Source organism: Botryllus schlosseri, chromosome 11 (assembly GCF_051294905.1).
Source record: "Botryllus schlosseri isolate E-star chromosome 11, Bs_hap1, whole genome shotgun sequence".
Lineage (NCBI taxonomy): Eukaryota > Metazoa > Chordata > Ascidiacea > Stolidobranchia > Styelidae > Botryllus > Botryllus schlosseri.
Genome location: NC_137246.1, coordinates 17233883 through 17522240, shown reverse-complemented (window position 1 = coordinate 17522240; position 288358 = coordinate 17233883). Strand labels below are relative to the sequence as shown.

General features: G+C 40.9%; 18 protein-coding genes, 2 long non-coding RNA genes and 1 pseudogene across 32 annotated transcripts; 13 read left to right on the top strand and 8 right to left on the bottom strand.

Moving 5' to 3' along the window:
* Positions 1 to 28285: 28285 nt before the first annotated feature.
* Positions 28286 to 52820, top strand: LOC145451047 (sal-like protein 1). Of its 3 annotated transcripts, none has more exons than XM_080329532.1 (15): positions 28286 to 28924; positions 37991 to 38038; positions 43997 to 44127; positions 44195 to 44495; positions 45265 to 47145; positions 47545 to 47790; positions 48319 to 48691; positions 49284 to 49413; positions 49471 to 49624; positions 50238 to 50311; positions 50376 to 50486; positions 51082 to 51342; positions 51455 to 51560; positions 51623 to 51756; positions 52176 to 52820. In XM_080329532.1, the coding sequence occupies exons 1-15, from the start codon at positions 28441 to 28443 to the stop codon at positions 52182 to 52184; spliced, it is 4443 nt and encodes a 1480-aa protein (XP_080185658.1). In that variant the 5' UTR covers positions 28286 to 28440; the 3' UTR covers positions 52185 to 52820. The 3 variants fall into 3 exon arrangements, with proteins under 3 accessions (XP_080185658.1, XP_080185657.1, XP_080185659.1); XM_080329531.1 differs by having other exon boundaries at positions 51452 to 51560; XM_080329533.1 differs by lacking the exon at positions 28286 to 28924 and adding an exon at positions 36547 to 37595 and having other exon boundaries at positions 51452 to 51560.
* An 11935-nt stretch (positions 52821 to 64755) lies between these two features.
* On the bottom strand, positions 64756 to 72317 carry LOC145450566 (gap junction Cx32.7 protein-like). The gene is made up of 6 exons (XM_080329085.1): positions 71636 to 72317; positions 70698 to 70869; positions 70574 to 70629; positions 69217 to 69345; positions 68595 to 68769; positions 64756 to 66796 (listed from the first exon to the last, which is right to left on the bottom strand). Exons 1-6 carry the CDS (start codon positions 71873 to 71875, stop codon positions 66531 to 66533), a joined length of 1038 nt encoding a protein of 345 aa, XP_080185211.1. The 5' UTR covers positions 71876 to 72317; the 3' UTR covers positions 64756 to 66530.
* Positions 72318 to 74473: 2156 nt separating this feature from the next.
* On the bottom strand, positions 74474 to 88665 carry LOC145450563 (gap junction delta-2 protein-like). 2 transcript variants are annotated; one of them, XM_080329081.1, is made up of 7 exons: positions 88491 to 88665; positions 83021 to 83166; positions 82869 to 82969; positions 82482 to 82591; positions 81806 to 82040; positions 76817 to 76929; positions 74474 to 76105 (listed from the first exon to the last, which is right to left on the bottom strand). In XM_080329081.1, exons 1-7 carry the CDS (start codon positions 88663 to 88665, stop codon positions 75744 to 75746), a joined length of 1242 nt encoding a protein of 413 aa, XP_080185207.1. In that variant the 3' UTR covers positions 74474 to 75743. The 2 variants fall into 2 exon arrangements, with proteins under 2 accessions (XP_080185207.1, XP_080185208.1); XM_080329082.1 differs by having other exon boundaries at positions 82869 to 82966.
* Positions 88666 to 89245: 580 nt separating this feature from the next.
* LOC145450568 (uncharacterized) lies at positions 89246 to 120273 on the top strand. Of its 3 annotated transcripts, XR_013918520.1 has the most exons (12): positions 89246 to 89381; positions 89455 to 89579; positions 90055 to 90200; positions 90257 to 92185; positions 96766 to 96946; positions 97175 to 97336; positions 104311 to 104492; positions 110361 to 110444; positions 113987 to 114106; positions 116606 to 116852; positions 117407 to 117429; positions 118218 to 120273. It is a non-coding gene; the product is annotated as an uncharacterized LOC145450568 (long non-coding RNA). The 3 variants fall into 3 exon arrangements; XR_013918519.1 differs by having other exon boundaries at positions 90055 to 92185; XR_013918521.1 differs by lacking the exon at positions 117407 to 117429 and having other exon boundaries at positions 90055 to 92185.
* LOC145450565 (gap junction alpha-8 protein-like) lies at positions 91164 to 104284 on the bottom strand. The gene is made up of 6 exons (XM_080329084.1): positions 103690 to 104284; positions 101378 to 101570; positions 99786 to 99823; positions 98730 to 98870; positions 97139 to 97313; positions 91164 to 92567 (listed from the first exon to the last, which is right to left on the bottom strand). The coding sequence occupies exons 1-6, from the start codon at positions 103927 to 103929 to the stop codon at positions 92296 to 92298; spliced, it is 1059 nt and encodes a 352-aa protein (XP_080185210.1). The 5' UTR covers positions 103930 to 104284; the 3' UTR covers positions 91164 to 92295.
* A 6637-nt stretch (positions 120274 to 126910) lies between the features above and the next one.
* LOC145449541 (uncharacterized) lies at positions 126911 to 127232 on the bottom strand. Its single transcript, XR_013918283.1, has 2 exons — positions 127130 to 127232; positions 126911 to 127047 (listed from the first exon to the last, which is right to left on the bottom strand). It is a non-coding gene; the product is annotated as an uncharacterized LOC145449541 (long non-coding RNA).
* Positions 127233 to 132513: 5281 nt separating this feature from the next.
* On the top strand, positions 132514 to 138933 carry LOC145449540 (cytoskeleton-associated protein 5-like). The gene has a single exon (XM_080327926.1). It carries the CDS (start codon positions 132611 to 132613, stop codon positions 138614 to 138616), a length of 6006 nt encoding a protein of 2001 aa, XP_080184052.1. The 5' UTR covers positions 132514 to 132610; the 3' UTR covers positions 138617 to 138933.
* Positions 138934 to 150561: 11628 nt separating this feature from the next.
* Positions 150562 to 161983, top strand: LOC145449800 (glucose-6-phosphate exchanger SLC37A2-like). Its single transcript, XM_080328230.1, has 15 exons — positions 150562 to 150793; positions 151411 to 151492; positions 152545 to 152698; positions 153104 to 153182; positions 153242 to 153377; positions 154870 to 154946; positions 155013 to 155179; positions 155235 to 155317; positions 157692 to 157844; positions 157902 to 157992; positions 158655 to 158803; positions 158863 to 158998; positions 159281 to 159346; positions 161288 to 161391; positions 161450 to 161983. Exons 1-15 carry the CDS (start codon positions 150717 to 150719, stop codon positions 161519 to 161521), a joined length of 1626 nt encoding a protein of 541 aa, XP_080184356.1. The 5' UTR covers positions 150562 to 150716; the 3' UTR covers positions 161522 to 161983.
* A 918-nt stretch (positions 161984 to 162901) lies between these two features.
* On the bottom strand, positions 162902 to 165240 carry LOC145449801 (THO complex subunit 4-like). Its single transcript, XM_080328231.1, has 5 exons — positions 164369 to 165240; positions 164161 to 164302; positions 163521 to 163707; positions 163333 to 163459; positions 162902 to 163266 (listed from the first exon to the last, which is right to left on the bottom strand). The coding sequence occupies exons 1-5, from the start codon at positions 164478 to 164480 to the stop codon at positions 163130 to 163132; spliced, it is 705 nt and encodes a 234-aa protein (XP_080184357.1). The 5' UTR covers positions 164481 to 165240; the 3' UTR covers positions 162902 to 163129.
* Positions 165241 to 172253: 7013 nt separating this feature from the next.
* LOC145449878 (vang-like protein 1) lies at positions 172254 to 191717 on the top strand. Of its 2 annotated transcripts, none has more exons than XM_080328318.1 (14): positions 172254 to 172925; positions 173381 to 173475; positions 174976 to 175052; positions 183688 to 183777; positions 184401 to 184556; positions 184621 to 184727; positions 185024 to 185132; positions 187627 to 187787; positions 188477 to 188619; positions 188746 to 188878; positions 189447 to 189558; positions 189679 to 189821; positions 190806 to 190905; positions 190970 to 191717. In XM_080328318.1, the coding sequence occupies exons 1-14, from the start codon at positions 172885 to 172887 to the stop codon at positions 191114 to 191116; spliced, it is 1614 nt and encodes a 537-aa protein (XP_080184444.1). In that variant the 5' UTR covers positions 172254 to 172884; the 3' UTR covers positions 191117 to 191717. The 2 variants fall into 2 exon arrangements, with proteins under 2 accessions (XP_080184444.1, XP_080184445.1); XM_080328319.1 differs by having other exon boundaries at positions 172255 to 172925; positions 173381 to 173445.
* A 2899-nt stretch (positions 191718 to 194616) lies between these two features.
* On the top strand, positions 194617 to 197996 carry LOC145450783 (uncharacterized). The gene has a single exon (XM_080329288.1). The coding sequence runs from the start codon at positions 194838 to 194840 to the stop codon at positions 197928 to 197930; it is 3093 nt and encodes a 1030-aa protein (XP_080185414.1). The 5' UTR covers positions 194617 to 194837; the 3' UTR covers positions 197931 to 197996.
* A 2555-nt stretch (positions 197997 to 200551) lies between these two features.
* Positions 200552 to 205952, top strand: LOC145450727 (electron transfer flavoprotein subunit beta-like). Of its 2 annotated transcripts, none has more exons than XM_080329232.1 (7): positions 200552 to 200712; positions 202087 to 202181; positions 203747 to 203810; positions 203884 to 203976; positions 204038 to 204166; positions 205500 to 205658; positions 205720 to 205952. In XM_080329232.1, exons 1-7 carry the CDS (start codon positions 200662 to 200664, stop codon positions 205888 to 205890), a joined length of 762 nt encoding a protein of 253 aa, XP_080185358.1. In that variant the 5' UTR covers positions 200552 to 200661; the 3' UTR covers positions 205891 to 205952. The 2 variants fall into 2 exon arrangements, with proteins under 2 accessions (XP_080185358.1, XP_080185359.1); XM_080329233.1 differs by lacking the exon at positions 200552 to 200712 and adding an exon at positions 201253 to 201400.
* Positions 205953 to 206498: 546 nt separating this feature from the next.
* On the top strand, positions 206499 to 213485 carry LOC145450726 (RILP-like protein 1). 2 transcript variants are annotated; one of them, XM_080329230.1, is made up of 12 exons: positions 206499 to 206929; positions 207080 to 207194; positions 207253 to 207416; positions 207489 to 207605; positions 209396 to 209533; positions 209595 to 209752; positions 209874 to 209949; positions 210009 to 210104; positions 211057 to 211130; positions 211331 to 211348; positions 211527 to 211646; positions 212605 to 213485. In XM_080329230.1, exons 1-12 carry the CDS (start codon positions 206846 to 206848, stop codon positions 212843 to 212845), a joined length of 1401 nt encoding a protein of 466 aa, XP_080185356.1. In that variant the 5' UTR covers positions 206499 to 206845; the 3' UTR covers positions 212846 to 213485. The 2 variants fall into 2 exon arrangements, with proteins under 2 accessions (XP_080185356.1, XP_080185357.1); XM_080329231.1 differs by lacking the exon at positions 211331 to 211348.
* Positions 213486 to 213516: 31 nt separating this feature from the next.
* On the bottom strand, positions 213517 to 215818 carry LOC145450724 (alkyldihydroxyacetonephosphate synthase, peroxisomal-like). The gene has a single exon (XM_080329228.1). It carries the CDS (start codon positions 215664 to 215666, stop codon positions 213801 to 213803), a length of 1866 nt encoding a protein of 621 aa, XP_080185354.1. The 5' UTR covers positions 215667 to 215818; the 3' UTR covers positions 213517 to 213800.
* Positions 215819 to 219557: 3739 nt separating this feature from the next.
* LOC145450725 (uncharacterized) lies at positions 219558 to 246243 on the bottom strand. The gene is made up of 10 exons (XM_080329229.1): positions 246033 to 246243; positions 245869 to 245950; positions 245630 to 245769; positions 244527 to 244667; positions 242287 to 242385; positions 241918 to 242215; positions 224580 to 224765; positions 221847 to 222018; positions 221014 to 221156; positions 219558 to 219935 (listed from the first exon to the last, which is right to left on the bottom strand). The coding sequence occupies exons 1-10, from the start codon at positions 246117 to 246119 to the stop codon at positions 219712 to 219714; spliced, it is 1572 nt and encodes a 523-aa protein (XP_080185355.1). The 5' UTR covers positions 246120 to 246243; the 3' UTR covers positions 219558 to 219711.
* On the top strand, positions 232681 to 241566 carry LOC145450723 (uncharacterized). Its single transcript, XM_080329227.1, has 4 exons — positions 232681 to 234415; positions 235869 to 236075; positions 237390 to 238607; positions 239567 to 241566. Exons 1-4 carry the CDS (start codon positions 233637 to 233639, stop codon positions 239769 to 239771), a joined length of 2409 nt encoding a protein of 802 aa, XP_080185353.1. The 5' UTR covers positions 232681 to 233636; the 3' UTR covers positions 239772 to 241566.
* A 9108-nt stretch (positions 246244 to 255351) lies between the features above and the next one.
* Positions 255352 to 256834, bottom strand: LOC145450721 (uncharacterized). Its single transcript, XM_080329226.1, has 5 exons — positions 256544 to 256834; positions 256312 to 256474; positions 256071 to 256243; positions 255563 to 255715; positions 255352 to 255500 (listed from the first exon to the last, which is right to left on the bottom strand). The coding sequence occupies exons 1-5, from the start codon at positions 256710 to 256712 to the stop codon at positions 255367 to 255369; spliced, it is 792 nt and encodes a 263-aa protein (XP_080185352.1). The 5' UTR covers positions 256713 to 256834; the 3' UTR covers positions 255352 to 255366.
* A 5931-nt stretch (positions 256835 to 262765) lies between these two features.
* LOC145450178 (1-acyl-sn-glycerol-3-phosphate acyltransferase alpha pseudogene) lies at positions 262766 to 266166 on the top strand (annotated as a pseudogene). The gene is made up of 2 exons (XR_013918445.1): positions 262766 to 262906; positions 263647 to 266166. The product of XR_013918445.1 is annotated as a 1-acyl-sn-glycerol-3-phosphate acyltransferase alpha pseudogene (transcript).
* Positions 266167 to 266369: 203 nt separating this feature from the next.
* On the top strand, positions 266370 to 268992 carry LOC145450176 (uncharacterized). Of its 2 annotated transcripts, none has more exons than XM_080328677.1 (3): positions 266370 to 266735; positions 267577 to 268415; positions 268485 to 268992. In XM_080328677.1, exons 1-3 carry the CDS (start codon positions 266555 to 266557, stop codon positions 268497 to 268499), a joined length of 1035 nt encoding a protein of 344 aa, XP_080184803.1. In that variant the 5' UTR covers positions 266370 to 266554; the 3' UTR covers positions 268500 to 268992. The 2 variants fall into 2 exon arrangements, with proteins under 2 accessions (XP_080184803.1, XP_080184802.1); XM_080328676.1 differs by having other exon boundaries at positions 267577 to 268444; positions 268507 to 268992.
* Positions 268993 to 271169: 2177 nt separating this feature from the next.
* LOC145450177 (1-acyl-sn-glycerol-3-phosphate acyltransferase alpha-like) lies at positions 271170 to 272450 on the top strand. The gene has a single exon (XM_080328678.1). The coding sequence runs from the start codon at positions 271447 to 271449 to the stop codon at positions 272251 to 272253; it is 807 nt and encodes a 268-aa protein (XP_080184804.1). The 5' UTR covers positions 271170 to 271446; the 3' UTR covers positions 272254 to 272450.
* A 148-nt stretch (positions 272451 to 272598) lies between these two features.
* LOC145450173 (fatty acyl-CoA hydrolase precursor, medium chain-like) lies at positions 272599 to 286222 on the top strand. Of its 3 annotated transcripts, XM_080328674.1 has the most exons (10): positions 272599 to 272951; positions 273136 to 273338; positions 276429 to 276572; positions 276635 to 276834; positions 276905 to 277093; positions 281284 to 281395; positions 281456 to 281618; positions 284906 to 285127; positions 285458 to 285707; positions 285963 to 286222. In XM_080328674.1, the coding sequence occupies exons 1-10, from the start codon at positions 272867 to 272869 to the stop codon at positions 286102 to 286104; spliced, it is 1710 nt and encodes a 569-aa protein (XP_080184800.1). In that variant the 5' UTR covers positions 272599 to 272866; the 3' UTR covers positions 286105 to 286222. The 3 variants fall into 3 exon arrangements, with proteins under 3 accessions (XP_080184800.1, XP_080184801.1, XP_080184799.1); XM_080328673.1 differs by lacking the exon at positions 272599 to 272951 and having other exon boundaries at positions 272959 to 273338; XM_080328675.1 differs by lacking the exons at positions 272599 to 272951; positions 285963 to 286222 and having other exon boundaries at positions 272958 to 273338; positions 281456 to 281641; positions 285458 to 285646.
* Positions 286223 to 288358: the final 2136 nt, after the last annotated feature.

Below are 288358 nucleotides of genomic sequence, written 5' to 3'. Positions count from 1 at the left end.
GATACCGCAGAGTTTTGAAGATTCATATTGAAAATATGGCGAAAAAACTGATGATTCCCTTCATTATGTAATGCTCACAGGAGGAACAGCGCAAAGGTGTGTTTAAAAACCCAATTCCGCTCCTTTGATCTGTGATGATATTTTCCACTGACATCAGTCGCTATATCGGGGCCAGCCCCGAAGAAACATACTTTGCCTGGTAATAAGAAAATAAATCGCTTGACAAGGAGGATTATTGAATAGTACTATTACAGTTGTTAAAAGAAAACTTAAACGTAATACTTTTGTAATTAAATTTTGAAAGCAATTTACGAATCGCTCGATACCGAGTTGCTGTGCATATTAGCACTGTTTCTCAATTTTGCATTCCGACAATGTCTACGGTAATAGTTTTTTAACATAGCAATGTCGCAACAAAGTAGTATAGGTCACGAATTTTTTTAAATTCGTTTGAAATAACCAAGTGTTAATTAGACAGCGTTCGTCGAAACTTATTGTTTACGGCGCATGGTGGAGATATATCAAGCGGAAGAGATTAAAATTGATTATATTTTAGCGAGGAAAATAGATTCACTGATCTACAACATAATGAAATAGAGAAGTATGCTAATTACAAAATGATGCGTTCTCGAATTCACCCATTTTAGACGCTTTGCAAAACTTTTCCTTTCATCTGCATATCCTTATATAGGCACAGTCGTTTACATCATGATTTATCGCGTTTGCCTGTATAATCGAGTCACAAATCATTATTATCCAAATTGAAATGCAATTCAGTAGACGCAAGTTGGGATTTGTAAATAAAATATATAATTTCCAGCAATACGGTAAAGTTACATAAATTACAGACACGGTGCTTGCTTTTAATGTTCTATGTTAGTTTCAGAGAATATACTGAACTTTATTTAAACTGTCGAATTAATTTATTAATATATTTATTTCCGGTAATCGGCAGGATTTTGATCGAGTTTGATAATAATTCAACTAAAATCTTGAAAAGGGGCTTGTATATTGCATACTATGTCTGTGTCGAGTTGCTTACACTAGGACTGTGACGGCATGATAGGCCCTATCTATGGAAACACGGTGCTTTGTTTCCACAAATATAACCTTCAGCAGTGAACAGTCTCAATCAATATGTTTTAACCTTGATGATAATGATAAAATATGCGAAACGAAATATATCCACGTTTTAGCTATACACCGCAGTATTTGTGCCGTTACTTATATACAATTTTCTCTCTACCGTTGAAGATTCTAATTTGAATGCATCAATTAAAATTTACAATTGTGGCATTGTTTGGAGCACTCCGTGTGGTCTCCGATCACGACCAAAAATAAATTTATACTAGCGAAGCGAAATCTTAGCTATATGTATCGATGAAAAATTAATTCGAAAGTCGAGTCGCTATCCATTCAATATTCAAGACGTCTATAATGGACATTACTCGTCCCAGAGGGGAGTACATTGAGACGGCCTACTTCTAAAGATCCAAATCTATACGGAATCAAAGATTACTGATTCACCCCTTTGCTAAATCACCTTTGCGATCATACCGTGTCCTAAAATATTTATCGATTTTTAAAGTAACTTACGAGTTACTGCTGTATTATATGAGAGGCATTTTGTGGGATTTGCTTGATGGTTACATTTCATCTGTGGATATAATTCAATTTAATTTTATGTAGCGTTTCTGTAATCCGGTAGAGACCTATACGATGGGAAATTCGGGTTTTCCTTTACATAGTGTGGAGATTGACGAAGCGCTGTAAGAGATATAGTTAATTTGGATTCGAGGCGATATGCGATAACATCACCAAACAATTATTGCAGGAAATTAAATAAATCGGGGAAAAGTCATTGGGTTTGATGTCAAACTCGGTAGAAGTATTTATCTGCGACAAACGCCATGTACCTGTCTGGTCGTACGATAGCTTCTCATTGATGTCACACAAATTCATTGAAGAAATCATAACAATTTGTTGAATAGTAATATCCTGTTATACTGGGTATTCATGGCACAGCGGAAGTATTACTTACGGCTACGCACTAGGTGCAAACCTAGATTAAACGGAAGATACCCGGTTCTCCGTTACCCTTCCTTATCCGATGTGGCATAAAGTCATATTTTGTAGATAACTTGACTTCTTGATTACGTGGAATTCAACAGTCGTGTGCGACTTGGTTATTGACATGTTACATAACTTCACACGAACGCTTGTGTTCACCAGAAATTGCTAGATAGCCACTGCTCACGAAACGCCAACCATCGAATTCTGGTCGTCAATCCTTGACCCTGTGACAATCTTGTGTACAGTGTGTCGTAAAGTCATTAATGTTGTGATTAATCTCAACTTTGGTGGGATACAAAATCTTGCATTAAACATATATAGGATTTAAGATAACCTCCGATACTGTAGATCGAAAGTCAATGTATAAGGAACCCCATTCTACCCCGCGGCACTCCACATGCATAATTTCTAATTTTAAACGGATGTTGTGAGGCTGGGTGTAATTCATGTGACTGAATTCCAACAACTACGTGTTTGATAGTCATGTATTTGTAATTCGTGTCAGACGCATGTACGAAATGAAACGATGTCACGAATATCTTCACTCTTCAGACATTAAAAGGAATCGTTAAACAACATTATTGCCAGTGTTTGCCAGTGTTGCAACGCCTTTTATATACAGCGAGCGTTTGAAGCTGTGCCTGTGATAGAATAACATTCAATGAGTATAAATGTACAACCATGGGCTTTCGTCCATATGCAAATTCCTTTTGCTAGAGCACACTTTTTCTAACGCCAGTTCGTGTCTATATGCTGGTCGCAGGACGCACCGAGTCAATTCGTATCTTGGAAATATATAATCGTACAGTTCATAGTATTGCTAGATATTATTTACTTCAGATCGACTACCGAATTCTATCCAATTACTGGTACCCACTGCCCACTGCCAATATACCGCTGGGTCAGTCTACTTTACTCAACTGGAATCAGATCTCTTAAACATATCGAGATATTATTCGCCATTTTGATCGGAGGGTCGGGACGAGAGAAATTATTCGGAAGCCGCCGAACGATCGATACGTTTTGAACCTGTTGTCCAACAAGCTCTTCTTTTACTTATTAGTGTACCGCACATTGCGAAAGCCTTAATGCTGACTTGTATGATAACGTTATCAGTGAACTTGTGTAATTGCCAATATATCTGTCCAGTATCCACCTTGATAATTCCAGACATAAAATATCGTTATCGCTCTTGATATTTACTTGGCTCGTCATCTGCTTCGCGACATATTAATTTATATTCACTAGCACTAAAACAAGCATGGCTTACACCGATTTAAACCTCCCTATGTCTTCATCTCTATTCTATACACTGCTAAATTCCGGATATCAAGCCTTTCTTACTCGATGCAGGATCGAACCCGGATATGACGCCCGAATCTGAAATCTGTAAGCGAAACGTTAAGATATAGGGCCTCTGTACTGACAAGGGGTGTCGCCATAGAAAATATCGGCGTAAGTAACGTTAAGTAGTCACAAATAATGGTTCCTAATTATTAAATATGGCGGATCGGGCCAGAAATCTTAACTATAATTTGAAATTCAAAATTGAGTTGCATACCTCTTCGCGCTTATTCAAATTAACTGCGTTGTTCAGTCCACGCTACACATTTGAGTCTCCGTTTTCCTTCATGGGATTCAGTCAGATTCCGAAAGAACAGGAAAATTCTTGTCGTGAAACTGTAAGTTCTTGTTTTCGTAGTATTGAAGAAGCTTGTGCTCTTTTTTGCCACCGCACAGTGGTTGGATGAGCACACCGCTATTGCAACGACAGTCACCAAACAGTGTATAGACCGGTGCTACTTATAGTAACCAATGATGCTTGTACTACAGCTGACAGAGTCTTTCCAAAAAATAGAAATCACTGGCGTCACTGATTAGAGTCAAATGAGAAGACTACAACAAAACGGAACACAGACGCCATATATCTCAAGTCAACAACTGACTGAGAGTTCACGACACAGTATATCTGACCGATTCAATATTCCACATCAGTAATGAACTGATGAATTTTGAGCAGTTCATGATTGGAGCAATTCTAGAAACGCATTAATTTGTAAGAATTCGCATTCGCATACAAATACATGATCAAGCACGTCAGAGGCGATAAGCCATAGAAATTAGTTTCGACAGGAGATAGGATGTCGAGTCGACAAGGGTGATTTGTAAAAATGAAACCTGTTATTCATCGCCTGATGCGCTTGAGAAATACTTGTTAGCTGGTAAAAATCTGTTAAATCAAAACCAGCCAGAATAATGCTCGCGTGGTTCCGCTCAACTTACGATAGTACAAACAGCAATATATCACAATATGCGAAGATCGAAGACGCGGCGTTATGGTACCGTCAGACTCAAGCTACGTGTGACCTCTAAATAGCATACCATACGCATCAATGCGGATCTGTCTTGACATGGTTTATTAAAAATTTTGCTATAATATAAGCTCTGCCTGTTAGCGGGAGTTTGCAACCGGCATGAAGTGAAGAGCATCTTCACCCCGTCAGTTTTGGATTTGGACTGCGTCGTCATTGCCATCATTGAATATACAGTATTCATTATTAAAATGTCGCGGTGCACGTAGTCCGAATCAGTTATCCGATTTGACGAAATATCGGCTCTTTAAAGCGATCGAAATCGATTTATGATTTATAAGAGTAGTGCTCGTGATTTACAGTTTTTGCATCGTGACAGCATCAGGATGGATTAACAAGTTACTCAAGTGGTCTAAAACAAGCCAAACCAGGCTTCCTTACCATAACAATTTCAATAGGCTATCAAAACCGAAAGCTCTACCATGCATTCGTGTTTGTTATTTTAACCTTTTTAATGAGGGCCTGCGTTCAAGTTCGTGCTGTGTGACTGGAATTTCTGCACTGTCTCGTCCCTTTTTAACAGTCGCTTACATTTTTATCATTCCTGTGTTATCGTTACATTTTTGTTATTTTTATAACTATCGAGTCCTAAAACAGCAATGCGGGTACGTCGCGAAAGCTGTGTGTACTCATTAAATCTTAATGAGCAGCTGAATGCATATGGTTTTGGTTATTCATAATTGGTGGTAGGAATAAGCACTGCGGAACACTGACAATATACGGACTGGTCCAAAGCCGTATATACGGTAATTGGCGTCATGATATTTAACGTGATAATATCCGCAGGAAAGCAGTTCTTTTAAAATACTCCTCGGCTGACGTGGAGAAAGCGAAAGCTTATAGACTTAAGAGGGTCAAATGCCATTTTAACTCCACATATTGAACTAATTAAGTAGAATTTTCCTTGTGTTTACGTTTCGCTATTTAAAGGTTGTGTGCGAAATTCATCGTTTGCCGGCGGATTGGGATTTCATAAATGACTGACAAAGATGGACGGCTGTATTTACCTTGAGATCAGCGACCCAAAATAGGCTCCTATCTCGGGCGGTCTGTGACATATAGAGTTGGCAATGATTAAGTGACCGATAAGTGTCCGGACTGGGTTGTATGCTGCGGCATACTCGGCCTAGATACCTTACATTTGTTTCTTGATGAGGCGCTAGCTAGTATCGGAGTGGTTGTAGTAAATACAATATAATTTACGATGACGTGGGTGAAAGCTGCGTGGATACTAATACAATATTAAATTCTAGCCGTGTGTCATCTTTTTTCGGGCATCAAACCCGATGGAATGCGTTTGCTAAAAATTATTGATAACAATCATTACTCCCTACCGCTATCTCTCTCTTTCTCTCACCCTCTCCCTGTGACTTCACGTCCAGTAGAGCCTCTATTTGATTATTTGATCTTCAGACCCGGCCTCGTATAAGCGAGGTGGATCTATAGTCCTGCACCCAGTAGATATCACTACCATAATTCGCGTGACATAACATGCCCCTGTGACGCATTTCGGCACAACCTTCTCCATGCATGATGTTACGACCAGTTCGCCATGCCCAATTACTTATAGAATTTTTTTATAATTTGGCATGTATATGATTCGGGCAAATTTAATTTGAGCCGCCATGAGAGGCTAAGTATTATTCGATCGTCCTATCGTAGTTAGGGCTGGGCACAATGATTCGAGTACTCGAATCTGAATCGAGTATAATTTCAATGATTCGAGTCGAGTAGTAAAATACGATTTTTTCGAGAACTGAAATTATACGCTCCTCGCAACTGAAAGCTAGTTTACTAACGAGAAGTATAGATTGGATAATATTTTCCACTAAGGAAGCCTTGAACCATGATTGGTCGTGTCGCAGCATACGATACATGGTACAAAGCTACGAACGTTACTGGAAATAACACATTTCCGAAGTTATGATCATCCCACAACATTGTCAAGAAGTTCAATGAAATCGGTATGATCGAAAAAATACCAAAGTATCTTAATGTGTCGGATAACAGGCATTATGTTCTTTGTGGTGGCGTAACAGGAACACATTTGAACTTTGACGTAGTACATTCTGTTGTGACGTCATAATGAGTGATAATCGAATACTCGACTCGAAGAGTAATCCGTGATTCAGAATCGAATCACTCAGGACCAGGTACTAGATTTTGCCAAGCCCTAATCGTAGTACGATTATTATTCATTTTTGGCATCAGACGCGTTCAGACTTGTAGAGAACGTTTTGCATTGCGGTTTTGAAATAGCAGTATAAAGTTATGACAAGGCCGGTATATGATAAACATTTGCTTTTTCATATATGTATGGGAAGGCACAAAAAAGGTCAACGACACTTGAACGACTCATTCCTTGAAATGATCATCATAAAAACAGATATTACACGCGTATATTATGTTCCGGCAAGAATAGATAGGAAAATACCAGTATATTGTATGGCAAATCATATTCCATAAATTATATGATTGCGCTTTGGAATAAAGGGTTTGAGGTCGTAAAATATCATGTATACAGACGTCTGTTACGCCGGGCATATTTATTGAATATAGCGTTGTTTTATGACGTTGGGAACTTGAGGAAATAAACCCGAATTACGAGCAGAAGATATTCTGGAATGATTGATCGCGCGGAAACTGCCGATAATTATTAACAGCCCAAATAAAGTTATAGCGTAGTGTCAGAGTCACCGACCTGTCTGCTATATTGCGGCGCATGTGAAGCGCGCTATGAAAAAATATTACACTCATGATATGTCTATACCTGCATAAAGCAACATATTAATCGCCTGTGTTTAGTCTCGTAAACTATATCTATATTGACGATTCACTTTGCGGTATTTCGGCGATTGTAAATCGCCATATTCTTTCATGTCATGTCTCGTGATTTGGATAGGCTCAAAAACAAATGTATATGTTACGTGTATTATACGTACGTATTTCCGAGCTGTGGGCGTAACTTGATGTCTTCCATTTTAAAGCATCTGTCTGGGTATCTCCCAATATCCGGTGCATACCGGTGCATCGCTTATGGGATTTAATCGTTGAACTTGATTCGCAGGATTGTGTTGCGTTGGTGTTATTGTAATGATAACTGGCGTCTGAATAAATCCCACTCTCCCACGACTTACTAGGTAACCCGCTCGACCTTACAAGTGTGATAAAGGGTATGGAATGGCCCATGTCTCATATCAATGCGTGTGAACCTATACACGCGAATCTCTATAATGCACCCACTAGGGTTTTTGCAGTCATTCTTAATTCCACAAGGCTTTCAGGCGAAGCTCGCTTTTGACAGTTACATCGCATCAATATTATGCATCACAAAATCCCTTTGTGGCGTATGTTGCTCTGTTTGTCACAGGGCGGTATCGAAATTCTTAACTTTTTGTCTCTCAGTTTCAGTAATTTGGTTTTCTTGTTTCGATTGAATTTTGCAGACCATCTTCTTTGTGATTCCGTGGGGATCCGTTTGGTCTATATGTTGAATGTCCAGTTGTCCACTTTGGACTCGGTTTATATCAAAGAATTCACGGTTAGAGTATCGCAGTAAGAACCTAGACAATTACAAACGAAATGCAGCATCGACGTGACGTCATACGTTATTTATGATGTCATCATCACGAATATCACAACGGCAGAAATTTATATATAGCTGTAGCTGTTGATCTGTTTCCCGCTGGCTACTACCATACCCGGTGCCAACGATGCGATGTTCTCGTCATGTGCGCAATTGCGCATACACCCAAACCCGACCGACCGCAGGCCTTGTTGAGTGTCTGCAGGCAGACACGAAAGGATTATTTCCAAATCCTTCCGTCGCACAAATGTTACATCTTGAAAAGGGCGGGGTCACAAGTTATATTTCCTTGCAACACCGTTCCGCACTCCCACACTCCATTATCTTCGGGATCTGTTTCCAATTTTTTTCTTACCAACCCAACGTTTGATTACTCACGGGCCTTATGACGTAGGTACCGTTATCAGAGACCCAAATACAAACGTAACAATACACTCGATATCAAGAAGTAATTGAAGACTTTCTAAGGCCCAGGCACTTCACCATCATCGTTGGCTTATTCCTCTCGAGAGTTAGCGGTGTCGTATTGCGTCCGCACAATGGGCCCGACCTTGAAACGCACAACGAAGCGCTGCAACAAATCAATGTAACAAATTTGCAATAGCAAATTTTTGTTAAATCGTGAGTTCCGGTAAGCAATCATGAAGTTTTCTTTTCATGTCACAGCCAGGGAGAATTCTTTCCCACGAGCACGCACCGCCGGGTTACAATCGCGCTATTTTGACTTTCAACAAATACGATAGGCACCGAACTCGGCGGTCTTATTAATCATAATCGCCAATAAGAGATACGCGGGATTGCGTGCAAGCCGGCGATGGGTTTCATGAGCAAATTTGCGATGTTCGCGGAAATTTTCAGTAGCAGAAGAAAGCCTTTTGTTTGCAATCAAAACCGCACAATGATGATCTCGGCGTAGCTTGTTGAGGAGTTGTTGTTACTTTTAGTTCATACACCTCCAGACCCTGCGACGTTGATTCAGTGCTGGCGCTAACTATAAATAACAAATTTCACATGAAACTTACTTCACACTCGAAGACGTGGGTTTACCTGTACCCACGGCTTTCATTGTCACAAGTGACTCATTTCTATCCGTACAGGCTGATGCCAGTAACGATGTACATTGTACATACTGTTTTCTGGAGTTTACGCTGACGCGCGAACCATCAAGTTTGCCATATCATGCATTCGAATGATAAAAGGTACAATATTAAATGGTATCAGTGGTAGAATGATACGGAACACTGGCGGAATAGTCTATAAACACAAATCAGTGAAGCTTTCGCAAAGGGACCTTTCTTCCGATAGCAGTTAATATTAGGTCGGAATAGTTCTGGCAATGGACGCTTTCTCGGTACATTATCAGCATCAGTCATGACCAGAGGTGGTCAGTAACGAAGTACTTCTACTTTTTCGAAGTACTCAAGTAATTTTCCTCTACTTCTGGTACTTACTCAAGTAGATCTGATTTTCGCTACTTCTACTTCTACTTCGTAATATTTTGTGATCCACTTACTTACTTTTCGCTATTTTCAGTTTGTCAAGTAGAAGTAGTTCAATCTTCCAATCAGGAAGATAGCCTGAGAAATTTTGGGGCTGTTTTCACGGTGTATCAACATTTAATTTTCATAAAAGTTGAGTAAAGCCAAGAATTTTCGTCGCGCTTCGTGCGCAGTGGATGCGGAGTGACCAGTATGATTTTACGAAAGTATCGGTGAATATAATTTAGGTAGCGGGTTGGCGTGGTTCCGTTCACACTGTATTGTCGCCCTTTCGCCCATATGAAATAGTTCATCACAGTATATATGGCTCATCATAATGTTTGAAACTGATGTTTCGCAATAAAGCATTTACTTGTCATATCGTAATCTAGCATATGTCCAGCCCATGGCGTGTCCTAATCTGGAAGAGTGGAGTCTCACACTTTTATTCAGTTTTAGAGCTGTTTTAGCATACCACCTTTGAAACTTTCTGGACTAAAGGCATGAAATACATGTTCCACTTTTAGAAGTAGTATTTATATTTTACTTTTAATTCTCAGTATCATATACTTTGAGCTATAATTAATATCAGTTCTTTCGTCCGGATAACATACGTGTTGAAGTATAAAATCAAGTGTAGTAATGCCTTTAATTTCCGGAAATAAATCTACAGAATATGGCATTTTTACGGTCCACCATATTTTTTATTAACGTTTACTAATCGCGCAAAGTGTTTACATCGTATCCTTTACAACTTCTCCGTATTGCACTTCGACTAAACTACGAGCCTTATAATATGGGGGATGGCGCCGTACCATGCAATTTTCTAAAAGGTGCTGTTCGAGAAAACAGAGGATAAGTATCGCATTTCCATATCAATACTATCATGATGTGGATGAATGCTTATGCTATCGAAAATTGGATACCTGTTGGTATTCATCAAGATGAATCAAGCTCGTCACCTTTTGCATAGCTCAATTTGCACCTTTTTACAATCCAAGTGAACGAATTAGGATCGTTTTCACAACTACTTACTTACTTGAGTACTTTTAAAGTCAGTCAATTCTACTCCTACTTCAAGTAGTTTTAAGTTGCTTATGGAAGAAGTACTTCTACTCGTACTTGAGTAGATATTTTCATCGCTACTTCTACTTCTACTTGAGTAGCTTTCCTGACTACTTTGCCCACCTCTGGTCATGACCCCACTGAAAGTTCGAAATCGCTACCTTGTATTCTTTCTGACAAAAGTACACTTCTTCACCGAATGGTCATGTCGCGTCGGGGGGCCATCAGCCGCTGGTTGACAGAAACTTCATCATGACCTTTGAGTCCACGTGTATTTCCCTCGAGGTCCTTGTTTTTTACTGGATATTACAGATGTAATCACCGTCGCCGTCTCTCTCGTGACTCTAAATACAGACTCTCTGTAAATGTTGCATATTGTGTACAGTAGATCCTTCATAGTTCCTTTATGTTTGAATGCCTCTTTTTGACACATGCCTATCGCATCGAATAATCATAATCATCGCTTTCATCATACGACTTAATCGGCCGAAAACCACCTCCTATAGCGTTTTCAAGTCATATATAGACGCGTTGTAGATTTGCGATATTCTCACAACTTCATGCCCAACATCGTGTCCACGCAACCTATCCTCCTATACCACTACTTTTAAGGCGTATTTTAGGCCTATTTCTAGACTTGGTTATTTGGCTTTTGTAAAATCCTGCCATCCTGTTGAGCAGATCTGGGCAAAGTGCGGTCCGCGGGCCAAATGTGTGCGACCCGCGAAAGGTTGCTTGGAATTCAAAACATAAAACCTGCTTTTGAATGTTGATGCGTGAACTAAAACCATAGGCTGTATCATCTGAACAGGAAATTCGTTTACTGTGAAGCCCGTTAATTGAAGGGGCACTTCTCTTTTAAAATGAATTTTATAGGTGTTCATTCACGTTTGTGGTCATTACTACCACAAGGTAGATGCTAGCCTCATGATCCAAATATTGTTGGAAAGGACAGGAAATTTTCTTTACAAATTTCCTTTATTTTGAAACATAGGCATACACCCTAAGAGGCCACAACCTCAAAAACCTGTTTTTGTTACCTGTGCACAAAAACCCTAAAAAGTCAAAACAATCTCAAGATATTCCTTCCAAAATTGGGGTAGTTATAGTACATACATATGTCTACAAACCTATATTGAGGGATTTTCAAAAAAAAGGTTTCCTAACAAAATTTTGGAAATTTTTTGTAGCGAACCCTAAATTTTGACTTTTTTTCAACAATTTTACCCCCGTAAAAATCTTTCTGGACAAAATTTTGAGAAAACGCTCAATTGATTTATAATATATACCCTAACCATCATTCTTCACAAATTTCAGATGAATCGGAGAAGCAGGCGTGGAGCAGAAGCAATTCTTGTGCCGAAAAAGTATATTTTGAGAAAAACGCGTTTAAAAGGCACAACCACAATAACACTGCCCATACGTACCTCGTACGCGTAATCCAGATTCAAAATAGAGTCAATGGAGCAAAGTATGAGTAGAAAATAAAGTCACAAGAATTACTATTTCCATATAGTTTATTTAGTTCAAACCTTCGTTGTCTGTGTTTCAAATTGTTACGTGATAGTTTTCCAAATCCCAAATTCGTAAAACAAGAAATTCCAAGAAGGTTTGGAACACTAAATATTAATATACCGGAGCCAACCCGTCCTTTCAGTTTGTGCTGAGCAGGTCGCCGAGATTAAGGATCTAATTTAAAGTCGGTCTTGACAAAAACACGATGACAGTCAATCGGTCAAGGGATGTCGAATTTCAGAAAAACTGCAAGCTTTGCTCAACATCAAAGCTATTTCCCCAAGCTCGACAGTGTACACTGCTCGGAAGGCAGCGACCAAGATAATAAGCTTTGTACTATCCTAAATACCTTTCAGTGCAGTGGTTCTCAAGCGGGGGGGGGTGCGTGAAGGTGTCTGAAGTGGGGCGCTATGCCGCAGTTAAATGAGTTAAAGGAATTAATTTTTTGTCATTATGATTATATAACTGGGGTCCAACATCCTGAGTTGTGAACGAAAACTCTCAACTAATCAGCCGTGAGCTGGGATATTTATCTTCACTCTGATTGATTCCGGTGCAATAATATTTGTCAGCGAAAGAAAATTACATTCGGCATTGTTTCTTTTTACAAAATTTTTAAACAGACCCTATGCTCAGAAACAAAGCTATCTGATGATCACCAGTTTGTAATTTACGAAAGTGCGACTGCACTCTTGCAGTTGCAAGGTTTTTAGTGGTAAAATGTCGTGTGCTAATGGACGATAAATTGCGTTTTTACGATTCTCAAGGTAAAGGTTAATTGCTTTTGCCATTTTCGCATACTTCGTACTTATCAAACACAAGCACGTATACCATTTTCCCGTACGCATATAGACGTAGACGGTCGTATTTGCGAGTTGTTCTAGTCGTCTCTGCAATATGTCACCCATCAGCGCGACTCACAAGACCGTCTTTGATAAGCGCTACAGTATGCTCAGCTCAGTCGCCGTAATACTACGACAATATTTACAATATATATTATGGCATATGATGGTAAGAAAACATGGCGTGGTGATTCGGTTTGTGGCCTTTGTGAGTAGCGAAATATGTCACGGTTGATCACCCGGAAAACCAGATCTGGTCATTATTCATATCTGTGCGATGCCGAATTGTTTTCCCCCGATATCTTGTCATGATGGATCGTGTCATCATATAATAACGAAAGACATGACTTAAAATCATAGTGGCCTTAAACATATTTTTCTTGAGTTTGTTGTTGCTTTATAATGAATCTGTGTTGTGAAAAATGTCGGTAGGTTTTAATTACCAGCCTCAGATAATAGCGGGGGTTTATAGTAACGCATTACATATATGTATGACTGTATTGAAGATTATCATTATTATTAATTGTGAAAATGGGACATTGTGGCGCTTATCACCTTATCGGTCTGGTGCACCTCGACAAAAATTTCGTATTACATGTGTCAAATCGTCCACCCAAAAAAAATTTGCTTAAATCAACACGTTGCTGGCCAGGACGAACTGAACGAGAGGCGATAGAAGTTCTGGCCGCACTAGAAGGTTATATGTGGTGAACTCAACTTTCAAGTTCAAGCAGAAATCAATCAAATATGCTCGGTGCCAGTTATATTTTGGGCATGCGAGGAGGAAGTGATCCATATTCTCGGGTACGAGGCATAAGTCACAGAATGGCGTGTCGATGCAGCCTATTTTGAATAAATGCCCTTTTAGGCGACAGTGTCCAGATCGGAGACGGAATATTGAAGACAGTGCATAGCTAATGAGCCAGTACGTACTTCAACATTGTGGTATTAGGGGCCGCGAGTCGTCACTATATGTATCGTGTACCCGTACATAAAGGCCTATATCACTTCACTGAAACGTATGGTTGGAATTAGCAATATGACGTCACGTGACGTCATGATGTTCTCGTTCGGGTTCACACAGAACCTTTCAAAGAGGTTCGCGTGCACACGAACCTGAACCTTTCAGAGGTTCACACCATCCTTAATCCAGAGCAATCGAGCATATTTACATCATGTCTTATCCTTACTTATTCCATAGAAAGATGACTGCAGAATTTGATGTGATAAGTCATGTGCTTTCTAACTAAGATATCCCAAGTTCTCGTAAATACGGTGTACACTGTACACATACCCGCCACACATTTTGACGAATGATCTCATAATGATTTTTGCAACCGCAAGGACATGTTCGACCATGAATCCATTTTGCTGATAATAATGTGTCAACTGACAAGTATCGATATTTAAGCATATTTATTGACATTTACAAACGGCTTCCAGACGCGTCGTAAATCTATGATGATTACTCAAACGAGTTACCAGAAACGGGTGGATAAATGAACATCGTGATGACGTTTCAATGTTATATATCAGTAATTTCAAATTGACTCTTTGCGCTCTCTTTAGATATGCAATACACAAATACTTATAATTGGGGTTTTCATCGTTGAACCGTCTTGACCCCTTCAATGACATATTTGGTAATGTGTTGTAATTGGCAGAATAAGGTGTCATTAATCGGTGTAAAAAGACAACAACTCTGAAAATGTCGCGCATCGTCGATAATAACATCTTTCTTCATCTTCATTTAAGTTAACATCCTCTTGTGAAGCGCGACGTGGCCCTCTTTCTTGGGCTAGAACCCTGTTGAGAAAGCTGAAGTCTAATACTTATTAAAAGTAATGGCTATGCACCGAGAAGTGAACTCGCAAATTTTAACCCAACATTGCACCCTGATTTGCACACCACCTATATGTACTTAAAATATAACATTGAATATCGATCAAATATATGATAAGCCACGTATAAAACTTTCTATCCAAGTGGTTTTACTTTTTTACCATTTTACTTGTACTGTAACAATTTCTCAGGTCAGAACACCGATACTTGGAACTTTCCCAATGCCAAGTTTGCAGAGTCTGATTGATAAAGCTCCATCGATTTCATAAAGCAGATCGCCACAGCTACTTGAGGTACTGTATGACGGGCACTGAAGATGGAAACCATACGCATGGTCGTGTATTAATCACGGAAAGTAATTCTATCAACCTGGAAGGCTAAACGCTTGAGTAATTTTGAATTCCCTTTAAGTATCTTCTTACGTATACTCGACAACATCGATAATATTAAATATTGCTTGAAAGACTTGTGATTATGCAGGGCAATTGTCTCGTCAACATTTTGATCCGAGCGCCGCGATTCCACTCATCGCTTTTCCAGCGATCGTCGATTCCAGTTACTCGAAAATGGCCTTTCGGTGTAATTTATCGCTGTTTACATAACTATGGATAAAACTATTTTATGGGCCCAATCTCGGCCCCGGTATGGATCGCTTGCGTTTCAACTTATCCCGAGACGTCGCGCCGACTGGGTGACATGGGACACTGCAGATTTCGACACTGACGCGATTAGTCATCTTGGAAATATTACTTGAAATAACTAATCCCGCTAAGTGGCCCGACAATAATTGAGCCGTGAAAATATACTTCCAATGCGACAGCGGCCGCGAGCACCGAGTTAAATGGGGCGTCGGCAACCTTGTTGGACTCGAGAAAAAGAGAAAAATTCATAATATAGGGATAGTTCCGAAAATAGCTGCCGCGAACGAGACAAGTGCGACATATTCCTTCAGACATAACAATGCTTATATACACAAGAATTGGCGTGTTGTGTATTGAGATTGAGCATTGTCAGGAAGATCCGTAAGATAGCTCTTCGGGGGTGCCTGGGTATGAGTATACTAAACGTTCTGCGTCATACCGATCATACTAGCGGCGCGGGCTGCCACCCAAATTTCTGATTGGCAACATTATGACACGTCACCTTGGGGCCTTGAATATTCTTATTGATGACTATCCTCTTCCCAAGTATTTTCTCGCTACGCACCGGCGCCTTATAATACCGTGTGTATTCACATTTACACTATAATCGAGATCATCAATTTTGAAGTCTATCTTTTACCTAGTAATTGCCTGGCGTTGAGGAGTGCAATGAGCACTTATCGTCCCTGCAAATGAACTTGTCTCAAGCCCATTTGCATTGCTATGGCTCACAAGGTTTACGATATAATTTATATCGAATCGGATTCGCGCGCCGCCAGTATCGATAATAGCGTTTGAATTTATTGGCAAGTTCAACGATACGTGATCCTCAGCTTGCGTGCGGCATATCTCGAACACATCTTTGCTCGGTCTTTTTCGATAGAACCGTTTTTTCAGCGCACCGGTTATTAAAAGTCACGTCGGAAAATGATTCTCTGTTGTCTCGCGTCATTTTTTGTGTGGAAGTATAGATATCTTATTTTAAGGCTGATTAACGTTGAATAGACTGAGCTATATTGCCCGAAACTAGCAATTTAGTTTGCGCTAATTATTATGAACAAATATCTTTGAGTATATACAGCAGGAAGCGTCGAATCTATGGGCGGCAATTAGCAAATTCCTTTTACTAGGCAGCTATAATCATACCGTCGAAACTCAGATATGGCGACATGCAATAAAAGAGCTAAATGTCGTTTTAAATAATAAAGAATACACTTGATTAACGATGAAGAATGATATTATGCGGAAGCAAAACCTGTTCTCAAAAATGCGCACCTACGCGTGAATGAAAAGACGTATTCAAATCTTGGAAATAGGAGGAAAAGCGGTATTGTCTTATGATGATTAAAGCTGATAATTGTGATTTGCGGCAATATTCCTGTCAATAGTACTGGGAACACTGTAAAGCCTCGACGGGTATTCAATTTAACACCGGGTTTTGATGGGAACATTTAATTCTGTGAATACGTATATTGTGTATAAATTTTGGATTCTAACCGGTAGCACAGTCTTTCCGGACGTAGAGCGTATTATTAATCGTAATAGTTGCAGACATTTATATTACCACAGTCCGACACGCACACAATCTACAATATGACATACGAGACACAATGCGATGTAATGAAAAGATATGGGAGTATGCTGAATCTACCTCGGCAGGATGCCTACAATGTAACAGTGTTCCATCTTGATTTTTCGTTGCCTTTCTTTAGACCAGGGGTCTCAAACTCAAATTTGCTCACGGGCCAATTTCCTAGTTTTTGACGACGCCGCAGGCTGCAGCATCGATAGGGGAATTCAATGTAATTCCAAGTGGGCAAGTATATGCCTATTTGACGGGATCTTGCAGAATGAAATTCCACACCCATCGTTAAAATGTGATTTACCATGTTGCAATTCACTCTTGGCACGAAAAACATCACATTTTAAAGTATTTGAATAAAATTATGTTTGGACTTGCTTTCGACGCTGGCCGCACAAAATGTTCTGGCGGGCTGCGTGGTTGATAACCCTGCTATAAACGCCCTTACTTGCTCTTTTCGACCTTAACCGGACACTTCTCTGGGTTTTTGACGCCGGCTTCGGCTACTGGCGAGAATCGAATTACGTTCGCCTGTGTAGTTAGTGGTGAATATCACCGCCACACACACTTTCCTAAATCCCCAACCATGGGCATAGATATTTTTTATAAAACGTTGATTTGAAACAATATCTCGAACTGAGTCAGTTTCTACTAGAACAATAACCAGGTCGAACCTTCGTGTTGGGGATTTATCGATGGGCTCCTCATCACCATATTGTTCGCGTCAGGGTAATCGGTGTCTGAAAAAAAACTAGTTTAATATGGACATTAAGCATAGCATGAGACTTTGTGACCGCTGAATCAATATATGGCGGTGGTACATCCTGGTTTAACGCAATACTACTTAGGTGTTGGTTTCTTCCTCCACCGCGCAAAGAAAGCGTGAACTTTGATCCGAAAAAAACGAGAAACTCGCCTAGATTCTGTTATGCCGATTCCAGCAGAGTCTAAAATTTAGCGGTTTCACACGTTGTGAATTATATTCGAAAGCACAATCGTACTGCAACGTTTGGTTGCTCTATCAAGATGCCCTAATCGGCACTGATTGCAATCTTGGGTTATATACCTCGTTTTCTAAAATGCTCCTAGCGAAAAATAGCGTAGCCGCGTGTATTGGATATATATTGTAACGGGCAGCACCATGCTATACTCAATGGCACTGTTTACTTTAGTTCTGATAGGCTTTTGCCGAGCTTCAGCGAAAATTTGCGTGTCGATCGCATTTACACATTGGTATGGGCCTTTACACATGTAATAATTGCGTTCCAGTCGTAGCAATCAATATGGCAGCATCATTCGTGATAGCGCACCTCTTTCATTTTGCACGTAGCCATTATTGATATATATTATGTCTCGGAATGCAGTTTAAAAGAATATTTGTTACCGCAAGGACAAAGTATAACCGGGATGGTAACACGTAATTACATGTTGCCGGTAACGCATACATATATATCCAATTATGATAGTTGAAGACCGTGGCTCGCAAATATTAACTATAACAATTCCCCTCTCGAAGAATTCCGTGATGGGTATGCAATCTATTGCCCGGTGAGGAGTATGGGTTAATATCAATATACCTATAACAATCGTCATCGTCATGCCACATGCATTGTAATAAAATACTCCATCGAGAGAAAAACAGTTCTTACGACAGACTTGTCTAACAAACCGTAATTTCAAACCAGACGCTTACTTTAATGATAGATGTCATCGTTGCATTTTTGGCGTAGGTAGAATGATCATAGCTTACAATATAATTCTATGAGGATTTGCGTTTGCTTCGCGGTTAAAAAGAGTGAAGTATCATAATGAAAGTGGTATTTTTATACATAGCATCCTTCTCACAACGGACTTCCAGTTTGCATGGAGCTGCAACGCCTCTTTATCAATTAAATCTCGCGGATTCACTGCTGAGTGCACTACCGCACAGTGCACAATGTACGACATGCCAGCACAAGCCGCGCATGTACGTTGTAGATAGACATTGAGACCGATGTTTCTGAATCGACGAGATTGCCGATAGCTATAATTTGCTTACGGTATCCCATGGTATCCTAAGTCAAATAATTCAAGTTCCGTACGTGATTTAGTTAGCGTCGTCAAATGTGTGATGTCACAATTGGTCTACTGCGTCTCATCATTCTGAGATTCCCTTTCAGCCACGGCAACATTTGTATTGCCGAGTCTTTCACTTGGCGGATGTGCTACTATACATATGTTGAGCCATCGAATATGCAATATTATGCATATGAAGATCCTGGTTTGCTACGTCGCTAAATACGTACTGTACGCCATTTGAAATTCGATTCAATCCCCGTCCTCTGTCTATGCGAAGAGATTGTATGCTTCGATTGTATTTCAAATCTGTTTTCGAATCGAGAACACTACATGAGCATATTCACGGTTTATTCATTTCAAGTTATTCGCAAGTGTTATTGAGTTAGGTATCCTATCATAATATTACTACCACCTTATGTCCACGCTTCATTTCCAGCGTTATCTCATGTTTCCAAAAGAATATTTTGGTCATCCGCTAAATATGCGTTGGGGGAACTAACGCGCGCGATATTCGACGCATTACTAACAGCGAAATATCAACTTTATTGCTGATGATGCGTGTAGTAGTTGAGATGTTCGTACTTTTCCGTGAGGATCTGATCGAATTTTGATGTGATTAAGCCTATATGGTGTTATAAAGTGATCACAAATTAGTGGCGACGATTCTAATTCCAGGTTATCAGTACTAAATTATGACTCCATTAATAGAGTAACAAAATGTGACCAGAATAGCAGAATCATTGATGTAATTTTCTAGCAGTGTCCAGGTGTAAACTCGATAAATCTCGAACTTAGGTAAAGGGTTAGGGCATGCCTTTGAAACCAACTCCATATGTTAGTATTACGATAATGCAGAGCCTTAATTACTGTTCCTATACGTTGAGCTTTGTAAACCTACATGTTTCACTTGGTATGTATATTTTTCCCCGCTCGCGTATATATGTAGTTACCAGTTGCATGTCAAACGCACTTAAGACGGGCAATCTAAAAATAGCTGACGATATTACAAAATGACGTGGCTATGGCGAGGACAAGTTAGTGGAGGACAGGTCCAAAATGAGTGTGTTGTAAGTTCTTCCACCAACGTCAGCTTAGCTCTCTCTTGTGTGGAGTTTTATTAACGCTACTCCGAGCCATTGGCATAGTTTTAACACCAATGTGCTCATACGGCGTCGAAGGAGCGTATATACTATAGTAACTCGCTATTAAAAAAGCACAACTAATCATATTAATGAATACATGCGGTTCACAAAACCGAAGAACAACAAGGGTAGTTACCTACAGTTGAAGATGTAGTTGCAGCAGCGACAGATCTAAATCGACATCCACATCGACTTTGAAAGCCAATTATAGCGTACATATTGTACAACATATAGTTGCACTCTCACATCGAAAAACAATGAAACACTGTGCATTCAGTTGATTTGCACAATAGTGCTGATGTCGAGTGAGTCGCATTTGAGAGTTTTGACTCTGCGATGATAGTAGAATCGACGTCTACACGGCAAGTATGATTCTTATCGCAACAAGCCAGTGTAGTTTGTCTTATTCCGATATTTGTATCCTATCTCTATGACACGTGCTTGTGTTCCCGAAACGGTCGATCGCGCACTGATGCATTGCAGTAATTATAATTTTAACATGACTTTCCTTGATGACGCATGCGTTAACCTTAACGCACATGGTGCTCGTGCTTTGTGCATTCTACTGACTTGGCCGCAATTATTTTCTTCAGTTGCGTAATCTATAACTTCGTCCGGCAAGCATCACGTAGTGTCTGAATTGTTCTGATGTGATTATTTCTGCCGTTCAATGTAGATTAGAAAACAATTCTTAGTTATATGGCTATCAATTTCTGAATAACTTGGTATTTTCGTGGCGTACCAGGCCAGAATACACTCCGAATCCAACATTATTAATAATAATTTTATATTAACCGTATGGATCGCGGTATATTTTAATATTATAAAAAGTGTCGTCGCGAACCAAAATGTTTGAGAAGTCCTGTTTAAACGATGCAGCCAGCAAGACGTCGTGTGCTGAGCAATCTGTTATTCGTCCGTTGACGTACAGCGATAGTTGGCTGCGGATTTAAATTGACCTTGCTACAACAAAGAATATTTATTAGCTGATAAAATCAGCCTTCGCGTAACATGGGTTCGTTCGATTATACCCAGTTGGTCATATTTACCCGTATGAACAGTGCGTGAAGAAATATGATACCGTGAAATCCCTACCGGGATTGAATCAGAGAGCTCTCGATTTTCACCCGTCCTTAGTCTGATTCCGCGTGACTCACCCTATACCCAATCGTCCTACATCACTTGGCTTTTGTGTTTTTTCTTAAGTCGCCACGTTGTTATTAGTCGCTTACCAGCGATGAAGTCTATTATATGTAGCTATTTCCAGTTTATTTCGGTATTCGCTTGAAAAATCCCCGTCTTACGGAATCAATGGCGGCTTTTGTCCGACAATCCTAATGGATAGCGATTATAACACTTTGCGAGCAAGTGGAAGATGGTGTTTCGTTATGATATTGCACTGATTAACTTGAACATGTGTTTAATTACCAGTGTCGCAGTAATACCGAAGAGGGAAATCGCTGGCTCCATTTTCATTGTCCGAGTAATATTCCGACAGGCCTAATTTGGAACCCGTCCGTGTAAACAACCGAATTATTATATTAATCAGGAGTATTTTCAGTGGGAAACCTGAGTATTGAAGCATATGAGATATATCTCTAATTTGATACATAATTTGACAGAGTTCATGAAAATAATTTGATTTTGTCCAATATAAATATGACTAAGTGGTAAAGAAAAAAAGGCGCAATTAAGTACCACCGTATATACCTTGCATATTTTAAAATGACGTTACCACCATTATATAAGTAATTTGAGTACTCATTCCAAATATTTTCTCATGCCTATCAAAGACTAAATGCGTGCAATTAATGGGGGCGTTGTTTTGAAAACTGGCGGTCCATGAACCTCGCGGTGATAACAAATGCATAGTTTCGCAATCGCCTTCGTTAACGTTACCGTGATGGCAGTCATTACAAGATTAACGTTATATGTAATATATCCCCATGCAGCCGGTGCTTCTGCTGTAATAGCGCCCAATAAAGAATTTATATCCGTACTTTCATACGGTAACCATATTTCAACTAGATCATGAGCGATTGACCTTTATCTGCTACAATTCGAGTTAGCAGCTTTATGCCATACGCCGTGAACTCCGCAATTCACTAGGAGCGAATAGACTTGCCATCGAGTGCATATCGTCGCGGTGGAACCAAAGTAGCTAATGTCTATTTTTTTCAAATTTTAAGATCCATTTTTTAAAATTGATCGAAAATCAAGTTTTTGGGAGAATTTTCATCTTATACCGATCACACTTGGCCATTTTTTATTTTTTCCCATTGCTCTAAAAATAACCACGGTCTAGATATAGCCGAAAGTAAATGATAACTTTACATAAAGTTAATTTGCTCTCAATGTGTAAAATGGACATGAGCTATACTTTGATTTCACAGCGACGATATAGCCAAGTTGCAGAAGGGTAACTTCTGTCTCGAATTTTGAATTCGCTACTCATGATACTGTCACTCCAAGTTTTTCGTTGTCATGAGTTTTCTAAACCCGCCTTATTGTTTAAACTGCGAGACAGAGTCCAAATGTGGACTCACGACATCACGATATACCTGTATACTAAGGTACTATAGGAATATTACTGTTTCCTATTGGTGGAAGATTCTAGTCTTTGATATATACTTTTCGACTTTCTTGAGTTAAAAGAATACCGTTTAGGATTACGGTCGTTATCGAATAATGCTCGTCCAGATAAGATGGACAGTGGACACCGCTGAAAATTACTTCAAACCCAGGGATGTCCACTATTAGTCCAGCATACAGCTTACCGGTATATTTCATCCATCCAGAGATGCAATGCTGAGTAAATAAAAACGCTATTATTGTCCAGGACATTTTAAATAAAAGGTAGTGCATACTGCGGTGATATCGAGGAAATAATGGACCGAAAACTAGTAATCCACATAAGCGAAAACAACAAGGCTAGACCGTTGTGTTCAAGTCATAGTGCTCGAATGAATAGAATGCAAACATCTGTCGTCGCTCGGCTATAAACTTCTGACCGAATAAGTACCATCCTTATAAAGCTAATCAAATTCCATCCATCAAATTTTCCAAGATAGAACGATATCATAGTGGTGAATTTGTTCAGTGCAGGGATATACCTGGTTCAGTGACGCGTTTTCGGAAATATTTTGTTGTATGCGTCGAAATCCAAAAGGTGATTTAGTAATAATGAGCCAAATTCGAAGCTTCCGTTTTACAGTTATATATCTGGTATTCCCCGCAACGCATATGAAAGGCCGGCACCGCATGATGAATGAACCTATGGGGCAATAGAAATGTACTAAACTATATCGTCTTGACCTGTGGATTAAAAGTCACTGAATTATTGGCTTACGGCCGCATACATTCGGACAATGAATGATTTTTTACCAACTCCATTGTTTGCGAATATAGGTGTTGCTAGAATATAGCCCTGATAATCCGCAATATCATTAATCATGCATGGTCCTGATAATGCAGCATCCCATTGAAAAACAAAGGTGGACATACCGTTTTGGCAGGATTTGATTGGTCTTGGCCGCGAGCGATCAGGAGGTCTGAATCCGGCCCGTGACGCAAATTGGGTTTGGCGTGCCAGTCTTAAAATACTAGATCTCTATATCAGTCACTTCAATTCAATCGCATATTCCGGTCTGCATTTTAAACTTCAATTATGGATTGCTTGACGCTCCAGGGAGTGCTTACGTCATCGCTCAAGGAGAAGAAAATGAATGACCGCTTATAAATATACATAATTAATGTCCGAATGAAATATGAGTTATGAATATCCCATATGAAATTCCATTATGAAATATTCATAGATTGCAACTTTTGATGCTGCCTCTATTCTTGTCCCCGAGTGCAGTTGCGAATGACTCTCGCGTATATTCAATATTCAATTTGTACTCGGCTGCCTTCAAAGGCAGCGATTATGAATATCGCGATAGGAATCAGGCGGTCGATCAAGCCGCACAGAGCAGAATTGATGCAGTATTCCAGTCAATGATCCAATTCTGTCAGCATGCTAGCAGGGACAAAGTGAATATGATTTATAGATGCTATGATAACGGTTTTGTGATATTCTGTTGTCTTGCATATCCTGTCCAATGTCCATATACGGAGTGGCAGTACCCTTTACGTATAAAAACCATGTTGCCAAGGTAATGGGTACATAAAATCCACTGTAATTTCACCGTGCAGAAGTCTGGTTGCATAGTCGTTGTAATATTTGTCTCTGCCCTTGTTTGCCAGCATCCATATTCAATAACACGCGATTGTATTCTCGCCACTACCTGGGGTGCACCGGGGCCTAGCATTTATCGCAGACCCCGGAGGCACCGTCAGTAGTAGGAAAAGCAAAATGTTATAAAGCAATAACGTCATCTTGCGTATTACGTCATAATAGCACCGCTGACCTTTTTCGTCTACTCATATCGTTTCTATCGCTTGTCCATATTCGTTTGGTATTTTACAGAGGTGGTAGGTAACGAAGTACGTCTACTTTTTTCGGATTACTCAAGTAGGTTTTGCTTATTTGCGCTACTTGCTCAAGTGACCATGGTTTTAGACTACTTCGTCTACTTCACAGTTTTCAGTTGTTAGGCTAAACTAGTTCAGAAATACTATCTTTACTTGCTTGGACATGGCTCCTTCTATTACTTGTAACGTGTAAACGAAGCAGTATATACGTATTTTTAACTGACGTCAACCAAGGATCATATGGATTACTATGTGTGCAACTGTGCACCACACGCATAGTACACATATCCATTCACGAGGAAACGCATGTCATAATTATCAGTTGTCAGTCCATAAAAATGCGCTTCATGCCACTTCGAGACAGGCAGTTCCAACACGACAATTATAATTGACGTTTTATTCGTGTGAATACAAACTAAAATTGTAATATCTTGTCATGAGCACCTGTACCCGGCTAAATATATATGATGGAATGCCTGTGATTAACGATGGAATAAAGTGTTTCTAAATGCCTCGAGATTTATAGAACAATCTTCCGCTCCTTCTGTGAAGGCCTAATTTCTTCGCTTGATATCTAATTATGTCGATTATGAGATACAGCCTTAGTTGCAAAGGAATCTTCCACAGCGTCAAATCGCCGATACATTATACCAAAAAGGTGAATGATTTAAAACCGCCGAATCGCTTTCAAGGACCATGTTTCCTATGGTACTTCCGAACATACTCGGAACACCACAGTAGCCATTCAAAGTATCGGAAAAGAATCTGTTGAAAACGCAACAATGTTGTCTGCGCATATCTGCAACATTAAACCAGGGGTCACCTGTCTTGCCGCGTTACGTTTTCGACCTTTGTTAAGAATGACATCCGACCTTGGCGCCACTTGTTGCATACCCGAAACTTGTACCCCCAACTTGTTGACGGTAGCTACACGGTTTCGCACGAACATCACAAATGTATTGATAACACAATATTTGTCTGTCGCTTGAAGCTAATGCGTCATGATCAAAATTATGTATATGTTCGTTCGCGTATATAACATGTTAATTCAAGCAGGAACGATTATGACGTGTACTCAGTATATACCCTACATGATACGTGTGCACTGTGCATTGTGCAGTAAGTACTGGAATATGAGTAACACATTTGTAATAATTCAATCCTACAGGCTCGACTGGTATTGAAGAATCGTTGAGCATTTTAGTGAGCTGATCTACTTTGCTTTATCGACAGAGGGAAACTATTCAGTGTTTACACATCGCCTTGTGTAGGTTGCCTTGTACCAAGGAGACTTTTATGAAACCACTAATAGCTGGATAAATTCACATTGCTAGACACTTCGATACATTTTGAAATGTAAGCTGTCTATAGTTAAACAATATGTTGACCCTCAACCTTTCGAAATAGACATTCAACTGGACTGAGACAAATAATTAACGAGAGATGAAATATTAATTCCTCAAGGTGAAATGAACCATTACGCGTTCCACGCTCTAAGCCAGTGGTTCTCAACCGAGGGTCCGCGAAGCATTTTCAAGGGGTCCGCGAAGCCTCAAAATAATTGATAACCTAATCTTGTTTTAAATTCCGAAAATCACGAGGCAGTTTCACTGCATTACTGGTAAAACTCCAGAGCTCACATTAACAGAATGGCCACCTGAGATGAAATATCCTACACTGTGCAAACTCATTTTAATTGCCAATAGCCTACTGGTACAAACATTTTTGATGTTTAGAAATGTTTTGTTGGGAATTGTGAAAAGAAAGTTGGATGAGTTAGGTTATAGGTCAATCGTGGCGACTTCGAAATGTTTACAAAAATCGTTTTTCTTTAGTGATATACATAACCATTTTCCATGATAACTTCAAGATAAGCTGCTAGAATGCTAGAGAGAAAAAAAACAGGTTTGACGTTATATATTCATTAAAAAAATTGTTTGTCAATTTTGGTGCCATATTTGCTGCGATTATACCCATATGCGTCGTCGGAAGCGTGATGCGCTATTATTACATTCGCCATCACATATATTTGTGGAAATGGATTTTTGGCACTCGTTCATATGAAATCGAAGGCGTGAATTTTCCAGACACGACCACGCATATTTTAAGAAAAGCAGTTGCAGAAATTTGAAATAATAGAAGTCAACCCTAGTTCTACATGAATAGTATGATCTTATTTTCAAGAAAAGTCATTTTGTTACTGTTTATCACTATGCCTACAGTGATCATTTGCACAAGACAGAGATGACGATTGCATAATGATTGAGCTGAAATTGAAGTAAAACTTCGTGGGGGTCCGCGGGGTCCGTAACGTTCCGAAAGGGGTCCGTGAAGACAAAAAGGTTGAGTACCACTGCTCTAAGCGAAAAGCCTGTGTATTGACACCCCATATGTGGTACACGGCAACGGATCCCTACTCATAATTCTATCGCAGTTATAAAAATCCTATACGTTTGTACGATTGTGCGTGCATACATTGCTACGTGCTAGCATGATTTGGATTAAACTGTTATTTGTTTTTAATGTATACCGTGGTGTAAGTCTGCGGTACAGGTTCTGCCACGCCGAAATGAGCTACTTGCATGCAATTTATCTTTAGTCCGCCCGCGACGTATGGTAGAACATAGCGTCTGAAGAACATACACAATGTTATATGATCAAAATGACGTAATTAACAAGAAAATACCTGCGATCAATAGCTTACCCAACCTAATTTCATTTCAATGGCGTGAAAATGGTGAAAAAATCTTCACCGTGTTTGGAAAACTGACTGAGAATTTCGCGCTGAAGTGCGAATTTAATATCTTCTCATTAGATGATTATATTCGTTTTTAACAACAAGCAGTCTAGTAAAGTTCGAGTGTCCGACCGATTGTGTGAGAACACGACCCGCGGTAACTTTACCCAGCGCCATTGTGTTGCGCCTTTTCGCAATCTTTGAAATAATTTATCCGCCGTTTTCATTTAACCTCTGCTGCATCTTCTTCTCTCTTTGTCGAGACGGTGGGTCCTTCGTTATATATTTTATACTCGATGCTATTATCGCATTTCCCGCGTCGGGTAATCATAATCAAGAGAAAGAGATGGTTTTACTTCTTCAGTCTGATGCAAGGACAATCACGCGCAGTTATGCAGAGGGTGTCAACGAGTTTGCCTGTGCAACGATATGGGGTATGAATAACGTGCAGTTGTGTTTTCAACTATTGTAGGCGTTTTACAGTTGCAGTTTAGAGATCAGTGGACTACTGAGTATATGGTATCATCTTCTCATCGACATCGTGAATATTGTGTAACGTTAGGAAACTGACGTTAAATCAGGGGAATTCACGAAGGTATTAATACCTACGTAACTGCAGTGTAGGGCTAAGTGACATGCGGCGGGGTTCCGTTTATGGTGATGTCTTATTATTTGGTATAGGGTGTTTATCAATATGCGTAGTCATTCCTACCCCACGGCAATGTAAGCATCGCCCCTGTTCGCTCATGATGCAGTTTAGATGTGACATCTGCGTTGATGGAGTGGATATTTCTCTCGCATTTTGTTGATTGCTCGTTTATCTCCTCTCTCTTACGTTCGCCCGTGGACTTTTTTTCTCTTTGCTTGTAACAATAACAGCAATATTCCTCGCCTTGCAGAAATTTCCATAGAATAGAATAATTTAGCGGTCTATTACTATTTGCCTGCGCATTTTTTCGATCGCATTAGTCTCGTCATTGTTTCTTCGAGGCAATCGCCGGCAAAATCGTGACTATTGCCCGATTCTCTTGAAGATGTCGAGAAGGAAGCAATCCAAGCCTCAACACGTTGAGTTCCCGGACAATACGAGTTCTTTAGCTGTGGGCGACGCAAGCGGCGAAACCGTGGCTTCCGTAACGACGGTAGAGAAACCGCACTCGATGGGCGGCGGTTTGACTGACGGACGCAGAACAGCTTCGGACGAAGCTAGTGACAAAACACGCGACATTGCCGCGGAGCAGGATCCAGAAACCGCGATCGGCAACGAGAAAGATTTGGCTGCTTTCGAAAACGGCCACGCCGAAGCCTCTACCGGTATAGAGGAATCGGAGACTTTGCATATGGCGGTTCATCGAGCCAGCGTCGACGTTAACAATGACTTTTCGCCGGAATCGCTAGCGCCAGGCCACCGTCAATTCGTCTCTTCTCATCGGACTTTGCTCTATTCGCGATGCCGACCGTTCCAGCTGCCTAATCAACGAGCGTGGAACGGAAGACACGAATCGCTGGATAGCGGAGGTACGTTATTATCTCGGCATTTTACATGTTTTCGAAAGTTTGGAATACATATATCGACGATCTAGGATGCTAAAACTAAGATTTGAGATGAAGGTCAATATATCCGTATTGGTAGAAATTATGAGTTGGATTTGTGTCATTTTGTCAAAAAATGTTGTGGTTGCGATCCGTGCATAGAACAGTTATGTGGCCCCAGCGATTTCATCCGTGTCTGCAAGTTGGACATCATTTTCAGAATAAAGCATTCGCCCCATCTTAGTTTGTTGTGTTTACGCGATCGTGACATATCAACCGACATTTATCGCGGTCGGTTTTAAATCCATATCGTTTCGCCACCTATTCAAATTCCGTGCCTTGGTTTTATGTAATTTTCGCGAGATTAACCGTAATTGTCTCTACTAAACCACCAACCTTACAAAACTGTACTCCCGCGGAATAGCACATATATTCGTTATTGACGGTTAGTTGGCTTATACTGCGTAACTTTAGCGAACCGATCTGATGTTGCGGCCGGCGTCAATTCTGACGGCGAGAGTGATATTATCCAGACTGTCGTAAAAAAACCGTCATTAAATAAAAAGCTTTAATACTAACGACTCCGGGCACGCCTCTTAAAAGTCTGTGCAGTCGCGTTTATTGCGTGCGCACGATGTGGAGTCATATCGCGGGAATGACATTGGTACGGTTATGGTGCTGCTATCTGTATTCATAAACTTTGCCGAGAGTTTTCGCGAAATTATATATATCCGTAACTTCGCGCTGAACCCCTCCTCGATTTGCCAATAGGCTATATCATGGTCTTTTCGTCTGCTTATCGTTTATTAAACGTTATGGTTCCTTTTTCCCGTTTTATCGCGATAGGCATTCATTTCAACTTGTGAATGTCCCTTCGCGATTGGACGTTTGATATATTCTAAGCTTCCGGAATATTATAATAACGTTGCGCACGCCGCTACCACTTCAGAGAGGTAACACGAAATTGGGTCTTGTTTTGAGAATCTCGTGCGTGATTAAATTGCCGAAAATAACGCGCTACAACATGCGATGCATAATTAAGCAACGCAGTCTGTAATTCGGAGAGATTTTCGCGTCTTGCATTTGGAGAATCGCCGTTCGATCATACGATAAATAGTATTTGTGCTTTCATAAATTCCTTGTCTTGTTAGCTTTTACAAATATATGATGCGATCATCGGTCGTGTGGGTCGCTCCATAAACGGCAAATCCGTTGTGCTGCACAGTGCGCACCTCCTGTTTCGAACGCGGAACCGCACAAACCACTGCGCGAAATTGCCCGTGACGCCCCGGATGTAGGAATACATCGGAAATATGGCGCAATCGGGTGCTGAAGCCCAAGAGATCGGAATACAAACAAGCCGTGAAATATTTAACGTTATTAGAATAAATATTAATCGCGTTATATTCATTTTATTGCATTAAATTCACTCTGAAATTATAATTCACTTTGATTTGTCTCCCCCGTGGGCGGGAGGCGTGTAACGAATTTGAAATAATATGAGATATAAACGAAAGATTATTTATAACTTCATTTGATAGAATGCGCGTGCAATGCGTGTATAACTGTATATGTAAAGGTGCTACGGCCAAGACAATAAGTTGTAATTCATTTTTATTCATTCAAAATGGAAAAATAGTCAAATGTTTCATGATCCCCACTCTGCTCTTAAGGTAAAGTGTTACTCCGTATCAAAGGTGAATATCTCAACTATCATGGTTAACCAATGAAGGAGCAACAGTGTACCAGCATGGGCACTGGGTTCAAACAGCTCGATTCACGCGATGCTACAGCATGCGAAGATCAGTCTGGGTAATAATTTGCAATCCCCTATGTGGGAAACAAACTATTCAGAAATGATTTCCGCCGTGTTAAAATAGCGTTGTTCTATGATTTATTGCGTTACTTCGCTAAAGAAAATTGATTCGGTCAGAGCAATAAAAGAGTCGAATAAAAGTAGAGACGAATAATTTCGACTGTATAGGTTCACCTCACCTACTTTGAGATATTTCAGGCTTCCTCCTCCCAACAGAGTACGCCCACCTCAGATATGATTTATTTGAACAATATCTAAGAATGTCAATTATTAATTGATTGAAAAACAGGAAGTCCAAGCATATTTTCTCACACATAGTAATGAATTATTCTATCTGAGCGACAGCGAATTTGGTGTTATTTCTTATCTCATATCGACTCATATCGTAACGGTTACCATCAGGCATCTCAACCCGGCGCATTAGAGTCAAACTAAAACGCATAAGGCTGCTGTCTCGATGTGCAACATTATCTATTCATGTCAAAGATATGTTTCGTTGACGATTACTTCGATATCAAGATCGCTATGGAGCCAAAACTTATAGTTACCTTTTACATTTATCAATTATTTACACGTTTATCATATGGCATCCAATAATTTCTCATATATTCGTATAACCACAATAATTCTATAGCCCGCTTTAATCGAAGCTCACTAATCATATGAGCGAAGAAATCGCGTTTTCTAGCATGACAATGTTCTCAATTATCCTAGTATGACTCACAAATTTTATGGCATAATACCTTGATTATAGACCCAAAAGATGACCGTTCCCGTTTCGTGTAAAGGACGATTCGAGACCATATGGAATGCGCGCAACTGCTAAACATTATGTACGGTTCATTATCTCAGCCTGTTCCAGTTTGTAACAGTAACACGTGGAATAAAATCGCCTTCGAAACAGCGAAATAAAATTGATACCACCATCAGATCCTTGAAATCCAACGTAAATTATCGCTAATGTATTCACTCTCATGCATGACGATGGGAAATATTTAAATGTGGCGATCAAGATTTCCAGTACATGCCAATCTGTCTATCTGTATAGATATAGACGTCATCTGTATAACATTGTCATCAATTTTTTCGGAAGAAACACGCTAATATACGTTTGGTGTTCCACCTGCTGTGTTTTCTTTGTCTGTACAGTTTTCTTCGACGTTTTGATATCATCGTAATTCGACGGGTTATCATGGTCAGACGTGTATATACTTTGTGTGCGACAATGGCGAATATAAGCAGATGTTTAATATGCCGATTTGTCGACAAAATTATAACGCAGTACATTAATTTTTAATTTACTTGTCGCATCATTGCACCACCGACCTGAGAATACATTGCATACGATAGTTTGCGGCTTTGTTTTACAGCACATCTTCCACCGAAACGGCACACTAACTCACCCATCAGCATAACCTATGAGGTTCCAGATTACCCGAAATTACTGACATTTATAATTGATTTATCAAGTACACTCGATGAATGTGATATATTTAGGGGTAGGCTTATCCAAGTCACTGCTTAGTGCTTATATTATGCAAACATGCACATTTGCACAATTGCATAAAGCTATTTTTCATGACTTAGCGTCGCTCTATAGTCCCACAACATTTTGATTAGTGTACTTTGATCATAAGGAAGAAATAGTTCGCTGCCTTTGCTGTTTTTCTGTTCGACTGCAGATCCTTTATAAACACTATTTCAAGTGCGGGTCGCCTCTGTGTAGATGTGCAACAGGCGTGATCGAGCGTCAGATTTCATCATTAGATTTGAAATTCTTCATTAGTCTCAGAAGCTAAAATTTTGTCAATTAAACCGGATACGGTACCGCTGCCTCCACTCGCCATCAAAGATAACACTATCCACGCGTATTATTTTTCAATGCCCGATGATAACGTCGGGGCCACTATGCATGAGCAAAGTCGAAATTAGGTAAAACTTGTCAGCTGGATGATTGTATCATATAACCCACAATACAGTTGGGTAATACTGAGTGGTGGGATATCAAGTGGGTTTATCTAGCGTCAATGTTTCCGAGTAAGTTGTTCATCACCATCAATGACGCACGGGACTGGATCTTTTTCACGTTAACTGTACATAAATTGATGAAAGCTACTTAGGAATCAAATTAGTAAAATGAGGGTCGCATTCCCGTTTCTGCCGTCATCCGAATCTGACAGAAAGAGGTTATGAGCGATGAGCCGGCCGGTCGGCAGATGACAATACTTGTTGCATAGTTGCGAATGGGATTTCCACGATACTATGTTATGCGGTTGATACTACCACTACCACTATAATATCGACTATCGTTACTGTTGCCCAAGATGATAGCGGTGATCTTTTGAAATCATGATCCGATGCAATCAGCGGAATAGCTGTGTTTTCAATGCGATATGCCCTTGAAATCGCGACAGAGCATATTTCCCATTTTCATGTTCACCGAACAAGTTGTCGGTTCCACGATACAGCTAACGAGCGCGTGTTCTTCTTAACGGCGCACTTCCAAACACGTGTTAGCAGCCTGCCTTATGACCTCACTGAAAAATCAGCCATGCGTGGATTATCTTCATGGGAAACAATTCCAATTTTCATCGTGAGAATTCGCTCACTGATATATTCTTGTTTACCCATTTGACTCACCGCGTCTGGGGGCGATTCCCCGAGATATTATGTTTCGTTACAGAAGCCGATGAAAACAGCATTGCCAACTCATGAGAGAGTTGCCCAGCTATCATTAATGTTGATACTCAACACTGCTTCTCGACATGTTGATTCAGCCTCATCATAATTCGATTTCCATGCTCAGTGATCCACAAAATTCTCGTGTCCTGTCGCAAAGGGTATAGGTGTCGCGTTTGCGACGAAGATGCATTCCTGTATTGCCGAAGAGTTTACTGTAGTATATTCCCTGCTTCAGGGGATATTCACCGTCACCCGAAATGATAGAAAAGTAAATGCTTATTTATATGCTCAAGGTTTCCTTACAGGCTTAGTTGCAAAATTGGTTCCGCAGCGTCCTGTCAATGGCGATGGCGGTTTTTCTATTTGCATAAATTGTCATCCTCACTTCCGATGTTTCGTGGTGCTGTTACTTTTCTGCTATCACGGAGTGCTGGTTGGGGATACACTAGTACGCCAGCTGATATATTGTTGTGCTGAATTGATCTAAGATTCGTTGAAGTTGATCACGCTGTCATAAAATTGAACGGTAGCTGAGCGTTAATCCCCGTTCGCGATTCTAACGTAATAACTCGCGTACATCCGAAATTGATACGACTCTGCGAAAAATCATTTGAAATTCCGCACCAGCGCAGCCACTCGAAGCGCTCGGGGTCGGTTACGCCGCGACGACCCTTCGAGAGGGCTCAAAGTCGAAAAACGACTTTCGCCAGCTATTTGCTTGACCTTGCGAGCGAGCGGAAGTTTTCACTCAGGACAAAACTAACCGTGTCGTTTATGGAACACGGGACGAACATCATCCGATTATCATCGGCCTAAATTTTCTCCGACCATTTTCGTGGGAGTGTAAGTCATGTTGTCGGCGGGGTCCGAAAATAAATACAGCCACCGTTACGAACGGCGAACGTATGAAATCCTATACTCCTGGGATAAAATTCCTAGCACCCACAATCGTTATCCGGCGATTGCCCGCCGTAACAACTGTTTACACATTCGGGGATGGGATGTAAATGTTCCCCGACCGTAAACTCTCGCTTTTTTACATCATTATTTAATGCCGGGAAATGATGCCGGATGATTAAACTTCTAGATTCGTGGGCTCAAAATGCTTGGCGTGTAACGGAATGTTTTAGGACTCAGTAATTTGTAAGTTTTCGTTTAAACAGTGCCATGGGAGCACTAAAATCTCCGTTAATTGCCAGTGATAGATGATACGCGATCCGCCGTTTTTGTTCCATGCTCTAGTTATGTTATTTCATTAAGCTCTGAATTCAATTCTCGCTTTTTGGTAAGTTGATACCATCACTAAGTGAAGATACATCTCATCCGACATATTCTTTCCACAAAAATCGTTGATAAAAGAAGCGGGCCGCGATACCGTACACACGCAAAATGATATCATATGCTTTTGTCGTCGATCAATGCGAGCCAAAATGCACAATGAGCCGTAGTAGTAACTCTATATTTGCAATTGTTAATTCGGTTATTGATAACCTGCTATTAAACGACGGTAACGAAGATGCTCCGTGTTTACTATGGTGTCCAATATTACGGGCAGTCGTAGATCATACACTCTGCATCGTGGATATTCACGAGGCGGGGGCGTGGTGGGACTTGCCGTCCGCCTAGGTATGACGACAATCTAGTTCGCGATGTTTATACATGTTTGTTCTGGTTGCTACACAGACTGCATCGCATCTTAATTTTTACTGATATTTCATCAGTTGCAAATAACAGTTGTTCGGATTCGGAAGGTTGTGGTACTTGAGGTATGGGTGTAGTCTTGCAACGAATTTGATGAATGATATCATTTCTTGAATGAAACTGTTGTTTTTTTGTCACCGCAGGAAATTATATTACCTCCTAATAAGTTGAAAATTCGGAATACCCCTTTACTGTCGATTATAGATATTTGCCTCTCGATCTCAATGCTATGCGCAATTCGTTGTTACTCCAGTAGAAACAAAATAGTATGGAACCAATAGGTTTAAATTCGTGTGTCGAGACTATAGGAGAGATTGTGCTGAACTCGAATGGTTGTTTCATATGACATCCATGCGCTCTCGTATAAGTTGTAATGCAAGATTAGAAGTCGCAAGATGTCGCGTTTTTCGAATGGATTTTATCACTCTTCTATCACCCACACAGTCGTCTTTGAGAGCCAGTATTTAATACCAGAAAAAGATGTTCCATCCTTCATATCACAAGATTTATGCCGAATTCTACGCCGCTCTTTTCGGCGCATCAAAGAGGAAGGCAATCTCACCCGCATGAAATATTCAATATGCTTATGACAAGTCTCGTTCGGTCCCCGGTATTGTTTACGTTATATTTTCCACTTAAGGTTGGTTTATGTCAAATCCAACGATTCATAGCCGTATGAGACTGCGCGCATATGCATAGTAAAAATAAAAGGAAATTTCGGTAAGACGGCTGTTTGAGTGTGTGTTAGGATATTACAGCGGAAGATTTTATTATCTGTCGTATAAATAGACGCCGATACCCTTAAGAGGCCGGCCTGTGTTTACGGCTTTGCAAAATGCAATGCCTCTGCATAAATACAATGCAACGGGTGCACATTATTAATATTTTCGCGCGAGGGCGGTTTTACGCCGATCCAATGCACGTAACTTTCTCCGAGAACTTGAAATTCTGGCTAATATAGTGATTTGACAATTGATATGCACGATTGGGTGGAACATGTAACGGTTACATTTTTGAACTCACAAAATCCGGATCGTGTCTGTTAGCAATGAGAAACATGCAATTGTTAGTTACCGGTGTTCGAATTCTTCAACCGGAGTTTGACTTCGATCCGCGTAGAGGAAGTTACAAGTCAAACGACATAAGATCGGCAACCTATTTTTGGTTGGTTGTCACTAGATTATGTCATACACCGAGGAAGTATTACATACACATCAATCGAATCGATTTTCGCACTTCGCGAGTAAAAGCTGGAATGCATGTTGCTGCCAGCCTACGAAACACAGGAAGTTGTCATTAATCAGCAAGCGTATACGATTCCATCCGCGGCTCGTATATATTTATGCTCGTCCGTGACAAACGATACAGATCCTGTACCCGCGCAATTGTGTGTATACGAACGGGCTTAGAATCATGACGCAATGAAGGGTCGATCATACATTGTTGGTCGTGAAGAAGCGTTTCTGATCGGACAATTCTGATGACTGCTGGAAAAGATTTATCTGATTATGACGTCGCTATGTAATGTTTGGATCGCTAGGTCTGGCGGGGCCAAAGCGGTTTTTCTCGCGTGACTTGGAGTTCCCAGTCATTACCCTTTGCTCAGTTATTGCGCCGTATATCATTCGGTAAAAATAAGCAGGGTTATATCTATGTCTTTGACTCACTTTTTGTATAAACTCATACGCACGATGTCAGGTCTTTGCATTGTGCTAGAAGCACTTGACCCAAGTCCTACCGATTTAGTGACTCGAGATACGCGCTATCGCAGCGATGCGAATCCGAACTTTCATTACTGACAATCTGGCGATCTGTGTCAAGAACTTGGTGCGCAAACAATAAAACCGCCCGAGTTCCGCTATTGTTTACTGACATGCAGCCGACAAATAAGTCAATCAAATACAGAGCTATCTTTCATCGTATTTAAGATACTAATACTTGCCCGTATCGGTCGATCAAGTCTTGTGTACATTGGAGATGATGGCTTCGATTACAATTGCTCCGGGAGCCAAAGATCCGACTATGTGTGAAGTGACGTCACAATGCCGAGTTACATTGTCATCAATATTTCCTGCTCCTTTTTTTCTCGACGCGGTCCTTTCTTCTCTCGCGTAATGGCTCCTAATTCTATAGATGGTCAACCTAATTAAAAATCGTTAGCAGTCCGCTTTTTACTATCTCTCTTTTTCTGGTTCAATGATCATTCAAATTTCTTCCGATAAATCCCGTGCTGCTGAGCGTATTTCGGCATTGTGTTTTTGATTTCGGAATATGCCAAATGAGTAGCGCGCGAGAAATGGAAAGAACGCAATAAACGTCGCCTTTTATGACGCACAATCGGTCGGAATTGATATCCAGAACTGGGAGGGAGATTACGAAGCTTTCTAATGTCACCGATTGGTTCCGTATAGACCCGCGCCATTTACTGTGAGCTATCAGATCGCCAAGTTTGAATAAGTGAGTGTATGAAAAGTTTTTCAGGTGAATTGCGGATTTAAACTATCCTGTCATAAGAGTTGGTGCAACAGCGAATGACAGAATAGGCACTAAGCAGAGGTTCTACTGCGTGCAAGGAGTAGATGAGATGTTGGAGTTGTGATTGCCTTTATCCCGGGTTTTTCTCTGCACGCGTAACAGTTTAAATTCTATCGCGTATGCCTTTGCAGGGTATGGTTATAATATGTCTGCCTTCGGCAAAATTATGGCTTTCATTCAAAATGGCGCTGTTTCTGTCGATTGCGTTGGTATATTTTCTGGTAATGTTTTCTGGTTTTGTGTTGTGTGTTGACCTGCACGCATTCATGCTGTAATGGAGCCGTTTCAAAATTTCTAATCCTTTTATTCATTTTTAGCGAATTCACCGGAGGATCAGGACCAAGACACGGTGATCCGCTCGCAAGGTACAATCTGTTCATAGCTTCGCAATTTTTTGTGGAATCTATGAGTCTTGGCGAGTTGTGTTATGACCGGAATACGCCAATCAATCGCCCAATTGATTCCGTTCTATCGTTTGGTTCGCTTGCTAAAAGGTGCACGCAGATGTTGTGAGTTCGCCATTAATTGTTGCCGTGGGAACTTTCGGCGAGTCGAAACATTTTTGTCATATTCCACTCAATTTTTCCGTGCGATAATCTCGTTATGAAACTACACGTTCGCGGGAACATGTTTGTTTGTAGCGCTCGAGTGTCCCGCCAAGGACGCCTACCAAAATCTGAGCAAACACCGGGTTTCGCGATTGTGACCAATTATTTTACACTTTTGTTAAGCGACCGATTAAAACTACGCCTCTTCAGTACTTTCGAGTATTTGCCAAACGCGTCTGACTGCGATGCGATCTGATGAATTCGAAGGGGAAGCTACGCTCTTAGCGACATGGTGGAATAATTCAATTACTTACTTATTCCGTTTCGCTATTATTGCAAGGCGACTCGAGAACAATGGGAAATTCTCGAGATATGCGTTGATGTTAACAAATTATGTTGACAAGTGACGACGGGACATACGCTGTGCACACAGACCGTGTTTGCACATATTGCCTTCGAGGGCCATCGCGCACCGATTCCGCTTGTTTAAATTAAATTATTATGGGCATACTTGCTAATGTGCTTCATAGAATAATGACACACAAGTTACACACTAAATTGGCTAAAATTGATCAAGTCCACTTCAGACATCTTGCGCGCGGCTCTTGCCAGGTCTTTCAAAATGCACCCACTTCCTGATACATTGTGTGTTGTGGCGTCACTTTTTATGCATATCACTTTAGGGCGGGCGAAAAGTCCGTGTCTAGTTGTCTGTGTCTGCAAGTTTGTATATCGATGTTTCCTCCACAATATCAAATCTGCGTCACAGCATTCCTTAATTGGTCACCGCGGAATCTGCGTGCTCTCGACATTCGTTGTCGATTTATTATGTCAGGCGTTATGCATTTGTTATCATTCACATTGCCTCCCTTTTGTCGACTGTAACTCGCCGCAATTACGTGGCGCGATCGCTCGTCAACCCAAATAGCGCCGCTGATAATATACTTTACGACATATCTGTTTCGCGTCCGAGTTATCATCAAAATACTTGACCTGGTTGCTTTGTTTTTTCATATGCAAGCCATATGGTGATCCTTGAAGGCAGACAATGCATCGTAATTCCTTCGCTTGTCTTCGGCAGAGCGTTGAATATTGCTTGAGTTACGCGTAAAGTTCACAGATAGTTCGCGATATTAATGCAGGCCCTTCTTATTTCATGGTGAATATAAATTTTAATATTTGGTGTGAACTGACCCGGCAGTCGGCTTTGCTAAATCAGGGTCGTGTGATTATAACTCTGAGGGAAAAATTTTACTAATACCAGACGCGCTGGTATGTATTCAATGAGCATGCGCAATTGCGCATTCATAGAAGTTCCAATCGCAAACAGAACTTGTGTCAATAACAAGGGTTACTCAAAACTGCGATATGTGGCAATTCTGCAATTTTCAGTTGTTGTTCCGCAATATATATTGGAGGATCTGAATTACTCTCTCATTCCGCGAGTGATCGTATCCGACTGGCGATTTGTATGACGAGGTCATTTTATCAAGATTTTACTACGAGGCTGATTAAACTGACCAACTGAAATTGCACACCAAAGTAATATAGCATATAATGAGCGTCATAATTTCGATTCTTTAGTAGACTGAACAAAAGGTAAATTGCAATGGACGACAGTGCAAACCTTCTGGTTAAGTTCTCAATCTCGCTTCACGCTAGTCAATCGTATAGCCAAACTTCCGACATTCCTTGGTAATATTTATACATAGGAGCGATTCCGAAATTCGAAAATAATGTGTGTTTGACAAGCGTGATCGTTACACACCATCGGTCTTAAGTTGAAACCATCCGAATAGCTGATAAAAAATGACAAAGTGGAAAAAGTACGGTTATTAAAACAAGCTCCCGTTACCTGTTTAGCGTGTGAATATTACGCTATCCCGTGTTGGATTACGCGCGAGATATTCATCCATCTTTCGACGCGGTGCTGATTCGGATTATGGGTACATTTATACTAAGATGCTATTTTTGACCCCCGCTACCCCTGGTAACGGTACAAGTGTTACGTGTCTCCGCTTATTGTAAACATGACTAACGAAAACCACCTTCGACAGCGTTGGCCGTCTGGAAATACAGGAACTGCGAGTAGCGCCGGGTGTCGCTGTTGCCAAAAACTATCATGTTTTAGAAGTACCATTCAATGTCAAACTATCATACGATTGGTAAAGATTTATATGTATGTTTCGGTGCTAGCAGGGAAATTTATGATCGAGCGATTAAAGCTTTCATCGCTGACACTATGCAGTGTCTTTGATTACATTAGCTCTTGATTACAGTGTTGAAATAGGCATTAATAATTGAAGTTTAAATCTGCGATTAGTGCTGTGTAAACTCACCGCGCTATTATCCGCGAATGGACTACATGCATGTGTGTCAAGATTTCTGCATCGCGATATTGAATGAGCGCTCGTGTAAACGGGAAAGGCGTACGGGTCATTAATCACCGATTGTCATCGGCGCCGTAATCCTTTCTATTCACAATTTTTTTCCGAGTGGTTTTATCATCATAAAACCCATCGGCCGTGTATCCTTGCGTGGTCGGGTTACATTGTAACTCATTTTTCTCCGCCGGCCAGTAATACGCGCTGTTGTTTTTAACCAAAATGATCAGTAATCCGTCTGAGCGTAATTGTATTTCTCCAACACTTTCCACGGCTGTACCTTATCAATCGACCGTGTATCATCCGTCAACGGGACAAGGTGCGCTCGCCGAAAAGTAAATTGCGCTAATCAGTCATATCAATTCATATTCCCTGCTGTTACCAATTCCATAACTGTTATTAATTGAGAGTTACTGCGCACCATTTAATCATAGTTTACTGGCATTTTACCCTATGTATGCAACATAATATACCGTCCTAGTGCAATTGCGTATATGTTATGACGACGGGATAGAACATGTCTTGAAGTTGATGTTATTGTTTGGGAAAATGGGTGAATAAGCAAAGGGCGCAATGCAGGCCTCGCATGCCTTGCTTAAAAAATGCGTAGCGATGGGCACCATTTTTAGATGGCAATCGAGGACGATCAATCACAAATACATTATTTTGTCACAACGCATATTACAGTAGTTCTGCGTCATTATGCCTGCGCCTACCGGCATCGCTCGCTTCCGCGGGATTTTAGCTATTCTGCCTAATTTGCCGAAACATTTCAACGAAATTTATACTAACACATGCATAATAAATGAGGCCAGCGCCAGCCGTGCTCCGTGCGCAAAGTGGCGAGCGAAATTTCATTGCCATATCGAGATATGGTAACGGCGCTATCGCCACTCAGCACACAATTTGTCAGCAGATCACGCGCGATCGAATCTATTAGAAATGGAACGGAAAAATAATTTCTGTCGTCCCATCGAATTAATGCAATTCGTTCCAGTGTCTGAAATTGAAATTGATGCCATTGAATTTCAACACACCAGGGACACTCGATATTAACCGAGAGTGTAACTCATCGCGCCTCGATGAGCAATAATTAATGGATTGTTAGTAGTGTATGGAGTAGATCTTTACGCTATTTAATATTGAGGTCTGCCGGTGATTGATGCGTTTGGTGTAATGGGGGATCATGTCACCTTTGTTAAGACTGACGTGGGACTTCGGTCGGAAGCGGTATTTCTGCTTCCTGTACGTCGGAAAGTTGCTAACGCACGGCTTACAGTGTTGATTTGCGATTTATATTTTTATGGCATAATAAAAAGTGTGACTGCGCGGTTTGGAAATAGCATTGTCCTAGTCACTCGTATGGCTCCTTGTGATCTACTAGTCGACTATGATTTAAGATCAAACTTGACAAGTTTCCAGAACCATTGTTAGTATACGCGTGCTCGTTACTTTGTATAGTTCTTCTCAAACTTATTATAATTATATAGTGCGCGTATAAATATCCGCCATGCCTGGAATAGCGGATATTTTAATATAGTCAAAAGTCAAAACTGAAACCTAATACAATATAACTTGCGCGTTTTATTTGGTGCTCGCCGTAATGAGGTTACAGTGCGAAACATAAACACTGATTTTTTCCATTTTTTCGCGCTGAAACGTGCGCCATTTTGTGCATGAAGATACGCCAGTTCCATTTTCATAATCGCGTGTCCGCGTGATGTATCGCTTGTGAAATCCCCATAAGTCGGTTTTATTGTGACTAATACATTTGAAAGCTATCTAAGAGTAGGAAATAAGCGTGAAACACGCTATTCCTCACGGTCTACCGCGAGCGGGGTGTCATTTGTCATCTCGCGAGTCCCGCCACGCGATGTCGCAAGGTCATCGGGATTGACAATGCCACTATCCGATTTTTTGTTTTTACGAGTCGCTTTCTCCGTTTTGAATATATCAATACGACCGGCCATTATGTCGATTTCTCGAACTATAAACTCGTGTTTTACATTTGTACCGGATGACTTTGGATTACACATTAACCCCGCACATCATCTCGCACTGGCTTATTGCGGAATGCCGCATTTAAGACTCGAGTCTAGCGTTCTTTCTCGTGGTTTCGACGCTGTATAATCGCGGAAATATTGATACGCCTGGGTTACAGGCTTTTGGGATGTAAACGGCAAATTTGATACCGAAATTGACAGCTGCCCGGCTCTTGGAGTCGTGTTAAATATTCATACGCTTGTCAAAATGCGCGCTTCGTCGGGAATATTAATCTCTTTTCGAGATCTTACGTCTGTTTTCAACGGCGTCCGCCACCTGCCGGCTTCGGAACTATTTTCGTTTCAAGACAACGCTAAAGTTTGATAGGAACGGACCTACAGGCGTAACCGTTTGACCAATCGGTCCGGTGTTAAAGTGCATGTAAAGTGCATGATGTCTGTATCTGTTCTTATACCGAGAGTGAAACGAGTCATGCATTAAGTCACAACTGTTTATCATTGCATCAATCAACTCCACTAGGATATTTCACAACAGCGTGCGTTTGCGGATATGGCTCAGTAAAATACAGAGGTTGTCAAAGTAGTAGTCGTTGGTACTCAAGTAGCAGTTCGAAGTAGCTTCGTTTATTTCTATTCAAGTGCAAGTAGAAGTTGTGATTTTCAAGTAAGTGAAACGTAAATATTATAGGCCTAGTTTTACAAAGTAAGTGCCCCATATGTAACGCAACCATAATGCACTGCGTCATGCACAACGCCCGGTACCTTTGGCTAGCAGTTCCCTCCATCCTAAACTCTAACGATCTCGAACGTTCCGAGTCATTCAATTATGGAAATGTAAGCACATATACCCGACTTTTCCGGCGCCGCAATTTCTATGCCAATGATGAATGCGGCTTCTATTGATGCCGCTGGACAGCATAAGCAATTTGATATGAAGCAGGAAGCATATGAAATGTTTCGCCAGCGCGGTTTCAAATGCGCCCTAGCTTCTTTACCGCCCGACGCAACCGCGGGCGACTCTCGCTTCGCTTCACGGGCGCGGAGGTAATAAAGAAATATAATTCGGAAATCGCTCTTCGCTTTTCAGCGCTTGGCAAATAGTGTTGCATGTTACCGTGATCCATGCAAACGGCGGTGACACGAAGTGGGGAAATAGCTTATTGCGGCGTATGACACTTTATATTGTAAATATGATATGTACGACATCCGTTTCCAGTCGCGAATAACACGCGCATCGTATGTTCGACTGCCGTGAATGGGTCTCGGTCAGCCGTAAATAGATATCCCACTCTCGATGTTGCAGATGTACAAGTTCTTGCGAGTCGTAATCCGTATAGTGGAGTGTGTAATATATGCGCGAAGATAGAGCATGTTATTCTTGGGTTTAGTTGACGCGGACGGAGGCAAACGCCCGAGGCAGGAGGCTGAACCGCGCGGCGGGATGTACACCTGCGATCGTTGCAACAAAAAGTTTGAAATTTTGCTTGATTACATCCGGCACAGAGATTTCCAGTGTTTGGTGAGTGGATTTAAAATTGTTGGCATTCCGCGTATAGTAATCAAACCCGCTTTGTGTGTAATCGCAGGAGAATTCCGCGCGAGATGAAATATCTCCGGACGACGACAACGATGATAACTCCAACCAGTCGAAAGGCGAGGAAGATGGCGGATACGTCATCAGCGGCAACGTAATAATGGCGTCTGAGGAAGAGTTGATGAGCGAACGGAGGCGCGTTGCTGTAGATGAGGAGGAAGGCGCATTGAACATTGACGAAAATAGGTGTGGCGATGGTGGATCCCCGCGGGTCCCATCGACAGATCACGATATTCCGGAAAGGAAAGAAAATATCGGGGATTTCAAAGAAGTTGAAAATGTAACATGTCACGGTAAGTTAAAGCGGAATCGGTCATTTGTAAACAGATCGGCAATCTTTCAGTGAAGGTCATTCGGTGGTTCATCACTTCACGTTTAAGCCATGTTGCATATTGAATTTTGAGAAGCGTACTTGTTTCATGGGCATAAGTGCCGGAAGAATCGGATGGTCATTCTTTCTATTTTGCTATGCATTCTGAACCCGCGTAAGAATTATCGTAGCGAGTACGGGTGACCCAAAAATGTAGCTGTCTTTCAACTCTCCAGACCACCCGTTGAGCACTCGCTGTTATGATTCAAACAAGGTGGAAAATATTCCGGAGTTTGAGACCGATCCTTCAGATCCCGGTGTCCCATCAATTCAGATCGCACGCGACTTTCATTTTTCAGTGTCTCCTAAATTAATGCCGCGGGAATGGCGACTTACCGCTCCTATGGTATTCAAGTTGAACATGCCGACAGCGCGTGAATTTTTCCCAACAACTACAACGAGCAAAACGCTTGATAATTAACAGAGGTGGTCAAAGTACTAAGTGTTGCTGCTCACTTAGAGATATATGTAACGCCGTAACTTCTACTCATTGACAAGTAGAAGTATTGATTTCCAAGACATGTCAAAACTACTTAGAGTGGAAAGTCCAAATAATAAAAATTTCAATAGTTTTGCCCAAACATCTCGACAGAAAAACTTGTTATTGACCACCTCTGACATAATTTAATCGTCGAAAGTGGACGAGTTTATATTTCCTATGAATAAAGCTGAACACGCCGCTCCGTTCACAGATTCCAGATCGGTGTCGCCCGATTCGATGGCGGAATCGGAGAAAAACGACTGCTCCGCTACGGAAAACAGAAGCGAATCCCGCGGCGGCAGCAGCAACGGCGCACCTGCCAGCGCAGACCACGCAAACGGGCGTAGCGCGGTGCCGGACGAGACGGAAAAAATCAAGAAAGATATCATGGCCGCTGAAGCCATGGCCAACGCCATCCAGAACATGTCCGCCTTCGCGTCGCAAACCGGCGGCGGCGACAGGCCCGACATCAGCGCAATCAAGTACCAAGTCCGAATGATACAGCAGCAGCAAGCGTACCAGGTGCAGCTGTTGAACTTCCTGCAGTGGCAGCTGGCGATCGCGTCAACCAACCAGCACGCGGCCTCTAACCCGCAGTTCACCAACAGAAACCCGATGAGTACCGGTATGATGCAACCTCCTTTCATGCCAGGCATGCCTAACCAGCCTGGAAACCCGCTGATGCCTCAAATGATGGCTGCTATGGCTATGAATAACTTCCAAAACAATGCTGACAGCAACCAATCTGCAGAATACGCCAAAGCTAGTCTCATGATGGGCGCGCAGCAACCTGCCGATAACAACCACACGATTAGAGCCGTTTTTGCTCAGTCGGACGACAATCGTTGTAGCGAAAATCGCTGCAGCGAGCAGGAACAACGATACCAGCTGAAAGTCGCTCCTGACGAAGATCTCGCGGGAAAAGCGGAGGACAAGAAAGAGAACAAAGACGAAGGAGACGCGCTGCGTAACTCCGACTCCGGATTCGGTGGGGAGGAAAATTACACTAGCGCAACGCGCGGGAACGCGGATGACGCGTCGTCCTCGCACGGCTCACAAGAAGAAGGCGAGCTCCGAGACTCCGCTCTGAAATCCACTGCTGAAGAGCACAGGCACCGGTGCCGGTTTTGTCACAAGATATTCGGCAGCGATAGTGCGCTACAGATTCACATCCGCTCGCACACCGGCGAGCGGCCGTTCAAGTGTAACGTGTGTGGTAACCGGTTTACCACGAAAGGGAACTTGAAGGTGCACTTTACGAGGCACAAGTCCAAGTACCCGAACATACAGATGAACGGGCAGCCCGTGCCCGAGTTTTTGGACCATCTCGTGACTTCGAACGGGCTACCGTACGGTATGTCAATCTTGCCAGAGAAGGCTGCGTTGGAGAGACCGCGACTACACGGCAATCCGAGCATACACTTGACGCCGCAGCAAGCCGCGATGCTTAACCAGCGCGAATCGCAAAAGTTTCCACGCCTGCTGCCGCCTGAAATGCAGGGTAATGGGAAAAGCGAAAGCGACTGCTTGGAAAGGTCCAACGGTAGACACGCAGACGATCGCGCTGGGGCCGCAGACGTGGCGAGCGCCATTCACGCGCAGTTGCTTCAAAGGCGAAGAGCGGAATTGTTAGAGGCTCAATGGGCCGGCGATAGCAAAAATCCTGACCCTGCCAATTCCCGCGATCCAAAAAGTCAGATGAGTCTTCTGCAAGCGGCCATGTTGCCGTTCTTGCCCGGGTTAGCGGCGCGTCAGCAGATTGAGAACGTTCCGCCGCACTTGCGGTACCTGCTACCGCAGCAGCTCGGCGCGTTTCAAGGCCAAATGCAGCCTAACGTGTCCAGCAGCGGCGGATATGACATGAAGCTGCCGACTTTGACCAGATCGGCCAGCCCTGGAGGTAATATCAAGCGCGAAGTACACTACGGAGACTACTCCAGGCCCCAGACGTCGTCTTCCGAAACCAGCAAGTTGCAAAGGCTCGTGGAGAACATAGACAGAGGCAGAGTGTTGCAGAAGAACGAATGTCACATTTGTCACAGAATACTGAGCTGTCAAAGCGCCCTGAAACTGCACTACCGCACCCACACAGGTACCGCATCGCTTTGCTTTTTTACAGAGGTGGTCAAAGTAATCAGCGTTAGTACGCCAGAAGAACTAAGTGGTAAATTACTATTGAAGTGCAAGCAGAAGTTACGATTTGCGATAAAGAAAGTGAGGATTCTGTACCTGTGAAGTAGAAGTAAATGTAGTCTAAAATCATAATGTATCAAAACCTACTTGAGTACTCGGAAAAATAGAAGTACTCTGTTTCGGACCAGTGATCATCCCCAATCGTGTGACAGACTCAGAGATGGTTAAAGTAGTCAACGTTCGTACTAAAGTAGAAGTAGGAACTTCCAAGTACGTAAAAAAGGAAGTATTCCAGATCTAGTAAGCCTGATCGTCTATATTATTTCAACGCTACAGCTTGTAATCCGTATCGTTACAGGAGAGCGGCCTTACAAGTGTGACTTGTGTTCCCGCGCTTTCACGACCCGTGGGAATCTGCGCACGCACTACAGCAGCGTGCACCGGCGGCAGATGGGACCTTTGCCCCCGTCCAATTCCCGGTCGATGAACTCGGAGGGCTACAAGTGCTCGCTGTGCACGGCCCGGTTCCGGGACGGAGTGGAATTCCAGCGCCACATGCACATGCACGCGATGGTACAGGCACAAAGGCAGCAGCCGATATTGGGTGAGTGCTTTTTCCATGATTGTATCCGTAGTAGTGAACGTTGCTACTAGCCTAGTAGTACGACGCCGTATGGTTCTACGTAAAAGTACAAATTCCGAAATCGCGCCTACTTGAGTGGAAACAGAAAATTAATACTTTAAAAGTACTAGAGTAAGTACTTAAAAAGTAGATTGTGTCGATGGGTCGCGCACCTTTAGTGGGTGAAATTGCAGAGTGCATCTCCACGACCAACGCATAACGACCAATGACTCAACAAATAGGTCCAAGTTGTCGAAGCCACCGCCATGTTGTATTGACAATTTCACACAAACGTGATTCAAGCATATCCGCAATCTACTTTTTACTTTACAAAACCCAAAGCATAAAGTTTGGCTTAAGTAATTGTCAAGTATAAGTGGAAGTAATTGAGAAATTCAACCGCTTCAGTGAGCATTACGAGTAGAATAAACCAAGTTTAGAACTCCGGAAAAGTGCAAGTACTTCGTTACTGATCAGATTATAATTTTATTTCCATATCTGTTTTCGCAGAGAGGCGTGGCGATTCGCGCAGTGTCAGCCCCAATGAAACCGCAGACATGGTGGTAAAAATGAAAGATTTGATTGCCGACGACAGCGATCGCATAGACAGCGCTTCTGTGAAATCGGAAGGGTCGCTGGAGCGACCGATGAGCGAAGTGCGTGAAGATATCAACGGGAACTATGTGGACAGCGGTGCGGACAAGCTCGAGGTGTCTCCGCGATCTGAAGACGACTTTGAGCGTATGGATACGGAATCTGCCGGAGAAGACGCCAGTCCTAGAGAGAGTAAACTAGAGGCCAACGGAGATGGGGGAGAATCGTCTAGGCAGAGTCCGGCGCATCCACTGGATTCTCTGGCGGCTTTGTCGAATCTGTCTAATGGGTAAGGCTGAATTCATACTTCAAATTTTTACTTCATTACAAGTAAAAGTAGCCGATTCCAGGAAACATTAAAACTACTTCAAGTAGAAGTAGGAAGTGAAAGGCGTGAAGAGTAATCGAGAGGACAGTTTCAATGCGTAGATTCAGTTTATGAGTCGCGTATTTTAGCAGTTCATTCCAACCAAATGCAAGACACTGGGCCTACGATATGACCTGAGTTGTCGCAGGCACCGCATTATGCTTCTTCATTCTTAACGACTAGCGCAAACAGACCAATGAAACTAAAATAGGGCAAGATTCGAAGATATATTCAGTTACCGTGTTGTCAGGGCTAGTTCACCCATTTTTTCTGGCAATTTCACTCACAGAAATAACGCAAACTTAGTACCAAAACTGCTTTCTACTTTTCAAAATTCAAATTGATTTTACCAAAACTGCTGTCAAGTAGAAATGGACGTAGTTCAAAACCATAGCCACTCGCATAAGTAGTGCCGGTAGGCATAACTTGCTATGAAAAAGTCGAAATACTTACTTACTGACCACCTCTGTAATTTGATACAATGTGAAAACTATAATCGGATGCTAATTTGCAGTGTTGACGTGGCGGGTCACGGTGGAACTATGCTAGACCACCAACTGGCGGCGCTGAACAGAGCGAGAGCTGGGCGTCTGACTGTGTGCGAAATTTGCGAGAAACCGTTTTCGTGTCAAAGCGCGCTGGAGGTAAGTTGATAAATTGGATTGATGGTGACGGCGTTGTCAACGTTTCAATTGTTGCAGATTCATTTGCGCACCCACACCAAGGAACGGCCGTTTCTGTGCCAAATTTGCCAACGGGCTTTCACCACGAAAGGCAACCTGAAGCAGCACCTGCTCACTCACAACATCACGGACATCCCCGAACAAATGCTGGCCCCAGTGTCGAGCCCAAAAAGTAAGTTATGTTTTGTGAAGACCGTGGGATTCACGTTTATCCGTTCGAGGAGGGTATCTGAAATCCCGCAGTTTTTACTGGCATGTATATTATGCAAGTATCAGAGGGGCCAAAGTAGTCAGAGTTTATTGTCAAGTAGAAAGAGAAGTGACTCCGTGATTATGTGGTGATCGCATACTATTTTCAGGTAACGGGAGGGGGCTGCTTTCGAAATTGGAACTTTTGTCTTCGTGACTAATGCTACATGACTAATAATTACACTGCGTGTGGATGCAATCTTCAAATATATATTTAGTTACCATGGTATTTCGCGGGGTTTCTATGCCAAGTTAACTTTTAAAAGTAATGAAAACTTATGCTAAAACTTCTTTCTACGAAATCCAAATTGTAAAAAAAAGCAAGCAGTATTGCTGAAAAAGCTGTCCAACTGTACTATAAACACATAATCACTTGACTGAATCGAGTCATTAGTGGAAATAGGAAAAGCCTATTTGGGACACTTATAAAAACTACAGGTGCTTATTTACTGACAACAACCGTATAGTGCAATGTTTTTTTACGCCAGCCATACTGGTGTTCTGCACAGTGAAGGTAACTAGTAGTAATATTACAGACGCCGCCAGCGGTTCTTCCACCCCGTCAACGTCTCCAACACCGAGCGAACCGCGATTGTCAACAGCTATCAAGGTATACGCGAATCTCGTCATGGCAAAGTAGAGATTGTTTGCGTCACCATGCCATTTCGTTATAGCGACCATCTGAGCGCATGGACGCTTCCGAACCGCCGTCGAAACTCAGCAGTTTACCGCGCCACTGGTGCCACATCTGTCAGAAGCAGTTTTCCTCGGCTAGCTCTTTGCAGGTAATATTGCTTTACGGGAGTTATATTAGGTCTCGCGGTATGTACGGTCGGAGGTGCTCTAAGTAGCTACTCGAGTGGAAGTGGAAGAAACACTGGAAATTTCTACTGTATTCCAAGTAATTTAGAGGACTCGCGAAAAAATGCTTGAAGTAGAAGTAGAAAATGAAAGATCCGAACAGTACTTAAAAGTAAGTATTTTCAAAAAGAGGATTTAGTGAATGGGCTTTTATCAATTAATCGGAGGTCGCCGTTTACGAAATTGCAGGGTCCGCCTTCGCGAGCGAGCAATGCAAATTTCCAGCGTCACTGTAAATAGGTGCCATTTTCGAAAAATGTTCAGCAACCGTGATCGAAGGGCTCTTACGCCCGGTTATCATGACCATTTCAATTGTGAAATTGATGCAAGCATGTCCCAGAATTATCTTCCATTTTTGAAAACCCAAAGTGCAAAAAATGTAATACTATAGTGAACAGAAGTAGAGTACATAGACGTGAAACGGGGCATATGATACCTATATGAGTAGGCAAATCTCCTTGAGCGCTCCGTAAAGGAGCCTGGTACATCGTTACTGACCATCACCTCTGGTTGCTTCAGATTCACAACCGCACGCACACCGGAGAGAAGCCATTCGCGTGCAACGTGTGCGGCCGGGCTTTCACTACGAAGGGCAATCTCAAGGTTCACATGGGCACTCACGTGTGGGGTGCGGGCGGATCCAGACGCGGCAGGCGTATCTCCATGGACAACCCTCTCATCTCGCCTTGGATGAAGAACATGACCAGAGCTCAGCCGACGCAACCTACCATTCAGTTCCCAGGCGGCGGTCAGGTGGCGGACCCGGCGGCGTTGTACCAGGTGAGACATTCTGGAGTACTCCATAAAGGTAGAAATACCTCGTTACTGACCACCTATGGTCTGCATCTACCACGAAAAATTCGTATCAACATTGTATCTTTCATTTTAGCAGTACGCTGCTTTAGCGAGGGGCATTCTATCGGCTAAGCAAGACGCCGCTTCGCGATTCATGATGCCGGCCACCAACGGACAAGGCGTCAATTCTGCGTCATCACCAGGTAATGTAAATGGTGGGGGGTTCAATTCACGTGCCAGTACGTAATCGATGGTACTTTCGCAGTGTCTTCCAACGGGTCTCCTTTGACGGCTACGGAACTTGGTAGTCCCAAAGGCGGACTCACCGGGAATACCAACCCGAACGTTACTGCTGCGACGGAATGGTTCTTGAAAGCGTACCAACGCACGCAGGGACAGGTATGAATATATTAATGCAATCAGTTGCAAAAACATAAACATAATGCCCGCAACAGATCTATAATCTCCCTATGTTGACTGATATACGTTAAACGTAGCCGATACGGGTACGCTTCAACTATTAATAAGTAGCTTAAAATTCGCAGTCTGTGACTCCGTGAATACTGGCAAATGAATCAATGCTACCCCAATCCTTATCGTATACACGATACACAGATAGGTTGGAAAAATTAGAGCTTGTCACATTAGTCAGCGTTGCTGTTCAAAAGGAGGTAGAAGTGACTCTGAAATTGCACTCAATTACATGTCAAAACTACTTCATGACTAACGTAAAGTGAAAAATGCCACGAAACACATAGTAGAATATTAAACAATTTCGTATGCTTCAATCCATCTCATATTCGACTTCTTTGTTACAGGTCAATTGAAAGATACCGTATCAGGAAGAGGTTGCGTGGAATTTTGAAGGACTCGTTTGGTGGTGCTGTTTCCTTAGTTGAGAATTATATCATATTATTTCTATCACGAACACACTCATAGCTGTTATTCGTCACATTGCATAATCACATTCCATATTTTTTCTGCTATTTGAAAACAAAAGACAGCACATTATCCGTTCTTCTGCTGCTAGCAATTATGTACATTTTCTCGCAAGATAGGTTGAGCTGCTCTCGTTCTTGTTTGGTTTGGTGTTTTGTGTAGTCATGCGACCGGTATCGAGCTTGCTGTTGGTTTAAGACGTGTCAAATATCAGTAACTACGTATTTCTTTGAGTTTCGTTTTTCTTGCTATTATTATCTATGGTTATCATACAACTAACACTGTTATCCCATAGTGAATGTGGATGGATTACGACCGATTGATGATGCGTAGAAAGCCGTGGTTATTGCGTTTGTCCGTTTGCTTTAATCAATTTCTTTTGCTGCTATTTATTGTATGCGGTCTGTTCAAGTTTAGTTTTTGATATTTGCTGTCAAACCTGTAATATTATCACGGATTGTGTTAGTACTGGAACTTTCCTCGAACTCTCAACGGCAAGTTAATAAAATACTTTCAACCATTGACATTGACATCAATTTTACGCTTTTCAATTTCATCGGGTAGCGGAAAAGATGCGGATTCAGTAAACGACCATGCCTAATCCGCTAGATAGGCATAGTTTCGCGGAAATTGAGAAGACTTCGTTAGTTTTCGCAACTCAGGGCACTCATCAATTAGGATTTTGAGCATTCACAGACTCTGTGGAAATATCGAGGTGAATAATCTCAATTGCAGCCCTAATGGTCAGAACTCGTATATAACCGGCAGTCGAGGGTCTAATCAGCACACACTTAACTGTTCACTTACTGCAAGGAATATCCGGGACCGGAAATCAATTATTGTACACGACAATCTAATTCTTTCACGCTGGTTATCTGTTTGCTCATCAATTCATTACGCCCCACTTTATTCGTTCAAATTAGCCCGTGTTTTTCAGACTGCGAGAGGGGATAGTCCCATTTTTTAATACCGGGACCAAGTAAATTACCTGACATCGTAACGTATATGGCCGTTGGCCATATTAATATGCGCAGCAGTATATTTAGAGTTGCATATAAAACAAAAATCAATTTGAAACGAACATGTTCAAAACATGTTTTTATTGTGCTTTTTATGTTGTTGTTTATTTTAAACCGTGGCGTCAGGAATATTCAACTGTGACGTCATAGTGGATTGGCATTGACAAGTGAAAATATGGGGTAAATAAAATAGCTCCTTTGATGAAATATCTACGTACTATACTATAGCTGTTGAACCGACTATTTTGAGGTGTTTCTAGATCTTCACTCCCACATCTCCTAACATCCTTTTCAGAGCAATTTTTTCGCCGAATGTTAAAATTTCAATTATATTTCGTAAAAATAATTTTATATAGTTAACCATTCCAAACCGCGCGTGAAACAGCTAAAACCTCCACCTATACACGGGGTGGGTTTTTCGTGCTAAACCTATACATTATACAAAATGGATGATCGTTTGGATCTGCACTTCTGGATATTTGGATCTATAATGTGGTTTCCAGATTGTTCTGTATTTACTGTTTGGAATTTATGTTGCGCGTGGACGGCGTGGTATGGCTGGACGCCGAGTGTTGACGTTGTTGGTTAACGAGTTGGCTGAAAGCGCGACTGAAGATGGATGCGAGTTGTCGCGTTTGGTAGCATGAATTAGTGGTAGTAGGGGATATGTTGTACCGATGGATCACTGGGACCGGCAATACTTGAAAAATCCTCCATGATAATTCCATGATTACACTCCGTGAATTTGTCCACAATTACATGCTGACAAAACCTTTCCTCACATGCAAAAAAATCGACGTTTTAGGGGGTGTAAAGTAAATTTGGATCGACATTTGCATTTTTCTATATCAAATTTCAGACTAACAAACCCGCCATAATTTTTCATGTGAAGTATAGGGCTTGTATCAGGGTATATAATGGTACATCTTTTTTGAATCAATACCATCCCCGAGTGGACTGTTTTTCAAGTAAATTACAATATTTATGGGGTGGGGGACCTATATGGTACCATAGCCAAATCAAGCAGAATAGATGGACCAACTAATCACTTAACAACAGAAACTCGGCTACATATATATAGGCTGTATATCATAGGTACCTGTGGTGTTTTATCGCTATTACGGGGTATTTGAAAGTCAAAATGTCGATTTGCGGGTAATATGTATGTGGCATTAATTTTGTAAGTTTAGGCGTAAATCAAAACATGATTTTATGCCAACATTTGAGTTTATATAATCTATTTTATTCTTGAAGATCGCGACGAAACATTCTTAATTGGCTTGCTGTAGCTTAGCTTATAGTACACAACAAAACAAGTTAACGAATTTGAGTTTTGAGCGTATGTCTCATATAGGTCCCATGGTCGTGTGCCTTTGGACCCACCGGGTGGGGACCATGACACGTTCGAGCAACAAATTTTAAGCGTTTATAAATATTTATTGAAAAGGCGGATATTCATGTAAATGTCCGCGATAAGTAGAGCTTGTATCGAAGTGTTCAGACAGCAAAAGATCTGTATTCTCGGCTGAAGATTTCAGGGCTAGAGATCAATTTGCAATTTTTGATCCATCGGTACCACATCTCCCCTATTTGGCAGTTAGGGCCTGAAGTGGTAGATAGCTGACTTTGTATTTGCATGCTTGAATTGGATTAGGGTTACCATATTTCTGAAACCCCAATTCCGGACACTCTTTAGCGCCCACTGGTGGATTTCAAAATGAGTTATGACGTCACACTAGCAAAGCTTTGCTCATAGCGCTGAGGTGGTCACGATCCGGTTCAGGATGATGTAGCTATATGTTGTGTAACCGGGACCGAAAACACATGTTTTCAGCCCCGTCCCGCCCAAATGAACAATGAGTTTGAGCCCATACTATAGGGTAATCGATGGAACTTCTGGGGGGGGGGGGGGTGTTTGCTGTATGAGTCTGATTTCTAAATGCATCTGGTCGTTTAATTATTTGAATGAATTCTGTCAACAATATTGGCTGTTCCATATATTGCTATATAGATACTACTCTCCGCCCACATGATCAGAGTTAGCGGTAGAGCTGGTGGAGGATGATGAGTTCTAGAAATAGTGTGAGCATAATTGCATATCGTTAAGTCATGTTCATGTCCTACCGATAAGATTATTTATCCGTCTCATGCCGGTGCGCACCACGGAGCTTTAAAAACACCCCACATCCGGTGGCTTCTAACTTTTGATGGTCGCGACTTCATTTCCAATTTGAAAATGTTCCGTAGCCCAGATCAAAATTTGACGAGCTCATTACTAAAAGAGGTCAGCACCTTTGCAAACGACCCTCCTCCACCGTTTGGCGAACCACTATCTTTGAATAAGGCATTTAAACGACCTTAACGATCTCTAGGAATATATTGTTCTCCTAGAATTGCGATTACAATTAGGCTTGTTCCAGTGAATGAAGGTTGTTTTTATTTATATTTTATTGCAATTTTTGCGAGGGTGGTATTCTCTATATTAAAATCAATAAATGTGATAGTAAATCGAGCGCAGCGCGGAGAAAAATATCATGCATCACCATAACTATTCCCCTAAATATATTGTCTTTATGCTGATTTACGAAAAAGTTACGAGCCTACGTCAAGTCTTCAAAATTCCGGACATTTGGCATATTTTAGAAATTCCTCCAGGACGCTAGTTTGAACAGTGAAATTCCGGACGTATGGCAACCCTAAGTTGGATGTACCTGTCGGAATCTCTGCGAGGATAGATTGACTGGGGCACGACCTGGTCACTGACGATGCCAGGCAAGTATATAGGGCAGGGGTGGGCAATAATTTTCCTCCGCGGGCCAAATGAGAAGCAAAAAATACGTTGGCGGCCGAGTCAAAAATTTTAGCGGTATTCTCCAGCTTATTAGCTTTAATTCTAAATTGAAAGAAGGGAATTACACTGTTCATTGGATGTGTTGATATAAGCAAGCGAATGAGAACGTGGCGGTTAATCACCAAAAAAATAATATTTTATTTATTTGTCGTTATATTCCGAAATAATGCCAAAAATGATACATTTTGAACACTTTTTAACATCTATCTGCATTTTTCTATCAATACATTAAAATCTATTTGGTATGCTACACAGCGTTTTGTCTTGGTCGCTGCCTGCCGAGCATTGTGCAGCTTGGTGAATTAGCCTTGTTTGTTGAGCGAAGCTTACAGTTCTGCAATTCGCCTTCCCTTGACCGAGCGTATGTCTTCGTCTTTTTGTCATAAGACCGACTTAATTATTCTAATTATACTACAGTCTCGATAATTATACTCTCTTAAACAGGGCGACGCGCCTAGTAGAAACTAATAAAAATACGAGTTCAACCCTGACTCCAACAAACAAATATTTAGTACTCCAAACCTCCTTTGAATATCAGATTTCGGCTTTCTTTTTTAACATGCCTGTTCCTCCTGCAGGGGCGACTCATAGCAATCACTGACAACTGATTGACTTGTTTTACGAATTAGGGATAAGGAAACGTATTACGTAACATTTTGAAGCACAGACCGTGTAATGTGCAATGTTACAATGGTACAAAGAAGTTTGGAGACTTCTTGTTACTTAAATTGTTAAGGCATAATTTGCTACATAGACTTTATTTTGAATCTGGATTACGCATGCTAGGTACATAGGTTTTATGTTTTGAATTCCAAGCAACCGTTCGCGGGCCGCTCAGAATAGCCCCACGGCTCGCATTTGGCCCGTGGGCCGCGCACTTTGCCCAGGTCTGATCTAGGGAATCGCGTCACATCGTATAGAGCAGGAGTGAGCAACCTTCACACGGTGGCATTCCAGAACATTCCAAGAACCAACTGGACACCAAATACCTATGTTAAATTAAACATAAACATGTCCATTTCCGGCGAACTCCGAACTAATCTACTTTTTCATATGGTCTTAATACTCATCGAAATCGTTAGTGATCTTGACAAGATAGCGTAATGGTGAAGCGTCCGGATTCTTGATCGGTAAATCGTGGGTTCGATCCCCGGCCTGGTCAGACCAAAGACCTGATAAGTAACACCGGTATCCATGACTTTCCCTCTTGGCGCTCATGCATTTACTGGGATGGCATGGAGGGGTGGTGCAAGCCTTGAAAAGCCGTACAAGGCTGTACCTGCACCTTCCTTGTCCAGCTGTATATACGCGTCATGTACTCATGGTATGCATGATCGTGTGTATGTATATTGTATATCATGAGTCGGTGTATATTCCGCAAACACCTTCAAGGACAAAAATAAACTACGTCCTTTCCTTCCTTGTAGTGAATAGTTACTGGTAGAAGCTATGGTCGCGCCAGGCGTGGAATTTTTTTTCAGATTCGTCATTAATATTCGTAGTTTCACATCTTATTATCAAATATTTATCCTTTTCTAGCCCATGTGATCATGGGTTGATGGAGGGAGTGTTTTCAAAAATTTAGGGCAAGTTATAAATGACGATGCATATTCGAGTGGGCCAATTGTCATTAGTCACTTTGTTGCCTGCTGTTGTTTATTGACCTCCCATCAGGATTCTCGGTATAGTGGTAAGATATTGCGATATCCCAAAAATACCAGAAACAAATTTCTTTCGTGAGGAGCACACGATTCCAAATTATTGTTTCTAAATGGGGTGGATCATTTTTCTCCGCTGTTCGCATCTGTATGCTACTCTGGGGCTCAGATTGCAAAGGGCGCTACTATATATTAAAGTCGAAAATGAAGTTGCATTGAATCACGAGTAGCGCGAAGAAAGTTTGAAGATCAATTAAATCTCTCAAAGATTAACTGATCTCTGATCTCTCAAAAATTCGGGAGTCAATTCGTAAAATCAAGTTTCATGTCGACGGCCGCCAACACATACTAATTGAATTACGTGTCCACGGCCACACAAATTTCCTTCTATGGCCGCAGGCCGCCCGCTTCTGGTATAGAGCATCGCATCTAGTCCTCGCAGACCCCTTTTGAACCGTCACAGAGCCCGCGGATCTCTCAAAGCATTAGAACAAATTTTAGCTCAATTATCGTGCAACCATCATCCGTCATCTGCAAATATTAACTGTAGGCTAATGATAAATAGCAGGAAAATGTCTTTTCTTGAAAATAACATCATGCTATTTATGTAGGGTTACCATTACCATACGTCCTCTTTTAGGAGGCTTTGTCCTCTTTTTGGACAAAATTGAAAGTGTCCTTGGAGGACGCCTAAATGTCCTCTTTTTTGGGAAATTGTCCTCATTTTTCATAAAAGTACTAAAATTCCGTCAAAAAGTCGACTTAACTGCAGTATTGGTACGCAGAATTGTAGAAAAGGGGGTAATGCAGGAGTCGATCAATATGATGACCTTTTTTTAGTCAGCACCATAAAATTAACGGAAAAAGTGGGTAATTCGGGAGTCCTAGCTAAGCGAAGACCTATTTTTTAGTCAACACAGTAGAATTGGATGAAAAAATTTCAAATTCACCAGTTTTTTTTAGACGGAACCATGGCTTTCAGAATTTTTGTAGAAGTGTCCTCTTTTTGGATCTCAAACAATAGTAACCCAATATTTATGAGGGTAATTGGGTAGGCTTTAGACTTTTATCTGAAAGCGATTTCGGTAGCTGCATTTATTTTAATACGTGGACGTGTCTTGTAAATCCGCGCCTTCGATTTGATATGAGCTAATAGTGCCGAAATCCATATTCGCAAATATAGGTGGTGGCGAATGCAGCCTAATAATAAATAACGCGTAACGCTTCCGACGAGACAGTTGGGTATTATCGCAACATATATTTCACCAAAATTAAGAAACATATTTTTTAGGAACATATAACGTCCAGTCTAGTCATTTCTATCAAGCAGCTCATCTTCAAGTTATTCTGGAATACTGGTTATGTATATGACAGGAGAAAATGGGTTTTTGCAAATATTTCGAAGTCACCCTGATTGACCTCCACTATGCCCTGACTTTTTTAGTTTTGCACAAACCTCAACAAAAAGTCCATTCTGTCGATGTGAGTCCTGAAGTTTTAAGCAGCGATGAAGCAAAACTGCTGCTTCGCGATATCCCTAATTGAAAGAAATACACATTAGGTATTCAACCATTTTGCAAAGAGAGTTTCCGCGGACCCCCTGAAAATGCTTCGCCTTACCCCCGATTGAGAACCACTGATCTAGGGAATGGTTTTGCCCCATAGGTAGTCCGTACTCCATGGTATTATGATTTTCAACATAATATTACATCCCTGCCAATTAAGTGTCAATACTGTTCAGATATCCCTACAACACAAGAGCGGGCAACTTATCCGGTCGGCGGGCCTAGTATGGGAAGTTTATGTACTTGGCGGGCCAGATTACAGAATAGATAGGCTACATTGATCGCGCATTTATCTACCTATACAAGAATAAGTGGTATTTAATGTAAACTTTAGGTTTAAAGCACAGGTACGAAAATACAGCATTTGATGAATTTATTAACGTATACTTCAATAGCTCTTCAAGTCAATCAGACATCTGTGATCGATCAAAGTTGTCAACAAGTTCTTTGAACTCTGGCTGCATGTTGTATGCAGAAACCCTTAGGAAAGACTGCACGTGAACATCAGTTATATTGGAAGGCAGCCTTGTCTTGTTAATGTAAATGGTCGAAAATGTTTGTAGACACGAAAAGAACATTTGTCATGACTTTCTTTCTCAGATTGGCAAACTGGGATTCATTCTGTGACCCATAATATTTGTCAATAATTTTAGACTAGAATTTCACTTTAAGGGTAGAAACTCTCTGCAGGGCGCTCAAAATTCCGTCGATGGCCGTGTGTTGCCCGTCCCTGTTATAGCACAAATCGGGAGCATAATATATTATAAATATACATATTATATATTATATATATTATTATAGATGTGAATAGCATATATAGGCTACATATCTTAGGATAGTGTCAATATTATCGCATATATACGTAAACAGATAGCACTGTGAATTTGCAATTTTATTCATATTGGCATTCCTTGTGGAGGTCCACGACTTGCCGGTTGGATACAGAGTTCAGTTTGAGGCACGCATGATTTACCGAATTAGGTTTACCATCCAACATTTATGCTTCATGTTGTTGACGTCACCATGACAATCGTAAGAGTGCTGTTCTATTCCTCCATCGCAGAACTAAGGCTTCATCTCGGACAGCGTTTATGATTCTGCCAGATGCAGTCACAGCAAGAATACCCCAAAACAGTGTCTTAACAGATGCCACTTTACCAATGCTGTGGATCCAAAAAGACGGCATGGCGATGAACTTTAGGCCGCAAATAAGATCAGATAACGGTTTCTCGTATAAAGTTTCGTAGAGGCTTTCAAAACCACTGGCGTATATTATAGGCTTTACTGCAACGCCGGCCACGTTAACACACCAAAGTGCATCCAGAGCTAACCCGGTACATCCTAGCAGAATGTCCAATACACTGAATGTATTTCTCGACACATCTCGAATTGACATGATGACTGTAGCGGTAGCTATCATATCAGGATTGTTCATTCAGCTACTCGCTACAATCAAAACCTTATCTGAGGCTTCGCAGATAACGTTTGATAGTTCACTATACAGTACACAACACAGACTTCCTGCCTGATACAAATACCTATATACCTTGGATTTACATATGTTTCGATGCTGCTTACGACAATGCCACAATAGTGACGTATGCTGTTTCCATGGAGAACGATATTAGTATGTCATGCATCACTGCGTCCATTAAGGGCTGTTTTCATAGGCGTAGTGACGTCACCATCCACTTATGTAACAGATTTGTTCAAATTCAAAGTTGAAGCTCAGTGGTTGAAGCTATGGTTGAATTCCTAATAAGAAATTCCAGCCATAAATAGCAACGCACTCGATTCACAAGGATTCGCGAAGGATCACCCTGTTAAAGAAATACCTAAAAAATGAACTAAAGTAAACAGTGCAATCATTACTAAACCCGCAGCACGGTCTCCACACTTCTCTATATTTAATCTGCCCGCTAGCTCGTAACTTGTCAAATGTCCTATGATCTTGAGGCAAGCCCATTGATGTGCACTGTGCAGTGTATTTGACTCGGTCACACTAATTTGAACTTGGGATAATTATCCCAATATATCTTCACAACGTACAGCACGTGACTAAAGTACATTGTATCAGATCTCTGTAACTACTCAAGTCAAGGCCTCAGTCCCTTCGTGTATTGCGCAAGCTTCACGGTGCCTTTTTCGTACTGCGAATACTTCGCAATCCGTTTTCCTATTGGCTAAACGTCACAACCATTGTTACTTAAAGCCGGAGTTCTAGGTAGATATCCCTAAGCTACTCCTCGCCATCCCATCCACGTATGCGGTGTCTTACAAACAGCCTATAAGTGGGCCGTGCTACAAGTCGGCAGTTACTGAATAAAAATGAAGAATATCGGACTGGTGTAAATGACCAATGACCATAGTAGTCGAAAAACACCACGAGTACCACAAACAAACAAACAAGATATATATCCCTGCCTTTTTCGTACCGCGATTATTTCGCCGAATTTTTCACAATTCGTTTTCCCAATATTGGCTAAACTTTACAACCATTGTTTCGTATACTGCTTGAGTATGGAATATCGCGTTTTCTCGAATGAGGGGTAGATATACATATTTTCTAATCGCTACTAGATGAAAATCTTATACATCATATTCTCGCAAATATTTTCTGAGTGCGAACTCAGGATTGAAGAACTTGCAAACCCAGTACAGGACTTCCAGGAATACTCAAGGCCTCCACTAGGCTACTGTTGCAGCAGTGATCTCTAATATCAATATATTTCCTGTGTTCTCGCCACTGATATAAGGGCATTTGTGAATTTTATGTTTCTATGTCATGTACAGGAGTTGTATTCCAATCCCCGGAAGTATTTTTTTAAATGATACAGAGAACCCGATGTTGTCGTTTTGCTGTTGGTCAAATGCATTCTTACTGGGAGCACCCCAGCAAAGAATGCAGTATTGTAAATTTGATTGCAATGAAAACTTGTATCCGCAGAACCCCAACCGGCAGGGCGTGTCTAACGCGGCTAGTGTCTACACTACACTATAGGGTTGAATTTAAAACAAAAATATATTTAAAACAAACGTATTTAACAAGGCGATTGACATTGAAAATATAGGGTAAATATAGCTCCTTTGACGAAATAAGCTTCCAACCCCTGTCATATACGGACCAAAAAGATTCTTAACCAGAACTACATCGTCATGCGGCGTTTTTACGGTCAGCGGTCATCGTCATCAGAACATTCCTTCCGCAGTTATGAACTATACATATTTCCCGACTATAGCTGTTGAGCAGACTATTTCGAGGATTCCAACCATTCCATATCGTATACGTCGGTTATATTGGGTGTAAGTGGCCGTGGGCTCATACTACATGTTTTTTGGAAAATATTTACACAATTATGGCATAATTATACAACTTTGAAAGAAACACAATTTTTTAACAGACCGTATAGTCTACACGTAGGGCTGCATTTAAAACAAATGGTGTTTTAAACCACGGATCGATAACTCCAAATGGGTCCCGGGCTATTATTTAAATTTTGTAGAGACCGCGGGCCGCATGAATTCAATAATCTAGCCAGAGAGGATCTGCCACACAGTTTAACAACCGTGTTCTTGAAACTTCAAGTCAGTACAACGCTGATTACAATACAACAAAATTATCATCACTTCAGCATTCAATTTTGAGCGATTCCTGACAACACTTTTCAGCGATCAAACAATCGCTTCTGTAAAACTATCTCCTCGTAAAGCTTGATTATGCGGGAAAGCCCCAATTCGTTTTCGGAGCATCTCGGATTTGGCACCTTCTGGGCCATTGCACGTCAAGGCAATATGCCCAAGCCCATTCGTATCACCAGGACCGTAACTGTCGCATCCAAAATCCTCCAATTTTGGATCCCGAACTCGACGGGCGCCAAAATTATTTTGCATATTAACATAATTAGTAGAGTATTTCGAGAGAAATTTCCTACAACTTTAAAATTTTCTTGACGCTTCGAGCGATTTAACGTAATTGAATGGCTGTTTTTTAATATGGGTACCCTTAGCGCCCTAAGAAAAAAACGGCATCATTTATTTAAAAAATAGGCATTTCAGAGCCCGCCATTACTGCTCCATGACACACCGAGCCCATAAATGGCTACTGAATCCATATTTACTGGACTTTAAGGGATAAAACGCCCTTTGAGGTTTTTACCCACAGGCGGGGTATAAGCGTGTTAGCCTTGAGGTCGCCAATGTTTATGAATCACTTGCCAGTGGTTATAGCGAGAATTTGTCTTCGGACTATGGCATAAATCAAACTATATCCGTAGTGAAATCATAAATAGGACTGGGAAATTAGTATCCGTTAAATACGACATTTAACTTGTTTCTAAAGGCTCTCTTTTGGTAAGAATATGATTAGAAAGTCATAAATTTTCATAAAACGTTACAAATCTTCGCGCGGGCGTGGAAATCAAGTGACAGTTCCATCTGACCATCATGTGATTTTTGTGATACTGTGACGCATTCAACGCTCGCTTTGCTCTGTCATATTGATGGTGGGCGTCTTACCTCACCTGCGCGCTTTACCCCACTCCACCCTTTATACATTGCCGATTATCCATTAACACGGAATGGTCCTGCGCTTGCTATCGGAAGCCCCTCCCTCCCTCAGCTTTGCCAGTAAATATGAACACGTAAACTAAGAGAGGATGAAAAATTATTATCATGCAATTACTACTAAATAAATACAGTCCATCCTCAAAATTACCGGACCACGACTGACCTATCGATCTCGCTTCCCATGACATGCCGCCCGATTTCTTGTCGCATTCTTTTTCTATACTATCTTCTTTACCTTCATTCAGTGTGCATGCCTCCTCTTTACATCGCCTAGGCCAAGGTGGGTGTCAGATTCCATAGACTACTCCTTGTCGCTTCGACATCTTCCTGTCTTTTCATTGTATCGCATTTTTGTGGTGTATTGAACTGATAAAATTTCAATTCTCTGGTCCGGCTCCGATCCGGCTCCGGCCGTAGCAGGAAAAATACTGATCCGGCTTCAATCCGGCTCCGGCCAAAAATTTAACAGTCCTGCTGGAAATCCGACCTAACAAGGCACAGTGATTCCCTGAATTTATAAATATGGCTCGTTTATATTCGCACTGGCTTGGCGGTTACTTGCGTGTGGTTGGTTGGTTGGTTGGTTGGTTGGTAGTTATTTAGTTACAAACGTCATGCTTATCCATAAAAATTCTGGCCTTATTAAAAAAGTACTGATCCGGCTCCGATCCGCTCGGGCTAAAACTGAAAAAATCCGACCGGATGTCCAATCCGGATTCGGTCCATGCTCCGCACTACTATACTGGCTTCTATTTCCTCCACAACCCGTAAAAAAAAATATGACGCAGAAACCAACAACGTTTCACGATCCCAAAAATTTATTTAATGTCCTAAAATGGGGTCACTATTAACAGTTGAGGAAGCCTTCGATTTTGCGTCCACAGGAGTAGACTATATAGTAACAAATTAACATGCTCGGGTTACCATAATTTTTCAAAATCTTTCAAAAATTCTGAAAGCTTCAGCACCGGAAAAGAACACTGGTGGTTTTAATGACTTTTCGAACGCTCTAGTAGTATGCTGACTAAAGACAAAAGGTCATCACTTCGTATTTACTCCCGAATTACTAGCTTTTTTACGGAAATGTGTGGTGTTGACAAAAAAGGGAATCACTTTGACTTGACTCCCAATTTACCAGACTTTTTTCGAAACTCTGACATTTCGGCGTCCTCCGAGGTCACTTTCTTTCGATTAATTGAAAAGAGGTAAAATCCGGTTAAAATAGGGCGTGATGGTAACCCCGTCTATGCTATGTGACAAGAACTTTAATTATTTGCTAACTGATAAGGTAGTAAAGTAGGGTTACCATACGTCCTTCTTTAGGAGGATTTGTCCTCCTATTTCAGGTTTTTTAAAATGTCCTCCGATGACGCCTAAATGTCCTTCTTTTTGGGATTTTGTCCTCTTTTTTGAAAATATTGGTTAAATATTGGGCAAAATTCGACTGAGATAGAGTAAATCAGCACTGAAGTAACGCTCCGTCGGCTATTTCGAGTGCTGAGCCGGAAAGCTGGCCTTTTTTTAGTCAACCAACTGATAATGTGAACCCCGAGTAAAAGCACCCTTATATTATTCCATGTTGCATGGTCTACTGGTATGCCATGCAAGAAAATAAAATTTACATTATCGAGAGTGGAACAGAATTCGTGGTATGATGAGTATATGCTATTGCTTATGCAAAATTGTGTTGAACTATTAAAATCTTGCGATAAGACATAAAAATTCTATAAAACAATCGGATTTTTTAGTCTAACAGTGCTTCAAAACGGGAAGCAATTCAACATTATTGGCTGCATTTGATATACTAAACAATATAGCCTACAACTATACACACAAATAATCCGTTAATGAAATATATAAAGCATAGAAACCGAGTGAAAATTAATTAAACTAGTAGTAATTCTGTCCCAATTTACTTAGAGTGGAACAAGCTCAACGACGGGAACCTGCCCGGGTGAGTTTTATCGGATCGGTGTCTAAAATGCCGGCTGTGCTTAAGACAGTGATAAAATATACATATTTCAAAAAGAGGTAAATTGTTGAGTTTGTGATGAAATTTACACACAACGAGTTGGTTTGAAAAAACGAAGTTATCGGGATACAAAAAATGTGAGATAGTAAAAAAAGACAATAATGTGAAAAACAAATTGGGAAGATGACCCAGATCGTTAGTCGAATAAATGATTCAAGGCTAGCTATGAACGAATTTGAATAATTTGCAACCGCATTCGATCTGCGATTTTTTTAATGCTTAAACATGATCAATGATACAAAATCGAGAAGGAGGTCAATTTTAACCCGTCGCTTATCGCATTATTCGAGCAAGGATGGCAACTATCTGAGTATGGTCTACGAAGATGAGCCTTTAAAAAATGTCACATTGAAGATAGTTCAACATTAAGATAACTGAAAGATTCAAATGAACACCAAAAAGATAGTTTACGAAAAGCAACATGTTTGAATTCGCCATCCAATTGGTTTTCTCGTCCGATATTCCAATCCTGGACAAATTTCCCCGAATGATATGGAAAATCTTTCTTTGTGGCCGATAACGCCCCGTCCACCAAAGCATGCTTCAAATAAACTCATCCATTTGAATGCCACCATCTCCGCCTGATATACTACTTCTCGCATATCCAACTCTAATTCCTACTGCTTGGGGATATCCGCCCTTGTATCTGTTATAGCCATCCCGTCTTCCAAATTGAGGAGCACTATTTGAAGCTACTTTATATTCCTTGGTGATATCTTGATGACGTTTGGTCCAAGCTTTATACATGGTTTTTATGCCGATATGATATAACTCCAGCACCCCCAAAGCGATCATCAACACCCCAGTTCCTGCATGGAATCAACGAGATTTGGTGATTAGCTCGATCTAGCTATGGTTTTGTCTTAAAAATCCTTCTATACGTACGACAGTATACAGGGGACAGTATACTATATAACAGTGGTCGGGAACCTACGGCTCGCGAGCCATATATGGCGTTTTTGGGTATAAGATATGGCTCTTGGACAAATTTTAAATTTTAAACTTAATTTTATCGATATTGCAGCAACTTGTTAGTACATTTTCTTAACGGCCAGAATAATTATTCTCGTGGCAGCTTAAACATGTATTTGAGAGGTCAAGGCAGTTGCGTATCCAGGGATAAGCACTCGGACCCATTTATAAAATCCTCAAATTTAAGTTGCTGTAACGCCATCGTGCGCTGCGTAATTTTGGATTGCACTATATCTTAGTTGATCAAGAAAATATAGCAGACATGGGGACGCTCATATGACAATCTAGTATCTAAATTACAAACAACGCTTCGCTATTCACATCCAAATTGATAAGTCTTTCTAGTTTCTAGTACTGCGGTTAAAATGTAGGCGTGTAGTGCAACGTTTATGCTACCACAGAATTGATAAGGCGATCAATATTTATTTTCGGAATCAGTGCTATAGTTAAATTAGATTTATATCTGTTATTATAAATTCTAAGCTATAACGATGAATTGCGCTATCACAGGATGGTTATAGTAGCCTGCGAGTTTTTACAGCGAAAATATGGCGCCCACGACGAATCCCATGTAGTGAGTTCGCATTAGTACTACCATGACGTCACGGATTTTCAATGGTGACGCAACAATTGATTGGCAAGTATGGCTCTTTGGGAGTTAAAATGTAAAATATAGGGCTAACATGGCTCTTCAGACGAAAAAGGTTCCCGACCACTGCTTTATAAGGATGGTAAAATTCATTAAACTGCAACTTCCTATCATTTCCTGCGTCAAGGAAGAAGCAGGTCCAAAATAAGAATTTGCACCAAAGACTAAAAGAAAACTTGCATCGCCAAAATTTATCGAGGTGTTCCGGTTTTGAATAGTTATTCGTAATAATCGAATACTACGCTCCAGTCACATCGTCATGAGTGACATCTTTCGAATGACATCGAGAGTACTGGGTTGACGACTACTTCCGCAATATTTTACACAGTCAGACATGAACGCAAAAGAGGTGTGTGTTTGGAATTAGCACTGTGATGTTAGAGGTTCAAACCATCACTCATACTCCTCAGAAATACATTGCTGCTGTTCCTAAACCTAATGCTCTAGTTCAGGGGTGGGCAACCTGCGGCCGTAGGAGAGAATTTGTGCGGCAGTGGATCCGCAATTTAATTAATACGTATTGGCGGCCGTCGACATGCAAATTGAGTTTACGAATCGACTCCCGAATTTTTGATGGATATTAATTAATCTTGTCGCTTTGCGTTCGTCTTGAAGATGCACCCTGCAATTTCAAAAGTAGCCAATATTCAATCGGCTTTACTAAAGGTATGAGAACGTCTCGATCTAATTCACTTTTTGAAACTACTTACTAATGTAATTTACAAATCTTCATTTTGTACTTCCATCTGAAGTAATTTTGGCATGTCTTATAAATCTCTACTTCTACTTGAGTTGTACGGCGCAGTACCATTGGTGACTATTTTACCCTTTCAGTCGAAAACCAGAATCTCTTCTTAATCGAATGGCGGAAGTGAGAGATAACTTGTATAGGGTACAAATCACATGGAACAGAGCAATTTATGACAACTGTACGTTAGGGTTATTGTATATGCATGAACATGTGAACATGTAAGCATGATACTAACCAAACATAACCCACAGCAATACGGTTTTCTCCATCGGCCTCGATACGAAGCAGTCTACAGTGTTAGGACAAGGCCACCTGGAACACTGAAAGAGTTCCGGGATATAAAATCTGAAGACGTAAATGCGAAGCTGAACAATGATGAATGCAATCTCCAAGAACAGTCGAAAAGCAACCTGAATAACAAAAAACGAAATGATATTATATATATATTGGAAGTTGGAACTGTCGTATTATAATTCAAGGACGTAAAGTCTAAACTATACTACTACGATATGACCTCCAAGAATCACCCCACCCTCCACAGTGAAGGCATTGTCATCGTCTGTATCAGCTATGCAACGGTCGTAAGGATGTAAATTACGTGCGACAATAATCCTTGAAATGGCTAATGATATCCTATTAGCAAAAACGACAGCCCGTACCTTATACACATCTATGGGTGGCTCTCAGAATTGTATTATATTTTCTATTGTTTGGGGGCAGAGATAGCCATGCGCGTATAGTTACTCATTTACCGACGACATCATGCATTCGTGATTGGAAAGTGATGTGTATCTAGATATGCGTTATTTACTATCATCCTGTGTTATCTGACTTTGCAAATATTTATTCTTATTTACCTGGAACACATATGCCAACAGCAAGCGGGGCGGGTTGTCATCTTTCAGCTTCGTGGCTACAATCAAGGGTTTATCGTCGCCACTATCCTTTTCTTTGTTGTCTTTCTTATCATCAGTTTCTTTCTTTCCCTTTAAATCGTGATAATGATGGATAACATATCTCAGCGCTGAAATGCTATAATTTGTGTAACTTTCCAAGATATGAACTCCACCCAACAGCAAAGTCATGAGCATTATGGCATGAAATGTAAAAATAGGTATGCTTCCAAACAGATAGGTAATTTGCTATTAATAATGGGTCCATCGAGCACTCCTCATATACAATACCTATGTACCATATGTCAGGAATTCCTTGAATACCGATTGCCGGTATGTATATCATAAAATTTATCTCATCGATGGTACAAACACATGGATGACGCCTCGTTAACAATTTCTAATATATGTCTATAGCTCACAGAATTCGCCCATACATTCGTGAAAGACATTAAGCACGTGTGCAGAGTTCCTGATGCTCGTAAATAAATACACCATGTTCCTTGAAACTAATACTCGTGAACTGAGACATATGATCTTCTCATATTCAAGCTCGTAACATAACCACTGTTCTAACAATATAGCTGCATGCAATCGCCTTCCCACCAGTGCTGGGAAAAAATCACTACCTTCTAGTCACAAGTCATCATATCGAGTAATAGCACACTTTGACATGAGTCAAGTAAAGTCAAATTTTCGAAGTACCAGGCATGTTTTTTTTGCAACATGATTGAAGTAACATTAGGGCCGGGTAAAACAAATCCAAGCAACCGTAGTCAAATCGACGTGAAAACTGTATGTCCATGTCCATTCAAATCTATCTTCGCCCCAATTTGATGGCAATATTCGGAAGCGTGATAACTTGTGACTATTAGCCTAAATTCTAAGTTCAGAATTCCTTCCCCGTCCTGAGCAGAATTAAGATTCTACGAGGTGGGCCACAGAACATTTTCAAAGCGGAGAATGGGCGACTATACTATAAAAGGTTGAAAGCGCCTGCTCTTATGCTAACCAAATCCCTTGGTTGGCGGTCAACTTATTTGCGACATAGCAGCGGAGAATGCGCTACCAGGCTGCGCATTGCGCTATCTTTTACCGGTCGCTCTCACATATCCCACCATATGTCGAGAACGGTCCGTAAAATGAGCATGAGTATGCAACATAACAGTATATTCCAACTCCAAGCAAGATTGACGCCAATGCGACAAGACAGCGTGTAAGGGGCATCGAATGGGATAGCATAAGAGACCACTGCTTATTCGGTTCAGTCAGTGTTCAAAATAAAATAGGAAAGTGAGAAAGATACGATTGCTTCACTTACTTTGTTATCCTCAACACTTTTTATTTCCCCTTTTACCACGTTGATGCGACTGTACTCTATTACAAGGAAAAGAAGCATAAAGATTATCGCGTGCATTGGCAGTATTGGCACACAAGGGGAATACCGGGAGGATCCGATCCGGACAAATATCTCCAACTTTGAATTTTCTTCGATTCGGCAAGCTTCTTTTTCCGGTCTTCCTCTTTTTCTTTGGCCTTCTTTGCTTCACCAATTTTGTCCATCTTATGGGCGGTGTAGACAATAAATATTACGCTCGGAATCGCGACTCCAAGGACCTAAGATGAAATTGACTAGGAACATTACAATCAAGACAAATCGCGTAGCAAGCCCGGAAGAATGTGCCGAGTGGATGAAACATTTCCATCTGTGAGATTGAAGTCATACACGAATTCAAAGCCCTCATTTTACTGGCATTCTTGATCGCATCTCCCCTATACATGCCCTCTTGATATTCCTAGAATTGACTGATTTTCAGTTGGTAATTAACAATTAGTCATAGTCAAAATGTAGCGGGTGCAATGAAGACTCTGTATACTACTTTGGTAACTTTACCAGAGATAAATCGGAACAATTGAAATTCAAACATATCGGCTTTGACTCAAATTTCTTTATCCTAATGGCACCACTGTCTCGAATGTGTACCGTATACTTACTTTATGTATAGAAACGTATGAACAATGGGTGCCCATGAAAATTTTTCTTTTATAATACCACTCTATCTCTAGAACGATGCACACAAGTCGGTTATTGAGTTTGCCGGTTTAAATATGGGCCCGCAGTTTTGCTGCATGGAACACATGGAGGCACACAATCGAAGGTATAGGATATAGAATCAATGACCTTGAAGTGTCGTTACCATTCATATTTGAAAGCGTGCATGACAGAATTTTATAATTTTATAACTATATAAGGCATTAACGCAAGAGTCTCCCTTTATCTGTATCGTCCCGAATTGTCCTGACTATTATATTTGGTATCGATTTCCCGTGCCACATGTTTACGATTCCTCTCAAATGACTACTTGATTATGCAATTAGTCACCTGAAGAGCCCACAATCGCAATAACGATATCGGACTGAATTCATTGAAGCAGACGTTCTCGCAGCCCGGCGTCATAGTATTGCAAACGAATTCCTCTTGTTCGTCTTCGAAGACATCGTCGGCGATGGAGACTACGATCAAAAATCGCAACACAAAAAAGAAAGTCGTCCAAAATTTCCCTACCAAAGTTGAATGTTGCGCTACTTGTTCTATCAATTTTTCTAATATATGCCAAGCCATATTGACTTGTCAAAATCTAGGCCTAATTTTCTATAAAAACTGTAAACGGGACTGACAGACTTATACTGGAAACGTTAATTTGTTCTAGCCTGTAGTCGTCTCCCGATATATAATGCCATTAGTGCAGCAGAAATCCGAAATCCGGGAGATATAGAATGATTTTTATCGCTACCTGCCATCACTCTTCCTTGATGCTTACGTCGGCCTGCCCACCTGTTGCTGGATACGAAAATTAAATACAGTATTCTCCGATGCGGTTATTTTAAACCACAGCCAACCAATAAAGCTAATACACTCGATTGCGATTCTCCTCACAAACACATATAGTGGTACCTCAAAGTGCTGGGTCAATATATGTCTAACCTGACACTCCCTTCACACTTCTCCGTGCGCGGAGAAAATATTCTTTTGTATCTTGAAGTATCCATTTGCTAAAGCATTTTTACTGACCACGGTTGATTCATTTGATACATTATTATTTTTATTATTATTATAGTTGGTAAAAAAGAAATGGCGCTTATTACCGCGAACGATCTGAACGATCTGATACAAAAAATCATCGTATTATAGTTATCACATAGAGATCATAACTGGCCTGACATTGAATATCTTCTGCAAGAGGACTTGTATGACCTGCCTCGATCTTCATTCGTGTTCGGAACGCCGCTCTAAATTCTTAAGCCACCATGGTTAATGGTCATGGTCATGTTACCAGAGTGTTTCCATTTATATATACCGTTGCATATACGAATCGTACTGTGATGGAAATTTGCCGGTGTTTGCTAACTTGGTCCAACGTCAGTATATTTGCTAGACAAACACGACGGGCAATTCGGAAAATATGTTTGACATGAACATGATATATAGGGATGAAAAGTGGACATAACACCAACAGATGCATCCATGATGTCAACATGTATCGTATCGAGCATCACGATCGACTGGGATGAATGTCAATGAGATGACCCTTTGCCGATATTATTATAAGTTTTGAATTCCAATATGTATTGTGTAATGTAGTCTCTTATTAGAACTGTGTCATTAACTCATTATAGAGAATGTAGAGGGGGCCTGCATATTACCATATATTGACAGATGACATTCTCCATGATTGCCTCTAATCATAGGTTTTCTGGATCTATTTTAGGCACTCTACTGTAACGGTACTGATTCGTCATATAAGAGCATAACCGGATTGCATCAATGAATGGCTGACGAGAATTGCCGAAACGGTGGAATTTGCCCATCAATCCAGATTGCTATCGAATTCCACATCGACAAATCACTCATACTCATAGCCAAACTACTTTTGGTGACCAATAGAATGCGAACGATTTGTTCACATTAACCGTGTAAAATTTAACTAATCAGTTTCTCTTTAGCAATGTATTTAAGATATGGCATAAGCGCCATGTAATCTTATATACCATAGACACAGAATCGAAAAGAAATATAGTTTAGTCTGTATTTATTTTTGTGGGTTATGTCATTAATGTGAACCAAAGGAAACACTTGATGTCCGCAAGTTGTGCCAGATTGTACTTTTGAAACGAACAGTGTAAGTCTATCGAATTCATAAAGTCGATACATTTAACACAATTTTTATGTTGTTTTAGTATATTTTATAACTACTGCATTGTGATATATCAAATAATAGTCCCATTATTAGGATAAATGACGACAACGGTACTGTTCTGAGGAAAGGGCTCACCTCGGAATTTTTTCGAGAAATTTTCAATCACAAATTCCCTTTCAAAGATTCCCACGAAACTCGGTAAAATTCGACAAAGTCCTGAATGTGTGTCTCGGGTGTGTGCGGAAGATAGTAGCCCGGACTACGATTGGTAGTTAAGCCCGCAATTTTATATCTATGCCCTATAGAGACGTCACGATGTTTCGGCAATTAACAACTTAACTTTTAACTCAGAACATTTTCTCTATACTATACGCCCCTGGAAAAAAATCCATCAATCATTCATTCACGTTTCGTACAGGTGGCACTTCTCTAACTGTATAAGGATCGCTCTGACATGCCATATTAAACGAAATGGCAAACTCTTATCGCGACGCGCACGCCTCTCAGAATGGATAATTTATTCCCGGGCGGTAGGTTACAGTTATTCTCCTCGGTCTGCTGGTTGCGAATTCAATGCATAATCACTGTCTTGCAGTAAATCACTCTTTCACTAATGACGATTCCACGTAGACTTACTTTCTGATGCCGACGATGTTTGATGCAACCGTGAAGCGAAGTAAACTAATCATTACTAGTAGGATAGTATATTATTGGAGAAATGTTACAAAAACAGGGAAACTCGAGAACCCCTGGACGGTATATATACTATATGGCATCATCATATATAGTATAATGGCAGAGGGGGTCAAAGTACTCAAAACTACTCATTTAGAATTATAAGTAGCGATGCAAGAATGTATTCTAGTACGAGTAGAAGTAGTACTTTCAAAGGTAACCTAAAACTCCTTCAAGCAAAGTAGAATTGGCTGACTTTAAATTAGTATAAGGCCCGTAGTAGCATCGTCTACGGTGTTCGCACTTTGCGAGATTAGTATATACCTTGATAAAAAATATGGCGGATAGCGTAAAAATGCCATATGCTGTCATTTTATTTGCGGAAAAGAGAGGCAATATACTCGGATTTTAACTTGAACACGGATGTTCTCCAGACAAAAGAATTGAAATGAATTAGAAGAACTGAGAGCAGTGTCGCGCGGTCAGGGGAGGCAAGTAAGGCAGTACCCAGGTAATAATAGACGCAAGTTCGCCGAAATCTTCGATATTGAGACGGCCCGCAATATATGCAAGTACATATCTTATTGACCGAATTCATTCCCTAACCCTGAAAAATTTTCGCGCTTGGCGAGGCTGAGACATGAGTGCACACCGAGTTTTCCTGACAAAATTGTTTGCGCTGTATTACTAGTCTTGTTTTCACTGTTATCTAATCCGGCTCTCTGCTATCGGACGACTAAAAAAAGGTCATCAACATTCAAGAGACCCGTGCAATGGTTCGTAAATCTCATGTGACCCTTTGGTAGAAAACGTTGGCCACCCCTGTTCTAATTGGAGGAATATAATGCTTCTACTTTACAAACTGAAAACAGCTAAAGTAAGTAAGCAAAATCACAAAATGTTATGAAGTAGAAGTAGCAAAAAATTAGATATTCTAGAGCGAGTTCTGCAAGTAGGGGAGAACTACTTTGAGTATTTCGAAAAAGAAGAGGTATTTCGTTACAGACCAAGTCAATGTAAGGGTGAATAATGAATATATTTGAATATGTTTCCCGAGTAGACCTATGTCACATGAAAATATAGTTTATTGTGGTCCAAAACACTTTAATATAGGCAATAACTTTCAGCAAACGGTCAAAGAATGATATCTAATTAAGTACATGTATTCCTACAGTAGGCATATAGCGAAGACTTTAGACACACATGCACTAACATCTATGTAGGTGATTGACCTATAACTGTGTACTGAGCTCATAAATGTTGTAAAGGCTATATTCAAATTACAGTCACGGGATTCGTTTACAAAACACGCTTTTAAGTTTACAATCGACCGCATTTCATATGTGTTTAGACGACGCAATTCAGAATAATCGCTTACTTATGAAAACTAGGGTAATTCCGAATGGACGGGTAGAGTACTATATACAAAATACTATATTTCTCCGACAATGCGCTGAATGAGTATATATAGGTGAATATGAATACCTCTCTTATTCAGACTGTTGGGAGAGTAGGCTAGGAGATGTACGCACAAGATTTAAGACAGTCAAGTTCGTATCCCATAGATACGATGATTCTGATTTGCCCGGAAATATGTCTCCTGCAATGTTGGGTATATCACAGGTACGACTTTTCCACTTCCGCCGAATGAGGAGCTGTAGGAGGGGGCTTAGAGTTTAGCAGCAATCCGTACCTGTGGACTAGTGGGAAATTGGTTATGGGATAAGGAGGGGGTTTGCCTATTTCACTGAAGCCTATCGAATCGCTGTCAGATTCTGATTTCATTCTTCGGCCATCCTGATTATGTAAATATTTTCGATTTGTATTCCCAGTGATTTCTTCGCCTGATCCGCTCTGAGTTTCATTAGTGTAATCTTTTGGAGATTTTGCGCCGGTGACGTAAATTGATTCGTCGCTCTCCGCTGAAGACGGTGAACAAAGAACCTTGGCCAGTTTCTTGAGTCCGAGATATTTGATTTCTGAGATATTAATTACCCTCACTGAGTGATTTAGCCTATTTATTTAATATAGCCTGAATTATGATATCGATTGCATCATATCCATCATGATATTTATTTACATTTTTCCAAAGAGCCGCGGGCAGATCTTGTGTCGAGTAGTGAGAAAATTGAATTTGTAATTATCGAGTTGACGATAACGGCCAGACAAAATATCACCAGACGCTTAGACGAACAAGCAAATGGATTATGATAATTCATAAATCATCGACTTGATATATACCTTGGCACATATGCGTATATCTGATCTTGAATTATTTCTTCAAATGAATATTTCAAATTCATATATTCTTAACACAAGGAGCTCGTCGATCGAAGAAGCCTTGTGCTGTGTTTTTTTTTTTTTATCAAAGGTGACTTTTAAAATATGCGTTCCATACGTTTTATAAAAATAAAGATAATACAAAAGAGCTTTGAGAATAGTCACGATAATATTTAGAAAGAATTTCGCCGTCGTTGCTAGTTAAGACTCGCTCATTATCGCGAATCACACATTTACCGTGCAATAATAATTATATAATGATTATATTAAAATATTGACATCCGCTCGGATGCGTGAGAAAACAACTTTTATAGCGTTTTGCACGATCTCACAATGTATGCCTACTTGGAAAATGGTCGCCTAATGTATTTATTTTCACGAGTGGTGCGAGTGGTTAGGTAGTAACTTACCGATTATGTTAAGCAGCAGGCATATACAAGACACGACGAACATGAACCATAAGAACAGCGTTTTTTCCGTAGGTCTGGATACAAAGCAGTCCACGATGTGCTGACAAGGTGTTCTGGAAGGTAGACCATGTTTTAAGATTGACTATACAGCAAGATGTGATGAGTAGTTTTTTTCTGGTATTTTTCATTTTCGAGTAAAGTTGACTACGCAATGATATTCAAATCTAAGTGATATGAAGGAATTCTAGGTAAAGATACCCGCAGAGGTTCTCCGAATCGTGGTAACAGCGATGTTACTCATGTTACTAAAGAAAAAAAATAGCTATATTCTTTATTCAATGACGTTTACCTTAGAAGTATATAGCGCATTTCCGGGGCGCATCAAAACGTCTGCAAGTAAGAGTATGTGATGAAATATAAAATATACTCGACTATGCGTAACCTTGCAAAGAGTATATAGGCTGTATGATCGGAAACACACTCGCGTTTCGTCAATTGCTCAGAACAAAAACAAAGAACTAAAATGGCGCAACAAATTTATTGCCAGCGATTGCTTTCGTGAAATCAAGAGCAGAGGTTCCCAACCTAGCGGTCACGACCGCAATGGGATCGTTAGCCCATTAGCCTATTCTATAGGGATCGAAGAGGCGAAAATTAAATACCAATGACCATTACAAGAATGTCAATTAACCGGATGCTGTCGGCGGCTCATTCCTGAAAACATATAAAATAACGACCTCTGAGGAATTTGAATCCGACAAACAAGGTATCAGATCAGTTTACCCGTCATTTTAAAGCGTCGCGTTAGGTCAGTGTCTGGCCAAGTGTTGGGTGCGTAGAAATAAATATGACGGGAATTTCCCCTTTCGGTAAAAACTACTGGTTATCGGCAGTACTATGTATTAACAGGATACATACGCACTCGCCCAGCGCTGCTAAATAAATTATATAGATCGTTGTCTGCATTTCATGTGTCGCAGAACTTCAGGTAGTACTACTCGACTACTTCGACTGGATATAGATATAAATCGTTGAAACAGACGTATGTATAGGCCTACGTTGCTATCGTCTCAATAGCGGAGGTTGACGAGTTGACATGCTATTACTGCGCAGTGCGCACATTATCGCCAGCTTCCCACATAGGCAGTGAGTAGGTTTGGGCGGTTCCATACTAATACCGAGAATGCTATTACCAGGGCCGTAACAGCACTTCGTCAGCCCCCCAAAAAACTTTGGTCTTGGGCCCCCCATAGGGTTATAGACCCAACTTCTGGGGGGCTTCGCCCCCCAGACCCCCCTCCGGCGATACACTCTTCACCGCTATTCATCATATTCATTGGGATTTTGTTTAGTGAACCAGCTTTTGTCGCCTAAGCGCGCGAAGCGCGGAAATTTTCGACAATTAATGATTTCATCGGTAAGTATGATCGGGAATTGCATATATTGTTATCAATTTTTATCTTCTATCTGCTCACGTAATCAGATTGGCCGGTAGAGCTGAGTCAGGTGTGTTTGAAAAGGTAGGACCACTCCATAATAATTAAACATCTTCGGGCGTATACCCGTTGGCAGGAACGAAACAGCACCTCGTCAGGCCCCCAAAAACGTGGGTCTTGGACTCCCATAGGGTGATAAAACGACCCAACGATCACGTTGTTCGTGTTTGTCACGAAATTATCTGTACTGTATTGTGAGCCAGCGCGAAGCGCGAAAATTTTCGATAATTTATGATAAAATCGGTTAATCAGATCGGCGATTCCATATATATTATGCTATCAATTTATTGTCCTCTCTACTCACGTAATTAGATTTACTGGTAGAGCTGAGTGAAGTGTCTTGAAAACAAGAGGGCCCGTAAATAATGATTAAACATCTTCGGGCGCGCGGACCCGATGATATGACTTCGTTACATGATGTTATTTCGTGACTTCCAGTCTGCTATATCAAAAAATATAGAATCGCCCAAACGTAGGCTTCTAAACTAAGAGACGCACACGATTTCAAATTGGTATTTCTTCACTGGCATAAAATTTTTTCCAGGGGGATGGTATTTGTCTTGTGAGGTTCAAATTGCAAAGACAGGAACATTCGGCGCCAGTCATTTAGACTCCTATGGACAATTAAACCTATATGTATTTTGTATACATAACGAAGTCTTCGGTCTGCATAAGGGCATAGACATTTTCGGCCAAGCTTTTCTCGCTGCCGATCGTTCTGGCACACTTCTTGGAGTCGCATGTTATATGGCCTAAAACTTGATTGTATGTCTTGGTGGGTCGTGGCGCGGTAATGGCCCAATACCCAATAATAAAGATAAATGGCTACTTGAATTCGCGCGCAGCGCGAAAAAAAATTTTAAAAAATTGCTTAAATTTTCAAAAAATACTCTATGATTTATGCTAATTCACGAAATAATTTTGGGCCCCTTCGAGCTCGGGCCCCCCCCCCCAATTGGGGGGTTTGGGGTGCGGCAGTTACGGTGCTGGCTATTACCTATACGGACACGACCGCGAATGCTACTACCGAGAATGCTATTACTCATACGGACACGACCGAGAATACTACTACCGAGAATTGACATTACCGAGAAAGGCACGACAGAGACTAGACATTACCGTGAAAGGCACTACCAAGAATGGTCATTACAGAGAACAAGATCTATACCCGAGATTTGACACCGAATATACACAGTACACACATAGGGTTTCGGTAATCTCAACATAGGGATCCAAATTACTTGAATTTCCATTACTGTCACTGGTTGTGTCACCGTGACAGTAAAGAAAAACGTTTAACACAAAACTGAGATGGAGCTTGCGTTATCGAGAATAATACTGACTTTAAATACTTATACATAAAATATCACACTCTTGCGCTTGTGGATAATGGCATGACTCCTTCCGTCAGCGCTCCGGGCTTGACCAGGAATAAAGCTGGATTTAGCTCCGCTGTAGTACACTACGATAACAATCCGAATGGAGAAGACGTGTTTTCGTATCTGGTAGACGCAACTTGGTTTATGCCTCGCTATAATAAACCAAAATCAAGTTACGAAAGCACCCGCGTGTCAAATTACAAGGCACTTACTCGAGTTAACGAATGCGCACGGATCGGATATCCAAAATACATAGCCAAGTTATATTGAACTATTGGTCCAGTGTCGTGCGTAACTGGTTTCACACCTCTAATTACGGATCGCGAGTTACGATGAAGTACATACATACAAAAACAACAAATAAGGAGATCTCACAGACCTCGTCTCGCTATCATACCAATCAGTACCCGATTTCACGGCTAATCAACCCGACGCGGAATCTGTTATATCGTAATAGATTTCGAGATCATTAAGTTCGCTTGGAAGAGTAACGTCCGCCATTCGTTTTAATTGTTGTTTTTTGTTACTGATCGTCGTGCTTAAATATTCGGGCAAATGAATAGGCTCCTATAATATTAGCGCAAAAACGGCGGAAGGAAACAATACCTGACAGCACTGACCAATGATCATTGATCATGCATGTCGCGAGTGATCAGAATTTCATCATTTTTAATGGCGTTGAATGTTTTAATTGTTTTCTCTGTAATGTCCATTTAGGTCGTGTCTTTCTCGGTAATGTTCAGTCTCGGTCAGGGCTGGCCAACCTTTTCAGCCAAAGGGCCACATTCGATTGACGAACTTTTGCGCGGGCCACTATCCGCGCGAAGCGCGAAAATTTTTTGAAGTTCATAGGTCAATAATATTGTCACTTGATTATATTGCGGGCCTGCTGTATATCGCTGGGCTAAGTTTGCGAGGACTGGACTATTCGGCGCATGGACATATCGATATCGAAAGCTGCGACCAACATGCGTCAATCATTTCGTGCCTAGGTTTCACAGTCAACGGTCTTACTGCCTGTGCAAATGCAATGTCGCATATATTGAGCGACACTTTGTCTCGTAATCGCGAATATAGTTAGACTCAATCTGATACATTGGGTGTTCTTCAATTTTCACAAAAGGGCAACAATATTAAGAACAAGAAATCGAGTGACAACGCGCTAAGCTTGTAGGAAATTTTTACCTTTGATAAATCTATCGCAAATTATTCTGCTTTATTGTAGTGTACGAAGATATACCAATATATGAATGGTTGATGGATCTGTCAATGAGTCGAAACTGATATTTTAGTCATCACATCTCAAGTGTTGCGGCCAGACTAATCAAATTTTTGGTTGGCCTTGCAAGTACACAATCTGTGCAATCCATTTTTGATGATATTAGAAATTTCGGAAATTACCTCGCGGGCCACTCAAAACCTTCTCGTGGGCCACGGGTTGGCCGGCCCTGGTCTCGGTAATAGCATTCTCAGTATTGTATATTCCCAGTAACGTTCATTCTTGGTAATAGTATTCTCGGTAATGTACAATTGTACAATGTACATTTTCGGTAATAGCATTCTCGGTATTGACCGGACACGGGTTTCGGCGAAGGTGCTGACCATTTTTTTAGTAAGCAGCACGCCAAATTGAGGTTGAGAACCCCTGATTTAGCTCATCTGTATTCTGTAAGCTTTATAGTTACATGATTGTGACGATTTAAATATATAGCAATCAATATATATCTACATAAGGTATCGATTTCGATTTCACACAAAACTACTGCAACAATGTAGGTACGAGAGCAGAGACAGTATTCAGTATTCAGTATTCGGTATATTCAGTTGTCTTGGTCGTGGACGAAATCGCTTTGAATCCAGCCATGGACGCTATATAGAATTCCGCGGAGTATAAACGGTAAAGTTTTGAAATCGGATTTATTTATATATTCATTTTTCTTGAGGGAAAATATAAGAGTGGAGCAAGTCTCTTTTGACGTTGTGCTGTGTCAGTAATCAGTGTAAATTGCGATTTCAATACACAGTGAAAAGGACCAACTGTTTGCACACATTGAGAGAACCGCTGTCATTCTTTGCCAAAACGCAGATTTCTATATATCGCCCGAGCCACCAACCTGTCGCAATGGTATATTTCGGGAACTTCAAAGCCGTATAAGATATATTGTAGCCAAACGAAAACAGCTTCGGATCCCGTTCTTAAAAATAGCGCTATCACATAGGCAAATTTAATCCGTATATTCGTGGTTTTGCTGGTTTGTTGCTTTTGCAGCGCAGCAAGTTGTCTTTCTATGTCCGCTAACGATTGATCAATGTCGGTCCCGTCATCCTGCAGCTCGGCGGGTGTGTCGTCTAAATTGTTTCGGTTATTCAACGTAATTTCTACTAATTATGTTAACTTTGGAATATCGACAGACCAGCCAGCAGTTGTCAATGCTTATAATCTCTGTTCGGTGTATCCACCTTAACTGATTTTGCGCTATAGTTCACGACTAAAAGCTTTCGCTATTATGACTATATTTATGTAGCCTACTCTAATAATAACAAACAAACTCAGCGGTTGAAATTCCTCTCGGAATTCAATCTCTTAGGTAGGCTGTACTAGAATTCCCCAGCCTATGTTGATTGAAATTCGGAGATCAATAGATATTAGCAATCACTTTGTATTGTATGGTCTTTGGCGCCTATGTCCAGAGTGACCAGATAACATATGCAGTAATGAATGGCATACGGTGGGAAAAATTAGATTAATCCTGACGAGGAAGGTGGCATTATAAAATACTGCAGGTTCACCTTCCTCTCCCACGACCGCTTCTGGGGACTCTTCGCCATTGGTAGCTTTACGAGTGTGCTTTACGCGTCCTCTCAGGCTACCGTAGAATCCCGTCTTGCTCTTTGTTGACCTGTGGACTCGGCGAGGATCAAATATAGCTCGTGGAATGTAAAGGGGGATAGTGAGCGACAGTTGACGCAATTTTATTAGATAGAGGATTGACCGCATGCGCCATCGCTCGCCCGTGGCGAATGCAATTGCTGAAATTGTAACGTAACGTAACGATTGCATCCATTGGAAATATTCCACCTCAGCCTATCTCCCTCAACAAATCACTTTTATTGGTACGTCAATAACTATATTGTAAACCCTTTAAAGCTTGGATAGTATGTGTATCGAAGTCTTACCTGGTGCTCGCTTTCCTGCTACTTCCCCATTTCCCTTTCGTTGTCACTGCCGGCGGCGTCTCAGTTGCTACCAGTTCCTTCGTCCCTTCCTCGTACGTCTGCTGCGTACGACAAAATGTGACAACTTGAAAGAATTATTCCACTATTCTCACCTCGTTGTCGTTTTGCGACGACATCAGAACGTGGGTGGCGTACACGACGAAAATTATAGAAGGAGTGCAGACGGCAATTATTTGAGCAGCCCAAAATCGCAAGTGACTGATTCGGTTGAATTGGTTGAAGCACACATTTTTGCAGCCTGCGATGCAAAGTTTTACAGGTTTGCTACCTAGCTATTAATCGCAACTTCACACACAACTTTGTTTATGCATGTATGTCGTTCGCTAAGGTACAGTGTTACACCATTGTCTCGTTAAATGATAAAAAAATATATATAGTTACAGGCTGACGACAGGTGAAGTGGGTCAAATGTCGTAACGTTAAATGTGTTTTATCAACGCTTCATCAACATGCAGCGATGCTACGTAAATTACTGTTTATCGATTTACCTTACGAGCAAGGGAATAAGTTGAATGATTGTGTAACATTTGCATTGCGAAGTCATCGCTGCGAGGCGTCATTCAGTTAATGGGAGGTTCGTATCAAAAAAGTGTCCTGGTTAGTTGATCGCCTCGGGTATATGTGGTCTGTCTCGGTCCAGTCTTCCTACGTAACACGTAGCAAATTGCGGTTAACAGAAAGGCATATTATTGAATAATAATCCATCAGGCCTGAACGTGAACCCGGTTGGCCATCATTCAAATTAGTAGATCGTGTTTTTTTGTTCAGCGCAGTTTATCTTGCGAGATCGAAACTCAAGACTAAGTCATATTGTTACTTTACTCAGGCGAAGTATATAGTTATATTGCTACTGATAAACGAAATGGTATTAGAAATGGAAATTGCATTTACTCTTGATTGTGGAGACAGTAGAGGGAAGACAGCTATGAAGAATAACCAACGCACAGTTTTACATCGTTGTCCATGAAATCAGCTTTACAATCAAGAGAATTAATTTAGCTAATCACTTTATAAAGCAGCATTTACTCGCCTACAAATTTACCAAAATATAATATATTTCAATTCAGCACATTAGTCGCGATAAACTAATGTGGACTTAATATCATGGTAAGAGTAAAGTTCAGTAGTTTCGTAATGAAGCCAGGCCAAAGTCTTTTGCGATTCGTATATTAACTGATAAGGTAGTATGGACATTCGAAATATGCTAAATATTGTATGTTTATATCGGTAATATATCGGACGGCCAAGACAGGTATTGCGTTGAAACTTCAAAGAATAGTAAAGTTTCCACATTATTGGTATCTTTTGTCCGTATCAGTACTTCGAAATCGGGACCAAATACTGTTTTTCTCTGATTGAATAAACATGTTTGTTAGGAGTAAGAAAAACTAGGACTTGTTTGTAAACCTGGGTTGCAGGTGCTTTTACAAATGTGTATGCGAATATTGGATATATATGCGATGGCGGGTTTGTAATTGTGGCGTTACAAAAAGGTCCTTCCGACATTTACAATCGTACACATTTCATTTTATCATGCAGCGACGAGGGAAATGTGATTCATGAACAGATGCGACTTTGAATAGACAACTCAATTGAAATCCAGATTTGTTGTGTAACGGTTGAAAGTCGTTTGTGGAGTATTGTAAAATTTCGGATCAACAGAACTGATTGCGGGTTCAGACAGTCATTTGAAGATAGTTTTCAAGTTATTTTTTTGTACGTGTCAATCTTATGTAAGGGCATTTCCTTTCCGCAAAATCACCATTGAAGTTCCTTAATTGCTTCATTATACGCCATCACATACATTATTAGGCCTACGCCATACATAAAAACTTGGTTGGTGCCACGCTCCATTCATGTTCGTGTTCGTTATACGATCCTCGATATTTCAGAGGTTCGTGTTCGCAAGCGAATCTTAGAAGTTTCCACACTATACACCGTGAGCATTTTTTCGGAGTAGCAAATGTATTAATTGAATAGTATATTCATATTGAAATGAACCCGGCTGACACTTTTCAGGGAAAATCCTGAGCAACTAGTAGAGAATTGGAAAGGACATTGTATATCAACAGTCGTATCTCGAAATATGACGTCACCAGCATGAAATGAGATCTCAAATAAGAGAGCGATTTGTGTGCCTTGGAGTCGACCTTTATCAAAATACATCAGCCCAAGCTTTGTCATCAAAAGGAGTTCGTGTACCATCTTAAAATAGTACATCGAACGCTCTCTTATTTAAGATCTCATTTCATGCTGGTGACGTCATATTTCGAAATGTGAGTGTTGATATAGTGTTCTTTCCAATTCTCTACTAGTTGCTGACGATACCCCCCTGACGAGTGTCAGCCGAAAGTATTCGGGTTTATTACAATATGAATATACTATTCAATTGTATATTGAAGTTCTGTACCTCCAAGAAGCTCTTCAGAATGTATCAGTAATCACAACATCTTTCATCAACATTCTTTCAATGGCAACTTATTATCACTCTGTACATCACGGTGACAGTGCGAAAAGTGATTACAAAACCGGAATTGAGCAACCATAATTTTCAGCCAGGTTTTCCGAATTACAATATAATTAGAATTATAACAACTCGGTTTATTCCAAATTACACTAGAATTAGAATTATAGCCCGTTTTTTATTCCAAATTAAATTAGAATTAGAGGTAAAGCTACCCATTTTCTTCCAAATTACATTTGAATTAGAATTACTGAATTAGCTAAAACTTTGAATCGGGTTCAGTTCATATATAAATTAATTGTGAATTGTGTCTGCGCGGCTCTGATTGTGTCTGCGCAGAACCCTATCTAATCTTGCGATAACCTGACGCAAGTTGTTGCAATTCAACTGTCTGACACTCCAATGTTAAATACTGAACAAATGTATGATCTGAAGGTGGCGAGTTATAGTGCGGGATTCACAATTAATTAAGCGTCGTTGAGAAAATCCGACTGCAATGTCCGAAAGGCGCTTTATATACGCAAGTGCAAGACGAGATAAAAAGAAAGATTACTAAATTACTGCAACGATTGAATTACGTAAGAAAAATAAATGAATGACCATCGCCAACAGACCACATTCATATATAAGCACGAGAATGTGACAAATGCCCGATGCCCGTACAGAAAGCTTGGCTCGTTTCGTACTACGCAGTTTTCCGCTAGCATTTTCAGGGAAACAAGAAATTAGATTACAATTAAAATTGGAGCATAGAAACATTTCACAAATTAGATTAGAATCAGAATTAGAGCAAACTAACATTTCACAAATTAGATTAAAATTAGATTATCGGCATTTCGCCCTAATTATTCTAATTAGTAGCCTAGGGCAGCTTCCTAAATACTCAGAATTTATGTAGTATGAAGTTTTAATCTATTTGTAGGAATTTCATATTGCAGCTTTTTGCAACTTTTTTTATATTTTTCATGCAACTTTTTACTGTAACTATTTTATCAAGTATCGCTTAAAATTTATAAAGGAGAATTTTCAAAAACATGTTATAAAACTACTTCTAGAATGGCTTCATTCTCTTGATTTGCATAACACGGAGCTATATGTGATGGATTATAGACGCATTTCCATGTTAATATATGACGCAAGGGCTTGCAAGCTAGGTTCAACAGCCTTAGCCAACCGCGACAGTGTCCGAACTATGATTGATTCTTGTTGTTTCAATTTGAGGCCGTTTCCCATTTCACGGACGCCCAGGCGAGACCGTCTAAAGCAGTGGTTCTCAGCCTTTCTGGCTTCGCGGACCCCTTGTGACTGCCACGGACCCTTGCGGACCCCCTCAAGTTTTAGTTCAACTTTAACTTCATTATAGTGCCACTTTTATCTGTCTTGTGCAAATATGAAGTGTAGGCTTGTGATAAACAGCAACAAAATGACTTTTCGTGATAACAACATCATACTGTTTATGTAGAAATTGTGTAGAATTTTATGAGTTCAAAGCTAACTTTGCAGCTGTATTTCTTGAAGTAGGCCTACGTGGCTCTAAATATCAGCGTCTTCGATTCGATATGAACGAGTGCCGAAAATCCCTTTCCACAAAGATAGATGGAGGCTAATGCCATATTAACGCGTAACGTTTCCGACGACACTTTTGGTGTGATCGCAACATTTATGGCCATAGAATGAAAAAGGATATTTTTAATGAACATATCACGCCCAGCCTAGTCATTTTTATCTAGCATCTCATCTTGGAAGTTATTCTGGAGTAGTGCGGTTATGTATATCACATGATAGAATGGACTTCGTGGCGAGAGGTTTCAATCCCTTGATTGGGAAAAGTTAGGAAGCATACTCCAGGTTTTTTTTATTTCAAACCACTTAACTAATTTGGTGACACTGACTACGAAGTCACTCTGATTGATCTTACTATATATCACCATATTTTAATATTTTCCACAAACTCTCACAAAACGTCACGAAAGAGCAAGATGTTTGTATCAGTATAGATTATTGGCAATTAAAATGAATTTGCACAGTGATATTTCATGTCATACGATTATTCTGATGATGTGAGTAATGAGGTTTTAGAAGTTGTTGAGGAAAACTGGCTCATGCTTTCCCTAATTTATAAATATACATATTAGGTTAACAATCATTTTGCTAACTTAGAGGTCTCGCGGACCCCCTGGAATTGCTTCGCGGACCTCCCCGGTTGAGAACCGCTGTTCTAAAATTACATTTTTACTATGTGTCGCCTTTTTCAGGCTATTTATTTTATTAAAGACGCCATCATTGCTGTATTGCCCTGGAACAAGTTTGCAGACCTATAGGGTTTAGGGTGTGGTATAGTATATTTGTTTTGGAGGCAGCGGATGGTAGGCTTATCGCTTTGCTGTTTGACTTTCTGCGGAAAATTATTCCCGCATTACGTTATTTTATTGATGCGTACTGGCAAAAATGTAATTTTCGGCTGTCTCGCCTGACCGTCCGTGAAATGGGAGAGTACCAAATTTGACAGCTCTGCGGGAGCTGACAGCGAAATTTTAAACCCAAGGAACATAAAAGTGTATGCATGATCGATGGAATGGCCAAAAAGGAAACTGAACAAGCAAACACCCAGTAAATCCTAAGCTGTTAGGTTGTACAACGTAACCTTTCGAGTATCTCACTCTCACAAATATAAGTGCAACTTTTGTTACAATTAAATGCAACTTTCTCACGATTTTAGTGCAACAAAAAGTTGTCCTACTATTTAGACAACTAGAACTATCTAGTAGTACAAGTCCGTACAAAACTAAGATGTAACTATATCCATTCCATTATCCATTCCGGTTGTAAATAAGATAAATGATTCGCCGCCGCTAGTACTTGGCCAAGAGCAAATTGGATGGAGCAAATTCGTGAGTTTATGTTCTCGCAGAGACAAAGTTTTATTCAGTCCTGGTGAAAACACGAATGATATTTGGATTCCACAGTGCCAAATTATTCACACTGTTTTGATAGCCGCTATTTTAACGCGGGTCATACGTCCAATCAGCAACATAAATATATACACGCGTGTGGCCTACTAAAGGTAGGCCATGACACGCGTGAGTGCAAAATCTCACCTGGCGTCTCGGTATTGCAGTAAAAGTCCGATTGCTCGTCGGAATACACCGCGTCACCGACGCTCGCGACAATGATAAAGCGAAAGACGAAGGTTGCCGTCACCCAGAGCTTTCCCACCAAAGTCGCATGCTCGCCCACTTGTTGCAAGAGTGTTTCAAGTAAATGCCATCCCATTTGGACGTTGTCGGGAAATCAGTCGATTCTAACCTATCATCTGTTCGTTAGATAGACATATTTCGTTTTAAACCTTCGGTATTCGTTATATCATAGACTTCACTTCTGAAATATACAGATTTTTCGGAGTGTCACTAAACTTTTTCTCGATTATCGTCGCTAGATGGCTAAGCAGAGGCCTATAAGAAGAGAATTGCTCGATGCGTCAGTACCAATGCGCTCATTTTGATAGTTTTGACGTCTCGTACCTTTTCATTGCAAACATGGGGTATTTAAAAGAATTTGACACTTAACCGTTGGATGTTGGGACATATGGCTGATTTCATTGCGATGTCACGATGTCAATCATGCAATAATGTGAGAAAACATCGGGGAGTTGGTGCAGATGATTGATCCACGACCAACGTGCCTCGAGAATCTGCATATCAGTCGTGGCCTTGGTGAGATACTTGGCATTGACGATTCGCTGTGGCAGTACGTCGACCCGGTAAACGTAAATTTGAAATCGAAATTATACTGGATTTCGAGGATTCTTGTTACAACCGTGGATATGTTTCCGCATCCGAAGACCACAGCTCCCAACGGAGTTATATTTGGTTTCAATTCAACGCTTACTTCCGATACATCAATTATTCTTTTTCAGTTTGAGAAAATGCTATTCCGAAGTCCGAAATCATCAAGAGAATATGGTATTACGCCGACTCCGTCGTTTTTAGGTGAAAGACACTTGCAGACGGGGTGTGGAAACATATACATGTACATTGTACATTGTATATTATATACTCACAGTTCAATTTACAAGAAAACTGGAGCGAAAAGTATATGAAATGAACATATCCAAGAAATCGTGAGATTCAACACCGAGAGCACTCTGACAACTCGTTGGTGAAACGCCTCTGTCGTTCTAATCGAAGGTATTCATTACTTCTGTATAGTATGACATGACCTACTATAGTCGGACAGCGAGTTTGATTTGATAACAAAGAGTATGGAAATGAAAGAGTTTTGTGTTGCCATGATCAAAGCAATCCTTGCTCGTGCTATGTTCACTCCGACGTCTCGGTATTTTGCAACTTAACCATCGGCATGGTCAGTGAAAAATGAGGAGTGAGACGAAATGCTTATGCACTTATGTGGTGTCACCGATACGACATGTAATGACAGTATAAATGCTGATACAATGTCCATGATAAATACGTAATTGGAAGAAGCCAAGAATGCATTTTGTCCCTGGCGAGAGCCTGCAATATGTTCATTGTTCAATGTTCATTCGCTCAAGACAACGTAGATGTCCAAGTGACCAAGCACGGTCAACAAATATAACATGCACCTCCGCCTACTGGTACTAAGTACCGTTGCACTCCTCAGCATTAATGTATGCGTTTCTAGGAACAACTTCTGGGAATGTTTAACCTTACGGACGATTCCGCTGACCAGTTATAAGAGAAAGCTGAACTGATTTCGCAATTTCCGAGACTGTTGCACCCTTTTCGGCGTGAGTCGGAATCTGCAGTCCGCCTATTGCGTGAAAATAGGTAGCCTATACTTCGTCGGCACATCTCATTGTTGTCATTTTTTTAATTGCTGGCAGAGTTGAAAGTTGACGGTGGGCAGAAAAGCCTTTCTACACTATAACATGCTGTAAGTATAAGCACTAAGCAGTCAGGGCAATCAAGGGCTTATACTTACAACTAGGGTTGCATTTAAAATAAATGGTGTTTTAAAATATTATAATAAATAATTATGTCATAGTTGAGTAAATACTTTCGAAACAAACACGTAGTATGAGCATATACGGACGATTTGTATAACTAATATAGTCGACGTATACGACGTGGAATGGCTGAAACCCTCGAAATCATCGTCGGTTCAACACTCAACAGTTATAGCATGTAGATATAGAATTAATGAGTGTTCTGGTGATGATGATCAACGACTGTAAAATTGATACATAACGATGTAGTCCTGGTTAAAGATATTTTTTGCCTGTTTGTGACAGTGGTCGGAAACCTTTTTCGTCGAAGGAGCCATATTTATTATATACTCCATATTTTATATTGTCATTTTCAATCCACTATGACGTCACACTTAAGGATTTGTGATATTATGGCTGATAAAAAATGAAATAAAAAAAACTGTTTTAAACAAGGGTCATCTTTTATACATGATTGTTTTAAATTGATTTTGTTTTAAATGCCACCCTACTTACATTAATATATTCACTGATACCTGAAACCCAGTGGCAAACATCGACAAAACACGAAATGGGAAAATTTTTGCGTCGGATTGTACTGACAATCACCGATGCCAAAATGGGTGAGACTTGTTCAATGTTATTGCATTCATTGCCGTCTGTTTGTTATTTATTTTGGTTGGATGAAAAAATAAAGACTTTCTCTCTCTCTCAGACATAAGTTATAGCTGAGTTTCAATGTAACATGCATCAAACAATATCACTGTGTTGAAACCCGTGTTAAACGACAAGATGATGAACGCAATGCGGTGCTCATACCTTTATTGATTATCGCATTTGTTCGACAATATAAAAACACACAAAATCAATGACGAACACGCAGGTGCAAACTCGTGCATGCAGAGTAATTTTGGCACATATTACACAACAGGATATAGCTACAGCGAGATTGAAAATTAATCTTTTCGACTACATTCCACAAAACAACTGGATGGCACTTGCAGACTATTAAATCATGTTTTTGTCATAAAAATTGCACTGAAATATGATGCATTAAGATATATATATATAATACCCAAATGAACAGTAGATTATATGCTGGTCCCGTTCTTTTTTTGCATGTATCCGTGTATAATAGTTACCAATGTTGATATCTTATTAGTATCGCTGATTCAAAATGTAATGCTACATGCCTGCGAAGGTATTTTGCGAATATTCTAAATTTCTTTGCCGTGACATGAGATGATCGGAATTGGGCACCAAACTTAACAGATAAAATATTATTATATCGAACTAATATTTTGCATTGTCACTGATATACCGAGCAAATGACCGCGTGAATCAGTTTCAGACACGAAGCATATGTTTACGGAAATATAATAGCAATTGTTCAGAATATTGAAATGGGTGCATTTACAACACATTGATCTATATAGCTAGGCATGTGGGATTGACTTCTGGTGAAAATACAATTGTCCGATATCGCGCTCGACGCGGGCATTAGCCTATTTATTTGTTCCGTGCTCACTATGAAAATTGAAGCTTTAAGCCGCTGTTATATAGAATTGATCTAATCAGAAAGTTTACCAAAATGTAAAATTCTGTGAGTAAATACAAAAAAAGTAGCAGTCACAAAACTTTGAAAATCGTTTCGCCGTATGTTTTTACACAGATTATTATCTAACCATGCTTTGTAATTGCAGGATCCGCATGTATACGAGATCACGATGTAACACGCTTGGAGTTGATTGGCAACAAGATGCACTCGCTGGGACGATGCCATCCTTTCAGGAGACATGGCGCTCGTTTACATGGATCGGTAGCGATGTAAGTAATCCGTTAAGACTTTTCAACAGTGTCGTGTAACTTTTCGGAATGTTGCGGTACTCTTAAAATAGTTCAAATTTCTAGGTATTTCACAGTATTTGTTTGAGTCGTTATATAAATTGATCTCCATCATAATCACCGCCGCCCTCGCCCGACAAACTACTCCGGGCGTAGCCGACCCGAATACCCACAGCCTGCGGATATCCGCCTCTGTATCGATTGTAGCCACCGTATCCCCTACTGAACTGTGGCATGCTGCTGGAAGGCAGTTTGTATTGTTTTGTAATGTCTTCGCCTCGCCTCTTCCACGCCTCGTACACCTTTTTCAGTCCCAAGTGATAGAGTTCGATTAGATTGAGTATGATCATGATGATCCCGGTACCTGGAAGAATATTATCTCCAATTACAAAAAAAAATATTCCAATTAGTTCACTCCGACTGCGCTGCTATTTGCTCGTTGGCGTGTGAGTGTATGTATGTGCAATTGTGCACGGGTGCACGGAATCAAATATGTATAAAAGTCCCTTGGCAGGAGTTACTTGTATAGCCCGACAAAATGATAGGATAGGGTAAATTAACAGTTATCGAGGACTTCCACGTTCAACTGTTTATATCCTGTCATGTCACAGCACTGTGGCAGTGCGTTCTGCATATCCAGGACCGTAACTGCCGCACCCCAAACCCCCCAATTGGAGGAGGGTGAGCTCGAAGGGGGCCCAAAATTATTTCGGGAATTAGCATAAATTATAGAGTAATTTTTGAAAATTTATGCAACTTGTTCAAAAATTTTTGGCGCTCCGCGCGATTTAGAGCTGCCAGATATCTTGATTTTTGGGTACGTCTTTTATAGTTTAGTAGCCTACGTTTGGACAATTCTATATTTTTTGATATAGCAGAGAGGAAGTCACGAAATAACATCATGTTACGGAGTCATACCAACGGGCCCTACAGTTTCCAAGACACCTCACTCAGCTCTACCGGTAAATCTGATTACGTGAGCAGAGAGGACAAGAAATTGATAGCAATATATATGCAATTCCCGATTTTATTGACCGATTTTATCATGAATTATTGAAAATTTTCGCGCCACGCGCTAGCTCACTAAACAGTACGACCAATTTCGTGGAAAAAGCGAACAACGTGATTGGGGTTAGGTTTATCACCCTATGGCCCCCAAGATCTAAGATTTTTTTTTGGAGGGGGGGGGGCTGACGAAGTACTGTTTCGTTCCTGCCAACGGGTATACGCCCGAAAATTATAATTATTATTGAGGGGTCCTACCTTTTCAAACACACTTCACTCAGCTCTACTTGTAAAACTGATTACGTGAGCAGAGAGAGGATAGAAGTTGAAAGCAATATATATGCAATTACCGATCATATTGACTGATTCAATCATCAATTATAGAAATTTTTCGCGCTTTGCGCGATTAGGAGAGAAAAACTGACTCTATAAACGGCCCCTAGCAACGGTAAACAGCGTCCAGCCTGACGGGGGGTCTGGGGGGCTAAGCCCCCCATTAGTTCGGGTTATCATCATATAGGGGGCCCATGACCAACGTTTTGGGGGGCTGGCGAAGTGCTGTTACGGCCCTGTGCATATCAAATATCCAAGCAAGTCAGAGGTTGCGATGTATTGTATATTCGAGCAGTAATTTGAATTCGAGAATTTTATATCTTAGATTAGATGAAGCGAATTCGATAACTTGCCCAAATGCCCATATGAAAACTAGCACGTGTCCCTGTATGGGTAGGGTATGCAAAGCAATGAATATGTTGATATTAAATCTAACTTACATCGTGCCGATATACCTTATACTTTGTAATGTAAATCGAGATAAAGCACTAAACAACGGCCCCGCATTTAGTTCTGATAAATAAATGACCGTTGTCAAATACAAATACAATTTGTTGTTCGTACTTACTATCGAAATATGCGACCACAAAAATGGAACGAAGGGCAAAATGAATTGACCACTTATCATGCTGCTATCGCGGACAACCCGTATTCAGTAATCAACACCGAGCGCTAAACAAACGCGAACAGATAGGATGAGGATTTACTCGCTAGTAACTTCATTGCTAGCGAGCGCTTTTGCTATTTACGAGCGACTGCAGTACACGGTTTTAATACCCGTTGCGCGGGAATCTAACAGCGTCTGGCGACATTTTACGTTCTCATTCGTTACATCGCCTATTCAGCCGTGCCGTTATCAGTTATAGGCGCAAGAACGCACCTTCACGGAAACAAACAGCTTGATAAATATTGGATCTGATTATTATGGTATATTTCGATCAACAACTTGCCTCACGCAGCCTACTCGCCTTTATCTATAATACGCAAACAAGTATGGTTTCATAACAGTCGATAGTACCGTATTACTTGATAATTTTATCTGTAGTACTCAGGTACTGGTTGTTACAAGCCGGTTCGGGCAACCAGCTACCATTTGACCAAGTCAGCATAATTCTTATAAGTGTATTTGTGTACAATGTGTATTGTACATACTGTAAATCCACTATGTCGCAACTGCATACTTTGAGTCATGATCATTACTCGCCACACACCTGTATTAAATGATGAACTCTGCAAACTTACTCTTAATTAATGAATCATTGAATTGTAACGTAACGTGTTGGTGATGTCATAGTTGTACGCGTCGAAATGACAATTTTGACGTTATGCATGTGAAGAGCTGAGCAATGAGTGTGTATGTTTGAATATTGTGAAATGAGTAGAAGATTAGAAATTATCTTGATTCGGACTCAGGGGAATTCCATCACGCCTTGATGCTCTGCATCAGGATAAATTTGCATAGGGAAACATATAACATAGCGACCCGATAATAAAATTAATTAAAATCGGTATTAACTATAAGTTTGTCCTCCTCGCTGGGTGTCTTAAAATGCCTACAAGTTGGCAACTACGGAACCATAATGAAGAATATCGGCCAGGTGTAATATGACCATTGACCAATGTAGTCGAAACGCCATGAATATCATAAATAACAGCAACTAAAAGTTTCACTGTCGGAGTGATTCTGAATATGTGAATATCATTCAGGCCAGGGAACCGTATAACCTCGTGATATGTATCTGATTTATTTAGATGGATCCTGCTCTGAAACCTTTCAACTAAAAACGAGTCCTGTTGTGAATGAATGAGGGGTGATGCACATTGCACAACTGTATACTAGGCGCGTTGCTGTTGTTGAGTTACTATCATGGTTTCCTTCGTGGTCATTTGGTGTCGAATTAGCCTACCACGAATGGATGAATTTAGTATTCATTCATTCGTTTATTAATATTTCCGTCGCTTCAAAACGCCACAGGATTGCGATGCAATGAAAGACACAGTTTTGCCCTCACACTGCAAGATATATCCTCATAGTTAGGTATGGGTAATTCTATGCTTTATTGGGTAATGAATCTGGTCTATGAACATCAAGACAAGACTTACAGTAGCTGTGTCTAATAGATACAAATTTGAAAATTCAACTTTGCTAATAGTTTCCTAAGTCATAAATGTTGACCCACTCGCGCTAAGAAGAAGTAATCAAATATTGGTACACCCCACATCAAACGTGCACGCATAAACTGAGAAACCCGAATACTCAGCGAAATTCATAAAAATATGTCAGTCCTCTTCGACTTCAGACATCGCAAACAAGAGTATTAAGTCAACACCAAAAAGTCGTATACATGTTGCATTTTGCGAGCGTCATGGCGCCGGCAAACAGTATCAGCCTCAAGTTTGGTCATACAACTAGTAAATCGCTACCAGTTATACATTTACTCGCGAGTTGAGTGATTTGAGAGCATGACATTTTTTAATTCCTAATTTCGTACCACGGCTCGCTTTAATGAGATCCTGCCTATTTGATATAGGCGCGGCTGTAATATATCTTGTCCGTATTTACTAATTATACGGACGCTGAATTAGGCGTTTCTACCGTTTCATATGGTACCTACCAGCGATGCAATTCGTGTAGGAAGCAGTAATTCAAAGTGCTGCAAATTATATTCATTTTACAAAAATGCTAATACCGAGTGCCAAAATGAATTGTGACGTAGCAGTGTCGAGATGACGTCACTGAGCTATAGTAAAAATATCCCACTTTCTTGCTGTAAGACCAAAGTATTTTCGTTGCATTCGCGGATCTGACAATAGATACGTTAGTGAATTTGGGTTGTGAATGTGAAGTTATCACGGAAATTCAAATGAAATGGTTCCGTGGCGTATAATATGATCAACCTCAGCCCATTCCCTGATTGCTCTGAGTGCGAAGCAGAAAAGCTGTTGTTGTTGCTTAGATATAGGGATATAATACATACTAATGACCGTCCTTAGTCTTGGTGCGGTCTGTCGAGTTTTCGAAGTCACACGACAAATGGTGTGCTCTGTTGGCATGGAATCGATATATTTTAGCCACCGCTATTTACCTTTTAACTTTCTTATAGTAAGGAGAGGCGACGGGCGCCGTTTACGTACGCCCACTTTTCCAATAATGTCAATATCACGTTGATTTATAAGCGACGCGTTGAAGATTAACTTTGGCGGTGGTCGTTGTTCTTTGACAGGTTTTAAATGCCACGACCAAAACATTGGAAAGTATATGTGCGTATTATACAACAATTACCCAGCCCAAACATCGAGTGCATACCGACACAAAGGTCGCTGGTTGCGCCATACCTCACACGGCCGCAGAGTTCAATATGAAATTGTAATCAACAATAGTCGCCGCCAGGATGAGAGTAAAAGGTCATTAATGATTTTGTAATCTCACACGTGACGATGATGACTGTGACGTCATGTAGTAGGTTACTTTGCGGTTTATATTGATGTCACCGCACTGTAAGAAATTCCTACGCCTCAAATTTCCATCATCACTCGCACGCCCCTTTTTGAGGAATCAGACTACCAGTGAAATGGGCATGACTTCGGGCCACTTACCAAACATAATCCAAAGCATCACTGTCTTTTCTTTAGGTCTGGACACGAAACAGTCGACGACATTGGGGCACGGCCAGCGAGAGCATTTGAACAGTTCGGGGACGTAGAATTTGTAGACGTAGATGTTGAATTGAATCACCATAAAGCCAATTTCGATGGCCAGACGGAAAATGACCTGAAATGTTGTTATCGGTGAATGTAAGATAAGTTGTTTAGGGTAGAACGAATATTTTTATAACTTGGGCTACATCCATATGACGGGCAGTATATAGATGTAAACTACATGCATTGTGAATGTTCATTGTTCAGTTTACTATACCACTTCACGACGCGTATAGTTAAATTAATGATGCCTGGTTTCGTCATAGTGACAAAGCACATGATTGGAACAGATGAGTAAGCGCTCGCCAAACATAGCACTCATATTTTATGAAATATTGACCTATGTTCTACAAAATCCCAAATGAATTCTCAATAACTCGTACAAGACCGGACTTGACTATTGACAAATGTCACACTTCGTCAATACCACATATGAATAGGCATAGCCGAGTACTAGTTAGAGAGCAATATATATGGTTGGCATACATCACAGTCATTGCTCGCCCTTACTTGGTTGTTCGAAATTGTTGTAATATTACATCTAGGGCGGCCAACCCGTGCCCCGCGAGAAGGTTGTGAGTGGTCCGCGAGGTAATTCTCGAAATTAGTTATAATGTGAAAAAATAAATCACCCAAGTAATTTATTGCGAACTTGCAATGCCAACCAAAAATTTGATTAGCATGGCCGCGAAATACTGGAAGTTGATGACTAAAATATACTTCCGACGTATTGTGGTAGCCAGGGGCCAGCCACAATTTTGTAGATCTTAGTATATGACCATGAAGTAGAATATTTCGTGGTAGATTTTGATATTTTCTTAGCGCTTCACGCTATTTATTGTCACCCGATTACTTGCTTTTAGTATTGGTACCCCGCCTAAATATTTTAAATACACCCAATTTACAAAATTGAGTCTAGCTACATTCGCAATTACGAGAGAACGTGTCGTCCAACATGCGACTTTGCATCTACGCTCGCAGAAAGATCGTCGGCGATGAAACCTTGACACAAAATGATAGACGCATGTTCGCCGAAATCTTCGATATTGACATGTCCACATTGTCCAAGCCCCGAATAATCCAGTCCTTGCCAAATGACCCCAGCAATATACAGAGGCGACCCGCAATATATGCAAGGACATAAGGATATAATTTTTATCTATTTTGATGCGTAGTAACATAAATCTTGTTCCCATCGTTACCTAATCCCGTTCGCTCTTATCGGACGACCACCAAAAGGCCATCAATATTCAAGTGGCCCGCACAATGGTTCGTAAATCTCATGTGGCCCTTTGACCGAAAAGGTTGGTCAGGGTCACCCCTGTATCATATAAACAAGTTCATCATCGTGTCCGTGGGTAATTACAATTACAACACCGCGATGAACTTATGTGTTGCATGTAATTTAATGTCATTTCGTCATCCCACAGGGGTTAGGCCTATATTATATAAGCATCGGCTCAAACTTGATCTCATTTCAGCACTATACCTGTGATACATAGGCAAGAAATAGTCTGGGCGGCGTGTCAGCTGATAGTTTTGTGGCAACGACATCGTCTTTCTTGTCGTCTTTATCGTCGTCCTTACTTTTGCTATCTTTTTCGGCCTTCTCTTTTTCGGCCTTTTCCGCCTGAAACGAGGGTCACATAAACCAGCGATGCAAAAACGTATGTTTTACCACGAATATCAATGGGCAATATTCAATTCACCCCGCCTTGCTTGTGGTCTTGGATCACCCTGGCGTAGAGTGTTTATAGTTCCGCACGACCATTGAAAAAATTCAAACAGTGCATATTGTATATGTGTAGGACCACAGTGTCCTATATGGTGTGGACACAAGCAAATCTCAAGGCTCAGTGAGATTGGTCTACGTCACACTTTCCATTTGGTGAAAGGCAATTTGACGGTAATTTTTACCGGCTTGCCGAGCATTCAATTTGATAAAACGGGTATCAATCGAAAGCTATACCGAGGTAATGATTGCGAAAATCTAAATTTTCTTCTGCTCGTGGTCTTGCAACCCCCAAAACCAGCCTCGAATGTTGCATTGTAACGGAGTTTGGGATTGTGACGCAGATCAAAAAGTTTGAGAATCACTGCGCTATTATTACAATTGGATTTTCAAATCAAACAAACAACATATGACCGTGTCACCAAAATATCATAATAGCAATGAAATGCATATGCCTTATTTGCAAGTCTATGTGTTCTGGTTACAGACGAGGGCTGCAGGTTGAAATTTGTCGCTGACAAACGACTTGTCATAATGACGAACCGGCGTGCGCTTCCGTATAACAAAACCCTTTCACCGTGCAAGATCACTTTGATAACGAGCAAAGGCAGTTCATATTGAGAATGAGTAAACATGTCTAGATTGTCTGTATGCGGTTTGTCATGTAACATGCAATCACAGTAGATAGCCGTAAATTACATATAACGACATTTGTCAGCGCATTCTAAATACTACGAATGCCTACGCCCTCGTAAATATACCGTATAATAGACTTTTGCCATAAAGGCCTCCGCGTTGTGAATATTGACTTACCGGAGGTTCAATGCTTGTGACACCGGTGAATCGGTATTCTGAAAAGGATAAATTCCATTTTTACAATTGAGAAAATTGCAATTGGACAATGGGAAATTTAGCGAAGGACCGGCCGATCTCCTTAAAGTGGAATCAGCACGAGTCGTCTTGTCATTGCTTCGATTTGACGATTTGCCGTTCATTTTATGCCCTTATGCATTGTCAGGCGTTATAGCATTACCTCGGCAAAAAATATTTGCTTCGCTGCTGGACATATAACCGACTCCCGTGAAGATCCATTGGTGTACTAATTGCTTACTTCCGAAAGTATGACGAGCAAATTTCACGCTGCACGTATCAACTCAAAATCGGGTTGGTCCAGCGGAAATATTGGTCATAGCTTATTTATTATATCGGTATAAGGTACATTACGTTCTCTAGGGCGTCTCACTTTTTAGACGGGAATGTCACGAACGGATGCTGGATTTGAATGACAAGTCAACATCACCACGCGTTTCACCGAAATTATATTATCCGCGCACCCAGCTAATGCACACATATACAGATATGAGATTAAATAGCAACCAATAAGATCTGGAAACATGTACATTAGCGCAACGGCCCCGTGTCCGTGGTCGTAGAACAAAACTCATGGGAACTGAATGATGTTGTCACTCAAATCTGTTGACATAAAGTGGATTCATATAAACCACCGTAGAGAACTCCTAACTTCACAACTTAGCTTCGGACCTACCACCAGCCAAATATAAGTAGCATATGCATATCACGTACCGGTATACATTACATAGTTCCCGTGGAGCCCGCTCTCTGCTCATAAGGGATTTTACAGGGGTTGAGACTATCTGTGAAATACACTTCATTTTCGTCGCGTGTGTTGTACATGTACGTACTTACACAGTTGCGATTAAACATCTTACAGAGAGTTCGACATCGCTTGTAGTTCCGGCACTAGCCAGTTCAATATTTGGAATTCTAATAATTATGACGTCATTCATATTGCTCACACTTACATGACAAAACCAACATAATGTGTCACGTTATGCTGAATTTCCCAGCCACTTGAAAGATCCACGGACCATCCCGGGAAATTGAAGGTGTCGATAGGGTTGAATTTAAAACAAATGGTTGTTTATAACACTTTGTTTAAAACGTGTTTTAAACATTGTTTCAAATAAAGGCCTATTAAAAAAATTGTGTTTTTTCAACTTGTAAAATTATACCATAAGTGTGTAAATACTTTCAAAAAACATGTTGTAATAGCCCACGGACAATTACCCTTCGATATAGCAGACGTATATCGATATGGGATGGTTGGAACCCCCGAATAGTCGGTTCAACATCTATAATACAGATATTTCGTCAAAGGAGCTATATTTTCCATTGTCAATGTTAATATAATATGACGTCACAATTGAATATTCGTGACCCCATGACTTTAAAAATAACATTAAAAAAACATGTTTTAAACAAGGGCCTTGTTTTAAACATGTTTGTTTTAAATGCAACCCTAGGTGTCGATATTTCTAATCACTGTCAGTGATGGCACTAAGGAAATACCACTTTTCGGCTCGTAATTAATAAACCTTTCATACCCGGCGGTCCGTCTTCGGTCATTTGTCGCGCGGCTCTTTGCCTCGCCTCTGCCCGTAGCTTTTTGGCTTCTTCCTTTTCCCGTTTCTTTTTCTCTTCTTCTTTCTTCTTCATTTTCCTGGCGTGGTCGATCTTGGTAAGTTTGTGAGCAGTGTATACCATAAATATTATCGCCGGTATCGACACACTCAAAATCTGTGAAAGTATAAAAAGATGGTTAAAGTATTTTCTGTGAACATTTTCCGGTCCCTGTTTGTTGAATATCTATGCTGTTAAACTATAGATTTGGATTGAGGAAGACTCGACGAGTAATTTGGAACACTGGCGATAGATATCGAACGAGGTATTTTGTTTGAACACGATGGTAACATATGATAAACAAAATGCTGGTCATAGTTTAACTATGATAGGTATTATTTATCAGTTGTGTTAAATATCATAAGTATTGGTACAGGCCGTAGCCGGAACCAATAAAATAGCGCAATTACGGGTCCTGGATTACGAGGCTTATTGAAGCGCAAAATGTAGAATACTTTAAAACTCGGACATGTTCTGATTAAGTACATGTGAAGTACTCAGAAGAATGATCTGTTCCTTGATGGAATTAGAGGTTGCTTGTGCTTATGTAATTTAGTAACACCGCATAGGCACAACCTATCAAGTAGCGTATTCATAATAATATAGGTGTATGTGTGTGCACTGTGCATTGTGCAACGTGCGTGCAATCATGATATTCGTTCATGATTCGCCAATGAATGTGCACGACCCTTCGTATGCCCGTCCTGTCATTTCATGTCAGCTAAGGTTGAAGCACCAAAGTAAAGTTTAATTTTGGCGGAAAAGAGTGACATCATTATCCAATATACGATATCTCGATAAATCTGCACCCGCATGTCTAGCGCTTGAGTACTACAGTCAATGTCGGGAGTTAGTCGGTAGTGGTGATGGCATATAGATAGCAACATGCCTCATGCCGTCATGCGTCTTATACATATTTCGACAAGCAAAGTCACCATTTATACTTCATTGGCACCGAGGAGAGTAGAACAGTAGTATACGCTCCGTTACTGCCACGCCAAGAGGTCATGTGTTCATGTTTGACCTCAGTTGGCTACAGAATACCTTCCAAAGTATTGAAAGTGCGTCTTGACTCCATAACCGCCCAATCTGCATGAGTGGTGTCTAACAAAAATTATACTGGGACGTGCTATATAAGTCGGCAGCCCGTAATGATATAAATATTATCGAACTGGTCCTAAAATGTTCATATAATAGGGGAGATGTGGTACCGATGGATAAAAAATTGCAAAATGATCTCTGGCCCTCAAATCTTCAACCGAGAATAGCGGATCTTCGTTTAAAATTTGTTGCTCGAACGTATCATCGCCCCCCCCCCCCCCGATGGGTCCAATGGCACACGACCATGGTACCTATGGGACATATACGCTAAAAACTCAAATTTTTCAACTTGTTTTGTTGTGTATTATAATCTAAGCTACAGCATGCCAATTAAGAATGTTTCGTCGCCACCTAGAAGAATAAAATAGATTATATCAACCCAAATGTTGGGATCAAATCATGTTTTGATTTCCGCCTAAACTTACAAAATTAATGCCACATACATATCATCGGAAAATCGACATTTTGACTTTCAAATACCTCGCAATAGCGATAAAGCACCACAGATAACTATGATTTACAGCCTCTATATATGTAAGCGTATTTCTGTTGTTAAGTGATTAGTTGGTCCAACTATTTTTCTTGATTTGGCTATGGTACCATAGGTCCCCCACCCTATAAATATTGAAATTGAATTGAAAATAGTCCACTCGAGTATTTTCGGTCCCGGTGTCTCATCGGTACCACATCTCCCCTACGTGTACCAATTATACGTGTACTGAATAGCAACAAGCAACTTCGAATCATTTACGGTTTTCATAGCACCACAGGCATGTAGCATAAGGCCTCGTGAGATTTTTCTTCTCTTCCATTTTTGCGCATCCCCTATCTGGTGGAATTATCTTGGAACTCACTGTTAAAAGTTCCCAAATTGGCCAGTTTGGTGTTCTGCATGTAACCTGTATGTAGTACTTTGTAAATGGCATGTCGGTACGAATCGACTCGGCTTACGATCGAATAAGTCCGAATATAACTCATAGGACGGCTCATTCGATAATTTTCCGAACCACAAGAATTGGCATTTCGGAAAGACAAATATCACAGAGAGGTTTTGATACTAAACACGCTCTGGATCTATTGGTCCTATCCAGGTCGGAACAACATTTAGTTGAAATATTAACTGAACATCACGTACCTGTAAAGCCCATAATCTGATGAGTGAAATTGGGCTAAAATCGTTGAAACAGACGTTCTGACAACCCGGCGTCAGAGTGTTGCACACGAAACTTCCCTGTTCGTCCCCGAAAACTGTATCCGCTATAGAGACCACCATTAAAAAGCGAAGAACGAAGAAGAACGTAGTCCAGAATTTTCCAATTAGTGTAGAATGCTGCGCGACTTGTTCAATCAACTTTTCGACAATGTGCCACGCCATGCCTATTCAATATTGTGCCAGGCGACACGTACACTGCAGCAAAATTACCGTAGGTATATGTAACCAGGTGTTGACAATCTCTGAAAACAGCGCGACATGCAAAATAATACATTCAGCAATGGTGGCTGATATATCACAATCCTAACTCATCCAACTTGATTGGTATACCTTACGCTCGATGCCTTAATATATTTAACACCTTACCCTCGTGCAATTCGGCAAGAGTTCGGGGAAATATAATCTAGCTCAAACTCAAGTGTGTTTTTCTAGTCAAATACTCTCGTTCGTCTTTGTTATAAAACACATCCTGAATTCATTTGTATTAACTAAAAGCTTACAATCCGCTGACTAATTATGATTTATTGAATATCTTATCTGTAGAGACTGAAGAGACAAGAGACTGAAACGATCAAGTTGGGAAAAGTAGATAATGGAAGGTCAATCGCTCGAAGGGCAAATATACAATATCTTGAAGAAGAACCCAAGTCTCTCGTCTTATGCTGAATGTCAAGGTTACTATAGCGAGGAGTGACGGCAAAAATATACGAACATAGCCTAACCCTGTAAGTTTTACAGATGCCTATAATTTTACTCAGTTTAGAAAGCATCCACAAAATATATCTTATCAACACACAACGTTATATAACACATCACTGGCCTCACCCAATATGGTTGCGCATGAGTAGTGATAACTGATCTCTACCTACTTCATTTCACTGAAAAGTAGCATGGGCTGGGGGGCCTGCGTTTGGTCGCATCTTCCTATTGCGAATTAACGCAAATTCCGTCCAATTTTGATGACTGAACACAAAAATACTATGGAATTCGGAAGATATAGAAGTATTTATATACGCCAGACTGCAGTTAAATTCCCTTCAATTAAATTGGATACATCCCCAGCAGCAGATAATAAATACCATTTTGACTCGCCAATTCTGTTATATTTCTAGTTAGTTGATGTCTGGGTGATTAGAGACGATTTTCAGAATAATCTTCTATATCCAGATCCACTCTCGTATACCGGTAGGCTCTGGGTGATATGCGGTGTCTCCTTTCCTTTACCTCTACTATAAGAAGATCAGCAAATACCAGCTGAGTCAGAAAGATTTTTCTCATGGTACACTGTTTAACTAGTAGCATATCAATCGCAGTATAAAAGGTTTAACTCGAACTAACCACATAATATCCAGCACGACGCCGCGGCGTGCCAACCGATCGCAATGATACAAGTGACAAGGGCACTTGTCAGCGTCAATAAGTGTGGTTTGAAAGATACAACCTGTTGCAATATTTGGGATGTCATGAGTTGACCAGCATACCACAGAGCTCAACATTTCTGTCATTACTACCAATTCGATATCCACATGAGCGATATGAAATTATAGCAAATCGAATCAAGTACATACCAATATCAGCCTTTATTTGGTAACCATGCAGCGTCATTGCTGTTCTACTGCAGAGATAGTGTAGCGAGATAGTGTAATGGTTATGCGTCCAGCTTCTCGAGCGGTAGGTCGTGGGTTCGATCCCCGGCCGGGTCATACCAAAGACTCGAAAAATGGTATCCGCAGCTATCCTGCTAGGCGCTCAGCAATCACGGATAGCATGGAGGAGAAAAAAAACGGGGGCGCAGACGAGATGACCTCATGGGGCCGTATCGCAACTCCGTCGCCAAAGCATCTCGATGGTGCAGGCGAGAAAGAATATCATGTCTCTCTCTCTCTCTCTCTCAGTGTTGCAAGTACTGTACTCGGTTATTTACTGACTGGACTTGGTGCAGAATACCATTTGTTTTGTCAAGCCGGGTTCATGGATATTGAGCTAAACTTACCCGATGCAATGTTATACCTCTTGGCGGACCGTTATAACAATACGAACGATTCCTGTTTATTGTTTATCTTTGCACAAATAATTACACTTTGTTGGTGGACACTTCAAAGATTACACGGTAGCCGGGATATATATTTTCTCAGCAAACGAAATGAAGGGATAGGAAGTGATTAAACAACTATCAACCTACACAAGTAAGAACGTTCTAAGGCCCTTCCGCAGTGGCGTAGCAGCCACTTGGCGGTTCTGGCTCTGCGCCAGGGGCGGCAGACTCCAAGGGGGCGGCAAAATGAGACTGTAAAGTGTGTGAGAGAGAGAGAGAGAGAGAGAGAGAGAGATGATATTCTTTTCGGTCCGTGGACATATTAGCATGCGACACAATAGCAAGCGACACTTGAGCGTGCGACACTTAAGCATAGCGACTTTTGGTCATGGCGACTCGTGGGCGTGTAGACACATGAGCACAGAGACATATTAACATTTGGACATATTAGCATAGGGACACATGAGTATAGGGACATACGAGCACGAGCATGGATACACGTGAGCATAGGGACATATCAACATGGTGTCAATTGAGTAAGTGCCACTTGAGGATGGTGACACATGAGCATGCGATACATGAGCCTTGACGACACATGAGCTTGGGTACACAAGAGCATGGGCACACATGCGCATATGGACACATGGGCATGTGGACACAAGAGCGAAGGTGCACATAAGCATGGGGTCACCTACGCATGCGACACGTGAGCATGCAACCCGTCTACATGCGGACACTTGAGCATGCGACACGTGGATATGCAGACACTTGAGCATGCGACACTTGAGCATGCGACACTTGAGCATGCGACACTTGAGTATGCGACATTTGAGCATGCGACACTTGGGCATGTGACCATATAGATTTGTGTGAAAAGCTCCAAAAATCGCGGTAAAGCGATAAAGGTTGTCCTTGCTCCACATATATTGGAATCGTTTACACGTATCAGACGAACTGAAAGAATATATCCTTTTGTGAGACGAAAGCGATTCCAAATTCGCATTTTGACACGGACTTATTATTATATTTTGCGGGTCTCTTTTGATAGGGAAGTTTTACGTGCCGTGGGTGGGTACGGGGAACATTAGGGTTCGAAGTGGGTTAGGGTTCATGTTGGGGTTACGGTATCCCAAGATTAGGGTTGGGGGTTATGGATAATAGGGTTGGTTAGGGTTAGGGTCAAGGTATCCCACGATTAGGGTCGGGGTTATGGGTATTAGGGTTGGGAGGGGGATATTAGGGTTGGTTAGGATTAGGATAAGGTTAAGGGTAAGGTATCCCCAGATTAGGGTTAAGGTTTGCGTTAGGGATAAGGCATCCCAAGACCAGGGTTGGGGGTGATGGATATTAGGGTGGTTAGGGTTGGGGTTAAGGTATCCTAAGATTAGGGTGGGGGTGATGGGTATTAGGGTTGCGAGGGGGCATATTAGGGTTGGTTAGGGTTAGGATATCCCAAGATTAGGGCTAGGGTTCGGGTTTGCGTTGGGGTTAAGGTATCCCAAGATCAGGGTTGGGGTGATGGGTATTAAAGTTGGGAGCGGGGATATTAGGGTTGGAGGAGGGGAGATATATTATGTTCGGACTGGTATAAATCCATGATTTTGACGCTAGTTAACTACACACTAATATATGAAAAATACTCAAGTGTCGCATGCGCAAGTGACGCATGCGCAAGTGACGCATGCTCAAGTGACGCATGCTCAAGTGTCGCTTGCTCAAATGTCGCATGCTCAAATGTCGCATGCTCAAATGTCGCATGCTCAAATGTCGCATGCGCAAGTGTCGCATGCTCAAATGTCGCATGCGCAAGTGTCCTCATGCTCATTTGTCCTCATGCTGATATGTAACCATGTTCATATATCACCAAGTACAAGTGTCAACATGCTGAAGTGTCCCAATGGTTATGTGTAACCATGCTCACGTGTTACCATGCCCTTAGGACTGTTCAAAAATAACTTTTTTTTCCCTGATTCCAGCCATTCACTGATTAAATTGTCAGGTTGCCACAACAAAGGCTGCACACCAAATTTGGTTCAATTCGAACATGTCTAAGCGTCCGCAGAGCCAATTAAAATTTTTAATTTACTACGTAAAATTTAAAAAAAAAATTTCAAATTTTTCTCTCAACCCCATGAAAATGTTGAGATGTCTTCAAAGACCATGCAAATGAAATTTGAGTCAATTCCAACCAGTAGAAACGGAGTTATTTGAGTTTTTCGTTGATAATTCTCGGATTATCCACCAATCAAGGATAATTGGAGAATTATCAACGAAAAACTCCAATAACTCCACTTCTACTAGTCCGAATTGAGTCAAATTTTTTTTGCATCGTCTCTGAAGACAGCTCAACAATTTCATGGGGTTGACAGAAAAATTTGAAAATTTTTTTTTTTTTTCAATTTTCCTGTATAAATTAAAAATTTTAATTGGATCCGCGGAGCCCTATACTTGTTAGAATTGAACCAAATTTGGTGTGCAGCGTTTTTTAAGGTAAACTGACAATTTAATCACTGAATGGCTGGAATCCGGAAATAAAAGTTATTTTTGAACAGCCCTAATGCCCATATGTAACCATGTCGATTAGTCTCAATGCTAATGTGTAACCATGCTCAAGTGTCGCATGCTAATCTGTTTCCATGCCCATGTGTCCCCTTGCTCATGTTTCACCCTGCTGATATGTCCCCATGCGCATGTGTCCCCATGCTCATGTGTCCCTATGCTCATGTGTTACCATGCTAATGTGTCCTCATGCTATAGTGTCGCATGCTTAACTGTCGTTTTTCATTGTGTCGCATGCTCATATGTCGGGCAACCATTCTTTTCGCCTGCACCATCGAGATGCTTTGACGACGGAGATGCGATACGGACTTTATAGCAAAGTCATATTGTCTGCACCACCGTTTTTTTATCCTCCGTGATTGCTGAGCGCCTAGCGGGATAACTGCGTATACCAGTTTTCGAGTCTTTGGTCAGACGCGTCCGGGGATGGAACCCACGACCTATCGATCAAGAAGCCGGTAGCATCACCATTACACTATATCGCTCGGCACGGTATACACAGCCGGCTAAAAGAAGCGTAATTGGAAGTCCTATAGCTGGCGTCTCGTGAGCTAAAATTTAATCAAACAGGTCTCAGTCGAAAGCTAGTGTCGCTCTGATTCCGAACACACGAATTAATATGTTAACATGGCGACGGAACCACTCCGAAATAGCCGTCAAGGCCGATTGTTCGTAGAGTTCGCAGAAAAAGGAGAATGCCAGGCGAACAATCAGAAGATGCTGGCCTCAGTGTTGTTGAAAAAGTTAGACGATGCATGTTTCAAGCTTTGGACAGATGGAAACTTGCAGCTGAAACTATAGGTTTACCGGCATACATCACCTAAATGATATGTTTGGATTTTTTAATTCCCACGCGCTGCTGCAAAGCGAAAGTCACAATTTATTCACCATCGCTTTTAGAAGCATTTATGACAGGGCGGGCAACTTCTCCAGACGGCGGGCCGGATATAGGAAAATTAAGTACTTGGCGGGTCGGATTGCTGAATTGATACATTGTTCGCCCATTAATCCACACATACAAGGAATAAATCGTATTTAATGAATGTATTTTAACGAGGGCAATGTAACTTTAGAGCCATTTCTCGCCAATAATGACGAAGACAATGTGGATTTGATAACAGCATTGTCATACATAGGCGCCGCCATGTCTGCTTCTCTCTGACCAATCAACACACTGTGCAATCCGTATAATGAAGATTTTAATGCGTTCGATAAGCCCGGTACCCCGAATGTACGAAATATCAATTCATTAGGGTTTAGTAGGTGACGAGATAGCATGCTTGTTCAACTGTGTGGCCTATTTTATTTCGGTACTGAATTCATGCGGCCCGCGGCCTCGGAATTTGAAAGTGGCCCGCGACCAGTGTTGAGTTGGCGACCCCTGACGTAAGCGGTGTCTTACAATAGGCTAGAAGTGTGCCGTGCTACAAGTCTACGGTTACGGAATCAAAAATTACGAGTGTCAGCCGAAAATATTCGGGTTCATTTCAATATGAATATACTGTTCAATTGGAATCAAAAACAAGAAATATCGGCGTGGTGTAAATGACCATTGTAGTCGACAAGCACCATGATTACCACAAATGACATTAGGGTGAGTACATCGTAAAGGCCGATAATGAAAGTCTTCTCGCTTGGACGAACTTACGAGTAAGCTCCACCCTCGCTCGCTGCGCATACATGTGTCTAATAACATACAGTCACTAAAATTTGATGCATGTATGCAGGTAGTGGGGAATCTCGGAAGACTGGGGCCGCCGGCCACATTATCATGTAAGGCGGAAAACTGTCCGCGGGCCGTATGTTGCCCGCCTCTGATTTATGACGAGGTGGACTTTTTTCAGTTTGATGCGACAATTGTCATGCCTTATACCTTCGAATTAGAGATCATTTAAATGAGAAGATTGCTAGCTTTTCGTACAAACCAATATGAGGCCTCTAGGACGAACACAAATTAAGATATGATCATGTGAAGTTGTTTAACTTGAGATTTTAAAAGGGTTAAGAGACTGGTGCGGAGCAGTGAAACCACGTTTGATCGTAGTGCTGGATCCAAGCCCGCTGACAATGTCCGAAAGGCGAGGTGAGTATACTAATGGATTACACTGCGCAGTGCGCACTAACCAATTTTAACGTGAGAGAAATTACTACTGTGGGGATGAGGTTCGGAAAAGTGGGCTATTATCGGTTCATAGTAGGGCCGGGCACAACGAGTCGAGAATCAATACTGTAGACAGGTACAACACCTAATTTTCTCCGTTGGGGCCTCGAAACCTCGGTTAGCCGTAGTTTAGCATCGAAAATGTTGCATGTTGAATAAGATTACGAATATTCATGGAACGGCGATTTCTGCCAAGTATAGTGATCGAACATCATAATGTTCACAAATTCCTTCGAATACTGATGAACCAGAAATATGAAATCATTTGGGATAACGTGTAACACTGTAACAGGTATCATTTTCTTGTGGCTGCAAAAAAAGATACGTATTATTTCCGTTATGACGCTTTAGTAGGTGGTATTCGAATAATGGAATTAAAGCCTATTACTAGACTCGGATTCGAATCACGAAAATGCTCGATTTTGCACAGAACGATTCTAGTTTGAACGTATAACCGGGCTCGTCAACCTATCCATATTTTGCTCTCTAGTGACCTGCAGGGATCACCAATCCTTTTGAAACCAAGAGCTACTTCTTGCGTACTGATTAAAATGCAACGGGCTACCAGTTAGATGCCTTCACTTTAGCTTTAGACATTCAGAGCACTGGGTAGGGTTCCTGCCCCTCACCAAGAAGAGATATATCTCAATCACCGAGATTCATACCAGCGTCTCCGGGCTCAGTTGCGTTGCCTCACTGCGCGCCGAAGCGTTGATGTCTGCAGCGAGACTCGGGAATATGAACTAGATTCCTGTTAAGCCTCCGCGTGGGCGAAGACGAGCAACACCCATATCGAAAACTGCGTTCCTGTGTTCCTTAGGGTCATATGAAACCCTTTTCTGTTTCGACTTTCAAATCTCTCATTTCAATATTTGCTACTGCGACCGCGGGCGACTCACTTGGTTCTCGTGGGCTACCACACCGCGTTTGTGACCTCTACTCCAAGGTATACAGAAGGGGCCGACAAAATGTGGCACTCGTGGTCACGCGGTAATTTTTCATGGCACGTCAAATGATTTGATGTGTACTTTATATCTCTCCCTTTTCAAAAGAGCAACAACTTTGAAATAATTGCAAAGAAACCAAATTTCCAAAATGAGACTATACCACGTCGTATACATACAATATACAAATACATGCATAGCGAGCCAATAAGTAAACGCACCAGCAGGTCCCAGGGTTGACATCAATGTGCTGACAGATTTGATTGTGGGGTTCTTGCTCGATTGTTTCGAAAGTGATCATTGATCACATATATCGAGAAGTTGCACATGTACAAGTACATTGTACATGTTCCGTGCATTAGGAGGCACTAGATTATGGGCTAATTTGGCCACTTTACCCAACTTTTAAAGTCCCAATAGCAGAACAGCACTCCAAGACGTAATTATCCCTATAACCCGGAGATAAGTCTGAACTTCGCAATGTAAACATTATTTACATGGCAGTCATCGTCGTCATCATCATAATCACCATCAATGTTATATATTCACATTTTACGAGATCAGCGAACTGGTTAGCATTACTGGTCACTAGTATATATCAATCATTTCTGTAACAGAACCGGCTGAGAAATATGACATTTGTGATAGAACAGGAAAAAAATTGAATGCGAGCAGTACTGTATAATCCCCCGAACATAAATAATTAGCGGGAAGGTGTCGATGTCCTACGGTTGGCCTTGACCATCCACTGGTAGAAATAATCTCTGGTAATTTAGTGCAAGAGATTGTGACCGAAGCAATTGATAAAGTATAACGGTGTGAAACAGAATTGAAGTTGAACAACAATACCTTGAGACGGCGAAACGCATATCAGGAAAGGCTTCCTTGCCTTTCCAATCGGACAAATCAGTATCCTATACGCTCCGGCTACCCCTATGCCTCCCTACAAACGATTTACACTATTGGAAACAATGTGACTCTGAGGCAAATGAGTTATTTAGGACCCATGATCATTTTGCGATTTCGTTACGCAATAGTTCTTTCTGCATGGCCCAGGGTGGCGAGTATGGTAGCCTACGTCAACTGCAACACCAGTTGGTCGTAGGCTCAAACACGAAACCCCGTCCTATAATGTTCATCTCGAGAGCCGATCCGATTCCGATGAAAATGAAATAAAAATGGCTTTGGTATTGGATGTAGTTGTGTTTTAGTTAGTTAGCTGCGAATTTTAAAGGTTAGTTTTATTTCTAGTTCCAAATTTTGAAAGTCCAGTAGCTTGTACAAGTCGACACCTGATTATTGTTTCTATTCACTGTAATTGTACGTAACAAAACCGAATTTCACATTTATTCCTTGGGGAATTTGAGGGGAGTCTGGTGCTCTGACATTATTAATATTAGGATTTTCGGAATCAGTGTTACATTAGCACGCAATTAATACCAGCAATTGAAAATTCTGATCAGTTGAGATGAATGAGACTCCTCTTATGTGCCCACCTATTTTTTCGCGCCCACTATTGCGCATTAAATATGCAAATTCCGTGATTTTGGGTATCAGTATCAGTTTTAATATTTTCATCATTTCAAAACACCACAAAAACAACGATACAATTAAAAGATAGGAAGATGCCGAAACGACTTGGAGCGGTCTTTGGGTGCAAAATATCTAAAATTATGCATTCATGAACGTCAATAGAAAATACCAATAATCCCCGAAGATTTTCACAATTTTCTTTTACTCAGACTGGGGACATGTGAGGCGATGCCTCACTGCACTCCCTTGATTTCACGACACTGGATCAAGTTCTAATCTAGCATCCTTTCCCGACTGTAGGCCCCTCATCGACACCCGATCCGCGTGGGTAGATGATGTCTTTGTATAAAGACTGGGGCGTGCTCTAAGTCGGGAGCTCATGGAACTATATACCGATTTTCGCCCTGGCGGAAAATTACGCTCAAGGTCGATACACCGTGAATACTAAGCAACAATTGACCGTTAACCATAGTACTCATGGCGTTGTCTGAATTTTCCACACAAAACAATTTACTACCGCTCAAGGCTTGTCAATTTTACATTCTTCACTATGTACAATTTCTTGAATAGTCGATCATGGATAGACGATACTAAACTTTAATATTGCTTTCGAACTAAATTCATCGCAGTATAATTTCCCTAACTCGTGAGACTTTTCGTGTGCCCGATATCAGAGTTAATGGCACAATACCAAGGATATATACACAGATTGGCCTTCATTTGAATCTCTGTTGATATAACAAGCATAGCAAGAGAGATTGGTTTTCATTTGAATCTCTGTTTATATGCTGTTATTGTACCGTTAACTTTTGATAATGGGCACGCGACAAGTCTTTCGAGTTGAACAAATTACACTGCAATGAATATAGTGCTGAAATCAATATTCAAGTTCTAATTTCTATTAACACGTCTTATGGTTTTTATATATGAAAAATACACTATAATAGGCGCTCTGCCAGAATCGCTCATCCCTATTCTTCTCTCTAGAACCGACTTTGGAACGTAAAGTTTGCTGACAAGAGAGCCGCTGAAGCAGGCAGCAAGTGGATGTACTGTACAGTGTATACCGCACATATTTTTACACAATTACATAGTTCTACCATCGCGGTAAGCTGACCTCAGCACCTACATCAATTTCATATCCTAATTTCTTACTACTATAAATCAGCAGAACTTTTGACTCACCTCTTTTTCTTGTGCAACGTACATCAGAATGGTTCTCGTAGGTCACACGACGTAGATTTTCTCCCACTGTTCCACGATGCATCCATTAGCTTTTAAGTTTTGATTGTAGCAATTGTTTCTTCAAGGATTATCTCTTCTTAACCTTGGACATTGATCAAACTTCCTTTTGCTGTTATAGTACAATAAGCAATAGGCATATGTGACCAGAACCACTAATAAATTAGTCATATTGTTTATGTTTGGTGACGTACTATAGCAACAGCTGTCGAAGAAACAACAGCAAATGATAAAAATAGCATTGGCTGAATCAACGCCACTTCCGTATGACTTTTTGGCATCCTAGAATTCGATTTTGGTAGGCTACTTTTCAAGACACAGTTATGTGTCATGACGTTTCCTAACACATCGATGTGTTGCAATTTATGTGCCCAACTGCGCATCATTCTGTTGTTTAATTTATCCTCGTCGTATGAGTAGGCCCCATGGGATACAACAGGCTTCCCTAATGTCTTTGTTCGATGTAGTGAGTTATATTGCTATACTGTAAATATCAGGGGTGGGCAAACTGCAGCTCGCGAGCCGCATGCGGCTCTTTCACGATTGCACTATGCACATTCTTTTCACCATTTTGCTAGAAAGGTTTTACCTGATTATAAATTGATGCATTCTATCTCGTATTAATGATATGCTTATTGTTATTGAGTTATTTCTTTCCTTCTGGTCTACGTAACACTTGTAAAATTTACGGGATGGTGGCACTATACACGGTTATAATTTTGCAATTGAACTCTCGAATCGAGTTCACTAACGTTTCGCCCGCAACAACAGTGGTCAATGGTCATCAATCAATAATAAATCATAGTGTCCAACAATGAACTTGGTAATTATTTACGGTAGCGCAGGTCAGGGTGATTTCCGGGCTAACAATGGTAAATACGGCTCTTCCATTTATATTGTAAAGGCTATCAATAACTGAGTTTGGCCAAGAAAATGTCGCTGAGCGATAATTGCAAGAAAAGAAAGTATAAACAGGAAAATTTAAAAAAAAAATGGGAGGAAGAGTTTGTATTCAGTGATAATGAAGGTAAGTTACTGTGTCTTATCTGTCAAGATTCGCTCAACATTTACAAAGCTAGTAAATTGAAACGTCATTACAAAACCAGACACTAAAACTTTGCCACGAGCTACCCAACGAAGACAGATTACGGAGTAGTAAGATTACGGAGCTGGAATCTTCCCGTGCTCATCAGCACTTGAAGGAACTGCCCCGCACTGATTTAACGTCATATTGGCCCGATTTCAAACACCTTGCACCAATGTTCTCTCTAATTTTCCACGAGTCTGGGCGCACTCACCAACTCCCTGCGCACTCCCTTGGACAACAGTGCGTAACGACTAAAAAAAGGTCATCACTTCGGCACCTTTACGGCTATTTCTGACCGGCTTGCCGGGAGCCAAATTTGATAGAACAGATATCAATGGAAAGCTTCTGCTGTACTGATTACGAAAACATAAATTTATTCTGCTCATGGCCCTGGAACCCCCCAAAATCAGCCTCAAATTTTCCATCGTGATCGAGTTTGACATTGTGACGCAACAGTTCTATCTGGCAAAACTAGAGTGAAGCTAAGGAGAAAGAGCCAGACATCAGTGAGGCCAGTGGTGCCACTCCTAGTGTTTAACACTAGATCTAGTCTTTTTTCGGTCGTCCTAGTGTTCTAGAGTTTTTTTTCGCACAATTTTGCTAATCTAGTGTTTTTCTGCATTTGTGTGAACAATGAATTTTCTAACGTCAGACTACTAAATTATACGCCAAATTTATCGCTAATAAGGCGATTTGGTGTCTCTGGTAGGGCTGGGCAAAATCGAGTACCTGAGTGATTCGATTCTGAATCACGTAATATTCTTCGAGTCGAGTCGAGTATAATCGAGTATCACTCATTATGAGGTCATAACAGAATGTACTACGTAAACGTTGAAATATGTGCCGTTTATGACACCACAAAGAAAGTAATGCCTGTTATCCATCTAATAAATGACACTATGATATTTTTTCGCCCATGCCGATTTCATTCCACTTGGTGACAATGTTTTAGGGATAATCATATGACTTCGGGAATGTGCTACGTCCAGTAACCTTGGTAGCTTTGTACTATATGTTTCGTATGCTAAGATACCACCAATCAAGGTTTCAAAGCCAGTGAAAATAGTATCGACACTATAATCCTCGTTATTAAATCAACTTTCACTGGCGGGAAGCGTATAATTTCAGTACTCGAAAAAAATCGTCTTTTACTACTCTACTCGAATCATTAAAATTAATACTCGATTCAGATTCGAATACTCGAATCATTGTGCCCAGCCCTATAGTCTCTGGCTGTGTTTGTAGTGGTTCAGTAACCAGCAATTATTACGTAACAGGGTGCGCTGTGAATCCGTGCTTATGAGCGAAAGTCTCGGAAAAAATGAAGAGCGATTTCGCTCTGATGCTGTCGTTTCTTGCTGAACTCACTCTGCAGATTCGGGCAAGATTTTCATTTGCCGAGGACAGCATACTTTCGCACTTACGTGTATTGAATCCGTTAACAGCCTTTTCAACACCAGAGGTGGTCAGAAACAAAGTACTTCTACTTTTTGGAATTACGCAAGTAGTGTTCCTCTACTTCTGGTACGTACTCAAGTAGATCTGAATTTCTCTACTTCTACTTCTACTTCGTAATATTTTGTGAACTACTTACTTACTTTTCGCTATTTTCAGTTTTTCAAGTACAAGTAGTTTAATTCCCAACACGAAAGATAGCCTGAGGAATTCCGGGTCTGTTTTCACGGAGTACCAACATTTAATATTTATAAAAGTCAAGTAAACCCAGAAATGTTGTTGCGCTTCGCGTATAGTAGTGATGGAGTGACAAATATGTTTTCACGAAAGTATCAGTGAATATAATTTAGGTACCGAATTGCTTGGTTCCTATCACACCGCATTGTCGTCCATATCAAATATTTCATCACAGTAAATATAGCCAACATAACGTTTGAAACTACCGTTTTGCAATCTGGCAATTACCTACCATATCTTAATGTAGCTGGCTATTCACCTTTGAAGCTTTATGGACGAAAGACATGAAATGTATTTACCGCTTTCTGAAAGTGATATTTGTATTTCACTTTCGATTACGAGTATCATACTTTGAGTTCTAATTACTTTCATTTATTTGTCTGCAGAACATGCATGTTGAAGCATAAAAGTAAGTGTAGTAATGCCTCTATTTTCCGAAAATAAAGCTACGCAAAATATAACTTTTACGATACACAATATTTGTTGTTAATGTATACTAATAGCGCAAAGTGATGAAACCGTATCCAATACCCCTTTTACGTATTGCTCTTCGCGTAAGCTTGGGGCCTTATAATATGGGGTAGGGCGCGATGTCATGATATTCTCTAAAAACGGGGTCTTCTAGTAAACAAAGGGTTAGTATCGCATTTTCATATCAATTCTATAATTTGCACCCCATGATGCGAAACAATGCTCATTCTGTCGAAAATTGATACCTCCCCGGATGCATCAATACGAATCAAGCTCTCTGCACCTGCCGCATAGCTCAATTCGCAGCTTTTGACAGTCCATGCGAGCGACTTGAAACTGTTTTCAAAACTACTTACTTACTTGAGTAGATTTAAAGTCAATCAATTCTACTTCTACTTCAAGTAGTTTTAGGTGGCTCATTGAAAAAGTACTTCTACTCGTACTTGAGTAGATTTTTTCGTCGCTTCTTCTACTTGAGTAGATTTCTACTTTCTACTTTGACCACCTCTGATCAACACAAAGAAAAGTAAAATCAATCTTTCCTCTAGCTGTGCAATTTCCCTCTGTTATATTATTTGATAAACTTGATGATTTGTCGGAAGAATGGGCTGCTTTGGCAAATTCGCAAAATGAGCTGCAGGTTATCAGTCAATGCCCTCCAACAGAATTTTGGCAAAAATTGAATTCAGTGCACAATGGATTCGGTGAATCAGAATTTCTTTACAGGGGAAGCTCATGACGAATCTCTTGGCATTGCCACATTCCACTGCATGCTTGGAAATGAAGTATGCTCCACATTGTTTGGTTGTAGATGCACGGTAGTGAGCAAGATACCACACGAAAGATACTTATGTTTGATGGATGATGTACAATCGAAAAATAATTTTTATGATGCCGTATAATTTGAAAGCGATAATATTTGATTTTTTCCTAATCTGTTGAATTCGTTTCAATAATTTTCGTTGAATAACCATGCAGTATATCATACATATGTATCGAATTCATGTGTGGAACACTTCTTATCTATGGATTTGTACCTTGGTCATCAGGGTTGTATACAAGTCACAAGGCTCCGAGTCACAAGTCAATCTCACATTTATAGTTTTGACTCGAGTCAAGTCGAGTCATTTTCAATTCACCACCGAGTCAAGTCCTAGTCCAAGTCATTGTGTTGACAGCTCAGATTCTAGTTAAGGTCTTGTTAAATCCACTTTTTATAAGCCTGCTTGGTTATATCGAGTGTTTCGCATTTACAATAGACTAATTTTCTTCACTTTTAGCTGTTTCTGGTCGCATTTTCAAGTACCAGTACTTGTCCGTCTGAGTCTCAAGTCATATGACTTGGTTCGAGTCATGCGGAATGACTCGAGTCCAAGTCGAGTCAATCTGTCCAGTCGAGTCATTTCCGTATTTTGAGAAAATGACTCGAGTCAAGTCGAGTCATCAGAAAATCGTGACTCGACTCGAGTCATGACTCGGGTCATTACAACCCTGTTGGTCATCATGATTACTTGGCAACGGCGAATTTTTCTGCAATTTACTAATCTAGTGTTTTTTGTCAATCTAGTGTTTTTTCACGACGTAATCTAGCGTTTTTCCAGGAACCTAGAGTGGCAACACTGCGTGAGACATTCAGTCTCGCTGTGTCCACGCCGTTTATGACAATATGGTATCATCATCAGTAGTGCCACTCCTAGTGTTTTTACACTAGATCTGGTGTATTTCGACTTGACCTAGTGTTCAAGTGTATTTTTTATCAACATTTTGTAAATCCAGTGTTTTTTCATGAAGAAATAAAAACAAATTTGATCTGCTTTATATAATATTTACTTCAAGGAATATTAATCATTATTCGTCTACACTTGCTCATTTGGCACAAGAACAAACCCCATACGTAAATTGCCTTGTTGTCGCTCATTTCTATCACTGGCAGAGTGAAGATGCTAGCCTGAGACCGCTTTTTAAGTCCCAAAAGGGAACTAACGACAGAGGCGAATATGATAACTTGCTCAAATTGCCTGGGCCAATTCATGAATGTTTGCATATTCCGTGTAGCCCAGGAATATACAATCAGTTATATATCCCTGGTGTTGCCAAGGATGTAAATGTCTTGGGGTACAATATTTGAATTGAAAAATGCAAATAGTGTGACGTCACAACGTCAAAGTCTAATTTTAGATGGACATTCTAGCTTGCCTATAGTGATTTGGTTTCGATGTTCATAATTTAGTCAAATGTCCCTGTGTAGCTTTCTTTGGTCCTTCATTGGTGGAGCGTTATATATATACAGATACACTCATTGATATGTGAGTGTATGACGTATGACGTATGACGTATGACCAACTTTTTATATCCCTCAATCGGATTCCTTCGAATGTAATGGATATTATTTATATTCACGAGAATCTGTTTTAGTTTAGTGCCGAAATGAATTTGGATTTGCTATGGTGAATTAAATAATTATCAATATTGTCTGATGTGAAAAAGATTGCAGAAAACGTGATGAATTTGTCATCTGTTAAGTCTTCTCGTAACTTCATTGGTGTTAATTAATGCATCCCCCTCATATTTTATGATTTATGCAATAGATTTGCCCAAAATTTCAAAACTAGTGTATTTTTTTGTCGATCTGGTGTTTTTAGTTGCCAAATCTAGTGTTTTTTTAACCTTGAGTGGCAACACTGATCACCATCGTGTACTCGCTGGTATCACCACACAATAATAAAATTCATTCGATAACCTATATTTCATTGTGACGGAATAAATTCTCAATTTTGAACTGTCGTGTGGCTTTTTCAAGTCAAAGATTGTTGATATTCGGTTCGCGCATGAAGCAGGTCTGTCCAGCTCTGATATATATATGGTCATGCCTTGCTATGCTATATGACCAACCCTGAATTTTTGTGACAGTTTGGATTTTCGGACATACTAAGCCAATACTCTGCATCAACGATGCAGTCGATGCGACATTTATTCGAGTCGGTTTCAGACTCACAATCGCAATCGCTCAGAAGAACGGTAATTACTTTCCTTGGCCGGCTCCTAACAACGATCGGTCTTGAAAGCGTTACAGGTTATGCGGCCAGACGACAAAATCATAATCTTCACTATCCACATCATGCCAAAGACGTTTGAGATGGGTTATATGAGATAATAACAACAGTCCGATGTTCATTAGAATATAAATGTCCCATATTCGAACAATTATAGGCCTATTACTCTGAAAAAATGATTCAAGACTATTTCTCTGAATGACCAGTATATAGTTGATTGTCCTGTAGGACACGCTGTAACAGTTGGAAATTGATGGATTATTTGTATTTATTGCACGGTATCATTTTATTCGTTCGAGAAACAGTTCCTATCGTAATAATTAATCGACATTGTTTGTGGATTAAATCTGTCAAGACAGTCGGAAAATTTTCGCCTGGGTCTAGGATACGATATACGAATATCAGATGCACCATCGTCGCATCGCTACAGAGTCAGACTTGTACAAACCTGTTCAAACTAGGCCTAATACAAACCCATCTGGGTATAGTTGACGATCAACTGTAGTGCAGCCTATTCCTAGTTTTAGTTTCCAGTTTTGAAAAGTGAGTAGTTCTTGTGCCGGTTCTAGTTGCGAACAACAAAAAAAACGTGTCGTAGTATGACAAAATATGTAGTAAGAGCCTGTGGACGATTTGCACACGATATAGTCGACGTATACGCTATGGAATGGTTGGAACCCTCCAAAGCGTCGTCGGTTCAACAGTTATAGCACGCATAGTGACAGAGTTCTTCGAATTCTTGTTCTGGTGCAAATGCACCCAACATTTGACGCATTTGAAGTGTGGCATGTAACCAACATGGTACCACCAAATACCCTACCCATGTCATATGGATGGAATTTTTCCAGTATAAGGCTTACGTCCGATTCCGACAGATATCCTATTGGCTAATTCACAGGCCCGCGGGGCTCATGAACTTTTGGACCTCAAGTCGATTTACAATGCAGCCGGACTGGATGCGGATTCTAAATTTGATTCAACAGTCGGATTTTAGCACGATTCTTCTATAATAATTATATCATGATTTTGGTAGGAGTTTTTCGGACCCACAATAGGAAATTCACCATCAGGATTTTTCGGACTTTTAAATTGCTAGCTGGAGCCGGATGGATTCCGAAATTTGGGAATCCCACCATCTCTAGGGTTAGAATCTGACTGCGTAATACCAAATACACTAATAGACGACTTCGTTGGAGGCTTTGTGAGACACTCGGTAGTGACACTTTTGGTGACTATCGCCCTATAAGAGTAAAAATTCAATAAAACCTACTGTACATAAACGCCATTCTATCATATGAAACAATAATCGAATTTGATTCCTTACAAAATATATTTTCTGCATTCGACAAAATTTGGCCAATAAAAAGATACATTTAAAATGTGCTTCACCGCAAGGTATGCACAATATATGATTTTGACATAACTGGACTAGAAAAAGATATATTTAAGTTGTGTTACAGCACAAGCTATGCACAATAGGCGGGTTGTTCAAAAATTATTTTTTTTCCCGGATTCCAGCCGTTCACCGATTAAATTGGCAGGTTACCGTAAAAAACGCTGCACACCAAATTTGGCTCAATTCTAACAAGTATAAGCCGCCGCAGAGCCAATTAAAAATTTTGATTTATCAAGAAAAATTTAAAACAAAAATTTCAACCCCATGAAATTGTTGAGTTGTCTTCAAAAACGATGCAAAACAAATTTTATTCAATTCTAGTAGAAGTGGAGTTATTAGAGTTTTTCGTTGATAATTCTCTGATTATCCACCAATCTGATGACTCGAGTCATTTTCACAAAATACGGAAATGACTCGACTCGACTCGATGAGCCAATCTGTGTATTGACTCGACTTGAACTCGAGGCATTGCGCATGATTCGAACTAAGTCATATGACTCGATCGAGACTCAGACGGCCAATACCGACATCTCATTGTAATTTAGAAGTAGTAACCACACTATTGGGATTTCGTCTATTGGTGCTGGGTACTTGAAAATGCGAACAGAAACTGCTAAAAGCGAGGGAAATTGGTAAAGTCCGAATAACCATTCGATATCATCAAACAGAGTTATAAAAAGTGGGTTTGACAAGACTTTAAGAGTGGAACTGCTATGAACAGTCAACACAATGACTTGGACTCGGACTTGAGTCATAATACCGTGACTCGGACTCGACCCTCTGCTAGCTGACTTGGACTCGAACTTGACACGGTGGTGATTCGAAAATGACTCGACTTGACTAGAATCAAAACTATAAAAGTAAGATTGACTTGAGACTCGGAGCCTTGTGACTTGGTTACAACCCTGCTACCAGGACGGCAGCGGACCAAAGTCAAGTTACTGGGGCAGCGCAACTAATATAATTTTGTTTAGCTATACCATTGTACTCAGGACTGTAACTGCCGCACCCCCTCCCCAGACAGGAGGTCACGAAATAACAACATGTAAGGAAGTCACTATATCGACGGGTCCGCCCGCCCGAAGATGTTTAATTATTATCAGCACCGTAACTGCCGCACCCCAAACCCCCCAATTGGGGGGGGGCTGAGCTCGAAGGGGGGGCTGAGCTCGAAGGGGGCCCAAAATTATTTCGTGAATTAGCATAAATTAAAGAGTATTTTTGGAAAATTGATGCAACTTTCTCAAAAATTTTTCGCGCTATGCGCGATTTCAAGTTGCCAGACGTCTTCATTTTTGGGTAATCTTCCCCCAAGAAAAAATACGCAAGATTTATAGAAATGGGCATGTCGGCATTGGCCATTACCGCGCCACGATTTACAAAGACATATAAAGTTTTAGGCCATGTAACATATGCGACTCCAAGAAGTGTGCCAGAACGATCGGCAGCGAGAAAACCTTGGCCGAAAAGGACTGCCCTTATGCTGACCGAAAACTTCGTTATATATACAAAATACATATAGGTTTATTTGTCCATATGCGCCTAAATGACTGGCGCCGAATGTTCCTGTCTTGGCAATCTGAACCTCACAAGACAAATACCATCCCGCAGGGAAAAATCATATGCCAGTGAAGAAATATCAATTTGAAATCGTGTGCGTCTGGAGGTCACGAAATACCATCATGTTACGGATTCATACCAACAGGCCATACAGTTTCCAAGACACCTCATCACTCAGCTCTACCGGTAAATCTGATTACGTGAGCAGAGAGGACAAGAAATTGATAGCAATGTATATGCAATTCCGTATCTTATTGACCAATGCTATCATGAATTATCGAAAATTTTCGCGCTTTTGGCGTTGGCTCCCTGAACAGTAGGCTACGGCTAATTTCGTGGCAAAAGCGAACAGGGTGATTGGGGGTAGGTTTATCATCCTATGGTAGCCCAAGACCCCAGTTTTTCGGGGATGGGGGCCTGACGAAGTGCTGTTTCGTTCCTGCCAACGGGTATATACGCCCAAAGGTGTTTAATTATTATTGAGGGGTCCTACCATTTCCAACACACCTCCCCTGTAAATCTGATTACGTGAGCAGTGAGAGGATAAAAATTGATAGCAATATATATGCAACTCCCGATCGTATTGACCGATTCAATCATGCATTATACAAATTTTTCGCGCTTCGCGCGTCGAAGCGAGAAAAGTCCACTCAACAAACAGCCCCAATCTTTTAGACAAGTAGCGCTAATACAGCGGAGAGCCGTAGGGGGGTCTGGGGGGTGAAGCCCCCCAGAGGTTTAGTTGATCATTATATGGGGGGCCCGAGACCAACGTTTTGGGGGGGCTGACTAAGTGCTGTTACGGCCCTGATTATTATTTAGGAGTCCTACCTTTTCCAACACACCTCACTCAGCCATACCGGTAAATCTGATTACGTGAGCATAGAGGATAAAAAATTGATAGCAATATAAATACATTTCCTGATCCTATTGACCGATTCAGTCATGAAAAATATTCGCTCCTGGCGCATTTAGGCGGAATAAGCCGACTCACTAAACAGTGGAACAATCTCGGTGATCACGGCAAAAGACAACAACGGAACAAGGGATTTCGGTTTATCACCCTATATAGGGGCCCATGACCAACGTTTTTGGAGGGGGCTGACGAAGTGCTGATACGGTCCTGATTGTAGCCTACTTCAGGCACAGCAAGTCCGTCAATCTGCGGCAACATCTATACTACATTGCTATAGATTGCTGGTGCGCAATATGAACTGTGGATTCACAGAATGGTAAAACAAAGCCAATAAAATATGATTTCCACGCAAAACGAAAACATCATAATGAGTATTCATTGCAAATGTCCTGCTGTTCTCTTTCAGATAGGCTGCCAGTTCAGCAGAAATGCGATGCTTCGCCGTGGAAAGTGTCATTATATGGAATGTAAACATGTGATAGTTACATCGTGTTGTTCGGCGAAACGCAAGCGTGATACCAATTGCTTGATTGCAAATGAGCAGATAAATATTGGAGATAGAATTCGCATTTCATGACGACTGGGCTTATAGCTCGAATCCCAACCCCCACCCCCCTATAGAAACAGAAACTATATAAACGAAAAAGCAACAGTAACCAACTGATTTCTGTACTGAAACGAAAATTACAGCGCGATGACAAGCAGCAACCACGTCTACCGGATTTAGTGATAATTTTGTCTGTTAATTCGCGCAAAGACATAAATGCGAATGCTTTGTTATGGAATACGAACTAGGAGCCTTACAAAGTCGCTGTGTCATTATCAGCAGGCAAGTCAGGAAAGTGATGAATGAATCAACCAATAAATTCATGAACATACGAACCTAATGAATGCGCGGGACAGACTATAGATTATTAGCCAACGACAACGACACAGTCTGGTCCAATATGTTTCCGCTGGAGGATTTTGAAGTTATGAAACTTCAGGTAGCGACAGAGAGCAGAGCCTCATTAGAATATCTATGGATGGATAATTCACAAATATGAACTGTAACTCATTTTTATATTGTTGAATAGAATTCATTATTAAAACAATAGAATTTCTGTGAGAATTGATGCATAATATTTGTCAATTTCGAAATACTATCAAATATTTCTTACTTTTAAATTTAATGACGTCATATTCATAAAGGTCACTCATTGGTCTAAAACGAAAAAATTGAAAAAGAAAACAAAATTCGAGTACATTTTTAGCGTTTGGCGGTCGACTTGTAAGCGAAGGGATTGGGTCTTGGTTGCCGGACGCTATGACGACTGGAGAGCCTTCATTTATTACATACAGAAGATTCCAGTCATAGCTACAGGCACATAACCACAGCGTGGTATGACTATCGGAAAATTGGTGTTTTGTTGGACCTGTCACTTACGAATAATATGATGATGAAGATTGTGATTTTTTTATCTGTACCTTTGTTACTGCCGTCACTTGGGTATAAGTATTGACTTTTGTATATTCCTTTTCTGCTCCATGCACTACATTAGGATTACCACTCTGTTACCACTTTGACGATCTTGACTATTTTTGAGCTGCTGTGATAATAATGATAAGATCAGCTGTAAGGGAGTGGGGAAAGGCAAGAAGGATTAGGGTGATAAGGCTTGGGTTGGATCGAATTAATTTGAGTTAAGAGTAAACGGAGGGTGAGTTTGGGCTAATTTGTGACTTGTGTGGCACAACCGATATTTTGGTCTGAGGATAGTACAATGCACTGTCAGAAGTCAGAACAGCGTGATTGTGCAATGGGAATGGTCTCAGATGACTTGATTGATGCTATTACAATGTATACAAACTAAACTTTAGTGACGTTAGCATTTGTTGTATATGCTTGCTTACAAAATGCCATATCAATTTCAAAATTTGGCCAGATGACCCACTTGCTTTTAATCGGCCTGCCAGCAGCCAAGCCACGTAACTCTTGGTGTAGTGCAATGTATCGAACGAGTGTCACGGAAAGCTCTGCTGAATCGTGTAGATTTGGAACACTACTCCATATTGTGTGTGTATTGGAGTATCAATATATGTGTATACCTTATAATTTACCAATGAGTGCCAATTTCTAATGTTGATATTGACAAGCTTCTTTTGCCAGAAGCCACAAATGCTATTTGGACACTATACGGTACTTGGTTATGTGTAAGGCTGGGCACAATGATTCGAGTACTCGAATCTGAATATAGTATTTTAATGATTAGTGTCGAGTAGTAAAAGACGAATTTTTCGAGTACTGAAATTATACAGTCCTTGCCACTGAAATTTAATTAATCAACGAAAATTATAGCTTCTATGCTATTTTCGATTACCAGTGAACTCGGCACTTGGTGAATTCGGCCGAACGAACTCGGCACTTGGTGAACTCGGCCATTGGTGAATTCGGCCATTGGTGAATTCGGCCATTGGTGAACTCGGCCATCGGGAAATTTTGTAATAAAAATGCATTAAATATATAACTCAGATAAAGAAGAATCACGTGCCGTGGTAGATCGCGTAGCGGTACCGGTCACCATGATTGGTTACTGGAATGTTTGCCGGTGAACTCGGCACTAATCTTTGGATATCCTAACCCCAACCCACCTCCAATCCCCCTTTCCTCTAATATCCTCATTTCCCCCAACCTAATAACCCCCTTACCTAACATCCCCGAACCCTAACCCACCTCCAATCACCCTTTCCCCCAACCTAATACCCCCCATTCCCTAATCTTGGGATACCGTAACCCACTTCCAATCACCCTTCCCCCCAACCTCCGATCCCCCTTTCCCCCAGCCTAATACCCCCCCCCCTTCCCTCACATCCCCACACCATAATCTTGGGATACCCTAACCCACCTACAATCCCCCTTTCCCCCCAACCCAACTCCAATCCCCCAACCTAATATCCCCCTTCCCTAACATCTCCAACCTTAATCTTGGGATACCCTAACCCACCTTTAATCTCCCTTTCCCCAAACCCTAATATCACCCTTTCCCTAAACCCTAACATCCTCCTTTCCCCAACCCTAATTTCCCTCAACCCTTACATCCCCCTTCCAAACCCTAATATCCCCCTTTCCCCAACCCTAATATCCGTCTCTCCAAAGGCACAAAAAAACAATTTATTTTGACGTTTATCAATTTTTGTTCGTGTTCGTGGGAAACGTTTATTGGTGATCCTTTAAAACTTCGTTATTACATAAAACACAGATATCCATCTTATCAAAAGTCGTCCGTCCGTCCCACGCCAAGTCAAATCAACACTGAGCCGACCACGCGTGGTCGATGTGCGAACGTCGCGTTATCTCCCGCGCTTGCGCAATCCGTGATCACGTGATCTAATCACGCCGTGACTGCGTGATCTACGCATGCCCTGGCCTCCTTACAAGATTGCCAATCACTTGATAATACTATTACTAGTTCAATAATTCATATTAATAGCTGTTAATACACTTTATTACAAAATTTCCCGATGGCCGAATTCACCAATGGCCGAATTCACCAAGTGCCGAGTTCGTCCGGCCGAATTCACCAAGTGCCGAGTTCACCGGCAACCCTATTTTCATTGTGGAAAGAAACCATGAAACCTTGATTGGCCATACCGCAGCATACAAAACAGGGTTGAAAGTACTAGTACAATGAACTTTACGCTACGGACGTTGCTAGAAATACCACATTTCCGAAGTCATGATCAACCCACAACTTTGTCGCAAAGTGCAATGAAATCGGTACGGCCGAAAAAAATACTAAGTATGGTTAATGTGATGGATAACAGACATTATATTCTTCGTGTTGCCATAAAAGACACATATTTGAACTTAGACATATTACATATTCTGCTATGACATCATTATGAGTGATACTTGAGTACTCGACTCGAAGCATAATACGTGATTCAGAATCGAATCACTCAGGTATTCGAACTTGCCCAGCCCTATGTGCACTGTTTTTGGCATCTAGCTATTTTAGGGTTACCATATTTCGGAATCGGGAAAGAAAGACACTTTTACCAAATCAGAAAAGTTGGGAAAAGTCAATTGTTCAAGACTTGAATCAACTGATTTTGCAAATTTTGCTGGAAAATTCGCGGAGTTGACTAAAATTGTCATCACTTTCGTTTGACTCCCGATTTACACACTTTTTACTTGAATTTAGTGGCGTATGGTAACCCTAAGCTATTGCGAAGTTCTGACCTCCCTGATAATATTCCAGAGAAAGCCAGTGGCTGCTTGAGCGCCTAGTTTTAAATCAGAAAATAAGCGCATGTAATAAGGGAGATAGTGAGATTCTAGTCCAGATTTTATGTATAAAGTTATTAACAATCGGTTTTAATGTAGGCCTGTCGATATCTATATATATGTAAATATGTATCCAGTTAGCAAAAATGATAGAACAATGATGAATAGTCCAAATGTAGAAACGACAGAGTAGTGTGAACAACACTTATATTACAATACAAAGGTCAATAGAGAATGTGTGTGCGTGCACATTTGAAATTTGATGAGTGTTGATCCACTTTGCATTTTTTCTTGCCTAAAGTTTTGAACTTTGAATGCTAGCCTTACCAATTCTGAGCTTTTAAACTTGAATTATCGTAAATTTTGGTGTGAATACGATATCGAACAGAATCGCTAAGTGCGTCTACTTAAGGCTCTGCAGATTTATTTTTAAAATTAATGCAATATATATCCATAAATACAGTAGTACACTTACATGTGATTTTACCTACATAAGTTGCATCTCATGAATGCTAATATTTCTATCCACTAAAATTGATGCTCTTAATCTTGATGTGTCAAAGACTGTACGGGAAGGAAGGAAAGGACGTAGTTTATTTTTGTCCTTGATATTTTTGCGGCATATACACCGACTCATGATACACATACACACGATCTGCGCATATGCATACCATGAGTGCATGATGTGCATATGCCGCTGGACAAGGAAGTGCAGATATAGCCTTTACGGCTTTCTAAATCATGCACCACCCCTCCATGCTATCCCAGTAATGCATGAGCGCCAAGCAGGGAAGCCATGTATACCAGTGTTACTAATCAGGTCTTTGGTCTGACCTGGCCGGGAATCGAACCCACGACCTACCGATCAAGAAGCCGGACGCTTAACCATTACACTATCTTGTCGGTACTGGCGTTGAGATCTGGATTGTTAAGTTTTTGCCGACAAGCAAAGATCTTGTTCACTTGCATTTTGTTAGGTTAAGAGTAATATTTTTATTTGCTTATCGAGAACTTCCTATCTCGGAACTGCTCTTTGCAGCTTCATGAATAGATAGTAGATAAGTCACTTTCATCTTCATGCGATTAACTTCTAGTTGAAAATATAAATCTTACTTGTTCTAAACTGTGAAGCAATATGCTATGGATTATAGCTTTATTAAAATCGCTGTTTGCTTCCACACATTTATGCGAGTCCTTTTTATCACACAATTATTTTAAAATGTGAGCGCCAAGAATTTAATCTGATCAGATATCACTGTACAGCTTGTACCTGAGAACTATGTATTATAAGCCATAGTATTACAAGATGCTGCAACAAGGTTCTCTTCGATGTTGACACATCATAGTCCCATCCTAGTAGTCTATTATCTGATAGTAAATAGTTCTGAACTGTATTGATCAATAGAACCAATGAGTTCAGTTTCTTAGATAAAAGCTTTGTGTCATGACTTGGTAAAAGTGTTTGCTTTTTCACATTCGTTCAATAGAATAATCCTGTCTGCTGTTGTTTTTGGCTATGTGGTAACTGAACTAATTCCCTGGAACAGACGAAAAACGCCGTTTATGTTTGAAGCAACGTTTCAAATCTTTTGGTATGAGTATTGTAGTAGTGAAATAGTATAACCTTTTTATCAGTGGGAAATGGATGACTGTGTCGCAGAGTTTACTTCTCATCTAGTGTATTTTTTCTAGTTTTCAACTGGGTAGATTTGAGATCAATTTTTCCACATTCCCATCTCCTCGTCCCTACTTTTCTAAAGATTTGAGAGCCCTTCAATCCATTATATGATGGACAATGTTTGCACCAACGTTACCTTACTCTTTCAACATGAATAAAATATAAGGGCATGGCAAGTCTCTGTTTGAACTGCTTCAAAGAATTTCAGCAAAGGCAGACACAATAAGGTGAACATTACGCCATATCAACCACTGATGATTTTCTAGGTAACATTCCTCCAAGTACTATACGTGACTATCAAGGTGGAAGGACCAAGTTTGGTTATAGAAATTCCTTTCATAGTGAATGAAAGTACTATTTACTTTGCGCAAACCAATGGAGAATGCCAACTATGCCTTGGCATTTGGATTTATTGACAACTGTTGAACTAAACTGAAAGTGCTGCTTAATTGGCAACTGCCCTGGACTTGTGTTGTGACAGCGGATGTTATCACTGGTGGCGGTAAAGCATTTTTCTGCTTAAAATGAATGCTCAAGCAAATTACCTTTAATTGTAGTGTTTATCAATCTTCCACTGTTGAAGTATTGAAACCTTGAATAGCGGTATCGTAGCATACGAAACATATACCGGGAGTACAAAACTACGAAGGTTACTGGACGTAGCACGTTTCCGAAGTCATGATTATCCCACAACATTATCACCAAGTGGAATGAAATCCAGGTATGGTATGGTCGAAAAATACCAAAGTACCATTTACGAGATGGATAACAGGCATATTATTTGTGGTGACATAAACAGTAGACCTACTTCGTTCACCGTATCTTGTCTTCGTTATTTTCTGCATTATAAACGGTGAGACAGTTAGGCTTCTTTCTTAAGCAATATAGAACTTCTGAGACTTGGCATTATTGTTTATAATTATTTTTATAAAAGATTGCTTGAACATGAAACTATGTCGAAATTCGCTGCGGTCTACTTAGGGGGGGGGAGGCATTTTCAACGAAAGCCATGGGTGGCAGCACATGCTGCTACGCCACTGCCTAGAGCTGGGCACAATGATTCGAGTACTCGAATCTGAATCGAGTAATTATTCTAATGGTTCGAGTGATAAAAGTCGATTCTTTTGAGTACTCCTATTATACGCTCCTTATCACTGAAAGTCAAGTTATCAACGAGAATCATAGTTTCGATACTATTTGCCACTGGAAGCCTCGAAACTTGATTGACCGTATCGCAGCATATAAAACATATGGCACAAAGCTACGAACGTTACTGGAAATAACACATTTCCGAAGTCATGATCATATCACTGCATTGTCACAAAGTGCAATGAAATGGTCGAAAAGATACCGGTACCAAGGTATCTTTAATGGGAAGTAGAACAAGCATTATATTTTTGTGGTGGTATAAAGAAACATGTTTGATCTTTGACATAATAGATTATGTTATAACATCATAATGAGTGATACTCGACTAGGCTCGATGCATAGTACTTGATTCAGAATCGAATCACTCGGGTACTCGATTTTGCCCAGCCCTATTATTAGCTTACCTTAGCGTACCGAATACAGAAGTCGCAAAAGGTATGACGTATAGAGGTTTATTCTGCCCCCTTTATTCAGTTCTGCCCCTTTTTTTCTTGGCTGGCTACGCCCCTGATATTTGAACTTTGACGTATTACATTCTGTTATGACGTCATAATGAGTGATAATAGTATCACTTTGAGTCAAAGTTGCCCAGCCCGAGCAGCCATACAGCATTTACGATTCTACTCAAATTGGGTGCTGTAGTGGACCTGTTGAACAGAAGTAGCTACAGCAAGTCATCCGCAGGCCAACAGTTCTATGATTGCATCAAATCAAATCTATTTATATATGACTACTCCCCTTATTGCAATATGTAGATATATACAAACAAACAAGTTATACGACCACAGGCAGTATGAAGGGAATCACGACAGAAGGCTTGTATGTTGTCATCAAGTCAGTAACTGAGTAAAATATTGATGAGGTATCTTCACCTTGGCTTTCTAATGCTGTAACTGTGTTACGACTTCTTTATGTATTTTTCAAGAATGTTATTGTGATTGTAGAACGATTGATCGTTTGAGTTCATTCTCTGTTTCTCACTCAACTGATAAGCCCGGCAGTCAATCGAATAATAACACCCTATTTTTCTCAGCTGCTTATCACTTTAGTTTAGTCATCTAATTTCCTAGTTAAGACTTGCACTCTTATTGCAAGCGGCCATGACGGAGGAAGACGAATGGAAAAAGCTTCCGACCGATCAGAAATGCCAGCACAAGTCCTGGAAGGCAAGATCTGAAGGATACAAGGAATGCGTCAAGCAGTTTGCTCAGTGGGACGAAGGAAGTCCCGAATTCAGCAAATACCTCGGATTGATCAAGAAGTTTGTCACCGATTCTAACGAACTCGTTCGTATTCAGGGAGTGGAAGCGGTGAAGGTTTTTGTTGAAAACGCGAACGTCGCTAAGAAAACGTGTGGGGAAGGTGTCTCTGGAATAATCGCCAAATGTCTCAACACCAAACCGAGACTCAAAGAGGCCGCTATTGATGTTTGTCTGATGTACATTGAAATTGACAGAAATGAACAGGCTATGGAAGAATTGATCAAAGGATTCGCAAGTAAGCAACCGAAAGTATGCACGGCCTGCATTGAAGCCTCCACGAAAGCTTTGAGCCTGTTCGGGTCTAAAGTCATCCTCGTCAAACCACTTGTGAAGGAGATACCCGGTCTTGCGGATCACAGAGATAAGAATGTGCGGGAAGCCGCAAAAGCGTTAGCCATCGAGATTTATCGATGGGTCGGACCAGCTATAAAAGCGTCGTTGCAAAATTTAAATCCGGTGATGCTGAAGGAGTTGGAAGAGGAATGGGATAAATTGAGCTCCGGCCCGAAACCAGTTCAAACTAGATTCATGCGGTCTCAGCAAGACTTGAAAGACAAAATGGAAGCGAAGGCAGCTGCTGCGGCAGCTACGGGCGGTGAAGGTGTTGCTCCTGGTGAGCAAGTAGAAGAGGAACAAGAAACAGTAGATCCCTATGACCTTCTAGATCCAGTGGAAATTCTGAGCAAACTGCCCAAGGTATTTTACGAACAAATCGAGGCCAAAAAATGGCAAGAACGGAAAGAGATGCTGGAGGCTTGTCAGAAACTGTGCGAAAATCCCAAAATCGAGCCCGGCGATTTCGGCGACCTTGTGAAATCGTTGAAAAAGGTAGTGTCGAAAGATACCAACGTCATGCTGGTCACGATCGCGGCAAAATGCCTCGCCGGGCTCGCGAGAGGGATTAGAAAAAAATTTCAGCCGTTCGCCGTTTCCTGTGTCGATTCGATATTTCAAAAGTTCAAAGAGAAAAAACCGAACGTAATTGCTGCTTTACAGGATGCGTCAGACGCGATATATTCGACAGTGACGCCGCAAGCGTTAAGCGAAACGTGCATCGAACACTTGGCAAGTAAAAATCCATCCATCCGCGAGCAGACGGGCCTGTTTCTCGCTAGAGGTTTTTCAAAATCAAAGTCATCCGCGTTGAATAAAGGCACCGTAAAGCCGTACGTGAAAGCGTTGCTTACGAATATCGATCACAGCACTCCGGGCGTACGTGACGCTGCCTATCAAGCGTTGGGGATGTTACTGAAAATTTGCGGCGATAAAGTAGTCATGCCGTTTCTCGCCGATGTCGATAACTTGAAGATGGAGAAAATCAAGGAGTACGCCGGCAAGGCGCAAGTGGCTGTAAAGCCGGAATCGTCTGCTGCTAAACCGGCGAGTGTAAATGTACAGCAAAAGGCTCCTGCAAAAACGGAATCGGCCACGTCGGTTGCGACAAAGTCGAAGGCGAAAGAAACGAAAAAGAAAGTCGTGAAAGGCGGAGGAAAGAAAGACGAATCTAAGAAATCTGAGAACTCTAAACCAAACGAAGCTCCGCTTAGCGATATGGCGGTTGAAGACCAAATTGCAGACTTCCTGACGTCGGAAGTGATAACCCAACTTGGAAACGCCAACTGGAAAGAGCGACTAGAAGGGCTGCAGTCGGTCGCGCAAAAGCTGAAACTATCAGATCGAAAATCGATCCCGTGTCAAGCCTTGGTAAAGACGTTGGGCTCCGGCAGGCAGGGTTGGAAAGACACCAATTTTAACTGCCTCAACGAGAAATTTGGTATTGTCAAAAGTCTGGCGGAAAGCGCCGAGTTCAGCAAGACGTCTGCGGACGCGTGCCTGCCGGGTTTAATCGAGAAAATCGGTGATGTGAAATGTGGGAAAGCGTCAAAGGAGGCTCTGACGGCCGTAGCGGAGGCTACAGACTTTCCCTGGACAACTGAGGTGCTACTGGACGCAGGCTTGTCGCACAAAAATCCGAAAATTCAAGCCGAGTCACTGTCGTGGCTCGCGGGCGCAGTCGAAGAGTTCGGACTGGCCGGGTCTAACGTGAAGTTAATCATCGCCAAAATCAAAGTGGGGCTTTCGGCCACAAATCCGGGCGTTAGAAACGCGGCCCTAGCCGTGCTGCGCGCAGTGACCCTGTTTATCGGTGCTAAAGTCCGAATGTTTTTCGAAAGCGAAAAGCCTGCAATTCTACAACAAATCGACGCGGAAATCGAGAAGTGCTCGGGGCAGTCGCCGCCGGTCCCGACTCGGGGAGGTAACTTGAAATCTAAAGGAGGAGAGAGCGATGTTGAAGATGAGGAAGATGCTCCAGCCGAACTCGATATGGAAGATCTCGTGACGAGAGTTAATATCGCCGATAAAATCACAGATTCGCTGATAACAAAACTCTCTGATAAGAATTGGAAACTGAGGAAAGAAGCTCTTGAAGAGGTCACTACGATAATTAACGAAGCAAAATTTGTGGAGTCTACGCTGGGAGATCTTCCCGGCGCGTTGAAAAAACGTCTCGGTGATTCTAATAAGATCCTGGTGTCCACGTCTTTGACGATACTGTGTCAACTAGGAGCGGCATTGGGTCGTAACTGTAAAGTACACGTCAAAACGGTCGCACCAGGTATTGTCGGCGTTCTGGCTGACAGCAAGCCGCTAGTGAGACAAGCCGCTTTAAATGCAATGAATCAATGGTTAGAGAACACGAGTTTGTCTCCATGGTTTGAGGACGAGATCATGTCTAGCGCGTTGTCCGTGCCCAAGCACACTTTTCTGCGGACTGAACTGTTGAACTGGCTGACGGAAAAGATGCTCGCGGTTCCCAAGTTAACGACGTCCGCGAAAGACGGGCTCGAGGCGTGCGTAAAACATTTGTACGCCTGCTGCGAGGACCGCACGGCTGACGTGAGAGCGAAAGCGCAGGCCGCTTTGCCGGCTTTTATCTACCACTTGGGTATGGAGAAGATGATGAGATCTTGTGGCAAGCTGGGGCCTTCGTCTGTCAACACGGTGCAGGGGTTGCTGGAAAAGGCTAAGGAGCATGTGCCTGCAAGGAAAGCGAAGGCATCGTCAAAGCCTAAAGCAGCTCCCACAAAGATAGAGGTAAAGGTAGAGGTGAAACCTACAAGTACGTCTGAGCAAGATAAATCCTCTTCTGGAGACACTGCAAAACCGAAAACTGCTGCTAAACAGTCCAAATCAACCAAGAAGTTGACTTCGTCTAAAAAAGCAGCGGAGGAATCTGATACCGGGCCGGCTTTGATCGCAGTCCCCAACGGAAAAGAACAGAGAATGAAGGACGAGCAGAAGCTCAAAACGATAAAGTGGGTCTTCGACACGCCGCGGGAAGATCTTGTGACCCAAATCAAGTCGCAATTCGGGCCGTGCGTCGGAAGCACTCTCGCCACGGAATTGTTTCACCCCGATTTTCAACATCACATCAAAGCTATCGGCATTTTGACTCAATCGCTCAATCAGCAGTGGGAGGAAACTGTTGGAACTATAGATTTGATTCTGCGCTGGATGACTCTTCGATTTTATGATAAGAACACGACGGTCCACTTGAAAGCGCTCGAGTACTTGAAGAGTTTGTTTGAAAAACTGGAGTCGCTTGACTACAGAATGAATGAATACGAAGCCGGAGCGTTTATCCCGCATCTTTTAACGAAAATCGGCGAACCAAAAGAAAATATTCGCAAAGACGTGCACGTGATTTGTCACCAGGTCACCAAGGTGTACCCGGCCGGTAAGATGTTCAATCATTTGATGCAGGGGCTGGTGACAAAGAACTCGCGTCAGAAAACGGAATGCCTTGACGAACTAGGGTACCTTATCGTGTCGTCTGGACTCGGGGTGTGTCAGCCTTCGCCGCCGAAAGCTCTGAAGGAAATCGCTACTCATATCGCCGACAGAGACAATAGCGTGCGCTCTGCGGCACTTAATGTTCTCGTATGCGCCTATAACACTTGCGGTGACGTTGTTTATAAATATGTTGGCAGACTGAATGAAAAAGACATGAGCATGCTGGAGGAACGGATTAAAAGATCTGGGAAATATAATGCGGATGCACCCCCGCCAGCACCGAAAACTGTCGCTAAAACATTGAAGGCGCCTGCACAAAAGACGGCGGAAAAGGCAAAAATATGTACGAGCGACCTTCATTCGTCCGGCAATCCCAAACAGAACGCAACGGAAGAGTCCGATTACAAAATGCCAGATTTATTACCAACCGACATGGCCGACGAATTGCTGCAAGAACCGGATATCGAAATCCCGCCAAAGTTCATCACGAAGCTCGCGGAATATCGCAGCCGCCAGTCCAATGCGGTGGTCAACGTAATCTTGAATAGGATTACTTCCACTTTGGCGAACGCCGACATGGACGAGTGTCTCAAATCTGCACATCAGCTGGATGAAATCATGAAACGCAGCGACAAACGCGATCTGTTAAAACCGAGAGTGGATATCATCCTCACTTCGAGCAGCATACAGTTGCGGATGGCTATGAATCGCTACATGCCGGACTGTGCCCTGTCTAACGACGCCAACGCGGAAAGTGGCGATGCTGATCATAAGATTCTCAAAGTAGAATCGTTGTGCAAGTGTGTTCTGTCAATAAATTACGCGATTTGGAAGTGTCCGGAGCTTGCGATCTGCGCTTCCCAAAATCCGATTCACGACTACGTCCACGCTATTTCTAAAATGATGATCGACAAACGTGTTCACTCGTTGCCAAATGCTCAAAGGCTGCTGTCTTTCATGAATTACATCATAGAGGAGCTGTTGCGAAATGCTAACGCAACTTATTTCGTCTGTGGGTTGTTGAAGATGCTCAACACGGCGTTGGATGGAACTGATGCCGATCATATTAATCTCGCGTTCCGTTGTTTGTGGAGGCTGTGTGATCGCGTGCCAGGTTATATCTCTCCTCCCGAGGGCAGCCTGCGTCCGCCCCTCAAGCCGGAACAAGTCTTGCTCGAAATTCACGAAATCTTTAGGTCCTGTTCGAGAAGGGCATCATCTTCGGCAAACCAGGAACAAACAGTAACTGCTGTTAAGACAATGAGGTCGTTAACCTTCAGCTTGTGCAGTTCGTTGGGCATTCGTGTTTTCGATGAGATACAACACTTCGAAGGGATTCAAGCGTCTGAGCTGCTCTCTACTGTTATAAAATCTTTAAGAAAAGATTACTCAATGGCTGAAATCGATGCGCATCCTGTGAGGCAAAGGATATCGGCATCTGTCGTGGAAAAGAAAGAGAATATAGCAAACGGAGAGGTAAGCCCCGAGAAGAAGTTATCTCAAATCGTCAAGAAGGTGGGAGACTCTGAATTGACAAAACAAGGCCTACAGGAACTGTACGATTTCAAGCAGAAGTACCCAGATTACGATACCGAAAGTCGTTTCTCCAATATGACCCCGTTATTTCTTAACTATATCCGGCGCTCGCTTCAAACCATTGAACAGGACAGGAAAAATGGATTTACCGGTCCCGCGACGGTTTTGAAGGCTTCCGATACCAACAAACGTCTCACAGTTAAGGAGCATTTGGAACACATCAAGATGTTACGTATGAAATGTGGCTTGCCAGTCGACAGCGTATCTATGGGTCAAGCCGAGAACAAGACAGTGCCGTCTCCGTCGCATGAAACGTCTGATATCATCGGCGCTGATTCCAAGCTGGATAAATCACTGCACTCCGGACTTGCAAAAAGTGTTGATCTTGCCTCGAAAGCAGAGGGCGAACCACCTGTTAGTTCTATCCCGGCGCGTCCGGCTACTTCTAACACGATGGAAAGCCTGAAGAAAAGATTGGAGAAAATAAAAAGGGACTCTCGGAAGAGGAATTAGATGGGCTCAGAGCTGTGTAAGCTCGATTGTGTGCACTGCCACTTTGATCGCGCAAGGTGTTAGTCTGGGGCGTGGCAAGAAGTATTGAAATTGGACTCGAAATACACTCTGATGTTCCGATTGCATAGTCGATAGACAAAGTATCTTTGCTTCACCCATGCTTGCATGCTATTGTACGTTCAAAGGATCTACTTTGGATGATTTCCAAAAACTTCTCACCAAAAATTGATTCTGCTATTCTCTGACTTTCGTTACTGTATTGATGTCATTTATTGATTAGATCCTTTACTACAAATAGATGTCCGGAGTTGTTTGAATTTTCCAAATGTCCGATGTGCTGGCAAGTTGAGGATTTATTTATGATCGATTTGTTCAGGAAATGAGACCAAATGCTTTTTTCTTATTGGAATCTAGGCCTCTTTTTGTGTACAGATCGGGTCTGAGGTTAGCTGATGTATCGTAAGAACGTAGTCAGCAATGAAGCATCTGTTCGTGTAGGTTTTTTGAAAGAGAAGTAGACAGTTGTTACGCTATATATTTGCATGCGGTCATGGAACGCAATGGAAGCTGTAATGGCCAAGATTGAGTGATTGACCAAAGTGCATCGCGACGTAGGAACTACCGGTGGTTTGCACTAGCGCGGGCTTCTGAGTTGGTAGGTAAAGGCGTGGCCGACGAAAATTCGAGTGAGGAGGGATTTTCTAGCAATAAAGTGCAGTCACCGATACATTGTGACTTTTCATTTCATCGGTGTTTTGGATCAACCAAATTATTTACAAACCGAATGGTTGGCAGTGTGGCGTCAAAATGACTGCTTTAAAATCTTGAATCTTCCGTCCCCAGGGTGTTAAGCCGCACGAAGGAGGAAAATAACGTCGACTGTCCGATCCTCATTATGTGCTAAGTGCGGTAGATATGTATTTTCTCATTGAGACCGTCTGTGTCGTGGTGTCCGGTCAATGCCAAGAATGTATATTACCGTGCGTGGATTTTGGATATATGCCGCGGATAACCTAACGTGCACCACGGCGTTGCCACATTCGCTGTCAATTCTCAGTTATAAATTTCTTGACAACGTCCGTCTCAGAAAGTTAGAATCTCTGTGTCGGTATAGGACCGTTTTATCACCATAGGATGGCGATGCAATAAAATGGTAGGATTGAGTCGAAACAACCTGATGAAAACTCTCATCGATCAAACGCGCAACCGCAGGTTTAGGGTTAGATATTTGAAAACGTACATGATAAATCAATCAATCCGCAGTTTTATTAATATTTTCATCGTTTCAAAACACCACAAACCTGCGATACAATGAAAAGATAGGAAGGTGTCGAAACAACTTGGAGTAGTCTTCAAGATCAGACACTCACCTTGGCCTGGGCGAAGTAAAGAAGAGGCATGCACTAATGCACTCTGAATGAAAAGTAATGCAGAGAATATAAGACGCAAGCGACAAAACAAGGTGTCATGTGGAGGAAGGCGAGGTCGATGTTATAGGTCGTTGTCCGGTAATCCTGAATGCTGGCTAGTATTCATTTGGAAAAAATTGCTTGTATTTCGACTTGAATGAAAACATGCTCGACGACTGTCGGATAGCCGGCGAGATGCTGTTCTGCAATTGGGGTCCGGCATATTTGATAGAGCCATGCGTTTTCTTGTATTCCGTCCTGATCATGGTAGTATGTTCTTCGTTGACGCGCGTGTGCTGTAGCCTACTTGAGCGCTTTTGACTCCGAGGTGATAAACGTAGTCGTTGAAAGTTGAGGGACATTGACCGCAATGGAACTGATACATAAACTTGGCAATAGCTTCCTCATATCTTCTATGTTTAGAACACCAAAATTTTTGAGTAGCGATGTATCAGTTGCACAACCAGGCCCCCGTAGGCATTGGCGTAGCCAGGGAGGGGCGAAAGGGGCGATCGCCCCCCCCCCCCCAATTTTCGTAAAATCAATAATATTACAGTATTATTGGACAGATGAACGCAACCTAAAAATTTTCTTCGCGCTTCGCGCGATTTAGAGTCCATAGATGTCTTGATTTTATCGGTCTACCGAAAACAAATTCCTAAAATAATCATATTCAGTTTAGCTGTATTTTCAATTATGAGAATACAACAGTAACAGTAGATATACTTGAATAGCCCGAGGTCGTTGGGTTGATTGAGTCTAGGGTAGGGTTGCCATACGTCCGGAATTTCCCGGACATGTCCGGAATTTCAGTGAAAAATTTGCGTCCGGGAGGAATTTCTAAAATATGCCTAAATGTCCGGAATTTTGAAGGCTTGAAGTAGGCTCAAAAGTTTTTTGTAAATCAGCAGAAACAATAGTATTTTCAAGCAGATTTATGCTATTCGAAATTCTTCTTCGCGCTGCGCGCGACTTAATGCAACGTATATTGACATTAGTATGGGCACCAGGCACCACCCTCGCCAAAAAATGCAATAAAAATAAATATATATAGCTAACATTTACTGAAATAAGTCCAATTGTAATCGAAATTATAAGCTGACGGTATATTCGTAGAGTTGGTTAAGGCCGACTGGATACTTCAGTCACAGACAGTGGTTCCAAATCTTAGGGTCGGTTGCTTTTATCTGGGGATCGCGACGGTGTTGGACGTAATCAGCTTCCTAGCCCGTGAGTAAGTTTGAGCAAGCTGAATTTTTTTAGTAATCAGCTTATTCAAGTTTTGAGCTGGGCCACGGAACATTTTTAAGTTGGAAATGAGGTCGCGACCATAACAGGTTGGAAATCATCGGATGTGCAACCTGCTGGTGCATTTTATAGTAGCCTAATATAAGGAATAATCAATCTTATTGACAGAATGCTTCATAAAATTTAACAGCCAAATGCATATAGTAAGGGCCCATTACCCTATGGTCGGGCGGAAGGGGGCAGAAAAAATGTTGTTTCGGACCTAGAAAAAAAAACACAATCAGATAGCCGAACCAACCTAACAGTATAGCAGGGCTGTCAAACACAATCCCGACAGGCCAGCAGTGTTGGGATCAAGTCACTACCTTCGAGTCACGAGTCATTTCGAGTCATTGCACATTTTCACTCGAGTCAAGTCAAGTCAATCGATTTTCGAAGGTGACTCGAGTCAAGTCAAGTCACTCGATTTTTGAAGGTGACTCGAGTCAAGTCGAGTCAAGTCAAGTCAAGTCACGAGTCAAGTCACAATTCAAGTCAGGTTGCCTTTTCGAAGTATGAGGTATGCTACGTCATGGCATTTTGCTAGCTGTCTGAAATACAGATTGAATGGTCATTGATTTTGAACCGATGAACGAAAATAGAATTAAATATACACGCAAGAAGACGCTGTATCGCTCACATATGAGTAGAACTGCTAAACTACGTATGTATCATTGCATAGCCTCAGTTTATAGTCACAAGCCAAAATAGGGAATGAGAAACTAATTGATTAGATGCAATACATTACCCATTTACAAATTGATATGATACAATTCGAGCCTGCGCCAACGGTTGAGGACGACCTAAACTATATTCGAATTCAATTTCAATAAACAAGAATACTTTGGTTAAGGTAACGACGGAGAACAGAAATATAGCCTACATTTTGCTATAAAATTACGTTACTATACTAGTCTATGACAACGTAAGCTGAAGGCTTCGATCACTTCGCTTGCGGTCAATATATTTGTGGGAGAACAATGGAGGTTCAGTAAAACGCACGATCATTGAATGATTGGTCGCTCTCACGGGTTACACCAGCGTTTCGCGAACGATCCGAACAAATGCAAGATACAATGATTTTTATCGAGACCGATTATTATAACTATACTTGATGACTTGAAATTGACTCGTGAATTTTTCCTCCGAGTCACGAGTCAATCCACATTTCTGATGCGCCGAGTCAAGTCAAGTCAAGTCATTTTAGCCTAGTGACTCGAGTCAAGTCAAGTCATACGAAAAAGGTGACTCGAGTCTGACTCGAGTCAAGTCATGACTCGAGTCGTCCCAACACTGCAGGCCAGACACGGCCCGCCAGACGATTTCATCCGGCCCGTGGAGAAATCTATTCCAGGACCCTAGCAAGTAGCAATCACAAAAGATCACATTACAGATGGCCCAATTCATGACCTATATGTTCCACTCCATTCCTGTATAGTGTATAGTGTATACTGTATACCAGTGGTCGGGAACCTATGGCTCGCGAGCCATATATGGTTCTTTTGGGTATAAGATATGGCTCTTTGAAAAATTTTCAATTTCATACTCAATTTATCAATATTCCAGCAAAACGTTGGTAAATTTTCATGGCAGCGAAAATAATTATTCTCGTGGCAGCATAAACAATTAAGCATGTCTTTTAGAGGTCAAGACAGTGAGGTATCTAAGGTTAGGGGCTCGTGCCACCCTATTTGCAAAATCTCGAAATTTAAGTTACTGTCGCACCGGCGACTAACATCACTCGCGAATTTGATCTAACCAATATCGCGCGCCTAGAAAACTTGAATTCAGAATAAAAACAACGCCATAGCTATCCATTTTTTTGATTGGTTAGTATCTTTCTAGCACCATCGCGAAAATCTAGGTGTGGAATCCAACTTTACGTTACGACGAATATTTTAGAAGTCGATCAATACTTAGATTTTCAGATTCAACGCGACAATTACATTTGATAAGTATCAGCGATCATAAATTCTAAGCTATTTACGATGAGTTGCGTTGATACACATAGTGAGGCTTGGCCCGTCTGTGCCTCATCTGAGCCTGACCTCTCCTTTCGCGCATTATTTACGAACAATAAATCTAGTCAATTCATAAACATCGATAAAAGATACCAATACCCATCGAAGGGTTCACAATTTTCTTCATTCATCCCTGACGACATCTGAGGCACTGACTCATGCACTTTCCTTCCAACCCCACGTCACTGACGTATCCCAGGGTGGGTATGTGCTGCTGAAGTGACCATGTTTTGTTCAACCTACCCATTTGGCAGAAAAATATGGCGTACACTACGAATCCCATATATTAGTGCTACCAATACGTCCCCGATGTTGCATTGTGACGTAACACTTGATACACATGTATGGCTCTTCGGGACTTACAATAGAAAATATTGGGCTAATATGGCTCTTCGGTCGAAAAAGTTTCCCGACCGCTGCTGTATACAGTCGATTGGCAATGCTTTCCTATTATGACGTCATATTGACAGACAATGTCTTTCACCTCATTTTTAAATCCGCTAGTGGGCGCTAAAGAGTGTCCGGAATTTGCTTCACAAAAATATGGTAACCCTAGTCTAGGGGTTTCAGTTCAGTATGGGGGGACTATTAGTTCCAGCAATTTCCGTTCCGGGACAGACGAAGACATAAATACGACTGGCACAGGAAAATATCGCCACCTCCCGTTGTTAAAAAGTGCCAATTTTAAATCGCACGAGTTTGATCCAAGGATTTTTTTAAATTTAGTCTGATATGTATCAGCGATTCCAATCTTTAAAGTAGCGTCAATCTTTACCAGAGGTTACTAAACAACCCTACTTCCAAAGTAATTATTCAGAATGGACACCACTTGCTCATATACATGCACCGATATTATTGATCAAATTCATTCATTTATTCAAAACTATTTTGCGCTCCGCGCGACTAGGCTCGAAATTCACACTGATTTTTCATCACTTAATGTCAGCGATTTGGGCTCGTCCGTCAATCGATCTCCTAATACAAGCTATACTTGGAACTGGAAGCTTCCATAGGGTGTGTGTGTGCGTCTAAGAATCGCATGTATAATGGGTAGTGATGAAATTGCCCATGGAAGGATGTACGGTCCCATACGGTCCCTCTCCCACAAAAAAAAGTTTTTCTGGCTACGACCTTGAGTGTGGGCGATCTTTTGAGTCGTGACAGCTTTCTCCGTAAGTCATGAAGTAACTACAGCAATACCTTCTAGCAACTCATAAATGGTCATGCCGTGTGCAGGACCGCAGCTGCCGTACCCCAAATCCCCCAATTGGGGGGCGAGCTTGAGTCCAAGGGAAAATTTTTTCGTAAATTGACATATATTATGGAGTATTTTTTTGAAACTTTATGTAACTTTTTCAAAAAATGTTCGCGCTATACGCGATTTCAAGTTGCCAAATATCTTGATTTTTGGGTACTTTTCCCCCAAGAAAAAATACGCAACATTTATAGGGCATGTCGGCGTTGGTCATAACAGCGCCACGATTTAGCAAGACATATAAAGTTTTAAGCCATGTAACATGCGACACCAAGAAGTGTACCAGAACGATCGGCTGCGAGAAAACCTTGGCCGAAAAGTACTGCCCTTATGCTGACCGAAAACTTCGTTATATATACAAAATACATATAGGTTTAATTGTTCACAGGCGCCTAAATGACTGGCGCCGAATGTACCTGTCTTGGCAATCTGAACCTCACAAGACAAATACCATCGCACAGGGAAAATTATATGCAGTGAAGAAATACCAATTTGAAATCGTGTGCGTCTTTTATAGTTTAGTAGCCTACGTTTGGGCGATTCAATATTTTCTGATATAGCAGACTGGAGGTCACGAAATAACATCATGTTACGGAATCATACCAACGGGCCATACAGTTTCCAAGACACCTCACTCAGTTCTACCTGTAAATCTGATTACGTGAGCAGAGAGAGAATAAAAATTGATAGCAATATATATGCAATTCCCGACCATATTGACCGATTCAATCAAGAATTAAAGAAATTTTTCGCGCTCCGCGTGACTAGGCAAGATAAGCTGCCTCAGTGAACGGCCCCCAATCTAGATGACAAGTTGCGGTAAACAGCGGATAGCCTGAGGGGGAGAAGCCCCCCAGTAGTTCGGCTTATCGTCATATGGGGGCCCAAGACCAACGTTTGGAGGGGGCTGACGAAGTGCTGTTACGGCCCTGTATGAACATGAACATTAGGGTTGTCCATAATTTGGAAAATCTTACGAATCCTCCGTTGTAATGTCTTATTCTATAGATTATTGATAAAAAACGACACTGAGCCTGAAAGAAGCTCACAGGAAGGCTGTTAAGATTTCGTGCAAAGCGTTTGAAAGTAGCTACCGAAGAATGGGCGTGCCACCGACCATAGAACGGCGAGAACACTAGCAATCACGAAACCACGGCTCTTGATTGGCTAATCCGCTATGCTTCAATGACCACGACAGCAGCAGCTTGCTGTGTAGGTGATCAAGGAGTCTGCTACCGGCGGCGATTCTGAAAGCGCATTTTCTGTCGGTTGACAGATAATGATTTAGGATTGATTCAGCGTATGTTGAGGTACGAAATACATGATGAACAAACAACAGCTGCTTCACAAAAACGACTAAAGCATGATCGCTTTATTGTGAAAGAAACCGCCGTAGCCTATATGCCTTGTTTTCAACGAGGGAAAGCATAGGAGCTTATGCAAATACCGACGAATTCCTAGTTTCAGAAAGGCTATATCATTATTGAATACAAAGATAACGCTTAACAATGACACTATAATTTGTGTGATCTTATTGGGCTCAGGTTGTAGTACGTAATTAAAGTTTTGAATGCTCTAGGGATCTGCTGAATCAAACGGTTAGGCTTGGCACCCATCAGATGTTCACAGCAAATTGAATTCACTTGTAAGTGTTTTCAAAGTCCCTAATGATGCCGCAGAAACGAGGTTTAAATGCAAGCACAGACTATGCTTGATATGATGTACAAACTATGCTGCATGCTATGCACTATGCAGCATTGCCTGTGCCTACCTTTACACCCCTTTTCTGCGCGATTATTAAGGACTTTGACATATCCTGTTCAGCATAGTATGTGCTTACTTTTACACCTCTTTTCTGCGTCATCATCAAGGACTTTGACAACACTTGCAAGTGAATACATTTTGATGCAAGCATCTGACAAGTATCAAGCATAACCCGCTGATTCAGCCGATTCTTAGAGCTTTCAAAACTTCAACTATGTTCTACAACCTGAGCCCATTAAGATAACACAAATTATAGTGTCATTGTTAAGCTTTATATTTGTATTCAATAATGATATATTCTTTCTGAAACTAGGAATCCGTCGCTACTTGCATAAGAGCCTATGCTTTCCCCCGTTGAAAACAATGCATAGAGGCTACGGCGGTTCCCTTCACAATGAAGCGATCATGCTTTAGACGTTTTTGTGAAGCAGCTGTTGTCTGTTCATCATGTATTTCGTACCTCAACATACCCTGAATTAATCCTAAATCATTATCTGTCAACCTACATACAATGCGCTTTCAGAATCGCCGCCGGTAGCAGACTCCTTGATCACCTACGCAGCAAGCTGCTGCTGTTGTGGTCATTGAAGCATAGCCGATTAGCCAATCAAGAGCCGTGGTTTCGTGATTGCCAGTCTTCTTGCCGTTCTATGGTAATTGGCACGCCCATTCTTCGGTAGCTACTTTCAAACGCTTTGCACGAAATCTTAACGGCCTTCCTGTGAGCTTCTTTCAGGCTCAGTGTCGTTTTTTATCAATAATCTATAGAATAAGACATTACAACGGAGGATTCGTAAGATTTTCCAAATTATGGACAACCCTAATGAACATTAGGGTTGTCCAAAATTTGGAAAATCTCAAGAATGATGGGTATCAATGTCTCATTCTATAGATTATTGATAAAAAACAACAATGAGCCTGGAATAAGCTCACAGGAACGTCGTTAAGATTTGTCGCAAAGCGTTTGAAAGTAGCTACCGACGAGTGGGCGTTCTAGCGACCATAGAACGGAATCAAGACTAGTAATCACGAAATCACGGCTCTCGATTAGCTAATCAGCTATGCTTCAATGATCACGACGGCAGTGGCTTGCTGATCAGTTGTTAAAGGAGTCTACTAACGGCGGTGATTCTGTAAGCGCATTGTAGGTTGGTTGGCAGATCAGGATTTAAGATTGATGCAGGACATGTTCAGTGACTAGATACATGATGATGAACAAACAGCGGCTACTTCCCACAAACTTTAAGCATGACAGGCTTACTTACTGTGAAGGAAACCGCCGTAGCCTACATGTCTGTTTTGACCGATGGATAGCACATAACCTGCGGAGAAATATTGCAAAGGCGCTTATGCAAGTGGTGAACGAATTTCTTGTTTCAGAAGGGATGCATCATCATTGAATACAAATATAAAACTTAACAATGACACTATACTTTGTCTGATCTTATTAGGTTCCAGTCGTGGTATATTTGAAGTCTTGAATGCCCTAAGGATTGGCTGAATCAGCCGTATATGCTGGGGACTGTCAAAGTCGTCAATGATGCCGCACAAAGAGTTAAAAGGTATAAGCACAGACTATGCTATTATGCCCATTAAAAAGACAGTTTGATTGTATAGCTTAACTTAGCCTCAGAGAATTGCAGGCATGACAGAGGTGAAACGGCGAATGATTGTGCTCTTTGAGAACTAGATATAAATCCAAGAAATACCTAGTTATGGTTGCAAATACGTCAGACTGGGCGTAAGTATAGTAGGCTATATTAGTCATCGCAAACTGGTACAGCACACCATACGTGAGATGGATGCCGCACAAAATCTTATCTGCTCAGAAGATGTTATATTGGCCGACCATATAGCTTAGTGGAACCACGAAGAAATGTAACTATCGCACTGCTTCATAATTATCTGCCAACCAACCATGATTTAAGATTGATTCAGGACATGTTGAGTGACTAGATACATGATAATGAACAAACAACAGCTACTTCACACAAACTTAAAGCATGACTGGCTCACTGTGAAGGAAACCGCCGTAGCCTACACATGTCTGTTTTGACCGATGGATAGCACAGAACATGCGGTGAAATATTGCAAAGGCGCTTATGCAAGAGGCGAACGAATTTCTTGTCTCAGAAGAGATGCATCATAGTTGAATACAAATATAAAGCTTAACAATGACACTACTTGGTCCGATCTTATTAGGCTCCAGTCGTGCTGTATAACTCAAGTCTTGAATGCTCTAAGGATTGGCTGAATCAGTTTTATGCTGATGAATTCACTGGTAAGTGTTGTCAAAGTCGTCAATGAGGCCGTAGAAAGAGGTGTAGAGGTAAGCACAGACTATGCTGGATTGCTGGTATGACCAGCAAAAATACAGTACATCTTAGCATGTCCTGAAGAAATCTTGAATCATTACCGGCTGTAACACTACAAATGCTGGAATGTAAAACGAGCTTAAAATGCAATATGCGCTTACAGAACCACCGCCGTTAGTAGACTCCTTTAACAACTGATCAGCAAGCCACTACCGTTGTGATCACTGAAGCATAGCCGATTAGCCAATCGAGAGCCGTGATTTCGTGATTACTAGTCTTGTTGCCGTTCTATGGTCGCTGGTACGCCCACTCGTCGGTAGCTACTTTCAAACGCTTTGCGACAAATCTTAACAACTTTCCTGTGAGCTTATTCCAGGCTCATTGCGGTTTTTTATCAATAATCTATAGAATGAGACATTGATAGCCATCATTCTTGAGATTTTCCAAATTTTGGACAACCCTAATGAACATGAACATACAGTTCCAGTTGCATAATTGACTGCCCCTGAATATTCGATGACACCACTTCTATCAGCCTTACCGGTAAATCTGATAATGAAAACGTATTTGCAATATGCAAGTAACAATATAATGAACCAATTTCATTCATTAACCTTGAAAAATCTGCGCGCCTTGCGCGAAAGTGTTGGCGCCCGAGTTTTCCACAACCATATTATTATAACATCACTTTATATCTGTGAGTGGAATATATGTATAGTATATAGCGATCGCCCCGGATGTTGTGGTAATCATCCAATAAGGGCCCAAGACCATCGTTTTTTCACCTATTTTATTCTTATCTTCAAGGGGGGGTTCTTTTACGTCATCGAATTTTTCGCCCCCCTCAAATATTTTTTCTGGCTACGCCCTTGCCCGTGGGGCTTTGGCAATGATACGGATGATCCGATGTTGAAGTTTTTGCAGTGTGTCAATCGTATTCTTGCAGGCAGCACCCCAACAAAGAATGCCGTATTGTAACTTTGTTGAAGAGTATCAACAGATTTCAGGATTTTACTCCAGTATTTCAAGTCTGAAAATTTTGAAAAAGTGTCCTCTTTTCAGATTCCCAAAATATGGTAACCCTACTCAAGTGGGCCAATAGTTCGATTGAAAGACTTCGGTTCGGTTTACTAGCAATTTTATCAGTTCAACACCACAAAAATTGCGATACAGTGAACAGATGGTAGAGAGAGAGAGATGATATTCTTTTTCGCCAGCACCATGGAGATGCTTTGACGACAGAGATGCGATAAGGTCTTAATTTATAGTAAAGTCATCTAGCCAGCACCCCCATTTTCTCGCCTCCCTGCTTTCCGTGATTGCTGCATGAGCGCCTTGCAGGATAGCCGCAGATACCAGTTTTCGAGTCTTTGGTCTGACCGGGGATCAAAACCACGACCTACCGATCAAGAAGCCGGACGAATCACCATTATCTCGCTCAGTGTCGTTGAAACGACTCGGAGTAGTCTTTGTAACGTGGATGAGGCAGTCAGTCGTTTAAAACCCTTAATTCTGTCTCTCTGCAAACCTTGTAGCATGTTGCATTATTGTTAAAAACGATGAAGCTGATGTCAGCATTATATGGACAAGCAATTCTTAAGAAGATGACCAACATCGGGCACTATGCCTAGTGGGTGCCAGTTTAAGAGACCGGAACCGCAACTATGGTCGTTCGACATCCTCCTATCTGTTCATTGCATCGCATTGTGTCTTATCGCATTGTACATTGTGTTTGTGTTGTTCATATGAAAATATAATCTAACGATTATTATTGATTAATGATTAAACAATATGCATCTCCGTCGCCACTGGCCCACTGCTGGGCTATCAGCTGTGTTGTTTTGTTCCGCATTAGTGACTCGAGTCACGATGTCAGTGACCGATTCTCAGTTGACTTGATATTCGCAGCTCGCGGCTAACCGACGGCAGAGGTGTATAGCGGATACCTTTTGCGAACTATTGTATTCGTATTATACAGCAGTCGAGCCCGTCAAGTGGCGTTTAGCAATGCAGGTCTAACTGATCCGTGTATCGATTCTACTTGATAAGATGGCAGCTATACCACCTTTGATTAAGCTCCTGCGGACTTGTCGTATTCCGTTCTTAGTACTTCACCGTGAATACATGTAAGTATCGTATAATAGTATCGGGCCTGTACTATAAAGCTGTTTCTCAGTTTTAAAAAATTTCATCATGTTACGATCGTGCTGCTTGGATTGTGCTTATTTGCTGACAGAAACTAATCAGGGATGTCTAGATATAGATATCCGTATCCCTGAAACTAATTACCAAAATCTGTGATATACCGGTATCTATTTCACAACGGTTTGAGCCAGTGTAATTGTGACTTCTACTAACTACGCACAAACGATCAATTTCAAAATCTTTTGTTCTCAGATGATCCAAATTCCTGTTGACCAAAAGATTATTAAAGATTACAGATATGAATTGTGTCCCGTTTCTCTCCTATAGGTGGCTTTGGTTGAGCTGAAGTTTTCACTCTCGCTTCATGTAGTGACATATTCATGTGATTGACATTGCTCAATCGGTGTAACTTTCTGTGTGCTAATTTCAGGTCATGCCATGATGAATTACACGAATCAACCTATAATTTATGTAAATAAGTAATGAGCCTTGCTATAAATTGCATCATTATGTGACCAAACCCCAACATGATAACATATCTCATCCAATTCAATGTTGTAAACAAAACCTGATATCAGTTTTTACCACATGTTTTCAGATACCGGTACAGTGTTTTATTCCTCACCTTCCTGTTTTACATGTCATATCATTTGAGTAGAAAGCCGATCAGTATTGTAAAGGTAAGTGCTGAATCGCCACTCTGTTACCTTTCACTGATCTGTGAATGCTATTTTGTCTGACGTAGAACTATGTCGTTCCTGCCCATTTGTTTAATCAACACCTTGATGCCGTGACAGCATTGATATAACCTATAGTGCAGCGGCTCTTAACCAGGGGTCCATGGATCCCTTGGGGTACGAATCACAAATGCAGTGTGAAATTATTCATTATGTAATTATAATGCAAATCAACATATAGTAGCATATTATTGATCGGATTTCTTGAACTCGAGAATTTTCTTCGTGCCTAGCGCTATTTCGTCGCAGGAGAATTGTTGCTTTTGATTTGAGTGCCATCCACTCCAACAAGAAAATAGTAGGCTAATAGTTAAAAAAGAGTTAGAGAATGAGTGTAGCCTTTTTCACAATTATGAGTAAATGTTGGCTTGAGGCTGCTGGGGTGATTTAGTCCAGGGGTGTGAAACCTGCTGGTGCGGGACTATCGCACATCGACTTGTGACGTTTCGCCGGTCCTACGACCAAGTAACTGCATTGTCAAAGAGATTGGCGGCGATAAACATTACGTCCCTAAAACACCAGCTTTTGGCAAAACCTTCAGTAACGTCTCCCGTCCTGGAAGTCCACATAAGTTGTGTGGAAAACCCTATGGGGACCCAGGACCGGTGCCTGACTAAGTGCTGTTTCGATCATCGATAGGAGTTACGAGAATCATTTCATGACAGCTCAAGGGGTATAAGTGCTAAACCTAGTGCTTCTAAATCTCGTATGACTTATCAAATTACACTCTATTCTGGTAATGAGACGTATTATCACATTGAAACCATCTTCTAGATTCCGAAAACGTCTTATTGCCAAGGTTGGATTTCTCTAGTTTGGAAAATTTAGCCTATCTGATGACAGCCATGAAATGATTATATTTGATGATTATATTTTGCAGAAGATTTTCTAGATTAGAACCATACGTATCTTAGAAACACTCAATTATTGTTATACCATTTTTATGGCATCTGTCTCCGTCTCAAAAAATCTTGAATAGTCGATGTTATTTTCAGGGCGAACTGCATCGCAATTGTTCAGTTAATCAAAGTTACAATCTTCACTTCGGTTCCCAACCTGGAAGCGTTCTTTTACACCAACTGCCTGTTATCGATGGTGTGTCTTTAGTTCGATCGGACAATGATACTTGGTGTGACTGGGCACCATTTGGTAGGTTGCATAAGCTTCTTATTGATTAAGAAGTAATTAAAATTGATCTAGTTCTACTGAGTTTGAAGGGGTCCAATATCAACTTGAATTGGAGTGAGAGTTTTGTTTTAATTAATGGTGGGAAGTGGTATGATACCAATTAACAGTGATTATACTTGTTATTATTCTCTAGACTTTGAACAAAGCCAAGGTTAATTGAATAGACCTCTAATACTGTAGTATAGCCTATGGGCGTGAAATGGCTCATGTCTGTATTTGCTTTGTTTACTTTCATGTTTAATCAGAGTACTGACGTTCTTTGATGTTTTATTCTTTTCAATGTATTTTGTTCGATTTAATCCCATTTATCAGGTCAAGTTTGGCAAGCATTGAAATAGTTTTGACTCTAATACCGTCTTTATTCAGATCAACCCAATTACCAAAATCTTTTCGGTGCTTTGGATTATGCGTTTCTGTTTACTTATGCGATATCAATGTTTTTCAGGTGAGTTGAGAAACTCTCTTAGCTTGTCTTTCCATTGCTAAATTTATTTCTTTTTGCAGTGGATATATAGGTGAAAGAATGCCATTGAGGTATTTTCTCGGTTTTGGTATGATAATGTGTGGAATATGTACCTCAATGTTTGGCATGGGCTACTTCTTTGGTATACACAACATGTCGTTTTATGTTGTGGCTCAGGTAAGTTTTGAGAGTGAAAATATAATGCACCGGCATATTAGACGCTCCTCAATTTTGTCACCAAGCTAGACAAAAAGAGGTATGTTAAGTGTAAGACTGTCACTTTATCGGGAATATATTTTTGTGGGACACTGGAATTTCCATGAACTCTTATGCTTGAGAGCTCTGTATTTTCAGTAGTTCACAATCACAATGCTGTCCAGTGTCCACTTGATTGCATATGAACCCCACAGAAAACATTAGCATTAGTTATGATAGCATACCGTTATTCAGGATAAAGGGCTAATACTCAATATTCTAATATAATTTTAATATAGGAATACTGAATGGATAAAGATCAAAACTCCAACTTAGAAAATGCTTTGCTCAAGCCCCCAACCCATACCAGTTTATACACAATCAGCCGATTGTGTCTGTTGTAATTCATGATCCATGCGTTAGAAAGGTCAATTGCTGCCAAAATATTTTATATTTCAATTTGATAACAATTGATAGCCTTTGTTGAATCTCAGTGTTCAGAAATTATGTAGCGTGAAATCACTGATATTCATCACATTTCCGGATCCAGTGCTAGATGTTGATGTCACATGATTTACAGGGTATTGCTACCACCGTTGCTGATTTTATCTATTTACACGGACTTTGACCACGCATATTCCAGACCGCAACACAACCATTTATAGAGCTTGCAAATCAATAATGGTGTTCTCCTAGTTGACTGTTTATGTATTATGTATGGATCATACTACCAGCACCTTGTACTATACGGTACTATATTGACGTCAGACTCACAAGTAGTTATAATATGTGGTGATGAAAACACCAGTATAGCCCTCAATTTATCTCGCACGGGGCGAGGTGAAAATTATCCAAATAGCTACAACTAAAAACCTGAGCATTTTCACACAATTAGCATCAGGGTTATTTTATTGTTCTATCTTCCAATCATGTTCAAGCAGATTTGAAAGTTCCGTTTCTGTTCGATTCCAATTCTGTGGTAGGCGTACTTCAATGTACTGTTTCTGCTGGAATAAAATCTATAGCTTGTCACCGCAGATTTATATTGCCAGTATGAATGAGAACTATCAGTCCTGATCGGCAATGCAATAATGAATTCGGCTATCCACATATCTAATTGCAGAGGTGTGCAGTGACAGAGTACTCCTACTTTCTTGGACTACTGAAGTAGATTTTGGTTACTTGCACTACTTACTCAAGTATTTATGTTTCAGACTACCATATTACTACTTGATGATCAGATTTTTAGGAACAAACTGCTCACCATACCTTGTACACTTTCGAATTTGAAAAGTAAAAAGTAGTTTTGGTGGCATGTGATTGGATCACATTCAAAAGTGAATTTGTCATGAGCATGTTGTGAAATTACCCCTGTATCATGAGCGAGTATATCATGTTATTTATCATTTTTGTATAGGTAATATTTTCAATGATTGTTACTAATTGAACGTTCAATTGTACTACTACATTATAGATATTGAATGGAGCGTTTCAGACCACAGGCTGGCCCGGTGTCGTTTCCGCCGTAGGTAAATGGTTCGGTAAAGGAAGGTACGATTATGACAAGGAGTACACATTATCGTCGACATATTGACGGAGAAATATTCGATGTTGCAGGAGAGGGTTGATCATGGGCATTTGGAATTCTCACACATCGTTCGGGAATATCTTAGGCTCTGTAATTGCCTCTAAATATGTGCAGACTGCTTGGGGATGGTCTTTCGTTGTGCCTGGTATCATCATCGGGTCCATGGGAATACTGTGCCTTCTAGCACTTGTCGAAGGTAATTAGATCATTCTTAATGACATGCCTTTTCTCACGATAGCGATTTCTTCCAGAACCTGCGGATGTGGGTTGTCAGCACCCTGTTCATGATATGCCTGCACCTACAAGATATGAACCGATACCTACGCACGATGAGGTAGGCCTATGTTTGTTTTATTTCCGCTCTTCTGTTGGAGTGAGCTGAAAATTCAGCCCATTTAGCAAACAATCCCCTTCATCATCAGGTTTCAGTGTATGCCATTCTTAATCTTTACTCCAGCCGATAAGTGAAATCTATTGACAAATTGGTTTCTTTAGGGCATCTCAGCTTGTAAATCTGGAAATTTGATGCCACTTGGTAGTTACTATTTCACCCGTTTGAACTTTGTAGCTTCCATGCACTCGGCGGATGATAGTAAACTGATTGCATGTTGCATTGCGCCGCAACGTCATAGCCAATGTAGCAATGTTCAGAAATTGCTATTCTGGCATTTCGACTTGTCATTCATGATGTGCTTGTGGCATCTGCCGTGGAATGAGTCTGTCACATTAGTGATTATGGTTACATGATGTAATTACATGATGTAATTTCCTAACTGTGTTCTTTACGTACTTGGTTTTTAAATGTATCGGAGAAGAATTACATGCAATTACATGCAAAATATGGGTATTCGCCTGTACAATATGGCCAATCGCATGCGCAATATGAGCAATGAGCATACACAATATAGCCTAGCCAGTCGCATGCTCAATATGAATAGTCCAGAGTTTGGAAAAAGCTATATCTGTTTCTTCATTTCGAAGTCATTTCCTTGTGAAATATAGATTTTATTAATTTAACGTCTTTGTAAGTTCATGTCCACACCCTATTTTGTACATAATGAGTTATGTACAAAATAGGGTGTGGACATGAACTTACAAAGACGTTAAATTAATACAATCTATATTTCACAAGGAAATGACTTCGAAATGAAGAAACAGATATATATATAGCTTTTTCCAAACTCTGGACTATTCATATTGAGTATGCGACTGGCTAGGCTATATTGTGTATGCTCATTTTATAAATACTTTAGTCTCCTTTTGGTCATTGCAAACTCCAATTCTTGATCCCTGATTTGATATTTTTTCTTCACTCACATTTGAAAATCAAAGTCTTTATCGCACATCCCAATTTTTTTTACTAACATCAAGGTTGAGATTTTTTATATGTCTCATCAAGCCTAGTATAAACCACAAAAGTATGCAAAAAAGGCACTATGAAATAGAATTGGTAGGCCCAAGGTATTGTGTTTGCAGAATAATACAAGCGATTAATCGAAGAAGAAGTCTTTCAGCACTCACATCAACGCCATTCCTAATTTTATTAACTTCCCTTCAATTGACTGATAGCAAGTAGTTGCGTTGGTATGAGTCGAAATGTCGTGTAGTTTGAGTAGACATGTTATCAACCTCGTCATATTGCTGATTCCTAGTAGCCTATGTACCAAGCTTTGTTCATGGTGAGACTGGTAACAAATTCAAATGTGAATGTTTGTAAAAATCACTTTCGTAAACGAAGATAAGTGAAATCTATTGACAAATTAGTTTCTTTAGGGCATCTCAGCTTGTATGTAAATCTGGAAATTAGATGCCGTTGGGTAGTTACTATTTCACCCGTTTGAACTTTGTAGCTTCCATGCACTCGGCGAATGATGGTAAACTGCTTGCACGTTGGTTGCATTGCTCTGCAACGTCATAGCCAATGTAGCAATATTCAGAAATTGCTATTCTGGCATTTCGACTTTTCGTTCATGATGTGCTCGTGGCGTTTGCCGTGAAACGAGTCTGTCACATTAATGATTATGATTGCATGATGTAATTTCCTTCACTGGTTTCTTTATGTACTTGGTTTTTAAATGTATCGAGAGAAGAAATTTCTAAAAGGGATTTCCCTGATTTAGTCTCCAGGGTAGGTGCAATTACATGCAAAATATGTGCATTCGCCTGTACAATATGGCCAATCGCATGTGCAATATGAGCATACACAATATAGCCTAGCCTAGTATATACCACAAAAGTCTGCAAAAAAGTCACCATAAAATAAAATTGGTAGGCCCAAGGTATTGTGTATGCAGAATATTGCGAGTGATTAATCAAAGAAGCAGTCTTTCAGCACTCACATCAACACCATTCCTAATATCAAGTAGTTGCGCTCAAAATACATTGGATTTTGAATTATGATTAAAACAGAGTTGGTATGAAAAGTCGAAATGTGATGTAGTTTGAGTAGTCATGGTATCAACCTGACCATATCGCTCATTCCTAGTAGCCTACGTACTAAGCGTTGTTTCTGGTGAGACTGATAACAAATCTATATGTGAATGTTAGTAAACAGTGCTTTTGTAAGCAAAGAAAGTCACCAGCCCGTAGCTCTTACCCGCATTAGTGATAGATGCCTTTCATGATATTGATTGCGGTAGTTGTTAAGATTCAACACTGAATTATCTCGAAATACGGCTTGTAATATGCGAGTTCTTCCTCATTCACAGGAGGAACGCATTGGAAAAACTGTAATAAACGATGGGCAGTCTGGAAAGCTGTCACAGAAAACGCCCATTATTGCAGTTGATGATGTAAATGACAACGTGACAGCAACAGAGCATAGCAGACCGATCGGAGTGATAACTGCTTTTTGTATACCGGTAAAATCGTATATTGCCTTTATGATCACACGCCTACTGACATTAATCTTCATTTAGGGCGTGATCGAGTTTTCGTTGGCTCTGTTCTTCGCCAAACTGGTCAGCTACACGTTTCTATTCTGGCTGCCACTCTACATCAAAGCAAGCTGTGAGATAAATCATTTATGTTGTCGTCAATTCAAATTACCGCCGTTAAAATTTGAACTGACCTGTCTCAATGTCGGTTTTGCAACCAAACCAAGATCTATTACTATTCTTGTTTGACTTGAATCTGATAATTAGGTTACCAAGATCAACCTGAAACTGTGCTTGATTTTTCAAAACAGGTGTACTCATAAGTCATTGAGTCCACCGACGCTCCATTGATGTGCCGATAGGCAGTGATGTAGCTGCTGCTTGGATAGATCTGGTCTGGAATACTCTCAAGTTGACTATGGTTCGAACAACTGACCTAAATGTATATATAGTACTGAAATTTTCCAAGTTTATGATCATTTAGCGTTATTTACCTTTATGTTGTATATAAGCTCTTTTGTCAAACCCGATGGTCACATGCCAGATTCCAAGGGTGTTCGTTCAGAAGCATAACAGTCGGGTTCTATTTCAATTCTAGATGAAATACAGCTCAAAAATTACGGGAATTTAGTCAGTAACCCGGCCACAGTCTTGAATTCAATTTTCAAAGTTGAATTCTTCTAAAGGCAAAGTAGTAATGAATCTGAGGCGGAATTTCGATTTGAGTATCAAATTATATTGACTTCATGCAATGTTCTTACTATAAATTTATCAATATTGAATTATCGATTACAGCTAGCCTCAGCGTAACAGAATCCGGCCTAATGAGTACTTTGTTCGACATTGGTGGTATCTTGGGTGGGATTTCGGCTGGTTTGTTCTCGGATATTACAGGCCAGCGTGCCTCGACTTGCGGGATCATGCTGGTTTTCGGAGCGATCATGGTATTGACGCCTTTCGCCGTTTTCAAATTTCAGATTAATCCTCTATTTGCACGTTTCAGATGTATTTGTATAATGCATTTGGTGCTGTGAGTCACACCTTGAGCATTATATTGCTATTGGTAACCGGCGCTTTTGTCAATGGACCGTATGCTCTTATTACGACTGCCGTCTCCGCCGACTTGGGTACCCACTCAGGTATCATTTTCATGACTGCTCTGATTTTACAGTATCATGATCCATATTTGCAAAACTATGAAATCGAAAATTAAACACCAGCCACGTGAATTTATCATGAAAGTGGAGCGCTGCTTGAAAAGTACATGGGGATAATGTTTTACGCCATTTCTTCTATCGTATGTGAACTTTGGGCTTCGTGACTGCTTGTGTTTCATTTTATGTCCGTAATATGATAAATGCAACTTGCAAGAATGGCGATGCCATGACCATTTCGAATAATTAGTATTCTTTTCATTCAAGTTCTTCAAGGAAACGCGAAAGCTATCTCGACTGTTACTGCTATTATTGATGGCACTGGATCGATTGGTAAGCGAGAGATTATTATCCTTTTCATCGTCTAGTACAGTGACTTGTCACTGACATCAGTCAGGTAGAAACAGTGGCATCATAAGGCATTCGATTCCAATGGCTTGCAAGAAGAAATGAATGATGCCAAGTTGCCCATAATATGCAGCTATAAACAATGCATGCGCAATGACATGTTACCAGTTGAATCATGAGTCTATGACAGATCATTAAAGGTGCTGAGATGAAGTACCATTGAAAAGTAACAGACAGTAAATTACGGAGATAGCACTTGGTGTCTGTGATCGTTTGACTTGTAAATGTAAGTATAAGTCCTGCACTAGCGAAATCGCGACCAGAGGCGGTCAGTAACGAAGTACTTCTACTTTTTCGAAGTGCTCGACTAGTTTTCCACTGCTTCTGGTACTTACCCGAATTTTAGGTACTTCGTCATTTTTTGTGATCTACCTACTTTACACTATTTTCAGTTTGTCAAGTAGAAGTAGTGTAATCCTCCAATCAGAAAGATAGCCTGAGGAATTTGCTCTGTTTTCACGGAGCACCGACATTGTATTTTCAAAAAAGTCCATTGGAGCCCAGATTTTTCGTCGCGCATCTCGCACATTAGATAATGGAGAGACAAATATTATTATTTACGAAAGTATCGGTGAATATAATTTAGGTAGCGGGTTGCGCGGTTCCGTTCTCACCGCATTTTCGACCGTATGAAATCACAGTAAATATGACCCGTCATAACTAGAGCCCAACCGATATTGGATTTTCGGGCCGATACCGATAAAGCCGATATCTAGCATCTTCACCGATAACACCGATATTTTCGTCCGATATTCAAATAAAGGGGAATCTACCTCAAAAGGTGCATTTTCAAAACTTCAGAGCATTTATTTCAACAGCTTTACAGCCATTGTCCTACTTGAACATGAAATATACTAAACAGGATGCATCTGGGCACTTTGAAAGTGTAAGCTATATGATATATAGCAATATTCCCAGTCTAGCGGTCAAGAATTTTAGTTCACCGACTTCCTACCATCATGTTGTGACGTCACGAAAATAGCCGATACCGATAATTCTCCAATGGCCGATACGGATAATTCTTTCAAAGTGTAATATCGGCGAACCGATAATCGGCCGGGCTCTAGTCATAACGTCTGAAACAACCATTTTGCAAACTAGCAATTACCTGTCATATCGTAATATAGCAGCCCATGACGTGTCCTAATCTGGAAAAGTGGACTCTGACTTGAAATGTATTTTCCGCTTTTTAGAAGTAGTATTTGTATTTTTCTCTCAATTCGCAGTATCATACTTTGAGTCCTAATTAGTTTCAGTTCTTTGTCTGGAGAGCATACGAAGTAGAAAAGCAAGTGTTGTGTAGTATTGCCTATATTTTAAATATACACTATATGGCATTTTTACCATCCGCCATATTTTTTAATAACGTATACCGTTAACACCGTATCCGATACAACTTCTCCGTATTGCACTTTGACTAAACTACGACCCATGAAATATGGAAGAGGACGCCATGATATTTTCAAAAACGGGATGTTCGAGCAAACAAAGGATCAGTATCGCATATCCATATCAATACTATCATTTGCATCCCGTGATGCGGAAGAATGCTTATTCTGTCAAAAATTGATACCCCCTGGGCTGCATCAATTTGAATCAACCTCTCTACACTTTCCGCATAGCTAAATTTGCAGCTTTTGACGGTCCATACAAATGAATTAATACCGTTTTCACAACTACTTACTTACTGGAGTAGATTTAAAGTCAGTCAGTTATACTTCTACTTCAAGTAGGCTTAGGTTGCATTTAAAAGTACTACTTCTACTTGAGTAGCTTTCTTGAGTACTTTGGCCACCTCTGCCAACAACTTTCTGAAGCATCGCTTCTGAAATGAGTTCAACCACCGTACTGTCATTCTCATGCTAGGTGCTGCTTTTGGACCTCTATTGACTGGACTGATAGCACCCCAAGGAAAGGGTTGGAACAATGTATTCTACATGCTAATTGCCTCCAACATAGCATCACTTGCTGTAAGTTATGTTTTATTCATTGAAGAATTATTTTTTCCCTAATGACTAGTCATTTCAGCTCTTGTCGCGTCTGATTTTCAAAGAAGTGAGACTGTCGCTCTTCCTGAGAAGGTCTTCTCAAGGTTCATGATATGAAGTTGTGCCTCGAGGACATTTCGAAATTGGACTGTTTGTCAGTGCAATATTTTAATGTGTTTTTCCCGCTGCTTAGTCTGCGGTACCGCGCCTTTTACTTTTACGTTGCCATGTTTTATCTCTTTTTAGTTGCGATTTTTATGAAGATTTGATTCATGGTGTCTTCCGAGTTTTTACCGGGAGATCAATTGGCATCATTGCATCTTAGTTACTGGAAATGTGGTCCCAATTTTTGTTATCGCTATAGTAAACCGGGGAAGATGGAAATAGTGACATCAGTCCTGTGTATTATATGACGCTTATTCTTTATCCCCAGCCATTGATTTTCCCTAATGTGGCCGTTTTTCATGCTACCAAAAGTACGTACTTATTACTTGGGAGCGGTACCATTATTTAATGCTTTTTAGATGAAGTGTGTATTCTTGTAGAAATAATTGCCTCTTTGGCACTTGAAACATTTCTGGAGTGTGATTTGTATGATCAGGTGTGAAGAGTCATCTGATACATGCAAGTCGTTTCGTGCACATGTGTGCGGATCAGAAATTACTTGCTCACGACCTGTGGGATTACCTAGGCAGGCAAAGGGGCATTTGTGATCGTTCTTCAGCGGCCGGAACCAGGAGGGGACTCTTAATTAGTACAGTAGTGGTTTCTCCGCTGATGAAACTAACCATGCCTTCAGCAGTCGCAGTTTTTTCAAGTCCCATCTATATTCTAGCAGCTGCAAAAACTTTTTGAAACATTGGCGCAGGCCAAATGTCAGCAGGAAATTTTGATGCATTCACCTACTTTATTTACACTACTAGCCCAACATCTGATACATGTGGGGCAATTCTACAACACTAATCGTGCTAACCCTGCACCTGATCACACTGCGTAACATGAGCTATTCAAATCTTCGTTTTATGGCACATAAGCAGTTATATCAGTGGTTCCCAACGTGGGCGATATCGCCCCTGAGGGGGCGATTTGACAATCTAGGGAGGCGACAGGGGGGGCAAAAATGGACAAAGGGGGCGATGACGCGTCAAAATGGCTGACCTTTTTTTTTTAGTCAACCCACAGAAATTTAGTTACAAAAGTGTGTTAAATTAGATATCAAGCTGAAAATTTGACCTTTTTTTTTTAGTCAACCCGCCGGTGATTACAGTTTGCATGCCAAATTTTCGGTACACAAAATTTTGGGGGCGATGGGTCAAAAAAGGTTGGGAAACACTGAGTTATATCAAGGTACCTCATCCAACTTGACCACCTCAACTGGCTCATTTTCTGTACGTTCATTGGGAATAACGTACAAACTGAACATGAACATGCCGAACCCTAGCTCGCACATTAACCTGCCTCACGTAAGGAAACATTAATATAACACAGCAGATTACTAAAATTGCAATCACATTCACAAAGAAGGCATGGTAAAGCCATTAGTTTTAGACAAGCGTACAAAGAATGTAGTAGAAGCAGTGCTTTGGCTCATCGCAGGCTTCATCGAATATTGTTGCTAAATCAGCGAGGAGCATCATACATCGCAGTGGTGAGAGTAAACAGTCCTCCAAAACCGTACCACTGTTCAGTGTCATTGGAACTATGTATAGGCCCGCGCCTATCAATCGGTCTCCATCTTCGAAATATAATCATCGAGCTGTTTATCCAAGTCCTCAGCTGACACATTCTCTTTCACTTGTCTGCCTCTACCGCGGCCCCGACCCCGAGATCCACGGCCTCTACCCCCTCTGGAGTAACCTGAGAAAGAAAATCGATCACTCGTTAAGGAGAGGTTTTAGAGATTAGATCAAAATATACTCTCACCTTGATTCCTCTGGCCTATTCGACCATCAAGGCTATTACCCGTTCTTTGAGTGGAGTCACCGTCATCAACGAGAGTGATCGCCATGGCTCTCCCATCCAAAGGAACACCATTATACTGTTTCATTGCCTAGCACGGAATTTCTCATAGTCAAATAATTGGAACATCTTAACTATGAATGGTAACGTACTTTGATCGCATCGACTCGACGCTCAAACACGACATCGGCAGAGCCAAGTGACCGGCCGGATTTATCATAATGGACAGCAGCTTTTCTCATTGCTCCAAACTCAGAGAAGAGCTCGTTGATGTCTTGATCAGACACCCCGAATTCGAGGTTCCCGACAAGCAGTCTGCCAACGCCGGTGGCATTGCCCCTGAAATCGAAAAGATGTTATAACAAAAGACCAGAAATTCATATTAAAATAACATAGGTTTACCATGGTACAAAGCATTGATTACATACTTTGTTAGTTACTGATACAAAAATATGCACCCTACAACCGTACCATGGAATCGCTGTCCTGTGCTCACACTATGCTTTATTTTTCAATCATTTTTTATTAAATTACCGTGCTTTATTTTTTAATCATTTTTTATTAAATTACCGTAACTTGGAAAATCATCGCTGCTCACCTGATATATCAGGCAAAAAGGCCAGCGATACCAATCAGGCGCGTACCAGTAACAGGAAAATTGTGGGATAGGGTAAACGCTGATTGATACACTGTATTCAGGATATCACTACAAGTACACCATGGATTCATTAAAGAAAGCACCAACATATTATAGGCAATTAAACATGGATGAGTTCAGATCTATATACAAACCTTGCACCACGTCTGATTGGACCGGCGCCTCCACTGTACATGTCATGATCCCACTTGTCCTCTGGTACTTTGTCAGACCTCGTGTATGGAGTAGGTCGTCCCCCTCCACGTCCTCTTGATCGTCCACCATCACGACGGCCTCCTATCAATCAAAACACCAAATGGTAATATTTTAAAGCATTTTCTACTAGCACTCCAGGCAACTTACCTCTGCCCCTGAATCTTCCACCTGATCCGCGACCCCCTCTTCCTCGTCCACCTTTCTTGTCCTTGCCTTGCTTGATGATGTCATCCAACGAGAGGTCTAGTTTGTCTCCCATCTTTTTTTCAAATGGATCAACGAAAATTTCCTAATGTATTGAAGCTGGTGGCAGAGTGCCCAAGATTATGAAAATACTAAGAAACAATTGCGGGGATGACGCCCATGACTTGTTGGTTCTGATGATCGGTGACAAGACTACAGCCAGCAATTTCCAACCATACCGTGTGCATTGAACAGCTGCTGAAGCATGTCACATCCAAAAGAATTCTGAGAAGGTACGGAACCGATACCGTATTCGAACGGCATATCAAATTGACATTCCGCAGACAACCATTGCATGGAGCCGGCAGGCGTCAGAAACCATACAGAAACAGCAACTCCTCAGAAAACTCAGTCCAGATTCAATACAATCGATTTACACACTGGTCACATGATCGGAGTCAAGTGACCTTCGCGGCTTAGTGACTTGAATTAGCACAAAGCCAATGCCTGATATTGTTCATGAAATAGTAATTCTGAAATAATTCCACTTGAATTCCGTAATAGATACATTGCCAACAAAGCTATTACGGAATCTTTTCCTGGTTCATTCATCCAAGATGGCTGAACGCGTATCGCCTATCAATCCCGTGATCGTCGTCTTTTCAATCCAGCCAGTAACGTACCTCAAAGTGGATATCGTTTTCTAAACTCCACGAGTTGAAACACAGAAACAACACCCTAACCGCAGCAGTATCGTGACAAACGCCAAGTACAATCGGGCACGATCAAATTGTATCTCGCCATTCCACCAGCGTTATCTTCGCGTCGGAAAACGACAATCAAAAATCAACCGCAGCGTGCACACGTCACTGTTAACCTCGTGCCAGCCGTCACTGATCATCCGCTGTGATTGGCTAGCTCTGTCGAAGCAGGTCACAAATTACCAGGGATATCCCTGCAAATTACACACACAATGCCAATGATAAGTGGCATTCTTTTACTATAGTATTTATACTTTTTGAGCAAAAAACGGTCAAGTATATTAGTATACTGTCGGTGGTGGTAAATTTGCAATTTTTTGTACTGACATTAAGGTTACAAAAGGAATAAATTCTCTCGCGAAACCAGAATGTGTACTCTTCTTTGTTGACTAACGATTTAGGCCACCTCATCATCATCATCATTGGTTTATTAGCAATTTTATCAGTTCAATACACCACAAAAAATGCGATACAACGAAAAGAAAGGAAGATGTCGAAGCGACTAGGAGTTGTCTATGGAATCGGACACCCACCTTGGCCTAGGCGATGTAAAGAGGAGGCATGCACACTGAATGAAAGTAAAGAAGATTGTATAGAAAAAGGAAGCGACAAGAAATAGGGCGGCATGTCATGGTAAGCGAGATCGATAGGTCAGTCGTGGTCCGGTAATCTTGAGGATGGACTGTATCTATTTAGTAGTAATTGCTTGTATTTCGACTTGAATGTGGACAATGGACATGTGGACCTACGAATTTGATTTGAAAAATAGCTGCGGTTGCCTGAAATTTTTTACATGACATAAAAAAAATTATCTGGATCATGTGACTTTTTCGGAACTTTACTTCATGGTCCTAAAAAATTATCTCGCGGATCCCAGTTTGAAAACCACTGCTCTATACCTTCACGTTCTGATAATCTCTAAACATTTTCCACATATTCGAACCGACTAGGTCAAGGCCGAATCATATAGTGATTATATAGTTACTATAGCCTAGGCTTACCATACGTCCTCTTTTAAGAGGATTTGTCCTCTTTTTTGACTTTTTTGAAAGTGTCCTCGGAGGACGCCCTTTTGTCCTCTTTTTTGAGATTTTGTCCTCTTTTTTGAAAATTGAGGTCAGATATAGAGGAAATTGCGAGTGATATGCCGCAAAATAGCGCAGAAGTGAAGCTCCGGCGGGTAATTCGGATGAAAAGCGGCGATTTCAGCTCTGAGCGAAATGAAGACCTTTTTTTTTTTTTTTTTTTTTAGTCATCCACCAAGCAATGTGGAGTGAAAAACGTGTTTTTGAGCTCTGAGCGGAAGTGATGACCTTTTTTTTTTTTTTTAGTCAACCGACCGCAAAGTGGGAAAAATTCACCTGTTTTTGGGAATTCTACTCCGGTTTTGTATCTTGCAAATTTCTGAAAAAGTGTCCTCTTTTTGCATATTCAAAATATGGTAAGCCTACTATAGCCTAACTACTCTAATCGTATCCACAAGCAACAAATATTTAAGATTTTGAATGCGAGTAGCGAATTCTCGTCATTATTCCTGAATATACTTTCGAAAGAACGGCAACAACGGATGAGTGGTGTAGCCAGCACAGGGCAAAATGCATCAAAAATTATGCCCTTCAATTGTCAATTTGGGTGTTATAGCGTCTTCGATGTTCACTATGTCCTAATGAATCTGCATAACGACACTTCGTTGCTAAAAAAATTCACTCCTCCCGCAACTTTTACCCTTCTTCTGACTACCCTGAACTTGGAGTTGGAGTGTCTCTCGAGCATGTAAATAACTCACTAAAATAAAATTGAGCATAATTTCGTCGAAGTGGTAGTAAACCGCCTTAATTGACGCACCTATAATATTGATCTTTAGCTGAAATGATGAGTCCAGTAGGCCTACCCACTATTTATGCATTGTACGTTGAGCGCTTTTCGGTGTCTGCTTTCATTACGTGTTATCATCCCACGTGTGCGCTTTTCTCTTGACTTTGTCTGTCTGTCTTTCGCTTTCTTTCTATTCATCTGTCCTCGTTAATTTGGCTTCCGCTTCCCGCAACAAACACCAAAGACTAGTCTACATATAGGCTACACATACTAGTCCATACCCGCTGAGCAGTACTATGATAATTTTGGAGAGTCGTATTTTGAGGTAGGCTATAGCCAGGGATATCTAGACTAGATATCCCTGGGTATAGCGCGGCGTTTGACTGCGCTAATCAAATATTCTCTTTTTTTAAATTAGCACGCTACGCCGCTAGGGGTTCCGGGGCCCAAAACTAGAGTTCATGAAAAGTTATTACCTCCACTGACTGCCAACAAATCGTTTCAATCCCCAGCACCTTGTCCTCTACCCGCCTGCTGTGACCTGTGGTATAGGCTACCGCATATGTTCGTTGACGACACTTGCCTCCTGACTTAATAATATGCATCTCGTATTGCAAACTTAGATGTCCTCACTCTTGAATAAACGCCCAAAATGCATGCGTGGACGGGGACGCGGCCCACAATAGCCTGCATGACAAACCCTCGAAAGGATGAAAACTAAAAATTGCCAAGTTTATGTATCAGTATCATTGCGGACTTTGCGGTCACTGCCCCGAAAAATTCAACGACTTTTTCAGTCCGGAGTCAAAATCCATTTTCATGTGAAAGCCACCGTATACTATGTCTAGGGTTACCATACGTCCTCTTTTAAGTTGTCCTCTTTTCTTGAAAGTGTCCTCGGAGGACGCCCAAATGTCCTATTTTTTGAGATTTTGTCCTCTTTTTTGAGAATTTTGTTCAAATTTATGGCCAAATTCAAAGAGATGACGTAAATCAGCACCGAAGTAAAAAGCTGCGGCGGGTATTTCGGGCGCTGAGCCGGGAGGTTTTTTAGTCAACCATCTGATAATGTGAAGAAAAAACTGTATTTAGGGCACTAAGCGAGAAATTTGACCTTTACCATTTTCAGGATTTTCCTCCGGTTTTGCAAGTCTGAAAATTCTGAAAAAGTGTCCTCTTTTCAGATTTCCAAAATATGGTAACCTTATACTAGTCAGTCCGCAAATTTTCCGAGCCTCGACCTAACATATCGATCTTCGCTTTACGTAACATGCCACCTCATTTGATCGCTTGTCTTTTTATACTGTCTTACTTTACTTTTCATTCAGTGTGCATTGTGTATGCCTATTCTTTTCATCGCCTATAGGCCCAGATAGGTGTATGATTTCAAAGAAATCCCAATTGTTGACAATAAATTTAAAAAAAAACTAACCGTTAACATCGCTGGTCAGCCCATTTCCAAATGCCAAATACCTTGTAGTCCTACTGGACTCGGACATGTCCTGGAAGAGTCATATTCAGTCCCTCGACACTAAGTTATCACCGAATTGTGGTCTCTTCTACGGCCTTAGACGCTGCATGCCAGCCTGGCTTCTTCTAATACTCTTTAAATCTTTAATCCAATCGAAGTTAGAATATGCCATGCATCCTCTGTTGGGGGTCTGCCAGTAAAGCTGCAATCGCGAGCAACTGCAAAACTAACACATAATGTACTCCTCATTAGGGATGGTGTGAACGTGAGCTTCATGTTCGCGTTCAGTGTGTGAACCTCGGGAATTTAGAGGTTCAGGTTCACAAACGAACCTTGATAGGTTCTGTACTGTGAACCTTTTTCATGTATTACAATTTTCACTTCATAATAACATCTTTGGTTGAAAGTTATTGCAATCCAACTGCGGGTGACTCTATGCATGGCGCCGGCAACATAAAAAATCCTACACTAGACGAACATGCACGTCGACGATGACTTGCTGCTTTGTTACAAAAGTTTGCTCGAATATGTATAGTAGGGCTCTTCAAAAATGACTTTTTTTCTCAAATCTACTCGATAAAATTGTTCGATTACCTAATTTAAGCCTACACACAAAATTTGGTTCAATTCCAGCCAGTGACCGCTTTGCTACAGGAGAAGAAAGTTTCTATTTATTATATAAAAATAAATGATAAAAAATTTGAAAATTTTCTGTTCACCCCATGTAAGTGTTGGGCTGTCTATAGAAACGATGCTCACCAAATGTGGTTCAATTCCAACCCGTGGAAGCGGAGTCATTGTCGTCGAAAATTTGGATTCGAATAAAATAGTATCTACGGTGACCGATTCTTTGTTTATTTATTATAGTTGTGCTCACCACAAGTCCACAAGTCACCACAAGTATAGTCCGCCAACGATTACCGGACCACGAACTGACCTATCGATCTCGCCTCCTGTGACACGAGACCCCGATTTTTGTCGCTTGCTTTTTTATATCATCGTCTTTTACTTTTCATTCAGTGTGCATGTTTCGTCTTTACATCAACTAGGCAGAGGATGGGTGTCTGATCTAAAAGACTATACTCCAAATTGTATCGCTTTTGTGGTGTATTAAACTGATAAAATTGGTAATAAACCGAACCGAACTACTCGATCAAAGTTGCTTCAACACCATCCAATATTTTCATAGTATCGCAGTATTATGATATTTTAAATGATGAAATTATTAATAAACTGATATTGATTCGAACCATGCTTTTTCACCGAAAGTACCATTCCAGTCCATCAGAGTCCAGCGATCTCTGTGATACCGAGATGACGAGTCTTGCGATCTTTTTGCGAAGCATTTCTTCAGTCTTCGCTGTTGCACTTCTCGACGCGGTCAAGGCCATCTATGCAGATGGCCGTCGGAGGTTATTCTGGGCTCCTCGTCCCCAATTTCACTGTTCCCACGGCGACAAAAAACAGTAAGAAGAACCGATGAAGAAAGAAAGAACAGTAAAAGAGCAAGAAATAGCGACGAAGAAAGATTGATATCGAAGAAGACTGTGACATCGGGCAGTAGACCGAGGTGGATGCCAGTCTAAAGAGACCGCAAATAGTCGTTCGGTATCGTATCTGTTCATTACATCGCCTTGTGTGTCCTGTATATGTCGCATTGTGTGCATGACTTGGGCCGATGAAAATATAATCGGCCGAGTATTGAATATTGAAAGAATGAATTTTAGATAGTCGTAGAGCCATAGCCTTAAAAGCCCAGCAAAAACCCGGAGAAAAAAAGTACTCACAAGGAATGGAAATATATTAGAAAGTGCCGCGGTTTCAAAAAGATCGACATCTACCTAAAAGAACTGTGACAGAGAGTACTCTAGGCCAAGGTGTATGTCAGTCTAAAAGACCGCAACTGCGCATCGTTCGGCATCCTCATATCTGTTCATTACAATGCATCGTGTCTTATCGCATTGCACATTGTGTGTGTCTTATTCAGATGAAAATATAACTCAACGATTCTCGATTATTGATTATTATTGATTACACTGGCCAACAAAATGAAAATTTTTTTTAGGCAGAACATCTGAGAGCCGTTTCTGGGGTTTTTGAGGTTGCTAATTACGAATATCACATTACTTTTGTCAGGGCTCTCTGTCAGAAGATATTTATACCCCTAAAAAAGCCCAAAATTACTGTATTTACCCTTAAATATTCCACTTGGCTGGAAGAAAATCGTAGTTTTTTTCTAATTTTATGCTGCGCAGTGCGCATAGATGGCTAATTGACTATGAAGAACACTCATGTCATTCTCATTCATTTTATCAATATTAACATGGCATGATGCGAAATATTTGTTTGTCAAAAATGCAGTTTGTCAAGCCTAAAAATTGTACTTTTCCAAAACGGAAATTCATCTTCTCCTGTATCAATTGGTCATTCTACCAAGATTTAAGAGGAGTATAAACTATAAAATTTGTCCTTGAAAGGCTTAACTACAATAGCCTACTTATATGTGTCTCATTTCTTTTGACTGGTAAATGGATAATTTTCCACCGAGTCAACGAAGTGGGTATACCTAGTAACCCTATAAAACGAGAAGCTTAAATCTCGTATCTGGTATATTCGAATACCGATGAAAGAATCCAATTTCACATTAGGAGGAGTTCACAGCATGTAATTTCTCCTAAGATGTAGTAAATAAAACTTTTTAGCTGATCACAAAGCACCCAACTACAAACAGTTGGTCCGAAAATTCGTATCTGCATATCGAACACTTGGAACAAACATGAGCATAAAAGTTCACTTCCTGTTCAGTCATCTTGATATATTTCCCGATCATCATGTTGATTAGCAAGGGGAGAGGTTCTAACAAGACATCAGAACAACAATAGAAAGATACCAGGGCAGATGAGATGAACCATAGATCATATTATCTCAGACCGTTGCCGGAACCTTTCGAGAAACTGCACTAAATAGCTTGCAGGCGAAAATCGTACAAAAACCAATTTCGATTTAAAATATATCAATAATATTGTATTACAAATGATTATTTCAAATTTACAATAGGTGGTTGACGTAAAACTGATTGAATTAATTCCACGTTATTTGAGTATCTAGCTAGGTAAATACTTCTATCATAGCAATTTACAACGTAGCGACGTTGTAAATTGCTATGCTTCTATACATGACTGGAGTTTATTTATGTACTGTACAATGTACATGATATCCGTGAAAGTCTGTAAGATAAATCTAATACCCCAAAATATAGTGCGGTTGCTGTATTTTGTTTTAATATAGTCTTCTGTGTGTAAAAATAACAAGTAGATTGAATTTCTAAACTTTATAGTACCACCATAGCAATTTACAACGTAGCAATTTACAACATAGCAATTTACCACTATACCACTATAAGCCGATTTTATATCTAGTCATTACCGCGAAAATGGGAGATTTTGGTCAAAACAGCCCCATGGGTTATCTCCACAACAAGAGCCAATTTGAAAAAACTAAGGTCATATTCGGAATCAGTGCCCTTCAGAACCCCCAAAACCACTCTTACCGCCTCAAAATATGTGTTGACCAGTGTTATCGATAGAATTGCACGCCAGCGCTTTCGGGATTCTGACAACTCGTGCACTAGGTGCCGCCGGTGCACTGGATAAAATCACATTAACTTTTTTTATGAATGCCCCCTGGGCAATCAGTCAGTACGCTAATGGCACATTGCTGAGCGCACCTGGTTCGTTCCTTACGTTTGTCCGTGAAGGCTTTTATCAATCAGTGAGTGAAGCGCACCCAGCGTTTAATGATCGTAGTTTCAAAGATATATGCAATTCCATCATTTTTGGTGTGATCTGATTAGACTATAACTACGGATATCGTGCATGAACAGATTTAGCGCAGGACAGCGCAAAAACTGTATTGTGAATAGTGATTCGACATGCAGGTCTATACGGAGAACAACAGGCAATTGAGAACCTAGAAGCTGTGTGGTGGGGTTAGGATTATTCGAAACTCATGGCGCCTGTCGTACGATGCTACACCATGAGGGGACTTTTCAAGCAATTTTATTACCTTCGTTCGCAGATGATTGCGGTGACTTTTGTTTGGTAATTCAGTGGTAGCATTTCAGAACGTCAATTCGGGTTCCTCGACTCGCCACTTTCGTTCTCTACGAAGAGCCATAGGCCTACGGTACACATGCGTTATACAAAAGTAGAGACGAGCTGTCATATTTCATTATTATTTTAAACATCCTCAAAGTGCATAATATTGGACTCATAAGCCTATCTGCTGTGCATCTTCCTGCATGTCGACTATCGTTATTTTCAATCAAACTCGTTTCCAGGTTCCCAGTTGTAAGGTAAGCCTATATTACTCACTGGTGGGAGCTGCTGGACTTCACGGATTTATGTTGGGATTTTATAACACAAAAGGATAGAATGACTGATAATGAGTCCACGTATTCCGAGTTTACGAACAGGTAAAATAACAGATTTGGAGTTTAGTCTACTTCTCCCTTGTTATACAACCTATAGCCTAGGCATCAAAAAACAATCTCATCTGATTTCATACCAAATACACGTCATCATACTAGCCAAATAAGAGATTATTTTCCTAAATAATAGACATGTGCTGTGTTTTCAGTGACATGTTACAGTCCATACGACATCCTGGTGTTCAAATGATTATTTTTTTTTTTTGGGGGGGGGGGATAAGAAATGTGTAGCTTATATTATTGTCAGTTCTCCTAGTGATTGATTCCGTTTGGCAGTTGGGATCTTGTTTGCATGTCACAAATAATATCGTGCTGTTTAGGATGTATCACTTAAGAGAAATTTCCTATATTATTATAGTCTAGTAAACACTTCCTAAAATCCATCTTTCGTTTGACCACGATTTTTTAAAAATATTTGAACATTATTGTTAAACGTACAGGTCTGACAGAAAACCTAGAAAGCACAGATCGTCTCATGGTCGAAGCAGACGACACAAAAGTCAAGGTAGTGCTCACGAAGCGGAAGACGGCGGAGGTTTGTGTGCTCACAGAGGTGGAAACTGACATGGCAAATGACTTGAAAGCATGGCAATAATTATATTCGTCATTTGCACAAATTTACCCGACTTATTTCAGAGTAATTCTGTCTGCGAGCACTTGGTTATAGGACTGCAGGACTGTAGTACAACAATGTTAACAGATGATGATGTAGCTGTTAACATAACTAACAACGATGTGATGATCTGAAATTCTTTTTGCAATGTTATACACGATTTAGAATGGTAGATGCTAGATGTGGTGTTATATTAAACTATTCATGAAGTAGGCCTACATGATAGGTGAAACCAAGACTTTTCAATTGCAGAGCTGGGCCTATGATAACCAAGTGATCCCAGGCCCAGTGCAGGGTAATAGTCGTTGATTATCATTTCTATATAGTTCTGACATCCAATTTCCCACTATCATGCCCGACCTGCGAATAAACTCTGTCCTTGGTAGCTCGAAATTCTAAAATTATCACACTTGAACTCTTTTTGGCTTGATCAGATAATTAACAATATTTCATTTTGTTGATTGATTATGCAATGTCACCAGAGTCATTGTATAATATCATGTCAGCTATACCCATTTACCCAATGTATTGCTATCAATAGGAACATCTAATGGGGCTTATTTGTGTGACTATCTGCTCAGTGATCGCGGTAGTTTGTTATCTATTCACTATACTAAGGTCTAAGGAGTCTTGTCTTTGAATTTGTCACAGCTATCATGGTGATAGACCTTTGTACTACCCCATCCTATAATAATGGCTTGCATTCTTCTTGATGTTGAATCTGTTTTTAAAAGTCCACTTTAAATTTCATCATAAATGTTTTTCTTGCTGAAATCTGACCACTGAATGCTTTTTGAATGTAATACCAAGATGTTGACAAAACTAACGACTCGTACCAGAATTCCATCAGGTTAATTACTAGCCTACAGAGTCAATTTTACTAGTCTTGCTTAACACTCAGCTTTGCATGCCAAACCAATGACGCTGTTGTCTGATACTGCGCTAATTACTTCCTTCTAAGTAATCTTTAAAATTGTACGATATTTTTGTTCTTTTATGTAATATTTTATTGCACTGCCTGCTACCATCAAAGCAACAATGCCAATTTGTCAGTTTGCTTTGTACGCACATCAACCTTTCTGTATTCGCATATTGTCTGAATCATATTTTCTCTGTATACAGTTCATTGTACAATTATTGATTTATCACAACTTGTCTGACTGATAAATTATGGCACTGTTTGATCAAACTGTAATCCCATGAAAATGCTATTATGATTGTGTTGATCAAAATACTAAACCGGCTATCCGTCTTTTGGGCAGCCATCTCTAGATGTTGCCGTCCCTTGATCCTGGCGCATACTCCGCGATAATAAATCAGTAGAGGAATGATTCAATCACAGAGTTTAGACTGCATAATTTTCTGTAATTAAGGTAATATAACTTTCAAGATAACCTTCTGGATTACATGTTGAATATACAGGAGAAAAGACCGTAACAATTCGCACGCCACCACTTGGAGAGAATAATAGAGATGAAGATGTGCGCATCGACATGCAGGTAATTATTTTATTCATTTTGTGATATATTTGATTCAATTCTGTGGTATATGTTCGAACACGGTGCCGGATATGGGTGGTCTTCCTTCATTGTACTGCGCACCTCATCCAATTTACATTTTTCTATAATCTATAATTATGAATCAACGAATGTACTGCTCAACTGGCTGTGAAACAATTCAGAGTAGGACATATTGATTAGGTGTTAGCAATTTCCTAATTTATCCCTGGTCGGATTTCCTTATAGGCTTGTATAAATTCTAGCATCACCCGCTATTACTGTTGATTTTGCAACACTGGGTGTCTGGTTATAATAATACAGATAGTGTCTAACATTCATATGAAGGTCACTGAAAGATATTGTACTTTGCACAAGACATGTTCAAGTTTGCTTTATGCAATTCCGTTGTAGTGGAGTTTGGCCTGAGAATATGTCAATTCGGGGGTAAACTGCCTCGATATCAGGTGATGCATTGGCTTACCATTAGTTTAGATTTGCGTTACACGACATGTTAAGAAATTCTACCGGCGGCATGAAGTGGTGTGTGGATTATCGGCTTCGTATATCGAAAAACTCTATAGAGTTACTCGGCCACAGAAGCAGCAGATTTCCTTTGATCATACAAGCGATAAGTAAATACGTCGTGAAATTGGTACATGGCGTCTTATCACGCTCGCGAGTGAAGGAACAGGCAGCCTACTTCTTGATGTACCACGATTTGTCTCTGGTATATCGCAGCATTCATTTCGTGGCATTCCGAGCAAAATCGGAACGTTGCGGTTGAAGCATTACTGAAAGTACGCGCCTTTCCGGCGGCTGTAGAGTGTAGATGCTCGTTGTATCATTGCGTTAACCTCGGACTTCACGAATTCCGCGGAAGTCATAACGGGAGTTTAACTCGTCCTAGTGTTCGCTTGGATTACTTGCATGCGCGACCTTGACCTACGCGAAAAATTACATAGTCGACGTAACAATGATGTTGTTTGTATTAACGATCGTCGTAGCTCGTGCATCTCACACTTATATGTGCGTCGGCTTATGGGAATTTTCGTGGGTGAATACCTCGAGAGCTTAACCGACTAAAGTTGTGCAAACTGGATATAGTTTTAACGTCAATAGAGAGAGACGGATGGGTAGCTTCCATTGTCACTTTGCCGAGGCTTGTCTGTCGTTGTCTCTGGTATATTCTTGAGAAAGCGATTTGGCCACTTCGGTACCGCTGCATTTTCAGGAACCCATTTCATAGTTATTCACATGATGCTAGAAATGGCTCTTTGCCTACTGCCTACTGAGTTTCGAACGGAATATATTTCATGATTTGTTGCTGTCGCGCATTTTACGATGTTTGATTGCACACAAGAACCAAGCCATTCACCGTTGCAATATAATTGAAAGTGCTCTCCCAAGCGTTGGCGTATGTTACAGTTCATATCTCAATTATGACTCATCGCGTTGGCGATGTAAAATAATGGTTTCTTTTGTCATTAAAAGTTAGCTTATTAAATTTCGAGGGGATGGACCAGGTGGGGCTTGTGCGTCGACGTTGGTTTTCCTGCGACACACATACGAAATGCCTTGTCCAATAATCTTTCGGCCGCTATTTTAGCTTCCACTCGCGATTCTGTAACGAACCAACGGCTGATCGCCTTCGTTCACAAAAGAGTTGCAGTATTCACGCGGCGCTGGAACCGTAAGACCTTTATAAATTAGACGCGCCCGCCGTGAATGAAGGTAGTGGCGGAACTTTCCCGTCAAGACCGAGATGGAAATCTGTCGATATATTTTGTATTCTTTACAATATTCGTGTCCCGCCAAGAACTATATTCATTCATTCCAGTTCAGTATAATGACCGCTTAGTCGATTCGCGGTGCGGGGTTGATTATTTTTAGTGAGTTTATACCAGGGTCTTCGATGTCCCGCGTGCTGGTTAATCACCGCAGCGGGTTCGCGATTTATCTGAATCACCCACCGCATTTCCTGCGGTGACATTAAACGTGAGATATGACTGTGCCCGTGTCTTCTATGGGGAAGTGCCCTACATTTCTCATTGTTGTATGAAGTAAGCTTCCATAGTTTGATATAATCCGCTAATGAGAATTGTTGAATTGGGATTATGTTCCCCTGCCGGAGAAGGATGTTTCCTAGATATTATTGTAGTGGAACTTTGAGCCCACAAGCTTTTGAAATAGTAAAGAGAAAGTAACATGAAGTCACTGCAACCGTTCGTCCCAACGCTACAATAGCTTATCTGCCGCATATCAAAAACTGAACACAGTGAACAGATACGAGACCTTGGAATGTGTTGCACATGCCTGACGTGATTTAGGCGGCGAGAGAGAATTCACTGCTTTTCGATGCAGCGGTGAGTCATTCGTTGTTTAGCCATTGCTTTTCGGCGGTAGACAATGTCCGAAATTTTATATTGTCATGGCGATGACTTGAAATAATGCGAGTGGCTTCAATGGGTGGAATCGGCCGTTTCCCTGTCGGTCGGTGTAGTGGATCTTGCTTCGCTCGAATGAGCCAGGCTCGTTTTCTTTTGTTGCGTTATCGATTCCTAACGGGCTAGGCTATTTCGTTAACCGAGAACCTTCTGCCATTATATTTACAAAACTCTGCGCGATCGACTCACTTTGATGAAGCTCGGTCAGTGGAACTAGTTCTGTAGTCGGTTTACCGCCGTTCGTGAAGATACGTTACGTTTCCAATCGGGTACTGGCCGGTTGTAAATCGCTTGTGTACATAAAGATTCGCACTACACGTACTCTTGTATAGTTTGACAAATGTGTTAAATCACCGTTATAGTTATAACTATCGCGTTACATTTGAAGGAGCCGGGCGTGGAAGTGTAGAGAGCGCGCCGCCCTTTTCAATTCGGACAAGGTTTTCAATCAGTCGTGAGTTTATTTACTGGAAACAATGCCCGATTCGCCGCGAAATTGTCCTGTCCAATTATCTCTTGTGTCTGATAGCTTTGACACCTGAAATATCGTGATTTATCCCGCGCGGAATGCTCGGGTGACTATCCCGTTGCGTTGTCGTGATACTTTCAAAAAACGCGTTGTGTTTTACTGTCGGCGATTAGCAAGGATGCTGATATACAACTTGGTTGTGTACCGATGCTCACATTCGTTCGTTGGCAGTGGATATGCACACATCGCGATTTTATTACTTTACTTTTGTGTCATCTTTTGTCTTGTAAGAGGTCAATTACCGGTACTCGAAACGGCCTGTAAATACGCTCTGCGAGGAATAGAAATGCGCAATTAGCACCATCGCGTTTTAGCGGGGCTTCCTCACGACACGTCGCCGATAAGATAGCGCTACGGTGAGAACGCACGCTATTTGTTGGTGTCCGTATGACTTGTTGGCATTCTGTACATTATCTGCTATTCACCGATGTTAATTTCAATAACAATCTATTCCGAATGACTGCAATAATGGCCGATACGGTGTAAGGTACAAGTTTCTGGATATCCTGGAAAACAAAGTCACCGTCTAGTAGGGCTGGGCAAATTCGAGTTCGTGGGTGATTCGATTCTGAATCACGTATTACGCTTAGAGTCCAGTATTCGAGTATCACTCATTATGACGTCACAACAGAATGTACTATATCAAAGTTCAAATATGTACCTTTTATAACACCACAAATAACATAATGCCTGTTATCTGCCACATTAAAGATACCATACCGATCTCATTGCACTTCTTGACAATGTTGTGGGATGACACGGCCAATCGAGGTTTCAAGGCTTCCTCAGTGGAAAATAGTATCAAACTATAATTCTCGTTAGTAAATTAACATTCAGTTGCGAGGAGCGTATAATTTCAGTACTCGAAAAAAATCGTCTTTTCCTACTCGACTCGAATCATTAAAATTAATTCTCGATTCAGATTCGAGTACTCGAATCATTGTGTCCAACCCTACCGTCGAGTGAGACCCACAAAGTTTAAAATCCGAAATTTTGTATTTTGAAAACCGCCGTGTCAATGGCGCCATGACGCTTGTAATATTATGCAGTATCATTTCGCCGAAAACAGCAAAATTCGCGATTTGGTATTTTGAAAACCGACATGCTTCGGTACGGCGACGTCATTACATTTGATGTATAAATATACATACAATATAATAAATACAAATACAGTTGACTGCTAAAACAAAACAATAATATAAATACATTATAGCGATACAATATTGACTCCGAAAACAGCACCCATCTGAGCAGTCGAGCACTTCCATTGTCGCTGGCGTATTTGTCCCGTCTGGAGTGTGCCGTCGGCTGTCTGGACCCCTTTCGATACGCGAACATAATGTGAAATTAATGTTGCGTTCATATTATTCGCTCATCTCCGATAAGAGATCTGAGAGGGAAAGAAAATTGTCACAGTGGACGTATTTTCTCGCTTGTTACCGCGAATCGTGAAATTGTCCAAGCACGGAGTCTTCACTATTTGTGCCGCTGACGCCAACGATAGTTAGCATTCGATCCGTAACAGCGATAAATTCACGCAATCTTGCCATTGCGAAAACTTGTTTTTAACACTTCCAAATTACGATTCCGGGTACGCCTATAAGCAAACGAGCGATGTTTAATGTCGCCCGTCTCCTACGTTAGCGGACAATAGGCGGACAACATTTGTTTTACCTAGCTGTTAACACCTGTCCGTTTCGTCTTATTCCACGCCAGCGTGACGCGGTTAAGGCAGATCTTGATTAGACTGAACGCAAACTGCATAAATCGTTGTGTTCGGGCACGTCCGGAACAATTTCTTTTCTGGAAATCTTTACCGGTTTACGCCTCTACGGTGTGTGAATTTCGCATGTCTTTTTCGTCGTGAAATAACTTCTCTATCCCGTACTGTTCTTTAATAGTTCTAGTTGCACATTTATAAATGAATTACGTGCCCCGTCGTGGTACGGTTGTTCTGTTGTGTGCTGTTCTTGCAACCATCGGTATACAATGGTATAGCTCAGAATCACCACAGATCATCCTGTATGCTGGTAGTTCTGTCTGTCTGATTCTTCAGTAATATTGTTGCACTGATGTTCGCGTGAAAAGCAGATCCGATTACGATAAAGTAATATCGGTCCGTGGACATATGAGCATGCGACATTACAGCATGCGAGACTTCGGCATGCGACAATTTGGCATGCGACACATGAGCATGTGGGTTAAACTACGGGTTAGGGGTAGGTTAGGGTTGGATTTATGGTTGGGTTAGGGTTAGGTTTTAGGTTAGGTTAGGCTAGGTTAGGTTAGGTTAGGCTATGTTTCGGGTTAGGGTAAGTTTTAGGGTTATACAGTCACATGCTGAAGTGACGCATGCTGATGTGTTCCATGCTGAACTGTCGTTTTCCATTGTGTCGCATGCTCATATGTCGGGCAACCAGTAATATCAACGAGTCGCATCAAGTGTTGAATCCAGTTAAATAGTATATACATAGGGTTGTTCAAAAATATCTATTTTTTTCGGATTCCAGCCATTCACTGATTAAAATGGCAGGTTACCCTAAAAACGCTGCACACCAAATTTGGTTCCATTCGAACCAGTATATAAGCCGCCGCAGAGCCAATTAAAAATTGTAATTTATTAGGAAAAATAACAAGAAAAAATTCAAATTTTCCTATAAACCACGTGAAATTGTTGAGTTGTCTTCAAGAACGATGCAAAACAAATTTGACTCGATTCCCACTAGTAGAAGCGGAGTTATTTCAGTTTTTTGTTGATGATTCTAGGAGGTAATCCGAAAATTATCAACGAAAAACTCAAATAACTCCTCTTTTACTAGTTGGAATTGATTCAAATTTGTTTTGCATCGTTCTTGAAGACAATTTAACAATTTCATTGGGTTTACAAAAAATTTCGATTTTTTTTCAATTTGTCCAAATGAATTGAAAGTATAAATTGGCTCTGCGGCGGCTTATACTTGTTCGAATTGAACCAAATTTGCTGTGCAGCGTTTTTTAGGGTAACATGACAATTTATTCAGTGAATGGCTGGAATCCGGAAAAAAGGTTATTTTTGAACAACCCTTTGTTCATATTGAAATGAACCCGAACATGAATGAATGAATGAAGCCAGTTGGTTGAGTTGGTTAGTTAATTGCGGAACTAATTCTAGCTCTAGCTCTAATTGCTCGTTTTGTAATTCCGGTAGTTTACCAGACGGTTTCGCGTGTGTCGCGTGTGAAAACGGCGCACAGCAATCCTCGGCATGTTGATAACTGTCACACTTTACCCCGCGGATTAGCCTTTCCGCGCCGTAACATTAGCATTCCCGGCGTTTTCTCAGCTCGAGATGACCGGGATTTAGATGGCCGGTCGCGGTTGATTGATCTCGAGAGGGCTTTAAGCGTCTCGGTGAGAAATCGATGTCCCTGTGCGGCTGGGGGCTACTTTGTTTTGATCCGATCCTGGGCGCAACCCCGCTAAACCCGTCGAAAACCGCAATATGCGTCCGCGCGTTAGATGTTGTGGTAAGGCGATACCTCGCCCGTTTCCTCCCGGGCTGAAAGTTGTCCTTGCAAATACATGTCGACCGTTTGTCAGAACGAACGCGTTCGAATCTGTTGTCACCCCGAACGGATCATTTTAAGCGAAGGTTTCAAAGCCGTCACGGATGTCTACGTTTCTCATCGGCTCGTCTTGAAGTCGCAGCGCTCGCTACGTAATCTAGTCGGAAATGAATTGTACGTGATAGACTCACACCGAGCGTTTCATGTCCGGATGTATCACGCGTGGTTACTGGTTAGTACTAACTTGTACTTGATATCTGCTTGACGTAATCTCTTTTTCAAGTGTTCGACCGACTTCTCCATTCCAAGCAGCCAAATTCGCACCGTCTGATCATCCTACTTATAGTTGAATAATAATCGTATTAACCCAGCTTGAACTACAGGGGGACTTCGTTAGCGATTAATTTATGCGCATATTGATGAGTTGAAAGTAGTGGGTTTGTCTCGGTCATGCTACCGGCACAGTATACTATCGCGGTTTTCAGCGAGTCTGTATCCTTATATGTAGGTACTACGTGCGTTGTTTACGGTATAATAGGGTTAGAATTCCTTGTGAAATTCAATTATCGCGCGGAATACCGATCGCGTAGCGTTCTAACCGGGGGTCGGGTTGGTGTAGCGTTCACGTTATCCCGGAGATTCCGTTACAAGCAATCAGCCGGGCGAAACGACATTCGTTGTTGTACGAATGTACGTCCTTGGGAATTCGTGCGCGGGCCGAGTATTTCGATTACGCGCAATCCAGACCGGCTGATTCTAACCAGACGTGTATCGACGCGAATTCACGACTATTTCCAACTTCGATATCCGTGCCATTGTTACGCCCTCTAGCATGAACCGTGATTACGCGCGTTTGTGGAGAGTGGGAAAAATCTGCACTCCAGAGACACTTAACAACTTCTACATACGTTGAGAGCGACTCCGTATTGAACCTTACCACAGGAGATATTCTTTTGTGCGATGCGAATTAATTTTCGGAGTTAACCGTATGGTATAAACTGTGATGTTCCCGGCATGGCCGTGTTGAGACAGTAACGACAACGGCACGCGTGGAATAACATACCGCGTTATCTTCGCTGTCGGTTTGGCGACCGTGTGATGGTAAACAGGTCTTCCCGAATTCGGTTTGATTACGATTTGCAAATATTTGCTGATGGAACCTTTCGGATTTTCAATTCGAGCCGGTCGTTAACTGGTAGCGCGACGCCTCTTTTGACGCGCGCTGGTGAATTACGGCCGGCGGTAAAGAGGCGATCCTTTTCAAAATTCATATTTGATCTCGGACATGCATCGCAGAAATGATAGCGAAAACGCATGCTAGCTTGGTACTTATACCTTGCAATGTACTAGATTAAGTTGAAATTCCTTAGCGAATGTGAAGGATATCACAAGGCGTGCATTCCTTGCAATCTATAGAGGGCAGAGGCGCAGGTTCCGCCATGATTTGTTGAGAATTTAGTGCGTTACGTGGCTGACAGCGCGCATTTTACTCAATTGGTGATTGACACAGCGTAAACATCATTGCGCTTCGCGCATAAACCAAGAGTATTACACATATATTTTCACACCGTTCGACATTGACATCTGGACATGTTGAAAAGACACCACGCTTCAGCGAGTATGAATTTCACTGTACGCTATTATCCGCAGCGTTTAGTTGTTGCGTTAGCTCACAGATTCAAACAAGCCTATCGCTCGATCGTCTTGCTTTCATCGACGTTGCCGTGCGGCGCGCGATGACAGCATGCTACTGACCTGAGCTGTGTAGATTCACCCAACACTGTGGCATCACGCCAAAAATGTGTAGTACGGCGTTATGCGCTATGCGGGGATTGATTGCAGTATTCGCGCGTGCCGGCGTAACTTCGTTGGTTATGATTTTATAATGCCTGTAACGGCAGTGCGCCTTGCTGGGATGTGAAATATCGCTTCTCTTCGCCTGAAGGCGTTCTGTGTCATGCCGTGATGATAATTTCGCCCGCGGTAAGATCCTTAATGTGATAACTTGCAATTATATATACCTTACAAGACCGCCGTCCCTGAACCGGGCTGTCCCGTTGATACGGCCTTTGCTTGTGGTTGAAATTTTGTGTGCTAATCGAAATTTTGTTTTTCAGGACGACAATTGGGGCGAAACAAACACTTTCATATCGGGGACGACAGACGTCACTAATCTCAGTCACGAGTCACTTGCAAAGTTTCGAAAGGTTTGTTTTAGATGATGGTGGCGATTGACATGATGCGTTCTCTCTCTACTGCATTTGGAAGTTGTACGCCTTCCGTAGTCAATACTTTTGATTTTGATGAGTGTAAGAATTATGAACGACGCAAATGTAGTTGATCTTATAGTAAAACTAGGCAGATGTGTTATACTTAAACAGTTGAACTAACGCACTCGTTATCAATTTACTTTTTCTCTGTGACAATATACTAATATATCGAAACAAAATTCCACCCTTCAGAGTTTGTCGCATTCCTGCATTTATTTTACCAACGTATGTGATATCTCGTGGTTTATAATATAGCGCTATCTCATTTCACCTCTAATTTGAGGTTGCTCTCTGTAATTTCACGCGTATGCTGTCAATTATGTTCTAGTGTTTGGCACTCAATTTCCTTAAATCGTCAAAATGAAGGAGATGCCCTTATCTATATCCTGCGGAGAGATGTCTGTTAGAATCGATCATTCTGTCACTTATACAGTTGTTATTTTGCCACACGTTGTCTGGGGTGACTATGTGTCACACATTATTGGTGAAAATGGATGTTACAATAAGGGATGATCTGACTGATTCAATTTAGTAATGCGTTTTTCCTTGCCTCCTACCAGGATCTGGAAGCGTCGATAGGTTTCCGGGACTTTGGATTCATCGCCACCGTGATCCTCGCATTTCTTTCGTTTATTAGTCCAATCGCTTTTGTTGTTCTACCAGTTTTGGTCGATTCCGTCGGCCCGAGTGATTCGTCATGCAACACGCCATGTCAGGTGAGCCAGTTCTTGAATATTCTACCGTACAATTTTTTATTGCATCTCAATGCTTTTGTTGCAGGGTGTTTTAATCAGTATGTCCTTCAAATTACTCATTCTTTTGGTCGGGTCATGGGCACTTTTCTTTCGAAGGCCGAGAGCCAGCATGCCAAGAGTTTTCTTATTCAGGTGAGTACCGATAAAAACTTGGTTAGCTGTCTGACATGAGAAACGGATCATAACCCAACTAGTGTGTAAGATATGATGAAGGGAAGACAGTCTTTGCAATCTCAATGCCTTGTTTAGTGTAGGCTACTTTTATTCAGTATTTCTTCTGTATTGTATGGGTGATGAGGGTATTATAGTAGGAATGTTGATGATGGACCTGACTTACTATGCTTTTCTCCTTAGGAAATGGCGTGCTGTGCAGAGTGTGTGAATCATACAGAAAATGACGTGCTAAATTGTACATTTTTACGTTTCAGAGCGCTTGTTATGGGCTTGGTTCTCATCATAACTGTAACGTATTGGCTATTTTATGGAGTTCGCATTTTGGACAAAACAATTGCGGACAACGGTGGTGTTCAATATCAGGTCAGTTCAGTACATCCGCGATTTATAGTTCTCGTCTTGGGATACATGGCTTTTCTATATTGGTACAATGTGACAAAATGTTGCTGTGATATTCAGGACATTGTCGTATTAAAGTTACCCAATAGACACTTGTTATTATATATAGCCCATCAAACTCTCAATCTTCTGTCAATATTGAATTTTTATGGTGGGTTTCAAGCATTTGAACCATATCAAAACACAGGCTCTCTCCTACACTGTTCCATTATAATACGTTCCCGATTTCTGATAAAGCTCACTGAAAAGTGATAGTAAGCATTGCACATCGGTTAGCTTCATGTACGTAGGAATGATATTCATATAATGTCATTAGAAAATCTCAATTTAATCACACATAATGTGATAAACGCTATTGTGCTGTAGACACCGTGATTAGCACTGAAGCAGTATGACATCACATTTGGTAAGGTCGTACTCGGATTTTTATGTAAATATAGGTGATAGCTTTTATTGCGTTCTTGTGACGCCAATTCATTGATGATTTTGTTGATAAATATGTGATTGAGATCTTAACAAGTTACAGCAATTTATGTCTCATCCAGATTCACTTATTCAGCATATATTGCGAGTTCTTTGTTAAGAGAACTAGCCTGCTGACTACTGTCATTCCTTATCTAAGTTTAAGTTTTTAACGTTTATCTGGGACCACTGCATATTGGAGACCACTACAGACCGAATTGGTGACTATTTATTGGAAGAGACCCGTTAGATGTAACATGCTACGCTCTGGTTAATGATATATGTAGCAGCATATTTTGAAATCACGTCAAAGTACTTGATGTGAAGCGTGGCTCCTTCAGCTCGAGCACTTCAGTCCATACTTCTTAGTACATTAATTAATTTTCAAATGCGTTTTTAATATTGGTTCTACTCCGACAAGCAGTTGTATTGAGACTCATTTATCTTGAACACATGTCAGCTATGCGAAACTTCATGAGCTGTAGACCAATGTTCGCCCAGAAATAATTTATTAACTCACTGTCAGTTCATTAGGATTTACTTCAAATTGACATCAGTCATTATATGATTGAGGAATGACTATGGCTAAGTTGGCTGTCATAATGTGTCTATTCTCCCTATAGACTAACAATTCAAAATTACCTCTAATGCCCCATTGTTCTTTGTAGCCATATGTGACTATTATAATACTAAGTAATAGTGATGATATAATAGTAATCTCCAGGGAAGGATGGATTAAGGTTGCAGTGTTTGAATTCATGTTAAATTGCAATGTTTTGTCTATCTTTGTAATGACTGGATGTTAGATGTGTATCCAGTTTACTGTACTCTCTTCTTAGAAAACATCGAATTCCTCAATTGCCTAAATGCAGTCCAATTAAGCACACTGAAACCAGGTCATTTGATCCGTGTTTGATTATGAACTGCAATTAGAGCTGTTCTATGCATTCTTCTGTATCTCAGTTGGAAGATCACTTACTGCTCGGCTGTTCTATTCCCCTTCAATAATCAATTTAAATTGTCTCCTAAAATTGCCCTTGGGCTGTTTGCCCACCATTCTCAACTTCAAAATTGTTTCTTGTGGTGTTGATGAATGTGATGTAATTCCCTTTTAAAGTGCTGGATTCTGTAAATGTGTCACCACTTAACAGTGGTATTTACCGCCTTCACAGAGAGTGTCTCTTAGCTGTGAAACTACAAGATATATATCATGGTGTACACTCTACACTGCAGTGTTGTACTGTACACTGTTTACTTTTGGCTATTCATGATATGTGGTGACTGGTGAGATATATAGCGATGTATAAGGTTCAATGTATTGTCCTGCATAATTCATGGTTATTGTAAAGATGATAAATGGAGAATCCTTATTCGTTAAAGCCCATTATATCTTTCATCACGTTGCACATGTACTGGGCACATGCTGTTATGCTGACTTGATACCTCATTTCCATTTGTCCATTTGCCCAAAATTTTGATTTTACACCCTCTAAAAGTTATTGATCTGTTCATATCTTCCACACTAAACTTTTATGCTTGACATTGGGGTACAAATCTTTTATGCTAGTCATCGTAATGCAGTACTATTTATTTGTAGTAGGCCTGCAGCAGTTATGTGGTTTTGTGAATTTCTTGCACTCATGAATGCCTACATGTCCATGTCCTACTCATGAAGTTTTCAAGGGGTTTCAAGGCGTAGTTTCGGGTATAGACTTGGGAGTAGAATATATGATTCAACATAGTTTAGCATTGTGTCTCTAGTATTCCTTTAAGTCGTAGAAAGAGCGACATTATCTGTTCAAATATTAGCTCTGCCCGTTGGTCTGTGTCTTATCTGATGTATGTAAGTTCAAATATCCCTCATGAGATATTGTCACTTTTCAGATGGCCACCTTAGATGACTAGCTAATCTGTATTTACCACTTCTTAACGGCACTTGATAATGCACACCTACCACAACTGTCTTACCTATATCATTACATCTAAATATTTGTAGGATATTGTTGGGTATGCCGAAACACTGACCAACTGCCTGCTTTTCATCCACTATCTTGCCGTCATTTTACTGGAATTGCGACAGCTTCAAACCACATATATTGTCGAAGTTATCAGGTCCACGGATGGTGAAAGAAAGTTCTACAATGTCGGTGAACTCAGGTATGTGAAACCGGAAATTATCCAATCCTATTTGTTGTACAAAGTAAATTCTTGCATGGATTATCTGGTAGATTTGTGTTTCCAGTTGCACAAATACAAATATCTAGAAGACAAACCACAATTTTGTGTTAATGCAGTTGTCTTCTACCTGTTATTCTCATGTACCAATTGCAATGACTTCGCAATGGCTTAGCGGTGTAATACCGCTATTGACAGACGAAAAACTGAGTGTAGTATAGTAGTGTCCTGTCTCTTGGGAGTTCTCCATTAATTAATTATGAGAATTTCTTCAACACACATGACATTTTTCAACTTAGAACATTACCCTCTGTTCTGTCCGTGTTTTAATGCAGCTGAGACATCTCGATGAATGATCGATAATCATCCAGACAATGTTTAAATGTTGCAGCCGGCTCCTAGGAATGTCTTGTCTATGTGCTGAAAGATTTGAATCCCACTATATTGTGATTAGAAATCGTTGGTCACAGCATACTATGAAGCAAATTCTAGTGAATATTACACAGATCTGCTAGGTAGAATATAAGGCAATGTCTCTTGTGTCTGATATGTTCAATTGTTCATATAAAACACAAGAGGGATGGTCGATAGCTGCTTGAAGACATCTCACCGTTGTATTGATCATAAGCAGATGTGATATTTAGGTTAATATATTGATCTTATGTCTGTAGCATCCAAAGAGCAGCTGTCTATGTACTGGAGCAATACTACAGAGACTTTCCGGTATACAACCCTGCACTTCTCCACATTCCATCTCGCTCATCTAGGATGAAGCAGATTTCGTCGCAGAATTTTAAAGTGTACGACGTTGACGGTGAGAATTCCTGTATTCAAGTCGCGGCATGATGAAATCAATTGCCGCATATGCAAGGAATCATATTGAAATTTGTGCTTTACGAGTGTGAGAGAGCAGAAGACTTTATGCAATGTATTATATCAGGTCCCTCGACTGATGTGCAAGCAAATAACAGAGCGATGATTGCTGCTGTGGCCAGACGGAGGGACGCTGGTCATAACGAGAGATACTACGAGGAGGCTGAATACGAGAGGAGAATAAGGAAACGACGAGCAAGGTTCGAATATTGTTACTTGCATAGCTTGTCGCATAAAAGATTGTGACTCTTCTCGGCGGTTAAATTTTGCGACTTCGTCTAAACAAGTAGTTCCCAACCTTTTTCGACTCATCGCCCCCCTTATCAAGCAACTAAACCGCTCTTTCGGGATCTTGGGATTGTTAGATGTGGTCCCATGACTTGGTTAAAACTGGGGCTGTGCAAATCCAAATATCAGGGTAATTCGATTGTAAGAATATATCCAAATACTACCTATTACAATGTCATAACAGTAATATTGACCTGGAAAGATCAAAGATGTATCCTTTTTGCAGACACAAGAATAATGGCAGTTACGCGTCAAAATAGTTTTGTTGTTTCTTTGCCATGACTTTCATAACCGGGATCGCAAGGCTACAACGCTTGGAAGAATGTATCAGAAATATATTTTTCTTCAACAAAATAACTCTCAACATAGGATATATAGTTTGTTACTCAAATCATTACAATTATACCAGACTTGTATTCTTATAATTGAATCATTGTGTCCAGCCAGTTTCACCCTTTGTAACAATGTGTATTGTTGCAGGTTGATTGCCGCCACGGAAGACGCCTTCACACACATTAGGCGTGCCAAGGAAGAAGATAGTGCGAACAGCAAGTTATCCAGTGGCATCATGAATCCGGAAGAGGCCTCTCAGGTATAGGCAAGGGAAAGCAATTGTCGCTTTTGTTCATCCTTCGAATATAATCCATGTGTTTAAGTTTTTGATCGCCCTAATTTCATTGTCTTCATGTCACAATGGGATGGTCGTTTACAGGCTATATTCCCCGCTTTGGCGAGAGCTCTTCAGAAATACTTGAGGACCACAAGACAACATCAGCACTACAACATTGAGGATATCCTGAAGCATTTGGCGTTTTGCCTCAAGCATGATATGACACCAAAAGCTTTCCTTGAAAGGTATCACTGATTGTTTTTGTGGTCTCCAGTCCTAGAGAAATTTCAGACCGAAGTTTGGTGATATTTCAACTTGTCGCATGTGTGCCGCAAAAGCAAGAAATTTTGCTAATCAACTGAAGTTTTCATCGGGCATTGGAGTGTGGGATGATAAAACTTGAATTGTAATAAGATCACACATTGTCATGGTCTTTCAACTTCCATCTTTGGGCACATCATGGGAACATTAATTATTATTATTGTAGGTAGTGGCTTACAGGGTTGTAATCCGAGTCATGACTCGATTCACGATTTTCTGATGACTCGACTTGACTCGAGTCTTTTTCTCAAAATACGGAAATGAATCGACTCGAGTCAATATGTCCATTGACTCGACTTGGACCCGAGTCATTATGCATGATTCGAACCAAGTCATATGACTCGAGACTCGGACGGCCAAGAGCGACGTTTCATTGTAATTTCGAAGAGTAGTAAAATACAACTACCCTATTGGGAGTTTGTCTATTGGTACTGGTACTTGAAAATGCGACCAGAAACTATTAAAAGTGAAGAAAATTAGTATATTATAAATGCAAACCATTCGATATCACCAAACAGAGTTATAACGGTGGGTTTAACAAGACTTTATCTGGAAACTGAGCAGTCAGTCTTGGACTCGGACTCGAACCTCTGCTCGATGACTTGGACTCGGACTTTACTCGGTGACGAATTGAAAATGACTCGACTTGACTCGAGTCAAAACTAAAAAAGTGAGATTGACTTGTGACTCGGAGCCGTGTGACTTGGTTTCACAACCCTGATGGGAGAACTTGAATTGTAATAAGATCACACATTGTCGTGGTCTTTCAATTTCCATCTTTTGTACACATCATGGGAACATTAATAAATTTTGGCTTATCCAGGGGGCAAAAAGTGTGAATATGTGAAAGTGCCAATGCTTGTAAGTTACATTGCAAACTCACCGTTGTTTGGTATATTTTAATACAGATACGTTCACCCGGGCTCTTTAATCACATACGATCAACAAGAAAGAGATTCCACATCTTGGCAGCTAGTGAGCGATGAGCCTCTGGTTAACACGATCCGGGTATTGAAATCGCATCATGATTTTCTGCGCAAGCTCTTTTCTAATACCGTCATCCATTCCGCAGGACAAGACCGTGATCAAGCTCAGTCAACCAGGCTACTCGCTTATTGTCACTTTCCGAAAGTCTCCTCGGATACGCCTTCAGGAAGACTACGTCGAGCCAAATTCTCATCGCTTTGTTCTCCCACTTCAAAGTGAGACCTCGGTTTGAGGCAGAAAAGAGACTGGAACTTGCCTATGAAAGTTTGAAGGATATGACTTCTGCTTCTGCCAGTCTGGCTGGTCTAGAGTGGCGCGCATGCATCAAGATTACTGGCCAAAATGGAGATTGCTTTTTGACATTTTTGCGAAATCGCTCAATATGAGATGGATCGTAAATCGGTGTTGATGCTCCACGGTTTTTTCCTATTTGCTTTTTGTTATATATTTTAAACTTTGATACTTCGATCACAGAAACATTCTTTGCGTAAACTATACCAAAATAGTGATGTTATCTAAGCATTGCAACGTTTTGTTTTGTGTCAATGTTTTCACTTTGCTACTCTGTACCCGAATTCATATTCATGATTTTGGTTGCTATTCTTTATAAATTTGCTGGCAAAGGCATGTGCTGCTGCCAAATTGTTCATCATTCTATTTGAAAACATTGCAGCTGGGTCGGGTCCCGCTACAGCTGTAACCTGTCGCAGTGCATATAACGGCTCACGTCTACAGCTGCTTGGTACTGCATTCAGCGTAGGATTTCATGCTAGTCATTCATGACTGTTTGTAATAGCAATGCAATTGTTGCCCAATAAAATTTGTTTTTATGACTTGTTGACCTAAAGGTAGTTAACTAGTTGTATAGCACAGGAGGTGATGAAATTGCTCTTCGAAATATTCTATTCGATCTGAGGGAGCAAGGCTTGCCAGGAGGAGTCATCTTCGCCGCTTCCTGACGGAAGCGCTACGTTCTACATGTCACTTTTACCCATTTCTGTTGTAGAATGTGTCACGTTCCCATCTTGACCAGGGTTCTCAATTTGACCCCATGAACAATGAAAGACGTGGATAAACTGGATATGCCCTCGTGTACTGTCGATTCATAACACCATAAGATAAGGCCTACCATACAATCAAAGGATTGGGGAAGGAGTCGAAACGACTTGAAATAGTGACTTTAACATGTTGGAAATACCAAGAGGTATGTACAAATTGTACAGTATACTACTGTGCAATACTCTGAAATAATAACAGTAAGAGCGTATAAAACAAAAAAAAATTGAGATGCATATTTCAACGCGATCGGATTATGGTATATCTGCATGGTTACATGTTTCATAAATTGGGAAATTGAAGTAAGGATACACATACGCAATTACACGTTTGATCTTGGTCGCCTTGTTCCGTCCAAAAATTCTCTTTGGTTAATCTTCAATCGATACACGTCAGGTATCGGCAACCGATTTCAAAATGAATTTTTCTTTTTGCGGACCGGCGTTCAAAACAATTCAACGTTGAAAATTAATATCATCTCATACAGTATGAGGTCAGCAGTAAAGGGTGCACAGTAAGGCAGTAGCACACACGTTTTGAATGATTAAAGAGATTTCCCCGAAGATGGGCCTAGATTAAGCTATATTTAAAAGCGTGTAGGCTAATATTAGGGTACCATATCTTGGAAATCTGAAAAAAGGACACCTGGTCAAAATTTTGAGACTTGCAAATCCGGAGGAGAATCCTGGGAAAATGGTAAATTTTACCCACTTCGTGGTCGGTTGACTAAGATATAAAATAAAAAAAGGTCAATTTTCCAGCTCAGCTCCCGAAATAGCTGCCGGAGCGTTACTTCAGTGCTGATTACTGTATCTTAGTCGAATTTTGCCCTAAATTTAACCAAAATTCTCAAAAAAGAGGACAAAATCTCAAAAAAGAGGATTTGATTTGATTTGGGTGTCCTCCGAGGACACTTTCAAAAAAGTCAAATAAGAAGACAACTCTTAAAAGAGGACTTATGGTAACCCTATCTTAGATCGAGTACCGTAGTTGAGTATAGGCCTGTACATGCAGTATTCAAAGTAGTTTACAAGCAGAGGTGGTCAAAGTAGTCTAGAAAGCTACTCAAGTAGAAGTAGCGACGGAAAAATCTACTCAAGTACGAGTAGAAGTACTTCTTCCATAAGCAACCTGAATCTATACTTGAAGTAGAAGTAGAATTGACTAACTTTAAATCTACTCAAGTAAGTAAGTAGTTGTGAAAACGATCGTAATTCGTTCGCATTGATTGTCAAAAGCTGCAAATTGATCTATGTGAAAGGTGCAGAGCTTGATTCATATTGATGCATACCAGGAGGTATCCAAGTTTCTGCAGAATAAGCGTTCGTCCGCATCATGGGATGAAAATGATAGTATTGATATCGAAATGCGACACTCATCCCCTGTTTACTCAAACAGCACGTTTTAGAAAATATCATGGTATTGCACTCTCCCCCTTATTATAAGGCCAGTAGCTTAGTCGAAGTGCAATACGGAGACGTTGTATCGGATACGATGTAAACACTTTGCGCGATTAGTAAACGTTAATAAAAAAGATGGTGGATCGTAAAAATGCCATATTGTGAAGCTTTATTTCCGGAAATTAAAGGCATTACTACACTTGCTTTTATACTCAACATGTATGTTCTCCAGACAAAAGAACGGATACTAGTTAGAACTCAAAGTATGATACTGGGAATTGAAAATGAAACATATATACTACTTCTAAAAGCGGAAAATGTATTTCATGTCTTTAGTCCGGAAAGTTTCGAAGGTTGTATGCTAAAACAGGTCTAAAGCTAAAAAAGTCCGAGCCCACTATTCCAGATTAGGACACGCCATGGACAGCTAAACTACAACATGATAAGTAAATGCTAGATTGCGAAACATCAGTTTCAAACGTTATGATGGACCATATATAGATACTGTGATGAAATATTTCATATGGGCGACAATGCGGTGTGAACGGAGCCACGCAACCCGCTACGTAAATTATATTCACCGATACTTTCGTGAAATCATATTGGTCACTCGCGAAGCGCGACTAAAATTCTGGAATTCTGGGCTTTACTCAACTTTTCTGAAAATTAAATGCTGATACTCCGTGAAAACAGCCCAGAAATTCCTCAGGCCATCTTCCTGATTGGAGGATTCAACTACTTCTACTTGACAAACTGAAAATAGCGAAAAGTAAGTGTGTAGATCACAAAATATTATGAAGTAAAAGTAGAAGTAGCAAAAGTTAGTTCTACTTGAGTAAGTACTAGAAGTAGAGGGAAACTACTTGAGTACTTCGAAAAAGTAGAAGAACTTCGTTACTGACCACCTCTGTTTACAAGTGAATTTGGAACTTGTTGTTTGTTAAACTTATACATGAACTTTGCTAACCGATAGTGGAATATGTCTTCGTATATATTCATATGTGCTCAATTGCTCATGGCTCACGGTCGGTCCTGGATTTTCTTGGGTCACTTCTATATCATGGTCAGCTCACATGTCGTCTCATCATACCAACTTTGCGAAGGCCATAATCATACCATAGTCGTTTACTGCTGCAAGTAAGCGACTCTGTTCATATCAGGCTAATTTTTTTAATGATGACTGACGTCATAGTAAAATATTATCCATCGATGCACATCTGAGTTAGCATTGTTGACATCTGCATATTTGTTACGTAAAACTATAGAGATCTCTACAGTAAAACATTATACCGTCGGCCACGGGTGGGCTGCGTGCATCAAGATTGAGATAGTATTCATTATCAGGTCAGTTGTTCTAAGTGAGGTACACTTCAATGAAGAATGTATGCATTTTGTTGATAAGCTACCGCAGCATAGCTACAATCGGATTGATACTTCGTTCTTAGCACACATGCTTATCTTGCGGGTTTTAATGTACTGGTAGCAATTTTCACTGAAATGCGATTCACATGCGTATTGCCAGCTTCGCTCACATTTTTCATCCTAATTTTTGCTTTATTTGTCCAACCTGAAATTGGCATTTCTCAATCAACTGAATTGCGGAAGGACGTAACTGAAAAAACCGCAGAAATAGTTCGATCGAACGTTCGCCGTTTTCATGAACAAAACATCTATCTTCTGGACGTGGAATGCTTTGCGTCAGACTGTCCTTTTGCGAGGGCGCGACAAATCATTGGTAACGCGGCGAGAGCCACCAGATATTGGAATTTCATCAATTGTATAAAGTACGGCGAGACATGTCCGCTCTCTGGGGGTTGGACGCAGTGGACCAAATATGGCGTCTGCTCGGCGAAATGCGGCGAAGGATATATAGTTAAGCAGCGTAATTGTACGTCACCGCACCCAATATTTGAAGGTCCTCGCTGCAAGGGCAGCGATTTTAGGCTATCGCCTTGCATAGCTAACGATGGTCTGAACTGCGCGGCTGACCCAAGCCGGTCAGGCCATTGGGGTGAATGGTCAGTTTGGTCTGACTGTGAAAATGGCACGATGAAGACAAATACGATCAGAAAGCGGAAAAGACAGTGTTTTCCCTCTTTGAAAGATCATAATTGTGAAGCTTTCGGAGACGAATCAGTTCCTTGTGGCGCTCCGCATCCAAGTATTGCAGGTGGCTGGTCAGACTGGTTACAATGGTCTGACTGCTCAGCAGATCACGCGTGTGGACGCGGGGTGCATATTCGTAAGAGATACTGCTCAAATCCTTACCGTCTCGGAAACGGAGCCGATTGCGTAGGACCGTCATCGGAAATTAGACGGTGTGCACTTTCAGGCTGCTCAAACGATAATCCGCACATTGTTCATTTTCGTCCGAATAGCTACATCCGATACCCTACCATGACACGAACACATTACCTGAATGTCTATCTTAAATTCTTCCCCAACTCAAACAGGGGCGTTATTTTTCAATATACTAATCACGCATTTTGGCATGAAATCGCCAAAGGCGGAAGCGTAAAAGTAGAGAAACCTTCGATACCGCAATTCCTGAATGTGCCAACTGAAGAAAACAAACATTACCAAGTCGACGTTGGACAAAATAGCAATTCATTGGAAGGGGAAAGTTACATTCTGGTGTCGATGCAGTCGTCTGCAGACCTTATAGTACGCTTGACCATAAACGGATCACAGCCGATTATCATTTCGTTGACGGGTAGCAAGCTATCCAAATGGAATGAATTACGGATTTCGGCGGTGAGTAACAAAATAACCTGCAGATTGAACGACGGGGAAAATATCGAGGCGATTTTGGAAGAATACGTCCCTGGAAAGAATAACAACACCAGTACGATAGAAGAGGTAGTTTCTGGCGTCACAAATGCAGTAAACTCGGTCATCGCGAACATGTTTGGCAATCGTAAACGAGACATGTTTCCATTCTTCGAAGGCGCAGTCGGTATAGGATCTGTTAGAGATGGGCTGCCTGGATTCGATGGCTACATTGCAAAATTGTCTGTAAATTTCAAGGAATACACGATGAAGAAATCAGAAATTCGGAACTACTGGAATCCCATCCAAACGCACCGTATCAGTTATAGTGATGGATATTTAGCGCAGACGTCGACATTTTCTTATTTCAATGGCAAAGAATCCTCGGAATTACTATTAATGGGGTCTTGGGTGAAGGAGAGATCATCGCAATTGCGCACGAGTAGCTCCGGCGAGATTGCTACATACGAGTTCGTGATTATGCCCGAATGCGATGAATGCCTATTCTTTTACTTGGAAAGTAAGGAAAATCCACTTACACACTGGAAACTGTTCGTTCACCACAATCTACGTGTTCGCTTCGTAACGTCTTACGGTGGCGAAATCACAATCCTGACATCGGGATACGATATGAAAAAATCAAGGTGGAATAGGGTGGTTTTACAGCTGGTTGCTCGGGGATTGGCCCATCTTAAAGTAAACGAGCAATCGTACACTGCTTCCATGCCAGACGCGGAGCAGGAGCATATCCCGAAACGGATTGCGCATGTGGGTGGATTCGGAAAGCCGATCGATCACAGTATCTTATTAGGAAGCAACCCCACCGAGAAACTACTGACCCAATTTATATCCTTTTCCGGGTATATATTCAGCGTGAAAGTGGATGGACAATTATATCTCATTGATGAATTGCCGAAAATCAATAATTTCCAAATGCTCCCATCGTATTTTCCAGAACAGACTAAGAATATATTTCCAGTATTGTTCTTACCCAAACTGACCAGCAGCTCTAATGTTGAGAATTCGGGTAGCGAGCTCATTCCCATGGACTTCACACACCCTGATTTTCGCTCTATTACCTGTCACATTCCCAGAATAAAGGGAATTTGGCATAAACCTACAATAACATGGTACTACTCTGACAAGAAACTGGATCAATCCGGTTCGATTTGGACGAACGAACTGTATTCTAATGTATCGCACACTTCTATATTATACTTCGGGTCTGACGCTGTCAACAGCCTCGCCTATTCAGGAATTTATTATTGCACCTTGTCCTACTTTGGACACACGTTCGTGATTTCTGTGTTTGCGGTCGCAATTTTACCAGAAAACATAGCGGTTGGATCTGTTGACAGATGGTTCCATTGGAATGTGTCCAATGAAACCGCGATACTGATCATTACGATATTGGTTGTTTTCGCCCTGATAGTTGTTTTACTGTTATTAGGTTGTACCAGGACAATCTGCAAAAAGTTCTTGAAAAATGAACGCACCCGCAGTGGTGACGATAGAGAATCTGCAAAATTATTAGAAAATGTGGCATCGCCTTCTAAAGCAGAAGCCCGGAAGAGCCGGAAAGTATATCCGAAGACCCATCGCACACTTCGACCTAGTCCCGAGACAACCGCATCAGTAGCTAAGTATGCAAAGAAATGGCGACATAAATTGAATGGCGATTCAGTATCTGATTCGTATGAGGAGCCTCCTGAAACCAGCAGCAATTATCTGCGAAATGAAGTCGAAATGAGTTCTAGAAAAAGGAGGTACGCTGCCAAATCCCGGGAGAAGTCAAAGTTTGAAACAACACCATTGTTATAATATGCGAAAACAACTTTTTAAAATCAGTGCTGAGTATTAATAATAATGAATGGCTTTATATGATAATTCGTCGTATTTGTAATCCATATACTATCACAATCAATTGTTATTGCTAATATGCCGTCTAGATCAGTGCTCTTCAGCATACACCGTAAGGCAGGGTAACAAACAACGGTTCGGTTTATCAGCAATTTTTATCAGTTCAATACACCACAAAAATGAGATACAACGAAAAGTTAGGAAGGTGTCGAAACGACTTGGAGTAGTCTTTGAAAATCAGGCACCCACCTTTGCCTAGTTGATGTAAAGAGGAGGCATGCACACTGAATGAAAGTAAAAGATGATGATATAAAGAAGCAGGCGACAAAAAATGAGGTCACGTGGCATGTCACGAAAGGCGAGGTCGATAGGTCAGGTCGTGGTCGGGTAATCTTGAGGGCGAACTAGTATTTATTTAGTAGAAATTGCTCGTATTTCGACTTGAATGTGGACAGGACATGCTTGTCGGATGGCCGGCGGGATACTGTTCCACACGTCAGATGGTTTCATCCGGCCCGCGACGCCATTATGAGTTACTTGAATAACTATATTGAATTATCCAACATATTTCTAACAAAGGTTTAGATTTCTTGTCCTCCAGGCCTACCTAGATGTCATCCTTTTTGGAAATTCGTCCTTTATCGCCTTGAGAGCCAGGTTAATGGGTGGGTATAGGCACACCAAAAACTCGTGACGTGAAATCTGCGATGCGGGTGTTGGGGCGGGTCTATCGGGAGCAGGACTGGGAAATATGTCCATTTTTGAAGTCATAACACCACAGCAGTATAGTTATAAAGGGGGTCATCCTGGAGTCAAGACGGAAATTAACCTTTTTTAGTCAACACAGGCAAGTTCTATAGAATCGGCAGTTTTTTATTAGTCCGGTAATCCAACTTTAGTAGTTTGTAAAGAGTGTTCTCCCGGGTCCTCCTTTTAAGATCCCAAAATATGACAGGGTGTTCTTAAAGTAGCATGTTCGCAAATTCAGATGAATTTCTTGCAAGAAAATTTCTTCCCGCCATTTCCCGTGAATTGATTTTACATATCCAAGGTCAGCGAGACACGCATAAAAATGGCTTAATCATGAAAATGTGCCGACCATTGTATTACATAAATAGGATAAATTCAAGATAAGATATTTCCGACTGGCTTGTTTGGAAAACACTGTCGAAAACCATTGGGGTGCATTCCTCTAGGGATGTGCAACGAGCGGGTGCGGGCGGACATGAGACAAATCCATTTTCAGGGCCAACACCTTCTGTGTCGGGACACAGGTGCGAAGTTTTGGGCAACCCAGGCCGCTGCGGTGCCAAAAAGGTCGGTGGCGACAAAACCAGCTGTCGAAATGATCGGCAGTCGGCACCGAATACTTTCGTCCTCGCAATCTGAGTGGACACACCAGTAGTACAATTGCGACTCCCAGAGGAAAATAATTCACCTCAATTTGCTATCGCGTGTGTCAGACATGTTTCGTAGAGCTGAGTTGCGTACGATTTTTGTCTGCGCGTTCTCAATGTCATACATGCCCGTAAAGTCGTAGCTTGGTCGCGGGATGCCAATAAAACCCAAATTTTCGCCGCGGACTCGCGGTCTCTAGAAATTTTAAGAAATACTGCTTTAGGGCTATTAAACTGCTGTGAACTTTCGAGTTAGATTGAACTAAAGAGTCAAACACACAGTATATCGTGACTTTCTTTGCTCGTCTCTTTTACTCGCGGGACAGAAAACAGGAAATTAAAAAATATCTAACACAGGTTGGAGCAACGGATGCTATCGTAATTGGTATAGCGATCTCTGTGCCTATATACTCTCCTTGATAGTTTTGAATCATATTTTCGAAGCCACTATGCAGAAGTATTAAAACAAAACATGTGATTTTTGCACCCCTTCGACGAGCTGAAGACTCCAAGCTGGAGCCTATATGCTCTGGAAAACGATTGCTGCAAGCAAGCATTATTCACTTGCGGAATATGCACTGTGTGTCGGATAGAAGTACCGGGCGCTTTATATAAAGACACTAGAAACTCTTGTACTAAACTCAACAGTTATTTAGCCGAAAAGAGTTTTAGTGCAATTGAAATCAAAACAAGGAAAAAGAGTTGTATTTTTAACGAGGCACTTGATGGCCTAAACCGGTAGCTTACTTGTTGCACATCTGAAAAAATATTGTTACGTATCTTCATTTTATTTTTGTACAACAATTTTCGGTTGATTCGTGCGGATGGTATATTTTTGTAAAAAAACGTGCGAATATGGTCCCCAAAAAGGTTGAAAAGCACTGGAATAAATATATGTTTGTATGTATATTATTAGTAGAACCTAGAAAACTTCAATACACCGGCTACGAATGTTGATTTGAGCATATCAATATAATATCAAATATATGTACTGTAGAGGGAGTAGGCTAGGCTTACGATTTCCAATCAAAATTTAATCGCTGTCCAGTGTCCAGTTGTCCACTGTCCATATAGCTCTGTGCTATCTTTTAAATAGCTCAACAGTGCTATCTACCGACTGCCGGGAAAGAGTTGTTTTGTAGCTCTGTGGTTGTGCCTTGCTTGACCCCTTTTAATGGTTGAGTGACTGACAATGTTCAGTGTTCACTGATCAGTTTGATGACTAGTTGACTGCTCCGTAAGGGATCACCTATATCTAACTCCGGGGATTGTATTCCGTCGTTAAGTTATTAAAGATGGCTCGCGTCTTGGTTGGAGTAAAGCGTGTGATAGATTATGCTGTTAAGGTAAGTGATACGGCAAATCATTGACTGACGGTCCTGCGGTTGTCTGATGTCTCTTTGTATTCGAATCTGATCAAATTCATGAACTTTGTCATTATGTAGTAGTCGAACCCTCACCTCTGCCCTTGTTCTACGTTAAAGCAATATAATACGATAACCTTGAAAAGCGCTGAGCGCCAGGTACCTAGATCAAGTCGAAGGTATATTAGTAACTTGGGCCCCGAAGGAAGGTGTTGTGGTGTTGATATCACGCTACAAGCTAAATACAGTGAAGCTGGGAACACTAGAATGTCAGACAAGATACGGTTCTGGACTAGAAAAACGTCTGTGACTTGTAGATTTGTACACCCGAAACCAAGTCTTGATGCATTGAACAATGAACTTAACTTGTTCTTGAAAGAATCAATTTAGATGACTATTTTATCTAATCATATTCGGTTAACGACATGATTGGAAATTTTGGCTCATTTGTTGTGAGCTCATCAACATCCAATGGGGCCAACCAAAAGATAGGTCTTGTGTAAAACCGTGCTATGATCAATGTTTGTAAGGAAATATATATTCAGGTTTTCATTAATTCAACGCAGACTCCTGTCTCATGACATCATTTACTTCAGCATCAGTCCTTACCTGTGGGCTATGACGCGCTAGTGGCCCACAGCTATTTTGGAAATTGGCAAGTCTGTAAAAGGTTGTACTTCATTACTTATTAATATTTTTATTCCAGAAATTATTGATTCATATTTCCAAATTTGTGTATCAATTGACACACACCCAAATGATTAGTAGCATTGAAAATTAGTCAGTTACTGGCCATCTTCAATGTCTGCTTACTGGATACTTATGATTATGATGTTACCGCGAGGTAAAAATCCTTCTATATTTCCATCCTGTGAGCACAAAAAATATTCAAAGCAGAAACTGGTCCATGGCCATAAAATGGTCAAGAGCCACTGCTTTGCGCTTTAATTCTAAAGGCATGGATAGTATATCAAATTAGTTCAACTTATATTGAAATCTCGTAAGGCATGTGTATCATTTGAAATCGCTTGTTATTGTCATCCTAATTCATTGTTCATGACACAATGAAACTGGTAAGCTCTTCCTTCCTGGAACGTCAATCCATATTTAATCTAAAATGAGTGATATGGTACAAGTACAACCACTTGGTCGGATTCACCCGGTTCGCGCCAGTTTCATAGGACTGTCAAACAATCTTTTCTGAGATCAGCGTTCTTGTTAGCATTATTGATTTTGATTGCTGTCGATGACTTTTTGTAATGAAGCCCGTTGAAAAAGTACCGACTTTTGTGATAGAACCGAATGACAGAAAAGTTAAGTTCCATCACTTGTTTGTTACAACCTATTTCCTTACAGATCCGAGTGAAGCCTGATAAGACTGGTGTGGTGACTGAAGGCGTTAAGCATTCCATGAATCCATTTGATGAAATTGCTGTGGAGGAGGCCATAAGGTCAGTATTTCTGGTCAAGATATTTGAATATTACCTATAGCAGGGGTGTCAAACTCAACTAAAGTCGCATCCCGATTCAAACCTTAAGAGAATTCGCGGGCCGGACCAGCCAAATGATTCCAAAATGCTACCTCAAAATCCAAGCCCTTCTTTTTCACTTGAATACTCAAATATAGCATATATATATATATAAATAATTACGGTACATCACGAACCATCGGGTTCTATTCTATAAACACCTTAATCCGCAAACAATGTATTTGGCTAAATTACGATGATTGGCCGGTTAAATAGGAAACAGCTAAAACTGCGGCTTTACCGGCGTTATACGTTGGCATAATGCTATGATTGCTTTGTTTTACTCGTAATCTGACGATATTGTTGAGGAATACATGCGATTTAACCGTAAGCATAGACGTTGAAATTTAGCTCATTATTATTATATCGCGATTTGGGTTTCTCTGGAGGCCGAGGAGATGTTGAGTCATGACGAGCGAAAAAGTAGTGCGACCACACGCACATATTTTAATTATATTTGTGTGTCATAAATATATTCTCCATGTAACCTGTGTAAACTGGTTTATATCTCACGTTTTCACTTCTGCAAATAACTATTTTTGGTTCATTTTTCCATAAAACTGTGAACTCACCGTACAATTTTTTGCTTTCTCGGAATTTGGTGTCAATGGCAGCTACTTGACACCGACACCGCTTTCGGATGGTTATAATGAACATAAGGGGTATTCAAAAATGACTTTTTTCTTAAATCGTACTTGGCTACTTGATGAAATTGTTAGGTTACCTAATTTAAGCCTACACACCAATTCCAACTATTGGAAGTGGAGTTATTGCCGTCGAAAAATTTGAATTTTGAATAAAATAGTCTTTACGGTGACCAATTCTTTCATTATTTATTATAGTGGTGCCTACCATAAATACTATTTTAATCAAATCCAAATTTTCCGACGGCAATAACTCCGCTTCCACTACTTGGAATAGAACCAAATTTGGTGAACATTGTTTCTATAGACAACCCAACACCTTCATGCGGTGAACAGAAAATTTGCAAATTTTTTGTTATTCATTTTTATATAATAAATCAGAACTTTCTTCTCCTGTAGCAATGCGGCGACTGGCTGGAATTAAGCCAAATCTGGTGTGTAGGCTTAAATTAGGTAACCTAACAATTTTAAAAAGTAGCCAATACGATATGAGAAAAGAATTCATTTTGAATACCCCTAATGAACATACTCGACATTTTCTGTCTTGGGGATTATTTAATGAAAGTATTTCGTACCAAAAATATCAACATTTCTGAGAAATGTTCATGATAATAAGTACAATTTTTCAGAATCGCATCGCGAGCCGGATGAAACCGTCCGACGGGCCGTATGTCTGACACCCTTGACCTATTGGCTATAGATACTTTTGTTCTAATTGCTAGTCAATATCCTACCTGACTTCAGTTATACTTTGAATTGTACAAATCGATCCCTGTGAACTATGTTATAACTGTTTCAACTTATGAAACCCGGTTTCTCATATTCCTAAAATTCTGTCTCAAGGTTGAGAGAAAAAAAGATTGCAAAAGAAGTGGTTGCAGTAACTTGCGGTCCTGCACAAAATTTGGTAAGGACCTGACGCCTCGGAATGTTATATCATGTTATATTATACGTCATATAATTTCATTTGATTCATGAAGGAAACCCTCCGGACAGCTTTGGCACTAGGTGCAGACCGAGGAATCCATGTTGAAATCAGCGGTAGTGAATATGAAAACGTTGGACCATTACAAGTAAGTGTCTCTTCTAGTTGATTGCGCTGAGGCTTGATTTTAAAATTTATATTTCCTATAGATATCCAAGATACTCGCAAAACTTGCCGAGAAGGAAAGTGCCGATCTGATTATATTAGGGAAGCAAGCTATCGATGGCGACAATAATCAAACTGGCCAAATGACGGCGGCACACCTTGATTGGCCTCAGGTAGGCGGCTTTGTATAAATCGGTGACACTCTGTAGAGCCGTTTGGTCTTGATGTAGAAATTAGTGACCAAGGTGCGCTACTGTGATCAATGATCTAATTACATTTTAAGGTCACTGCGGATATTTTCATCAGAGCATGCAACCTGATCTTTCCACATCAACACACATCAGCCAATGTTATAACCAGTGATTTCCTCTGAATCAGTGGTTCTCAAGCCCGCGTGCGGGTATAAAATTAAACTAAATGTTAATGAAAAATGTATGCAACTAAATAAATATTGGAAACTTCATTTAGTCCTTCATTTTGATTCGTGACGTGTTGTAGTTGTTCTATTGTCATTTAGGCAAGGCGTCGTGCTGCTAAAAGCAATAACTTGAGGTTAAATGTTTGGTTTCTTTCCAAAGAAATAGGAGTTTTCTGTTGCAAGCCTCTTTTCTACAGCTTAATGTCCCTGAATTTGACCTTCAAAATTCAACTACCTTTGTTTAAACATCATTTTGAAGCTTTCGTATACAACTGTTGCTATACTGCTTTCAAACAGTTTTGTACAACACCTGCCGCATTGTCATTTGTTACATACTTCAAGTCCATTTAATGTTACGAGGCCATGCAAAATAATACTTCTCAAATTTTGGAATTGATTTTATTTGGTGTTTCATTTCTCTAATTAATAATTAATCTAGCTTTTATTTCTGGCGTTTTGGAATTGAGTTATAGGTATTAATATATTCGGAGAACTGGCAGGAAACTTGCCACGGACCGGCGGTTGAGAACTACTGCTTTACTTTTCAGTGTTGATAGTTGCGTTAACCGAATTCAAATATATTATGAACAAATCAGTTCATTCTTACTATTATCGCACAGTACCTGTCATTGCTTGGAAAAGCTCTTGCCAGTTATGGCTGCAAAGTCATGGCCTATTGTTAATGAGGTGTGGGTATTAGACCTATCATGGCGTCTGCCTATGGGCATGTGCAGTAGGGCTGTTCAAAATTTTTCTACTGCAATAACTTCGCTTCTAGTGGTTGGAATTGAGCCAAATTTGGTGTGCATCATCTCTACTGACAGCCAAACAATTTTATGGGGTAGACAGGATAATTTTGAAATTTAATTTTTTAATGATTAATTCGAAACTTTCTACTGCAAGAATCTTGCTTCTACTGGTTGGAATTGAGCCACAGTTGGTGTGCAGCGTTTTTTTCAACCAACCTAACAATTTTATCAAGTAGCCAGTGATTTCTGATGGAAAAGTTTTTTTTGAACAGCCCTAATGTGCAGCTACAGTGCAGTTGTTAAGGATTTTCCACTAATGTCTTCTTCAACTTCTCTTAGGGTACATTTGCATCTGAAATACATGTGGATGGAGAAAATCTGAAAGTTGTCAGAGAAATAGATGGTGGTCTCGAAACCATTCAGTTGAAGATGCCTGCCGTAATCACAGCCGATCTCCGATTAAATGAACCCAGATATGCAACGTTACCTAATATAATGGTGAGAGGAATGGAATTGATTGACGAAAACACTGCAGAATTGAACGAGTGTTGCATTTCAGAAAGCAAAAAAGAAAAAGGTGGACAAACTGAAACCGGGCGACTTGGGTGTTGATGTGGCCTCTAAAATAGAAGTGTTGGAAGTTACAGATCCTCCTGAAAGGCAAGCTGGAATTATTGTGGAAAATGTTGAAGAGTTGGTTGGAAAACTGAAGCAAGACGGGCTAATTTAATCCACAGAAGTTGTCGATTTTGCAACATTTTTCCAATTTTATTAAATTTAATTAAATTTTAATGAATTGTGCTCATGGTTTAGCTGCGTGTATGGTAAGAAAATGAGGGTATTGTGCCTCTGAGATAGTCGTGCATGCAAGTGAATACGCTATTATCATGACCTATTTACCTGTCGGCAGTGTAGTTTTCTGGTGCATGTGACTTCTGAAATACTTGTAATTTGTTGATGGTTGTCGAATAATGTTAGACTGCGTGATTACCTCAATGAACAGACTATTTTCGCAAGCAATATGCGATAATGCTCGGCATTTGTTTACCAACGTTATTCAGCCGAGTCTTACCATTAAATTTATATAAGAAGTATGTTGCATTGAACCACCTTTAGATAATCAGCCACTATTAAAAAAAATGATGAGATTCCGGACTAAATTGAATGAGTGTAGCTAGCAGCAGACCATTCTAGCGCAGTTATTGTGGAACGCGATAACTATGATTCCGAAATAGTTGAGTTAATCGTTGCCATGCCAACACCCAGTGAACATGTAATGTTCATGGCGTATGCGATGGTGCGGCTGGCGCCGCCAAATTCAGCACCAGAGACGTGAGGAATTCTGTCTGCGGATCTGTAAAACTACGTCCACGTTCACTCCGTCTGCCTTCCCACCTCGATGTCAAGGTCACTTCAATATCAAATGACAATCAACAGCTCAGATCTTGGCGTTAGAGAGAATCGCTGAAGCGACCGAGGAATAGTCCCGAGAGGGGAAGTCCCCGCACGGTGATGTTTTGAGAGAGATCGCTGTTTAAAAGGCAGAGCTGTGGTTCGGCGATTCGACCGTGAAAGGCCAGTCATTGAGGTTACGGTTCTCGGTTACGAAAAGATGGAAACAAATTGACCACAAAACTGCGTCTTTTATATCGAACTTGTGGCAATCTTGAGAGAATGCTATTGATATGGCGGTATCTGCAATTCACGGAGCAGTGAGCAGGGATGAATCTACTACGATGCTAGAACCGTCGGTCATCAACGTTAACGTCGTAAGTTTTGTTCACGATCCACTCTCTATTTTGCTGGTGTTCAGACCAGCACGATTACTGTAAGGATGCACTAATCTACGCTCATTTTTGGTAGTATCTAGTGTATACTATATATAATGCATAGACCTTGCATTACGCATTTACTTACAGACTACGGGAGATGATGTGTTTCAGAAAAATGTGGATATGCTTACTGTGAATGACGTTTATGACATAGCAGCTAGCATTGGAAAAGACTTTGAAAAGTTGACCGATACTATGGGAGGTATGGTTTACTAGATAAACACATTAAACCTTACACACATATTCATTTCTCTATTCAGGGGAAGCTTTTACCGATGTGATGCCGAAAATAGTGATAGTGCTTGAAATGCTGGAATCATATTCGGGTAGTGCCAAAAACTACTCGAGTGATGCTGTAGAACTTAACGCCACTATTCAGAAGCTTGAATTAGAAGCCAAATTCTCTTCCGAGAAGTACAGAGAGGTGGGAATCTATTAAAACACATTTTTAGTATCTGAATGCTCATGAAGTTGTGCCTTCTCCATGATAAAATAGGAACTGGGAAAGGTTGAAAGTGCATGGAAGGAGGATGTGAGACAGTTGAGAATGAGAATCGAGACTATGCAAGAAGACAATAAAAGATTGGCAATTCTACTTGCTGAAAATGCAAATGTAAGTAGATTGCATGCATTTTGGCTGTGATTGTGTTTACTTGTGTGCCCAACATCACAATGGTTTTCTGCTGACCATATCAACTTTTAAAATAATATCTGACGATCTATAATATGCTGATCGAAAGTTTTGTACGGTACTTGGTACTGTTGGCCTATTGTGTTATAGCCGTGTGATGTAACAGCTTGACGACCAATGTAACCTTAGTGACAACAGAGCTATGCACTGGTGATTCGTGTGTAACTTGAACCTAGAATTATAATTCTGTTAATGAATTTGTCTTTCAAAGTATTTGATGATGTCATGTTACTGCTGTCTACCTACTGAGATCTAAAGGATTCCTTCTTCTAAAGAGCAGACTTTTTCGTGGTTAATCTTTTGGATCAGTAGTTCTCAACTGCCGGTCCGTGGCAAGTTTCCTGTTGGTCTGCCAAATATATCAGAATTTTATATTTCAATTCCAAAATGCTAAAAGTTGGATGCTTGTCAATTAATCAGAGAAATGAAACAAATTTTTAATTTATTCTGAAGTTTGGAACGTAGTTTTCTGTATAGTGTCGTAAAGAGAGTTCATGGTCTACTTTGCTCGTATGTTACAATGGTGCACGTGTTGCATGAAACCAGGGTTCTAACCAAGTCACATGGCTCCGAGTCACAAGTCAATCTCACTTTTATAGTTTTGACTCGAGTCAAGTCGAGTCATTTTCACTTCACCACCGAGTCAAGTCCGAGTCCAAGTCATCGAGCAGAGGTTCGAGTCTGGGTCATGGTATTATGACTCGAGTCCGAGTCATGACTCGAGTCCGAGTCATTGTGTTGATTGCTCAGTATCCAGTAAAAGTCTTGTTAAACCCACTTTTTATAACTCTGTTTGGTGATATCGAATACTTCACATTTATAATATGCTAATTTTCCTCACTTTAAGCAGTTTCTGGTCGCATTTTCCAGTATCAGTACCAATAGACGAAATCCCAAGAGTGTGGTCACTTTACTTCTCTTCAAAATTACAATAAAATGTCGGTCTTGGCCGTCTGAGTCTCGAGTCATATGACTTGGTTCGAGTCATGCGCAATGACTCGAGTCCAAGTCGAGTCAATACACGAATTGACTCAGGTCGAGTCGAGTCATTTCGGTATTTTGAGAAAATGACTCGAGTCAAGTCGAGTCATCAGAAAATCGTGACTCGAGTCGGACTTGAGTCGAGTCATTACAGCCCTGTATGAAACTGTTTAAAAGTAGCTACTCGCTTCGGGCAAGTTGAACGAACTTTCCGACAGTGCAAGTAAGCTTCTCTTGGCAGTATAATAGAGGTTATAGCAAACAGCCAAGTCGTGGTTCTTTCAAACGATACCGTATAATCACATATCACAATCAAGTTAGTGGTAATTATCAGGACTTCGCGAGCTTCGCCTTGCAGAAACTGTAATAGAACCACATAGAAATATCTTCTATCAAAAAGACATTATTAAATGAAGTTTCCAATATTACATTGAGTTGCACTGCAATTAATTTAGGGTTAATATTGATCTTTGAAGGTTTACCGGTCTGCAATATTTGATTTGAAAATGGTTGAAAACCACTGCTCTACAACACAGATATGAGGTCAATGCTGGCTATAGGAGAAAATCTTGCTTACATTGAATTAAACCCTGGGATCAGCAACTTCCAGAAATAACCCATTATGAATGTGATACGTATTTGAGTCAAAATTAGAGGTGACTCGAAATGACTTGTAAATCAAAGGTATTGACTTGATTCCAACACTGGCATGAATAAATATTATTATTCAGATTTATGAAGATATTGCCATTTCCACGGAATCCAAGGATACCTCTGTTACGGACACAGAAGAGTCACTTGAAAAATATAAGAGTGAACTTCGAGAGAAATCGAGAATCATTGAACAACAAACAGCTGAATGCGAAGCGGTATTACAAAAATGTGATCCATATAATATACTACCCCTCCAATTTTCAAATGCCAATTCAGCTCTCATCGCAAGCAGAACAGGTAACAAAACTGAATGTAAACTTACGAAGAAAGATTATATTGATGGAGAAGCAAGCAACAGCTATGGCAAGCCGGAGTACGGACTTGGAATCAACTTATCGAGAAAAAGACCGCCAAATCAAGGAGTTGCACAAAAGGTTTGTTTGCACACTTGTAGCGGAATGTGGAGATTATCATTATTGTTACCGTAGTTATCGTTTTGTAAGATTCTTCTTTTGTGGATAAATTGCTCAGCCTAATGGAAATTTATTTGTTCAGAGTTATTGAACTAGGAGAGAAGTTGAAAGTGTCCTCTTCGTTTGTCCATACCGCATCACCACGGGAAGATTCTGAAGTCTGTACCAGTGTTGGTGCATCCGGAATTTTACCTGATTTGTGATGTAATCAATGCAGGTATCTTCTCCACTGCCTGATCCGTTACTTGCCAACAAGTTGGTTATTGACTTGAACGATCCAGATAGACCACGATACACTATGCAAGAATTACAGGTACGATGTCGTAATACTACCAGTATAGAGCTATTTTATGATAAAGTATAACTAATATAATACACGTACTCAGAGGTAACTTGAAAAGAAAAATTCAGATTCACTATCACAGTGATGTTTTTGTCAATGTCATGCAGAGGTAGGTAGTCAGTAACAAAGCACTTCTAATTTGTCAAAGGACTCTTGTGGGTTTTGTCTACTACATAAGTGGTTATGTTTTTTAAATTACTTCCACTTCTACAGTTTTGAAAGGCAAAGTACTTGTGCGTTATAGATTTTGTTAACTGGAGAGTGGTGTTTGGATAGACACGCGATACTTTCATGAGTGAAATTCTATGACAACAGGCCGATGTAGATCCTGTGTGACCATAACAGCTTATTACTTCAAAAAGCTCAAAATATTTCAAGCACTTTAGTTATTATGTGTTAGTCGTGGAGCTGCGTCTTGCATAGTTTTTATATTGCCATCAGCAATTGATTAACAAAAGTCTTAGATGCCTCATCTCTACCTACTTCTTTGAACTGCTTACTTGAATTAGTTGACCTTTCCTTTTCTACTACTTGTAGTAGTTTTGGCATGCCTTGAAAAGCGCAACTTCCACTTATAATTCGGTCGAAATTTTTGGCATTATGACTACTTATGTTTCTTCAAATGATTACAATTAGTACTAACAAAGGCTACTTTGACCTCATCTAAATGTGGCACCTTTAGAATCTTCATGATTATCTTCTGTTGCTCGTGATTAATTATTAACAGGGTCACAGGATGGTGCAACTTTGAGGCTCTATTTCAAATACTACTCCAAGTTGTTTCGACACCTTTCTTTCATTGCACCGCATCTTGTGTTAACACACAAAACCATCCCACGGTTTTAACGATTTCACCCCTGAAAATAATTGAAATCTATCCGGCCTAATCCAATACGACTTTTGTGTGCACTCTGTTTTACAGGAAGTTCTATCGGAGCGAAATAGTTTCAAATTGAAATGCATATTGCTGGAAGATGAACTTGACTATTATAAACAGTGAGTGCAGTGCGGGCTATAGGCCTACCTCTTCCACTTGGACAATTCCAGTCAATTATGATTTCTCATATTGCTCTTTGATTCATTGATTGCAACTAGAATCAATTTATTAATGGCTATAATTTTTAAGATGATTCGCATGATGGATTGCTAACCAATTGTGATTTCTTTTGCATGTGTAATGAATGGAAATGAGAAAGGTTTCTCAAAGAAACCAGGTAAGTAGTTCTCGATTGGAAAAGCACCGTGATTTCATTGCTTTGCGTTTCTCATATTCAGACTTTCGCAAAATGTATCTACGATTTGTATCCAGACTCTGCCTTCTGCGGTAGTCACCTCAAAATGCCACTTCGTACATTCACACTAATCGAGAGGGTTGTTCTATTTTCTATTCAGAAATGATGAATCATGGGTCGAACTTGAAGAATTGACTTTGGTGGCTACTGAAGAAGTCAACAATAACAATGATCCTAATCTGGAGGAAGATGAAAAATCGACTGGCGTTATCAAAAAGTTGTAAGTTGTCTCTCACATTCCACTTGATATTTAGCCATCGTCACGATAGCTCAATAATTTCCTCAGATTTGACGAATTCCCCTGTAGATAGGATTGTATAAATGTCCTCAGTTCTAACAAAGTTCCCGCTTGATTAAGTTCACTTTATTAACCTAATTCTTATCGGCGATTCAAGGTAAGAATTTTCTACCAGAAAGTACAAATTTTGAAAATATTGGATTTACAGCTCTCGGTAGAAGATGCTGTGAAGTTGTGATTACCACAGAAACATATTGCCAGTAATTTGGCCATTTCAACAACATTGGAACCATAAGAGTTTGAGGTCTTGGGTCAAAAATGGTGTTCGGCAATGTTTGTGATCTAATTAGATACACTTGTAAAAACAATGCTGACTCAGCAGATCCGGGTTTTAAGCTAGAACCCCCTTGTCGTCTTGCAACTATTAACAATCATATCGCCTGATGCAAGTGTGACCCGTTGTAATCATAAGACACATTTCCATCATTACGTCCATTGTAACTCCCGATGAAGGAAAGAAATATTGTTGGGTTGATGTTTTTGTGATATATCACGCTAGTATTCATTCAGTATAATCTGAATGTATTTTGTCCAGAAGGAGTACATGTTTTACAAGTATCTGTTGTATTCCCTTTCTCACACAAAAATATGTTTTTGCAACTTGATCTGGGAGCACCACACTGCTTGACTGATAAAATGTAAATTACTATATAACGGGATATTATTCTGTATGTGTCTGTGTGTGAATATCCAACTAGAATCAGCTTGACTCGAGACTGTAAATGAGAGCATATTCAAGACGTCTTGTCCCACTAAAATTGGTGGATTCTGATCTCTGTCATGCTATATGAATATTGAAAATATGTCTAGTTTGCTCGTCTGGAAAATATCACAATTTCTCGTCACATTACGCTGCAAATTTAAAACTGTACCTTTTTAGATTCGCCTCCATATTTCCAAGGAGACCAACCACGCCTGAATCAAACCGAGAACCGGAGCGACATCCTGTCCCCTGCATTCTACAGTACAACCGCCCTTTCATCGATGAATCTGATGTGATGCCCGCCATTGATCTCCTACCGTCGCCGGAAGACGAATCACCAACGGTAGAGAACAATAACACCTTCAACTTTGGAAAGTTACATTTTTCCACTGATTCAAGTTCCGACAGCAAAAACTAAAGCGTATTTTTCTAGTCCTCTCATATGCAAGCATATATTATTTCCTTATACTCTTTGAGATAACATAATCAGAAGTGGTAGCAATACTTTCTGAGTGATTAGGTGTGAGTGAATGTATTGATGCGAAAAATCAACTGCCTTTCTTCACAATTATCAGCTATAGGCCCACATCTCGTGACAGATTGATGTAAGACAATTTATATGCCAATGGTAAGTTACCTTCTATTGTTCATGTTCATTCTTCAGGGTAGTATTTGCTCAATGCTCACTACCATACGAAGTGGTTTATGAGCATTTCACTGCAAATTCTCACATAACCGATCGAGTGCCTATTTTTTGTTAGATGCACTGTTTGTTTGATTCATACATATATAACTTTTGTGTTGTAAATCACTTCGAATTTCTTGCCTCATTCGCTCAGCGATCACTTTGCCTTGTATTTCTTCTTCAATTTCATGAAATATTGTTTGCGGCTGATTACCTTGTTATAATTGTACCTTCTATCAAAAAGATCTTCAAATATTGAATTGCAAGCTCCAACTTTCACTGTATATATTCGGCTTATTTAATACCTGCATCTACGAATGTAAGTTACCGAGAAATACACGTTCTCATTTGAATACACTAATTATTTCATGAACCAGCCTTGCTTTGCATTAGTGACATCAGTCTGCGGAGGTGAAGCCATTTATTTTCACAGGTATAATAATCAGCAGGTATTGCAACAGGTAGCGGAGTGTCAAATTCATGAGCAAATACACCCAACCTCAAAAGTGCTGATGAGAGCAGTTCAATATACAACCCATGATTGAGTCAATACAGAAAACAAACATGTAGTTTCGTAGACCGGAATTACGGTGGGGTGAGAGTATAACAACACTATTTCATTGTACAAAATTAAAAGGATGGATTACATAAAAAATGCATATCTCTACAAGCCCATTGCATAAAAATTCTAAAGCAAGTTTTTGTTCCCGAAAATATCATCCGGGTCTAGGTATTTCTTGATGGACGCAATTGACCCGAGTGAGGCAGGTGTCGCAGTACATGCCATGTACTGTTTTCTGATTTTGCCTATTCCATGATGGTGTGAAATGCTCCCGCCGTTAGCTAAAATTTCATCTCTTGCCGCATGTTCTATGTCCATGTACACATCGAGAGGGTTCTTCAGCCCACGGTATTTGAATGCGAAGTAGAAATAAATGCACGCCCCTGCGTCGTACGTTTGGGTCACTCTGCACGTGCTGAGACTTGGGTATTTGACTCCGTGACTGATGCATTTCTGGTGTATCGTTTCCTTGACGTTGCGACACAAATCTAGTACCCTGTCCCAAGGCACCGATGTCTCAAACGATTCTCCCAGCACTTCGTATTCTAGACCAGTGTCACGCAGGTATGCTATCACGAATGTCAACATATAGCCCCTTTGTCCGTTTTCTTCTCCAGCTGGCATTCCGTTGTGCTTCGCTGCAATCTCAAAGACAGCCTTTTCCTGCTGTGCCACTACCTCTGGGTCACCCTCGAATAACAGAGTAGCCACACACATCTTTTCAGGTTCATATCCTTTAATCTTGGTGACATAAAACTTCTTCAGGCTGTCCATGAAAGACGTAAAAATGCTGGCCACCTCCGGCTTCAAAGCTTGGCCAAACTGGAATTGAGCGTTGTCCAGCAAGCGGATGGATGCGGGCGCGCATCTTTTCAATGCAACCTCTCTCAAGCAGTTCACCCCACTTTCGAAGTCGGGGAATAGTAACGATCCATATTTTTGACATTTTGGGACAGGCCGTACTTTTAGAGTGACTTCGGTCACAATACCGAGTGTTCCCTCCGAACCGATGATGAAGTGATGAAAATCTGGACCTGCTGACATCCGGGGTACCATACAATTTCTTTCGACTACACCACGGGGTGTTACCATACGTACATGAACAACAAGATCTTCAATGTTTCCATAAACATTCTTCCTCATTCCAGACGCTCTAGTCGCAACCCACCCACCCAATGTGCTGAATTCCATAGAATCTGGTTCGTGTCCCGTGCATAACCCCATCGCAGCCAAATCTCTTTCCAAATCTTGTCCCAAGATACCGGCCTCCACACGTGCGAGTAGATTCTTCTCGTCGACCCACAGAATCTTGCTCATTTGAGTTGTATCAACAGCGGCAATACATCTCTTCTCATCCGGCGGGCATCTCAAAGAGTGGGTGACATTAGTAGCCCCTCCCACAGGGATCAGGCAGATATTGCGTTTGGCGGCTGATTCCACAATACGAACAACATCATCATGGGATTTCGGCCAAACAACTACATCTGGTATTCTAACTTCGAACTTGTTTTCTCTCAGCGTGAATATTTCTTCCACGGTGTGTCCATGAGACCGCATTACCCGATCGGCCGGAGTGTCTGAATAATCAATACCAGTTGCTTCCACGTCATCCAAGAAAGATTGATTCAATATCGGTGTAGGAACTCGGCTTGCATCCATATATGGCGGGACATCAGCAGTTTCTTGAAGATTAAGACCCATGTTTTTCTCCATCCAAGATCTAAAATTAGGCAATACTAGACCGCTCAGCTTGTAACGAGAACCAGTGAATTCCATCAGGCCGTCCTTGTTTTCACGAAATGTAGTGTCCTTGTAGCCCCAGCCATGCCATTTTAGAACATCTTCCCTCGACTTTGGGACTGTTCTAGTACCCGCATTTTTATTCTGGTCTACCAATTCAGCGCATTGCACTTTCGACAACGACACAGCACTTTTGTGCGACAGGTGGCCGCTAATGACGCTCAGTCTGTCTGCCGCAGACTGACCAGACATGATTATGACGAATTGAAATCTGTAGCAAAAGCCTTTTTTCTGTGGCTTTCTTCTGTTTTTGCAACACAACCTTGCAAAATTTGACGCCCTGTTTCGTCACTATCGCCCCAAGTTGCAAACCTCACGCTTTCGCAACGCCGCAATCGTACGATATGCTACGTCATGTCATTGCCGATCTGTTGACACAGCACAAATAACACCCTAGGCTTGGAACTGGGAATAGGCTGAAAAATCCTCGATGTGATAATGATATTAATATAAATAAAAAACTAGTCAGTAATATTGCAGGGTCTCGAGTCTCGACTCGGGCAGATGCAATGGTGTTCTAGGCCTGGGGTGTCAAACTCGGGCCGGAGTCACACTTTTTGATCGCTTGCAAGCCAGACCGGTCAAATGAATGACCCTAATATGTTACCTTCGCTTCAAATCCATACTCTTGTTTTCCACTGGAATGCTGTATTGCCGAGCCTATTTGAGTCTTTTGCTGTAAATGTGCTGGATAATACAAGCAGTTAACTATTTTCTCAGAATTGCTTCGTGGCAGGATGAGTGAGGCGTAGCCAGAGGGATCCAAAGGGTCCATGTCTCCCCTAAAAAATTGTCTTCGTAAATTGACATAAAGTGATGTATTTTGGATCAAGATGTATTCAACTTGAACTTTCTCGTCGCTCTATGCGCGATATGTGTCAGTGCAATATTTATTTGATGGTTATAGGGTTACCATATTTTGGGAATCTGAAAAGAGGAAACTTTTTCAAATTTTCAGACTTAAAATTTCGGGGTAAAATCCTGAGAAAACGATAAATTTCCCCCGATTTTGTGGTCGGTTGACTAAAAAAGGGTCAACTTTCCGGCTCAAGTCCCTAAAATACCGACTTTCTACGATGTTTTCCGGTGGTTGACTAAAAAAGGTCATTGTTCTTGCTCAAGGTCCGAAAAACCCGTCAGACCTTTACTTGGCCCTAATTTCCTATATCTCAGTCCAATTTCCAATTCCCAATTTGGAATCGTGTGCTTCCTATAAGAGAAGTTAATTTCTGGTACGTCTGAGCGATTCCAATCCATTTCGACTATACTGAGAACGTGGATGAGAGGTCAAAAATTAACAACAAGCAATAAAGTGATTCATGACCATTTGTTTTAAATGTAACCCTATGTGGGACAAATACCAGCGTTTCGACAGAGGGATACTGACGAAGTAGCCTACTGTTTCAGTGCTGTCTATAGGCCTAGACTTGTCACAGGAGTAGGCTAAATGAGTATATCGATGTTTGCTGGTTTTATATATCTTGGGCTGTCTTCCAGCAGTTTGTAGTCCGATAATGCCGACGTGAATTTACTTCCACGTTTTGTCGTTAATTGGTTTACTTAATGAACTATGTCGTTGGCGATTAGAATTAATTATTTCAAATGTGCAAGTTTTAGTAGCTGACGAAGATGTATAGAATATTCTTTGAAGGAGGCATTATGCTTAACGCGCTAGCACGGAAAATCTATCCGGGAAAGAGACTACGGGTGATGAATGATGCTCGCAAAGGGTGACGCCAAAAGTTGTCGTGAGGGTCTTTTCTGCGCGAGAAAGAACCTGCCATTTAGTGTCCCGCTTCTTTAATTAGAAACTTTCATGTTCAAGGTATTTCACAAAAACAGTGATGGAATAGGATCCACAACGACTGTTCATTTGGATTCTATGTGGTCCTATACCACTGTCTGTTAGAATGCGACTGTAGGCTACTATTATTATATAGAAGTAATCCAAATGCGGCCGTGAAGAGCAAAAAGGGTGAACAAATAAGTTGCCAATTTAGCGATTTTCGCGCTAGATCTAGCGATTTTTCATCCGGTTTAGCGCCAAAAAATATGGATCTAGCGCCTAGCGCTATATCTAGCGATATTTGAAAAGTGTTTAGCGATTTTTTGCCGAAAATAACAAATAAAGATCAGTTCTGGCCGCCGACGGCGTTGGCTATACCGGTCACCAGAGTGATGATTACGATGATATATAATTATAGATTACTAACCTACGGATAGATATGCAACTCCCGGCGGTTACGCATGGCCAATCCGTGTTTCGTCTTACTGAGTAATCTAAAAGTAGCATAATTGACAGTGCTATATCTGGCGACCTGAGCGCTGAAATTTAATATACTTTGTCTTGATCGAAAGCTAGTGTCGCACTGATTTCAAAAATACATATTAAAATCTCGCCAGGACAATGGAACTACCCCGAAACAGCCCTCAACGTCTGAAAACCGGTATTGTTCCAACAATGGCACCGTTGCAACACAATAAACATAACAATGACCAATTTCGAGAAGCGATTGTTCGGATCGATGCCGATTTTCAGACTTTGGGGGCTGTTTTGAGGTCGTTCCATTGTCTTAAAAAGAATTTAATTCGTATTTTCAGAATCAGTGTGACACTAGCTTTCGTTTAAGACACTTTCGTTTAAATTTCATACCCCGGGTTTGTCGTCGGATTATTTTCTTATGGTCTCTACTTATAGTTGCGGGCAAACCTGGTTCAAGTCGTGTTGTGTCGCGTCAAGTCGCATATGGTGTTCAAGTACTCCAACACAGTTTAGAGAAGTCCAGCGCATTTTCACGGTACATCGCATCACGTATTCACGGACGGGTCGAGCAAGGCACGCTTATATAGTAAGCGGTTATGCCTGCAAACCTTGTCAGTGGTCACGCAGAGCGATCTGCTTTATCGAAATGCACTGCACGTATTATCTGGCTTGGAGATGATGACTCTTACGTATTATGACCTACAAATAAGATAAGAGATTTTGGCCACAGGCCAGTAAAATATAGCTGAGAAGATTGTATTGGCATTCTGTTTCAATTTAACACCTTTTAGCAATTAATGCAGATTTAGCGCTATTTTTTAGCGCATTTTCAATCAATATTTAGCGACATCTAGCGATTTTTAACACCAGTTTTAGCGATTCTCTTCCATCCGAAGCTGGCAAGAACAATCAACACCCCTGTTCTAGGCCCTCATGTCTTCGTGTCTTTTCCATGCAATGCGATTCTTCGTCGATTTTCACAGTGTGTCTGTCAATTGTGCACGCCCAAATCAAAGTGCCGGCCGACATTGCCAATTCGCAAAAGAAGATAACGGTGAAACATTCAAAAATTTCTTAATGTCTTCATGACGCCCAATTTAGAGACCGCTGATGCATTGTCTTGGTATATAAACTGACCAACTGGTGGAAGCGCAGTGCTATTTAGCATATACCAAGGTTTAGCTAAATTTTCGCAGACTGCAAAGTATGCATCTATGGGATTTGAGGGTAAAGCCTCAGTTTACCATCGCTCGTTCGCTATAGCTGATTAGCAAGATGCCAATACTAAATTGGGATTACAAGCCAATGTTTTGTTTTTACCATTATACCTAGGGGGTTGCATTTATAACAAATGGTTGTTTGAAACGCTTTGTTTAAAACATGTTTTAAACAGTATTTTAAACAAATGCCTTTAAAAAACTGTTTTTTTAAGTTGTATAATTATGTCATAATTGTGTAAATACTTTCCAAAAAAACATGCTGTATGAGCCTACGGACGACTACCACCCTATCTAGCCGACGTATACGATATCGGGTGGTCGGAAACCTCAAAATGGTCGGTTCAACAGCTATAGTATACGTACATACTTCGTCAAAGGAGCTATATTTACCCTAGATTTTCCAATGTGAATGTCAATCCACTATGATGTCACAGTTGAATATTGGTGACGTCATGGCTTGAAAAACATGTTTTAAACATTAAGGTCCTTGTTTTAAACGTGTTTGTTTCAAATTGATTTCTATTTTAAATGTAACCCTAATTGTACCACTGTACGAGGGAGACAATGCCATCAGCCACATTTCCAGCTAAACCGCACGTATTGACGAACTCCTATTTCATTCTGTAATAAAACGCAGCATTTGTCAATACGAATACCATCTTCGAGATAGATGTGATACATAAAAATATCGTAAGTTTCGGAAACTCTGCGGCTCATTATTTTGAATGGATTACATCATTTTTAAATTCCCGTTTCACGTTTCATTCGTATGCTGATTGCTTCTCAGGAGCATAATAGTGGCTTTGAGAGAGTACATCGGGTTTTTCTTCCATGTCCTCCATTGTATCCCGTAGCAAACTTCATCACAGGAAGAGAAATTCTGGGGAAGTATGTACCGACCGTTCAAATTCGAATCGCTGCACGCTCTGAACCACCATCCGCCACCTTGCAGACGGGCGCAGTTGTAGAAAGTATCTCCTAAAGCAAACGGTGTCATATGAGCATGTAAATTCATAATTTGGATTTGAGATCAGTTGAAATTATATTGCACTCGCCAAAATCACAAAACATTGTCCCGCCAAAAGACTTCATCTCGGCAATGGAAACCATAGTGTGTTTCTGACTAGATTTGCTTTGCCACGTGACATAACTCGTTAGGGACGGATAACAAAGATCGGGATTTCGAATCCGGATAGTTTTTTGTTCGGAAACCGGATTAGATCAAAGAGTCACATTTCTTCCAAAGGTATCGGATACTTCAGCTTCGAAAAATATGTTTCAGATCGAGAGAGAGATATATGGTATATTCTTTTTCGCCTGCATTATCGAGATGCTTTGACGACGAAGATGCGATACGGCATTTATAGCAAGGTCATCTAGTCTGCACTCCCGTTTTTTTCTCCTCCTCCATGCTATCCGTGATTGCTGAGCGCATAGCAGGATAGCCAGTTTTCAAGTCTTCGTTCTGAACCGGCCTGGGGCTGGGATTGAACCCACGACCTACCGATCAAGAAGCCGGACGCATCACCATTACACTATCTCTATTGAAATATATTGCATGTGGGCAATTACGCAGGAAACGGGATCGATATGCGATTTAATAGATCTGGATCCTGAAAATATGTGATCTGTATAGGAATGGTGTTATCCCCTTAAATATTCCATGTGAACGCGAACGTGAAAACGAACCTAATAGGTTCACACCGTCCCTAGTCCGACTCCGGTCCGGCCCCTAGGCTGGATTCTAGAAATGACCGTGATCCGGCCCGAAAAACTCCGATAATAATTATCCATACTCACAGGATGGTATTGAATATTGATTGAAATAATAATGCAAACAGGAAATTTAAACTCAAAGATCAAGCCCAACCAGTAACTGAAGTAATTACGACGACTCAGGCCACATTATACCACAATGTTGAAGTACATATGCTGACATTTTAAACATCACCAAATGTATCAATTGCGGTAACAATCGAACAATCGACATGTTACGAGCTTACGACATGGCGTAAGCTATAAGAATGATACTTCGCGTTTTGATGAAGATCTTGACCTTCAGAATTAGCCACGCACGATTGGCAATCGTCGTTATCAATATCATTCGTTGTGAATTCAGCCAAATATGCGTTTCTTGATCGACTACGGGAAGCTCCACGAAGTCCGTCACCGGCATTGCCCGCTACGTAGGTTCCGAATCTGTAGAAACCAAGATTGATATACATAGAGAGAGTTCATCTTACACGTTAACAGCTGCTGCTTCTCGGAGTAGTCTATTCGCCTTTTTACTATTTTTTCCCAAAGTATGTTTTATATCAGTTATGAATCTGTAGAAAACTCATCCTCGGGTTGATATATAAATATCGGTATAGGCCGAAAATGGAAAATGGTGTCACAATTCCAAGAATGGGGCATTCGCGACATTACATAGCCCGTTTACCCGTATCTGGTTGCATTTAAAACAAAAATCAATTAAAAACAAACATATTTAAAACAAGGCCCTTGTTTAAAACACGCTTGTCATTTTTTATTAAGCCATGACGTCACGAATATTCAGTTGTTACGTCATATTTGATTGACATTGACAATTGAAAATACAGTGTAAATATAGCTCCCTTGGCGAAATATCTGCGTACTATAGCTGATGAACCGACCATTTTGAGGGTTGCAACCATTTCATATCGTATACCTCGGCTTCATTGGGTGGTAATCGTCCGTAGGCCCATGCAACATGTTTTTGGAGAATATTTACACAATTATGGCATAGTTTTACAACTTAAAAAATAATTTAAAGGCCTTTGTTTAAAATACTATTTAAAGCATGTGTTTAAACACCGTTTGTTTTAAATGCAACCCTACCGGTATCACCCCGCTCAGGGAATCACTCACTGTAGTGCATAGTTGTCAGGATTTCCTTGTAAATTGAATGTATCATATTCGGCGAATGCGCGGTTTCCTTCCCAATCCAATAGCAGAACTTGTAATCGGTAATCGGCTTGGTTAGTGAAATGATAAAGTTTTTCATTTCCCAGCCACATTTCCCCATTAGGTTCTCCGAAACCTTGAACATTCATAAAATGATATTTTAGTACGGCGCCCATCCGAAACATATACATTTAAGGGAATTACATTTGATCGACAAAAGTTAACTGTATGCCTCACAATCGCAACCGAAAACGTTTCATGTTTTTACTCATGTATGATCGTTTTGAAGATTTTGATTCTCCTGACATCCAATAGCCCAGTGGCACTTTAACTTTCGATACACGCCCCATTCATACCCGTCTTATCGTCAAATCAAAATATTAAAAGAACACTAGCAATGTTTGCAATAGACTGCATGATATCACGATTCAGGAGGACATTTCTGTTTTGGGATGCCAATCATTTTCTTATAGGCATATGTTTTCAGGATAAATCATCATCCCCCTATTCGAGAAATAAATGGACTGCTTCTACATGATAATGCCATGACCACATTTCCTCCTACTCATGTGGTTTATATTTCAAGCTACTCTGATATGCATTTAAACAACTTTTCAAGTCAAAATACTTACGTTAAACGCATTAATTTTGTAAAGAAGACAGATTAGTTTATTGTTGGATTGAATTCATTCTTATTGGAGAAATCGACGGACAACTGCCAATAAGCGACACATATAGCCTGTGCATTAGGGCTCTTCAAAAATGACTTTTTTTCTCGAATCGTACTGGCTACTTGATAAAATTGTTAGGTTACCTAATTTAAGCCGACACACAAAATTTGGTTCAATTCCAGCCAGTAACCGCTTTGCTACAGGAGAAGAAAGTTTCTATTTATTATACAAAAATATATAATAAAAAATTTGGAAATTTTCTGTTCACCCCATGAAAGTGTTAGGCTGTCTATAGAAACTATGCTCACCAAATGTGGTTCAATTCCAACCAGTGCAAGCGGAGTTATTGCCGTCGAAAAATTTGGATTTGAATAAAATGGTATTTACGGTGAGCACAACTATAAATAAAGAAAGAATCGGTCACCGTAAATACTATTTTATTCAAATCCAAATTTTTCGACGGCAATAACTCCGCTTCCACTGGTTGGAATTGAACCCAATTTGGTGAGCATAGTTTCTATAGACAGCCTATCACTTTCATGGGGTGAACAGAAAATTTTCAAATTTTTCATTATTTATTTTTATATAATAAATAGAAACTTTCTTCTCCTGTAGCAAAGTGGTTACTGGCTGCAATTGAACCAAATTTTGTGTGTAGGCTTAAATTAGGTAACCTAACAATTTTATCAAGTAGCCAGTACGATTTGAGAAAAGAAGTCATTTTTGAAGAGCCCTACTGTGCATATTGGTCATAGGTAGCACAGCCAATCATTATCGCCGTTATAGATAGGGATCTTGACAGTTTGAGGAGTTTTCAGGTATCGCTAGTGAAAGAATCCGCGACCTGAGTCGTCCCGAACTCGTTTTCCACACTATATTAACATGAGTGGTGTTGGCCTAGTGCTACAGTTACTATAACGTAGCCAGGGAGCGAAAGGCACCCGCACCATCCAATTTTCGAATAGGTTATAGTCACGTCATATGTACTCTGTATAAAGGCCACAAACGATCTCTGGTGCAACGTCATTGCTTTCAAAGATTCGCCCACCCCCAGATTTCTACCGTACCTTTATCCTGTATTAAGGCACTACTTACTGTTTGCAAGTCAGATTTTAATATTCGCCTTATGTTTAGCCGTCTACTTCAGTATTACCAGGTATCATCGACGTTACGAACAATTTGACATAGACTATATAAATCGCATATATATTCACGGGCATTGTACATGATGCGGCTGTGTGTGTAAATAAGTATAAGCATACTTTTTGACGTAACATGACTTTTTTTACAACTCTTGTTCAATCGTCGAGAGACAGTTATCTCTTAATACAGGTAGGGTAGACTGTGTTTACTATGTGAATTTCGGTGATACGCGAAATGGCGTCTGTAGTTATATCACTTATATGAATATATTTATCGAACTGTATAAATTGATACTTTCAAATTCCAGTGCCAATATAAATAAAAGTATTCCCGAATTCAGAGAATCATCTTAAAAAATAGCCTTTGTTTAAAAACAGTGCTATACAACCAATATTTCGTATCTCACTCTTGGCGATCGTCGATGTTGAAATTAATACATTTGATGTAGTCATGCAATATCCAACCAATATTCGAGTCCATATAGACCCGGGGACACCGTTGCGTAGGTTTCGTTGTTTTCAACGATCACTGATGAACTGAACTAAACAATTCTGAACCACACGTGGCAGGAAAACATGAATAGCTCCTACTAATGAACGGATGGATTCAATCGTATGGTTTGTGGAATAATTGCATGAACTATAGTACGATGGGGCTATAGGGAACTGAACATAAATAAAATGTTTTTTACGAAATCCAACCCCAAAGTGGCATGATATAGGAAAAGTGCGAATTGCCATACGATTTCAGTAATTCTATTGAATTTTATGTATGTTTTCTGTTTGTGTATGAAGTCATGTCGCTCATACTGATAAACCGAATCGTTGCTTACATCACGAACACGTAGAATACAAGTTACAGAATTAGCCTACAGATTTTGTACCGTCTGCGTAGGCGTTCCAATTCCGATCGAAGTCCAAAGACCCGTCTCTCCTCCTTTGGATGACAGTCCAGCCTCCACCGTTGTAAGACTGTTCACAGTAAACTTCAAACGCGGTTGGATAGGATCGGGGTTTTATTCGATAAACGCCAGAAACGTTGTATCCCATATTGTAGAGTTCGCCGCAGTCTGAAAAGGTTTAAAGTTTAAACCATGTAAGCTTATGTATAGTGTGTCTCATGAGTCCGCAATCTTAGTAAGTAAATACATCATACTAAGAGAAGGTACGAATGTTTTGTTAACGGTGATGTTCGGTATATGAAAACCTCCGGTTCGGGTTCGCATTGGAATCTTAGTAGGTTCTACCCTGTGAATATTTTTGTGAAATACCAGAATTTCACAGAACTTATATATAGCATGGTTGATCATACGCTCTATCTCGGCATCAGCAGCTAAGGAAATTTATCAGAAAACTGTGATAAACCTTGTATCACGTGACGTCAAGCTTTCATAAAACTTCGTGTTCCCGCGAACCCGAACCTTTCGCATTATCTCGATACTTTTTCTAACCCCGTGATATTGCGCAATGCATATGCACACATATTTTATATGAGACCAGGGCGTAAGGAAACCATGGCTTATACCGAATCATTCAGTACCTGCCGGGCGTATTATTCAAAAATTGTAAGCTAACCGATATTCACCATAGGCTATGGGATGTGCATGTGCAGCAGTACTTTCGCTAACCGTATAGCCATATTGAAAATCGGGGATCAATCGGACTCCCATATATAGCCAAGCTATAGGAGTAGAGCTGTATGCGTTCACGAAACGGTCATCAACAGCTTGTTAATATACCTCAACCTACCTCTGCATGGAGATCAAACAAGTACTTCCGTGGCTAACTATAGAGTTAGTGCCGGTACCAGATGCGAACATACAGATAGTCAGATACAACGCGAGAACAAATTATTCCGTCCGCGTCAAATATGTAGCAGCAGATTTCATGACGTCACCACCATTGTGATGTTACGTTGCAGTCGTGGCTTATATTTGTTTTAAATCGGATTTTTGCTGCTCATCAATATTATTATATTATATTACATATATTATCAGTATAATTAATAGTAAATTCGTAGTGGCGCCTGCCGCCATTTTCGGTACAATAATAAGTTTTAAAGAAGGTGATGCCTAATATTTGCTTTCTGCGCGATGAGCCTGTGAGGTACATTTTTCTACTTAGCACATTTACGGTGGGTAATATATTAAACCGCATGTTAGCAGGAATGTAGCCAATATCTTCAATAATATCTAGCCGCACCATCATGTGTCAGTGTGATTTTCTCTATGAGAGCTAAATTTAGGCTTGTTTCGATCAGTCGCAATATCCCAAACGTCGTATACGACACTGGTTAAAGGGAACCGCACGGCGCATCTACCCGAAGTGAATCATCCGGATTTCAAATTTAGGTGAATCAAGTCATCAATATCGCTTATGGATTATGAATCATCTATACGTAAACAACAGTGCCGTTATGCAAGCCTTGATATAACATCGCTATTTCCATGTCACAAGAGAAATTGTGAGGATTAGCGCGAATTGCGACACGCGCAAAATCACTTACGAAGATCATGAAAACCGATAACCCGATAGTCTCGGTTTGATGTTACTGGAACATGATTTCGTTGAGGTAAATTGCTCTGCCTGAGATTTTGATTTGAACGACGCTTCATCGTCTAGTTGCGGAAGAGAATTCCATATTCGTTGTGGTACGCTCGCGCAATTACTATAACCGTATCAGAGGAGATTTGTTGTCGGCGAAAGTTTCAAGGTAAACAGTACCAAATAGCCTATTTTGATCTCTATTTGAAAGGAGTCTCCATTCCAATTCTATCGTTCGTAGTTCCGATATTCTAACGAAGCTAGTAAGAAAGGCGACGGATTCCCATGGACAATATTTTTGTTAGTGGTGTTGGTTAGAGTGATAATATGGCGTGAGATACAAATGATTATTTCCATAGTTCTGCACCAGATTAGTTCATGCGATTCAAGATTGGATTTCGTCTGATAGAATGAAGTAAGGTAAGGGTATCAATGCATAGCGCATCTATACTGAAAGCTAGACAGGTCGCGATTCTTTTTAGCCTTTTGAACAGAACGATTTTTTCTCTATTCTGCCCTTTTGACAGTAGCAATAGGGATTAGGGATGGGTTTCGGACAAGCATGAAAAGCAAGGGTCGATATTAATTACTCTAACTAGCATTAAATATGATATCAACAAAATGGTCGTTTCATCTCTGACGAAGCGAAGTTTAGGTTTATTAACATGAAAGTGAATTGTGGTGCTTTCATTCATGAAGTAGGACAGTTGATCTGTCTCCAGAGTAATTAAAGATTGGATATTCATACATATATCTTCAAGTTATATGTTGGAGTATAGATACAGTATAATTACAGTGAGCCAATAATTTGATCGTATCGCTTCTTGTATTTTATATTTTATATATCGATCTTTTGCGGCCTCATCAGTTTCAAACAGTAAATTGATAGAGTCCACGAGTAATGGACGGACACAAGTTTTGCACATCTATTGGTAATACATATGTGTTCTGCAGCTAGGCCTACTCTTGTGTGACGACTGACAGGATATGACCTATCAAGATGTCGTTGTTATCTAGTCATATATCTTAAGGTGACAGCAGTATTTAAATTCCTGGCCATGATGGTATTTTCTCCTGCATCAATTTACAGAAGAAGCAACAGTTTAATTATGTTAGCTGGTGATAACTCATTGTAATTTGCATAAGCGTTTCGAGATTTATGAACACCTCGTAGTTTACTAATATCACATCGGTTCAGAATTGAACCCGTTTTTTAGACTGACATTCGCTTCATTTTCGTAGTAGTCGGATATCACAATAATACCGGTCGTCCAATCTGGTTATAGATATGTTTACAATTGTTGTAAACAACGTGGTTATATTTTCAAATATGTATACATTGCGCGTCAGCTCACACGTACGGGAAATGTCGAAGTTTGGCTTACCTGCCTATATATAGAAACTGCGTGAAGTTTATAAGTGACATTTCCTAACTATAAGCATTCAGTCAATCTGTGCATGGAAAATAGGAGTATTTTGATGCCCGAACCACATGAGAGCGAATTGATTTTTCAATATGATCTGATCAACTTTAATCATATTGATATAGTCAAATACGGGTAATTATTCTGGATCCGTATCGGTGGGTTTCGTGACCAACGAATCTGCTAAAAATAGGGATATTTTGGTGCGCTCAATATGCTGCACCTGTGAAAAGTATAACTTTATCTCAATGGATAAGTATACAACGTGGATATGGTGCATTATTCATTTGGCTCTTCCCGTGAATCGGGGCTGCCCGGATGCCCTACCCCTTTTCCCGAACTAGAATGGATTCTGCTTGTCGGTGGCTTGGTTGCAGGATGACAGCCGCCTTTGGTAATTGAACCGGGGCCTGCTGATCTGTAGACCAGCGCTCTAACAGAGGCTTTCGTACGGGAAGGGCCCATGTCTCTTACAAATGAATATTTTGCTTATTTTAAATTTCCTCTTGCCATAAATATCTCCATTCCTATAATATTTATCGAATGAATAAACAGCCAGAACCCTGCCGTGGGTCACATTTTGCATTTGCACCCATGTATTTTTTATACATCTAAGAAGATCCGGAAGCGTTTGTATATCCGATTTTCCATTCGCTAAGTATTTTTCCGGCCTCAGAGTGAAGTCAGTTTATATCGGTTTGGTGTTTCAGCGTGATTTTTACGTTTGGTTTACGAGTTTCAACAAATCGAACTACTTTCCCTTTATCGTGTGTTGATGCCAGGATCAAACGACGTATTGCTCATAATGTTTAGTCTAATGATCGGGCTTAAGGAATATTGTTTAAATATGCGCGTGAACTTTCCCTCCATACAGGATTACGTATTCCAATGAACATGCCGAAGTATGGAATGAATCTTTAAAAAACATTCATAAAGGTCATTGTGAGTCAAGAAACGCCTCTTGTCGTACGATATGGGGATAAATAATTCGCAGTAAAATTCAAGAAATTATTTTGCGTTCCAGAGAAGGACCGATTTTTTATGGATGCGAAGAAGGTATGAGCATTGCAACTCTACCTTTCCACACTAACTCATTTCATAAGATACAATACATTAAAACACAATCAATGGTTGTTATTTTCTTCCGCTCAAGACTCAAAATGTACAATGCGTATGTGTTGCGATGAACAGATAGGAATATTCCGACACGACCACGTGCGGTCTTCGGTCTATCAATCTAACATCACGCTGCTATGACATTATTACACGGTATTGTAAACAAACTCTCAATATTTTCTTTTTTTGAATTGCTTTTGTGTTTTATGTTTTAAACTAGTGTTTTAAAATCCGATTGTTACTAAATGCAACCCTATGTAACTCACAGACAGCACACGATCATCTCGTGGGACGCAGTCTTGGAAGAAGTGTGTCATGATATAGGGAGTTATCCTCGAAAGTTTGCGACCTGATGTTGCAGATATTCAATAACTTCAAGAGCCCTAAGGCTGATCCAAATACGTCACGGTCTCACACAGGCAGCGAGGAAACAGTCACATCATGAACACATCTGGTGATCACATTTCAAAAGTCATGCAATTCACGTGTTACATATTGACATGTGAGCTTTGATGTATAGTGTCAAAATTAGATTCAAATGCTATGCTGGATTCTGGACTAGAATAAATCTCTCTCATTAAATTCTCATTTTGTTTCGATAAGTATAGCTGTTAAGTAACGGAAAATATGGAACGCAATAAACTGATGATATGATTCAGATCCGCATAGTTTGTCTATCGGTGCGATGTAATCTGCCCATATTGAACAATATCTATATGATTATTGTGTTGTCGCTGATTTCGTTTATGGATGAAAAATTGTATTTGAAAACTATGAGACTGTTTTGTGGAGTGCTTGATTGTTACCATTGATATATATCCACTTTTGGTTACATCTCGATTTAGTTATCCGACCCCGTGAAATATCGGTATTTTGAATTGTATACATAACGACAAATGAATAAGCCGGTACAGAAAGACATAAATGTCGCATATTCAGCGTAGGATATCTAATGATATAGCCCCATAATACAATATCTAGACACGACAAGTCAGATGTGTTTTTTTATTTTTATTGTTAGGATGTTCTGGGAATTCTATGTGCTAATGCTATATATATATATATATATATATGATGGCCACTGATTCTTACAGTTGGACGTCATGTTGAAAAGGTTATTGGGCTTTATAGCCTAACGGCAATTGCGCAAATGCGCCTTGGTTTAATTTTACAGTATACCTTATGCAAAATTTTGAAATCTTTCACCTGTGAACAGGGATAAGATGAAGTGAATGACGTTTGACAAGGATAAGTTTCACCTGGTTGTTAAGATATTTTCGTTAAAGTTGAGAGCAGGATTTGTAGGGACATTGCTGTTGAAGCAAGATTTTTTTCAAAACTTAGTGAAACCAAGCACTAAGGCTACTGGACCATGACATATTGTTCTTTTCCCCAATGACGCGCGCAGAGTAACTGCAGTCTTGATTTTCAATGCTACGAAATGGATGGTGAATTTGTGATTGCGATTTCGGAAGAAATTGTTAGAATACCAATGTAATTTCTCATGAAATCGTCCGGATGCTCACGACTCCTGTGGCGTAGGAGAAAAATTCAATTATCGAAAAATAGTAACGTGAGCAAGTTTCGCATACTTGTCACGTTACAAATGTCAACAAACAATCGAGTTACAATTGAGTACGTACAACAGACTGCCGTACGTGCGACATGTCTTTGTGTATTGTTGATGCATTGTATCGTGTCGGAGAACCGGAGAGACATTGCGCAGACTGGGTTGTTTTGAGAAATGTCAGACCACATGTTATAGCCGAAAAGCAACAGTGACCTGCATACGATGTTACATCCCATATCATATATTCTCATACAGACATTTCGTATAGGCCCGTAGAATTTAATCGTCCGACGTACGTCAACATCAACAATTGAGGAGTCAATTGTTTCAAATGTTCGCTGCTTTCGGTAGTGCATGTTGCGAATGGAAATAAATCAACTGTGTAAATGACCGTGCTGCGAGACATTACCAGACCACGTGATTATGTTTCATAGCTCGAGCATTTAGGAGGCTTTCACAATTGCTCACTGCTAATTTTGCGGCATTCACGTTTCGAATGCATTACGTGTGATTTAACTCAATGACGGTATTAACGGTGTCTACCGTCCATATATGGCGACTGCATGGTCGTGTGTTCGGTTCCTTTTGCATGTCGCGGTAAATCAGCCATCGGCTAAGCCATCAGGTAGAGTTGTTTATTGCATTGCATGAATCCTCAACGGTTTGATAGCAAAGCACTACAGCTTAGCGTAGAGCCACGCAACCATTTCCGCTTAGGAAATCACGTCAACCATGGTGGCAAACACGCATCGCCGATGTCCATGTTGTGCACGGGATAAAGGCTAAGGCTGCAGCTCATTTAGCAGATTGAATTGGCGCTTTAAAGGTAGCAGGTAGTTTTGAAAAATATTCGATAAGCTCGTATAAACGCTGTTGAATGATATATTTGGAGGTCAGTTTTCAGTCACAGCCAGTTTATGATTTTGCATACCAGATGATAAGCGCATCGTTATAGGTTACGAACAGACTGAAGAGTGCTGAGTGACTAATGATACTGTGTTGATATGTCTTTCTATGTAGTTATCATAAAGTGACTGTTACTGCTATATTGTATGGGTTCAACAGAGTGTGGGGAAATCATTCGGTGCTGTCGTGTCAGGTTATAATGATCCCGAAACCGCACAACCAGGACATGAAGTCGTAGAATTATTGCAGTAAGCGTGTCGCACTACCCCGAGTCTATATCATGTATGTATATTGTATACGCATACTTTCGTGAGTATTTCGAGATAATGAACAGTGACATATTACGTGTTTCGTGTATGGAATTAGAGAGACGAATTTGATTGAGGCAGACAGATTGGGCTGCGGTCTACCGGCGATATCTACACCAAATTACGATTGACACAAAAGTGCACAGTGCACACTGCACAGTGCACACATAGTTCAGAGTGGAGCTAAAGCTACATATTGCAAGAGGCGAAAATGCCAAAGCCATAGATATCTGGAACTAGATATTCCTGGCCAAAGCAAACCCGTTGGATGCAAGTAACAGTGCTCAAAGATAACAATGCAAATATGTGGTCGCGTCTATTTTATCCATCAGATGTGCTCTTTAAAAGTATCTTAGCTGCGGTAAAATAACGTCTCCACCTTCCCACTTTCTTTGGTGTGATGAGTTGGTTCAGTATACGGCGGTTCCGTAACCGAAACCCTTTTTTTGCCGCGACACTCAGTCGTTCCCGTAGATACCCGAATGCAGATTCAATAATTTAGAACCAAATTCTAAGGATCCGCGTTTACAGCTAGATTTTTTGTATTCCTAGCAATGGTGGAATATAGGTGCATTTATCAGATCTCCACCATAGTGCAGAGTGTAAATCTGGTTATCGGGACTTTCAGTTACCAAATTGTGCTTTCACGGCCATTCCAATGAGTGAAAATGAGTCGGATGGGTGTATTACGTGTCCTACTTTTTTGGGGTGGTACACAAAAATGTAACCTACACCCCTGGGATATATCTCCATAAGAATTGGTATATTTGACTCATTTTTACCCATTGGAAGGGTGTGAAAGCACAATTGGATACCTGAAAGTGCCGTTTACCTGATTTTCGCCGGGCTAAAACCTCACCTCGCATAGAATGAATGGAGCATTTATATTGAAATGCGTCACCCTACTTACGTTGTCGTCGTCGTAGTAACTAATTTAGTGGTTTATGATTATTCAAATTATCAATCAAATAGTATATTCATATTGAAATGAACCCGAATATTTTCGGCTGACACTCGTCAGGGGTAATCGTCAGCCGAAAATATTCGGGTTCATTTCAATATGAATATACTATTTAATTGTATATTGAAGTTCTGTACCTCCAAGAAGCTCTTCAAATTATCAATCATAGTATTTTAGCCAATTCCATTGTTAGGTAATACAAATGTTGCTAGAATAGCGGCATAATGATCCGTAATATTATATATTACGTATCGGCTTGATAATTTAGCTTCCCAGTGAAAAACTTAGTTATTGATTTGGAGGTAACATTGTGACTGTGGTTCAGCCTTTGAGCGATAGAAAAGTCTGAATCCGGCCTGAGACCAAAATTTATGGTTCGACATGCCCGGTCAAAAGTGTTTGTTGTGACGTGATCTGAAAGTGCGGGATTTATGGCGACTTGGCGAGTTTAGTTTACTAGATATTTACCAGATAGGATCTCGAACTCGAAAGTCTGTAAGTTGTAAGTTGTTGCTCCCTGGTTGAGTAAATTGATAAGTGGTTCCGCTGAAGCGGTTAACTGCAGACTTTAATAACTTCTTGAGGTTTGTCACGCGGGTTGAGTAATTCCTCATGTCGCTATAATCAAATATATAAAGTCATCGTTAAGACTTTGAAGTCTAGCGTTTGTGGAATTTGCGATACCCGCATAACGCATATGCATCGCTACTAGAAAAATCTAGATATGTTAAAGAGGTATGTGTGTCGGCAACCTATGGTCGGTAGCCTATGTGGTCCGATAGCTCGCAGTTCGTTATTGGTCCGTAAAATCTTCGTATACTTTTGCAAGTGAAGTGAATGTTCACGATCATACAGTATGTATCGGTAAAGATCACTGATGAATATATATATATATAATAGGTGATCTCTTTGAACGAGACATGTGTGTTACTGCCTTGTTGGGCATCTTTTCGTGACCTTACGGTGTGTGAGCCGTAAAAAAACATTCGTTTTTTGAAGACCGCTTCGCAAAAAAATCATTTTGATACCGTTTCGCAGAGCAAAATGATTGGGGACTAATACTGAGTTGCGACAACGCCCATACCAGCCCTGCTTCCTTCATTTCCGTTATAATGAGCGTTCTTACTATTTTGGCATGGATAGTCGCACAATGTAAAGTACTGCTGGTCGCTTCTAGAAGTTATACTCAATCTCAACGACCACTGGTTGGCAGAAAACTCAGAACGATGGATATCTACTTGGAGCATCAAGTTCCATTCTGCCGCCCATTCAATTGCTCGCGCGGGGCCATGATAGGCGTCGGAGAAATGCATACGATATGGTCATGCCTTCCACAAGACTGTCGAACAAGCATGATCGTGCTGCTAAGCATGGCAACATTGTTGGCCATGCTGACGATCACCTCAAATATGGTGATACTGGCAATAAACTTTTCTTCAAAAACGAGGCGGATGAGGAAGCGCAACCCGACGATGAACAACTATTCTGTGTATGTGTTCTCGCTGGCGGTGGCGGATCTTCTGATGGGACTTATCGTTTTGCCGCTGTGTCTGTTGAATTTTTATATAGAATTCATGCTGGAAAATTCATATCCCCTTCGAAAAAACCAAGGCGCCATTGACACCGATTTTACTGACGTCGATTCGCGATCAATAGGCGTGCCAAACGAATTCGAGAAAGGAACATTTAATGAGAAATCCAACGGCTCTGATTATGACAATATCCCTTTGCTAACAACGGACACTGATGGAAGGATAACCGTTCAGCTTCTGGGAGTGTTTACGCATCTGACGCTGTTCGTATCACTTTACACACTGATAGCAGCGAGCACAGACAGACTGTATGCTGCGAAGTATTCTGCTCACTATGTACATTCGCAGATGACTCAAAAGTGAGATATGTGCATAATGTAGCGTTATATGGTATGGCACAGTATTGCGGGTACAATTTTTCGGTTATCATTTACGGCGTATTGCACTGATAGTGCCTTGATGATAGTGAGACCGTGTCGCTCATAGATGGCCGATTCTACAACTGCACGTAGGGGTCTTCAAAAATGACTTTTTTTCTCAAATCGTACTGGCTACTTGATGAAATTGTTAGGTTACCTAATTTAAGCCTAGACACACAAAATTTGGTTCTATTCCAGCAAGCAGCTGCTTTGCTACAGGACAAGAAAGTTTCTATTTATTATATAAAAATAAATGATAAAAAAAATTGAAAATTTTCTCTTCGCCCCATGAAAGTGTTAGGCTGTCTATAGAAACGATGCTCACCAAATTTGGTTCAATTCCAACCAGTGGAAGCGGAGTTATTGCCGTCGAAAAATTTGGATTATGATTACGATGGCCAAATCTTTAATTATTTATTATAGTAAATCACCGTGAATACTATTTTTTTCAAATCCTAATTTTTGACGGCAATGTCTTCACTTCCACTGGTTGGAATTGAACCTAATTTGGTGAACATCGTTTCTATAGACAACCTAACACTTTCATGGGGTGAACAGAAAATTTTCAATTTTTTTTATTATTTACTTTTATATAATAAATAGAAACTTTCTTCTCCTGTAGCAAAGCGGCTACAGGCTGAAATTGAACTAAATTTTGTGTGTAGGCTTAAATTAGGTAACCTAACAATTTTATGAAGTAGCCAGTACGATTTGAGAAAAAAGTCATTTTTGAAGACCCCAGTGCACGTTGACCTATTTTGATTTCAGCTTGTGCAATGCAGAATGCACATACAGCATGCGATCACCGACTTTGGCACAAACATCACAAAGTGGCCGTAATCCGAGAATTGAGATGGATGTGACGACATTTTTGCCACAACATCCCATAGTAAAACGACTTTTACCACAATCCTACAATGCGAATCTTCCGGAAAAAACATCTCATTGACTGCGTGAGAACGCGCAATAACATGTTTGGGGAATATTTAATTGCTTTCCGTGACCATAAAAGTCGATGGCATATGCGATCCTAAGCGAGTAAGGGCACAACTCCGGGGCCTTAATCAAGGTCAAGTCACGACGCAAGTATAACGATTCAAGTCGTGTAAAGTCCAACCAGACCCGCAGCCACTACCAAACCTGGACTCGAGGTAACATACATTATGACGCAACTTGCGAGCCAATACAAAGTTACAATATTCAAATCCAAAATTGTCTTGGTTAGGGGTTAGGAGTGACCTTTTCCCAGTGCATACTCCCGGGTTGTCATCCTTGCCACCTATGTTAACCCCACTGAAATATCCTATTACTGAAAGCACGCAAACGGCAGTCGTGTATTGCAGCTGAATCTGTATCAATCATGCACGCGTTGAACATGCACTTACTGTCACAGGGGCAGTCATGAAACGAATGTGCCATGGTTGGTGCGACAATGGAGAACGACAAGGCGGTCGTCTATCGCGGTTGGATGGGTGTGGGCGTTCGGAATACTATTCGCAGTCGCACCGTTACTGCTGAATGACAAAGTATATTTTCGTCAAGTGGGACATATCTTCTCAGCAATGATGTCTCGTCAGACATATTCCGCAGTAATACACTGGTAAGTATAGCGGACACGTCACCCAACATACTATATGGAATCAAGTCTTCATTTACGTTCGATTGAAGCCTCGCGACATGCCTTGTGACTGTATGTGTCTCGCAGTCGCACCAATTTCAGTTCTCAATCGAGGCATTTAAATCCACTTTTCACAATATCATCATGGTCATCGGTCAAACATCTCATGCGTATGTGTGTCATCTCACAACTATGTCATCGCACAGGTACATGAAATTGTAGCTCTTTACTAGAGAGTAATATACATATAGGCTAACATATCATTATACACATTGGTATTAGGAATGGTGTGAACGTGAGGTTCACGTTCGTGTTCTGTGTGTGAACCTCGGAAACTTGGAGGTTCACGTTCACAAACGAACCTTGGTAGGTTCTGCACTGTGAACCTTTTTCATATATTACAATTTTCACTTCATTATAACATATTTGGTTGAAATTTATTGCCTTTCAGCGGCGGGACACTCTATGCATCGCGCTGGCAGCATAAAAAAAATCAACACTAAAGGAGCATGCACATCGACAATCTCAAAAATTTTACTTGCTTTGTTACAAAAGTTTGCTCGAAATACCCAGCTTTCTATTTGTGAATATTTAGTGACTCTCTGCTTTGAGCTTGACCCGCAATCACACAACATCAAGAACAAAATAACCTACATCTAGGAAGTGAGCGAATGATGCTTATTCAACCATCCAATGGAATTGATATCGTTGTCTGATGTACGGGGACAATCTTGCTTTCATATGTTTATTCGATCATAAAAAGTAAATCCGGGCGATTGGGATGTTGGCTACTGCTGTACAACTTGTTTAATGCTGGGTAATATCGGTGGCAAGTACAGAAACCCGTTTTATACTCTACTTAATACCAACGTAGCAATACTCAGACATCGAATAGATTGTCCGGTCTGGCCTGGACCGTTAAGGCGTAAGCTTATATTCCCGTCAACGATCTCGTCGAAATTGTTGGCAAATCAACGGAAGATAAGGATTTTATGGGATTACTGTATCCTTTGATTGTCCCAGTCGATACATTTAGCGATGCTCAAAACGTCAGTATGTACTTCAGTATTGTGGCACTATGTGGTCCGAGTCGTCGTTGAGTATCGTGTACAGCAATATAGGCTATCACTTCACTGAAATGTAGGGTTGGAATTACCTATATGACGTCACGTGACGTCATGAGGTTCACGTTCGCGTTCACACAGAACCTTTCAAAAAGGTTCGCGTTCACACGAACCCGAACCTTTCAGAGGTTCACACCATCCCATTTGGTATATGATATCGGTCCATTTTCAGGTATCTTGCCACGTTGATTTTACCACTCGTTGGAATTTGGGTGTTGAACGTCCTGATATGTCTAACATTATGGAGGAGGAAAGCTCAACTTGGCATCAAGCGCCGTCGGTCGTTGCGAAGAGACAGCGCACCGGAAGTCTCCGTCAAGCTGAGCCGCAATATCACGCCGAAGAACAGTGTTCGCGTCAAGCCATCGCGAAGTAGTAAAAGAAACGAGGATTCCGAAAATTCCGAAATCGTCTCTCATTCGGCAGGGAAAACGCACCAGCGTGACCGCTCTATTCAGAAAGCCGGTGACACACTCTGCTCCGTGCGTTCCCCCCGTAGCCGCCGTACTTTGTCGCGCGTTACCGACCGCAAAAACTCGATGCTGCGACGAAAGGTGTCATCGCTGCGCAGGGCGAAAGAAATGATGCAGCGCCGCTCGTCCGAGTCCAACATCACCAAAACACTGTGTATGGTGGTAGCCGCGTTCACCGTCACGGTGCTACCGCTTGTAGTGTCTCTCAGCAGTATCTCAGTGTCGGGGCCAGTCGCCGCAGAAACGTTAAATAAAGAAGTGACCGCTTTGACTGTGTCGCTTCTATTACTATTTTCGAACAGCGTAATAAACTGTGTTATTTACGGGGCGAGAATGCGGGATTTTCGCTCAGCGCTCAGCGAACACACTCGCACCTTTTGTGATAAACTGAAAAATATACTCTGCGGCTGCTGCTTGTACCGTAAGGACGCATACTCGTCGGAAATAGTGAACGGTGTGTTTATCGTGTCATCCGCGAAGCACCACAAGTCTGCTTCTTCACGCAAATCATCGCACGCGTTCGGATCTAGCACGTTAGAGCGTTTGCGGTTCATGGTCAGGCCGTCCTCGAAAAAGTCTTCGGAGACGAGGGCGCCGCGGGAATCCTGCGATGCCTCCAGCAAAGACTCTTTCGCTCTCCAATGCCTCGCGTCGAAAAGCACGAGGCCGGGCTCTACGGCGGGTGAGTCGAAGAAGGCTCCGAGACCGTCGTCGAGCGGGTATCGCACGGATCCGGAGACTCCGTCGGTGTCTGTTCAGGAGGAACAGGGAAGGAAAAGGCTGTCGGAGAGATACGAGATCGTGGAGGTGATCAAGGAAATTGAGCTGGAACAGTCTCCGTTGATGGAAGAGGCAGAATCTACGTCTGCGGTGATTCGCCCTGCGTCACTCTCCCTGCTGCGAAATCAACGCGAACGGTAAGCCAGAATTTACTAAGATGTTTTCGATGTGCCCTTACAAAATAATATGAATATTTTTTCGACTTCGTGCGTACTATAACGTTCTTTCGAAATATAGTCCTTCAAACTCAGCAATTTCCAAACTGAGGTCCGCGGATCAACTGCAGTTTAAGACGGTCCGTAATGAGAACTGATTCTGACTCGATAATATAGCTTTCTCAATTGTAATGCTTGGTTTAGTTTCACTCAAATCAAACATGATGATTTAATTGTAACTAAACAAGTGCGCCCATCCGTTAAACGCGTGCCGTAATTGATAGCTTCTGTTATTTCTGTAATTGGTGTGGTTTTTGCATTGTAACTGTAGCATTGTTCGATTTTCATAGGGCAGCGGAGTTCCAAAATAATTGCAAAGGGTACGTACACATGGAGAATCTTTTTAAAGAGTTTGGGAACACCGTTCACACTGATCATAATAGAAAAATAGGCTGGTATTGAATGCGCTCTCAAACTATGGGTTGCGTTGCGTTCGTGTATATGTATGTCATCGATTGTGAATATGATGCGGCAGGAAATTTCGATATGCTAATGTGGATTACATGACGAATCGAATAAGTCTATCACAGAATAGCGAAGATTTGCAGATCTCTATCTTCCGCTAGCTAAATTACCGCTACAATGCAGATGATGATTTGCTGTGTCGATAAAATTGTACGCGATCATTTTATCAAAACATTTGAAAATCATAGGATGATATATCTTCAGATGTATCCGAGGCTTTTTATCGTCATTGTGTCATAATCGAGCCGCGAATCTGTTTCGACAGTGGGAATTCGTTAACATGTTCTATTATCTGGCTTCGACGCAACTGTATATCCCTGCAATTTCTGATGGATATTCGCAATCGATTACGTCGATCAATGGTGGTTGTGTATGGCTAATGGAATAATAAACCCTTTCTGATTTCTTCTCCGCAGAACCACTCAACCTTCGAGTTCAGAACATGCCCCGATTCGGAACATCAGATTTTCTACCTCGCTCGAAGAAGCGAGAAAAATCAGCGCCGGGGCGGCTGAAGAATACACCTCGCTTTTTGATTACGGAAACCGTCGTGACAGCAGAATAATTTCCCCTGCCGACGCGTGCTTGAGTATTGATTTTTCGCAATTCGAAGTACAGTGAGCACGATTCCAACTATCCGTTCGGGCGTTGTTGACGGGAGCTGCGTCGGGCCAATGCGTTATGTGTCGGAGCCCTGGAGCTAGAGGCCGTCAGGAAACAGATGCGATATACGTTCGAAGTGAACGCTGCCATTACTATCAGTGTACCAGCGATGTTCGTTTTCATCAGACACGTTGTGAAATGGTTTATTTATATCAGAGGTCTCAAACACGCGGCTCGCCAGAGCATTTTGTGCGGCCCGCGACGACATTTTAGACTTTTATTATTTTGACAATATATAAGTGTCTCATACCGTATATCTTTTCTGGTTATAAAGTGAAAATTCCCTCTTCAATTGATCCGAAAGCCTGAAATTATTCATCAAACTTCACTATCAAATCAAATGCAAACGCTACCATGCAGTGGAAGATTCACTATTTCATTTCGTCACATTTCCAATTCATGATGACAGAACCTGACCCTTAGACGATTCGTGACTAAAATTTGTGAGTTGGACTCGGACGCCAGCTTTGTCAGAATTACTCAGACTCGGGCTAACTCGATGGCAAAATGAAAATGACTCGAGTGGACTCGGAGTGACTCGGAATGCCGTGAATTTGTTAGAACCATGGACGCAACACAACTAATCGCGTATCAGGGGAACAGTAATAGATCAGAAGGTCACAGCTTGGTATTTCGCTATCTAAGCAAGTAGTTATGGCAACCATTGTCAAAAATGTATGACTTTGTTAAAATATAAGGTCACTTAAAGGTAGTGGTACGCTCCAACGATGTAACAACAATGGGGCGTTCGGACATTTCAATCACTAGGACATATTCATTAATATATTTATATTATTTGAAGATATTTGGCCATGAGATTAATAAATAGCCTAGGCCTTCTTATCAGAAGTATACCCGAATCCTGGATTGGAATTACAATGCTCAACCTAAAAATGTTTTGATATCAGATCAGTCTCTATTATCAATCTGTTAAATTCAAAATATTCATAGTAGCGGAAAAATTATAACCCGATAGCTTTTATGATGGCATCATACATTTGTCCACCCATATGGTGTCTATATTTTATAATTAATATCTATATTAAGTACAACAACAATTCTATTCAAATAGGTGTGAATGTGATGATTCTTTTCGTGCCAGGCCTAAATTGATACAAGAGTAAATCACATTTTGGCGATGTGTGTTTACTGCCAGCCTGCTGGATCGGCTCACTTGCAATAGGACAATTCATTCCGACCAAATGAGGCCTACTCGGAAAGACATGGAATACCCCTATAAATGCTGCGGCCCGCGGCGTCGTCAGAACTGGAAAACTGGCCCGCGAGCACATTTGAGTTTGAGACCTCTGATTTATATCGTCTGTTATATTACGCCCGTGTCAAAAGAGCTGACAAAACAAAACCTTGCATACTATCTACTATGAGTTGAGTATCTCTAACGCAGCACTGTATGCGATTGCGCATCGCATGCATTGTGACGAAATCATGATATGAATCAGACCGGACATCAAAACCATTTCCGGTTACGATTCAATTTTCGTTATTTATAAGGATAGAGATAGAACGAGACATCCTCGATTAATGTTGTAAATTGCACGAATGAGATTTGTGGCCGGTTGATATAATCCTGTGATTAGTGTTATAAAACATTGTGATTGTACTGTCCACATGTACGTGATTTGTGAGGAAATATACGCCATTTTGTGTAAGCACTATCTGTTCGATCTCAGTCCAATTTTGCACTTTTATGAGACCTTACGGATGCGTGATAATAAATTTTGATACATTTGAACTAGTGTCCGCTTTCTGGGGGCAGGGCACGGCGACAGTACCCAATCAATAATTCCTGCAATTGAATATTATTTTGCTACCTGTCTTGCTTTATTAAATTGATGAATTGCAAAATAGTCTTCAAAGTTCGTGGACTAACTGGTTGCCACTTGCCACACAGGTAGCAAAAGCATCATGGCCCGACTCATCTCCAAGACTATACGTTATCGATTTGTATAATTCACTAATGCACATACAGGATTTCTATTTCGTATTAGTTGCACTATAGTTTCGATTCGACGTGAATGCCATTTTCGGTTCCCTGGTACATCCCTTCGTAGTCTATGCGGCGATATAGCTCAGACGGACTCACCCTCTGGTGGAACTCGTGGTTGACGCAAGCCATCGTCATCTGTAGTAGGCGTATTACGTTGTGCAGAAACTGTCGGCGCTCTCCGCCGTGCGATCTTGAGCGCTCGTGTGGCAGCATCAGTGGCCCGGGCGGCTTCGCTGTTTGCGCTGGACGCCTCGGACCTTGCCGTATCTACGGCGTTCGATAATTGATCGACTCTGGCCATGAGCCATTCAATGCTACTTCCTGCAGCATTTATCTGCGCAGCATGATCGGAAACCTTTCCTTCGATGCTGCCTATACGGTCCTGATCCGAACTCTGTGAATAGAAGGGGTTTCTTTTTACTAGAAATTAGTTTCGGAAGGAAATTATTACAGATCCATACACACCGATACTATTTTGTTTTGGCTATGTTTTCGCAACCACGCAATGTCCTCGTTAGAAATCTCATCTCGTGCTCGCAGTACGGCTGTTTGTGCACGCATTTCCTGAATGCAGTCAAAACACACGTGTAAGATTCATGTACAGTGTACACAGCTGCAATACTAATAAAAGTACCGGAACAACAAAAATCAACCCAAAATTTGCTCGTATATTTAACAACAAAAAAATTAAACACGATGATCGAGCATCAAGTTGAAATTCATTCACAGTTCTCAGATTTCACCACCCCTTACGTACGCATAACCGTAACCAAAATGACGTCTAAATCTAAATGTGCAATGCCCAATATAGTGAATTAATAAAACAAAAATAGGCGCATTCACCCCCTGCTGCTGAAGCATCCCTTGCTGGACGAAGAAAACGGGGACATATAGAACTAAAAGACTATAAGAGTAGACCAATGGTTTCCAACCGGGGAGGAATTCCCCCCTTATGGGGAATTTTGCGATTTTTAGGGAGGGAGGAATTCCACTTTAGAATTGTAACGAATTTCCTAAATTGTTCATGTCCGAACTGTCATGTATTCAACCAGTTATATCCGAACGTATGCTCCTTTATTGCTGTTTTTGTGCTGAAAGTATGTTCAAATTCTATTTGAAATCTCTTTTTCATATACAAATTCCCGCTTGTTTTTTTTAACTAGTTCAGATGTGCTGCAGTTCGCAATTTTGTAGGCCAGCGAAAGCCTCTCAATCAAATATATCCTAAGCGAGCAAATGCTGTGCTGAATCTGTCACAGCAAGGCCTCTAGTGAAAGTATTTATCTTAAATTTCCAAGTCAACATTTCCAGACAGTGACAAAATATTCCAATGACATCGATTCAAGTCAAAGAGATCGCTAGCCTTGCTTTATTTTTAGTGAACAGCTACCTGATCGAAAAAAGACATGTTAAACTTGGTGCAATGCTGCCGAAACGTAATGGGTGTCCTAAATTTCAATGAGCTCCAGCAAGGAATCTGATCACGTGTATGTTATATATTAGGGCTGTAAACAAGTCACGAGGATCCGAGTCACAAGTCAATCTCACTTTCATAGTTTTGACTCGAGTCAAGTCGAGTCATTTTCAATTCAACATTGAGTCAAATCCGAGTCCAAGTCACCGAGCAGAGGGTCGAGTCCGAGTCATGGTATTATGACTCAAGTCCGTCCGAGTCCAAGTCATTGTGTTGACTGCTCAGTTTCCAGTTGAAGTCTTGTTAAACCCATTTTTTATAACTCTGTTTGGTGATATTGAATGATTTGGATTTATGATGTACTAATTTTCCTCACTCTGAGGAGTTTCTTATCGCATTTTCAAGTACCAGGACCAATAAACGAAATTCCAATAGGGTGGTCACTTTACTGTTCTTCGAAATTACAATGAAATGTCGGTCTTGGCCGTCTTAGTCTCGAGTCATATGGCATGGTTCGAGTCATGCACAATGACTCGAGTCCAAGTCGAGTCAATACACAGATTATCTCGAGTCGAGTCGTTTCCGTATTTTGAGAAAATGACTCGAGTCAAATCGAGTCATCAGAAAATGGTGACTCGAGTCAGACTCGAGTCTGGTCATAGTGGTCAACCCTGCTATATATGCTAAGTACCAATAATATTGGCCAAATGCATACGCAAACTTGAGAAAACATCTCTAGACCAGTAAATTTATGCATATTGATTTTTCACAGCAGTTATATTAGCGATTTGTGCATGGTAAGCCGAAAACACAAATGGAAGTGATATGGGGGCCCGTTGAGTCAAGCCTTCCAGAATTTGTTTGATTGGGACCAAGACCATTGTTTTTGGAGGTCTACAAAGTGTTATTACAGCACTGCTAGAAACAAACACTCGGTACCGCCCGTCTTATTCTCTCAGTCAACAGGTGTTTGAGCGGTAAAAACGACATTTTTTAATCATCGGGCAGATTTCTCCTAAGGCGGGAATTTTGGCTTAAATGTCGGCCAAGGGATGGCACGAGATGAAAAAGTTTGGGAACCACTGGAGTAGACTGTAGGCTACATATAAACTGTATAAAAAAGTGAAATTTGGAGTGCTGTTTGAACAGAGTCAGGATGAACTCGGTCTTTGTAACGCAGATATTTATCAGGAACGAATGAATCTCAAGCCCATAGTGCATTGGTGCAGTCAATAAAGCGCTGCGGTTCAATGTTCATTGATTAAAACCCACAGCCAGTACGAGTACGTACTTGCGATAATAGCAGAAGTTCCGCGTTCTGCTGTTGCAATGCTTGGATGTTGCTCTCCATTATTTGAATTGTACGACGAAGGTTATCGACGTCGGATTGCTCGTCGTTCTCCCTGTCAGCGGAGTCAGTCCCATGAACAACCTAGAATACATGGTTGTGAACAATTCTGCAAATTGCTGTGTTTGGACTCCGGGACATGGTTTACCCGCAATGCGTGGACCGTACAGAGGTGGTCAAAGTAGTTAAGAAAGCTACTCAAGTAGAAGAAAAAGTAGCGACGAAAAATTCTACTCGAGTACGAGTAGAAGTACTTCCTATATAATCAACCTAAAACTCCTTGAAGTAGAAGTAGAATTGACTGACTTCAAATCTACTCAAGTAAGTAGGTAGTTGTGAAAACGATCGTAATTCAAAGAAGTAGAAGTAGCGAAAAAATATATACTTAAGTAAATACCAGAAGTAGAGGAAACCTACTTGAGTGCTTCGAAAAAGTATGAGTACTTCGTTACTGACCACCTCTGGGACCGTATGTATTTGGTTGGAGGTATATTGGGTTATGGGTGCTTGTGCTTGATAATACCACAATTTCACAATCACTGTTTGTCAACGTGTACTTCGATGGTCTTTGTATTGCTGTGCTATGAAAAAGCCAGTAGAAGAGTGAGAATAAAGGGCATAAATCATTAGGATTAGGGTCGGGTGGGGGTGCTTCGTGATACGTTATTATAGAAATCACGCGTATTACGGGCGCACGAATGGGAATGATAGTTATTTTTTGCGCCGTTCTTGCGAGACTAGTTTGCTAACTTTGGCCATTGGAGGGAAATCTTTCTTTCCGATTCTTTTTTATTTGACGCTAGGCCTCCAAAAACCCATAAAATAATCACCAAAAATTTGACGCCGTCATTGCCACATTGCCATATATAGTAATATTATTTTCCTCTTCCCTATACGAATACGCAAGATACATGGATGTAAAAAATAAATATAAACACGTATTAAACATGAGCCTTGTTTTAAATATGTTTGTTTTAAATTGATTTTTGTTTTAAATGCATCCTAGATATAAGTTATGCTTACTTTTAAAAACATGGCTAACTCACATTTTCATCGGCATGCGCCACGATTTCAGTTCCTGGCTCCATATTGTCTCTTGCACCATCCGGATGAGAAGTGTCGTTAATCAAAAGTCGTAGAGCTTCAATTTCGTTTTTGATCTCTGTTTTGCTTTCGATTAAGTCTCCTATAAACACCATGTTTTTACTTTTATAAGATGCGGATCTATAGCCAACATTGGCGAAAACAGTAAACATCCAAAATGTAGCATTTGCATTTTACTTACGCTGAATTCTCCTTTCTATTTTACTGACTCTTCGCTTCAAAGTACACGTATTAGGACACATAGTTCTGTTGGCTCTTGGTGTCTAAGAAATAAAGTATCATCTCGTTGTCGAAGCTCTATAATATGTATATTATTTTGCCGGCTCAAGCGTTATGGAAGCCTACCTTTTCACGTAGTTTTTGAGCTGACGATACTATCAGGAATGACCAGATCACAAGAATGTATAATCTAAAGAGTCTCCAACCCTCCATGATGGTACTGAGAAGACTTGGTCTTTATTCTATCTCACTGTAACCACTGGGAATAAGCCCGTGCAGTGCACATGGATTGGCCGACAAACCCCTTCGGACCAAGCGCGATCTGTGGTTAATCGAGTGCAATCGCACGGTAGAAGCAGCTGCCTGTACGGGTACATCCCATGGGAGTCCCATTGTGTGATATAGTTTGGGCTGTATATCTGCGTAGCATTAAAATTTGCATGGATAAGTGGAATTATGATTCTAATCAATTGCACTGTGACTTCATATATCAATGGTCGAAAGAAGGTCATGGTCTATCGACTCAATGAGAAGACATCTAGCACAACACAGCATCCCATCCCAGTAATAGTATATGTAGGCTACAACATTGAGCATGCACGATTCACGTAGATAAGAGGAGGCATCGGTCTGATTTCATTCTACACACTCTTATGCATTAACTGGCGTCCATAGAAAGGACCGATGAATAAAACTTATAACATTTTGGTGCATAGGATATTTCTTCAATGGAACTGACCGTATATAACCGGCGATACTAAAACGTTGTATAATTGTGGTGTAATTATGGAAATACTTTCGAAAAAACATGTTGAGTGAGCCTATACGGACGATTTGAACCCGAGTGCAGTGACTGGAACCCTCGAAATCGTCGTCGGTTCAACAGTAGATGCATGCAGATATAGATCATTGGTACAGAATTGGTGTTCTGATGATGACTGCCGACCATCAAATTGCTGCAAAACGATGTAGTTAGTTAAATATATTTTTATTTATGAAAGGGGTCGGATAAGCCTTTTTCGTCAAAGGAATCATATTTACTCTATATTTAAAGAGACGCTTAGGAGTACAGAACATCATAACACATTTGAATAAAATATTCATATTTATTGCCGAAGCTTTTCGGCTGACCCTCGTCAGAGGATATCGTCAGCAATGTTGCGAGAATTCGAATAACTATGTTCAACAACAATATATATCGCTAATTATGACGTCACACAAAAAATATACAAAGTTAGGAAAACGAGAGAACAATGAGAGTGTGTTGAGTGAAAAACAGTGCTTGCGTTTTTTGTTGATACCGTATTAAACTCTTGGATATAAATCATAAAACCTATTTTTTGGTAATATATAGCTTGAGTCCGCGGATATATACGTGAGCTTGAGATGAGTCCGCGGGTCAAAAAGGTTGAGAACCACTACCATATAGGGTGTCAAACATACGACCCGCTAGCCGATTTTATCCGGTCCGCGAAGCCATTCATTACAAAATGCTTGTATTATCCAGCACATTTGTCACAAATGTTGATTTGTTTGGAAGAAAATAATTCTGTTAAATATTTCCCCAAGACAGCAAATATCGAGTCTGTTCGTAGGCCACATTATAATCACCAGACTACGGTGTTTTGCTTTCACTCTTGTTACCACTATAGGAACAAATCAGTCACATTGACAGTTGACACCCAATTTCGAAAAGGCAAAAAAAATGCACACTGAGTTGAGTTTTATGGAATAATACGCCAAAAAGTAGTTATTCACACAAGCAAAAACGACAATGCCCGACCATTATGTGAAGTTTACATGGATAATATATTATTTAAACGAATAATATAATTCAAATATCGGTGCTGGTGAAGAGTTCACTCTTGACTCATCCACTAAAGCTTGACGGTGAGCGTTCGAAGGCCATAAATACTGCCGTTGACAAATATCTGTAGAATAATACCGCCTGTGCGAAAAATTATCGAGACGACAGATTTCGTGTTATCGGGAGGGGCCGCTCACACTTTCTTCTGTGTGCCTTGGAGTCGACCTTTATCAAAATACATCAGCCCAAGCTTTGTCAACAAAAGGAGTTCGTGTACCATCTTAAAATGGTGCATTTCATGCTGGTGACGTCATATTTCGAGATACGATTGTTGATATACAATGTTCTTTCCAATTCTCTACTATTGAATAGTATATTGAAGTTCTGCACCTCCAAGAAGCTCTTCAATTCTCTACTAGTTGCTGAGGATTACCCCTGACGAGTGTCAGCCGAAAATATTCGGGTTCATTTCAATATGAATATACTATTCAATAAATATCAGTGCATGGTCGCGGTGCTGTATCATTCCTGACTCAAAAGGTCCCCCGGAATCTAGAGAAACCTGAATCGTGATTTAATAAGAATACAACAAATTCAGAAGTCCGCGTTTACAGTTTAATCATTTGTATTCCTCACAACGCATATTTACACACCGCTAACGCCAGATTACTACTTTAGCAAATGGAGCATAGAAATATATGAACTTGTATCGTCGTTACCGCCATTGTTTTAGCAGCGGTTCATAACTGTATTCAGCCATGCTTCGTAATTACTTATTACATTTTCAAACTAGGGAAATCACGAAGCAGTTACTTTTCAAACTGCTAATGGTTCAGTATAAGCACATCAACAGAATGGCCGTAGAAGATTAAATATCCTACCGTATAGCCAGGGGTGTCAAACTCAAATTACGTCGCGGCCGGATTCAAACATTGCAAATACGAGCGGGCGTTCTGGGGTTTACGAAGAGGTTGAACGTAATCAGCTTCCAAAATAGGCTGTGAGTATAAATCTGGGCAAATTTGCCGACCATTACTTAGTAATCAGCTGGGCAACGCCAAGTTGGAAATGGAGTCGCGACCGTAAAAGATTGGAAACCACCGGATGTGCGGTGTTTATGTAGCTCAGTGGTGCAGGCTGATAAATGATCCAATCGGTGTGACATGATAAGCCGGAGGCTTATCTGGTCTCCTCTTTCCCCGCCGTAAAAACCCCAGAAAAAGATCCCACGACAGAAAGCACTCACACGGAATATAAAGAACTATTGTAGCGACCCTGATACGGCGTCACGTACCTAACAGGGAAGCCGGTGTGTTCCTGGGCTCCGGACCTCGCCTCTCTGCGTTCGCCGCCTGCCGCGCGCTCGTAACACGAAACGCCCAACACAGTACACCAGTCCATACGGTTATAATAAGATTATATTCCACGACACAGTACTCAAAACGGCGTTTCACACTAGACTCATACTACACAATATACACAGCGATACATACTGTATGGTTATGGCTCATACCGTCACGCATGACTTGTGTTCATGCTGACAAAGACTTTTGTGTCAACTCACTGGAGTTGAAGGTAGTGATAAGTGCAAGTTTCGGTTTAGTCCTTCCTTGCTTTATTTACAGCTTAATCATTTATTTGAGTATAAAACTCGTTAATAAATGCATAATTGTACATGATTAAACTTCATACACCTGGATAACGGATATGCCTGTCGGTCAATGCCCTATTCCGAATTGCGGATTCCAGACTGCTGATACTGAAGCTGCCATCGCTGCTGCAGAGTTGAACATTCATGCTATGGTACATCAGACGGCCACACAACATAATGACAGTGTCGCACGTCAAAAACTTCCCAGCATGGAACGCCCTGTAGTCTCCCGAGATACGACTGCTGAGGATTGGCATGTATTCCTTCGCAAATGGGAATTATTTAAAGGGGGCACAAATATGCCGGCAGATCAAATCACTAATCAGCTCTGGCAATGCTGCGAATCTGCGTTACAAACTGACCTTTTCAAACAAGTTGATGATGTGTCTCAGATAAGTGAGGACGACCTTCTGGCTACCATCAAGGCCTTGGCTGTTATGAATATAGCAGCAAGTGTTCGCAAGGCCAATCTATTCTGTTGTCGCCAGGATCGTGATCAACCTATTCGGTCGTTTGCTGCTCAGGTCCATGGAATAGCTCGTACCTGCACATTTGCTATGAAGTGCACGCGACAAGACTGTGATCAGATAGTCAACTATTCTGATGACATCGTCAAACATGTTGTGATATCAGGCATAGCAAATGAAGATATTCGGCGAGATATCCTCAGTTTACCTGACCTGGACGACAGGACTCTGCCAGAGACTATTAAAGTGATTGAAACCAAAGAAATGGCGTCTCGTGCTATCTCTGTTAGTAGCCAGAGTTTCGGATCATTTGATGACACCGGAACTGTCGCGTCTAAAGGGTGATGGACACTGGTTTACATTGAAGGCGAAGGCTGTGTTTGTTTATTATAATTTTGAGCGCCTCATTACGCCTCATTATGCTTCATTACGCTTCGCCTCACTGCGCTCGAAAATCGATCTCCGAGCGTTTTTTTCGTGGCGTAGGGAAGCGCACAGCGGCGGCAACTCGTACTTGCACTCGAATCAGTTTATCGCGATGCCGGTATTGATGAGTAGAGACCGAAAGAAAAAGCGGCTCCTTTTGGCGCTGACTTTGCTACTTTTGACTGAAACTAAAGAAAAGAAAAGATTGTGGGTTCACCCAATATTAAAGAAAAGAGAAACTTTGGGTAAGTAGACCTCGTAGTGAAATGATCAGATCTGTGCACTGTTGACGCATACCTGTTTTCACCTGAAATTTGACAATGCTTTGTTGAATTCTTGACAAAATTGTTAAATCCCAATATTCTGTAGTAAACTAGGCCGTCACCCCATCAGCCTGCGTTGCTTGGGTGCTAGAGTGGACTCCATTACGGGTCGGACAGGTTAACCGATTACAATATGTTGCCTCATGCCGCTGAATACTTTCTTATTGAGCATATATACACAATTGGTACATTTTATCTCGTGTGATAGGGTTTTAATTCTAGAATTTCCTTTTTTCATGAATAATGCAATTGACAGGATGCCATGATTGACCGGTTGACTGCACAGTTATGAGCAATGTTCCCTCTAAGCTGCGCACGTGCGCAGTGCTGAACCGGTCTCTGCGCACAGAAAATCTTAGCTGCGCACAAAAAATCCGTAGGGATGACTTTTTTTCTTTTTTTAATTGTTCTCCAAGGAACCGCGTGAGCGATACTGATATCATTTCAGTAGCACAATCTTTTCGGGGAATGGCGAAATAACATGGTTTACCTAAATAACAATGGGCTAGCGCGAAGTTAATCTGCGAGAAACTAACGAATAGTCTTCTCCGTGTGGCATGAACATTGCGTAAGATTTACTGTACAGTTACATGCTGTGAATTTTCGAAGTCATCACTTTCATCAGGCAAATCTGATCACGTATGGTGAGATAGGATAATATGCAGAATATGCAAGTACAAGCACCAACATTGTTGAAAAATCCATCCCCTTGCAAACGTTGATCGGGAAACGCTGCAACTATGCACTATAGGGCGTTGAATTACATCAGCTTCTCAGCAGCAAAAATTTTTATATTATTATTATGTTAAATTATTATGGAGGGGTCCTACCTTTTCAAACACCCCTCCCTCAGCTCTACCGGTAAATCGGACTGCGTGAGCAGAGAGAGGATAAAAATTGATAGCAATATATACGAAATTCCCGATCATATTGACCGATTCAGTCATGAATTATTAAAATTTCTCGCGCTTAGGCGAGAAAAGGTGACGTAGTAAACGTAGACCCAATGAAGCAGATAAGCAGCGGGAAACAGTGTATAGCCTGAGTTCGGCTTATCGCCATATGGGGGGCCAGGTTGCGCACTGTTGTCCAAGGGCCTGCGCAGTGAGTTGGCATGTTTGCGCAGACTCGCGAAAAATTAGAGGTAACATTGGTTATGAGCCGCTAAAATAGTGGCACTAACAACGGGGATATAAGTTGCCATTTTCTATATGCTCTAGTTTTAGTCGTAATCCGGCATCGGCCACGCGCATGCGCTGTGAGGACGACAAGAGATTTAACTGGAAGCCGAGAGTAAGAAATTCTACAGCATTGGGACCACAGATATCTGAATTATGTTTCATGTAACTAATATATTCTCCATGTAACCTGCATATTACGGTTCTGTGAATAACTTTTTTTCGTTTTTTTTTGGCATAAAATCTGAGAACCGAGTGTGCACTTTTTGTTTTCTCGAAATTATGTGTCAATTTCACCGATATGTTCCTAATTTTAACTAGAGTGAAACCACAACGCCACAATCGTATAGTTATAATGTTGCCTATGAACATGCTTGACATTCTCTTTCTTGGAAGTATTTCCAGTACCTATTTTAACCTACTCAGAATTGCTTCGTGTGCCGGAAGAAATTGTCTGACGGGCCAGATGCGACCCGCGGGCCGTATGTTGACGCCCCTGCTCTAGAACCATACGTGCAAAAAACGATTTCATTTTAGGCTGATTTCAATTTTTGAAGTGTCACCAGCCCGCCAAATACCTTACAAAATTTCATCGGCCCACGAGGTGATAAAATTTAGAACCACTGCTCTAGTATCAACACTTATGTGAAGTACCAGAAATGCTTTTTCCCACTCATAAATACTATACTAATCATTGGCAGAGCCAATTCTCAATTATCTCACTATCCTTTCAACTTGGCTATTTCAAAAAGTGGACCGATTTCCAGCTAATCCGTGCCGTATCTTTTTTTATTGGCGATGTCTCCATCCAAACACCACCATAGGCCCTTGTCAAGATCAAAACGAATAGAAAAGACATCTCTACCTCTACAGGCATACCTGGAAATCCAATGTTGCCTCTCAGCTGCGCACGTGCGCATATGCGCAGTGCTGACATGGTCTCTGCGCACAGAAAATCTAAGTTGCGCACGAAAAATCCGAAGTGATGACCTTTTTTTAGTCGTTACGCACTGTCGTCCAAGTGTCTGCGCAGTAAGTTAATGAGTGTGCGCAGACTCGTAAAAAAATATAGGTAACATTGCCTGGAACATGATTTTTAGTCATGACCGTATGATGAGATTGGTCACCGTAAATACTATTATTTCTAAAATGAACGAAATTCCTATTTGACTGACCTCGGGTTCTACAGGTTGGAATTGAGTCAAATTTGGTAATGTGACGTGACGATTTGACAACAAAGCCGATCAAATTAAAAAAAATTTTTGTACACGCCTATTGCTTACATTGAAAAACAGTTCATTCATTAGAAACCATTTGATGTATTATTTTATTTTTAGGCGAATATCATCGACTTGTTCAAGAGCTCCGGCACAATCATCCTGACCGATTCAAAACGTACTTTCATATGACACCTGAAACCTTCGAAAAATTATTATCACTTCTTCGACCAAAAATCACCAAAATCACAACAAATCTGCAAAAACCCATTGGTGCAGCTGAAAGACTTTGCGTGACGTTAAGGTGAGACCAGTATCCTCTTCTCTCTGGCATCCCTCATTTCAATATTATATTTCATTTACAGATATTTAGTGACTGGGGATTCCTATCAGACCATTGGCTTTTCATACCGAATCAGCAAATCTGCTGTTTCAAAAATTGTTCCAGAGGTTTGTTCGGCCATTTGGGATGTTTTACAACCTTTGGTCATGTCACCTCCATCGCAAGTTGAATGGGAAAAGATCGCTGAAGAATTTAACAGAATATGGCATTTTCCAAATTGCCTCGGATCAATAGACGGGAAGCATGTCATGTTGCAAGCACCAGCCAACTCTGGCTCATTATTCTTCAACTATAAGAAATATTTTAGTATTGTGCTACTAGCAGTTGCTGATGCTTCATACAAGTTCAGAGTGGTTGACATTGGTGCGTATGGTGCTCAATGCGACAGCCAGATATTTGCTAATTCGGCTTTTGGCAAACATGTTTTGGGAAAGACATTGAGTGTACCCCCAGATAAACCGCTTCATGGGGAAGTTGCTCCTCTCCCTCATGTTTTCATTGCGGATGAAGCGTTCCCTCTGAAAACCAATTTGCTAAGGCCTTTTCCTGGTTGTGATCTAGACGACTCAAAAAGAGTATACAATTATCGATTGTCCCGTGCCAGAAGAGTTGTTGAAAACGCATTTGGAATTCTAACTACTCGATTTCGCGTCTTTCGACGGCCGATAGCTGTTCACCCAGAGAAAGTGGACCTTATCATTAAAGCATGCACTGTGTTGCATAATTTTTTGCGAGATGAATCTTCTTCATATGTGCAAGACACTGAGATCGATCCACTGCCCGAGGATGCTGCTCTTGAGGCAATTGATAGATTTGGTAGACGAAGTAGCCAAAATGCACAAAGTGTACGTGAATCATTTGTACAGTACTTCAACAGTGCTAATGGGTCAGTACCATGGCAGCATGCCAGAGTTAATAGGGTAATGTGATTGCCTAAACATTATAAGTCCACTTTCACAAGTATGTTCATAATCGGACTTAGACAACTAGATTCTAGTTGTCTAATTTGACTGAATTAGAATGAAATGCTGGTAATCTAATTCGTAGAAGCTGAAAATTTTCTAGTTGTCTTAAGTATGTTCATAATGAAAGTTCATTGAAACTGGTTGCCACTTAGTAAGTTTTTGTGCATCTTGCTGTCAAATACTGTTGTATGCTCCTGTGTAATATCAACTTGCTATTGGTAATTGTATCTACTGTCTCTCGCATTACTGTTCGACAGTGGTATCAAAATGACTTGGGTCAATTTAACACATTTTGAGAAAATTGACTTGAAGTAAAGTTTTCATCTTCTTGCAGACATATATTGACCCTAATCAACATACACATGGTTAAGATATTGCCGAAAATTATTGAAAATTTTCAAAAACTGTATTTTTTCAAGTTAAAAAAAAAAAAGATACTTTGATTCCACTGCTACGTTATACGAAATTTTTGCTGTATGTATGGCATTTAGAGAGTTGCCTAGATTCCTGCAACGGTCGTAGAATGCATGCTGGTCTCCATTTTCATGTTTTATTTCCTATTAAGTAGGCTACTGCACGACCGTACTAATTAGTTTTATCTGATTGTTATACTGTGAGCTGAGTTACTGATTGTTATACTGTGAGCTGAACAAAAACTTTCCATGTTGTAGAATAAATGTCTCCCTATCAACTTTTGTCGGGTGATGGATCCTGGTTTACACTGAAGCTATTTTCATATTTTACAAAACTTTCGCCGGACACCAATACTTGATCAGTTGAAAGGGCCTTTTTTGCACAGTAGTTATCGAAAGACCTTGCAAGTTGACACAAAATAACAACAGGTTCGAAACGGTTCGTGTTATTTACAGGATATGTGCGCATCACAGTAAAACCATGGAAATTGAAGAAAGAAGGTAACTGCATGCTAATATACGTAAAGTATATGGGCACATCACAATTGAAACATAAGTAAACAGACAAAGAAGCGAACTGCATGTTATTTACAGACATTATATGTGTGCATCACAGTAAAACCATGAAAACTGGCAAGGGATGAGGCTACTACATATTCCATGTCTCCAACTAATCTTCACTTCTATTCTCTGCAACTACTTTCATAATTTCAATTTCCACTTTCAGCCTTTTCTCTGGATTGATACTTCTCAAGAGCGGTGCAAGCATGCGTGCGAATAAGTCAACTTCGTCTTCTTTCTCATCTACAAAAATTAAACTAGATGCAATCAGGATATTTTTTCATAAATAAGATTGTAATAATTACCTGCAGTAAGGCGCTCAATCGCAGAAAGAATGGTTCGCTCACGATCTGACGACTGTGAGTCACGTTTGTTTTGCTTTCCTGGAACCAGTTTGCTTAATGGCGTGCTGCAATCACTTGGCAACGATGGCGCTGGATCTCCAGAATGCAATGGTCCTGTAGAGTGATAGGCACATAATATACATCTATTCTATACACATAACGAGATATAATTTGACAGGGTATTCACAAATAATATTTGTAACTGAACTGAGCTTGTGGTAACTAAAGTCTTGTCCAATGTTCCCCCTAAGCTGCGCAAATGCGCAGCGCTGATACAGTTTCTGCGCACAGAAAATCAAAGTTGCGCCAAAAAATCCAAAGTGATGACCTTTTTTTGGTATTTACATACTGTTGTCCAAGGGTATGCGCAGTGAGTTGGTGAGTGTGCGCAGACTCGTCAAAAATTAGAGGGAACATTGGTCTTGACAGACGTCTTTTATGTTATATGAAGCTTAAATGTTGTACTAACCTTGATTCTGCAAACCGCCATTCAGAACTTCAGTCAGGTTCAAAGTAACTAGTGGGTCATGTGTATCCAGAGGATCTTGTGTATCCATGGGGTCATGTGTATCGACGGCATTATGTGTATCCTCCAGGGAATCCTGTTCTTCACTACAATTATCGTCGACGTTTGAATATGTGCTGGAATAAGCATATAAATTTATTTCATAATAGGAAATCAATCAGTACCGTAACTAATAGTCATTTACCTTCGGATTTCAACAACTGCATCCAGAAAATCAAACATTGGCATCAGCTGCCACGGCCTGTAGTTTGACTTTCCCGAACCAGATCTGGTTTGTTCTTGCATATTATTTTTCTCCCGTCGTAATTTATCACGGAGATATTTCCATTTTTTTTTACATTCATCAACTATGAGAAAAAATAAGCAAAGTAATTGGTGAGTAGTTCGAAGTACTGTACTCGTTTTTTTATAATTACCTGGAAATTGTAGGTCCCGGCTCACGCGTTCCCAGCAGTTTTGCTTAGCCACTTTGTCGCTATACGATTTGTGTGACTTTAAATACAGCGCTGGGAATTGCCTTACCGATTCTATCAGTACCTCCGGATCCATTGTTGCAGATTGCAAAATCACAGCCGTAATAGACATCGTGCCGCGAATGTTTGTTGTTAGGCGCGAACAATCAGCTGATCTCAGTGACGCCTGACTGAGTACAATTTACGCTGGCAGTGTGAACCTCAGCTTCGCCTCACTTAATTTAGCTTAGTTTAGCTTAGCTTAGCTTATTCTCAGTGTACACTACCCTTAATGTGCCTAAAGCCCAAGATGCACCGCCATCGGCCAACCTTGATGTTATGATACCATGCCGTTCTTGTGGCAAGAAAATTAAAAAATTCAAGTACATTAAGGGACGATTCGGGAAGAAATTCTTGAAAGAATTCGTACAATGCTCAGAATGCTGGAAAACAGAGAGAAAAGTATCATCTTCATCTAGCCCGTCTGGACATATGGCATCTCTTTCAACACTTGACGGCCATAATGACCATGCATCGACAACGCGTAATGCTACTCCGCGTGGACATCAGTCGTCGTTCAAGCACTACATCTTCGACGGAACAAAGGGGTGGTTAGCAAAGGAATCGAAACCGCAACCGACTGTGGAATTGCAGGTATGGACTGATACTCGAGATTATGATCAATTCGATATCCCATGTCCACAAATGTCGTCTACGGCAGTAAAAGGTGTTGCGGACAGTGGTGCCCAATCGTCTTTGATGGGCCTAACAATGTTCTTAGCATGTGGGCTTACTAAGAACTGTCTAGTACCCGTAACTAAACGTATGCTTGCTGCTAACGAAGAGGGCATAAATATTCTGGGGGCAGTATTCCTTCGAATGTCTGGTAAAATGCGCAACGGACATCGCATAGCAACAGCCGAGATGGTTTATGTAACAGACTCGACTGATTTGTTCTACATGAGCAGAGGTGCGATGGAGCAATTGCATATTATTGGGCCGGATTTCCCTACAGTTGGCGCTGCCGCAATTACTGCTCCGGCCTCTACGAAGGAATATTCAAACACCAATAGTAATCAACGCTCGTGTGAATGCCTAAAACGGTCGTTGCCTCCTAGTTCGCCCACTGAGCTCCCATTCACGCCATGTGTGGAAAATAACGAAAAGATGAAACAATGGCTTCTACTGCGATTTAGTTCGTCAACATTCAACAAGTGCAAACATCAAACGTTGCCTTCCATGTCTGGAACACCCATATCCATTCATGTTGATCCAGATGCAAAGCCAGCAGCTGTCCACACACCGTCTCAAGTGCCTATTCACTGGCGTGATGCAGTTAAGAAACAATTGGATGATGACGTGCGTCTTGGTGTCATTGAAAAAGTTGAACCCAATACGCCGACAAAGTGGTGTCATCGAGCAATATGGGTTCGTAAAAGCGATGGAAGTCCTCGCAGAGTAATCGACTTCCAATCCCTCAACCGCCATTGCTCCCGGGACACGCACCACATCGTTCCACCATTTCATCAGGCCCGTTCCATCCCACCCGATACTTTCAGATCGGTTACTGACGCCTGGAATGGCTACCATTCAGTACCCGTCAGAGAAGATGATCGCCACTTACTCACGTTCATCACTGAATTTGGCAGATACAGATATCGAGTGGCCCCACAAGGTTTCATAGCAAGCGGGGATGGATACACTCATCGGTATGATCGGATAATCGCTGATGTGCCTAGAAAGACAAAGTGCGTCGACGACACAGTGTTATGGGATGACAGTCTGTCTGAACATTGGTGGAGAATGATTCATTATCTCGAACTGATGGGACGCAATGGCATCATTCTTAACCCTTCGAAATTTCAGTTTGCATGTAAGCATATTGAATTTGCAGGATTCGAGATTACGGCAGACGACGTACGTCCACTTCCAAAATATTTGGAATCCATCGCCTGTTTCCCAAGGCCGCAGAAGCTGTCAGACATACGGTCGTGGTTTGGACTTGTGAACCAAGTCTCCCATTATGGCAAACTTACCGACATGATGGCACCATTCAAGAGCTTACTTAGCCCAAAATCTTCTTTCACGTGGACCAATGAACTCGATGAGGCGTTTGCAGAGTCAAAAGCTGAGATTATTCGAGCAATCCAGAATGGGGTGCGCATTTTTGACCCGAAGCGAAAAACTTGCTTGAATCCCGACTGGTCGAAATCGGGCATTGGGTACTGGCTGCGTCAGAAATACTGCGAGTGCGAATCTACGACACCTGATTGCTGTCCCAATGGCTGGAAAATTACTCTGGCAGGTTCCCGATTCTTACGTGATTCAGAAAGACGATATGCTCCGATTGAAGGCGAAGCCCTTGCTGTGGCATGGTCCCTGGAGGATACCAAGTTCTTTACCCTTGGCTGTGATGACCTTGTTATCGCTACTGATCACAAACCGCTGATCAAAATCTTCGGGGACAAATCGTTGGACGATATTACAAACACTAGAATATTCCGCCTGAAGCAGCGTACAATGTCCTGGCGCTTTCGTATTTTTCATGTTCCAGGTAAATCCATACCGGCATCGGATGCTTTCTCGAGGCACCCCGCATCACTGGACACGACTCACTGGTCCTCCCTGGATCCAGTCGATTGTGTGGCGGCAGGTCACGACGAAAACAACCAACTAGAGACGTCTATTATTGCAGCTACAAGGGCATCCCTGAACGCCATTAAAGTCATTTCATGGGAGGATGTGCGAAAAGCTACCCTATGCGATGATACTCTCAGTAAGCTGAAGGAATACATCGTCTCAGGATTCTCACGTGGATCGGAACAGTTGCCGTTTCAGGTCCAAGCATATTGGCGCTATCGTGGTAAGCTTTCTATTGTTGATGATGTTGTCATGTATGATGATCGAGTTGTTATACCTTCAATTCTGAGGAAACCAATATGTGACACCCTTCATTCTGCTCACCAAGGTATCAATGCCATGTCACAGAGAGCTCAAGCTACTGTTTTCTGGCCCGGTATGTCGGCTTGCATTGCAAGAACGCGGGCACAATGTGATGCGTGTAGCAGGTCCGCACCGAGCCAGCCGCATTTGCCCCCTTGTGATCCTTACGTCCCGACATACCCCTTTCAGGCTATTGCCGCAGATTACTGCACTGTTGCAGGTCACCAGTATCTCGTAGCCATCGATCGTTTCAGCAATTGGCCTGAAATCTTTCATATCAAGCCTGGCACTCAGACTTCTGGTGCACTTGGACTGCAAGATGCTTTACGGAACTACTTCATGACATTCGGCGTTGTAGAAGAACTGAGCAGCGATGGCGGACCTGAATTCACCGCTCATAGTACGCAAGATTTCCTACGTCGATGGGGTGTTCGGCACAGACTGTCTTCAGCATACAATGCTCGGTCGAACGGCCGGGCTGAAATTGCGGTCAAGTCAATTAAACGACTTATCACTGGAAATATATCACAAGATGGTGAGCTCCGAACCGACTCATTTGTACGAGCCGTGTTACAGTTCAGAAACTGTCCTGATCCAGACAATGGCCTGTCTCCAGCTCAAATCGTTTTTGGAAGACCATTGCAAGACGCTCTGCCATTCAAGAAAGTTGGTTCAGTCTTCAACGGACATATCGTAAGACCGATGTGGACAAAGCTATGGCAAACAAGAGAACGTACATTACGTACCAGGTTCGCTAAGCAGCTCGAATCTTTGCGACCACGCACTCATAATCTGGCACCCCTTGAAGCGGGGGACATATGTCGTGTACAAAATCAACATGGACGTTTCCCTCTTCGATGGGACAAGACTGGTATGATTGTTCAGTGTAACGGCAATGACCAGTACCTTGTTAAGATTGATGGGTCCGGGAGATTGACTTTGCGAAACAGAAAGTACCTTCGTAAAGTACAGCCATTCTGTCGATATACTGAAAAGCAGCATAGTACGGAAACTTTATCACCCGTGCCGACAACTGAGTCACCGCATGTTGATGGTGCGAATCCCGCGCAGAGGATTCTCAATGACGCACACGAGGAAAAACATTGCAACGACCAGCCTGTGGATGATGTTGACGATGCGTACATGGATGATGATGATGACTCTCCTGGTACTTCACCATCAACCAGTGCTGATGGTGGCCGCAAGTCAAACCGTGTCAAAAATCCTCCACTTTGGCACAAAGACTATGTCCTTGGCGCGTTGTATTCATACTGATGCATGTTTATTGTTGCGCCTTTTTCTTTTCAACTCCTCAAATTGTGCCTTTATTGGAGTTGTGGGGGATGTATGGTTATGGCTCATACCGTCACGCATGACTTGTGTTCATGCTGACAAAGACTTTTGTGTCAACTCACTGGAGTTGAAGGTAGTGATAAGTGCAAGTTTCGGTTTAGTCCTTCCTTGCTTTATTTACAGCTTAATCATTTATTTGAGTATAAAACTCGTTAATAAATGCATAATTGTACACATACAAACTGATAACGGAACATGCGACCTAACAATACGAGACACAGGCCTACACACAGCACACAAGTTCACCCAAACCGTATTCCAACAGCTAGGCCTAAACCTACACCAGCAGCAGCCTTGCCATCTACAGGCGAGGGACTAACTACGGGACAATATCACTCCCCAGATGCTTGCGCAGCATCGTCCGTGATCTTTCCATGTCCCCAGTCAATCTATCCGAACATAGATTCCGACAGGATACATCCACCTCAAGTCTACAAATACAATGCCAACTACCTGCTACTTCACACCCTAACTTGCCCAATACTACCACTACTTCATGCTGTTGTTCCCGACTACTCATACTTCACGCTAACAAACACAGAGACATACTCACTCACATCCAGCTTCAGCCACGCTCTCAGCCAACTCTCCAATCAACTAACTCAACACGCAGTCTCCAACCATACCACGTGCAACGTAAATTTCTAAACGGCAAATATCGAACATTCTAGAAACCCCGGGATGCCACAACTATAAAGGGCTGCGACTTCATAACATGTCAACATCGAAAACAACTGTGACGTCGGGCACTATAGGCCTATCTGTTCATTACAACGCATTGTGTCTTATCGCATTGTAGGCTACCTTGTGTGTCTTGTTCAGATAAAAAAAATATTCCAACGATAAATTATCATCATCGATATTGATTATCGATTATTGAAGAGGATTAGTTCTCCGCACTCTTCTGTAATTCATTCAAATCATTTACGACCAGATGCATATAGTAAGCCCCCAGAAGTTGCATCGATTACCGTACGACGGGCCGATCAGTGTTTATTTGTGCGGGAGTGAGGTGGAAAAATGTGGCTTCGGCCGTGGTTAAAACTTACAACACACAGCCACATACGCCTGAACCGGATCGTGACCACCTCTAGACGATAGACAAAGCTTTGCTGGTGTGACGTCATATTGATCGAAATGTGCTCATAACTCATTTAAAATCCGCTAGTGGGCGCTAAAGAGCGTCCGGAATTTGGGTCACAAAAATATGGTAACCCTAGATTAGGGTCGATAGCAATTTCCATGACGTTGCTATCATTTTCATCCCATGATGCGGACGAATGCTTATGCTCTCGAAAATTAAAACCTCGATGTGATGCATCAATATGAATCAAGCTCTCTGCACCTTCCGTATAGCTCAATTTGCAGCTTTTGACAGTCCATGCGAACGTATTATGACCGTTTTCAAAACTACTTACTTACATGAGTAGATTTTAAGCCAGGAAATTCTACTTCTAATTCAAGTAGTTTTAGGTTGCTTTAAAAAATACTTCTACTCGTACTTGAGTAGATTTTTGCGTTGCTACTTCTACTTGAGTAGCCTTCTTGACCACCTATGGGATAACACAAGAGCGAGCGAGATAGTGTAATGGTGATTCGTCCGGCTTCTCGAGCGCAGGTCGTGGGTTCGATCCTCGGCCGGGTCATACCGAAGACTCGAAAATTGGTATCCGCAGCTATCCTGCTAGGCACTCAACAATGACGGATAGCATGGAGGAGAAGAAAAAAAACGGGTGCGCAGACTAGATTACCTCACGGCCGTATCGCAACTCCGTCGTCAAAGCATCTCGATGGTGCAGGCGAAAAATAATATCATCTCTCTCTCTCTCTCTCACACACAAAGCCTTTCGGCACCATCCAGATTTTCGATTGTTTCGCGCTTTAACAGAAAAGGTGTTTTTGTTGTTGTCGAGTGCAATCGTCGATCAGCATCTTTAGTTGAGGCGGCTTTTGGTGCTCGAGGTTCGCTGAGTTCACGCTGGTCTGCCACGTAGTTAATCTACGAAGGTCGGTTAAAAGGGGTAATTTGAGGTAAGCTACTATATATTCCCGGTGATTTCGATATAATATGTCTATGCAAACATACTTGTGTAGGTATATCACAGATAACAGTCAAGTATCATGACTGGGTGTTGTCACGTTTGATTGGTCTCAAAATTGCTGAAATCGACACTGTCATCACGTATAATTTATTCCGACAAAGGTGCCGAGTTATCACATTGGGTCTGTCATGTATGTGTCTGCCACAGTGCCACTGGATTTGTTTCGGCTGATTTGCACCTCCAAAGGGCTGGTATCGTGTCTGCAGTACCGAGCGTGTTTGTTTGAAATTGTGTTTACCTATATATCTCCACGTTCTATTATAGTCATAATACTCGAATTGAAATCGAAACTAGAGTAACACTCGCAGAAATGATATGATGGCGATATATAATCTCTCCGTGATAACGCTGATGCATTGAGCATAAGCATAATTATATGCACTAGGTCGAGTGGCATAGTACTCCTATTATTTCAACTGGTGTAAGTGCCAGTCTTCAGAGTCATATTCAGGAAATGGGAATGTAAAGTCCCTTTCTGTGCGAAAGAACCTGTATTGCTGCTACTGCAAGTCAGTGGTTCCAACCAACCAAAGTAAAATAACTTCTGCTGACCTAAATGATTATCATGTTTGTGTATCATTTTGTTAGCTTAATTCTGCCCAAGCTAAACCATATTTTGTGTACATATAATATATATATTGGTAACGTAGTATTAATTCATCTTTTCAGTGATACAAGGACACTCCGATACCAAAGTTGTTACAATGTATATCCACATTCTGACTGGAGTCTCGGCTATATTGCTGATGCTCTATTTTACAAGCAGCTCATTTCGTTTTCGTTGCAAGGCTTATTCATTCAATCTGTACCTTTTGGTTGGTGCAATGGTTGTAGTTCCTTTTATGCTGCTCAATGGAAGATCTCGAAAAAATGTGATCTGGTGCAAACGTGTTCTTTTGGTCAGTGGAAAGATATTTGGATTGCAGAGTCATATCAGAAATGAAGACAATCTGATACTTGATGGACCGTCAGTGATCGTAAGCAATCATCAATGTGCTCTGGACTTATCTGGCATGGGCAAACTGATATCAGAACGTTCCACTGTAACAGCAAAGAAGGCTCTGATGTATGCTGGTCCTTTCGGCCTTGCTCTCTGGCTATCGGGATTTATTTTCATCGAGCGCTCCAAGCGGAAAGAGTCCCGTGAGGTCATGGACAAAGTCGCTGACACTGTTAAGAATGAAGGTCTCTGCGTTTGGGTGTTTCCAGAAGGCACTCGAAGTATGGGCGATGAGATGTTGCCATTCAAGCGAGGCGCATTCAATCTGGCAGTGAAAGCGCAAGTGCCAATTGTACCAGTAGTCTACAGCTCGTATAAAAAGTTCTATAATCCTGCTAAACATCTCTTCAACGGTGGAGATTATATCATTGAAGTCATGTCACCGGTGTCCACGACGGGACTCACTGTGGATGATGTACCGAATCTGGCAGATGATACCAGATTGAAGATGATGGATACTTTCCGTAAGATTTCAAACATGGACAATCATTGCGTGGATTAATACTCGCCTGCCATGGTAATACCCAACACCAATGTGTCATATAAGATTTAGGCCTACATTACTGATGAATCTGTTCATTCGATGTTCAACTTCCTTGATTCTATTTGATTCTTTTCTCGCAATAGCTCCAAATTTATTTGTACTCCATTTGGACAATACTGTATCCGCAAAGCCACTGTTGTAAAAATATTGCGTGCATCTATGAAAATTTATTAACCAGTTTGGGCTTACGTAGGGTAAGGAACCAGAGGGGCATGTAGTTCTGAGTTTTGTAAAATGACCTTGTGACAACTATAATATCGGATACGAGATTGTAAATATGAAATTGCTGAAATATCTTCCTATTTTCGAAATTCTTCAGAGGGTTACATTCCACGGTCTGAATTAGTGTACACTAATACACTAATTCAAAATGGAATTGGATTTGGTACTGCTGATAAGCCATCTCTTACATACTAACTATCTCTGTAACATATTTAATATCAAGTGAGGAATAATGATAGCTGTATTATCACCGAGCAAGAAACCTATTACCTATGACGCTGATTAACCTATTTTAAAAATCCAGAATGATTTTAGACTTTGATGCATTGCGTTTTTCTGTCACTTCGAATTTGGGGGCATACACTGTACATTTGCGCATTGCTGTAAGGATTGTTTATAATTTGACTGGTATGCTCGTGATAATTCTGGCTTTACTGCATCTGATGGTCACTGGTCACCTCTTGTTTGCTATTGTACCTAAAGTACATGCATTTATATATCCATAAGTTACTTCATGCGATTCAATTTCTAGTGTATTACATTGTTCCATAAAATATCCCAACACGGTGCATATCACATGACACGGTGCTATTGGTAGCTAAATAATCTCCTTTTCAATGTTCAAGGACTGAATGTCCCCTGTATGTCACCCTAGCACTGCGTCCATGACATCATATCCAACATATACTGCCTTTCTGTATTGAAATAGATTTCACTTCTTTGTTTGGAAGTTACTGAACAATCGCGAGATCCTTTAATGCATAGTACCTATATGTAAGTGATGATTTTGAAGCTTGCCACAACACACCAAGTGCGAATAATTTATATTTTGGTCCAGCATCACATGTAATGTAGATGTAAGTAGTTTGTATGGCAATTGCCTGTCTGTTTTCCCGATTCTTCAGATGTAGTATTCTTCTGAGCCGTATTTGCTTATACATTGCAACTTGCCAAATGCATTGCATCCTTATTTTTTAGTATATGTTTCAGTGTTGAGTAGCAATTCTCGTGTAATATGTGTTTTTAAATTGTTGTTGTAGTGTAGTTGTATTGGTGTTTGCAGTCTCAATCTTGAGAGCCCATATGGCTTAGCCCATAGCCTAGGCAGGTTTTTACATGACAGGATGTGCGAAAGTTTGTTTACCTTTCACCTCATCAATTTGCTGATGTGTGTACTGTTTATTCTTAGCTGATTTTTAAAGGTATGTACTTTACAATGTAACCAAATGATAGTAGTCGGTCACTTGCACGCCCGCAATTGATTGATTCGTTTTCTTCTGCCTAACTGATATTTTTGTATCCCAATCTCCTTTCTTCAATACCACATCTTCCATATTGTATCATTGCCCGTAAGAATTTCTTGCCTAATCGTTTGCAATGGTTTTTTGAGATGCGGAATACATTGATTTGTTGCAGTTGGAAAGTTCGTGATTTCTTTTCTCGTTGCCACAACAGGGGTTAAACCCGCTCAGAGGCCAAACGCCGGACGCCAGACGCCGAGCGGCGGCCGAATGTCTACACGGCGTTTGGCGGCTGAACTGGTGACGCTAGATGGCGTTTGGCGTCTGTTATAGTGAGACGCCGAGTAGCTATACGGCGTTTGGCGTCCGAAATGTGAGACGCCGCATAGCTACTTGGCGTCTGAATTTGTCTAGCGTATAGGATCTTATTTGAGGGTAGTCACGCTCACGAAGGATTGCTAAAGGGTCGAAGTTGGGAGCTTTAACGCCGACAGACAAATGATGTCTGCTATATAGAACACTATGGTAGACGTCTTTCGATGCTTATGATTATCGAGTTTCTTTACAACAATGACAGCGATTGCTCTAGCTGAGGATTTGACACACCTCATTAGAATCATAACAGTCCAAGAACTTGATTGTGGTCTCTGCGAAATCAACACGTTCAAATCGTCAGAAAAGCTAGATGAGCATATCGAGGCGGTACACTGTGCTCATCGTGTACCTCACGCTGTCGACAAAGAAGTGCAAGGTGTGTAAAGATCTTACCGAGTATATAGCCATGTTGCATTCCTCAGTGAAGAATCTCTACTCGATTGTGATTTATGGGTAATTGACTGAGTGTTAAAAAGCTTGATATTATAATGGCTTGCGATTACTTGAAACTGGAATTCATGTTTTGAGGCAATTTTCAGCAAAATCTGAGACTTGAGAGTGAACCCATCTCTGCTTTGGTTAATCTCAAATTGAATTGTAACCGGTAGGCCTACCCAATGGATTCAGAAGTATTTGTGTAAAGTTAATTAATTTAGAGGTAGGCTACTTATACCCATCAAATATTAGTTAGCAAGACATGTCAGCGGAGTCAGCCATGTTTCTCTCTGAACCAGCTTTCATATGACATGTTACTTCCCGATTTTCGTGTAGACATAATTGCGCTAGTTCATGTTATGCATGATCGATTTGATTGGGGGAAATTTTCCCTTCAATATATTCTATCATTTTACACTATAATCCACTCTCAACTACTTGGTTATGCTGTTTTATGACCGTTACAGTAACAGGGAACTTAAAAGCGATTAAACTTCATGTGTGGATGACCACGGAATGGTCATTTTTTAAAAGGCGATAACTGTGGTGCATGGACCAATTTTGATTAGGTTTACTGCACTCAGGGTCAGGGCTATATACCAGATTTACCCAGCTCCGTTTTCATTGCAATCTGAGATCCGGGTTGAAATCCTGGTACGTTTAGCGTAATATATTTGGTGAGAGACACCGATTCCATATTGGTCTGAGACCAAGTGGATACGAGTGTGGTTGATTTGACATGGATTTACCCTTGTGTATCTAATTGTATTCACATATTCCAGGCTATATCGTACCATGCCGTTTGAAGTGTATGGAACGTATTGGTCAGGCCAGAGGCAGGAGTCACTACCACTGCCATACCTGCACTAAAGTTCTTGGTCGACGTGGTACATTTGAAAGTCATTTACAAAAAGTATGTGGCAATCCGCCACCAAACAAGGAAAGCAAGACTCGTCGTTTAAATCAACCGACAGATAGCAAAAGTAAAAAGCAATGCACCAAATGCGACAAGTCATATGCAAGGTCTCATGGCTTGACAAGACATCAACTAGATGCCCACGGCCTTCCAGCAACCCTTCCTGCAGTTTGTATTGATCCGAAAAATGGTGTGTTTATGGTCTCCCAAGGATCATCAGGCCAAGCTGCTCCTTTGCACGTTACGAAGCATTTATTAAGAAGCCTGATTGGGTGTGAAGACAAAGACTGTATATCAATTTTTGGGACCCTCAAGGACAAAAATCCCGGGGTCCAATGTGATCATTTAGATGCTGTAGAAAATGCACGTCCATGTGCAAACATTGATTTAGATGAAAAGGTTTTGAACACCCTCGTTGAAATGAAGCTAATATCAACCGCAACTAGTGAAAAATGCAGCAATGAAAGAATGAGGAGTGTGCAATGCAATGCTCCACTCGTGGTGCATGCGAATTTTGGAGCATTCAATATTTCGAAGAAATACAAGTATTATTCTATCTTCACTGGCGAGAAGACATACTATAGTCCTAGTGAAAGAGTGCGGGTGACATTTGACGTTGACGGAGGCTCATGGTCATGTCTGTGCTCTTGGAAAACTGGAACATTCTTGCACATCACACTGGCGAAATGGTATGTGTTCCAGACTGTACCAGATCTCATATCATGTATGTCGAGGTAATCTTCATTGCATGACTTTCGAAGATTCCATATTTAGTTTCTTAATATTTGATTTACAGTACTCAACCTCCTACTGATGACATGCAATTGAATATGAAGTATTTTCTCGAGCATAAACTGATCCCGGAAAAGATACCTAATGAATATTTGAAGGAAGGAATAATTTCAGAATTGGCGCCAGAAGAAACTGTTTGTGCAAGGTGTGCTGGAGTCCTTGAAGTGAGCTGAATGCGAAAAGCTCAGATTTGTGGAGTCGGTTGTATGTGCTTGCTTATTTCTCTGACTTTTACTGTGGTTCCACTGCTTATTTCTTTGTGACTTTTATTATGGTTCCAATGCTTATTTCTCAGTCATTTTTACTGTGGTTCCACTGCTGATTTCTCAATGACGTTTCCTGTCATTCGATTGCTTATTTCTTTGACTTTTACTGTGGTTCCACTGCTTATTTCTTAATGACTTTTACCGTGGTTTCATTGCCTTCTGCTGTGGTTTCGTTGCCTATTTCATATTGTGGTTTCATTACATACTGTATCTGCAGAAATTCATTGCGAGTGTACAAATATGGGGTGGTGACAGGGTTGTAACCAAGTCACTAGGTTTCAAGAAGTCAAGTCGAGTCGTTTTCAATTCACCGGCGAGTCAAGTCTGAGCAATCCCCAACGAGTCAACCCGAGAGCAATGGGTCGAGTCCAAGTCATGGTGTTTACTGTTCCCCATCGAGTTCAGCTTCAGATCACTTCTGTGGAACTCGCGGGGGTGATATCAAAGGCCTCGGATAATTTTTATGTTTATTTTTTTCCATTCTAAACATGGTTAGCCTATTGTATTTTTTTCCATTGTAAACATGGTTATTGTAACAGATAAAAGGCAGGTTTGGGCCCATTTATCAGTCCTAATATACCATTCTTGAATAGGCTACGTCATACAATGAGTAAATCCATTTTTAAGAAAGAGACTCGAGTCATCAAAAAAATTGTGAGTCGAGTCATGACTCGATTCATTGCAACCCTGGGCGGTGATACAATAATTTGATACAGCTGAACATACAATAGATCATTTGAGATTCTGCCACCGCTTATTAGGACAAAAAATTAACAATATGCAATCTCAGATATCACATAGTTGCGAGAACTTGATAGTCGCGCCATGAAATGAGTTGACCTCTGCTCAGTTTACCGAGGCACCAATCGCCGTATAGCTACTAGGCGTCTCAACATACCAGAGGCCAAACGCCGTGTAGCTACTCGGCGTCTGAACATAACAGACGCCAAACGCCGTATAGCTACTCGGCGTCTGAACATAACAGGCGCCAAACGCCGCATAGCTACTCGGCGTCTGAACATAACAGACGCCAAACGCCGTATAGCTACTCGGCGTCTCACCACAACAGACGCCAAACGCCGTACAGACATTTGGCCGCCGCTCGGCGTTTGGCCTCTGAGCGGGTTTAACCCCTACTCCGTTGCCAGACACGCCAGCATTGCACGCAACAACGGTTTGTTATGGTAAACTTCGTTATGAGTAATAGTTGATAGCGCTTGAAGTTCATGTATCGAAAGGAACTGCGTCTTAGCATTAGCAGGACGCGTTTCTGAAGTTCTTCTGTGTTCGGCCCCACGCGGGTCTACTGCTGGAGTGTTGGAGGCTTAATCTGGTTTAGCGGAGTCTTGCAAAAGCTTAGAAGTTCAGGATTCACAGCGGCCAAGTCGAACCTAGATATTCAATTCATATAATATGAGATCGAAGCTAATAGCTCGCCCCATGATTGACTGTGCTGTTCAATTAGTCGTCGCTTCTTTTCAAATTTACCTTATACTTCGAACCTGTTTGTTTGTTTTGAGGTATTCATGGTGTTTGTCGACTACCATGGTCATTTACACCTGGCCGATAATCTTCATTATTTTCCGTAACTGCCGACTTATAGGACGGCCCACCTCTACGCTTTTTGTAAGACACTGCGCTATCTCGCCACTCTTCGAACCTGGTTACTTTGGAGAGCTTCTGACCAACGCCTACCGTTATTCGATTGGTTGTGTGCTCTGCTGATTTCTATTGCGGTCGCACAAGCACATGTACGCATCGCCTGGATTGTAGGACTCGGGTGGGTCCGTCATTAACTATGTAACAGAGCAATAGCGGGTTGCGTCGACTTTAATCTCGAGTGTAGGCCTACTTGCAATAACTTGTTCCATTGATGGATAACCGTACGAAAGCCTACGAATATTAATATTACGTTGTATTTGAAGTAGGCTAGAGTGGGAAGGTAGGCCGAGTCGGTAAACGGAGACGCTAAGTTCCTGCCAAATTTTGGCCTCTAATACCTAGTCTTCGATACCAGGTATGTGACGATTCACATGATGCATGACCCGACCAAATGACCATACTAAATTACCAATTCTCCGGATTGAAGGCCAACTTTTGAGTGTGGCAACTTCGATTAGAAATCCGGCCCAATCGTCGAATATTCAACCCGACCTCATTCCTTTGCCGATATATGCCATATGGCCTATGTAAACGCGCAGCGATTGGTTACTTCGGTACATCTGCTAAATATCGATGTGGCAATGCATAGGCTAATTTTCCACCACTTTTAAATAAACATTCTAAATTATCTATTCAGTTACCGTCCTTTTAATAGCATTCTTTTGGTAAATATTAGCATGTGTTTGGCCACACTTTAATGATCGATACAGTCTTCACGCGGGTAGCTTCTAGTTGTACTACTAGTACACTGCACGATAGTTAGTTGAATGAATTAAATGTCATCGACGTAATTCAGCAGCGGTCAAAACAGCAGTCCGTGTGACGTGAATCACGTCTCCGATGTGTTTAGTTTGATGACTTCGCCTTTGTCTCCTCGGCTAGGCATCATATTTCGTACGCCGACTTCATTATGGAACGTTGTTGCAGTTAGATAGTAAATATGTAGTTAGATGTGTACTACCTGCCACTGTCGGGTACTGATCTTACTGTTTCTTCTGTTTAGTCACTGAATTGAGATGCAGATATCTAGTGCAGTGACTGTAGGTAATGCCATTCTGGCATTGCTACTTTTAACCACTGTGTTATACGCGCTATTTCCTCGATTCGCCTACAAACTTCGGGTTGTTGCTCTGAATGCTTACATTGCAATGATGTCTTTGGTGGTCTTACCAATAATGGCAATCAATGGCAGAAATGTTGACAATCTAAAATGGTGCTGTCGAGGAATGCGTCCAGGGCGATGGCTTTTTGGATTGTCTGGAAAGATCGTAAAATCTGAAAATATGATCACCGATAAACCGTGTGTGATTGTGAGTAATCACCAGAGTACGCTGGATCTGTTCGGAATGGCTGAAATCTTCCCAGACAGGGCGACATATTTAGCAAAAAGAGAATTGCTCTTTTATGGCCATCTTGGACTATGTTTTTGGCTATCAGGAGCAGTGTTCATCGACCGTAGAGGATCAGGCGGACGTAGTGTCATGGAAAAATGTGCCAAGGAGATATTGGATCGCAATCTCAAAATTTGGATTTTTCCAGAAGGAACCAGATCGACGAAGCCGGGAATGTTACCATTCAAAAAAGGAGCTTTCAATCTGGCTGTTGCCGCACAGATCCCCATTGTCCCAATCGTATTTAAATCCTATGCGGAATTTTACAACCCAATCAAGCACATATTTAAACCGGGACAGTACGTGCTCGAAGTATTGCCTGCTGTTTCCACTCAAGGTTTATGCTCAGAAGACGTACTCGATCTTGCAGATCAAGTTAGGTTATCCATGCTTGAGACGTACTCGCGGCTGAATGAGCCTGTTGATGATTGACTGCGGCTGAGAAGAGTATTTTTTCTTATACCATTTCCGATTTTTCGCCACACGTATCTTATGATCTGTCACTGTTGATTTCATGTCATTACTCTCAACTTTCTTCTTGAAATATACTGTTCTGAAATTGCGTCAATTATCGCAAAATTTACCGAGCTCACATACTTTCCGCGACAATATACGTATATTTGGTACCATATCATATGAACAGTGTTCTCTGAGTGGGCAGATGGTAATGCTATGGTGTCTCGAGATTACAATGATGGCAAACGAGATTGCCACAGCTATATAAGGCGTACCATCGGTGTTTGACTAGAATTCAACACATTATTGGTCAAAGCCAGGTAAATATTTGATCAACCGTCGATGAAAGGTGATATGGTTGATTGGATTGAGAGAGCTTCGACTCATAACTAAATCATTGAGCGCAGCATTTCTATCGGCATCGGTAATTTCGTTGCGGAGTCGCCCGTTTAGTCCTGTACACCGCATGTGACTAATCCACGCATTCTGGTGCTTGTGATATCAACAATAGGCGGAAACGAATTAAGGCTGTGTCAGGAAGGTCTTCTACGGGTGTAACTCGTAAATTAAGAAGCTGGATATCTAGAAAATGGTAGATACGGTTCTCCGAGCTGTGACTGTTCTTGCGATATGCTGCTGGTGCTTCGTTATCGCCAATGATCTATTGGATACAGGTATGATTAATCTCATGTTGTTTGTGAACAGTGCTGTGAATAACATTGCCCACATAATTGTAAAACACTTTAACATTAGCACAGGTCTTTGGGAACATGTTTGCACCAAACCTGCTTGTAAAGAATTTCATGAGACTGGGCTACCCCTCTACCACTACCATTAATCTCTATGCTGTGTCTACAGGTCCGGTAGTGACGACTCAATATGGTAAAATCAGAGGCTCCTTGCGGTATGCTACGGCATCGAAGAGACCCGTATATTCCTATTTCGGCGTGAAGTATGGACGCACTCCTGACTACTTCTTCCGATTCCAACCGCCTGAAAATCCGTGGAATTGGAGTGATATTCGTAACGCAACCGACGAGTCGCGCCCTTTGTGTGTACAGGTAGGTATATCGCAAAGTAGCAAATTTTATGCACATGGTGTAAAATTACAACATTAGAAAGTTTAATATAGCTGCATCGCACCTAAGACGTATTACGTAGGCAGTGCTCTGTCAAACGAACGTTGAACATTGGACAGTAGACAAAGACATTTGCTCAATGGTATGATGGCATGATGCCGTAGTGAGAAAATTGGTCCATCACTTGCATCGACTTGCGTCTTGTGGTGTCAAAATCTTCGTGACTATAGGCAACAGCAAATTCAATATATGTGTGAATGGGAATGGAACTCGTTCACCCTGACTGTGGCTATTTTAATGATATTAATTAGTAATATTTCTTAACAACTCTACAACGGTTTAATGTAACTCCGGGTTAGTGATTGGGAACAAAATCACGCGACGAGTTATGAAGTATCCAGATTCTAGGGTAGGCTACGGCCCAATAACTCATATACACATGAATTCAAACGAATGAAAAATCATACAATTGTTCCTATCGGCCCGCGCCAAAGGTTAAATTCCGGGTTCTGCCAGTGCTACATATACCCCACTCTCACAAATAGTAACCACTAACCACACTATTATAAGACACTGGACGCCTCAGACCTGACATTTACGACATCTACTTTGTAATGTAGGGTTTCACGGGTATCGCATATTTTTTTACTCATTTGAATGAACCCGACTCCGACGTATTCCTCATATCGATACAACAAATGACGTCACTCTTTAGCATCTGTGACGTAATTTCTGGTAACCTATTTTCGTGAAAAACGACATTGAAATTGACAACCCGCTGTCCAAGATGATTAGTCGGGTCAAGTTCAGGATTTGGCCAGTTAGGTTTAGGTTAGGATCTATTCCGGGGGTCGGTCAATATTTCGTATGCAGTTTGCCAAATGTCAAAATATCAGCAACTCGCGCGCCAAACATTTTCGGAGATACAGTATATTTCGCATTGCTTCACGCCTGAAACCATATGCGGGATATTCAAGGGGTCTTGAGAAATTTATTCCTACTTAGATACGGTTAAATGGTTTTACCTACTTACTGCCACTTAGCCATGGTTTACATTGCAAAATTTCCGTATTGTCCACGCTCAAATAATTTCCAACGTATTTTGTAACATATCGTGCGGATCAGTCCTTTATAGGCAGGCACTGTTCTTTTTTTGCATATTGTCGGACGGGAAACAGTCTATCAATGATTGCACCATATTCTGACACTTTCATTAACAAGTTTTAAATGGAATTATACATTATCATCGACCTAAATACAGCATGGGTCGCGCGTGTCGGCTACATAAGGTAACAAAATGCACGAGCGGTGACAACAGGGAAATGCCTATAGTCATTGAGCAGTTGAGCTACATCTCTAATAGCTGGATATCATGTACTACGCGGGCTTATCAATCCACGTAGGCTATATCGTAAATCCATTGGACGTTAGACCGCGGCCTTCCGAAGGGATCACGGACCTCACTGTAGGAATTTAGCGTTACCCACTTGATTTGTCGCTTCATGCAGACTCATTTCAATGCTTGTTGACATTTATATCTAAAACTTTCCTAAAATTTTATATTTTCAAAAAACAGTGACAATAGAAGGTATCACAACAATACAAGAGAGAGAGACAGAGAGAGTCTTTATTTTCATCCAACCAAAACACATAACACACGGCAGTGGTGGTGGTACAGAAAATATGCATGCACATTGCACAGTATTCGGTATTAGATAGGAATGATCGATAAGACCGCGAGAGTCATCTAGTCTGATCACACCAGTGCTCGAAAACGTTTAGGCCTCACTAGTCAACTCGAATCATCAAAATTGATACTTGATTCGAGTACTCAAATTCTCAAACCCAGCCTGAATTACGAGAAGCGTTTTACGTTTTATACGCCTTATATACCCATCTGCAATCTTCCATAAACGATGCTAGTCCGATGACCAAAGCTGGCATGCGTCATTCTCATCTAGTCGATGTCGTGCGAAATGTTCGGTCTGCTTCCAACAAAACTCGGCAAAGACGTAACGGTGTATTGTATCCTCATGGCGATTGGTTGTCCGCGATATCGGCCGAATAAGAAGGATCTGAAAGTCCTGTTTTGTTGAATGCGACACGCATCCGACTCAAATATTTATTCATCTGACTCGGTTTTCGGAGCATTGATATTTTTCTACACAATTTACATCTAGGCTAGGCTATTGTTCAAATGCCGTCACTCACACAGAAGTATTAAGTAGGCCTATCGACAAACAAGAACCGCTTGTTCTGGCGTTTATAACATTTTGTACGGTGTAGATTTCATGTAAATTCGAATGAGACGTTCCAATTTCAAATTTTCTATGCCGATATAGGGAACAAAACGACTGCAGCGCATCACACTTAGGGTTACATATAAAACAAAAATCCATTTAAAACAAACATGTTTAAAAAATGTTTGTTTTTCTAGTGATGACGTCACTAATCTTCAGTGGTGTCAGTGGATTAGCATTCACAGTTGACAATATAGGGTAAATATGGCCCCTTCGACTAAACGGGCTTCCGACCACTTTCATAAACAGACAAAACATATCTTTAACCAGGACTATATTATGCAGCATTTTTACGGTCGGCGGTGATGATCATCAAAACACCTATTCCGTGCCACCTTATCTATATATACGTGCTATAACTGTCGAACAAACGGCGATTTCGAGGGTACCAGTCACTCCATATCGTATGCGTCGACTATATTGGGTGCATAGGTCCGTAGGCTCATACTGCATGTTTTTCTAAAGTATTTGCACAATTATGGCATAATTATACAACGCTTGAAAAAACGCCGTTTGTTTCAAATGCAAAGAGGAAAAGTAGATTTGGGAAGCAGTATATGCTTCTCCGATCAAGTGTTTCCGCGATTAGAGTATTAAAAAATGGTAATAGCGATGATGGATACAATTTCGCAAAATCTTTAATGAAAACCTCTTGATGAGCTGAATAGTCATTTCCCATGCCGCAAGTTTACATGGAGTATGTTTGGGGGTGTAGAGACTACAATGTCAGCCCTCAAAGTAAATCACGAATGTTTTTCGACATGCACTACAGGACATAGACCGATACCACTCTCTGCGAAAACATACATTCTTGAAACACATGATGCCTAGCGATCCAAACATGTCCGAAGACTGCTTGTTGCTGGACGTTTTCACACCCGTTTCTCCCGAAAGCAAATCGAAGACTTCTCTCCCGGTAAGGTTTATTTTGAAGGACTGTCTTGTCTCGTCAAATTCTACTGACTCGGTGCGCGTTAGGTTATTGTATGGATACACGGAGGCTCTTTCGACGCTTTCTGTTCTACTACGAAGCTGTGGGCACTTTCCGCTTTTGAGGATGTTGTACTAGTTCAAGTGCAGTATCGGCTCGGTTTATTTGGCTTTTTCACTACAAATGACGAATGGGCAACCGCGAATAACGCTTTTCACGACCAGATCAAAGCTTTGAAATGGGTTCAGTAAGTCAATTCCGTACGTCTGCGGTCGATAGAAATAATAATTCAATAATTTACCTGATTCGATTAACAGAACAAACATCCATGCTTTTGGTGGCGACCCCGCGTCCGTGACCCTGATGGGCGAATCCGCAGGTTCTATCGCCGCTACTGCGCACATGCTCATGCCTAAAAGTGTTGGGCTTTTCCATCGTGTAATCGGACTGAGCGGAGCTCCTGATACCATGAACTGGCGAGAAAGCTATCTCGATACTGCCAGAAGGTACGAAGTAAGAACTGCATGACACAGTGTCTAACTATTCTCCGTGGATGGTAAAAGCTTCGCATACACGTCACAATTCTAATGTGAGTATTTGAGATACCAATTTCCATGTCTTGTGCGCTAAATGTAACAAAAAAATGAAGTATATGTGATATATGGGCCTTGGGAATGGAGGAATGCTTTGGGTGAGTTGGTTCGAGCTCGTGGCGGCATTATCGGTGATAGGGACTATTGTTCCAACATTGCTGTTCCAGACATCTCGGGTCACGAATGTCGAACTTTGTGTTGCATTGGGCACCATGTAGTCAAATAATACCACGGTAACACTGTCACATCACTAATGACACCAACACTATACTAGGCTTACCATATTTTGGAAATCTAAAAAGAGGACACTTTTTCAGAAATTTGAGACTTGGAAAACCGGAGAAGAATTCTCAAAAACCGGTGAATTTTTCCCACTTTGTGATCGGTTGACTAAAAAAAAGGTCATCTTTACCGCTCAGAGCTCAAAATACCGTTTTTCTTCTCGCATTGCTAGGTGGATGACTAAAAAGAGAAAAAAAAGGTCATCTTTCCGCCCAGAGCTAAATAACCGATTTTCACTCCAAAATACCCGCCGGTGCGTCAGTTCTGTGCTAATTTACGCTATATCACTCGCAATTTGCTCTAAATCTGACCTAAATTTTCAAAAAAGAGGACAAAATCTCAAAAAAGAGGACAAAAGGGCGTCCTCCGAGGACAATTTCAAAAAATTCAAAAAAGAGGACAAATCCTCTTAAAAGAGGACGTATGGTAACCCTACACTATACACCAGTGGTCGGGAACATATGGCTCGCGAGCCATATATGGCTCTTTTAGGCATAAGATATGGCTCTTTGCCAAATATTCATTTTTGTACTGAATTGATCTATATTGCAGCGATTTGTTGGTAAATTTCCCTCACGGCCAGAATAATTATTCTCGTGGGAGTATAAACATGTCTTTGAGAGGTAAAGACAATGCCGTCTTCAGGTTTAGGGGTTCGGACCCCCTCTTTTCAAAATAATCAAATTTAAGTTACTGTCACGCTGGCGGCCAATATCACGCGCGAATTCTATGTACCCGACTCGAAATCTTGAATTGTGCGATAAGCTGATTAATCAAAGAGTATATAGCAGACATGGCGACGCCCATTTCAAAACGCAGTTTTCAAATACACATTGTCTTCCTTATCTACGGCTCGAAATGAACTATTGTGGATGTGACATTCAATTACAAACTCGAATTACAAACAACGCCATGGCTATCCACGTTCTTGATTGGCAACTAACCCAATAGCACTGTAGTACCGCACCGGCGATAAAATGTATGCGTGTAGCGCAACGTTATGTTACCGCCGAATACTTTGAGAATTGAGAAGTATTTAGAAGTATTTAGATTTTCGGAATCAGTGTGACAGTCACATTCGATTATTATCAGCTATAATAAATTCTAAGCTACTTACGGTGAATTGCGTTATCAATAGTGAGGCTTGGCCCGTCTGTGCCTTACCTCTCGTTTCGAGCTTTATTTTCGAACAATAAATGCCAGTTTTTACAGAGAAAATATGGCCCACACGAGGAATCCGATGTAGTGAGTTCGAATTAGTGCTAGCATGACGTCACGAATTTTCAATTGTGACGTAACAGTTGATTGACATGTATGGCTCTTTGGGAGTCGAGATGGAAAAAATAGGGCCAATATGGCTCTTCGGACAAAAAAGGTTCCCGACCACTGCTATACACTCTAGCGAAAAGAGTGTATATTCTCACCCAACGGGCCTAAAAGGGTGGTCCACAAAAACAGAACCCAACTCAAAATTATATCGCGGTCATAAATCCTACGTGCTTAGGTGCATACGTTCCCGCGTCCCTACGTGCATGCATCATTTGGATTAAAATGTTTTACTCGATCTATACCGCGGTCTAAGTCTGAGGTAGGTTTTAGATTCGTGTGCCACGGGCTTATATTCACACCCGTATATCAGGGGTGTTACACGAGTTGAAATACAATCTCTTTTCGCTAAGAGTGTATAGCGTAAAGAGTGTAAACGTGTACGTACTAGGGATGGTGTGAACGTGAGGTTCATGTTTGCGTTCTCTGTGTGAACCTCGGAAATTAAGAGGTTCGTGTTCACAACAGAACCTTGGTAGGTTCTGCATTGTGAACCTTTTTCATATATTACAATTTTCACTTCATTATAACATCTTTGGTTCAAATTTATTGCATTTTAACTGCGGGCCACTATATGCATGGCGCTGGCAGCATTAAAAATCAACACTAAACGAGCATGCACCTTGAAAATCTCAAAAGTTTTACTTGCTTTGTTACAAAAGTTTGCACGAAATATCCAGCTTCCCGTTTGTGAATATTATTGACTCTCTGCTATGAGTTTGACCCGCAATCACACAACATCACGAGAGAAATACGTAGTCAGCGAATGATGCTTATTCAACCAATCAATAAGATTGATATCGTTTTTTGATGCAAAAAATCTAGCAGGCGTACGGGGTCAATCTTGACTCCATATCTTTACAGCATCATTAAAACCAAATCCGTGCGATTGAGGTGTTGGCTACTGCTGTATAACTTGTTAATGGGGTACTATCGGTAGTAAGTACAGAAACCCGTTCAACACTCTGCTCAATATCAATGTAGCAATACTCAGACGCCGAATACATTGTCCGGTCTGGCCTAGACCGTTAAGGCGTAAGTTTATATTCCCTGGTAAGTCCTCGTCGAAATTGTTGGCAAAGCGACGAAAGATAATGATTTTATGGGAGTATTATAAACTTTAATTGCCTCAGTTGATACATTTACCGATGTTTAAAACGCCAACATGTACTTCGGCATTGTGGCATTATGTGGCCCGAGTCGTCGCGGGGTATCGTGCACAATTGCACATTAATATAGGCTATCACTTCATTGGAAGATAGGGTTGGAATTAGCAATATGACGTCACGTGACGTCACGAGGTTCACGTTCGTGTTCACACAGAACCTTTCAAAAAGGTTCGCGTTCACACGAACCTGAACCTTTCAGAGGTTCACACCATCCCTAGACGTACACCAGTGATTTCCAGCAGCGGCTCCCGCATGCTGCGTCTCCAACCTAGCCTTTTTGCGGCTCTGAATATGCCACAAAAATATGATAGTCAGTTGTTGTTTATTTCTATAAATAGATATAGTCAATTTCTGTGTATGAACGCTTAAATAGGGGATATCAGTTATGTCTGACGCCGATAAGGCTAATTCCGAAAACGGGGAAAGAGAATTCTTGCAGACTAGCGTCAAACGCATGGATGAATAGTGAATACCCGTCGCGGCCGTCGGACAATGATATATCTTGAGTTCTGCTGGTCATAGACCTTTATAGATCGTCTCCGTGAAGAGTAAATTTCGACACAATTTTACTGACATCTGAGTATAACTGCTCATAGTCAAGTATAGATTGCAATTATACCAATTATTACTCAGCGTATATATATGATAATGATCCCCGTCAAACTTGTAATGCATTAAGTGCTGGAATGTATGAAGAGCTATCACATAACGTCATATATAGTATGCTCTAGTAATGATATGCATTTTCAGTATCTGTCAATTTATAATTGTATAGCACTCGCCAATCTGCGTCTATCAATGCTAAAATCACCGATATAAAATCTATGGAAGTCTACGTCCATGTTTCGAATTAGCTGGATGGTGAGATCCAGTGGTAGGCTAGCTGGCTGCCTTAAAATTTTCGTTTTACGTAGCCTTCTCGTGTGTTTTCATGCGGCTCTATACGTACTCTGAAGTTTGAAATGCGGCTCCGACATCCAAAAAGGATGGGAACCACTGGTGTATTCAGTACGTAAAAATCAGCAATTTAGACCGAATCAAAATCAAGGTCCCAACTACGCCGAGAATGATTCATGACACTGATATATTTGATTTTAACGGAATTTAGTTTCTCCCCAGAATATGCACCGCTCGTATCTTGCAGCATACTTCTTTTATCGAACATCTCGACCTGCGACCTATATCGAGGTTTCTAGCTTTGATTATGTCTCTAAAATATTCAAGTGTAGTATGAATATATAGACTCTGTTCATCCACGTGGCAAATTTAGACCTGAGTTGGGGGCAAGTATTGTTTCGCGATTTGGGACACTTTTTCCTGTCGCAGATTGGGAAAGCACGCTAGTTGCGACTTCGAGTCCATCGGGGCTGTCGACATATGTATACAGAACAAACTCGGGACCTCTACGCTCATGCGGATGGCAAAGCAGACGGGCGCGGTGAAACATGTAAAAACTCGAACTCTGAAACGGTAACGTGATGTGCATTTCGTGTTTCAGGAATTCTCCTTGTCCGAAGACCCGACTTTGTTTGCGGATAAAATTCAAACTCTGATCGATAAAGCATTGTTTGCCAGTAGAGTCCCGGTTTTAATGGGAGTTACGAGTGGCGAGGCAGACTACTTACTTTCGCGCAAAGTATTCGCCGATGTTTACAAAAAAGGTTTTTTCAAGATCTTTTTTCTGGTAGTGTTTTTTTGAATTATATTGGTTAGCCGAACGTTATTGCTAAACTGATGTGGTATACGATACAAAGTAGTAAAGTCTTCACCACTCAAACTCATTTCTATTCATATTGTACATTCACACTGTTAAGCTTGTAAACCGATAGATTCCAAACTGAGACTGTACTCTGTCTATAGACCACTTTTTTGATAGTATCACACGTGATCTCAGCCTAATTGTTCACAACATTAGTATGGCGTCACAGTTGAGCATTTAGCAGAGCGGACATGGTGTATGAACACTTGAACAGTAAACACTGAACAGCAGGGTTGTTCAAAATAACTTTTTTCCGGATTCGGGGGATTCACTGATTACATTGTTAGGTTGGCCTGAAAAAAAAAACGCTTCACACCAAATTTGGCTCAATTCCAACCAGTAAAAGCCGACGCAGAGCCAATGGAAATTTTTGACTTTATTGTAAAAATAAGAATAAAATTTTTCAAATTTTACCGTTTACTCCATAAAATTGTTATGTTGTCTAAAAGAACTAGGCATAACACTTTTTGCTCAATTCCAACAGGTAGAAGCGAAATTATTTCATTTGAAATCTTTAAATTTGCAGAAATAGCATTGACTGTGGGAAAACCCAGAATTATCAACGAAAAACTCAAATACCTTCGCTTCTACTAGTTGGAATTGTGTCAAATTTGTTTTGCGTCGTTTTTGTAGACAACTCAACAATTTCATGAAGTTAACAGTAATTTTTTTTTAAATTTCTTGAAAATATTTTAGATTTAAAAAGAAATTTTAATTGGTTCTTAGTAGGGTTGGGACTTCGGGATCAAATTTGAAATCCCGGGATCTGGATTTCCCGGGATTTGCGCTTCTCAATCCCGGGATTTCCCGGGATTAGCAAAGTAGTAAAATACACATACAAGCTACACACACAGCACTTATTCCTTGTAGTATTGACGAAAAAACATGCTCCCGTGAATACGAACGAAACCCAGCGACCGAAGGCCACCCGGATAATGAGCGTTTAAATTCATGTACCGCCTGTTTCATGTAGAAAATGATTCGTCAAACGTGATCGAAAAACGTCCAATGCTGCGTTTCATTGCCATAAGCTATTCTTCCACACACTTACGGATTTATTTGCTGTGCTCGATCACCAAGTCACGAACACGTTTGCGACATCTTGACAAGTCATAGCCATAAGCCTTGAAGGCCCGACGAATTCACTCACTTTGGGTAATTGTATAAATGTTAACCCGTCCACAGCAGTTCACTGGTTAAGAAGTTCATCGAGGGGAGGTTTATGCGATTTATTTTATAGGAATCGATCTTCCTCATCTTTATTTTTAGCTGATCTTTCTTTGACGTGTCCGATTGAATCATGCATGATTTAATTACTATCATTTGTACGGACCTTAAATGCGTTATTAGTAGGGCCATTTTTATATGACCTTAAAAAATCGATTATATGACTTTATTTTTTGGAAAATATGACTTTATATGACTTTATGTGAAAATCGTGTATTTTTACATGTAACCAACTCATGGAACTGACGAGTAAAACATTCACAACATAACAGTTGCAGAGAATGGTTGTTGCAGAGCTGAGGAGCGAGTCGTTCTTGCTTCAATCCATTTCCAATGCTTGAGTGTTGCAAGATGCTGTTCAACAAAAAAAACGTTTCTCATGCTTCACAATGCAACTGCATACCTGACAGGACACTTTCTCTGTAGGGGAGATTTTGAAGTCATTAAATTCATTTACAATAGCTTTGACTCTCGCTGCATTAGATTCTCTCACTTTTGGCATGCTGAACCAGATATTCTCTCTGGGTCTAAGTCTCTTATGAATAAACTTGAAGTGAACTGTATATATTCAACTGTTATATTCTTCAGTTTGCTACTAGTTGTAATGTATTTGTACATAATTAACCAAGACTAAGCTTTTTAGCTTGCCTGCCCACTGACTGAACTTCAAATGACGTCCCACTTCAGTGCACAGAAGTAAAATAAGTTTTGTTGCCACATGATGCAATATCTGACCACATAATGCAATATGTGACCTCATAGGTCTGTGACTGTAATGTTATGTAGGCAAACCTTATAGTTTGCCTTACTTACTTAGTGCTTAATCGCTTCACCGCTTAAATTAGCTCTTACCGGTATTATTTAAAGTATACAACAATATGACTTTATCACTCAAATATGACCTAACCAGGAAAATATGACTTTATATGACTTTATAACTTTCTTAGTATACCCCATAGGGATGCGGTTTTTACGTTAAAATTGATTGCACGACTTACTGATGCATAGAAAAAAATATGACTTTAATGACTTTAAATGGCCCTAGTTATTAGTCCCTTTGTGCCAGACACTGAAGCTTTCAAAACGTCTTGACACAAGTTGCATTTGGCTTTTTATGTAGATTTATAAAACAAACAGTTTCGCTAAACATGTGATTTTCTCTTTGCATTGACATCTTCGAAATTCGCCATTATTCGACCTGTATTTCACCTCCACAGCACCGTCCTTGTGACTTTCCGATACTCAATTACACTCATGCTATGATTCGTAGACTACGACGGAAGTGATTGTGTAGTACATTGTTATGCCATAGCTGGCTTTAATATCAAATAATTGTGAATTGTTTTAGGCAATCAGCAGAGTTTGTGACATTGCTTTATTACCAAGATAAGAGATATGTCGCTACGTAAGCCTTGGAAAATGCTCTTTACAAATTCCGGGATTTCATTGGGAGTAATCCCGGGTTCGGGATTGCTTCAAATCCCGGGATCCCGGGATCGGGATTTCCCGTGGTTCCAACGCTAGTTCTTAGTCGGCTTCTACTGGTAGGAATTGAGCCAAATTTGGTGTGTTGCGTTTTTGTAAGGCAACCTAACAATTTAATCAGTGAATCTTTAGGATCCAGAATAAAAAGTCATTTTTGAACAATCCTAATTGAACCCGTAAATTTGTAAGCTGATGACTGAAAAAGGTCACCGCGTTCTTCCAGTCACAATCACGGCCAGTATAGGACACAAGTCAAAAGTAAAGACAAATCTTTTATAAGACACCGCTCTTCAAAATAAGGACAAATCTTACAAATAAGGACGGTATCAAGCAACGCTGTGTGTGACATGAAGCGTAGGATTCTCGTCACCGAAATATAGTATCAATTGTTATTTTAATGACTGTCTCGGTCTGTTACCACTGCATAAGTGTGTGTTTTCCTCCGCCACTTTCTCACAGAAATAATATGTTTCAAAGGACCCAACTCAACTACGCAAGAATTACAACAAGCAATGGTGCATCTTCTGTACAGCCTGTACCCCGACAGTAAGACAGACGAAATGGCCGAAATGGTTTTCAAACGGTACACGAACGAGTCGAACTGCGATTCCAGTGAAACTCGATTTAGGGTATTCTTACAAGCGTTCGCCGACTCCTATTTCACTTCCAAAGCCGCAAGATTTGCCAAGAAGGTTGAAGGTCGGTGATACATGCGAAATATTTTTACTTGTAATTGTATGCTCCAACTTGTGTATGCAGTATACTAGTTATACAGTATACCGTGTATTGCATACCGAATCTAAATGCAACATGTGCATGTGCAGCATATATATTGATTTTATTGACTGGCGGCCTGAAATTTGAACATTAGCAAGGCTTTTTTCGCCCCTGGGTGTCACCGCGTGGCTTTGCTTCGAACAACATAATGTCGGCCATTCAATTACAACGTTACGTATTATTCTGTAGAACAAGTTCGTTTGTACCGAAAATTCTTTAAATCATCGTTAAATCATCACTTGCCCCGCACAGAAAGCGGCGGAAGAGCCTACTTCTTGGAATTCGACATGAAACCATCGATGTACGACGCGATGCCGGAACAATATCCCCGCCAATATAACTTCAGATCGGCTGATCACGCAGACGACATCCCTTACGTCTTCGGCTTCCCCTTTGTTACCGAATATACTGGGGGAGAAAATCCGGCGATGAGCTTCACGAAAACGGAGGAAGAAATTAGCAGGAAATACATGCATCTAATCGCGCATTTTGCTAAAGTCGGGTAAGTCAATTGATGAACTTGGCCTGTTTTAGCCCTTTCCAGTGGTCGGATTTGAATTTTTGTCAGCCGGTTAACAAAACCGTGAAATTTTCCAGACGGTTCTGTTACAAAAAGTGATCAACCTAAACCAGTATCGCTAATCGGTTCGGCCTATCGAACGTCTTATTGTTATAGATAACTAACCTACGTTACTTATATATTTGTATCGAATTTGAATCATATAATGTTCATTATAAACTTCTCATATATCGTCAGGTCTCCTGAGAAGGAACTCAATTGGTCGAGATATCCAAACTATCTCAGGGTTGGAGACAGTTTCAAAGCACAACCAACGGCGTACCGTGAAGATAAAATGAGATTCTGGAACGAAGAAATAAAGAAGATGGCGTTTGCTTAATAATCCAGCTAACAGATATAGTTTCAGATGATATTCACTGTGTCGAGAATTTTCAATCAACGCGTCAGCTCATCTAAATCAATTCAAAATATGCAATATATAAGTGTTCAGACTTCAACGATCTGATGTTTTCTTGATATCGTGTTGTCTACTGGACGTAGCCTAGTATTGATCCGCAGATCTATATGGGTGGACTGATAGACAGCTGAGATTCTTTCCGCAATAAAATATAGCATAAGTTCAATCTTAACATCACACGTACAGCAAGTCATACAGAAATCCAGCATTATTCTATAGGCTGTAGTGTATATCGTCTTTGGCAGAAATTTGACAATCTGGCACTGCTCAACGATTTTTACTGCGTTGAAACTGCAGCTAAAAGATATTTACGAGTGTTACTTGCCACCCTGGGTTAACTCGGTATATATAGGGCAGGAGTCTCTACCTTGCGAAATTTCTGTTACATAATACTACACTATTGCATTTCTCGACGCCATCAAGCAGGGATATTGGATAGTTGCCAGCCGAAATTATGAAGGAAGTGTGTTTACCATAGCCTTTACAAACGCAATGGTCTTGCGTACGACGATGGTATAGTGATGGTAGCACGGGTGTCCGGTACGTATCGACGCTAAACGCACAACATCTCGCCAGGTGGTATAGGATATTTGTGTGTGAGGCTTGTTTAAAAATCCGTCTATTGTCTTCACTTCCGTAGCCTACGATTGCTCTACTTACCATATCTTAACCACCGCGTTGTAGGTAAATTAGCCTTCATTAATAATATCGGCTATCAATTATCTAAAATTTAGTTCCATAGCGTGGAGCAGGAACAACGGTGAGTATCAGAATGCGTATCAGAAATTCCGCAAATGGTTACCGTGTCAGTTGTGACCTCGGTACCACAGAGATATAAGCTAGAGTGCAAAGTACACTCGTGAAAATCTTTTTCCTGTTGTTTTCATACGGTGGCTTTCTGGGCGAAATGGTTGGTGCTAAAATATTTTTTCACACTACGATGTTCGATTTGAACCACATGATATTTAGAGCGCAGTGTCCCTTTTATATATGTAGTACCGTATTTTTTATCGATGTATTCCATTTCGTCGTTCCTCCCACGGCTGGATGATAGCAAAAGAATGAATAAATGGGACCTGTGAAGGCGTAATACAGAAAATATTTCATGCTTTAGATATAAATGACTCAAGTCCGTATATTTGCCTTTATATATAAAAGTTGTGGTAACGTTCCCGCTTTCGTGATGATGAAATGTCAATTCTGACGCGCATAACGCCATCTTCCGGATAGTCTGCATGCTGCTATTCATCTCAAGTCATCTGTTCTGCTGAAGAGATTTTCGCTCAGCGTGTTTCGCGCGTTATTTTGAAGCGTATCTTTGAACCTGAAGATTTTGGTATTTCTATCAGCGAAATCGGTTTTATTATTCAATTAGAATGACCACCCGAAATCGATTAACGTGTTACAATAATTTTGAGGTTGAATAGTACTTGAATTCTACAGGAACCATCATGTATAGTTGCAGGGGTCATCGTTTCGGGCTTCCTCATACGGAATCTTTAGCTTTTGTCAGAACCGCGCCGTCACGAATCGTGCCGTATCTAAAATGGCGGAGCGCGAGCGTGTCGCTTTCGAGAAGTTGGATGTATTAATCATATTATGGACGTGCGTTGCAATGATATGGGCTTTGCAGGCCGAATTTCATTAAAAATATTTGCATGTACGGTAGAATAAAATTTACTCCGCTCTCCATGTCTTCAGTATAAGGCCTCTCTGCGCGTCTATCAGTTGTGCTGGTGGTCGGCTGGTCGCCGGGTTAACTATCTTGGCATAGAAACGTTCCTGTGTCATGAATTTACAGATATTAAAAATATGGTTAGCATGGATGAGGGTCATTTTCCAATCGTTCCATGTTAGGAAGGGTAATGTAGCACATAACATATATCACGACAATAATCATATTGTATAGGGCCACTAGTTTTCATTTCAGCCTGAAGTCATCTCCAACCAGTTGCTCGAGAATGGAAAGTGAAAATAATAGGCTATAGCCTAAATGAGGTAGCCAGCGTAGCCTTGGCTATCTGACAACGGAAGATCGATTTAGCAATATGAAGTGGGCCGACGATTGTGCTATAGTCATGAACAAATGCCACCAACAGGCGCTACTTGACACTACACTACACTTTGATACCTAAATCAGGAATGGCGATGTGTTTTGATGTCAGATTGACTGAAT

Coding starts and splice junctions, on each gene's coding strand:
- LOC145450727 (XM_080329232.1), top strand. CDS start 200,662: ATGGCTCGCGTCTTGGTTGGAGTAAAGCGTGTGATAGATTATGCTGTT. Junction 200,713..202,086: donor TGATAGATTATGCTGTTAAG/GTAAGTGATACG, acceptor ATTTCCTTACAG/ATCCGAGTGAAGCCTGATAA. Junction 202,182..203,746: donor GCTGTGGAGGAGGCCATAAG/GTCAGTATTTCT, acceptor TTCTGTCTCAAG/GTTGAGAGAAAAAAAGATTG.
- LOC145450723 (XM_080329227.1), top strand. CDS start 233,637: ATGAGCGTTCTTACTATTTTGGCATGGATAGTCGCACAATGTAAAGTA. Junction 234,416..235,868: donor CATTCGCAGATGACTCAAAA/GTGAGATATGTG, acceptor TTACTGTCACAG/GGGCAGTCATGAAACGAATG. Junction 236,076..237,389: donor TATTCCGCAGTAATACACTG/GTAAGTATAGCG, acceptor GTCCATTTTCAG/GTATCTTGCCACGTTGATTT.
- LOC145449800 (XM_080328230.1), top strand. CDS start 150,717: ATGGCAGCTATACCACCTTTGATTAAGCTCCTGCGGACTTGTCGTATT. Junction 153,183..153,241: donor GCGATATCAATGTTTTTCAG/GTGAGTTGAGAA, acceptor TTCTTTTTGCAG/TGGATATATAGGTGAAAGAA. Junction 158,999..159,280: donor CGACTTGGGTACCCACTCAG/GTATCATTTTCA, acceptor TTTTCATTCAAG/TTCTTCAAGGAAACGCGAAA.
- LOC145450783 (XM_080329288.1), top strand. CDS start 194,838: ATGCGATTCACATGCGTATTGCCAGCTTCGCTCACATTTTTCATCCTA.
- LOC145450177 (XM_080328678.1), top strand. CDS start 271,447: ATGCAGATATCTAGTGCAGTGACTGTAGGTAATGCCATTCTGGCATTG.
- LOC145450176 (XM_080328676.1), top strand. CDS start 266,555: ATGACAGCGATTGCTCTAGCTGAGGATTTGACACACCTCATTAGAATC. Junction 266,736..267,576: donor TGTCGACAAAGAAGTGCAAG/GTGTGTAAAGAT, acceptor CACATATTCCAG/GCTATATCGTACCATGCCGT. Junction 268,445..268,506: donor CTCATATCATGTATGTCGAG/GTAATCTTCATT, acceptor TTTGATTTACAG/TACTCAACCTCCTACTGATG.
- LOC145450173 (XM_080328673.1), top strand. CDS start 273,048: ATGTTTGCACCAAACCTGCTTGTAAAGAATTTCATGAGACTGGGCTAC. Junction 276,573..276,634: donor AATCGAAGACTTCTCTCCCG/GTAAGGTTTATT, acceptor GGTGCGCGTTAG/GTTATTGTATGGATACACGG. Junction 285,128..285,457: donor ATTTGCCAAGAAGGTTGAAG/GTCGGTGATACA, acceptor TGCCCCGCACAG/AAAGCGGCGGAAGAGCCTAC.
- LOC145450565 (XM_080329084.1), bottom strand. CDS start 103,929: ATGGCGTGGCACATTGTCGAAAAGTTGATTGAACAAGTCGCGCAGCAT. Junction 99,824..101,377: donor GACCGAAGACGGACCGCCGG/GTATGAAAGGTT, acceptor TATCCTTTTCAG/AATACCGATTCACCGGTGTC. Junction 98,871..99,785: donor TCACAAGCATTGAACCTCCG/GTAAGTCAATAT, acceptor CCCTCGTTTCAG/GCGGAAAAGGCCGAAAAAGA.
- LOC145450724 (XM_080329228.1), bottom strand. CDS start 215,666: ATGTCTGGTCAGTCTGCGGCAGACAGACTGAGCGTCATTAGCGGCCAC.
- LOC145449801 (XM_080328231.1), bottom strand. CDS start 164,480: ATGGGAGACAAACTAGACCTCTCGTTGGATGACATCATCAAGCAAGGC. Junction 164,303..164,368: donor TGGAAGATTCAGGGGCAGAG/GTAAGTTGCCTG, acceptor TTTGATTGATAG/GAGGCCGTCGTGATGGTGGA. Junction 163,708..164,160: donor CCAATCAGACGTGGTGCAAG/GTTTGTATATAG, acceptor TTTCGATTTCAG/GGGCAATGCCACCGGCGTTG.
- LOC145451047 (XM_080329531.1), top strand. CDS start 28,441: ATGTCGAGAAGGAAGCAATCCAAGCCTCAACACGTTGAGTTCCCGGAC. Junction 48,692..49,283: donor TTGTCGAATCTGTCTAATGG/GTAAGGCTGAAT, acceptor GCTAATTTGCAG/TGTTGACGTGGCGGGTCACG. Junction 49,414..49,470: donor CGTGTCAAAGCGCGCTGGAG/GTAAGTTGATAA, acceptor CAATTGTTGCAG/ATTCATTTGCGCACCCACAC.
- LOC145450721 (XM_080329226.1), bottom strand. CDS start 256,712: ATGTCTATTACGGCTGTGATTTTGCAATCTGCAACAATGGATCCGGAG. Junction 256,475..256,543: donor CCGGGACCTACAATTTCCAG/GTAATTATAAAA, acceptor TTTTTCTCATAG/TTGATGAATGTAAAAAAAAA. Junction 255,716..256,070: donor TGGCGGTTTGCAGAATCAAG/GTTAGTACAACA, acceptor ATCACTCTACAG/GACCATTGCATTCTGGAGAT.
- LOC145450726 (XM_080329230.1), top strand. CDS start 206,846: ATGGCGGTATCTGCAATTCACGGAGCAGTGAGCAGGGATGAATCTACT. Junction 207,606..209,395: donor TACTTGCTGAAAATGCAAAT/GTAAGTAGATTG, acceptor ATTATTATTCAG/ATTTATGAAGATATTGCCAT. Junction 209,534..209,594: donor AAACAGCTGAATGCGAAGCG/GTATTACAAAAA, acceptor ATGCCAATTCAG/CTCTCATCGCAAGCAGAACA.
- LOC145449878 (XM_080328318.1), top strand. CDS start 172,885: ATGACTGATAATGAGTCCACGTATTCCGAGTTTACGAACAG. Junction 183,778..184,400: donor CACTTGCAAAGTTTCGAAAG/GTTTGTTTTAGA, acceptor GCCTCCTACCAG/GATCTGGAAGCGTCGATAGG. Junction 189,559..189,678: donor ATCCGGAAGAGGCCTCTCAG/GTATAGGCAAGG, acceptor GGTCGTTTACAG/GCTATATTCCCCGCTTTGGC.
- LOC145450566 (XM_080329085.1), bottom strand. CDS start 71,875: ATGGCTTGGCATATATTAGAAAAATTGATAGAACAAGTAGCGCAACAT. Junction 69,346..70,573: donor AAAGTGTTGAGGATAACAAA/GTAAGTGAAGCA, acceptor CACGATTTAAAG/GGAAAGAAAGAAACTGATGA. Junction 68,770..69,216: donor TGTTGGCATATGTGTTCCAG/GTAAATAAGAAT, acceptor TTTGTTATTCAG/GTTGCTTTTCGACTGTTCTT.
- LOC145449540 (XM_080327926.1), top strand. CDS start 132,611: ATGACGGAGGAAGACGAATGGAAAAAGCTTCCGACCGATCAGAAATGC.
- LOC145450725 (XM_080329229.1), bottom strand. CDS start 246,119: ATGGAGGGTTGGAGACTCTTTAGATTATACATTCTTGTGATCTGGTCA. Junction 222,019..224,579: donor TTGGAACGCCTACGCAGACG/GTACAAAATCTG, acceptor TGAATGTTCAAG/GTTTCGGAGAACCTAATGGG. Junction 219,936..221,013: donor GTGCGTGGCTAATTCTGAAG/GTCAAGATCTTC, acceptor CGTTTGCTTTAG/GAGATACTTTCTACAACTGC.
- LOC145450563 (XM_080329081.1), bottom strand. CDS start 88,665: ATGGGATGGCATTTACTTGAAACACTCTTGCAACAAGTGGGCGAGCAT. Junction 83,167..88,490: donor CTGCAATACCGAGACGCCAG/GTGAGATTTTGC, acceptor TTTGCATCGCAG/GCTGCAAAAATGTGTGCTTC. Junction 82,041..82,481: donor AGCGGTCGTGGGAGAGGAAG/GTGAACCTGCAG, acceptor GAAACAATTTAG/ACGACACACCCGCCGAGCTG.